Genomic DNA, 276,696 nt, shown 5'->3' with positions numbered 1-276,696 from the left:
TGGAAGCCCAAGGAAGGAGTCAAGACTGAGAACAATAATTATCTTAGTTTGTAAGTGGTGGAGCAGATGGTTTGTTGTGTAGCTTAAAGTTAAAAGGTACATTCCACTTAGTCAATCCAAGAAAGCCTACTGGATTTGCAAATTAAACAAATTAGATTTGACAAGCAGCCAACCAATGAAACAGACATCTACACTAGTACAAATGAAGGATGAAGACACTACTACTATTCTACTGTCTACTTATAAAAAAAAAAAAAAACTTGCTGCTGGGCACAAGTTTTAACAAGTTTTTAGCTATTCAGGAGGCTGGGATCTGAGGATTGTGGTTCAAAACCAGTCTAAGCAGGAAAGTCCCCAAGACTATTATCTCTAATTAACCACCAGAAAACTGGAAGTAAAGCAGTGGCCCAAGGTATAGAGTACAAGCCTTGAGCAAAAAGAGCTCAAGGACAGGGCCCAGGCCCTGAGTTCAAGCCTCAAAAAATTCCCTTAGAATCAAGTATCTTGTTATTTCATTAAACTTATTTAAAATAAAAAAATTAAAAACTAAAAAAAATTGCATTGTGTCATATGCAACAACCTATATGTAACAACATATAGGAAGCAGGGATCTTGAGTTTAAGGCCATCTTGAGCAACATAGCGAGACAGTGTCTCAAAAGAACAAAACAAAAACATAACAGATTGTGGCTGATAAATATAAATAAGGACAGAATATGATACCAATTATGAAGGTATTAGAGGCCTAAAAAAGTCTGGAAGAATATGCAAACACTAAACTCCCACTGCTAGATGAGAGTGAAATTAATGAGTAGAGTTTCTACATTGTTTTTATATTCTAAAGAATCTTGCATATTAATAACTGGTAAAAGAAAGGAATGAGAAAAAAAACTTTGTTGGACAGTGAAAGACATTTAACTCCATTCTACTGGTACTTTATAAGTAATTAGAAGGCATTCTGGAGACAAAACAAGTAGTAAAGACTACTCCAAAATGAAATTTTAACTTTCTACTGGGTTATAAAACAACATACAGGAAAAGGTTGTAATCTACAAAATAATACATAAAAATTAGAAAACTCTCATATGTTCTTAAAATTTATTTATTCTTTAACATCAGTTTGTAAAAATCCTCCAAAATAAAAGACACATAGGAAGAAACCATAAAAGGAAATAATCTTATCATTTAATCCAATACTCTAGAATTGGCCTTTTTTAAGGTAAAATTTTCCAAGAAATGTTAATGTCAACTTAAAAGTGAGCTCAGGAAGTATAGTAAAGGCAATAAAAATAGATATACATACATACATATGATATACAGATAGCAAGGGTGTGTGGCAAATTTTTATCTCAAGAATAAAATATATTAAAAACAATAAAAATCAGCCAGATGCTGGGAGCTCATACTTGTAATTCTAGCTACTCAGGAGGCTGAGATCTGAGGGTCACAGTTCAAAGCCAGCCAGGCAGAAGTGGAGTTGTAGCTCAAGTGTTACAGTGCTAGCTTTGAGCAAAAAAGCCCAGGGACAGTGTCCAGGTCCTAAGTTCAAGCCCCAGGGCTAGCATGCATGGGCACATGCACACATATATACACACACAAATAATTTATAAACAAGTTATTTTCCACTTTTATACACGGACAAGTTTTAGAATTAAGCTAGAGATGTGGGAGGAATGGAAAAACAACTATCTAGATGCCACTTCAAAACCAGGCCCTTTCTAGAAATCTTAGCTATCTTCTGGAAGCTATAATTCCCATTGTTGTCTCTATTGCAATAGATCTTAATAGTCCTTACAATCTACTACAAATGTTTACAAGAAACTTTGTGCAAGCTAGACACTGAGGTGCATACTTTGAAATCTCAGCTACAACCAAGGTGGAGGTAGGAAGATCACAAGTTCAAAGGCAACCCATGAAAAGTTGGGAAGTCTCTAGCTCAAAACCAAAAGGCATGAGAATGCTTGCTTAGCAAGTATAAAATTCTGGGTTCAATTCCCCATACCACAGAAAGAAACTAACTTGGCAGGGGGCGGAGCAGGGGTGGGGGGAGAGGGAGGGAGTGTAGTTGTGGAGATGGGAGGGCAGGGATAGTAGGGGAAAAACAAAGGAGGAGACAACAATGCTTGATAAGAAATGTACTTATTACCTTGCTCATGTAAGTGTAACCCCTCTGTACGGTCACAAAAAAAAAAACATTAAAAAAAAGAAAGAAACTAACTTTATAACGTTGAAGTATAAGACTAAATATAAAAAGCAAGGCTGATGGTATGGCTCAAATAGTAAAGCACCTAGGCCTAAAAGCATGAGACTCTGAGTTCAATCCCCACCACTGCCAAAAAACAAAGATGTGACAATCATCTATTGTGTAGGTACTAGTGAGAGAGGGTAAATATAGTCAAAATACTTTATGAACATGTGTGAAACCTGAGTAAGATAACTCGATAAAACTAGTTGGGGAAAGAGGAGGAAAAATGATGGAAGGGAAAATTATTATCATGATGTATTGTATACATAAATGGACATGTTAAAATGAAACTCCCTTGTATAACTAATTGATGTTACGGTTTTTAAAAGCAGCAGTTAATGGTATAGATAGTTATGAAACTGATATAATAATAAAGAGAATTTTTCTCACCTTGGCACTTTCCATTCATACCAGGATGAAGACTGAACACAGATCTAGAAGATATGTCTTGATCAAAGAGTAACCTTTCAAATGCCAAAAAATAAAAAAGGCACAGATTATTATGTATCTGAAACAAATATTAATATTTAGCTGTCATTTTTATTCTATCTGAACTTGCTAAAATTCTCAGTTTTACAACATTTTTAACATTTATATTTCAGGTATTATTTCAGAAATGTATATTTAAGTTGAAACTTTATTCAAGAAGAAAAAATAATCATGGTCATGTTCATTTTTACAAATATTATGCTATTATTTTTGGTATTTGACAGTAAGGAACAACGGGTAATAGTTTTAACACTGGTGAAATTAGATCATTGAGAGATCCTTTTTTAAATTTTTTCCTCCATATTTTTCTATACCATGAAGAAGCTGAAATTAAAATCTCAGGTTACTGGAGAATATATGCTTTCAATAATATACAGGCAGAGAATTCCTTGAATTTTTGTAATTTATTTCTTACTGTTATTACTATACTTGAGGTAGCACTGAAGAGACAAAGAAGACATATGATGTAGGCACTGGTGGCTCACGCCTGTAATCCTAGCTACTCAGGAGGCTGAGATCTGAGGATCATGGTTCAAGCCAGCCCAGGCAGTAAAGGCCATGAAACTCTTTTCTCCTCCAACTAACCACTAATAACCACAAGTGGAGCTGTGACTCAAAGTGATAAAGCATGAACATTGAGCAGGAAAGCTCAGGACCTGAGTTCAAATCCCATGACCATCAAAAATAATAAATAAAAAGAAGATACATGACCCATGGACCTCAATAATCTCCAAACCTAGTGAAGGATACAGACTAAGAAATAGCTGTGATTCAAAGCATTGAGTATACTACTTGGAAAACTTAAGTATTTATCTTTTTGTTTAAAAAATGGGCAAAAGGCTACGTGCAGTAGTTCAAGCCTGTAGTTTAGGTTCTTATGGGGAAGAGGTCAGAGGACTATGGTTTGAAGCCAAAGGCATGCACAAAGAGAAGAACTGCAGCAGAGGCATAAAGCAAGACTCCATCAAAAAAAATGCCAAAAGAGGTTGGCAAAGTAGCTCAAGTGGTAGAGCACGTGCTTACCAAGTGCAAGTCCTGAGTGCAAACCCCAGTACAGTATCACATAAAAAAAAAAAAAAAAAAAAAAGCAAAGGACCTGAATGGTCATTTCTGCAAAGAAGAGGAAATGTCCAATAAGTATATGAAAGAGGCTCAACATCACTAATCTTTAGGGAAATACAATCAAAACCACAGTGGAATACCATACCACACTTGTTAGTGTAGTTGTTAAAAAGTATACTTAGAAAAAAACAACAACAACAAAAAAGAAAAAGAAAAAAACAACAGAAATAACCAAAATGTTGAAAAGGATGTGAAAAAATTGGAATTCATATGCAATGCTGGCATGGTTTATAGTAATGTAAAATAGTATATACTGCCTTAAAAAAAAGCACAGTGGTTCCTTAACAAAGTAAACGGACTCATTTAAAACAGCACTCCCACTTCTGTGTACATACACAAAAGAATGGAAGGCACAGACTAGCACAGACCTTTGTTTATAGAAGTACTACCTGCAATAGCCAAAGAGACCAATTGTCCATTACTGGAAACAAGGATACATGACTTTTATACGTACAGTGGAATGTTATTTTTCTGGAAAAGAAATACAGATGCCATCTACAACTTAGATGAACCTTGAAGACAGTATGCTAATTGAAATAAACCAGACAATAAGGGACACATACTACGTGAGTTCATCCATATGAGATATCCTCCTATGAGATATGAGTAGTCAAGTTAAGCGACAGAAAGTAAAATGGTAGCTTCCATGGGTAAAGGGGAAATGAAATAAGGAGTTATTTAATAGACATACAGTATCACCTTGGGAAGATTAAAAGATTCTACAGACAGTGGTAATGGTTGTAGAACAATGTGGAAGTACTCAACTAAAATGGTTAAAATGATAAGTTCATCTAACATATAATTTATCATAATAAAAATTGAAATTAAACCAGTTTCCAGAATCTATTCATGTAACAGCAAATCATCTGTACTTAGGCATGAAAATGTAGTTTGATACTAAGCTTTTGGTTTATTTACTTGCTCAAATTCATTTTTACTTTATCAGCACAACTCTGCCCCCTGTTGGTCACTCAATGGATTAAAGTCAATTCTAGACATACTAATTCATTTCATATAGAAACCTTTCAGTATGTAACTTTAAAATACACTCTTAAACATAATTTTTCAAAAGAACAATAATTATTACATTAAATCAGTAATTCCTTAATATTAATTAGTTTTCAGTTTATGATAAGCAGCCTCTAAAACAGTGCCTGGTATGTATGCCCTATTGGATAGGTGGTTTTTATCTTTTAAGTTTCTTAAAAGTATGTAAATTTAACTGGGCACTTATAATTATAGCTACTCAGGAAACTGAGATCTGAGGATAGAGGCTTGAAGCCAGCCAAAACAGAAAAGTGTGCGTGACTCTTAGCTCCAATTAATCAACAAAAAGTTGGAATTGGAGGTGTGGCTTAAGCAACAGAACACCACCCTTGAGTGCTGAAAATTTACACAAGGTTTTAAAAACTCCAATTTTCACTTAAACATTTGAAGTATCATTAAAATTCTTCCTTAAGCCATTAAGTATTCATCATAAGGACATCTTGTAACTTATTTAAGCATTATAATAAGTCAGTTCATCTTATTTATGGATTTTTTTTTTATTTTTTGACAGTACTAGGGTTTGAATGCAGGGCTTTGTGATTGCTAGATAGGGGTCCTACTCTTTGAGCTACATTTCCAGCCTTTTTTGTCATTATTTTTTTAAATAAGTTTTTATTGTGAAAACACTGTACAAAGAGGTTACAGTTACATGAGCAAGGTAATGAGTACATTTCTTATCAAGCATTGTTGCCTCCGCCTTTGTTTTTCCCCTACCATCCCTTCCCTCCCACCTTTTTGTCATTATTTTTGAAAGAGAATCTTGCTTTTTCCCTGGGCCAGCATGAACTATGATCCTCCAATTTACACTTGCTACTGCAGCTGGAATGACAGGCAGGTCGTACCATGACCAGATGGTTCTGTTGAGGTGAAGTCTTGTGACCTATTTTGCCACAGCTGACCTGGAACCATGATCCTCCTGATTTCAACTACAAAATTGAGATGACAGGGCTGTACCACCATGCCTAGCTACTGGCTGAGATGGCTCATAAATGTTTTGCCTCAGCTGCTCTTAAACTGTGATCTTCCCAATCTGAACCTCCTGAGTAGCTATTATTATAAAGTGCACCACTACCATCCAGATCACATGTTAATTACATGTGATTTTAACCAAGCATGATGAAAAATGAAAATAAATGAGAAACAATTTTTTAAAAAATCTTCTTTGTGCATTACTCAGCTCACTTGCCAGAGTTTGTCAAAGCGTGTCTTAGTACTAACAAAACCCCAAGGAGGATCATCTGCACCTTAGTACAAATTTTTGAGGCAACAGTAGGACCAAATCTAGGCTTTCAAGTGCTTTTTCATACAATATTAATACATGGCATCCTGAGTCTTTCAAAGTCTTAGCCCCAAAGATCACCAAATTCAGTTCTTAGCAAAAAGATCTAAGTTTTTACAATATTTCTTAAGGAGTATTTAACCATAGTCAACTGTGTAATATTCTGTCTGCTAGAGATATCTGCCATACCAGGGCCTCAGTTTCCTATGGGAACTTGTACATGAAAGACAGTCAGGATGAACTACATACAACTAAGCAAGAGGATGAAGAAGAAAGAAAATAAAAACCACCACCATTCTGTCCCGTCTCTATTTAAACTTTGATTTTATTTCCATGCCAATGAAAGAATATTAATTTTTAACCTTGGACTATGAGGGCTGAAAGAACAATGTTTCCTTGACACTGCAGGTAAGTGTTTAAAAATAAATCAGACGGAAATAATGATTGGCCTGCCAAAACAGGCTAATCATTACAACTAAAAACTGTGGGAACATCTTTTTTAAAAAGCTACATCAAAAGTACATATGAAAAATACATTGAAAAGTAAATTAATAAGTAGACTGAAGACCAAAGTTGCAATGAAAATAACTACCTGTAATGGGAGAACCCAATTTTATTTTTGTTTTGATTTTTGGTATGTTTTGTTTCCTGGCTTGGTTCAAGGCCTAACCCTAGACCTATATAGTGAAGGAAAGAAGGGAGAGGGGAAAGAACATGAATTTATACAGATTCAAGAAGATGAGTGAACCCCGAACACAAATACAAAGAAAATCATACCCAGACACATCACAAGCTGTTGAGAATCAAAGCCAAGCAAGAAACAAAACCAAAACAAGTACTATTTTAAAAAATCAGAGTGGGGGAAAAAGTTACCTCCATATGAGAGAACAGTAATTCAAATGCAGTTGGCTATAAAGAAGTAAGACTTTTTTTTAGGGTTATTGAACTGCTTTGAATCTTAATTGGGGTGGTTTCTCTGAGATTTATGCATTTGTTAAAATATGCCCCATATGTCAGTAAGAGCAAATATTACTGCACACACACATAAAAGAACCAAAAACCTTTATACTTTCCCTTGTCCCCAATCTAACCATGTCCTACCAAATTTATTTTCTAAAGAATTCTTTTTTTTTTTTTTTTTTTTTTGGTCTGGTCGTGGGGCCTGAACTCTGGGCCTGGGTGCTGTCCCTCAGCTCTTCAGCTCAAGGCTAGCACTCTACCACTTGAGCCACAGCGCCACTTCTGGCTTTTTTCTTTTTGCTTATGTGGTGCTGAGGAATCGAACCCAGGGCCTCAGGCATGCAAGGCAAGCACTATACCACTGAGCCACCTTCCCAGCCCTTCTAAAGAATTCTCTAATTTTCCTTTTCCCTCCATACCTACCATGTCTTACTAGGAGAGCACTATTCACATCTTTCTATAACTACTGATGATCCCTAACCTAACCTCTACAGCACTGATGTATAAAAGGGAATTCCTGTTTAAATCATACCAACTTTATATTAAAAGTTCGTTAGAAATTTAGAATCATTTAATCCCTAGCCTGGAACTCCTGAATTAGAATCACAGTAACGGGATTCCAGAGTGAATCATGAGCATATTAAAATCTGAAAGCTTTACTAAGGCATATCAGACCATGGAAATCTGATTATGATGGTCTTCTACTTAAAGTCCTTGTCAAGGACTCCCAGTAGAGACCATCATAGGATGTATGAGGCTTTATGTGACCACACCTTACCTTTACCTTTCACCACTCTCTACCCCATGCTTGACAATTGTTAAGTTTTAACTGTACATCCCAAACACATGAACATGATGTTGTGCCTGTCTCTATACCTTGACTCATGCAATTCCCTGACCAGGAACCAACCTCTTCCTCATCTGGAAAACTACTACCCCATCTTCAAGCTTCTTCTCAGACATCAACTTAGCCAACTCTGAGAAACACCAAGATTGAAGGAAGAGCAGCTATTCTGGTCTTCTACAGCACTTTGAATATACTTCCATCCCTGGATTTCCCACATTATACTGAAACTATCTGCTTAAGTCTTTTTCCTGACCTGAAGTTTTTTCAAAGGCAAGTGGCTTCATCCTTTTGATTCTGTCCCCCTGTTTAGGAAAGACTTTGGTGAACTAAAACCCATACTCATTGTTTTTATTCTTACCAAATACCCATCTGGTTTCGTAGGCACCAGTTTTCTCAACACGTGCTTTTCCTGGGAGCAATTCAATTAACCATCTCCTAAACCTGAGCTGAAGCGGGGAGGTGCAAAATTCATGTGAGGGATTCACACCCAAGACATTGGCCTGTGCAAAAAAAGACTTACAGCTCTTGTCAAAAAGGCAAGGGTTTTTCTTTTCTCCTAATGTCATAAAGCCACCTACTATAAACCTTCTTTGGTCCCTAAGGAGGGTAGGGGACCCATGGCTGCTCATTTACAGTTTCTTTACACGATGACACCCCCATGTCCCCCTCGAAGCTCGGAGCGCCTGGGACACTCCTGGCCGAGGGGCGCGAGGGTCCCTCGCTCTGCCCTACGTGGTCACCTTTTCCATGGCAGTTCTTCGTCTTCAGGGTCGCTCTCTGTCACGGACCCCTCAATCACCGTCTCATCGCTGTCCCAGTCCTGGGCTTGGGCCTCTCCTTCCATCTCTGCCTCACACTCGAGCTCTTCTTTTTCTTTTAAACTCTCCATTTCTAACTTTCCCTTTCCTGCAAGCAGAAGGACGCTGTGCGGGGTACACGAAGGGAAGAGCTCAAAATGGCAAGATTCATGACAAAAGCCAGGCCTCCCGGGGTGACGGAGGACACTGAGGAGGCCCGGGAGCAAGCCAGCGAGCTGACGTGCAGCACGACCTTCGACCGCCGGCAAGCAGGCGGTCTGTCGGCTTGTCCTTCCCGCCGGCCGGCAGGGAGCAGCCGTGCAGCACGCATGCGTCAAGGCCGCGCGCGCGCCGCGTCGGCCCCGCCCCCGGCGGCCGGTTGTGGCCCGCAGCGCCCACTTCCTCTCCCTTCCCCTCCACCCCTTGGGCTTCCGGTTCCCCTCGGCGGGCGTGGCGGGCTGGGTGAAGGTGCTGGGGTTGGGCGTCGCGGTTCTGCAGGTCCGCAGTGCCAAAGGCCTGGCCGGCATCGCATCGCCTACCTACACTCCCCCTGTCGACCCCGGCCCGGCCAACGACACTTTCCTGCCTGCCTGTGTGGCCTGGCCATGGGTCCAGAGGTCCAAAGACCCGTAGAGCGCTTCTTTCCCCTCTGACACTCCTCAAAAACGTTGCCTTTTCAGAAGCTTTTAGATTAGCAATCTAATGGATGTGTTTCCCCCTCTAGCCCTGGAATACAGATTGTGTAAGTACAGATTGTGTAAGTTAAGGGTACTTTCCCCTCAGGTCTGTGTGTGGTGGTGGTGGGGGGGGGGGGAGGGTGGCCTTGAACTCAAGGCCTGGCGCTCCTGAGGGTTTTTTCCCATTTGGAGCTGGCATTCTACCACGTAAGCCACGCCCCCGGTTCCTTTTTTTATTTTTATTTTTCTGGTTAATTGTACATAAGGATCTCTTGGATTTGTCTGCACATGGATGGGCTTCTGTCCTCAGGCCTAAGCCTCCTGAGTAGCTAGAATGAGTCACCAGAGCCTAGCACCTCTGTTTGTCAATTTTTATAATACTGGTGCAATGGATACTTATCGGTTTGGCTATCAGTTTTCCAGAAATGAAAAAACAAAGATTGCTAATGCTTACTACTGGGAACGGAGAGGAAATAACTTATCATTCATTCTCAGAAAAGAGCGTTAGTTTAGTAATATCTATCCAAATGTTTCACATGTACATACGCTTAGAGATAACCTTTCTGCTTTTAAGAGCTCATTCCTATACTATCACTACATTTGCATCAACTATAATTTTAGAAGGCTGGAAACACCTTTAATCTCTCTTGGTTGGGGATTATGTAGTAGAAGATTCCTTGTCATTGAGAAGAATGAAATACAGTTATATACTTGGACAGGTTTAACTGGGTTACATGTTAACATAAAAAGTAAAGAAAGACCTAAGAACAACAATGACAGCTCCAGAATGCTGTGTAGGAAAGGCTTAAGTGAAATCTTCCAGGAAGCGGAGGCTATCAAACTTCACAAAGTTTGCATTTGAATAGGAAACAAAGTTTTCAGTTAGTAGATTACTCAGCAGATTTATGGCTTGATCTTAAAATGAATACTGATTTAGAGTTGTTTAGGAAGGAACATTAAGGACCTAAAAGGTCCTATCTGACCTAAAAGGTCAGATAAACCCTCCATATATACCAAGCTACACTGACCCTGCCAGAACAAATTAGCATAATCTTTTTCATTTCTGTTCTTTACTGAAATATAATTTATATACAATGAAATGTAAAAAAAAAAGTTTAATTCAGTGTGTATATATGTGTTATTTAGCCATTATATAGTTCTAACTGGATCATTACACTAGCAAACATAATCCTATGGGAGAATCCTAGGTGGAGAGAAGGTAATGAAAAAACAGTAGCTTGATCATTAGGAGTGTAATTTACCTAAATAAATAATACATAGCAAAACCCAAGATTTTCCTAATCTAGATTGACAAGACTGTCAAATGAGCACATGATAATGAGACTTATTTATGTATAACTGAAACAGCCATGTAAACATTTTTCAACTAATGTATGTATAATTTGGCCGGTGTAACATAACTAGAATATAAATCCCAATCAAAAGAAGTTAATTAATTACACTGTTAATGTAGTGAAACAATGCAGCTCACTTGCTAGGCAGAGACTCTTACTGATGATCTTTGCTTTGTGTCCTTTTTTGCACATGCCAGTTGTGAGATAGGTTTCCTTGCTTTGTATCTGGACCCATAATTGGACCAAAGTTTTCCTATTTGTTCCCTTCCCTTCGTAATTATGATAGCAAGTATGCATCACCATACCTACTTCTGTTGAGACAAAGCTCTCAGATTTTTCTGCCCATAGATAGCTTGGATGACAGGTGCATACCCAGATACTGGTTGAGAAGGGGTCTCACATGCATTCCTAACTGGCCCAAACTGAATTATCCTCCTGATATCAATGTCCTAAATAGCTAGGATTACAGGCATGAGACATCAGTGCCTGTGTGCAGCTTAATAGTTTTTGACGATGCAATCAAGTGATTCTCAAGGTCAGGATGCTCTGAGAAATGCAGTGTTAGGAGATTTGTTCCATCATTGTACAAACATAATAAAATGTTCTTACACAAACCTGCGTGGTACAGGCCATTCTCTCCACATGGCCTCTTGATGCAATTGAGAGACTGGGTAAATAGAGACATGTGAGGCTGCTGCCTGTGTGATGCCAGCACTTCTTGTAATCTTGGCTTGAAGGTTCATCGCTTAGATCTCAGCCTTCTTCACCACATGTCATTCTCCCTGAATGTCTCTTCTTCTTCTTGAAAGGTCAACCAGGTACAACAGATAAAAGGCACACCCCGCTCCATTAGTATTATCCTAATTACCACTGAAACAATCCTAGTTCCAAATAAAAAAACATCTGAAATTCTGGGTAGGACAGGAATTGGGGGGAAGGAGGAAAGGAAGGGGTGGGCACCATCCAAGCCAGAGTGCTTTTGTATCTTATGTTAGAGATCTTTCATAAATCAAGATCATAAAGAAATTCTTCCCTTAAAGGTTATGAGGATAGTCTCCCTTGCTTTCTTCTAGAAGCCCCATGATTCCAACTTCACATTTAGTTTAATGATTTATCTCACCTTATAATAAATAAATAGAAGACAAAGCTTACTTTTTCCCATCTGCATATCCAATTTTTTCATGGTCTTGTGTTAAAAAGTATCATTCTCCCATTTAGTGTCTCACTCATGGCCTCCACCTCAAAAACAATCATGTTGCCTGATACATGACAACTGCCAGAGCTAAATATTGATCACATATTACTAGCCTGTGATATTTGGTCCCATATGAATGTGTGATTAGTTTAAAACATTTCACTACAGAAAATGTTCATGAATGGGAAGTATGACCCAGTAAATGAGCTTCTCAATAGAACAGAACATCCAGCTCTGGAGTGACAAAATATGCAGGAGCAACACAATGAGGCTGGCGATCCTGACCATGTCTACATTTGGCTAGAGTTGGGTGGAAATGTGGCTCATTAGTAGACCAGTTGCCTAGTAAGAACAAGGCCTAGAGTTCAATCTCCAGTACTGGGAGGGAAGTATGGACATTAAGCTATTCCACTGTACATTTGTATTTTAGCTTTTAACATACACATGCACACACACACATTTAAGAAATCTAATTTTAAAAACTAAGGATATAGAGAAGGACATTTTGTGTGACTATACAATAGTTTTTATGTCTTAGTGTTAAGTTATTACAAAACATATTAAAAATTCGTTTATAAAGGAATTGTGGTGGGAGGAAAAACTTTGTTTATAAAGTAAAAACAAAGTTACAATTAAGCCAAGTTTGATTTATTGTTAAGGAAAGAACATTATAAATTTAGGATAGCCTAAACTCTCCTAACCTCTGCCTTCACATTCCCACACTACTCATTCACTGGCTTACTCACAGCAGCTTTCAGTCCTGTGGCTTCATGACAAGTGCTCTGTACAGCTGCACAATTTAGTCTTTTACATCATATATTTTATTATGCCTTTTTTGTTTAGAGACACATCCTTACCATTGTGTTGTAACTAATTGCCTAGAGGACAGACCCATGCTAAACAGGTTTGTGCCTAGGAGCAACAATCTATATACAACATAGCTTTGGTGGTTAATAGGTTATATTATCCAGGCTTATGGAAATATGCACTCTGGTGTTCACATGATGGTGAAATCACCTAATGATGCATTTCTCAGAGTGTATCCCCAACATTAAGCAAATAAAACTACATAAAGATCATGATAGAGGCACCATAGAGCTAAAAGTGGCTCTTCATTTAGTAGTGCCTCCTAGCAAAGGGGAAAATAATGTGATTTCTTCTAGAAGCTCAAGGTTGAGGTCTAATTCTTCATTTGTAAGCTAGTTACTGTAAGGTCCACCCTAGGAAGGGAGAGCATACTCTGCTCTCCTCTTGGCTAAATCTCCACCCAGTACCTATGTCACTTAAGTAACTGGCACACCTGGAGACAGTCACCTCCCCCTCCTCCAAGGTCCCATCCTGGGCTGCCCCAGGTCATGCCTCCCATGGGAAGGAGGGAGGGTCCCACACCCTGAGGTCACATCCCCATCTAGTTTGTCCACACATTCCCCCCCACACATACACCTGGCCACATCTGGCTGTACCTTCTCCTCACCCCCTCCCTACTTAAACCCAGGAAGGACATCAGCAGCAGTTAGGTAAACATAAACTTCTCTCTCCTGCCTAAATACCGAATGGTAATCTCATTTAACAGCTACCTACTTTAATTTACATAACAGTTACATGAGTAAGAAGCAGTAGTCAATCAGTGGCAGAAGCAATGTAATTACAATGCATATATGTGTGTGTGTATATATATACACACATATATATACATACAATACACACACATATATATATATTCCAAGTATAATACTTAGATTTGTTATTACTTTCAATATTAATTTCTGTCCCAACTGTGGCAACTAGGGACAAGACAATAACAAACACCAGATCATGGAATTGAGGTTTGGGGCACCAAGAGCCTGAAGTCTTCCACTAGCTTCAGGTGTTCTGGTCCATTTTACAAGGTTATTGAGTAGGGTACAGGTGCATACACAGAAAGTGAAGTCACAATTTCCTTGAAGCCACAAGCACCAATAATGTGATACAGTCTTAATCCATGAAGACAAAGCACCAATCATTTGATATAATTTTACTCAAGTGATAAATAACTTTATTTTTAAAAGCAGGTATAAGCTGTAAATGACTTATGATTTGTTAGCATTATGCCCACTTTATTAGCATATTGCCCACCTGGTTAGCATTATGGCCCACCCATACCTGAGCTCCTCCATGTCCTGGAATTCCCACCCTACAGCTGGCCACTCCCTCTGTCCACCCAGACCCACCTCAGAACCCACCTACCTCACTTCCTGCCCCCCAGACCTTCCTGCTACCAGGATAGGGACAGGTGCCATGTGCTCTCTCTCCTGGAAAATATGGCCCCTCTAATAGACCTTGTAATAATCCTCTGTGTGATCCCCTGGAATGGATGTGAACGATTCCTTTCACGGTTAGCATAGATTTTTGTCTATCCCCAAGTTCCCAGAAAGTTTGGTATGGAAATAGCCTGTACGAGGGTTAGAAATCTGAATTCCCTTCAAGCCAGGACTGACTGACCTTTTCAGGAAACTCTCAGTGTTCTGAAAGTTCATGTTCAGTACTCACAGCTCGGCTTTCGGGGGCTCTCACCTTAAACTTCTCTGCTCTCGTCCAGGCTTCTTCTATCTTTACACATTCTTCACCATGTGATGACGATATGGCTGACTGAAGGACTCACTATCCTCCAAGGAATACTGTCAGAGATCAAAGACCTCCAAAATTTATTCCACAAACGGAGATTTCTTCCACATTCTCCTTCATCACATAGTTAAGCACAAACTCTGACTTCTCCAGCATTGTCTGTGTAGAGGGCAGAAAGAGGGAGAGAAGGAGGCAGGAAAGTTCCTACCTGTTATCACGGTATCAAGGTCTACTGGAGCCAGATCCTGCTAGTTTTTCAGAACACCTGTCTGATTTGCAGCAATTTCAAAACCACTTACTACTCTTATCAAAGTACATAAACTCATAATTAAACAAATCATATTAAAAATAATGCAAAAGATACTAAGATTTTATCATTTCTACTAATTTTGCTATGTTTAATTTTTTAAAAAAATTTGGCAGCAGTAGGTTTTGAACTCAATTCTTTGTGTTAACAAGGCAAGACACTCTGCCATTTGAACCATATCCCTAGCCTTTGATACATTTTTTTTCTTTTTTTGCTGGTCCTGAGGCTTGGACTTAAGACCTAGGCACTATCCCTGAGCTGTTTTTGCTCAAAATTAGTGCTCTGCCACTTGAACCACAACACCACTTCTGGCTTTTTTGGTACTTTATGGGTGTTGAGTCTCACAGAGGGGCTTGGAAGGTGGTTCAGTGGTAGAGTGCTTGCCTTGCATGCATGAGGCCCTGGGTTCGATTCCTGAGCACCACATAACCACAAAAGCCGGAAGTGGTGCTTTGGCTCAATTGGTAGAGCACTAGCCTTGAGCTGAAGAGCTGAGGGACAGTGCCCAGGCCAAGTTCAAGCCACAACTGGCAAGAAAAACAAAAACAAAAAATAGAGTCTCAGACTTTCCTGCCAGAGCTGGCTTTGAACCATGATCCTTAGATTTCAACCTCATGAGTAGCTAAGGATTACAGGGGCAAGCCACCAGTGCCCAGCCCTTGATACATTTTATTACAAGGTCAGTCAGAAAGAGAAGTAAGAAAGAAGAAATAAAAAAGTACAGAATAAGTATTAACCTTAATTATTTTGTTTGGTTTGCTTTAAATATTTTTATATATTTTTTAATTGTAAAGATACTATACAGAGGGGTTACAGTTACATGATTAAGGTAATGAGTACATTTCCTGTCGAGCACTGTTACCTCCTTTATTTTTCTGCTACCATCCCTTCCCTCCCCATGTCCCCATTTGCTCCCTCCCCTCCACCCCTGAAGTTGTAAAGTTCGTTTTCAACATAGTGTCTTGTATATCTGTTACAGTGGGTCAACCTGTATCCTTATTTCACCTTTTGTTATTTCCCTTCAACTCCCCTAATTAGAAAAATGTATAAAGAAGATGCAGGGCACTGGAATCAAATATAGTGAAAACAGGAGTTATGCCATGGGGGAAGAACATACAAAAGAAACAAAAAAAATCATATAGTACATTACAAATACATTAAAAAGGTATCTATATACAATAGAATATTATGCAGTCATTAGAAAGGAGAAAATAATGGAATTCACAGGGAAATAGATGGAATAGAAGAAATCATGTTGAGTGAGGTAAGCCAAGAGCAAAGAGACAAAAGGCACATGGTCTCCCTGATAAGTGGATGTTAAATCCAAAATGTAAGATGATAAAACAAAGTAAACAAGATTCGAGGGGGAAAAAAGGACCTCCATTCATCTGGTTGAATCATTATTAAATGACCCCATGCTGCTGATCACATATATGGTATACATATGCACATCAGAGGAAAACTAGGAGGACGACATAGAACTATAGGGAAATGGGAAAACATACAACAGTGGGACCCATCAGCTGCACTGGACATTGATCAAAACAAACTAAGCAACTCAATGGCAGCAATGGAAGGGAGGGAATGAGTGGGAAAGAGGGAACAGCTGACACTATGCAAAAGGAAAGCAATGTACATATCACACAATGTGGAAGAAATAACCTCATTGTGAAAACTCATAGACCTCAAACTTTATAGACCACCATAGACAATTTGTCCCATGATGGTTAGAATGTGTTTGTGACTTTAACTAAGCACCACTATCCCACAGTACTGTGAAATTTGTGAAATTATGTAATCAATCACAATAAAAAAATTGCAAAATAAATAAATACATTTTCAAAAACAGCAACAAAGATAAAAGCCCTTGTGTCCCTAACTTGGGGTTCATTTTGCTTTGCATCACCTTATATGGTCATATGCTCATAGCTTTTGACCTTTTCTGCTTCTCATAGACATATAGTAAGGGAAGCCATGGGACCTATGTTTCTTTGAGCCTAGCTCACTTCACTTAATATAATTATTTTCCACGTCTTTCCATTTCCTAACAAATGAGGCAGTGTCATTCTGATGGACGCATAAAGTTCATATATATATATGTATATATATATATACATATATATATGTGTGTGTATATATATATATATATACATATATGTGTGTGTGTGTGTGTGTGAAGCATCTGGGTTGGTTCCATATCTTAGCTATGGTGAATAATGTTGCGATAAACATAGTTGTGCTGGTAGCTTTAGTATGGTCTTGTTTGTGATCATTTGGGTAAATACCCAGAAGTGGGATTGCTGGGTCATAGGGGAGCTCTATGCATAGTCTTTTGAGGAACCTCCATACTGCTTTCCAAAGTGGTTGAATGAGTTTACATTCCCACCAACAATGCAGTAGGGTTCCCTTTTAGCCACAACCTCTCCAGCATCTGTTATTAGATTTCTTGATAATAGCCATTCTAACTGGGGTGAGGTTGGAATCTCCATGTTATTTTGATTTGCATTTCTTTTATGGCTAGAAAAGTTGAGCATTTCTTCATGTGTCTATTAGCCATTCTTATTTCCTCTTCAGAGAAGTTTCTCTTTAAGTCTTTAGCCCACTTATTTATTGGGCAGTTGTTTCTTTGAGGATTTGTTGTTGAGGGATGTAATTTTTTGAGTTCCAGATATATTTTAGATATGAGACCCTTGTCCATTATATGGCTAGTGAAGATCTTCTCCCAATCCATGGCCGTTCTATTGATCTTGTTAGCTATGTCCTTTGCCATGCAGAAGCTCTGCAATTTCATGCAATCCCATTTGTCCAACCTTTCTTTGATTTGTTGTATTTCTGGGTCTTTATTAAGAAAATTTCAGCCTGTGCCAAGAAGCCCTAGAGTTTCTCCTATTCCTTTTTGTAATGTTTTCAGGGTGTCTGCTTTGACAAGGTCTTTGATCCATTGGGAGTTGATTCTGATGTAGGGTGATATGTAAGGATCTAGTTTTAGTTTTCTACAGTTGTTTAACCAATTTTGCCAACTTTACCGAAGAGGCTGTCTTTCTTCCATTCTAATATTTAGCTCCCTTATTGAAGTTTAGGTGGCTATAGGTCTGTGGGTTAATTTCTATTTCAGTTCTATTCCATTGGTCCTCGAGTCTGTTCTTGTGCCAGTACCAAGCTGTTTTGATTACTATGCCTTGGTAGTAAAGTTTGAAATTTGGTATTGATATTCCTCTAGCATTGTTCTTTCTGCTAAGGATTGTTTTTGCTATTCAGGGTCTTTTATTGTTCCACATGAATTTTGGGGTTGCTTCCTCAATTTCATTGAAAAATGAGGTTGGGATATTGATAGGTATCACATTGAATTTGTAGATAGCCTTTGGCAGTATTGCCATTTTCATGATGTTAATCCTCCCAATCCAGGAGCATGGGAGGTTTTTCCACTTCCTTAGTTCGGCTTTAATTTCTTTTTTCAGGTTTTTTAAATTTTCATCATAGAGGTCCTTCACTTCTTCTTTGTTTGTTTGTTTGTTTTGGGGTCCGGTCGTGGAGCCTGAACTCTGGGCCTGGGCACTGTCCCTCAGCTCTTCAGCTCAAGGCTAGCGCTCTACCACTTGAGCCACAGCACCACTTCCGGCTTTTTTTTTTTGCTTATGTGGTGCTGAGGAATCGAACCCAGGGCCTCACGCATACGAGGCAAGCGCTCTACCACTGAGCCACTTTCCCAGCCCGTCCTTCACTTCTTTAGTTAACTCTTAGGTATTTTATTTTTTGTGGGGCTTTTACAAAAGGAGTTGCTTTGCTGATTTCAGCTGTACTCTTCTCATTGTTGGCATACAAAAAGACCATTGATTTTTGAGGGTTAATTTTATACCCTGCTACATTGCCAAAGTTTCTACTCAGCTTGAGTAACTTGGGAGTAGAGTCCATGGGGTTCTTTAAATACAAGATCATGTCATCTGCAAAGAGGGAGAGTTTTACTCCATCTTTCCCTATTTGGATCCCCTTTGTGTTTTCACCTTGTCTTATTGCTCTAGCTAGGCACTCTAATAATAAATGGAAGAGAAATGAAGAGAGTAGACATCCTTGTCTCATTCCTGAAGTTAGAGGAAATGGCTTTAGCTTTTCACCATTAAGTATAATATTGGCTGTAGGTTTGTCATACACAGCCTTTATTATATTGAGGAATGCTCCACGGATTTCCTAGTTTTTCCAGAGCTTTCAGCATAAATAGGTGTTGGATCTTGTCAAATGCTTTTTCTGCATCTGTTGAGATAATCATGTGGTTCTTATCCTTGCTCTTGTTGATGTGATGAATTATATTAATGGATTTGCATATGTTGAACCAGCTTTGCATCCCTGAAATGAATCCTGTTGGATCATGGTGTATGATTTTTTGGATGAGTTGTGGAAGTTGATTGGCCAAAATTTTGTTGAGAAATTTGCATCGATGTTCATCAAAGCAATGGGTCTATAATTCTCTTTTTTGATGAGTTCCTGCCTAGTTTAGGATGAGGGTTATGATGGCTTCATAGAAAGAGTTTGGTAGTGAACTTTCACTTTCAATTTCATTGAAGAGTTGGAGGAGTATTGGTGTGAGTTGTGCTTTGAAGGCCTTGTAGAATTCAGCTGTAAATCCATTTGGTCCTGGGCTTTTCTTGGGTGGGAGTTTTCTTATTGCTGTTTCTATATCAATCCTTGATATGGAGCTGTTAAGTTGGTTTAAATCATCTTGGTTTAGTTTCAGCATGTGAACATTTGCTAGAAATTTACCCATTTCTTCCAGATTCTCAAACTTATTAGCATAAAGGGTGGAGAAATATTCCCTTATAATGTTCTGAATCTTGGTTGTTTCTGTGGCGATGTTTCCATTCTCATCTCTGAGTTTATTTGGGTGTGTTCTCTTCTTTTTATGATAAGATTTGTGAAGGGTCTGTCAATTTTGTTAACTTTTTCCAAGAACCACTCTTTTTTTTTCTTTCTTTTGGTGGGTCATGGGCCTGGGTGCTGTCACTCAGCTGTTCAGCTCAAGGCTAGTGCTCTATGACTTGAGCCACAGTGCCATTTCTGGCTTTTTCTGCTTATGTGGTGCTGAAGAATTGAACCAAGGTCCTCATACTGGTAAGGCAATCACTCAACCACTGAGCCAACTTCCCAGGCCAAATAACCAACTCTTTGTTTTGTTGATTCTTTCTATTTTTTTCCTCTAATTCATCTAATTCTGATTTAATTTTAATTGTTTCCATCTATTGGTTTGGGGTTTGGCTTGTTGCTCTTTTTTTTTTTTTAATTTTTTTATTGTAAAGATACTATACAGAGGGTTACAGTTACATGAGTGAGGTAATGAGTACACTTCCTCTTGAACATTGTTACCCCCTCCATTGTTTTCCCCCTACCATCCCCTCCCTCCCTCCCTTCCCCAAGGTTCTTTTTTTTTTTTTTTTTTTTTGATTGTGATTAAGTGATTACATAATTTCCGGAAATTCACAGTATTATGGAATAATGATGCTCATTTAAAGTCACAAGTTCATTCTAACTTTCCTGGAGCAAATTGTCTATCACAGTCTGTAATATATAACGGTGCTCATATGTTATATACCATATATGTGATCAGCAGCATGGGGATATTTAGTAGTGGTTCGACCAGATGAGTGGGAGTTCTTTGTTTCTTAAGTCCTGTTAGTTTTGTCATATCACCTAACATTTTGGATTTATCATCCACTTATCAGGGAGACCATGTACTGTTTGTCTCTTCGTTCTTGGCTTACCTCGCTCAACATGATTCCTTCTAGCTCCATCCATTTCCCTGCAAATGCCAGGCTTGTTGCTCTTTTAAGGAGCTCCAGGTGCCTCGTTAAATTGTTGGTTTCATATCTCTCCAATTTGTTAATTTAGGAACTCAGAGCTATAAACTTGCCTGTGAATGCAGCCTTTGCTGTGTCCCAGAGGAGCCGGTAATTTGTGTGTTCATTTAACATTTGAGTTTCTAATCGAGTCCATGACCCACTGGTGGTTAAACAGTGTGTTATTCAGCCTCCATGCATTACAAGATTTTCTTTGGTGGCTTTTAGTGTTGAATGCTAATTTTATTCCTTTGTGGTGTGAGACAATGCAGGGCATAATTTCAATGTTTCTGGATTTGGACAAATGTGCTTTGTGAACTAAAATGTGGTCTATTTTGAAGAATATTCCATGTGCTGCCAAGAAGAATGTGTATTCTGATGTTGCTGGGTGAACTATTTGGTAGATGTCTGTTAAGTCTAGTTGGTCTATGCGGTTGTTTAGATCTGAGGTTTCTCTGTTGAGTTTTACCAGGTTGATCTAGCCAGCAGAGATAGTGGTATGTTAAAGTCCTCAACAATTAATGTCTTTGGATCTATGTGTGATTTTAGGGACAGTACTGTTTCTTGGACAAATGTGGGTGCTCCATTATTTGGTCTATAGATATTTAGAATTGTAAGATCCGGGCTGGGAAGGTGGCTCAGTGGTAGAGCACTTGCCTTGCATGCTTGAGGCCCTGGGTTCGATTCCTCAGCACCACATAAGCAGGGGGAAAAAAAAACGGAAGTGGCGCTGTGGCTCAAGTGGTAGAGTGCTAGCCTTGAGCTGAAGAGCTGAGGGACAGCGCCCAGGCCCAGAGTTTAGACCCCGCAACCGGACCCCAAGAATTGTAATATCCTCCTGAAGGAGAGATCTCTTAATTAGTATGTAGTGGCCTTCTTTATCTCTTCTTGCTAATTTGAGGTCTATTTTATCTGATATTAGGATTGCAACTCCCACCTGTTTATGGGGGCTGTTTGCTTGGTAGATTTTATTCCAGCCTTTCATTTTCCGAATGTTCGTTTTTGTGGGCAAGGTGTGTCTCTTGAAGGCAATAGATAGAAGGACCTTGCTTTTTGATCCAACTAGACAGTCTATGTCGCTTAATTGAAGAGTTAAGTCCACTAATATTGAGAGTTAGGACTGTGAGATGGTTAGTAGTTCCTTCCATGTTGTCTACTTTCTTGGGAGCTGTGCCAACTGAGTTCTTTCTATGATTCTTCGATTCTCTGTTTGGGGGCAGTTTCTGGGCATTTGTTGTGCTCTTCTTGGTTTTCTATGTGTAAGACATCTTTAAGAATCTTTTGTAGGGCTGGTTTGGTGGAGATATATTGTTTCAATTTTTTTTTTGCTATGGAAGGTTTTTATTTTTCCCTCAGTTATGAAGGAGAGTTTAGCTGGGTACAGTATTCTTGGTTGATAGTTGTTTGTCTTTAGGACATGGCTCTTCTTGCTTTCATTGTCTCTGCTGAGAAATCTGAAGTTATTCTGATTAGTTTTCCTTTATAGGTGATTGATCTTTTCTCCCTGACACCTTTAAGGATCCTTTCCTTGGTCTCAATTAATCCTGTGTGGATTACAATGTGGTGGTGGGATGTCCTCTTCTGGTCTGGTCTATTTGAGGTTCTAAAGGCTTCTTGTGTCTAATGGGCCTATCTTTTTGCATGTTTGGGAAGTTCTTTGCTAGGATCCTGGTACATAAATTTCCTAGGCCTTTAACTTCTGTCTCTATGCCCTCCTCTATACCCATTAACCTTAAATTAAGCCTTCTGATGGTGTCTTCTAAATATTGAATAGATCTATCATGTTTCTTGGATTTGTCTTGAATACTTGTCTGTTCTTTCTCTACAATGTCTAGGCTGTCTTCAATCCCAGAGATTGAATCTTCTGCATGGTCTAACCTACTGTCAAGACTTTCTACTTTGTTTTTTATTTCCTTTCCTTCTAATTGGTCGGCTTTGGTGGCTTCAAATTCTTTGTTGCAGCTTTGTTTTAGATCTTATATGGACTTCTTTATCTCCTTAATTTGGTTTTCAGTGTTCATTCTCCAATCCCTTAGTTTATTGGCTATAGTTTCATTGGGCTCCCTTTCCTTCTATTGGACTTCCTTCAGCATTCCCTTTGTGGCCTCCATGGATTTCTCTAGCTTTCTGTTTGTGGATTCCGTGAATGCCTCTATTCATCTTGGTCTATTCTCATCCTGCTCATGCAATCCTCAATCTTTGATTGTCCTCATCACACTCACGAAATTCCTGTATTAATCTTTGGTTAGCCTCATCATGCTCATGCATTTCCCTACCATGCTCACACAAAGTTCTTTTTAGGCTTTCAACTTTTCATTCAACATGTTTACCAGTAGTGTTTTGGGAATTCTCCTCTGGATTATTCATTAACTGCTCTGTTGCATGATTATCATGGACTTGCCATTTTTCTTGTGTTTCTCCTACTAGTTCTGCTCATTTGGGTATGATAGCCAAATTCCACCCTAGAATACTATTTTAAGACAAGTATCAACCAGAGCTCTGTAGTTGCACAGATTGTTTGACTCAGTCAAAATGAGTACAGATACAATGTAGTTCAACAGATACAATCTAGTTCAACAACTAACAACTAGGGATCAATGGACTAAGAAAAAGAAGGTGTCAGCAGACCAGAAATTAATAGATGTAGGGAGAATTGTGAGGAGAAAATAAGATTGGAGGAATATAGGGAGGGAAAGTGAGAGAGGTAATATAGCCAAGACCTAAATTCAGAAAGAGAGAAGGAATAGAAGCAAAGGATAAAGAAAAAAAATAAAAAAAAATTTTAAAAATGAAACACTTAAAAAATTATATAAGTATAAAGAAATAGTGCTACTATTAAAGGAGTTAAGGCTGCGAGTTTGTGAACTGAGTAATGGATATCTGAATTAAGAATGAACACAATGAAGGTCTAATAATCAAAGACATATATATATATATATATATATATATATATATATATATATATATATATGTAATCTGTAGATGAACAGAACAGCAATTAAGTAAGGCAAAAAAAAAAAAAAAAAAAAAAAAACCAAGAGGACCAAAAGGGAAAAGAGCATAAAAAGAATCAAGAAAAGGAAAGCAAACCTAAAATAAAGATGATGAAAAAAATAGACAATGATATTTTTTGTTTGTTTTTTGTTGGTCATAGGGCATGAACTCTGGGCCTGGGCACTGTCCCTCAGCTCTTCAGCTCAAGGCTAGGGCTCTACCACTTGAGCCACAGTGCCACTTCTGGCCTTTTCTGCTGTGGTGCTGAGGAATTAAATCCAGGGCCTCATGCATGCACAGCAAGCATTCTACCACTGAGCCACCTTCCCAGCCCGACAACAGTTGTTTTTTTTCTTTTAAAAATTAGGTAGAAAAAGAGTTCAATTTTTTTGTGGTGGGGGGGATCTTGTTCCTCCCCTGTGTCCATAACCAGTCTCTTGGTGGAGTTTCTGATTTGCTTGTGGTGTTTGGTTTTCCTGTGGCTTGGTTAGTTTCTTAAATCAGTTTGAGCAGTCAGAAAGAAGCTCTGCCTTACCTGGGACTTTATGACCCTCTTCCCAGGCTAGTTCAGTGGGAGGCTGACCAACTTTGAGTATCACAAAAGAGGGAGATGGCGCTTTCCTCTTGCTTAGAGTTGCTGTGAGGGAGCTAGGTGGTAGGTAGGGCTGTGGCCTGCCATCAATCGGTAGCTTTATCCTGATGGGTTAGCTCTTGAGAGACCAGCCCAGCCTGAAGCCATTCTCAGGATTTATGTGTAAGGAGTTTACAATTGTTTTTCTTTTGCCCTCCAGCAGCTGGAGGTGGAGCTGGTGCTGCAGATGGGTAAGGTAGCCTCTGGCTCTGTTTACCCACTGAGGACAGTATGCCCTGTCTATGTGGAGCTTCTTCTGCTTGAGAAGGGCAGCTTTCCCCAGGAGTGGAGCTGAGCTCCACAGGTCAGGTTCCTTTGACCTGTTGAATGGCTCCTATTGTCTTCTTCCAAGGCCTGAGTTACCTGTTATCTGTTCTGGCTGGATCTTAGTTTCAAAGATGGAATTCTTCTCCGGTGGTGGGGAAGGGCTATCTTCCCACCACTGCTCTGTGAGGAGTGAGGATGTCTTAGGGGTACTCACACCTTTCCCTTGGTTTCTGGCCATCCACAGTCTGTAACTATCTGTGGTCAGCAGGATGAAGATTTTGGCTCCTTGTCAGTTTTTGCTGGTGAGTAGAATCTGTTCACACACTGCCTTTGTCCTGGGCTCTCTCTGTTGATTCGGTGGCCATGGCAGCAGCCATTGTAAGCATTATGCCCACCTTTCATCCTCAGCTTCACCCAGGCCTGAGCTCCTCCCTACCCTAGAGTTCCTGCCAAACAGCTGGCCCATCCCTCTCTCTGCTCAGACCCACCTGAACTCCCATCTACCTCACTTCCTACCTCCCAGACCTTGCTGCTACCTAGATAGTAGAGGCTTCTATGTGCTCTCTCTCCAGGAGAAATATGGCTCCTCTAATAAACCTTGTAATAATCTTTCTCTTGTGCCTGTCTGCCTCCCCGTGGTCCCCTGGGATAGATATAGTGGATCCTTTCATGGATCCTTTCATTGGTGGCTCTATGGAGATAGGTTCCTCAGGGATTTCCCCCACCCTCCACTTCAGATGGGGGTCTAACCAGCTCCCTCAAGACCTAGCCTGAGATCCTACACTCCTATTGCCAGAGGACCAACAAGGTAACTTTCTCCTGACGAGCGCTCTACATGCTGCCCAACACCAGCTAATTAAGTCCTTCCTCCAGGTAAGTGATCATTGTGCAGGCTCTGTGCCTCTCTAAGGGTCCTCAGAGCCCCCCTCCCCCCACACAAAATAAAAAAAGCTTGGCCAAGTACCTAGCTGATGGCCTCCATGGCCAAGGGATGCTGTGGAGAAACATGACAACATTTCCTACTTGTTGTTTCCCTGTTTTTGAGCCAAATTCACTGCCGGGGTGCTCGCAGTCAGATTTTGGCTCCACTATCACTTACCATGGAAAAGGACAGAACTAAATTTCCTTACAATCAAATTTGGCCCCAAATTTAAAACTACTTATGTGAATGCTCAGGCAGGTAGATCTCTCTCTCTCTCTCTCTCTCTCTCTCTCTCTCTCTCTCTCTCTCTCTCTCTCTCTCTCTCTCTCTCCCCCTCCCTCTGTCTCTCTCTCTCTCTCTCTCTCTCTCTCTCTCTGTCTCTCTCTCTCTCTACCTCTCCCTTCCAACTGAAGGTAAAAGTATGCATGGGTTGAAGTTTAAACTCCTCTGCAGATCCCCTTTCAGACCTCCTCTGAAAGGCACCCTCTTTTGTGGCCTCCCCTGCGAGGTACATCCCCTTTTGCAGGCTCCCCTGCAAGGTATATCCACCTTTTGTGGCCTCCCCTCAAGGTACACCCCCTTTTGTGGCCTCCCCTGCAAGGTGCCCTCTCCTTTGCAGAATCCCCTGCGGGGCCCCTCCTCTGACTTTGTAGTAGGGGGTGGAACCTGAAGCTCCAGTTGTGCCAGAAGCAGTGCACCCTCACGGTCAAAATCTTTAGCTCTCTCTAGCATTTGACCATGGGGTAGATGTGCCATCTTGGCATCATGGGAGCTCAGCTGCTATTTTGTGCCAACTTGATTTCATGCCGATTTCAACTTGATTTTGTGACCCTCCCCACTCTGACCTGACCAGCAGTACCATTATATCATGTCATGTGTCTGTTCTTCTCTCCTGTTTACTAAAAGTTTCTTGTTGTTGGCAGTTTTGTATTTTAAGTTGACCACGTGGTTCCATCATAATTAGGCAAAGTAAAATTCCAAAACTTTAAAAGGCTGATTTTAAAATCTAACTGCAAGAGTGACAAAAGGACCAGCGGCAGACCACCCGGCCCGCCTGATCGCGATCACAACGATCCAGCACTCTCCACCCGAGCAGAGAGGTTCCATCCCGCCAAAGCGGCTCGGCGCGACAAAGGGTCCTGTCTGCAGACCACCCGCCCGCCCGATCACGATCGCAACAACCCGGCAGGGTCACTTGGGCCCCAGAGGTACCGAGAAGAAGCTGCCTGAGCGTGGACACTCTTGACCCAACAGCTTCGACAGAGGCAGAGACAGAAAAGAATCACACAGAGCCACCACCGCCCAACCCAGCCCGGATTGCAACAACTGACGACCTACACCACACAGAAACAACCAGCTCCAGGGTGAGTACCCCACAGGGGAAGTGTATCCCTCAAGGGAGACCAGAGCTGGAGGGAATCCCCAGACCCTGACCTAGACTCCCTACCCCAGCACCCGGACCACAGGACCCACTAAAACTGGGAACTGTTTGAGAGCTCCACCAGCCCGTGGAGCACACTCAGCTGGCCAGGCTAGAGCAAGAGCACCCCTGGAAGGGAGCTTAAATGCCCAAGCCAGGAACAGCGCCCCTGGGTCAAGACTACCAACAGTAGAAGAAATTTGAACTGTGTCCCCCAGGCTGTATAACCTAGGGGGTATACACATCAGCACAGGCCTAACAAGCGCGCTCCAGGCTGGGGCCGGAACCAAGCCCGGGGATCCGGCGCCTGAACAACACAACCAACTCCTCCCAATTGAAGTAAAAAGCTGAGCATACGCCTCAACAGAGGGGAGAAAACCAGGAAACAACACTCCCCCGGGAAGCACGCCTGTGACAACAAAAGACCTGGAGGCCCAGGACAAGAGAAGCCCAAACCCCACCAAAACTCCACCCATATACCCTAGACTGGGAATTGGGCAACACAGGCTGCCAGCACCTGATAGTAAGCAGGAGCTCAGACTGTTAAGGCGGCTCAGCAATAGAGTGATAGTCTTGGATGTATGAGGCCCTGCATCTGATTCCTCAGCATCACAAAAGCAAAAAGGGTCAGAAGTGGTGCTGTGGCTCAAACGGTAGGGTGCCAGCCTTGAGCTGAAAAGCTGAGGGACAGCACCCAAACCTAGAGTTCAAGCCCACAACCAGCCCAAAACAAATAAACAAAAACACATCAGGAGCCCATAGCAGACTCCAGCATTTGGGAGAGTGCATCCAGAGCATCTGTTCTTCACAAGAGCACCCGTAGGAGCAAACACAAGCAGTCTAGGCTGCTCAACCCTTCCAAAGGCGGGAACTGTCAGCAATCTACAGCAGAGAGCTGAGAATCCTAAGTAAGTCAGAATAGCAGCTGGAAATAGGCTCCCAACAGAACCCAGATCAGGCACAGACTCTCTCTACCAATACAGAATCAGCAACCAAGCAAAGACAGACACACCAAAACAAAATTGAAGAGCAGTCTCCTGAACCTCCATGCGAAAATCACAGAGAAAAATCACAAGGTTTACTACCACCCAGGACAGCAAGCTCACCTCAAAAGCCAGCAGCCACACAGGGGAGAGCCCCAGTGGGAGCAAAGCAGGAATGGAAGACAAAGGCTACTTCCAAGGGTTGCTGGAGGCAATGACTCAAGAAATAAAGCGAGAAATTTATCAGAAATTGAAAGAGCACAAGGATGAACTATCCAAAGAGATACAGGGTATCAAACAAGAGATGCATGCAAAAATAGAAGCTGCACAAACCTCAATAAGAAGTGAGATAAACGCCAAATTAGAGGTAATGCATACCTCATTGAGAGGTGAGATCAGTACTCTGAGAACCAACATTGAATCCATAAAGGGATCCATTTCCTCCATGCAAACCACAATAGAAGCCACTGTCAACAGAGTGAATGAAATGGAAGGTCGAGTGTCAGATACAGAAGACAGAATACACCAACTAGACCAAAAAGTGACAGATATGGAAAAATTACTCAAATTAAACCAAAGGGATATTCAAGAGCAAGCAGATAATGCTAAAAAATTTAACCTTCGCATAATTGGAGTGGACGAAGGTGAGGAATTCCAGAGCAAGGGAATGCAACACCTATTTAACAAGATAATCAATGAAAATTTTCCCCACCTCAAAAACGACCATCTTAACTACATCACAAAAGCTTATCGAACACCCAACAAGCAAGACCCCAGGAGAAACACTTCTAGACACATTATAGTAAAAATGATAGATCTGAATAATAAGGAAACAATCCTGCATGCAGCAAAAATGAAGAAGGAGCTATACTACAATGGGAAAAAAATAAGAATTACTGCAGATCTCTCCACACAAACAATGAATGCAAGAAAAGCCTGGGAAAGCACCATACGAGCCCTGAGAGCCAATAACTGCCAACCCAGACTGATCTACCCGGCAAAGCTAGCATTCACATTTGATGGAGAACTGAAAACTTTTAATAGCAAAGAAAAACTAAATGAATACATAAACATTAAGCCAGCATTACAAAGAATTCTAAGAGGGGGGACACAACCTGAAGAAAGCAGCCAGGAACTGGGGCCTGCCCCAAACAGGCATTACTCAAAGTCTAACTGAGCAAGCACAGGAGGAAAGGAAAAAAGAAAAACTTAGGAAAACGGAATGGCAGGGACAACAATGCATCTCTCTATACTTTCTCTTAATATAAATGGGCTGAATTCGCCAATTAAAAGAAAACGAACTGAGGACTGGATAAGAAAACAAGACCCATCCATCTGTTGCCTTCAGGAGACCCACCTCTCAGCCAAACATACAAACAAACTCAGAGTGAAGGGGTGGAAAAGGATCTACCAATCAAACGCCCCCAGTAAGAAAGCAGGTGTAGCTATCCTGATATCTGACAAAATAAACTTTTCATTAAAATCAGTACAGAAAGACAAGGACGGACACTACATATTAATAAAGGGAACAATCCAAGAGGAGGATATAACCATCATCAACTTATATGCCCCAAATATTGGTGCACCCAGATATGTCAAACAAATGCTCTCAAACTTACAGAATAAAATAGATCCCAATACGATAATACTAGGAGACTTTAACACACCACTCTCACCAAAGGACAGGTCTACCAACCAGAGGATTGGCAAAGAAGCTACCGAATTAAGAGAGGCCATACTACAAGCGGAATTAACTGACATCTACCGAGTATTTCACCCTAAAACAACACAGTACACATTCTTCTCAGGAGCTCATGGAACTTTCTCCAAAATAGACCATATCATAGTTCATGCAAGGAACTTAAGCAAATACAAAGGGATCGACATAATCCCCTGTATCCTATCTGACCACAGTGGAATCAAGCTAGCTCTCAATAACAAAGCATACCGCAGAAATTTCTCCAATACATGGAAATTGAACAGCACACTCCTTAACAATGCCTGGATAACAGAAGAGATCAGAGAAGAAATAAAGCATTTCCTACAACTCAATGAAAATGAAAACACCTCACAAAGAAACTTGTGGGACACAGCAAAAGCAGTCCTGAGGGGCAAATTTATTGCCCTCAGTGCCCACATCAAGAGAATGGAGACAGACCAAGTAAATAATCTCATGTTGCAATTAAAACAGCTAGAAAAACAGGAAAAAATGGAACCTAAAGCTACTAGAAGAAGCCAGATAACCAAATTAAAAGCAGAGATTAACCAATTAGAAAATCAGAAAACCATAACCAAAATAAACCAAACAAAAAGCTGGTTCTTTGAAAAAATAAACAAAATTGATGGCCCATTGGCTAGATTAATTAAAAAAAGAAGAGAGGAAACCCATATTAATAGGATTAGGGATGCCACGGGAAACATCACCACACGTACCCAAGATATCCAAACAATTCTAACAGACTACTTTCAAAAGCTATACTCTCTAAAGGAAGAAAATCGGGCAGAAATGGATGCATTTTTAGAGAAATACAAGTTGCCCAAACTGAGCAAAGAAGAAGTTAACCAATTAAATAAGCCAATATCCTATAATGAGATACAGGAAGCTATCAAAAGTCTTCCAACAAAAAAAAGCCCAGGACCAGATGGATTCACAGCAGAATTCTATAAGACCTTTAAACAAGAACTAATACCCATACTCCTCAAGCTCTTCAGAGAAACAGAGAAGGAAGGAGCTATCCCAAACTCATTCTACGAAGCCAATATCACACTCATCCCCAAACCAGGCAAAGACCCAACCAAAAAGGAGAATTACAGGCCAATCTCCTTGATGAACACAGATGCAAAGATCCTTAACAAGATTCTAGCTAACAGAATCCAGAAACACATAAAAAAAATAATTCACTATGACCAGGTAGGCTTCATCCCAGAGACACAGGGATGGTTTAACATACGTAAGTCAATAAATGTAATCCAACATATCAACAGAGCCAAGGTCAAGAATCACATGATTATCGCTACAGATGCAGAAAAGGCCTTTGACAAAATTCAACATTCATTCATGCTAAAAGCTCTGGAGAAAATAGGAATAGAAGGAACATTTCTAAAAACAATAAAAGCCATTTATGACAGACCAATAGCCAATATTATACTTAATGGGGAAAAGCTACAACCAATTCTCCTAAAATCAGGAACAAGGCAAGGATGCCCACTGTCTCCACTCCTCTTCAATATAGTACTAGAACCCTTAGCCAGGGCAATAAGGCAAGAAAAAGACATTAAAGGGATCCGCATAGGAAAAGAAGAAGTTAAACTATCCCTTTTTGCAGACGACATGATACTATACCTCCACGATCCCAAAAACTCCATCCCCAAACTCTTAGAAATCATAAATCACTTTGGCAAAATAGCAGGATACAAAATAAACCCACAAAAATCAGTTGCCTTCCTATACACTGATAATGTACAGGAAGAGAGGGAAATAAAGGGAGCAACCCCATTCACAATAACCTCCCGAAAAATAAAATATTTAGGAATTAACCTAACCAAAGATGTAAAAGAACTATTTAATGAGAACTATAAAAAGTTAAAGAAAGAAATTGCAGAAGACACTAGGAAATGGAAAGACCTCCCATGCTCCTGGATAGGCCGACTTAATATAGTAAAGATGGTAATACTTCCAAAACTAATATACAAATTCAACGCAATTCCTATTAAAATCCCAATGACGTACATCACTGAAATACAGAAAACAGTCCAAAAATTCATATGGAACAACAAAAGACCTAGAATAGCCAAAACAATTCTAGGGGATAAAGACAATATGGGAGGGCTATCCATGCCGAACTTCAAACTCTACTACAGAGCTATAATAACAAAGACAGCATGGTACTGGCACAAAAACAGACCCGAAGACCAATGGAACAGAATAGAAGATCCAGAAATAAATCCACAGGCCTACAGCCAGCTGATATTCGACAAAGGAGCCAAAGACATACAATGGAAGAAACACAGCCTCTTCAACCGCTGGTGCTGGGAAAACTGGGCAGCCACATGCAGAAAACTAAAAGTGGACCCCAGCCTATCACCATGCACCAACATCAACTCAAAATGGATTAAAGACCTTAACATTAAACCTGAATCTCTGAAACTACTGCAGGACAGAGTAGGAGAGACACTTGAACTAATAGGCACAGGAAGGAACTTCCTGAACAGAGTCCCAGGGTCACAACAAATTGGAGAGAGACTCGACAAATGGGACTACCTTAAAATAAAAAGCTTCTGCACAGATAAAGCTATCGCAACCAAGCTAGAAAGACAACCAACTAATTGGGAAAAAATATTTACCAGCAATATATCAGACAAGGGGTTAACATCCTGTATATACAGGGAACTCAAGAAACTAATCCCTCCCAAACCCAACACACCAATTACTAAATGGGCAAGGGAACTAAAGAGGGACTTCTCAAATGAAGAAATAAAAATGGCAAAGAAACACATGAGGAAATGTTCATCATCCCTGGTGGTGAAGGAAATGCAAATAAAGACAACCCTGAGATACCACCTTACCCCAGTCAGAATGTCCCACATCCACAAATCAGCCAACGACAAATGCTGGAGGGGATGTGGAGAACGAGGAACGTTATTACACTGCTGGTGGGAATGTACACTCATACAACCACTTTGGAAAGCAGTCTGGAGGGTCCTTAGAAAGCTAAAGATTGACCTCCCTTACGACCCAGTCATACCACTTCTAGGCATCTACCCTGAACAACAGGAACCAATATACAAGGACACGTGCACCTCCATGTTTATTGCAGCACTGTTCGCAATAGCTAGGATATGGAAACAACCTAGATGCCCCACCACAGATGAATGGATCCAAAAATTGTGGTATCTATACACAATGGAATATTATGCAGCCATTAGAAATGACAAAATAATGGCATTTGCAGGGAAATGGATGGAGCTAGAAGGAATCATGTTGAGCGAGGTAAGCCAAGAACGAAGAGACAAACAGTACATGGTCTCCCTGATAAGTGGATGATGAATCCAAAATGTTAGGTGATATGACAAAACTAACAGGACTTAAGAAACAAAGAACTCCCACTCATCTGGTTGAACCACTACTAAATATCCCCATGCTGCTGATCACATATATGGTATATAACATATGAGCACTGTTATATATTACAGACTGTGATAGACAATTTGCTCCAGGAAAGTTAGAATGAACTTGTGACTTTAAATGAGCATCATTATTCCACAATACTGTGAATTTCCGGAAATTAAGTAATCACTTAATCACGATCACAAAAAAAAAAAAAAAAAAAAAGAACCTTGGGGAAGGGAGGGAGGGAGGGGATGGTAGGGGGAAAACAATGGAGGGGGTAACAATGTTCAAGAGGAAGTGGAAGTGTACTCATTACCTCACTCATGTAACTGTAACCCTCTGTATAGTATCTCTACAATAAAAAAAATTTAAAAAAATAAAAAATAAAAAAAATAAAATCTAACTGCACTCTATAATCTGTGCACAAACATGTCTGTCTGTCTGTCTACTTGTCTATACGTAAACGATTATAGTTTCAAGGTTACTAATTACTTTGCTTACTAAAAATCTTTGTAATATAAATTGCTTTAAAACTTTGTGACTATAAGCAAAAGAAAAAACAGGCAGTTTTATAAGGCCTTGGGAAAGGAGTTAGAAAAGATTGTTTCCTTTGCAAAGTAAATGAAATTGGTAATTAAGTTTGCTATGACATATGTCATTCCTATGCTCATCTATGCTGCATTAAATACTGTAACTAAGGCTTAGGTTTTATTGCTCCGTTTTCTCCCCTGTGCACCGATCAAAGGACCAGAGTGAAACCAGTGGCACCAGCCTGCAAAAGCCAGTGTAAACCAGATCTTTAACCAACATATAGAATTTTTTGCAGGTAACCAGCGGGAGGTGTGACAGATGCCACAGACTTGCTCAGACTCCAGCCTTGATCCATCACACATGACCAAAAGCTTGCTAATTTGGGGTAAAACACAAGCCATCTTAGGATATTTGTTCCTGAAATGTTAATCCCCACAAGTTAGACCATAAAGGTATACGACCAAAGGATATAAATTGCCTTCTATGAAAGGTCAGATTGCAGGAAAAATGTGCCCAGTTTAAATCTTCAGCCTTGAGGTAAAGGGTGTAGCACAGTGTTTCAATGAAGCATTTAAATACAAATTAAAGTAACTTTTCAAAAAGGGATTAAAAGGGAGTTCCGGGAAGATGACAGAGGAGAAGCTGGAGGCTAAACAAGCTCTCTCAGAGAAAGCAGTTTTAGTGTTCCAGTGAACAGTCCTAAGCCAGAGAATCATACCAAGTGTGCCATCACAGTACAGAGAGTTTGGCCAGAGAGCGAAAATCCAGACAAGGAGACAGACCTGAGCACTTGCCGGCAGCCGTGGCGGTGGCTGCAGTGGCAGCAGTGGTGGCGGCTATAGCTGCCATACCTGCAACACAGAGAGTCCAGGACAAAGGCGCCAGACGCAGCAGGTGAGCGGATTCTACTCAACACCAGCAAGAACTGACAAGGAGCAGACATCTTCATCCTGTAGATCACAGACCAGAGACGACCCAGGAACCAAGACTCCGGCCTGACATCCTCACTCCTTCTCAGGGAACAGAGGAGGGAAGGCTACCCCTCCCCCCCCATTACCGGAGATCTCCATCTTTGATACTGACAAAGGCCTGGCTGAGCAGCTAGCTCCAACTCAGGCCTTGGAAGAAAACAAAAGAGTCATTTAGCAGGTCAAGGGAACCTAATCTGACCTGCCAGGCTCAGCTCCACCCAGGGAAAAGTCACCCAGCCCAGGCAGAGCAAACTCTGTCCCCTCCAGGAGTGGCTTTCTTCACTGAGTAAACAGAGCCAGAAGCTGCCCCTCCCTACAGCAGCCTTGACAATCAATTGAAATTCAGTAAACATAAACCCTGAGAATGGCTCCAGGCTGGGCTCAGTGAGTGTTTCAGAAGATAGCCCCTCAGGGAAAAGCTACTGTTTGCTGAAAGGCCTCAACTCTACCTAGAACCTAGCCTCATCACAGCATCTCCAAACCTAGAGGAAACAGCCATTTCCCTCTTTTGTGATACTCAAAGCAGATCTCCCTCCCATTGAACTAGCCTGGGAGGAGGATCACAAAATCCTGGATAAAGCAGAGCATTTTTCTGCCTGCTCAAACAAACTGACTTAAGAAACCAATCAAGCCACAGGAAAATCAAATACCAAAAGCAGACCAGAGACTCCAACAACAGACTGGTTACAGACACAAGGAAGATACAGGATCTTCCCATCCCCCCCCCCCCCCAAATCAAAGAACTCTTTTTTTGTACCTTTTTAAATTTTTTTAAAATTTTGTAAATTTTTAATTTTTAACTTAAAAATTGTTTTCTATTAATCTTTTTTTCTTCCTCTTATAATTTTTATATGTGTGTGTGCTATTTTTTTTCTCTACTGACCTTTTGATCCTTTTTTTCTTTCTCATTCTTTTCACTTTCTCTTCTCTTTCATTCTTTTTTGTGTGACTTAATTGCTGTTCTGCTCATCCTCAGACATACCCATAGTCCATTATTAGACCTTATCCTCCATTGTATAAACACTTAATCCAGAAATTTATTACTCAATTCATAACCTCTTAGACTTAATTCCTTAATAGCAGTTCTACCTCTTTATACCTATATAATATTTTAAGCATTTTTATTTTTTAGTTTTTCACATCTCCTTTCTATACCTCCCCTTCTCTCATCCTATTCCCGTTCTTCTCTGAATATTATATTTTTAAATTTGCATAATTTTTAAGTGTTTCACTTTTTAATTTTTGTTTTCTAATTTTTTCTTGTCTCTTTTTTCTTTCTTTTTCTTCTTTTTTTCTCTCTCTCTCTCTACTATCATTCTATCCAATCTATTTCCCTCTTTGAGATTAGGACTTAGTTAATTTAACTCTCTCTTTACCTTTCCACATCCCTCTATTCCTATTTTTACCCACATCTCTCCCTAAACCTAATAATTTCTTGTTTGCCAAATTCTTCTTTGTTGCTCATAGCCCACTAATATATAGTTGTTTGATGTTGAATAGATATAGCTGTTGTACTAGATTGAATTTGCAGACTTTTGACTGTGCAACTACAGACTTTGGTTGATGCTTGCTTTAAGATAGTGTTCTAGCACAAAACAGGTGTTACTTTCATCCCAAATGGGCAGAACAAGCCGGAAAAACACAAGGAAAATGGTAAGCCCGGGTATCTCAACTCCCACTCATGATAATCAGGGGACAGAACAGATAAAGATAATGAATAATCCAGAGGAGAGCTCCCAAAAAGCTCTACAAACACTACTGGTAAACATGGTAAATGAAAAGATTGAGAACCTGCAAAGGACTCAGTGTGAGCATGATAGGGAGAGAGAGGAGACAAACAAAAGGTCAATACACTACTATCATGAGCATGAGGAAGTTACTCAAAGATTGATACAGGAATTGCGTGAGCAGATTGAGAATGCTCAAAGAGAAATAAAGGAATGGAGTGAGCAGGCTGAGATCAGTCAAAGAGATAGACAGGAATTGTGTGAGCTGGCTGAGAACAGACAAAGAGAACATCAGGAATGGCGTGAGCAGGCTGAGAACACTAAAAGAAAACTACAGGAATTGCTTGAACATGAGGAAGCTAATCAAAGAGTAATACAGGAATTGAGAGAGGGGATGAGAATAGACAAAGATCATTACAGGCATTCATGGAATCCATAAACAGAGAGCTGAAAGAAGTCAGGGAGACCACAAAGGGAATGCTGAATAGAACCCAACAGAAGGAATGGGAGTCCAAGGAAACCATAACCAATCAACTAAGTGATTTGAGAATAAACACTGAACATCAAATTAAGGAAGTAAGGAAGTTCATACAAGATCTAAAACAAAGCTCCAACAAAGAATTTGAAGCCACCAAAGCTGACCAACTAGAAGGAAAAGAAATAAAAAACAAAGTAGAAAGTCTTGCTAGTAGGTTGGACCATACAGAAGATCGAATCTCTATGGTTGAAGACAGCCTAGATATTATAGAGAAAGAACATACAACCATCCAAGACAAGTCCAAGAAATATGATAAATCTATTCAACATTTGGAAGGCCTAATGGGTGTAGAGGGGCACCTAGACACAGAAGTTAATGGTCTAGGAAATTTGTTTAACAGGATCCTAGCAGAGAACTTACCAAACATGAAAAAGATAGGCCTATTCGGATACAAGAAGCTTTTAGAACTCCAAATAGACCAGACCAGAACAGGACATCCCACCATCACATTATAATCCACACAGGATCAATTTAGACCAAGGAAAAGATCCTTAAAGCTGTCAAGGAGAAAAGATCAATCACCTATAAAGGAAAACCAATTAGAATCACCTCAGATTTCTCAGCAGAGACAATCAAAGCAAGAAGAGCCTGGAATGATGTATGCCATGCCCTAAAGACAAACAACTATAACCAAGAATACTGTACCCAGCTAAACTCTCCTTCATAACTGAAGGAAAAATAACCTTCCATAGCAAAAAAAAAAAAATTGAAACAATATATCTCCACCAAACCAGCCCTACAAAAGATTCTGTTTTTTTTGGGGGGGGGGTCCAGTCATGGGGCCTGAACTCTGGGCCTGGGCACTGTCCCTCAGCTCTTCAGCTCAAGGCTAGCACTCTATCACTTGAGCCATGGTGCCACTACTGGCTTTTTTCTTTTTTTGCTTATGTAGTGCTGAGGAATCAAACCCAGGGCCTCATGCGTGCAAGGCAAGCACTCTACCACTGAGCCACCTTCCCACCCCCAAAAGATTCTCTTTTTTAAAAAAAAATTATTTTTATTGTGAAAATACTGTACAGAGGGGTACAGTTGGAAAACCAACAAGACCACAATAAAGGCCAAGAAACCGCACCCAAACTGAGAATCCAAGAACCATTGCCACAGCCCCTAAGAAGGTGGATAAAATGGCAGGAACTCCCAAAAACCTCTCAGTCCTATATCTCAACATTAACAGACTTATCTCTCCAATTAAGCGACTTAGACTGTCTAGTTGGATTAAAAAGCAAGATCCTTCTAACTGCTGCCTTCAGGAGTCACATCTTGCCCATAAAAACAAACACATTTTCAATGTGAAAGGCTGGAACAAAATCTATCAAGCAACCGTCCCCCATAAACAGGCAGGAGTTGCAATCCTAAGATCAGATAAAATAGACTTCAAATTAAAATTAGTGAGAAGAGATAAAGAAGGTCGCTACATACTAGTTAAGGGATCTCTCCTTCAGGAGGATATTACAATTCTAAATATCTATTAGCCAACCAACGGAGCACCCAAATTATCCAAGAAACACTACTTTCCCTCAAATCCCACATAGATCCAAAGACATTAATTGTTGGAGCCTTTAACACACCACTCTCCCCACTAGATAGGTCAACTTGGCAAAAACTCAACAGAGAAACCACAGATCTAAACAACTGCATAGATCAACTAGATTTAACAGACATCTACCGAATATTTCACCCAGCAGCATCAGAATACACTTTTTTTTTCAGCAGCACATAGAATATTTTCCAAAATAGACCACATTTTAGGTAACAAAGCAAACTTGTCCAAATTCAGAAACATTGAAGTTATACCTTGCATTCTCTAAGACCACAAGGGAATAAAATTAGAACTCAACACCAAAAGCCACCAAAGAAAGTCCTGTAACACCTGGAAGCTGAACAACTCACTGCTGAATCACGAGTGGGTCATGGAAGAGATTAGAAAGGAAATTCAAATGTTCATGATATTCAACAAAAATGCACACACAAATTACCAGCTCCTCTGGGAAACAGCAAAGGCAAGTTTGTAGCTCTGAGTTCCTACATCAACAAATTAGAGAGATCTGAAACCAACAATTTAATGAGACACCTGAGCCTCCTTGAAAAAGAGCAGCAAGATAAACCCCAATCCAGTAGACAGAAAGAAAGAATTAAAATTAAATGAATTAGAATCTAAAAAACCATAGAAAGAAACAACAAAACAAAGAGTTGATTCTTTGAAAAAAAAAATTGACAGACCCTTAGCAAATCTTATCAGAAAAAGAAGAGAACATACCCAAATAAATAAACTCAGAGATGAGAATGGAAACATCACCACAGAAACAACCAAGATTCAGAACATTATAAGGGAATACTTCTCAAAACTTATGCTAATAAGTTTGAGAACTTGGCAGAAATGGACCTTTTCCTAGCAAATATTGACATGCTGAAACTATACGAAGATGAGTTAAACCATCTTAACAGGCCCATATCAAGCATTGAAGTAGAAACAGCAATAAGAGAACTCCCATCTAAGAAAAGCCCAGGACCAGATGGTTTTACAGCTGAATTCTACAAGGCCTTCAAAGCAGAGCTCAAGTCAATACTCCTCCAACTCTTCAATGAAATTGAAAGAGAAAGTTCACTACCAAACTCATTCTATGAAGCCATCATAACCCTCATCCCAAAACTAGGCAGGGACTCATCAAAGAAAGAGAACTATAGACCCATTTCTTTGATGAACATTGATGCAAAACTCCTCAACAAAATTTTGGCCAATTGACTTCAACAATTGATCCAAAAAATCATACACCACGATCAAACAGGATTCATTTCAGGGATGCAAAGCTGGTTCAATATACACAAATCAATTAATATAATTCATCACATCAACAAGAGCAAGGATAAGAACCACATGGTTAGCTCAATAGATACAGAAAAAGCATTTGTCAAGATCCAACACCCCTTTATGGTGAAGGTTCTGGAAAAATTAGGAATCCATGGAACATTCCTCAATACAATAAAAGCTGAATATGACAAACCTACAGCCAGCATTATACTTAATGGTGAAAATCTAAATCCATCTCCTCTTAACTCAAGGATGTCCACTCTCTCCACTTCTCTTCAATCTAGCATTAGAGTGTCTAGCTACAGTGATAAGACAAGATGTAAACATAAAGGGGATCCAAATAGGGAAAGAAGAAGTAAAACTCTCCCTCTTTGCAGATGACATGATCTTGTATTTAAAGAATCCCACAGACTCCACTCCCAGATTACTCAAGCTAATTCAAAACTTTGGCAAAGTAGCAGGGTATAAAATTAACCATCAAAAATCAATGGCTTTTCTGTACACTGACAATGAGAAAAGTGTGGCTGAAATTAGGAAAACAACTCCATTCATAATAGCCCCACAAAAAAAAATACCTAAGAATTAAATTAACCAAAGAAGTGAAGGACCTCTATGATGAAAACTTTAAAACCCTGAAAAAGGAAATCAAAACAGACCTTAGAAAGTGGCAAAAACTCCATGCTCCTGGATTGGAAAGGTCAACATTGTGAAAATGGCAATACTTCCCAAGGCTATCTACAAATTCAATGTGATACCTATCAATATTCCAACCTCATTCTTCAAGGAAATAGAAGAGGCAATCCAAAAATTCATATGGGACAATAAAAGACCCCGAATAGCAAAAATGATCCTCAACAGAAAGAACAGTGCTGGAGGAATATCAATACCAAATTTCAAAGTCTACTACAAAGCCATAGTAATCAAAACAACTTGGTACTGGCACAAGAACAGGCCTCAGGACCAATGGAATAGAATTGAAAACCCAGAAATGAACCTGCAGACCTATAGCCATCTAATCTTTGATAAGGGAGTTAAAAAAAATAGAATGGAAGAAAGACAGCCTCTTCAGTAAATGGTGCTGGCAAAATTGGTTAACTACTTGTAGAAAACTAAAGCTAGATCCTTATATATCACCCTGCACCAGAATCAACTCCAAATGGATCAAAGACCTCGGAGTCAAAGCAGACACTCTGAAAACACCCAGACCCACCTGAACTCCCATCTACCTCACTTCCTACCCCCCAGACCGTGGAGGCTGCCATGTGCTCTCTCTCCACGAGAAATATGGCTCCTCTAATGAACCTTGTGATAATCTTTGTCCTGTGCCTGCCTGCCTCCCCATGGTCCCCTGGGATGGATGTGGTAGATCCTTTCATGGATGCTTTCAGCCACCACCACCACCACCTCAGACCTGGGAGTGCTTAAATCTGTGTCCTTAACCAAGCTGCCTCAATTTTTCCTCTCTGGCCAAGTTCTCTCTACTATGATGGCACAGTTGGTGTGACTCCCTAGCCTTAGATTTTCCACTGGAACACTAAAACTGGTTTCTACTAGAGAGCTTGTCCCACCATCTTCCTTTGGACCCATTATTTATATGACTGAATCTTGTAATGCTATGAAACAGGTCTTTGCCCTTGATTGGCCAAATTTTAATCAATCTTCTAACCCTCATTCTATGCTCACTTATGTACTCCCTTAAAAACTCCAGGTTTAGCAAAGAACTGTGATAAGTCAATTGAGCAAAACCTCTCAACTCCGAATATCTACTCACCATCAATATCTAATTAGGTTCCTTTTCTTCCACCTTCCTTATGGTAATGCCTGAGGTTGTTGGCCTATTTTCAGCAATAATCCTGCTACATCCATTTAACCAGAATCTTCCTTACTCCTGATGTTTTACCTGTTTTTTGGTTGGTCATGGAGCTTGAACTCTGGGCCTGGGTGCTCTCCCTCAGCTCTTCAGCTCAAGGCTAGCACTACCACTTGAGCCACAGCATCACTTCTGGTTTTCTGATGGTTTATTGGAGGTAAATGTTTCACGGACTTTCCTGCCTGATCTGGCTTTGAACCATGATCCTCAGATCTCAGCCTCCTTGAGTAGCCAGGATTACAGGTGTGAGCCACCGGCGCCAGCTTACCTTTTAATAATTTTCTATCCACTGACCTCCACGTTGCTTTATGGCTATAAATTCCTATCTGCCAGTGCTGTGGAGCCTGTACCCTTCTCTGTTGCAGTGGTTCATATTCTCACAGACATGTTCTTGGAAAAAGTCTTCCTTCCTCAATGCCTGAACAAGTGTAATTAATTCAATTTATTCTTTAGCACCTTCTACCCCACTCTCTAGCTGACACATTGTTAAACATTTACCAGTGCCCTGCTGAGTGGTATTGTTCTAAGAAAGTTTTTTAGCTTCACCCCCAGGGTCCAGCATTTGTTTGCAGTTAACTCTCTCCCAAGTGGTTTTGTAATGTCTTTGAAGACCCCACTAGTGGTAATTCCTTGCCTTCAGTTTCTTGGTCTGGAGAATTTACCCTGTTTCTATGATCTCTTATTCCATCTTCAGAATACAGAGAACAGAAGTCCACATCTATCTTCTCAGCTGGGGACTGTTTACACTCTAGACTGCCCTTTGTACAGGAGTTCATCAGACTGGTTCTCTCCTGAACATATCCTGCACCTAGATCATAAGAAACACTTTTTAGCCAGGTATAGTGACTCATGCCTATAATCCTAGCTACAAAATCGGTTTATAATATGAGACCAATACAGGCAAAAATAGTTTGCAAGGGGCTGGGAAGGTGGTTCAGTAGTAGAGTACATGCCTTGCATGCATGAGGCCCTGGATTCAATTCCACAACATAATCAGAAAAAGCAAAAAGTGGCACTGTGACTCAAGTGGTAGAGCACTAGCCTTGAGCTGAAGAGCTGAGGGACAGTGCCCAGGCCCAGAGTTCAGGCCCCACAAAAGATAATTTGCAAAAAATCTCATCTTAGCCAGGAGCCAGTGGCTCACGCCTGTAATCCTAGCTACTCAGGGGGCTGAGATCTGAGGATCGCGGTTCAAAACCAGGTTAAGCAGGAAAGGCTGTGAGACTCTTATCTCCTATAAACCACCAGAAAACCAGAAGTGGCTCTGTGGCTCAAGTGGTAGAGTGCTAGCCTTGAGCTGAAGAGCTGAAGATGGGCCCAGAGTTCAAGCCCCACAACCGACCCCCCCCCCAAAAAAATCTCATCTCAACCAACATATCGTTTGGCAAGTTGTCATGCCTATCATCTCAGTCATGTGGGAAGTGGAAATAGGAATATCATGGTTTGAGCTGGCCCAGGCGAAAAAGGCAAAGCTTTGTTAAAAAAAAAAAAGTAACAAAAGCATAAAAGGCTGAGGTATGGCTCAAGTGATAGGTTGCCCACATAGCAAGTGCAAGGCCCTGAGTTCAAATCCAGTACCACCAAAATAAATGATATTTTATTTTGAATAAATGTTAATAATACACAGAGATTATTCCTCTGTTGGTAAATAACAGAGCCAAACATTTAATATTTTCAGGGTAGATGATGGCCCTTGGCCATCATGCATTGAATTCTTGTAGTGGGCTTAGTCTCACAACTGATTATCATCTATGACAGCAATCATTTGTTAGTGCCTTTCTCAAAACTTCTAATTTAAAATAAGAAGATATCTTTTTAAGATCAGGATAAGAAAAGACTTCTTAGAATAAGGAAAAAGTTAAGACACTGAATTCCCACACACAAAAAAAGGTAAGACCAAAGAGTTATTGTTAGATTATTTGGGCTTTGCCAGAAAACCACACAGACATGCAGGTATAGAGAACAAAGAAAGGTTTATTGCCAGGAAAGGAACCAGCAAGACCCCTTCTCACAAGGGAGAAGTGAGAAGAAGCGCCAGCTATTGTCTCAAGTCACCTATATAACCTAGGAGGTCTAGGAGGGCCTAGAAGGGGCTAGGATGTGGAGACCCTGTGAGTGTCAGAGGCTTCATCATGGTGGACTAGGATTTATGGCTGCTGTCCAAATAGTAGATAAGAGGCCCTGCAGCTGCCTAGACCTGAAGATCACGCTAAGGGTGTATGGTGGTAGCTGCCCCAGAGAAGTGCCATCCCAAGGTAAAAACGGTTGATTATTTACTGCCTCTATTACATGGGCCTAGCATTTGCCTAAGAAGAGAGCATGCTAAGCTGTGGAGAGGGGAAGGAGCATACTAAGCTATGGTAAGGGAGCTCATTGGGCTAACAGTTATATAACAGTAAAATCAACAACTTCTCTTTATCTGAAGACAGTATGTTCTTTCCAATGATAGCAGAAAAAAAAACCTGGTAGGACAATCATGACAAAGAACTCCCTATCCATAGAGGTTCTACATTCCTTACCATGGCTTTTAGTACTCTTATATACAGGCTCCGAGATAACACATCACCATGACCTTGAGCAATCCCACATGCATGCCCTTGGGCATCACATCTGGGCCTATTGCCTTGATCGTGAACAGCAGGCTGATTGAATCTCAGAGGTTGCATCCAGTCAGAGGAGCTAAAAAGCACCTGGAAAGCTCCTGCAGGATGCACGGAGCCTCTGATAGGGGCTAGTGAGTGATATGGCCCTCAGGCTGTCTAGATCTTGAGAGTCACATTGCTCTCTCCTAGAGACACCTTATTTATCCCTGTACAGTGAATCCTGTGTAGTACCCTGTCTTGGGACCCTTCGTGTTTAATGGAAGCTCTGCTTATCTTTTTCTTATACAAAATGGCCATACACAGTATTTGTATATAACTACACATCTTCTTCTATATTTGAGATCGTTGTAGATTATCATTAACACCTAACATAATGTAAATAGTGTAAGCTTATTCACCCTTATTTTGGGTTGCCAGCCTTCACCCTGGGTCATCCACAAGCCAGGCCCAGCCACAGTTGTCTATTCCCACCATTCCTATCTGTGTCAGCAATGGAGTCTGGATGCCCAGTCTCAGTCACACACTGGTCCTAGTGTATAGTCAAAAGATGCCAGCTGTAGAATGTATTGTCTCTGCTATAGAATGTTTCCCCTAGCTACATGCCAACTATAAGATGTATTGTCGCTGGTACATGCCAGATATAGGATGTTTTCCCTGGCTGAAAGCCAGCTATAGAATGTCATGCCTTAGTTGTCTGATATCTCCAGTATCCAGCTGTGACTACAAAGATTTCCTGCCCCAGCCCCTTCTTCTGCCCTCAGACTCCTGACACTATATCTACCGCTATAGTCCGAGAGCAGTTTGCTACTCTCTATCCCATGAGAGATAGCCTGTCAGCTTCCAGCTGACATTAAACACTTCTTTCTTTTGCGGGACTCTGTCTGAGTGGTTTACTAGATTGGCACTTACAACTAGTAGTTACACTTGTCATTATACCCAAAGACAAGAAAAAGAGGTCTTTATGTGTTCAATATAGTCACAATGTTTTTCTGAATCTTTTTAGTCAAATATATTTTGATCAAATGCACAGATATACTACTCAGATATAGAAAGCCAGCTGCATTTGTATAATCAGAAAATGGCAATTTTGAGCTGGGTGTCAAAGTGTATGCCAATTATCCAGCACTTGGAAGGATGAGGGTGGAGGAGCATGGTTTGAGGCCAGTTTAGTCTACAGATCAAGACCTTATCTAAAAGAAAATAGTGAATTTTCCATTAATAAAATGCTCCTTACTACTCAGGAGGCTGAATCTGAGGATTGCAGTTCAAAGCCATCCCAGGCAGGAAAGTCTGTGAGAGTCTTAACTCCAAATAACCACCAGAAAGCCAGAAGTGGTGCTGTAGCTCAAAGTGGTAGAGGGCTCACCTTGAGCAAAAGAGCTCAGGGACTGTGTCCAGGCCCTGAGATCAAGCCTACAAATGACAAAAAAAAAAAAGTACAGTGCTCAAGATGTTGCATTATTTTCCTAAGTTTTGCAACCTAGAGAAAATAATCCCTGTAAGGGTTGCTGAAAGGAAATCACCCTGTGGTTCAGACAGAAAAGAGTATTGGGAGAGCCAAATGGGCTGCACTCTAGAACAGGAGGCAGTGGACTGATTAATAGTGCAGAGAGACTATATGGGGAAGGGCAAAAATGAGGGGCAACCACAGCGGATGAGGAAATGACCTTAGACCCCCTGGGATACTTTTGCTGACTCACAGTCAGATGACTGACAAATAATGAAAAAAAAACCTTATGAAAGATTCTAAGTAAGAGTAACAGAGAAGTGTGGAAACCTCCAGAAGCTAGGCTGAGGATGCAGCTCAGTGGTACATTCGAAGCTCTGGGTTCAATCCCCAAGCATTGAAAGGAAGGGGAGGGAGAGAGAATTGAGAGGAGAATTAAGAGCAAAAGAAAAGAAAACCTCTAAAAGCAGTAAAAGAAGTTGTGCAGAATGACATCTGTCTTGAACAGCAGTTTATAAGAACATAAGCTGAGAGTAAGAGAGGAGAAAGAGCTGAAGGGAGAGTATATGGAAGGAGCATAAGAAGAAAAGAATGAAGCCCAACTACCAGGACTGACACATTTACAAAATCCAGACATTATAGCCTAATATAACTGAAGTCCAGCCCCTGTTCTTTTAACCAAACAGTAGGCTCCTCTTCAACCTGTGTCAGGTACCTGTTTCCCTAAAGATCTTTGCCATCTTCCTCCTTTGACTTGCTGCATTCCCTCTATCATCTCATTTATACTAGAAGTTCTGGTCCTAAGTAACTGTGAGAGAAAAATGGTTTCTAAGTTCTGTGTAGATGCAGTGAAAAACACTGTTCTACCTTTCCTGCCCTTGCCACAGTTTGAGCCCTAGCCAAGACAGCTCTCTCCCTAGAATTGTTGGGAGATTCTAGTTGGTAATACAGTTCTAAAAAATACTTTGCATTCTGATCTTTGCAATGTACTAGGAGATTCTGTCAATATTACCTAGTAATGAGGAGGGGATGGCATAAGAGCCAGGTAGCCTAGGCTCTTCAGCTTCATTATTGCTGGATTCTATGACCTTAGCAAGTTTTCTAATTTTTCTGTGACTTAATGTTTCTATCTGCAAATTTGATATGATTAATCCAGTCCCTACAATAGGTCATAAACAGTTCTCCATTATCAACTATTAATGAACATGTTTTTCCTAATAGAAAAAAAATCCATAAAGCCTAACTATTAGTATCAGCATTCTCACATGCTGATTTAAAACATTTAAAACAAATGTCTGTCTAGCTACTCAGGAAGCTGAGATCTGAGACTCTCAATTCAAAGCCAGCCTAGGCAGCAAAGTTTGTGAGACTTTTATCTCCAGTTAATCACAAGAATAAAAGCTGGAAGTGGTGATGTGGCTGAAGTGGTAGAGTGCTAGCCTTGAACAAAAAGGAGCTCATGGATAGCACCTGGGCCCAAGCCCCAGGACCAGAAAAAAAAGTCTGTCTATTCTTATCAACATGGGATGTCAGGTTGAGTTCCACAAAGTAACATAAAATCAATCTGTGGTCTGGGACTATTATTGTTCCAATTAGCTTGTGGATGGAGACTGAGATGGTTAGTTTTAGGTGTTTAACTGAGTTAAGGAATACCAACAGAACTGGCAAGGCATTGCTTCTGGCTATGCCTGATAGGGTGTTTCTGAAATAGATTGTATATGGGCAGGCACTACCCAATCATCTGGGGAACCCATATAGAACAAAAAGGTAGGTAAACAGGCCGTAGCCAAAGCCTGTAATCGTAATTCACAGAAAACAGAGACAGCAGGATTTCAGTTGAAGGCCAGCCTGGGATACATGAAATCCTAGAAAAATTGAAGGAAGGGAGGAAGGGAGGAAGAGAGGAAAAGAGGAAAGGAGGAAGGGAGGAAGATAGGAAGGGAAGAGGGAAGGAAGGGAGAAAGGGAGGAAGGAAGGAAGGAAAGAAAGAAGGAAGGAAGGAAGGAAGGAAGGAAGGAAGGAAGGAAGGAAGGAAGGAAGGAAGGAAGGAAGGAAGGAAAGAAAGATTTGCTCTTGCCTAGGTTCTTAAGTCTTCAGCTTTAGACTGAGAATGATGGCACCATTGGCTTCTCTGATTCTAAGGCCTTCAGACCTAGATTGAGCCACACAAATCCTAGGGTGTCTGACTTTTAGATGACCTCTCATGAGACTTCTTTCTGTTGTTGTTGGTGGTGATGGAGCTGGAACTCTGGGCCTGGGCACTGTCCCTGAGCTCTTCACCTCAAGGCGATCACTCTACCATTTCTGGTTTTCTGGTGTTTAATTGGAGCTCAAAGTCTCATGGACTTTCCTGCCTCAGCTGGCTTCAAACCTTGATCCTCAGATCTCAGCCTTCTAAGTAGCTAGGATTACAGACATGAGCCACCAGTGCCCAGCTTATGAGACTTTTAAATCTCCATAATCATGTGAACCATTCCCTTAATAAATCTGTCATCTATGTATCTACTTACATCTTGTTGGTTCTGTCTGAAAGATTAAATGAAAGAACCCGGCGCCGGTGGCTCTCACCTATAATCCTAGTTACTCAGGAGGCCGAGATCTGAAGATCTGGTTCAAAGCCAGCCTGGGCAGGAAAGTCCATGCGACTCTTATCTCCAATAAACCACTAGAAAAACCGGAAGTGGTGCTGTGGCTCAAGCGGTAGAGCGCTGGCCTTGAGCTGAAGAGCTGAAGGACAGTGCCTAAGCCCAGAGTTCAAGTCCCATGACGGACCAAAAAGAAAAACAAACAAACAAACAAAAGATTAATTAGACTTTGCCAGAGAACCACACAGACATCCAGATACAAAGCACAAAGAAAGGTTATTGCCAGGGAAAGGGGGCCGGCAAAACTCCTTTTCACATGGGAGAAGTGAAAAGAAGCACCGGCTATTGTCTGAGGTGACCTTTATAACCTAGGGGGGTTAGGAGGGGCTAGAAGGGGCTAGGAGGCAGAGCCCCTGGCATGTGGGCCAAGGGCTTCATCATGGCGAACTAGGATTTATGGCTGTTGTCCAAATAGTTGATAAGGGGTCCTGCAGCTGCCCAGAGCTGAAGGTCACTCTAAGGGGCTCTTGTTGCCTTATGGTGGTAGCTGCCTCAGAGAAGTGCCATCCCAAGGTAAAGAGGGTCAGAAGTTGATTATTTACTGCCTTTACTACATGGGCCTAGTGTTGCCTAGGAAGGGAGCATGCTAAGCTGTGGAAAGGGAAGGAGTGGACTAAGCTATGGAAGAGAGCGCATTTCACTAACATTGTGTCTCTGGAGAAGCCTGATACAGGAATGCAGAGGAATTATTGAGGATTCCTAAGGAAGTATGCTGGGGAAGTAGGAAAAAACCAAGTAGCAGCACTATCAGATGTATACATTTGCTGGTCAAACATCTTTTTGGGAGACAGGGTCTTGCTAAACTTTTTTGTATCTTGTTATGATAAATGCCCCAGAGATAAGTTATAAAGAAAGCAGACATTTTTTATGCTAGTACTGGGACTTGAACTCAAGGCCCTGTACTTTTGTTAGGCTCACAGCTCATACTCTGCTACTTTGGACATACATACAGTCCAAGAGAATTATTTTGGTATACAGTTCTGGATACAGGGAAGTTCATATCAAATGGCTGCAACCTGTTAAGGTCTGTGGCAAGCTGTTGCAAGCAGATGGGACAAAGAGAGAAAGAGAAGTATCAACCTACTCTCAAGTAACTAATGCATTCTTGAAAGACTAATCTACATTTGTAAGATGGGCATTAATCTCAGCCAAGAGTGATATTCTAATACCTAGTCACCTCTGTAGACCAACACTGTCACATGGAGGAATTATGCCTCCATACTTGTCAGTGGGGATGAACAACGTTTGAACCATAGCAGGAGTGCTTCAAACAATACACAGTCAAATTTAGATGGGCCAATGAAAATACTAAATTTTGAAATATTTAGAAAAAGCATAATATCCTGTGAGTGAGTAGTATGGTCTCAAGATATATTCTAAAGGAAGCAGGAGAAAACAATGAGATATCTAACAGACAGGAAGACAAGCCCAAGTCACCTGGAAAAGAAAAGGACCAATTTCTGAACAGCTGCTGAAAGTGAGAAGGCTGATGTCCAATTCCTTAGAGGGTATGTGCAAGAGGCCTTCCTAAAGTCTAAAAAAGGCTCAAGCATTCTGCCCACACAGACTGGCAAAACCGACCAAGCAACTTCGACTTTTCAAGTTCCATGGAAAGAAGCAACTGCTGAAAATAGAACACACAAGAAGAGAGAAGCAGAATGCGTCTCCTATTGTAAAAATGCTGCTTGGAAAAAATGTGTTTCAGGTTATATATGTGTTACCAAATAATGTCAATCATAATCACAAAAGACAAAAAAAGACATCATCACAAATACTATGATCAAAAATGTTTACATCTCAAAAAGTATCCTAAAGCTACCAGGCACTGGTGGCTTGTGCCTATAGACCTAGCTACTCAGGAGCCTGAGATCTGGGAAGGAAAGGCCATGAGACTCATCTCCAAAAACCAGAAGTGTGGCTGAACGTGGTAGAGCACTAGCCTTGAGCAAAAAGCTCAGGGACAGAGTCTGAGTTCAAGCCCGATGACAGAACCCCCCCCTCCAAAAAAAAGCCCTAAAGTTTAAATTCACAATTTCAAAAGATTAAATTCTTAAATACTGAAATTCTGAAAGTTAATCCCCCAAAACAAATTTTGTTTAAAACAACGACAATAACAAAGTCTATACAAGAAAGATAGAAAACTGAATTCTGGAATTCTGGAAAGTAAGTATTCTGGAAAATGTGTCGAGGTGAAAATTCAGACTAAACATAAGACATTTGTCTGCATTAGCATTCCTTCTAGTAGATGAAATTACAAAAATAAGAAGACAGAAATTGTATATTGCAGACTCATACTGTAATCCTAGCTATTCAAGTGGTTGAGATCTGAGGATTGTGGTATAGAGCCAGACATGAGAAGGAAAGTCTGTAAGACTCTCATTTCCAATAAACCACCAAAAAATTAGAAGTGGAACTGTGGCTCAGGTAGTGGAGTATCAGCCTTGAGCAAAAATGCTAAGGGACAGTGAGGAAGAGAGGAGGAAGGGGAGGAAGGGGAGGAAGAAGAAGAAGAAGAAGGAGAAGAAGGAGAAGGAGGAGGAAGAGGAGGAGGAGGAGGAGGAGGAGGAGGAGGAGGAGGAGGAGGAGGAGGAGAAGAAGAAAGAAGAAGGAGAAGAAGAAGAAGAAGAAGAAGAAGAAGAAGAAGAAGAAGAAGAAGAAGAAGGAGAAGGAGAAGGAGAAGGAGAAGGAGAAGGAGAAGGAGAAGGAGAAGGAGAAGGAGAAGGAGAAGAGGAGGAAGAGGAAGAGGAGGAGGAGGAGGAGGGGGAGGAGGAGGAGGAGGAGGAGATAGGCAACAGCATTGCTTGTTTTTTGTTGTTGTTGTTTTTGTTGTTGTTTTTGTTTTTGCCAGTCATGGGGCCTGAACTCTGGGCCTGGGCACTGCCCTGCAGCTCTTCAGCTCAAGGCTAATACTCTACCACTTGAGCCACAGTGCCACTTCTGGCTTTTTCTGCTTATGTGGTGCTAAGGAATTGAACCCAGGGCCTCATGCATGCAAGGCAAGCACTCTACCACTGAGCCACCTTCCCAGACCCAGCATTGCTGTTTGATCACCAATATGTGGTCCGTGTGCCAGAATCGATTTCTAAAGTCTGTACCCCAAACAATACAGAAACATGGCAAATACTATGGGAAAGTTTACTACACAATGCTCATGTTGTTTTGTATGGAATCACAGAAGAATTTCAAAAAGAGCAACACCACACAGAAAATGTGAATGTATTTTTCAAGGACCAGCATCTTCTGAAAGAGAAAAATATAGCTCAGCATACTGATGCAAGGTTTCAAAATGCAGTAATGCGCATGAAAGCTGGACAGGTCTTTTTTTTTTTTTTTTTTTTTTTTGCCATTGTGAGGCCTGACCTCTAGGCCTGGGCGCTGTCCCTCAGCTCTTCAGCTCAAGGCTAGCACTCTACCATGTGAGCCACAGCTCCACTTCTGGCTTTTTCTGCCTATGTGATACTGAGGAATTGAACCCAGGGCCTCATGCATGCAAGGCAAGCACTCTACCATTGAGTCACCTTCCCAGTCCCCTGGACAGGTCTTATAGACCACTTTTAGAATTGCCTGTAACTTATTTCTATCATTGTTAGCCAGTATTATTTCTTAGAACAGAATACAGGAGATAAACAACTTAGAGGAGGAAAGATTTACTCACAGTCTCAGAAGTTTCAGTCAGTGGTCAGTTGACTCAACTAGTTTTAGGACTGTGGCAAGGCAGTAGGAAGGACATGGCAGAGCAAAGCTGCTTAATTCCCGACAGCCTGGGAACAAAAGAGAAGGACGAAGAGATGGTAAAGGTAACTCCCAAAGATCAATTTCCTCTGACTAGACCCTACCTCTACCGCTTCTTAACAGTCCATAAATTATGAATCACAAATGGATTAATACAATCATAAGCCCTCAGGATCTAATCAACTCCCAAAGGCCTCAGTTCCCAACACAACTATACTGGAGACCATGTCTTCCACCCTTGAGCTTCTGGGGGACATTTCAGATCCAAAGTAAGCAAAATACTATTTAGTATAATTTAATGTTCACAAATTACCACACACCTTCTTATCATGGTCATCTTATGCAAAGTTTAAACATATAAAAATGATAGAAAAGTAGTCACACTGTTGATGAACAATGTACACAAACTATAAAAAGTAATATACCTTTTCATATGTTAAAATCTCCTTTTTAATTTTTTGCTTCCTATCTCATTTCCCCCCACTATTTTAACTTGTCAATGTTATTTTTTTTTTACAATTTGTTAACTAATTTATCTATCTACCCATCATTTCTAATACTGAAAGTGTAAATTATGTTAAAGCTTTTGGAGAATACTAATCCATTTGATATAATCTTTTTTTTTTTTTTTTTACAAATTTGACTCCATGAGACTGCATTATCACTATGATTACTTTGTATGTAATTATTGCAAATACACATAAAAAGGTTGAAACTTCCTCAGTAAATGCAGCTATACCTTCTTTTCACTTCAACATTTGTGAAAGATAAAATTTCTCAAGAATTTAGCTCATTGAGCAACTGCATGTGCTGACCATACTAGCTTTTTTGCTTGTTTTGTCCTAGTTGCAACTGAACCAAGGACTTGAATTTGCTGAGTAAGGTGTTCTACCATTACTATATAGTGATGTTTTTCATCACTATGGTTAGTAATTGTGTGTATCAACTTTGTAAATATAGACACCTGAAATGCCACGATGGAAAACCTATTCTTTTGATAAATTCAATCAAAAGCCATGGTGAGAAGGATGGAGATAAAGATCAGTGATAGAGCATTTACCTATCCTGTGCAAAGCCCAGAACTGAGATCCAGCACTGCAAAAGCAAACACATAATCTCACTATGGTGACACTTCTCTGTAATTCCAGCCCCTTGCTAGGAATAGGCATGAGAAAAATGATGGAGACCTTATCTGAAAAATAAAAAATTAAGCCAAAAGGACTAGAGGTATAGCTGAAGTGGTAGAGCATCTGCCTACCAAGTGGGAGGCCCTAAGTCTGGTACCTCCCCAAAATATAAGCAAGTAAACTGACATGATAGTGCATGGCCATCATCCCAGCACTTGGGAGGTTAAGTTAGAAGGGTCATTAATTTTTTATCAGCTTAGACAAGATTCAATAAAATAAAATAAGTGTATCTCTCTCAAACAAATGAGGAGGAGAGAGAGAGAAAGAAGGAGGGAGGGAGGTAAGTAGGGAGATGGTGGAGGAAGGAAGCAAGCAAGCAAGCAAGGAGGAAATAAAGAAATACTTTAGTCTTTCCAGAATTATATTTTGGGGCTTTGGATCTTTCTAGATTTTAGATTTTAGGAATTTTGATCTTTCTGTATTTCAGTATTTTAGGATTATGGTACTTTAGATTACGTCTCTTGAGATTTTGATTGATTACTAAGATATAAATTTTTTGGCAGTTGGTATAAACTAAAAGTTTGAAAATAGAGCCATCATGACCTTCCAAAGTTCCAGTCTCTCATCTGTTGCATTCAGAATTATATTCCTAGAACTCTCATTGGCCCTTCTGCTTTTATACTTACAGACATTCAATAATCCTGTAGTCTTGGGCACCAAAACAACTGAGTATATTTTGTTACAAATACAAATTACCCAGGCCTCTTCCCAGATCTACCAAATATACATCTGGGGGTGAGGCTCAGGAATCTGTATATTAAATGAATACACTAAAGCCCGAGAAGCTCTATGCTCTGCTAATTTGAATTAGTTGTTTGTTGTTGGTTTGAGGGAAAGTGTTGTGGTTCTGGGATTAAACCCAGGATCTCACACATGCCAGGCAAGCATTCTACCACTGAACTATACTCCTACCCTCTCAGCCCTGCTAATTTAAGTATGACTAAAATAGGACCCACTTCCATTGACTATATGTTTCTGTCAGAGGTGGTTGGGGAAAGTTTGGAAAACTGAGATTAGAAGTGGGGGGCAATTAATAATCATCTAAACAAAATTTTAGGTCCAACAGTTTTTTTGTTTGTTTGTTTTTGTCGATCAGGGGGCCTGGGTGCTGTCCCTGCACTCTTCAACTCAAGGCAAGTGCTCTACCACTTGAGCCACAGTGCCACTTCTGGTTTTCTAGTGGTTTATTGGAGATAAGAGTCTCATGGACTTTTCTGCCTGGGCTGGCTTTGAACCATGATCCTCAGGTCTCAGCCTCGTGAGTAGTTAGGATTACAGGTGTAAGCCACCAGTGCCCAGCTAGGTCCTACAGTTATAATGGGTCTTGGTCAAGTTGAATATTTCAGGGCCTTCCTTGGATAATAATAAACATTCAGTTCCCATTTGTTCTAGCTTAGACTTATTTGTAGACATATACCCCTTGGTTGATCTTTTCCAGGAAAGGCTCTATGATGATCATGTTCCTGAATGTAGAAAAACTAAAGGCTCAAAGAATTAATGTAGAAATACCAAAATGATTATTCATATTTGGCTCAAGAAAAGATATAAAAAATAGAGAACAATTCTACCTTAGGATAAGAAGAAATGAGGGTCAGGATGTAGCTTAGTGGCAAAGCACTTGCCTAGCAAGTGCAACATCCTGGGTTCAATCCCCAGTATCAAAAAAGAAGAGACAAAAGAAGAAGGAGGAGGAGGAAGAGGAGGAGAAGAAGAAGAAATGAGATGACTGCACATAATTGAGTCTTTGAGAGTGAATATACATTGTGTGTGCACATGTGTGTGTGTATGTGTGTGTGTATGTGTGTTTCTAGAGTTATTTTCACTGGGCTCATTGTATTAGTGCAGCTTGAATGATCCACTCAGTTATTTTAGCAAAACACCTAAAAATGAACTTTCATATGCCAACAAATAAAGTTTAAGTATAGGGGCTCAATAACTCCTGTTGGAGGCTGGGAAGGTGGCTCAGTGGTAGAGTGCTTGCCTTGCATACATGAGGCCCTGGGTTCAATTCCTCAGTACCACATGAGCAGAAAAAGTCAGAAGTGGTGCTGTGGTTCAAGCGGTAGAGCGCTAGCCTTGAGCTGAAGAGCTGAGGGAGAGTGCCCAGGCCCAGAGTTCAGGCCCCACAACCAGGAAAATAAAACAAAAAAACAAAAGCAAAAACAAAAACAGAAAAGGCTGGAAGTGGCACTGTGGCTCAAGTGGTAGAGTGCTAGCCTTGAGCTGAAGAGCTGAGGGACAGCGCCCAAGCCTAGAGTTCAAGCCTCAGTACCGACAATGACAATAAGAACAACAAAAAAACCTCCTGTTTTTGCAAGCATTTCATATAGTTTTTGTCAGGCAAATAAAACTCGAGTCTAAAGGTGGAAAAGTTGAGGGGAAAATGTATATATATATATATATATATATATATATATATATATATATATATGTGATATATATATGATATATATGTATATGTAAAGGTGAAGGCAATTGTCCAACTGCCATTTCAACACAAATTTGTCCATTTGTATGATGTTTGCAAGTCAGATTATAGCATGATAAAGGAAGTAAGTAGCAGTGATGTGACAGGATTTTTTTTTAATTTTTATTTATTTTTATTGTGAAAATACTGTATAGAGGGGTTACAATTAGATTGGCAAGATAATGAGTACATTTCTTATCAAGCATTGTAGCCTCCTCCTTTGTTTCCCCTTTCCATCCCTTCCCAGCCTCCCCCCAACCCCCCCACCCAATCCTTCCCGGCCCCCCCCCCCCCGCAACAAAATTGTAAAGTTGGTTTTCCACATGAAAACTTGTACTTTTCATTGTTGCAACGGGTTATTTTTGACTGTGTTTTTATCTGGTGCCAATGGATAGTAAAACCCACCTTCTTCAAATCATGCCAAGTAGAGCCAAGGCAATATGATTTCAAATAGGTATGCTCTACTTAGCTCTCTCCGGTAAACTGTGTGTATGATTTTTCTTCCATCCATTCAAATCCATCTCAAGCCATCTGGGGACTCTTTGTCTGCCTTTGCTGTGAGCTGAAGGATCCTAGTCCACTCTCTACATTGCCCACTCAATGTGGCTCTACTCCTGACATTAATTACACATATGTCCCAACCACAAGCCTTCTCTCCTTGACACTCCACCAACTGTTTCTTCACCCTCCTTAGATTTTAGAGACTTGAGAGAGGCCTTGAGGTGATTTTGTTTTCCTTCATCATTCTCCCACAACTCCTTGGACAAAGATCAACACAGTTCCTGAGAACTTCAAAATCACCCCTTCCCAATAGGCCACACTAACCTTTGCACTAGCTCCTTAGGTTGAGGAGGAGTTTTTGTTCATTTTGTTTGTTTTGTTTTGTCTTTTCAAAATTTCTTTGTTTTCTCAAGGCCCTGTACACTATGACACTAGCATTTGATTAAAATTTCAAATCAACTCTCATTCGAGATCTGTCTTTGAATGGAGTTTCTGAAAGAGGCTGAAGAGTGAAGGCATTGGTGGCAAGCTGTCAGATGGGAGAAAATCCTGAAGGTATGTTCTGGGAACACTCTTAAGATGTAGATAGGGATGACGCCATTTATTGAGTACTTTTGTGCCAGTTGCTTTACACATACCCTACAACATCAGCGTAAGGAAAATCACCTGACTTTATAGCTGAGGAAAGGAGCTCAAAGAAGCTAAGCAACATGCTAGGAGGCATAAAAATAGTGAGAGGAAAGAGAGAAGGGGGGGGGAGAAGGGAGGGGAGAAGGGAAAGGGGAGGAGAGGGGAAGGAAGATGAGAGGGGAGGGGGTTCTTAGGGTGATGCCTGGTCATCTCTAGTGCCTTTCTCTTACAAGCTCATCACTGCCAGATCAGGACAAAGGGCTCTGACAAAGCAAAGTAATTGAGATCCTGGTGGATCAAAAGTGTACTTCACTGTCCATTTTCAGGGAGCAGCAGGAGCAGAAGACCTGAGGGTAAGGGAAGGTGACAGAAACCTTGGTTCTTTTGTGTGGAAGTATGAAACATTTCAAATGTCTGCTACATGGAATTGTTTCTTGAGCCCAATACTCCCTACCATTTTGAAGACTCTCCCTAGCAAAATTGTTTTAGAAATAAAGCTCAGATGCCACTTATCCAAGTTTGCCCCTTGTGGCTTTGGATTTTCCCTAGATAGCCTTGTTTTGAGACTTGAGAAGTAGAAAGTGGTAGATGTATAGTATTTGAAAGCCTACATTGTATATTGATAAGTGGGGACAAAAATCACTTTGGGAATCTATCCAATTCCAATTTTTTCTTTTGATTTCATTATAATGTTTTAGTGATGTAAGTGATGCACACAAGGACTAGAGAAAAGTTGGACAAAATTAATCATGTCACTGAACAGGTATTTCCTGTCCCAACTTTCCAGAGTAAGATTCTTTGGAATATATGTATGTATCTCAAAGAACCAGATATATACATGAACTTACACCCTGATTCCCTGATTGCTTAATTTCTCTCTGATTCTAAAGGGAAACAGTCTCTTGGATCAAGAGTGAATGACTCCTTTTCTGCAGAGTCATTTTAAAATTAGCCTGCCGGCTGGGTGCTGGTGGCTTATCATTGTCATCTTAGCTACTCAGGAGGTTGGGATCTGAGATTTACAGTTCAAAGCCAGCCTGGGCAGGAAAGTCTGTGAGATTCTTGTTTCTAATTAACTGCCCAAAAGCCAGAAGTGGAGCCACATAGAGCACCAGCCTTGAGCAAAACAGCTTAGGGACAGTGCTCACGCCCTGAGTTCAAGCCCCATAGCAGGCATACACACAGAAGTTAGCCTGCTGTATTTGATCAAATGCTTAATTAGCTCATCCCTCATGTAATGGCTGGAACCAGTTTCTTTGCTGAGGCAGGTAATGCTTGCTAGCACTGACAATGTTGTTACAACCACATTTTTAGGTCTCTGTCAATATGGACTGCTGTTGCCTCTGTGATAGTGAATTTTTAAAAGAACTGCTCATAGCAATCACTTGTTCCAAACACAAAAGCTTATTTCAACACATGTCTTCTCCAAGTGGGAGATTCATTATCAGTTATATGAAGTTAATATAATTCAACCTTGATTTCAGCTCATCTTCACTTTACAACTGAATGCTTTCATGTTGTAGGTTATCAGCACATCAGCTGGTCTGTCACTGGCTCTAGGTGAGGGTTTGAGAAGTTTCCTTCTAGAAGTAGGGACCCTCCGCTTTAGAGTTTTAGTCCCAGGTTATTGACTTTAATCACACAATAAGAATTTCGGGGTCAGAAAACATTACAGGAAGGAACAGGAGAAACTCTAGGGCTCCTTGGCACAGGCAGAAATTTTCTTAATAAAGACCCAGACACACAACAAATCAAAGAAAGGTTGGACAAATGGGATTGCATGAAATTGCAGAGCTTCTGCATGGCAAAGGACATAGCTAGCAAGATCAATAGAAAGCCCACAAATTGGGAGAAGATCTTCACAAGCCATACAACAGATAAGGGTCTCATATCTAAAATATACTTAGAACTCAAAAAATTAAATCCCCCAAAAACAAATAATCAAAGAAACAACTGCCCCATTAATAAGTGGGCTAAAGACTTAAAGAGAAACTTTTCTGAAGAGAAAATAAGAATGGCCAATAGACACATGAAGAAATGCTCAACTTCTCTAGCCATAAAAGAAATGCAAGTTAAGACAACATTGAGATTCTACTTCACCCCAGTTAGAATGGCTATTATCAAGAAATCTAATAACAATAGATGCTGGAGGGGATGTGGCCAAAAGGGAACTCTACTTCAATGTTAGTGGGATGTAAGCTTGTTCAACCACTTTGCAAATCAGTATAGAGGGTCCTCAAAAGACTCCACATAGAGCTCCCCTATGACCCAGCAATCCCACTTTTGGGCATTTACCCAAAGGATCATAAACAAGGCCATACTAACACTACCAGCACAACTATGTTTATTGCAGCATTATTTACCATAGCTAAGATATGGAATCAACCCAGATGCCCCTCAGTAGATGAATGGATCAAGAAAAGGTGATATGTGTGTGTGTGTGTGTGTGTGTGTGTGTGTGTATAAATATATATATATACAATAGAAAGAATGATACCACCCCATTTGTTAGGAAATGGAAATACTTGAAAAAAATTATATTAAGTGAAGTAAGCCAGGCCCAAAGAAACATAGGTTCCATGGTTTCCCTTACTTACAATAGGTAGTATATATGTATGACAAGCAGAAAAGGTCAAAAGCTAGGTACATATGACCATATAAGCTGATGCTAAATGAAATGAACCCCAAGTTAGGGACACAAGAGGTTTTATCTTTGTTGCTGTTGTTTTTAATGTACTTAAAATGTACTGTTTGATTTTTTGTTTCTTTTGTATGTTCTTCCCCCATGGTATAACCTCTGTTTTCACTGTATTTGATTCTGGTACCTTGCATCTTGTATTTTTAATTTGGGGCGGGGAAGGGAAATAACAAAATGCTGAAATAAGGATACAGGTTGGCCCATTGTTACAATGATATGTACAAGACAAAATGAACTTTACATCTTGGGTGGTGGAGGTGGGGAAGGAAGGGATGGTAGGTGAAAAACGAAGGAGGGGTAACAATGCTCAATAGGAAATGTACTCATTACCTTACTCATGTAATTGTAACCCCTCTGTACAGTATCTTTACAGTAAAATATATATATTTAAAAAATTCAGAGCCAGATGCTGGAGGCTCACACCTGTAATCCTAGCTACTCAGGAGGCTGAGATCTGAGGATCACAATTCAAAGCCAGCCCAGATAGGAAAATCTGTGAGAAGCTAATTAACCAGAAAACTGGAAGTAGTGCTGTAGCTCAAAGTGGCAGAGTGCTAGCCTTGAGTAAAAGAGCTCAGGGAAATTTCCCAGGCTGAGTCTAAGCCCACTACTGACAAAATAAATAAAATAAAATAAAATAAAAAGAATTTCAGTACAACTCACAATGGTGATGGCAAGAAAACTTGATGGGACTTTATTGAGTGAGAAAGCAAGTATGCAGGCAAGCAGAAAGGCAGAGTCACACTCTTAGCAGATGGTGTGTGGATGCTCAGATGGAGATAGGAAGCTTTTGACATCGGGAGTATATATGATAAAAGGCAGGGTCTGACTTAAGGTTAGTCTAGGATAAGTGTTTTTCTTTGTTCTCACACCTCACACATTAAACACTCTTGGTGTTATATTTTTAACACTTGGACTCAGGGTGTCCTAATACATCTTTTCATTAAACTTTGATCATTTTATATATATATATATATATATATATATATATATATATATCTGGATATCCCTTCAAAGAAAGGATGCATTTTGTCATTGAAAGACAGATTTCCATCCCTGAGATAAGTACTTTTTGCCAGGAGGAATTGTTTTCCCAAGTATTTCTTTAAGATGTCCTTGCTCAATTTTCTCAGCACACAAATTACGTTGGGCCATGAGGCAAGGTCAGATGGAGAAAGCTATTTTTATTCTTTCTCTTTCCTTGTAATAATATCACAGCTATGAAGGAATAGAAGGGTTAAAGCAAAGAAGTTACTGTTGGTGTGTTTTTAATAGAACACTCATTAAATCCAGTGTTTGTTTCTCAATTCCTGGCTGCTGTTTACCATGCTTCATTTTCCCTAGTCTATCCTGCCTCAGTTCCACATTGAACAGTAGAGCAAAGATATTCAATTCCATCTGCTTATTTTCACATCCTTAAATCTCTCATTAAATGCTCCAATTAGTTTTATACATTCACTAGCATATTCAATATCATAGAAGGCATTTGTCCTTCCAGAGGGGGGAAATGCACTATATTATTTCTTTCAAGTTGTACTTTCCTCAGCCTTAATTTACCTTCAGATGATTTCACATTTGGAAGAAGGGAGGTGAGAAGCTTGTTGGAGCCCTAGAGTTTAACATTCTTTTCTAAGAAGAACTTGGTAATGCCCAGATCACAGTCACTTGCTATCACTGAGTTCCCTGACAGGTTTTTCTCTTCATCTCCATGAACTGTTTGACTTCATCCCAGAGTTTGTAAACCCTCATGAGTGTGATCTCACAACTCAGCTACTGCACTTCACAGTGATAAACAACAGCACATGCTTAAGAGTCAAGATCAGTCACTAACTCCTTAAACCTGAAGTTGTTAGTCCCTCTGCTCTTAACATTGTAGCTCTTTTTATCTTTCCTTCCTTCCTTCCTTCCTTCCTTGCTTGCTTGCTTGCTTCCTTTCTTGCTTGCTTCCTTCCTTCCTTCCTTCCTTCCTTCCTTGCTTTCTTCCTTCCTTCCTTCCTGCCTTCCCTCCCTCCCTCCCTCCTTCCCTCCCTTCCCTTCCCTTCCTTCCTTGCTTGCTTGTTTCCTTCCTTCCTTCCTTCCTTCTTTCCTTCTTTCCTTCCTTCCTTCCTTGCTTGCTTGCTTGCTTCCTTCTTTCTTTCCTTCCTTCCTTCCTTCCTTCCTTCCTTCCTTCCTTCCTTCCTTCCTTCCTTCCTTGCTTGCTTGCTTCCTTCTTTCTTTCTTTCTTTCCTTCCTTCCTTCCTTCCTTCCTTCCTTCCTTCCTTCCTTCCTTCCTTCCTTCCTCTTGTGTCAGTACTATACTGGGGCTTGAACTCAGGGTTTCTTATTTTCTCTTGGCTTTTTTTGCTCACAGCTGGTGCCCTATCACTTGTGCCATTCCTCTACTTCTAGCTTTTTTGCTGGTTTATTGTACATAAAAGTGTCAAAGATTCAGCCTCCCAAGTAGCTAGGATTACAGGTGTGAGACACCAATTCTTTTTAGACAACTGAAATTAAGCCTTTTTATAAACAACCACAAGTGGAGCTCCATTTGTGGTAAGATCACTTAACTTTTCAAATGTTAGTTTATGTAGTTTTTTTTCATTAATAAAACAAGTCTTCACTTCTGGTGATGCTATACCTGGCTTCCAGTGACAACCATTGCTCTTGAGTGTCAAACAGCCAGTTGGACAGTATTTATTATGTCTATTGATTTGTCAGAAGTCAGAGAGGAGAAATTGAAACCTGCAGAATCCTCCAGGTGTCTTTCAATGTCCTTTGTTAAGTCAGCAATCTGATGAGACACTTTTCTAAGATTAAAAAAAACCCACTATAAACAACCTTACTTTGGTGCTCACAATTCCCTAGTGGCCACTATGCACTCTTTCATAAACTCTCCCCTCTACATGAGACCTCACCTTCTTTGCAATTAGCTCACTCGCTACATAATCATCTAAATAATGTCTCCATCCCAAGGTCAAGTGAAAGCAGCTTGTTGTGATTTTAAACTCAGCTGGAGAGCATTGATTTTATCCAGATACATTGAGGCCTCACAATTCATTGAATTCAGCATACTTCTGAGCTGTAATAATCTCCAGAGTGGCTTGTTTTCTTACTGCTAATCATATCAAGTAGGCACACATGTTTGTCCTTGAACTTCAACAACAACAAAACCCAACATTTGACTATTTTCTTTGGGAAGATCAACACTCTGCATGGAGTCTTCTTTGTAGTCACCATTTTTAAGATGTCACATCTTACATCATGGATCTGGAACATAACCACATGCTTTTTTTTTTTTTTTGGAGGGTCCGGTTGTGGGGCCTGAACTCTGGGCCTGGGCGCTGTCCCTCAGTTCTTCAGCTCAAGGCTAGCGCTCTACCACTTGAGGCACGCACCACTTCGGCTTTTTTCTTTTTGCTTATGTGGTGCTGAGGAATCGAACCCAGGGCCTCATGCATGCAAGGCAAGCCTTCTACCACTGAGCCACCTTCCCAGCCCCTATAACCACATTCTTATCAACTCTTGAGATCTTTTTCTGTGTAATTTCATAACTTGCAACTGAGATTTGTTTTTGTGAAGATTGGTGATTATGCTTGTGGAAAAGAGTTGGAGTGGAGTTATTGTTTGTGAACCAAGAAGTCAATAGCATCCCAGACAATTATTGGAGATAACACTATTGTCATAAGGAATCTCTTATTGCATCTAATTATTACCAGATCACTGTAGTTTCACCACAGTGTGGTAACAGTTTTGCAACATGTATACTGATAGCCTGCCTTCACACTGGCTGTGCTTTGGTCACCAGAACATCTGGCTATAGAACCTGAGTAGCCAAAGAGAACAAAATACGTCTGGCTTGTCATGTACAGTGTGTCCTGTTTATCCCAGGATGGATATTTCTTGCTTGTCCCTCAAAAGTTACATTATGATTATTCACTTAAGTTGATGTTGGTATAAAAAAAACAAACTCCTACATTTATTGGGTTTTATGTCCCATCTGAGGTTGCTCTGGCAGGGACAGACCTAATGATTTCAAGGTCCTTAAACAGCTAGAGGGCCAGACATTTCCCATCCTTGTATTGGACCCTGAGTTTTCCTTCTTTGTATCTCACTTTCTTAATCTATAAATTAGAATTTAATATACATCCCTGACTACCTCACAAAGTGGTTGTGAGGCTTAAAAAGAGATAATAAAGTTAGCATTGGGGCTTGAGGGAACCCAGTAAAAGACACTTCTTGCCGGGTACGGGTGATTCATGCCTGTAATCCTAGCTACTCAGGATGATGAGATTTGAGGATCTTGGTTCAAAGCCAGCCATGGGCAGGAAAAATCTGTGAGACTTTTATCTCCAATAAACTACTCAGAAAAAGCAGGTAGTGCACCATAGCTTAAGCGGACGCTAGCCTTGGGCACAAAGAGGCTCAGGGACAGGGCTCAGGCCCTGAGTTCAAGGCCCAGGACTGGCAAAAAAAAAAGACATTTGTGCTTCTTTATTCATGTTATGAATAATTGAAGAATAAGACTAAGAAATACATCAGAAAACAGCAATCCCTCCTCATCTTTATTGTGATGCAGGGATCAAACACTGTTCTGCATGTAATAGGCATTTACCACTGAGCTATATCCGCACCCCCACACTCTAATACCAGCTGTGTAATGATAAAGGTAATATTGGGAAAATGGCTTGTATCTGCTAGCAAATAACACCACCATACACTGGGATGCTATAATCTCTCTCTTCCCTCATAACCTCCCCAACAATAAATACATAGATTGGAGGAAAAGAATAGAATGTAGCTGATTAATTATAACCAGGTTATGCTTCTCTATCCTACTATGCTATCAGGTCATTTCATCTTTGTGAACAAAGCAAAGTACAAAAAGTCAGAAGTATTACACTAGAAAAACTACTTACAGAGAAGAATATATCAGTAAAGGAATAAATCATTTTCCTCAGTTCCTCAACCATCTACACACACACACACACACACTCCATGGACAAATAATAATTTATTTTAATTATGTAAACCCTGAGAATATTATACAGGTTGATTTATGTGTTTATTTGGATAGGTTGTTGAACATTACACAAAGCTCTAGAGAGGGAAATTTTGAATATGAACAGAGAAATAGCTTTATTTTGCATACCAAATTAGTAAAGCATAGCCTGTCTATTATAATTATAGAAAGCCTCATTACTAACATTCATAATACATCAAGGATATGGTTGCAATAAAATAACACTTACTGAGAGTAGTTGTACCATCTGAATGATAATAATATCCATTTGTAGGATGTAATCATAAATGGGAGCAATTCACTTAAGTTTTAATAATCAGCATTATTTTTGTAAGATCAAACCTGTTGTTCAGATTCCCTCTTCTTACTGCCAGTTCATTTTTACATTATTATCTGTAATCAGTAACTGTAGCTTTTCATTACCAGTGACATATGACAAAGAACATCAATAACTGCAAGTCCCTTGCATACTCATTTGCCTCATTTCGGTGTTCTTCCTCCATGAGAACTTTGAGATGACCCTTAATCAACCCCTGTTGTGGTATTTCAGTCCTTATAAATGCCCTGCCTCTGAGTATGAGCTGATCTTCCTCGAGTGGTACCTATTTCTGATGGGTAAGCTACGACCAAGTGAAGATATGTTACTTTAATAATTAGACGGGTTTTCTCCAGTGGGTCTCTTGCACTCTTGCTCACTCTGATACCAATACCTATATTTTGAAATGCCTTTAGAGAAACTCACATGGTAAGGAACTGAAAAAAGCTATCTGCCACCAGCTTATGAGAAACTAAGGCTTCAGACTAATAGTCAGAAATGAACTGAATCTTACCAACAACCACATGACCAAGTACCTCCTCCTAGCCAAGCCATCAAAAAACTGTAAGTCAGCTGCCACCTTGACTGTGGCGTTGTGTAAGAAACCAGAAGCAGAAGTTACAATATCATTTCAGGGGCTGCAGCAGAGTCGGTAGCAGCTGCCTGCCTTCATCCCTTACCATATTGTTTACAAAAGTAATTCTGTTTGTTTCCAAGGCACTGTTAGTCACATGAGAAGTGACACTTGCGGTACAATTGTGTAATGATCTGCCCAGAGAATTACAGAGACACAGAGAGCCTAGGTGAGAAAGATCCCAACTTAAAGAGCTGACATCTGTGAACAGGACAAGGTTGGGTAACTCCAAGAACTCCAGAGGCCCACATCAACCAGTGTGAACTTAGAGTCACATTTAAGGTAGCAAAACATAATTCAAAAGAGATTCCATTATTTACTCCAGATATTTGAAGGACATTCATAGGCCCCACAAAGACTCCTCTCGACTTCCTCGACTCTACAGTTTCTCCTATCATGAGAAAGTGCTAGAACTTCTCACACTAAATTTCTAAACACCTTTGTCGCTACCGCCTCGACCAGCAAGGAAGACACGACACCGAACTCTTCTCTCTGCAGTTTATTCAGGACCTTTGAGTAATCTTCTGACCCCAATCCCGGGGAGAATTCCCCACAGCCTTAAGTACCCGCTGGGTAGCCAACCCTGATACGCCACGTGGGAACCACCAATAGGTTCAGGTGCGCAAAAGCAAGCCAGATTCTTTGCCTTAGCCATATAAGGAGTTGTTTACCACAGAGAGCACTCGCCATCGGGAAGGCGGAGGGCGGAAGCCGGCGCCATCTTCCAGGTGCGGCCTCTCGCAGCTCTCTACAGTTCCCCCTTTTTTGTTTAAAGAACACAGATGAGAACAGAGGTCTGATCCCTGTTGTGCAATGCAAGGACTGCATACAAGCCTTCTCCCAGAGGGTACCTTCTCTAGGGATGACTCAGCCTGTCCATTGATTCGTTTTCACAAGGACGGGAAAAGGCGAATCGAACCCGTGTGCAATCAAACATGCTCTCCTCGAGGGCAAAACTCATGCCTCTCGACTGCAGTACTTTGGCTTTGCAATCTGTGTTCATTGTTTTAGGGTGGCAAGCCACGCTTGGGGGGACTGACCTGCTCCAATGGCTGTAAAGGCTTGGATAATCATGGCTGCACTGCGACGCTGAGAACCTCTAATTTGGCAAATGCACCACAGACATACCAAGGAGGCTAACACCAGGAGGCCTGTCAGGGCTCCCAAACCCACCCATTCCTTAAGATGATTCATAGCAGCGGAGATCCATGAAGATAACCCCTCCGCCAATCCGGCATCCACTCGGGTCGAGTTCACCATGACGATGGCAACCCTGAACTGTTCCATCAGGCTGTCGAACTCCCCAGTTCAATTACCTAAAAGAACTAGACAACTGTTTAGACAAATTTGCAGCATTTTTTGAATAGGTTTTTTCCTGGGCCTGAACTCTGGGCCTGGGCACTGTCCCTCAGCTCTTCAGCTCAAGGCCAGCACTCTACCACTTGAGTCACAGCGTCACTTCCGGCTTTTTTCATTTTGCTTATATGGTGCTGAGGAATCGAACCCAGGGCCTCATGCATGCAAGGCAAGCGCTCTACCACTGAGCCACCTTCCCAGCCCCATTCTTCTGGGTTAATTGCACCACAGCAGCAGCTAATCCAGCATTAGTTAGTGGTCCGCCCAGCTCTCTGCAAACTTTCATCCATGCTTCTAGTCCCCTGTTCTTATATGGGGTTATGGCGGCTCTGCATTCCTTAGTGCACTGCTCGTAAACAAGCTGTTTAATTAATGGCATGGCTGCGTCTGGGTCACCAAAAATTCTGCCAGCAGCCTCCACCATGTGGGCAACAAAGTCCAAAAACGGCTCCATAGAGCCCTGCAGGATTTTGGTGAGATTGCCACTCACCTCGCCTTTATTTGGTAAGGCCTTCCATGCTTTTATGCCAATTTTATTGATTTGTTCATAAACCATGCTTTTATGCCAATTTTATTGATTTGTTCATAAACTTGAACCGGGTAGCCTATCTGCTGATTGGCGAATCTCCCCTGTCCAAGCAGCATATCTCTGTCCCAAGCTGGGTTCCCCGCAGCCTGATTGGCTGCAGCCTCTTCACTAGCAAATTCAATCAAAAAGGCCTTCCAATCTAAATACTGACCTGGGCTCAAACAAGCTCGTGTGAGCCCACTCCAATCACCGGGTGTCATGCAGTGTCTGTTTAGGGCCTCCACCTGGGCTACAGCAAAGGAGGCCGTGATTCCGTATGTCCGCACAGACTCAGCTAAAGATTTTATAACCTTAAAATCTAAGGGTTCATGATACCGCTGTCCCTGTGGATCCTGAAATATTGGACAGGCTAGATGTAACTCGGTTCTGACCACTTTCCACATGCCTGGGCTGAAAGAACAGCCGGGGCTGCCACTTCCAGGGTCCTCCGCATAAAGCAGAGGGGCCGAGGGTGTGGCGCGGCACATGGAAGGCATGCATTCGTCTTTATCTGGGTCCTCACTCTCCTTCCCTTTCCTCCTCTTTCTTATCTTTGTTTTTTCTATTTGTTCTATGAGTGATTGTAGTTCCTCTGAGTCTGTAGACTCAGAGGTCTCTAGTTCGTTCGGCAAGATCAGGGTATAACCCCCCCCCCCCCCCCGCTCTCCTCCTTTTTGCTGTCTGCCCTTTCCGATCTTTCTTCCTGCAGCATTTCTAGGGCGGCCTGACCATTCTCTACTGCCTCACTGCAACGCTGGTCCTCGAGACAGCCTCTTATCAGTTTCCATATTGGTCTCACTCCGCTCTTAAGCGTTCCTTGTTCAGAGGCAAAATCTAGGTCCCTCCCTAGTTTCTCCCAAGAGGCCACCATGAGGCTTCCGGAGACAGCGAACCACGGGGCAACGATGTCACATTCATCCAAAAATCTCTCTAAAGTACTCTTTTTTATTTTTAACTTTTTTGAGTGCAGTAGCTCATTGAGAGCCAAAAAAATTGGGTGCGAAGAAGAAGCGCCCATGTTTTAAACATTTAAAGCTGGTAAACAAACTTTTACTTTTACTTTTGGCTACTCTATTGACTAGACCCAGGTTCTCGCTCTCTCTTTATCTACCGAGAAGAGCAAAAATCCCCCCGCTCTTGTCGCGGATTCCCCTTTTACCTGGGAACTTACTCCCCGCTCTTGTCGTGGATTCCCCTTTTACCTGGGGACTTATCCCCTGCTCTTGTCGCGGATTCCCCTTTTACTTGGGGACTTACCGGTGCACCACCCTGACCGCAGAGAGTTCTGAGTCCTCGTTGGGGTTATGGCTGAGTCCCCGTACGGGCCACCACGTGTCGCTACCGCCTCGACCAGCAAGGAAGACGCGACACTGAACTCTTCTCTCTGCAGTTTATTCAGGACCTTTGAGTAATCTTCTGACCCCAACCCCGGGGAGAATTCCCCACAGCCTTAAGTACCCGCTGGGTAGCCAACCCTGATACGCCACGTGGGAACCGCCAATAGGTTCAGGTGCGTGAAAGCAAGCCAGATTCTTTGCCTTAGCCATATAAGGAGTTGTTTACCACAGAGAGCACTCGCCATCGGGAAGGCGGAGGGCGGAAGCCGGCGCCATCTTCCAGGTGCGGCCTCTCGCCGCTCTCTACACACCTTCTTCAAGCCTAGTCCTGAATAATTTTTATTTGCCCTCACCCCACAGCTCCACTGTTTTCTTTCCTTTATTGCAAGATGGTCTCATTTATTATTTTCAGTACACTTGCATTTTGATTGTGGATTGTCACATAATAAAATTCAGCTATGGAATTTTCTACTTGCATCATGTTGGTACTTAAAAAGTTTTGGATTGTGGAACAGTTCAGATTTCCAAATTTGGGGTGCTCAACTTGTATGAAGAAATGATGCAGATAAATAGCTAGGTAACATGTTTCTTGATCTATGGAACAAGGACAAAAATCCAAATCTGGTGCCCAGAGACCAGTTTGAGCTATCTTAATGGGAACCTAATATCTCAATGTATTTTCCACACCTAAGTTAGTTTATAGACTTAGAACCCTTGATTGAAGTGTTGGCCAGGTTTCCTGAAGGAAAAGCACTGCCTCCAGATTTAGAGGTATGCACTCTAAATCCTTCCATGAAGCTTGTCCTAAAAGAACTTTGTGACTACAGTGACTGCACTGGTAAGAAACACAGAGACTTTTCAGAGACTCAGACACAGCTCTGAAACATTAATTCTCAGAGCCACTGGTCAAAGTGAGATTATTAAAAGCATACACACAGGAGTCTTGGCTCAAGTTCAATCAAACTGTGCTCAGCAGTTCCACAATTCTACATTACGGTGTTTCCCTAGTTCGTGAATATGTAATTGTGGTAAACATATTTCTTACATTGCCTTTTTAACCTGAGAAGAGAAGATCATTAAAAGAAAAAGCATATATTATATGCATATATGGAAATGTCACAATGAAATCCCTTTGTACATGAATATATACTACGAGAAAAAGAGAGAGAGAAAGAATATAAGATTGAGTTTCTACAACATCCTGATTCTATGGTTGAATAAAACAAAGGCAATACTTCATTTTCAGAGCCTATTGTCATTAGTATCATCACAAAAGTGTTGACCATTACATAGGTTAGTCATATCATTCACTGTTGGCCAATGACACGGGCTTATGGATTTCAGCAAATGTCTGAGGATTATCACAGACCTACACAGGTAGTTAATCTACATCCTGTTGCAGCTATGTTCCTAAGAGTAGAACCTTCATCAGGGCAATCCAGGAGAGGCATTTCAACTGGGACATAGCTCCTGACCTGACAAATGCTGGCTTTCTTATCTACATGGAACACCAGAAGCAATTTACTTTTATCTAGAGGACCAGCACTGTGCCTTCTCCTTCTTGTCTCGTGGCTAGGCTAGCTTTCCTGTTCTTGGCCAAAATTAGCAGAGATCTTGCTTTAAAAAAAATTTTTATAACACATTGTACTAGTCTACCACATTAATTATACATCTATTGATTTGATGTATAGGAAGCAGCAAATCCTTTAGAAGCTTTAAAAATTATTTGAAGTGTGAGGCATGTGTCAAGTGGTAGAGCACTTGCCAAGTAAGCATGAGGCCCTGATTTCATATCCTAGTACCCCCTCAAAAAAATGAGCTGTGGTATGACTCAGTCATCGAGTGCTTGCCTAACATGTGAAAGGCCCTGAATGTATTGGGGGGAAATCTCTGGATGCTAACCCCCATGACAGTTCAGAGGCCTGCCCTCTCAGTAACTTAGGCCTCATGAACTTATTACCAAGACATTCAAAGTGCAGACTGCAGCTATGTATGAAGCATTTTGCAATGCTTTTCCGGGGGTTGGAATAAATCCATGCCCTCTTTTATGTATGGAGTCATTGACTCTTCGTTTGAGAAATAACCCCCCAGGCTTGCTGCTTAGTTTTGGAGGACACTAAATACCTAACCAAAGGCCTTGGTTAATCACTTGTGATTTTGAAATCTGAATTTGAGTTTATTGTGAGGAAGTAAATATTATCTTACTTACAAAAACATAGATGTGCAACAGTAACCTATTATTAAGTGGAGTAACATATAACAAAGAGAGGTCAATGTAGAAGAATTATACCCTAGTAATGAATTTCAGACTTGGTTAAAAACGATTGCACCAGAATCCTCATTTGTACCAGAGTTCTAACAAGGAGATTTCATAATTTATCTGATAAAATTGAAGACACTGAGTTTTCCTTGGGCGCCACAATTGGAAGCCTGAAATGAAGCTGGGTACAGTAGGGGAAAAATGAGGTATGGTAAGCTGACAGCAAGTAACAGAGATATTCCTTCATCTACTTCCCTTAAGATTAAGGGACCAAAATAATAATAATAGCAATAAAAGGATAAATAATAAACTGAAAAAAAGATTAAGGGACCAAAGTCATTTGGGAAAAATGAAACAGAATAACTTAAGGAAACTGAGACCTGGTGAAGGGAACTAAGAAATGTGGTATTTAGAAGTGCCATCTTGGCTTCAAAGAGCGACAATAGGATGCATTCCTTCCTGAGGGATGCATTCCTCACTGTAAGACTTAACACTTGTCTGACAGGACGCATGCCTTCCTGGGAGAAATGCTCCCCCTAAACTTAAGGTACCTTCCTTATCTCAAGGATAAGGATCTGTTTGATGGCAGGATGCATTCTTACCTGCAAGAAATGCCCCCAAACATCCAGAAACTCAGAAAGTAGTGATTAGAGCAAAGATGAAACACCTATCTTTATATAACTTTGAAGTCAGACTCCCTGCCTTTACTGTTTAAATACCCCTAGCAGCCAAAGAGCTGTGTGTGTCTCTCTTTATCTCCTTGTGAGAGCACCTACACTCTTAGTGTGCCCCTGCTCTTCTGCTTGTCTGTTCGTCTGCTTTTTGTCTGTCTCCTTGTCTGCTTGTTTACTTACTCAATAAAGCTCTGCCAAGTTTTCTTACCGTTGTGACTTGTCCAGAAGTTCTTATTCTGCGATTAAAGTCAAGGACCCTAAGTGAAGAGTTCCTATCTTTAAAGAAAAACTTCAGTAACCTTCATCTGAATATGGTGGCAACCACGAAGGGATTATAGGAAGTAGAAATTCTCTAATTGGCTTTGAGAACATCTACAAGTAAGAAAATAGGCTTGAGTTTTAAGGCTTTCGTTTCCCTTTTCTTTTTTCCCCTATATGTTCTCTTCTCCATGCAAACTCTTAAAATTGCCTTCATTTATTGTTTCAGGATTGGTTTAGCAACGTAACTGGAATACTTGTTCAGATTTTCGTATTTTCCATATAGATAACAGTTCAGATAGATAAGGGGCTAATTTTCTGTGAATATATATTGTTTTCCATTGTGGTTTCATTTAAGAGGTAAGAAAGCAGCAACTATGTTGGGATTTGCTTTACCTTTGATAGCGATTATTAACTGTGTTGATTTAAGAGGTAAGACTGTTTGATACTGCTCAATTCCTCCTGGGCTAAAAGGTTGCTGTCTGACTGCTTTTACATAAAAATTATTTTACATAAAAATTGTTTTCCCTCAAACTTTGCTTGGTGAAAGATAGAAGGTAAAGACTGATAATGTGTAAAGTACTGTGTTTTAAAATGGGTGAAAAGTAGAGTAAGGCCTACATGAAAAAAAAAAGAGGGGAAAGGAATTTGGAATTTGGTAGAGAATATAAGATTATGTTTTACAAATTTGGAGTTCTGTATGAATTAAGTAACCTTCTTGGTGTAACATGGGGTTACTAGATGCTTTATTAAAATAAAGATACTAGGTCTAACTGGCGCCATTTTGGCCATATGGTGGATAATAGAGAATTGGATTTAACCAGCACCATCTTGGCAAAGTGGTAGATGATAGGACATTTCCAAAAACTCTTAGAAGTGCAGACCCACCCCTAGGGGATGGGTATGCCTAAAATTCCCAGAACCAGGGGCAGGGACTTGGACAACAGGTTACTTGACCTGCCAGAGCTGTACAATGACTTTGAGAGACTCTTTGAACTAGAGTTCCTTGTAACCTTGCCCCCTGACCATGACCCTGTTTAGACCCCAAGCCACCCAGCCACCATTTTTGCACCATAGTTCATGTTTCCTGACTCTCCTCAGGTCACCATAGATCCCTCTTCAGCTCCCCATTAGAGTTGATCTGGCCTGTTGAGATTGTTTTTCTGTTTTTTCTTTACTAACCTCATGGCTCAGTTTCCTAACAGTATTGAGAGTATTTGAGGAAAAAGTATTCAAGTCAAGTGTTCAAAAGTCGACTGTATGCTAATATACCTTGCTAACAAAATGTCTAATCATATTCTGTTCTTAGCTATGTAGGTCTTAAATTTGTTGGCCAATGTATTTGTTATTAAGTTTTTGCTTTTCTAACACTGACCATGTGGTTTTGTCATTGGGCAAAATAGTGTTATTTGCTCCTGGAAGTCCAGAGAACTTACACAGCTGAATTCACTTTAAAAAATCTAAGTGCAAGCCGGGCACTGGTGGCTCACGCCTGTAATCCTAGCTACTCAGGAGGCTGAGATCTGAGGATCTCGGTTCAAAGCCAGCCCGGGCAGGAAAGACTGTGAGACTCCTATCTCCAATAAACCACCAGAAAACCAGAAGTGGCGCTGTAGCTCAAGTGGTAGAGCACTCGCCTTGAGCTGAAGAGCTGAGGGACAGCGCCCAGGCCCAGAGTTCAAGCCCCACGACCGACAAAAAAAAAAAAAAAAAAAATCTAAGTGCACCTTAACTTTTGTGCATAAGTGTGTGTGTGCACGTGTGTGTGTGTGTGTGTGTGTGTGTGTGTGTGTGTGTGTATGCATGCACCTGTATAAATTTGTCCAGAGTAATCTGGTATTTTAATGCATAACACTCTTAGCACTATAACCAAGAGTTATATGGCTTAACAAAAAATTTTTTAAGAATTTAGTTTTTTTTTATTTCAATCTTCTCTGTTATTAGAAATTGGGGTGAAGTATCATAAAGTTAAATGTAAAGGTTTTCTTCTCTCACCATCAAAGACATTGTCCATTCTATCTGTCTAAAACTGCTTTACTTTCTATCTCAGGAAGAAATCAAAAGAAAAAGGCACAGTTCATCTAGCCCTAGAAAGGGTGAAGATAAACTGGCAAAAGCTTGGTTCATTTCAGCTCCTCTTAGACACCCAAAGGAAAGAGATTCTGCCCCCACCCCGGGTGCTAGGTATGCCTCTCACCAGGACATAGCAATGCAGCTGTGTGTGACAACAAGGAGATGCCAGCTAGCCAGGGCAGGCAGGGCTGTGTGTGAGAGCAAGAGGCTTCCCATGTGCGGGAGAAGGGGACATCCTTTCAGCAGGACATGGCAATGCCCTCTTACCAGGAGAGGCAGGCTGTGTATGGGAGCAAGGCGATTGCCATGCGTGGGAGCAATGGGAAGTCCTCTCACCAGGACACGGCAAAATAGGATGGGCAAACGGATGAGCTGTCAGAAAAGGTGGAGTTCATCCTGGACCCAGGGACCAGGAAAATCTAAGGCATGGTCTATAAAGGTACTTCTATGTCTTTCTTTCTCTTTCTTACAGACAGAAATTGAAAACCTGACTGTACTATGAGTAATGAGATTACTATCCCTAAAAACTCCCACTGGGAATATATTTTTAAAACATTGAAAATGCTTTTTTCAAAAAAAAATAGGATTTAAAAGAAAAAGGCTACTCTTTGTGAGTAATGTAATTTGGTCTCAATATGTTAGGATGTACAGTACCATGTACTAAAATTAAAACTAAATTTCAATACTTTTTGCAATTAGATGCATTTTGTAAAAAGCAAAGAATGGTGTGAGATTCCTTACATTTGTTAAGTTCAGACTCTTAGTGCAGTGCCAGTCCACATGTAATTCTCCTATTCTTCCTGTTTTAAAACCAAATGGGAAATATTGGCTTCCAACATGTAGGCCTTTTATAAACCCCTCCTTTCTGAATGTGCTCAGATATCATTCCAAGAAAAGTTTATCATTATAAGGTAGAAGAGATTAAGGTCAGATACTTGGATTTAATCAAAATTGAGATTATCCTGTTAAGTCACTCCAGTGAAGGATTTAGTGTCTTCACTTTTACCCAAGGATTTAAAAAATGTATACCTTTTTAACATGATTTTTATTAATTGAAGTAAAATTTAAATACTGTGAAATGATCACATGGTAATATACAATTGAAGAGGGTTCGTAAATGCATAAACACAGGGCTACCATATATTTTGTGTGTTTGACTTGGTCTGGATACTGTGACATTGCCTGAGTGTTGTCCCTGAGGTTTTTAACTCAAGGCTGGCACTCTACCACTTGAGCCACATCTACTTCTGGCTTTTTGTTGGTTAATTGGAGGTAGGAATCTCATGAACTTTCCAGCCCAGACTGGCTTTGAACCATGATCCTCATATCTCAGACTCCTGAGTAGCTAGGGTGACCAGTCACATTATAGTTAGGAGGCCCAGTTATAATTTTTATAATTTTCCTGAGCACTACATACTTCATGCCAATGCATACTTTATATATAGAAGTCTTTTTATATCCCTTCCTCCATAAAAATATTTAAAAACTAAGGGCTGGCATAGCATGGTGGCACAGTGCTTACCCAGCATGCACAAGACTCTGGGTTTGATTACTAGCACCTCAAAAAGTTAAAAATTATGTATCTACCTGAAAGGGATCCTACATCATCATCCTGACCACCTCCACCACAGTAAAAATAGACTGGACTCCTGCCTGGTTCCATCATATGTGTCAGATTTCTGGTAGAAAGCCACTTTGGATCTGCTGAAACTAAGACTTTCATTGTGTGACATTCTTTCTGTGGTACATAGATTTGTAAACCTTACCCAGCCTGGCATGGAAAGGATTGCTGGCTATATTTAAGTTCAATGCCTCTTGAGTACATTGGTATCAGTCATATGGAGCCAATTTTAACTGCTAGAGACTCCTTAAATTGTAGATGGGAACAATCCAGGCAAACACTCTGTGCATCCTTAAGCAAGACATATTGTTTAAGGCTAATGAAACAGGTCTAGCCCAGGAGAGCCTCTTTTGCAAACTTTGTTTTAAGTAGCTTGGTTAGGTTCATGGTCCTAAGGGCCAATGCATCTCTCTCATTGAGAAATCAATGATTGATTTTATGTACATGAAACCAGTGGGGAATGAAATAAGGATACTGGGTCTAACTGGTGCCATCTTGGTCATGTGGTAAACAATAGGGAATTGGGTTTAACTGGCACCAGCTTATCTTTCATGGTACAGGCATATTTTCTTGATAATGGCCTTTGATTTGATTTGCATTTCTTTTATGACCAGAGATGTTAAACATTTCTTCATGTGTCTTTTGGCCATTCCTATTTCCTCATCAGAGAAGTGTCTTTCTAATTCTTCAGCCCACTATTTAATAGGGTGGTTGTTTCTTTGAGGATTTGTTTTGGGGGGGTTAATTTTTTGAGTTCCAAGGATATTTTAGATATGAAGCCCTTGTCTAATGTATAGCTAGTGAAGATTTTCTCCCAATCTTGCGCTTTCTATTTATCTTGCTAGCTATGTCCCTTTCCATGCAGAAGCTCTGCAGTTTAATTTAATTCCATTTATCTACCCTTTCTTTGATTTGTTGTGTTTCTGGATCTTTATTTAGGAATTTTTGACCTGTGCCTAAGAATCCTATCCTCTCCTGTAATATATTCAGGGTATCTGATCTTACATTGAGGTCTTTGATCCATTTGCAATTGATTCTGATGCAGAGTGATATATAAGGCTCTAACTTCAGTTTTCTAGACATGTATAACCTATTCTTCCAACACCATTTGTTGAAGAAGCTGTCTTTCTTCCATCTAGTGTTTTTGGCTCCCTTATTAAAGATTAGGTGGCCATAGGCCTGTGGGATCATTTCTGGGTCTTCAGTTCTATTCCATTGGTCCTCAGGCCTGTTCATGTGCCAGTACCAAGCTGTTTTTTATAACTATGGCTTTATAATACAGCTTGAAGTTTGGTATTGATATTCCTCCGGCCCTGTTCTTCCTGCTAATGATTGTTTTTCCTATATGGGCTCTTCTATTATTCCATATGAATTTTGGGATTGCTTCTTCTATTTCACTAAAGAATGTTGTTGGGATATTAATGGGTATTGATTGAATTTGTAAATAATTTTGGCAGTATTGCCATTTTTGCAATGTTAATTCTTCCAATCCAGGAGCATGGATGTTTTGTCTACTTCCTTGAGACTGCTTTAATTTCCTTTTTCAGGTTTTTAAAGTTTTCATTATAGAGGTTCCTTACATCTTTGGATAAGGTAATTCTTAGGTAGTATATTTTTTTTGAGGCTATTACAAAAGGAGTGATTTCCTGATTTCAATATCACTTTTCTCATTGTTAGCATACAGAAAAGCTATTCATGTTTGTGGGTGCATTTTTTAAAAGGACAGTTATGAAGGAAGTTCACAGGGCCCTGTCCAATGTTTTACTTTCAAAAATAAACTGCTTTAGGATCTATTGTTTTTATATTTTTATTTTTTTTAATTTAATTTTATCTTATTTGTGAACATACTGTACAGAGGGGTTACAATTACATGGGCAGGATAATATATTTTTATTTTTAAGATGGTATGTCAATCTCCTTTTTATTCTGTCTTGTTATCACCAGAGCTATGCCTGGATCCTGATCTTGGGAAATGTAAGATTATTGGCTATTTTGGTGACAAGTGATATCATAGAAGAGGTTGGGGTAAAATCTGGATTATTGTATTGTTTAGACATTCCATATGGCCTCTATCTTCACATTTTTCTACAGAAGAGTTCACTCACTACAGTCTTAACTAAGGATATAAATTTTACTGTTTCATAGGAGAGAAAGATGAAATAATTAATGTTATACAACACATAGTATTTCCTGGGGAAAAATTCTTGTGCTTTCTCAAATCCCTTTCTGTCTTCAGTTTGAGAAAAGCCAATAATGTACTGAAAAAAAAAAACTAGAGAAAAGACCATTTACATTCCTAAAACAGTGAAGATTTATGCATGTAAAAGAACAAAATGTTGTGTTCTATTAATTTTTGGTTTCTGGTTTACCTTTGAGGACCTGATTATCCTTCTTTTGTGTAACAGTGACTTCATCAAGGAACAGTCTATCCACCTCAGCTTGCATGAAATGATCTTTCAAAAATGAATGAACACTGGAATGAAACAAAATTAAACATCCTACCACTACCACTATATATAATCATCCCTCAGTATCCAAGAACATTGGTTCCTGCCCCCCTGACTCCATAACAAAATCCCTACTCAGTATTCAAATCCCATACAAAATGGTTCAGTATTTGCATAGAACTTACATACGTACTCCTGTGGGCTTTCAATTACTTATAATCACTAATACAATGTAAATTATAAGCAAGTAGTTGTTATATTGTTTAGGGGATAATGACAAGGAAAAAATATGCATGATCAGTACAAATGCAATTTTTGTTTTGGTTTTTTGAGACAAGATCTTGCTGTCTAGCCTAGGTTTCCCTTAAAATAACAATCCTTCAGGATCTCAGCCTCCTGTGTGTCGGAATTACAGGAATACATCAGCACATTGGACTGCAGATGCAGTTTTCAAAATTATTTTAAGTAGTTATATAGAAAGGAGTTGCCATTGAATAAAGCAAGTTTACAAATAGAATGCCCTTGATCAACTCACTCTTTCCCCTCACTTTTCTTAATTTTGTAGCACATACCTTGAATTCTTGACTGCATTCCTCCCACAAATTTTTTTCTTGGTCTTTTTTGACTAACTGAAGATTTGGAACAAATTAGAAGGGAGAGCTCTACACAGACCTCACTGCTGCTGCTGTGAACGGTTTAGAGCATCACCTCCTTCAAGTCTATCCCGCATGAAGAAGGTTTGCTGTGGTCCTGTCATAGGTATGCATGGGTCTTTGAAATTAGCTGCAGTCCTCTCCTCCAACACAGCCAGAAAAGTAAAAACCTTTATGGATATTTATAAAATGTTAAATTTATAAAATGTTACACCCTCAGTCTATCATGGAAAAAATGCACACTATCAAAATCCTGCATTTTCCTTTTAAAATTGACAGATGAGGAAATACCTGGCTGAGGCGGGACAGGAGGGAAGGGGGACAATTACATAAGGAGATATGGTATTCGACAACATGGAACCAAGGATAGATTGGAAGAGTTTTATATTGTTACTAATAAAAACAAGGGGCTGGGAATGTGGCTTAGTGGTAGAGTGCTTACCTAGCATGCATGAAGCCCTGGGTTTGATTCCTCAGTACCGCATAAACAGCAAAGGCCAGAAATGGTGCTGTGGTTCAAGTGGTAGAGCGCTAGCCTTGAGCAAAAGAAGCTCAGAGACAGTGCCCAGGCCCTAAATTCTAGCCCCAGGACTAGCAAAAAGAAAAAAAGAAAAAAAATATGAAAACAAGAATATCACTTTTTCCTTTTTCTTTTTTTGAATCCAAGAAAAGATGTGTTTCCTTAATGACTTGCTTTGAGATTGCCACTGTTTCAACTTGTACAGCTGAAGGGAAGTCTTGAGAAACCTGACCATCAAGTGTCCGTTGAGTAATAAAAGAAGCTATTGGATGCAATTTGCTCATGATCTTGGGAACTTCTCTCTTTTTTTCTTTTTCTTTTTTTTGACATTATTACACAACCAATGGGAACCGATGATTCAGATGGTAGTTTGTACTGGGGCTTGAACTCAAGACCTGAACACTCTCCCTTAGCTATTTGCTCAAGGCTGGCACTCTACCACTTGAGCCACAGTTCCAATTCCAGCCTTTTTGATTAATTGGAGATAAGGGCCTCATAGACTTTCCTGACCAGACTGGCTTCAAATCATGATTTTCAGATCTCAATCTCAGCCTCCTAAGCAGCTAGGATTACAGGTGTGAGTTGTTGGTGACCTGCTAGCTGGTAATTCTTGATTCAGTTTGAATTCCCAAAGTAATGAGGGTAAACCAGCAAGTAAAAGCAAGTAAAACCAGCTAAAAAGCAACTAAACCAGTTCGAGTAAAACCAGCTAAAATGCAACTAAACTGGTTTTTACAGGTCACTATATTAAGTGAGAGACACCTCAGCCTGGGGCCTTGGGTCTAAAGTAAGAAGTATTCATGAATGCTTTTCAGTTTTATGATCGTAGATGTATTAGTCAGACAGACAAATGGATGGCATGAGACTTCACTGATTGATATTTTTTCAAGACCTAATCCCTTGATCTCTAAAATAGATTAAATCTCGTGTCTTGCACATTCTAGACAAAACATTCTACCATTGGGCTACATCTACAGTTCTCTAATCATTTATTAAATCATGGTTTTGTGTATTAAATAATCTCCTTCTTCCCAGTTGGGTTACAGTATATTTTAAATTGCTATTACATATTTAAATGATTAGTAATTCAAAGATATACTTGAGGAATGGTTTTTTTGACTCATTTTTTCTGTATTCTCATGCCGTTTATAAACTTCAATTTTTATAATTCTATAATGTGGTATTTGGACTTTTACCTTCCCTAAATATTCTTTGTAAAATTATCTTTTTCAGGCAGTCGGGTGCCAATGGTTCACATCTTTAACCTTAGCTATTCAGGAGGCTGAGATGTGAGGATTGTGGTTTGAAGCCAGGCTCAGCAAAAGAGCCTGTAAGACTCTTAACCATTGAATTTTTGGTTTCTTTTGTGGAAAAACACTTGTGTTTACTGTCAGTTCCTGTTGGGGATGTAACCATGGTTATATATTACTGCATTTAACATGTTAATACCTTTCAGTCTTTTCATTCATACATATCAATAGGTTATGTTTATAGGAACTAAGACTTATTAATATTATCTTAGAAAAGTATATTATTGCATGAAGTAATAGCTATTTATTTTTATTTTGTATGTATCTCTGAAATTTGCTGTTTTCAAGAGACATCTTTTTAAAAGGTTATGATATTTTAGGTATGTTGATAGGGCTAGTTATCTTTATATTTTCTTATAGAGAAAAGCTATATTAAAAATGTTTTACCTTAAGGGACGGGACCAGAGGGCAGAATCATCAAGAAGGACATTGACTCTTTTGTGCCTTCTAAAGCTGTTCCTGCTGCAGCAGCTGCTATGGCTCCCCCAAGTCCAGGTGTGGCACCAGTTCCTACAGGGGTCTACACAGATATCCCAATCAGCAACATTCATCGAGTTATTGCACAGAGATTAATGCAATCCAAGCAAACTATACCTCATTATTACCTTTCTATTGATGTAAATATGGGAGAAGTTTTGTTGGTACGGAAAGAACTTAATAAGATTTTAGAAGGAAAAAGCAAAATTTCTGTCAATGACTTCATCATAAAAGCTTCAGCTCTGGCATGTTTGAAAGTTCCTGAAGCAAATTCTTCATGGATGGACACAGTTATAAGACAAAATCATGTTGTTGATGTCAGTGTTGCAGTCAGTACTCCTGTAGGCCTCATCACACCCATTGTGTTTAATGCACACATAAAAGGACTAGAAACCATTGCTAATGATGTTGTTTCTTTAGCCACCAAAGCAAGAGAGGGTAAACTGCAGCCACATGAGTTCCAGGGAGGAACTTTTACAATCTCCAATTTAGGAATGTTTGGAATTAAAAATTTTTCTGCCATTATTAACCCACCTCAAGCGTGTATTTTGGCAATTGGTGCTTCAGAGGATAAACTAGTTCCAGCAGACAATGAAAAAGGATTTGATGTGGCTAGTATGATGTCTGTTACACTCAGCTGTGACCATCGAGTTGTGGATGGAGCAGTTGGTGCCCAGTGGCTTGCTGAGTTTAGAAAATACCTGGAGAAACCTGTAACCATGTTGTTATAATTTACTGAAGAACTCCTAGATTCCCAAGTCACTTTGGTTCATTCTTATCAAGATATTTATATGTTATTAAACAGGTGGTTCTTTGAAAGTTAAAAAAAAAAATGTTTTACCTTTAGCCAGGCGTCGGTGGCTCACGCCTGTAATCCTAACTACTCAGGAGGCTGAGATCTGAGGATCGTGGTTCAAAGCCAGCCTAAGCAGGAAAGTCCATGAGACTCTTTTTTTTTTTTTTTTTTTTTTTGCCCATCATGGGGCCTGAACTCTGGGCCTCTTCAGCTCAAGGCTAGTTCTCTACCACTTGAGCCACAGCACCACTTCCAGCATTTTGTGCTTATGTCGTCCTGAGCTGAAGAGCACAGGGATAGCACCCAAGCCCAGGGTTCAAGCTCCAGTACTGACCAAAAAAAAAGTTTTACTTTTGAAATTTTACCAAGTCCTAGAAATTTTTGGATTGATTTTTTTATAGTTACTTAACAGTATACTGCAGATCATATCCTACTAGTAATAATAACAAAAGAAAGTTTTTTAATAAGTACTTATTTAATGCCAGATATAGCTGGCATTTAATTATGACAACAACTCCATAGATTGGTACTATTATTAATCTAGTTTACAGATAGAGAAACTGATGCTTTAAGAAGTTGTGTAACCAGGAGGCAGCCAGACTAATAATGCTGCAATGATTAACATTGCTCATCTATAGATTCATAAAACTTTGCACAAATTGCTAGAAGTAGAACTCCTGGATAAAGGGGTATAAATATTTTAACTTTCCATAATCAAATGGCAAATTTTAGCAAACTCGCAATGGACGAGAAATACATTAAACTGATGAAATCTCTTTGGAAAATTTACATACAATTACCATCATATTTCTGAGTGCATGCCAATAACCCAGAGAGGGAGGAGGGAGGTAAAAGAAAGAAAATTAAATACACACAACTGCACAAGAATAATAACAGAACAATAGAATGTGATCTTATGCAGAAAGACCAAGGGAGGGAGGGAATGAGAATAGAGAGAGGAAAAAATTAAGATAATGGGATCTCATATACACAGAGAGAGGCAAAGGAGAGAGGGAAAGAATAGGGCAGGGAAAAGAAAAAGAAAAACACAGAACTGTACAAGTATAATATAGAATAATACAATGTGATCTCTGATGGACTTGCCTTTCCCTCTTGGCCCATTCTTTCTTATGTATCCAAAGATGGAATATGAAGGGTTGACTCCCACCCTCTTTTCCCCAGTGTGTACAGAAGTCAGGCAAGCCACTAAAGAAAAATATGCACAGACTGTCTGACACGGACAGGGCAATCTACCTAAGCCTGGCTGGAAACATTCCATTGTGATCCCAACCAAAAAGCGCCCCCACCATCTTAGACCTAATGGCCTTTGTATTAACCTCTGCCTCCTTGCTCAGACTTCATAAAAACCTAGTTTGTAAACCCCCTCCTTGCACAGTCTCCAAACCCGCGGGAAGGCGGTGCCACCTTCACTGCTCTATCTCAACAAACAGTCCTCACCTATGGAAGATCAAGTCTGGCCTGTTTCCTTCCTTTCTCCTCCACTTTCCTAACAATCTCTACACAAAACCTAGCCTCATTACCTAACATCTCAGCATGGAGTGTCTGAAAGTTTCTCTTGTTTCATTTGGAAAGAGTTCTTCCCCTTGAGGATAGCAAATTATCCTTGTTTCATCATCTTTTTATATCCTGCATATTTCTTATCTATTGTCCAATTGCGTTTAACTGAGTTTTCTTTTCATTTTCTGCAATATAGTAAGCTTTTCTCTATCAGCAATTCTATAGTCCTGTCTAGTCAACTCCAGTAATTATAAACTCAATTAATTTTATTTGCAGTGTAATCTCCAATTTAAAATCTTGTTTTGTTAAATGTATATTTTGGAAAAAATTATCTTATAATGAGTATCTTTGAGGAAATTTTGTTCCATTTTCTTGAGTTATATTTTCTTTTCTTCCTTTTTTTTTTTTTGTCAGTCGTGGGGCCTGAATTCTGGGCCAGGGCACAGCTCTTCAGCTCAAGGCTAGCACCCTACCACTTGAGCCCACACCGCCACTTCCAGCTTTTTTCTGCTTATGTGGTGCTGAGGAATGGAACCCAGGGCCTCATGCATGTGAGGCAAGCACTCTACCACTGAGCCAACTTTCTAGCCCCGAGTTATATTTTCTCCAAGAAAATAGTCTTTGTTCTTCTTCTGTCTGCTAGCTATTGTTTTAATATTTTCTAAAGATGCTGTATAGAGGGGTTACAGTTACATGGGTAAGGTAATGGGTACATTTCTTGTCAAGCTTTGTTACCCTCTCCTATTTTTTTCTCTTACTATCCCTTCCCTCCCCCACCTCCTTTTTTAATATTTTTATCTGATTACCATGCTGATTCTTTTCTTGCTGTTCATGCTTCAGAGTGGGCTGTTATGTCTAACTACTAGGGCAGTAATGGTTGATTTTGCTTTCAAACAATACTTTCTAATGTTGGTTTCAGTAGGTATTCTGATAGGCCAGTTCTAATATATGGTTCTCTAGCTATTATCCAGGTATTGATCTTGGATGATTACAAAACTAGATCAACTAGGATGTACTAGATTTGGGAGTTTATCATGGATAACTGTAAGGAAGACTATAAACAAGGGATCCTCATCAATTGGAGAGGTTCCCAGGAGAGACTTGTGAATATTTCCTAAACAAGGAAGACATAGGAGAAATCAACTTTTTGATAGACAAATTGAATGGAATTTTTTTTTTATCAAGGAAGTCAGGTAAATCAGAACAAAGAAATAGAAACAAGGTCTTCAGGGCTTGATCTTCAAATCAACTACCCTAGAGCCTGAACTGACTTTTTCTTTCCTTTGAGTCACATAGTATCTCAGTATCTAATCCAGTCTACTTCTAAGAGCATCCCAGTCTAATTCCATCTAGCTTTCTTAGCTATTTATAGAGAGCAGGGACACTGGATGGGAGGAGGGAGAGAAGTCAGAATCTATGTGATCTTGTACAGATTTTTCTACTTTGCTCCTAATTGGGTTTTCTCTTTTGAGCAGGGATCCTTCCTTTATTCAGCGTGCTTTTTTTTTTCTTTCCCTCCCAAGGAACAGATCAATATCATACTTCTCAAATATAGTTTTCAAAACATTTGGAGCAATCCACAAATCTCTGTGCCTCGGCACCCTGCTTTCTGCCCTCAAACCTGCATGGCATACAGCCTGGTTTGATCACTGGTGAGAGCTCTGTGCCTTCTGTGCAAGTTCATTATCATGTACTGAGAATAGCAGGGGCATAGGGCACTTTTTGTCAACAAGCACAGTCTTCCCAAACTCACACACCTCAAGAAAGAAGACTGAGAGAATGACTTTAGACACTGGACAACCCCATCCCACAGCCAAAATACCCTAGGGCAAGAAGAAGGCACAAAGACACTACTTTTGTGGTAAGGTCTGCATTTGGAATGTGGTTTGCTAGACTGAGTAAACAAGAGCTAGCAAGCAGACATGAGTACTCATTTTTCACATCCAGGATTGGGACAACTTCATAAGCACCTGTGTATATCCACCTTTTGTGGGGCTCTGCTTCTACAGCTGCAGTTCATGAGAGACATAAAGTTGATCTAAAGTAGATGGAAACACTTGTGGAGGTGTGGTCCAGGGATCAGAGAGGAATAGACAGGAAATGGATCAGTACTTTTCTCCCTAGCTGCCTCTCCTAAGCACTCATGTTTTCAGAAGGCTTTGAAAATTTTAAGAAATTCTTTGAATTTCTCAGTCTGTTTAATTCCATAGCTATATAAACTAGCATAACTTGGTTACAGTTAGCTATTTCTTGAGTTCATGAAGTGACTAATATGAAGTAGGCTGAAATGGGACCAAATCAGATGGGCGGACTCCACCATTCTGAAGCTCTGGTTTCTGAGAGTCAAGAACTCAACACTGCCACAGATTTGTGTATGATGTTTGGATAATCATAGACTAATCAGTCAATTGACAGGATTTTGATGAAATGGTCTCCAGGGAACATGACCTAGATAGAGTCTACTTCCATCTGTGGCAATGGACTCTGGCCACCCATTCTAACCCTTAAGATGTCATTTGACCTGTGTTCCAGCACTCCTTACCTGTTCTAGTTCCTAGCCTACTCCTCAGGCCTCTAACCTCAGCCACATAGCTGGCCCCTCAATTGACCTCAGAGACATCCATCAACTGCCCCCGTGTCTAAGCCCTTTGAAACTCTTTTGTATCCGTAGCTACCCTCTCACTGCAGATTGTCCTTCTTTTTCTTTTTCTGCCAGTTGTGGCGCTTGAGCTTAGGACCTGGATGCTGTTACCACAGTCACCACACCCCCACTTTGACTTTTCAGTGGTTAATTGAAGATAAACATGGTAGAGGCTTTATTACCTGGGCTGGCTTCAAACTGTGATCTCAGATCTCAGCTAGGATTAAAGGCATGACTCACTGCACTGGCCTGTCTTTCTTTTTCAACAGTCTTTTTTGCTCTTATGTTGGCTACCACCTGTTTCTTGGATCCATTGTTCAAAGCTGCTATTCCCTAAGTAAGCCTGCCCTCCTTCCCTATAGTGAGAGGCTGCCAGTGTCATTCTGACCTAGTCCATGTCAGTTTGCCCTGTTATCTCTGAGCCATTTTTACTTACATCGGATCCCAAATGAATAGGTTTTCTCCGACACCATGTGACCAATCCTCTGATGCCAGCTGGGTATCCAGCAATTCATATCTGCCACTACTTCTCATTAGTTTCAGATCCCACAAATTAAGGACTAATCTCATAAATGACTCCCATTTTTTCAGGTGTAAGTCACAGATTTCCATGCTGTCATTGGTACTGCAGACTGACTGGCTATAAATTTGGAAGTTCTTGTAACCTCTCTCTTAGGTTTGATACATCTCTAGAAGTACTCACAAAACTCAGCAAAGTGCTTTATTGACTATTATTGGATTGCCATAAAGGATAGAACTCAGGGATGGCCACATAGAAGAGATGCATGGGAAAAGGCATGTGGGAAGAGAAACAGAGCTGCCATGTTCTCCTGCCACTCTCACACAGCCTATCAATGTGCTTCTCCATCCACAAGCTCTCCAAAGTCAGTGACATTGTTGGTTTTATGGAATTTTCAATATGCAGGCATGATGGATTAGTCTTCAGCCTCTCCCCTTCTTCTTAGCAGTTGGGATTCGAGGCTCTAACCTAATCCTCTACTTGAGGATTGTCTTTCTGGAGAATAACTTCTGTCCTGAAGATCTCTAAATCTGTGCTGTTAGATCTCTACTCACACTGATACTTACTGATATAACTTTTTCTTTTTTCTTTTAAATAATAGTTTTTTGAGATTAGGTGATTACATAAATTTCACAGTATTGTGGAATAGTGATACTTAAAGTCACAAACACACTTTAACCTTTACAAGGCAAATTGTCATTATCATGGTCTATAAAGTTTGTGAATTTATGAGCTTTGACAATACAACTATTTCTTCCATATCAGGTGATCTTTACATTTCTTTCCTTTTGCTTAGTGCTAGCTGTTCCCTCTTTCCCTCTCATTCCCTCCCTCCCATTGCTGCCCTTGAGTTGCTTAGTTTGTTTTGATCAATGTCCACTGCAGCTGATGGGCCCCTCTGTTGTATGTTTTCCCCTTTCCCTCTGATTCTGTGCCCTACTCCTAGCTTCCCTCAGATGTATGCATACACACACACACACACACACACACACACACACACACACACACACACACACCATATATGCGGTCAAGAACATGGAGTCATTTAGCAATGATACCGCAAAATGAGTGGAAGGCCTTTGTTTCTTGAGTAACTTTTTCTTAGATTGCACAAAAGAGGTGTTTTCAGACTTGTACCAGAGCAGGCAAAGTGTTCAGCCAGCAGAGATCAGACACTCCCACATGGCAGACTCCACTGGTTGGCTGGATGAATAGCCATTCATAGCATGCTTTCTCTTACTGCCCCTATATGGCTTAGAAAATTTAAACATTCAATTTCTTGGCTTTTCTCACATTTTTGGGGATAGATTTATGGCAGAGAAAGGTTTATGAAGAAATTTTTCTGATAAATAAGATGGTCACAGCTTATATGCCTCTTCATTTATTCCTCTTTAGAACTTAGGTGTTGCTTAGTACTTCAGTAGCCATCTTGGAACTGCGTGGGAAAGGCAGAGAATTATAGAGGTGCTAACCCCAGGCACTGGTAAGCTGCTGAGCCAATGACAGTGGCCAACTCCCTCTAGCTTTCCTGGTATGACAATGAAAAAAAAATGTTGAAGCTACGGTGAATTAAGTTCCTTCCCTATTACTTGAAGCTGAAATGAGTAATTCAAAAATTGTAAAGACTAATTGCAGTAGTACAGAGAAATACTTCTGGTATTTAGGCAATGATTCAAAATATAAATTATACTATTTCTATGCAGTCTGTATTTATTTTAAATTACTTCCACAAGCTGAACTGCTTTATTATGGAAACTAAATCATCCACCTTTAAAATGTCATGCTTTCTAAGTAGAATGGACAATCTGCCTTTTAAGTGCAATATTCTTTATGGGGCACTTGTGCTTTAAATAAGGTACATCCCCAGAATCTGTAAATAGTACCTTTGGAGCCAAACAACAAAACCACTAATGTGATTCACTATAGGTAGAACTAATTATCCATGAGGAAGAGAGGTTATAAATGTCTCACTGTGGGGAATACAATAGTGTGTGTGTGTGCGTGTGTGTGCGCGTGCGCGCGCGTGTGTGTGTGTGTGTGTGTGTCCATATCTCACATCACACATAAGGACTGAATCCAAAGGGAACAGAGATATTAAGGTAAATAATGTAAACACAGGTGGAGTTGGTGGCTACTTTGGAGTTAGAGATATGTTAGTCTGTGGCTAAAGTCTACCCCAGAGTGTATATGGGTGGCAAAGTTAGCTAGATCATCAATGTGATAATCATCTCAACAAATAAGTTTGGCTAGTTGTTTATACCTATAATCCAGTTATTTGGGAGATAAGAGAGAGGATGATAGTTTGAGGGCAAAAAGCTTCATACCCTATCTGAAATGAAACCTAAAAAAGAAAAAAAGTATGGTTAAAGTTGTAGAGCACTTGCTTAGCTAGTAAAAACAAAAACAAAAAACTAAACCAAAACCAAACCAATAACTCAGGATCAAACAAGTATTAAAATAAAATACAGATAAATTTGCTTGTAAGCGAAGTATAAGGAAAAGCTAAGTATAATTCAAAATCTAGACTCAACAAGAAAAAACTATATTAAAACAATTTTTATAGCAAAACCTCAAATGATGGGTTGGAGATATATAGCTCAGTGCTAGAGCCCTGGCTTAATATGCATAAGGCCCTATGTTCAATTTTCTTACTGCAAACCCATCTTTCCCTCTATTCCAAGAGACAAGCAAAAAACCTGAAAAAAGATCTTCAAAATGCATCTCAAATAATTAGCTAATCCTCATGACAAAAAGGAAATACCGAATCGAACACACGGATCACAGCCACCTGTGCAGAGTAGGAATGTGAGCATCACCGATCTAGTTTGTGTTCATTTTAGGATTTAAAACCTAACCTTAAAGGCAGGAAGTGTGGAATATTAACTATCTATAGACAGACTCCTTCAATATTCAGATTCTTTTCAATATTCAGAGGATTTCACATAAGAATTTTCACTATATCTGTACAAAATGTGCATGATTTAAGAAACAAAGAGGGAGAGACTTCAAGGGTATTTTTAACTGATATTTCTCTTTTCTGAATTGTTTTACTTATCTACCATCTATCTATCTATCTATCTATCTATCTATCTATCTATCTATCTATCTATCTATCTATCTATCTATCTATCTATTCTGTTGGTCATGGGGCTTGAACTCTGGGACTGGGTACTATCCCTCAGCTCTTCAGCTCAAGGCTAGTGCTCTACCACTTGAGCCACAGCAACACTTCCTTTTTGTTTATATGGTGCTGAGGAATTGAACCCAGGGCCTCTACTACTGAGCCACCTTCCCAGCCCTGTTTTACTTTTTTAAAGATTGTGGAGCTTCCTTTTTTTTTTTCTTTGCACTGATTTTAATATGCTTCTTCTGTCTGGCAAAGACGAGATGTTAGATATTGGAAGCATACAAACCACCTCTATGTAGACGCTTCATTTATTTCTACTCACCTACCCATCGATCCCTCTGTCTTTTCTTTGAAATACTCACTGAAATTAATGTTGTTGGTTTTACTCGGCAAGACAAGTTCCTGCTAAACAGTATTTATACACAAGTGAGTCTTTCACTATTTTCAGACTCATCAACAAATATACATATTGTTTTGCCTCATTAAGCCAGGTACTTAAAAATATTGAAAGCTAGCAGTTATGTAACTAGGCTTACTCAAAGGCCAAGCACGACTAGAGCAAGAAAAGAAGCTTCAGAATGAGGTTTGTGAATGAAATATGATTGCCCACCATTAATATAGAGTTATAAAAAAATCTCATAGAAAAAAGGCCAATTACTAAAACTTGTGGGGCTGGAAGTTAAAAGGCCAATATGGTCATCCACAATGCTGTCCTCATAGCAGAAATGGTACTCCTTGCCACATCTCCTAATCATGCTTGGCTTTGGCTGCAGGTGTAGTAGACAGCTCCTGTCAGGCAGAAGTCTTCTTTCCTCCAGTCTCCCTTCATGTCTTTCAGTGTTTTCCAAAACATCAGCATCTCAGTCCTTGCACACATAGAGCTGGAAACTTCCCACCTTATTCCCATCCTTCCTTCAGAAGTGCATTCAACATTTTTTCCACAAAAGATCAAGGATGGAGGTCCAGCTGTCCATAATGGTAATATCTCCTATAGTGGCCTTTCCTTCTTTTCTAATACATTGTCTTTGTAGTTTTCTTCTGAATTCCTGGAATCATCCACAAAATAAACTATTGTACTTTAGTTTTTAACTCAGTGTTTGATTTTGGAGGAACCCAACCTAAGGCAGACCCAAAACAATGAAGAAGAGAAGTAGGATCAGCTGTAGAAATAGGTTGAAGTTTTAGATTCACTAGGACTTGCTCACAAGGAAGAATAAAACCAAGACAAGCACATCTATTCACCTATGGCAAGAGAGCAGAAATATATTTAAGGCCTGTTAAAATTACAATGTCTCCCACCTTAATCTGTTGTGTTGCTATAACAGGATACCTGGTACTGAGTAATCTATAAAGAAGTTTAATTGACTCGTGATTTTGATGACTGGCAAGTCCAAACAGCATGGGGCCAACTTTGGTTGAATCACAACAGGGTAGAGAAATGGAAAAAGGACCAGCCACGCGAGAAGAGGCTCAATACATGGGGTAGCCTCACTTTATAACAATCCTATCTTGCAAGAATGAACTCAATCCTGTGAAATCTGCATTCTCCTTGGACGACTGTTCTTGTGTCTTCTTTCACAACTTCTTTGGCAAGACCTTATCCAGATCTTTCCCACTTTTTCCTTGGTTCCATTATTACTGCCTTCCGATTCATCTATCAGGAACTTTTATAAAGCTTGGAATTTGGAGTCAGAGGGAGAGGCTGAGACTGGGACAATAAAGGTTAATAGAAGAAAGGGAGTTGGACTTGGAGACTCACCGGATACAGCCTTTGCAGTACATATTTACTCCACTCTTGCTGGGTCCAGGACAAAGTTTGCTATTGAGAGAGAAGTGATGTTGGCTATTGAGGGAGAAGTAATGTTTATATTTGAGTAAAGAAGAGCCCTTCTTTATCCTTTCTTTCTCTTCCATTAATTCCTTTATGAATCAATTTCTTTGGCTAAAAAATTTTAAGAATCTCAGGACACAGATGCCTTTTCTATGTTGTGGAAGAAATTTCCTGAGGAAAATAATTCCTTTTTAAATAAAGTTTAGCACTATGATAAAATGATAAATTTTCCTTTAAAACAAAAACAAAACGTCTTTTCCAGTTTGTGCCTGCTCCCCAACTGATTCTACAAAGCTTGGAAAGGTATAAAGAGGGCAATAAAGAACTCTAGAGGGGGAAAAAATAGTGAAAGTGAGGTTAGAAGGTAGCCCAAACATTTGTTTGGACTCTCCTGTTACTAGTTTCAGAAGAGGTTCTGAGTATTGATTCCAGTTGATAAATTTTAAGAACTAAGAAGCAGAAAGTTTAGTTTTGCTACTCAAGAGCAATAGCTGAGACTTTTAGCTGATTTTCATGCAGATGTTATAGATCTGTTAACTTGCCCAAGACTTGTTCTCCCTTCTTCTTTTCCTCCCCTCTCTTCCCTTTCTCCCCACCCTTTTTAATCTCCCTTCCTCCTTTTCCTCCTCCTCCTTTTTCTCTCTTTGTGATACTTTGGATCAAATTCTGGTCCTTCCACTTGCCAAACAAGAGTTTTATTAGTGAACTACACTGCCTAGCTCCTAGTCAACAGTACTTTAGGATTTCAGACCAATTAAATTTTCTTCTCATGTATCTATACCATTCATTCTCATGCTCACAATTTTGGCCTTTGTACCATATCTTGTCTTCAAATCTTTCTTTCCCTTGTTCAAAACACACCCTTTCTATTCTCACTAGACTTGTGCATCCTTTGCTCAGAATGCTTCCTATGTTATCTGGAAAGGAACTATGCTTTTGTATGTTTTCTTAATTTAATTTTGAATCTTTTTTTAAATATAATTTTATTGTTACTAATGTGTTATATAGGAAGGTTACCATTTCATAAGTCAGGTAATGAGTACATTCCTTTTTTTTTTTTTTTTTTTAATGTCACCTCTTCCCTTGCTTTTCCCAAGATTTTTCCTCCCTGCTAATTTTGTATTTTGAGAACCTAATCTGGATAGCATAGCATAGGTTCCAGTAAATATGTCTCAATCTTTGTTCATGGAAATAATCTATTATTGTATCAGCCAAAAACTAAGTTTGACCAATTATTACTTGCAAAAAAATCTTGAAATATTTAAAATAAACATCATATATCATATAGGGCAAAGAGAAAGATTTGCCTGATGCTGAAATATACAAATTTGAGCACAACAGAGAACTAGAGGAAATCGATAAGCAGAACTATGAAGACTATGAAGTCTTTTGCAAAGAAGACTTAGAACCCTAAACAATCATACAAGCTGTTCTAATACAGAGTAGTGCGTATTATGTAACACAAAAGTAGACAGTTACATGGTTAAAAGTGTGCTTGGAAGCTGGATTTCAGAGTTCACATTTCAGATCTGTGTCTGCTGTGTGAACTTAGGCAAGTTGCTTTTCTATTTCTATAACTTTTCCATTTGTAAAATACAGATTCTAATGTTTCCCTCATAGGACAATTAGAAAAGTAACACATAAAGCCATATAATGTTGTTATTGTTATAATTCCCTATTTTATAGTATGACCCAAGCCAAATTTTGCAATTTATCATTAAGTATAATTATTAACAATTCTTTTGAAACACCTTTTGGGAATTATATAACAGTTGTTTTAAGGAATAAAACTAGAGTTTTATTATTTGCTTTTCTTATTTTTTTTTTTCCTGGTGGTGCTGGAGATGGAACTCAGGGCTTTAAACATCTAGGCAAGTGCTCTACCACTCAGATGCTCTACCCAACTTCTCACTGCCTGCTGCTTTTGAACTCAGAGACCTATTTAGCAGATTTTGGGAATAAAATTTTCCAAACCTTGTCTTGCCTTTTGTAGTAATGGCTTTATAATCCTTTTGTAAATGTATATTATTAAGCCTTTGTACTCTGTGAAAGACTTCTAAATCTGATATTTGGCCCTTTAGATTTCTAGGAGCACTACAGTTTTGAGGTCCTTGGTATACCTCCTTTTCCTCTCTTGCTACTCCACTCTTCTCTGTCCCCTCCCTCCTTCAGTCTTTGGCTAGCTCAGGTTTTTGCTATGTAAAGTTTATAAAATTAGGTTCCATGTCTGTCATGTTTGTGGCTTTATCTCCAGTGCCAACTGTGGTGTACTGCCCATAATATTTCAAATAATCTGGTAAAAAAAAAATACAAATAAAGGTCCTTTAGTATAGCAGTGAAACACAGAACCAGCAGAAGCTTTATGGCTAAATTCAAATTCCAGTTTTTTTAATTGCTTTGAGTCATTTATCAAAGACATTTTCTTTTTACAAAATGATAATGCTCATTTTATAATTATTAGATTCTAACAAGATAACCGTATATTAAAATTCCTATTGTGTATTACTTTCAAACTATAAGGTGGCCCTTTAAAATTGTGTACAGTGCAGTTCTTCCCGTTAAGCAATTCCCAAAGAAGACAAGTCACAATTTACAAAAATCTTATGGGTGTTTAGAGTAGGGAGAGATGGCCTATTCCTGGAATCAGGAAAGGTGGTGGTATATGAATGGTCCTTCAGTGTAGCTCAATGATTAGTATTTAAAAAATGGGCAGGCGTGTCTGAGTCAAACTAATAGATGACAAGTAAGGAAGGACATAAGAAGCTATTGAAAGCAACTCCTGAAGAAGGGTCAATTCGGGCTGAAATGTAAGGCCACACAGGGAAGGAGTGAGTGATACTCAAGAAATGTGGGGTGGGGCCATATGGGTAGTGTCTTATACTTTAATCCAATCGATATGAGAAATTATGGCATAAGAGGAAGATTACCGTGGTTGGCAGAAGTGCAAGATGCACTGGAAGGTGGAAAAGATCAGAGGTGGAAAGACCAGTTAGGAGAGACTATTGCATTGTTTTAGATGATGAAGGCCCATAAGTACCAGATGGAGCAATTCATCTGAAGGAATTCAGAGATGACACAGGCAGGCGAGGCATATTTCAGAAAGAGCCAACAGTGTGTGTGAGAGAGACAGGTGCCCCACACAGAAGAGAGAAGACCGAAGGAGCCATTTACACTAATGGGTAAGTTACGGGAGGGTATCCGGCTAGGATTTGGCTTGCGGTTTGTCTTGCACCACAATGCCACCGACCATCCCACTCTCCTTCCCTCCCTTCCCTCTCCCCCCTCTTCATTCCTTCCTCCTTCCCTTCCTCTCTTTCTTCCATCCTCCCTTCCTTTCCTTTCTTGCTGATCCTGGCGCTTGAACCCCACGTATGCACTACCCCTGAGCCTCGGCTCTAGGCTAGGCGAGGTAAGAATCTCATGGATTTTTCTCCTTGGGTTGGTGGTGAACAGGATCCTCAGATCTCGGCCTCCTGAGTAGCTAGAATTACAGGCGCGAGCCTTCCTTTCTTAATATCCCTCTTTTATTGGGAGCCTTCTCTCTGTCCCTCCATCTCACTCGACTTCTCCCGGAGCTACCCGCATCTTGAACCTGCGCTCCTTCCCCATCGATTCACACCTCTGTTTCCCATAATTTCCTTAGCCAGGAGGACCAGAGGTCAGGGCCTTGGGCAGCCCGACTCCGCACCGCCAGATTTCTTATCGCCCTCGTTTGGGCTGCTTCCATACTTGCGCCCCCACGGCTCGTGGACCAATGGGCGGCTTTTGGTTTTGAGACTCGGCCAGCTATTGGTTGGCTGAGCCGTGGTGAGAGATGGTGCGGTGGTTGTTCTCCGTCTGGGTGAGAGCTGTGGGTGGTTGTTAAGGCGACTGCTCGTGACGTAGTCCGTCAGGCCTCGGAGTCACCAGATGATTGGCTAGACGATCGGAAGATCGTTTGTGATTGGTCGCGAGCTCGTTAGTCCCGAGCGTGCGTAAGGGCAGATTTCCTTCCGCTCCGCGTCTCCGTTGGCTGGAGACGGCGGAGCACCGGCACTAAGGGGGGTTCGGTGGCCTCTGATGAGATCCGGAGGTGAGGCGGGCGTTGGCTGTTGAAGGGGAACCCGGGGGGGGATTGGGGCCGTGTTGGTAGCGGTACCCGGGGAGTGGTTGCGGGTCGCCCCTGGCCGGTCCTGGCGGGAGCTGCGGTGCCGGTCACTTTGCGGGTGTGGCGGCCCTGTGCGTTCGCGCGCGCGCTAACTGCGGGGAGACGTCCTTGAGGCCCAGAGAGCCGGGTGGCGGCGGGCCCCGTGGCGAGGGTCCTCGCGGCCAGGGTCGCCGCGGGCCGGGCCGGTCCTGAAGGGCGGGCCGGCCGACCGGCCTTCGGGTGACTGCCGCCGCCGCCGGTGCCCTGGCGGGGCGTCGCCTCGTTGGTCCGCCCGGTCGGAAGTAAGCAGTACCGGCCGAGGCCGTTGGGACCCTGAGACCAACGGGCGCCCAGTAGGGCGACCCTGGACGCCCCCCTTTCCTGGAGGATTGCTGAGGGTTGGGGGCAGTGAGGCCGGCGGCGCTCAAAGAGGATGGGAGGAAGGACCGCGGAGGCCGGGCGCTGCTCTAACTCCGGGCCTGTTAGGACCCGGACGAGGAAGAGCTCCGTGAACCCAAACCCTTGCACCCGCGGAGACAGATCCGGTCCTTTTTGTTGAGAACGGGCCGGCGCAGTACCGAGCCCAGAATAGGACCATACCCAGGACGCACCGGAGACTGCTTTCTCCTTCGTGCTCTTCAGCCTAGGGGCGTTGTCTCGTTGGTGTTGATGACTTTAGTTCAAACCTTGTAAGCCTTCCTTCTTGGGTTAGAGAAAACACACCTTGGAGGTGATTTTTGTGGTAGGAGCAGATGTGTACCCCCTTTCCCGCGGTCAGTATTTGAGGATATGCCTTCTTGGACTTTGTCCTGAGGAAGGAAAGTATTTTAGAGCCATACTGAATAATCGTGCTTAACTTCAGCGCCTTAAAAAGCAGCGATTTTTTTTTTTTTAAACTGGGATTTTCTACTGCTGTGAAAGACTTTTGAGAAGCTGTTAGCGACAGGCCTTGCAGGAGTAGGGAGCCCAGCCCCAAATCCTTTTTGAGAATCATTTAGCACTGGACAGCCATGTAAGTTTCTTCTGTGCTTTTCATCGGCTGCCTCTATTGATAATTTTGTGTTGTCCATTCATGTTACTGAACATCCAGATGGCCCTTGGCAGAAATGAGATTTCCCATCCCTGGTGGTAGAGAATAATTTTGAGATAAAACTAGATTTTTTTTTTTTTGTTAAACTTGCATTAAGGACAAATGTGAATTAGTAACATGAAGGGTTAAGGTAATATGTATACATTTTAGCATTAACATGAAGATTTGTGTCTGACACAAATGGCCATTTCTAGATGAAGTGTGCATGTGGGATTGTGTGGCATGTGTGTACATCCTAATCTCATGGTTTAATTTGTATTCATAGACAAATGGATCATATTATATAAACATCTTTAGGTTAACTCATAAAACTGCCAGTATTTGAAATTTGATTCCCACTCCCCCAGCCTACAGATAGCAGTTTGGTTCCACTTAATACTTTGACAACTTGGAGCTCCAAGTGAATGGAAAGATGTAATTTACAAATGCTGTCTTGTAACAGAATTGCATGTAGAATCCAGCCTTCCTTTTCCCAGTGCAAGATCCTGATGACTTTTTAGGATAGTAGTTTGAGATGGGGAATGAATGCTAGATCATCTTGGGATTAAAAGTGACTTCAATATAAGACAGGTTTTGCCTTCAAAGAGACATGTGCACATTAATTTGAGAACAGTGTAAAACACTATAGAATCAAATGGTGAAGCACATAATACAGGAGAAGTGATACTGAAAAGAAAGCATCCGAGTGCCATAGCATATTTTTCTGTGATTGGCCATGGGAGATGGGTTCAGTAGCAGACTGCATAAGTTTAAGGATTCCAGTGAACTTAATTAGCATACTATCAAAGACTGAAATGTTTTCAGTATATTTTCATTCTGAATAAGCAAAGCATAGGTTGCTTATTTCCCTTATTTTCTTCAAGTAAAAGTTGTTTTCTATTAATACTGTGTTGAATTTATATGGGATGTTCTGTAGTAATACTTGGAATTGCTGATGAAGGTGAAGATTAGATCGTATGGCATATGCTTGCTTTGCATGATCACCGAGAAATGGGAAGGGTACTGTGAGAAATGAGATTGTTTATAGTTATGGTTACTTGGGACCTACCTTTGTAGGTTGCTCAGGTTGCATTTCCACATAGGGCAGCTGTTTGGGGCTGATGAATACATTTTTCCTGAATGTTGAAAAGGTAACATCTGGGGGCGGGGGGTGTGAGAGGAAGGAGAAAATCCAGAATTAACAATGCAGCAGAAAACCTATTTGAAGCTAAACATCATGTGCCTAATATTTAAATGTGGATTTATGCTGAATAAATTTGTAATCTAAATTTGAACTGCTTCCTGGTTGCAGTTCAGATTTTAATTGAATTTTTAATAGTGTTGAAAAATAATGCTTCATGGGTTGAAAGAAGATTTTCTAGCCTGTTTGTGATTTATGTTTAGGTATGGAAAATTAGAAATAATTTCAATATAGATTTTAGACTAATTTACTTTCTGGGATATTGAATAGAAAGTATTTTATTAAATAGAAAGTATTTTGCTCATTTTCCAGGTATTTGTTCAATTCTGCTATATCTGAGTTTAAGATACTGGAGAGCAAAATGACAACAGTCAAGATGCAAGGTTGAAAGATCAGGATACATGCCACATTTGGAGACCTTTAGCCATTGCTAACCTTTTAAAATTGTGATCCACAATTCTTAACCACAGTAAGAAATGTGTGTTATGTTGGAAGCCAGAATATGCATATGAATAGTTTTACTACAGATGGAGTTTCAAGAAATTATACTTATCCATACTATGTGTCTTCCCTAACCTCTACTTTAAATATTATTTTTTAAAATTTCATTTAAAATATTTAAAATATCCTTACCAACAAAATTAACTTTGTGGTTTGGATTAATCCAGTAAAGGGTTGTGACCTACAGCTTGAAAACTAGTTAATCTGGCTGGTGGCTAAGTGTAGAGATTGTAGAGTGATGCAGTTGATTACCAAGAGATGATACTTGGGTAACTGCATCATTCCTAAAAGCTACTTTTTTTTTCCTTTCCCATATATCTTTAGATAGGTGAGTGCTCTCTTTTCTTCATTTCCTTCCTGTCTTTAAATGATGAATCACTTTCTTAATAAATATGAGACTAATTTGAATTCTTGCTAGAGTGGTAAATCTGTGAGCTTAGTTTTTAAATTATAATTTTATTTTTGAATAATTGCAAGCATGGAGATATTTAGTCCTAAGCTCAAATCTCTTCAGGGTTCTGTTGGGAATTAGTTTAAATCCTGTTCTTAATGCTTAACCTGTTTTAGTCTAGTTTGATTAGTAGTAAAAGTTTAGGAGCATTTTATATTTAATGTTTAGTCTTCTATCTCTTATTTTTGATCCATAAAGCAGCCACATCAAAGTCTTGTCTTTTTTTTTTTTAATGTAGAAACATCTATCAGAAAGGACTTTTTCTAGTGATATTATTATAGGTGTTTGATGGACTGTAATGGGTTTCTTCTGCCCTTGAGCAGCTTATAGATTAATATGTTTCAGCGAGTAGATTGAAACTTAACCTTTGTGTAATCAGAATGTAAATGATGAAGAGCTGCTCATGTGTTTTATAACCAAACAATTAGAAAATGCAAAGTGTTCTCAGTGTTTTTTTGTTTTGTTTTCTAAAACTTGAATTTTTTTTTTTTTTAAAGAAATGACTGGGTTATTGAGTCCTGCAGAACACTGGGCTTGGCTCTAGAAGTACAAAGGCTGAGAGATGTACCCAGCTCTTATGAAGGCAGACTTGGGATAGGGGGTTCTGACCTTTATACTCTCCTCTGGCACTCATCTCTGTATCCTTCTGTCCTTCTGTGCTCACCTTTGGCCATCTCTGCCCTGTGGTAACCCCTGTGTCTGCCTCCTTGTTTCTCCACAGCTCCCAGAGCCCACTGGGCATCTCTGTGACTATATTATTATAAGAACGAAATGACTGAATGAATGACCAGCAAGCATTTTTCAGAAGGAGGAGGAAGAGGAAAGGAGGGAAAAGGAGGGAGGAGGGAGGGAAGGATTGCTTATCAGTTGGTTGCCAATGGATCATGAGTCCTTTTAATTTTAGCATTATTTTCCAGAATCGTAAGGAACACTCATTGTTTCTGTACAAGACACTTTACATACAAGGCAGGGTTAGCTGTATACCAAGCATTCTCATTTGTTCTTCCCAGGATCCAAGGATTCTGCAGCTACGATGTTGTCGAGACTTTTCCGAATGCATGGCCTCTTTGTGGCCTCCCATCCCTGGGAAGTCATAGTGGGGACCGTGACACTGACCATCTGTATGATGTCCATGAACATGTTCACTGGTAACAACAAGATCTGTGGTTGGAATTATGAGTGTCCAAAATTTGAAGAGGTCAGTGAAATTATCTTGATACTGACTAAATTATACTTCCGTTCCTAAAGAGTATCTCCTTTTAGAAAACTTGTAGCCAAAAAATTATGTCTTTCTTTTAAATCTCATGAATTTACCTCAGATTTGTTTACTTACATGGGAATGGTAATGCAATAGATATGCTCTTGACTTTTTGTATACAAGTGAGTAGAATTGACTTAATTGAAAAATAAATCTTTTGTAAGTGGCTGCCAGTGAAAGATGTAATAAATTGGCATTACAGTGAGTTATTTAAAAATTCATTTAATATTTTATTTGTATTTTGATACTTTTTGTTTTTTTATTGATACTTTCAATAAGCAATATGCTTACATTTATATTGTGGTACTTTGTAAACTAATGATATTTAAAATAAAAATTCTTATTTTTATTGCTTTTTTAAAAAGTTCATGCTATTAGAACTTCATTTTTTATTCCTTCCAATAGGATGTTTTGAGCAGTGACATTATAATCCTAACGATAACAAGATGCATAGCGATCCTGTATATTTACTTCCAGTTCCAGAATTTACGCCAACTTGGATCAAAATATATTTTAGGTAATACATTTATGTTTCTTATGGCCAGCAGATTTTTAATTTCCTATTCAGATGAACAGTTTGTTCACATCATGTGTTTGGAAATGTGTGTATTGCTACTGGGTAGTAGTAGTAGTTTCCATTCTTACTACTAGGAACTAGACATTCTAAAACTTTGGGACCTTATTTAATAATATGGAGAAAATTTGTACTCTATCTCAGTGTCTTTGGGTAAACTAAGTAATACTATTTTTGTAATGAAGAGTAAAGGTTTTTCAGTGTTGAATTTTGTCTATTTTAGGTATTGCTGGCCTCTTCACAATTTTTTCCAGTTTTGTATTCAGTACAGTTGTCATTCACTTTTTAGATAAAGAACTTACAGGCTTGAAGTAAGTATTTAAAGCCAAAAATGTATGTTTTTCTCAAAAATATAATTTTAAGAACTTAATGTGCTGTAAAAATAATACATGAATTTACAGGAGAGTAGAAACTGAGGAAATTTTTCATGTAACCTTACTATTAGCTAATTTTAACTGCTGTTAGAATGTTAACATGTTCTTTCACACTTATGCTTAAACTTTCTAACATTATACTAATTTTTTTTATAATTGTACGCTTTTAATAATAGCATCTTTCTAAGTCCTTAATATTTAACTGTATTTTTAGGGATGTGCTATGTATTCTCCTATATCAATATTTTATAGTTAATCTTCTAATGTTGGATTATTAGGTTAATTTTCCTTGTTAATAACACCAGTGAGTATATTTGTAGACAAATTTTTATTCATTCATAATTATTTCCTTAGGATATATCTCTGGGATTGGGATAGCCTTTCTTTTTGGTAGCTTTTTTTGGTGCTACTTACCATCTAGAAAGTTTAATTTATCCTTCTACAAGTAGTGATTAATGAACAGTTTTTAAAAAATATATTCCATGTTTTTCTCAATACTAATTTAAGGTATTTTTTGTTTTTTGTTTCTGTACTGGGGTTTGATCTCAGGGACTAGGTACTGTCTCTTAGCTTTTTCACTCAAAGTTGAGTCACAGCTCCACTTCCAGATTTTTGGTGGTTATTTTGCAATAAGTATCTTTTGGACTTCCCTGCTTGGGTTGGTTTCAAACTGTCATTCTTGGATCTCAGCCTCCTGACTAGCTAGGGTTACAGGTGCTAGCCACCACTGCTGGCCCTAAGGATTTTTTAAATTAATGACATTTTTCTATTAAGTTAATAGCATTAGTGAGTTTTTCCATATAAATATATTTACATTTTATCATTAAAAACATTGGTGGTATTGAAGTTTGAACTCCGGATCTTGTACTTGTTAGGCAAGAGCTCTACCACTCGAATGTACACACACCTTCTCAGCCTTTTTTGCTTTTTAGTTTATTTTTTAGGTAAGGTTTTGTGCTTTTGCCCAGGCTAGCCTTGAACTTTGGTCTTTCTACTTGTGACTTATAGTAGGTATGATTACAGGTATGCAGGAGCATACCAGTACACCCAGTTTGCATTTTAGGCATAGGATCATCCTAACTTTTTTATGTATGTACTGGCCTTGAACCATGCTCTTATGTACTTCCCATTGTAGTAGCTGGAATAAGCATATAAGCTCATCTGTCATTTTTAATAGCTATTGTGATTAGTATGAGGATATACCAAAGAAGTATTGCGAAAACTTTTTGATCTGCAGAAAGGTACATATACTGTAGGATCATACAAAGTATGGAGGGGAGTTTTGGTTTAAGGTAGATTTTTTTAAAACCTATTTTTCCTCTTACTAAATGTATCTACTCTTTTTATTTTTCCCCAGTGAAGCTTTGCCTTTTTTCCTACTTTTGATTGATCTTTCCAGAGCAAGTGCATTAGCAAAGTTTGCTCTAAGTTCTAACTCACAGGTAAGTTTTACTTATATAAGATAGGAATGTGATTAAAATTCCCGTTTTAAAGTTTGTTTACACCAATAGGAAAAATTACAGTTTTTTCATAGCTTAAGATTCAGAGACTTCCTTACATTTTCAGTTTAATTCTGAAGCACTAAGAATGATCTGTATAAGTGCCCAAAGAATAGTCCTTTTTATCCAGTGACTCAAATAAGATTTCATAGTTACTGGAATTTAGCGTTTTCTCTGGTTTGAAAGTTTTCAGAAATTACAGTTAAATGACTTGGATAAGTGGAAAAGAATCTTATCTAGTAAGATAATAGAGAACAGATCGGATCTGATGGGAAATAACAGCAGGGAAGATTCAATTTTAAGCCCTTTGAATTGTTACTGGGATTATTTCCCATCCTAAATTTCATCTTAATGTTCTTTAAGTCACTTAAAAAAGAAAATCTTAACTTTAGCCTAGTGCCTGTAATCCTGGTTAGTCAGGAGATTGAGCTCTGAGGATCATGATTTGAAGCAAGCCCAGGCAGGAAATTCCATGAGACTGTTATCTCCAATTAACTATCAAACAATCAAAGTGTAGCTGTGGCTCCAGTGGTAGAGTGCTAACCTTGAGCACAAAAAGCCAAGGATATCACCCGGGCCCTGAGTTCAAGCCCAAGGACCTGCACACACAAAAAGAAAAAACCTTTACCATTTTTATAAGCGATCTTGTATCAGAGTATCTTGAATATAAAACAGCTTATCAATCTTAAACCAAGTTCCCCTCTATATTTTGTATGATCCTGCTGTGTATGATTATGTGTTCAATGAATGTTTGTGATCGTTTGAATATGCTGACAAGGAAATGATTTAAGTTTTATAATACTAACATGGCCTCAAAAAATTTAAAGCTTCTGTTGGTGGTAGCCAAATATAATATTGAGTAGGATTTAATTATGTGGAATTTAAATGACAGGATTCTTGTAATACCTTGAAGGAATATTCCCTAGAACAATTGGTAAGAGAAGCAGGGTATAATATATAAGTTCATTTTCATTTATTTCTCTGTATTACTACTGTTCTTTGTATTTAGAACACCTTAGTTATGAATTTCATCATATGAAAAGTACATTAGGTTTTAGTGTAAGTCCTAGGACTCTTATATTTTAAAAATTACTTTGTTCTTTACCCTCATTATGTGTTTGGTCTGTTTATTAGGATGAAGTAAGGGAAAATATTGCTCGTGGAATGGCAATTTTGGGTCCCACATTCACCCTTGATGCTCTTGTTGAATGTCTTGTGATTGGTGTTGGTACCATGTCAGGTTTGTAAGCAGTTTAATAATAACTGACATTTAATAATATTTTTAGCAAGTCACTGAAGAGGAAAAAAATATCCTAGCTTTGCAGCTTGTTCTTAAATTCTGACTTCAGTTACTCTGAAAGTTGAAATTGTATCAATGTGTGGATATATTTGACTTGTGCTTGTTCACTTTGCTGCAAATGTAGTAGTTGATATTTTCACTCTTGCCATTTTCTTTTTTTTGAAGGGGCAGTGGGTATTTGTTTTTTTTTGGTCTAAGTTCAGGGGCTTGAAATCAGGGCCTGGGTTTGGCTCTGAGCTTTTTAGCTCAAAGCTAGTACCTACTACTTGAGCCACAGCTCCACTTCTAGTTTATTGGAAATAAGAGGCTCATGGACTTACCTGCTTGGGCTGGCTTTGGACCATGATCCTCAGATCTCAGCCCCCTAAGTTGCTAGGATTACAAGCATGAGGGACTGTCACCCACCTTGCCATTTCCTCTATGTTCTGTTTTGTAGTATATTTTTTGTGTGTGGTTTTTAACAATTATATGCCAAGCTTGATCTGCTCTTGCTTTTCTCAGACTAAATTAGTGAGTTGATTCTTTGAGTTTTAATTGCCATTTTAGGAGACAGTGCAGGAAGAGTCAAGTACCTAATAAGGTGGTTGGGAAGAGTTAAACAGATAGTAAGTCCATCTTAGCGAGTACCCAGTATGTTTCAGCATGTTTCCTCATCCTTCATTGGTACTAATTAAGTACTAATATATAGGGTGCAAATTATTGCCTTGCTGGAAAATTAGTATCATGGTATTGGGGAGGTCTCCTAATTATTAGGACTGGATTTTATGGCTTTCTCTTGAAGATCATACTTGTATTTTTTGAGCTAGGGTTTGCTATGTAATCCAGGCTAGTCTAGAAGCTAAGATCTTCCTGCCTCTGGCTCTCAAGTACTGGCATTATATGCATGTGCTACCATGTCCTGCTGAAGATTATGCTTATTTGGTTAACTATTATTCTGGTATTTTTCCTTATCCTCCTTAATAAGAGAGGCTTATTCCTTCAGAAATAACTTGCTTTAAAAGCAAGTAGTTGATTTCTGTTAGGTAATATACTAAATCAATAATGTGACTTTTGTGGCTAAAAATGAAATAAAGTCAGTAGTTAATATTGGAGGAATAGAAGTTTTCTTCAGAGTGGCTTATCCTTTATATTCTTATCCAAAAACAAGATGTTGCCATTTGCTAAGAGAAAGACAAAAACATTTTTGGCTTATTATATATATATATATTAAAACAAAATTACCATGCCTGGTCTTGGGTTGTTGGGAACTTGAGAAGACAAGGTCTCTCTGCTTTTGAGGGATCAAGAGATCCCCAGTAATTCTTGTTGTTCTCTAAGCTTTAGCTTCACTGTTGAGTTAATTCTATATCCCGTAGATGGCAGAGTTTACTGTAATAATATTAAAAAAAATTAGCAAAAATATACAAATGAGCTTTATTACATTTTAATGTACGTTGATCAGATACTTTGATCAAATTCTATAGCATATCAATACAATGTTTTTAAACCCCTTTTCTCCTTATGCCACCTTTTGAACGGTTTTTGGTGGGTTTATGTTATTTTCTATAATAATAATCACTCTCCCTTTCCTTTTCCTCTTTTCTGTACCCATATTTTCACATAAGTGTTCTTCTGTGGGGAAAGTCATTTATACATATGGTACCAAATACATGTAGTTTAATGCTTTGAATTTTTCTCTGAACAGGGGTGCGTCAACTAGAAATAATGTGTTGCTTTGGCTGCATGTCAGTTCTTGCCAACTACTTCGTGTTCATGACTTTTTTCCCAGCATGTGTGTCATTGGTATTAGAGGTACGGACACATCTTACTTATGGCATTAGCAGAACAGTAATATTGCACATTGCATCAGTTAAATAAAATTAGAACCTTTTAATCTATTGCTTTTACTTTTTAGCTTTCTCGGGAAAGTCGTGAGGGTCGTCCAATTTGGCAGCTCAGCCATTTTGCCCGGGTTTTGGAAGAAGAAGAAAATAAACCAAATCCTGTAACCCAGAGGGTCAAAATGATTATGGTAATAGCAGTTTTCTTTATCTGTCAGTTTACAATTGGAGCAATTTTTTTTTAATTTCCTTTTTCTTTATAGTCTTCAGCTTCTAGTGAGATTTCACTATATTCCCTTTTCATTTGCTCATTTCTTTGAAGCTGCTAGTCTTTGTCTCCCCACTAAATGCCTCCACCTCTCTTTGAAACCTGTTCGGGATGTTTGAATAGTAATGGGGTTCTACTGTTAGTCATGTAGTGACTTTCTTATGCTGAGGAGAAGCCAAGGAAGATCGTGGTATGGTTGTCAGTTGTTAGGGACGAGAAATTTAAATTCTAGTAAGAATCAAAAGATACATAATTTTTAAATTTTATTTCAGTCTTTAGGCCTGGTTCTTGTTCATGCTCATAGTCGCTGGATAGCTGATCCTTCTCCTCAAAATAGCACGGCAGAACACTCAAAGGTTTCTTTAGGACTGGATGAAAATGTGTCCAAGAGAATTGAACCAAGTGTTTCCCTTTGGCAGTTTTACCTTTCCAAGTAAGTGTACAGAAGCTTACTGTATTGTTCATTAGTCATAGTACTCTGTGCCCTTTAAGTATAGTTTGTACATTTTATATTTGCTTTCTTTATTTAGAATGATCAGCATGGATATTGAACAAGTTATTACCCTAAGTTTAGCTCTCCTTCTGGCTGTCAAATACATCTTCTTTGAACAAGCAGAAACAGAATCTACACTCTCGTTAAAAAATCCTATCACATCTCCTGTTGTGACCCCAAAGAAAGCCCAAGAGAACTGTTGTAGACGAGAGCCTCTGCTGGTCAGAAATAACCAAAAATTCCAGACTGTGGAGGAAGAGACTGGGATAAGCCAAGAAAGAAAAGGTAATTTATTCCCCATTTCTTCCATTGATTTGTCACAGCATCCTTTTAAACAGTGATTTTCAATGTTTTGAGATTTCTTTTGGTCTTTTGAACAGTTGAAGTGATAAAACCTTTACTGGCTGAAACTGACACCTCAAACAGAGCTACATTTGTGCTTGGTGGCTCCTCCTTACCCAGTACTCCATCAATAATGGGGACACAGGAACCTGAGATTGAACTTCCCAAGGAACCTCGATCTAATGAAGAATGTCTGGAGATACTTGGTAATGCAGAGGTGAGGCTAAGCATCAACACCTACTTGGAAATTTTCATTAAAAAGGAGCTTTTTTTTATTAAAGGAAAAACTAGAATCTTCTGGGTACTAAATTCTACGCATTGTGTTGCATGGTTTACACTTATGATGAGTGAGATATGTGGAATTATCTCTACTTCTCAGATGAGAAACCCAACAGGAAATGGAGCAGGATCTGAAATATTCTGGTTCTAGACTCAAAAACTAACACTGATTTTTTATTGTTTTCTTTGAGATGAGCAACTATTGCATTTTTTTCATGGGTGTAGACTGAAAGTGTATATCACAGAGGTGAACTTCAAAGTTAGAAGAAATTTTGTCATTTTTGTTTAAGGTTGAACTAATGTGGAAGCTAGGTTTCTTCTACCTCACAATCATACAACAACAGTCATTTTAACACAAATACTATATTCCATCCATATCTCCTTAATCTGATTGACTTAAAATTTTTTTCATGTAGAACATATTCCTTTCCCTCCTCAGCTTTATTCAGGCAGGATGGCAAATAAAATTATAGAAAGAAGACTAATTAACCATGTAAATATATTATTTGTCCAAGAACTAAAATGTAAACATACACAGTAGTTTGGACAACACTTGTAATATCTAACATACACTGTAGGTTTGTACAGTCATATTTAATTTTCTATTTACTACATATTAATGAAAATCTGTCTTTGTAATGTAAAAATAACAGTGCTATGGTATTCATAGTCACTTGGCATTGCTTAATTACATGATTTTAAAACAATGTTGTAATATCTTTCTATTAAAAATGGCAGTGGTAGTTGTAGTTGGGCACTGGTGGTCATAGTTACTTAGGAGGTTGAGATCTGAGGATCACAGTTCAAAGCCAGCCTGGACAGGAAAGCCCACAAGACTGTTATCTCCTATCTCTATCTTGAGCTTGTAGCTCAGGTGGTAGAGTACTAGCCTTGAGCAAAAAAGCTCAGGAACAGCACTCAGGACCTGTGTTCAAGCTCCAGGAATGGCACAAAAATAAAATAAAATGAAATAAATAAAAATGGCAGTGATATAAAAGATTTATATAATTTAGAATTGTGAATAATGAAAGTATCATCTTTCAGGTCTTCTATCACCTCCCTCTCTGATCTCTGTAACCTTTTCTTGTTTTCCTAATTCTTTAGAAAGGTGCGAAATTCCTTAGTGATGCTGAGATCATACAATTGGTCAATGCTAAGCATATCCCAGCTTACAAATTGGAAACGCTGATGGAAACCCATGAACGAGGTGTATCTATTCGCCGACAGTTACTTTCCAAAAAGCTTCCGGAGCCTTCTTCTCTCCAATATCTACCTTACAGAGATTATAATTACTCCTTGGTATGTTCTTTACTTCTTAGAGGTTTGCCTTGTAGCTTCTTCAGTCTTTTTTCCTTTGACTTTTTTTTTTAATAGGTATCATATTCTTTCAAAAATTATTCTAATTTCATATTCTGTTTATATAGGTCATAGGTTATTTTTCCTGTTATCATTATTGGAAAGTTTTTGGCATTTTCAAGTGCTTTTAAAAAGCAAATATAATTTTTGTTGAAAAAATGTACTCAAGAATTAAGTTTTAAGAAAGTTACTAATATTGAGAATGGAGTGGCTATGTATTTGTAATGTAGATATGAAATTCACTCATTGTCTGACTTTGCAGGTGATGGGAGCCTGTTGTGAGAATGTTATTGGGTATATGCCCATCCCTGTTGGAGTAGCAGGACCTCTGTGCTTAGATGGAAAGGAGTTTCAGGTTCCAATGGCAACAACAGAAGGTTGTCTTGTGGCCAGCACCAATAGGGGCTGCAGAGCAATAGGAGTAAGTTGGAATTTAATTTGCTTATTTAAAAATATACCCTTAAGCAAATAAACCCTTAAGTAACCAGATTTGGGGATAATCAAGGACACCTTGTGGGACAAGCAAAAGTGTCTTTCGGATTCATGTGCTTCTGTATTTTGTAGCTTGGTGGAGGTGCCAGCAGCCGAGTCCTTGGGGACGGGATGACTCGAGGCCCGGTGGTGCGTCTTCCCCGGGCTTGTGACTCTGCAGAAGTGAAGGCCTGGCTTGAAACACCTGAAGGGTTTGCAATGATCAAGGAGGCCTTTGATAGCACCAGCAGGTGTGCGAAAGCATTTATATACTTGTCCATGTTCATTTCAGAACCATTTTCTATGATTGCTAAATATTACAATTACTGATATTTTGTCTGCTAAATATAACACAAGAGTCACAGTTTGAATTTACTCTCACGTGAACTGTTTATGCCTGTTTGAGAGTGGGGAGGAAGTTGATTCCAATACTTGTTAGTATAAAAGGGTGTAAAATAATAAATTTGGCTAGACTTTTGTTTTGCCTTGAGAATTATCTCTGGGGAAAAGGATTAAGCAGGATTAGTAGATGTTTACCTTGGATGCTTAAAGTTGTTTAATGAGTATGCAAAAAGCATAATCCTTATAACTGATAACCCCGTTATAGTTTGTACTAGTTTTTTTTTTTAAATTTAGAGTATTTAGTTTTATTATGAAAATGTTGTCTATAGCCCATCTTCAGTGGTCTCTTTGTTTAATTAAAGGAGAAAATGAGTAATCTTTTTGAGATTCCTCCAACAATATTCATCTTAAGCATGAAATAACAACTATTTAAGGTCACGTCCATCATCTTAAAAGAATAAATGTCTTTGCTTCTTTCATTTACAGATTTGCACGCCTACAGAAACTTCATGTGAGTATGGCTGGACGCAACCTTTATATACGTTTTCAGTCCAGGACAGGAGATGCCATGGGCATGAACATGATTTCCAAGGTGAGCATGCATACACTGTGTGTGAAAGTGGCTAGAATGAGAAGTTGTAGGAATAATTGTCCCAGGAGACAGGAGTTGGCTGAGGGAGATGAGAGTGAGGATAGACTTATCTATGGCCCTTTCAGGTACCATGTACATGAAAAGATCAATATTGGTTTATCATAGGTTTTGATACATAAATCAGGCATGGCATTGTACATATTCTGAGCCAACTAGGAAGAATGTTGAGTTTAATATTTTAGAATTTTGTCTAAAAACAAAACTTTGTTTGCTGAGGTATGGGATTGGGGAGGGTGGGGTGCACAGATTCTGTTTCAGTGGTAGAGTGAAAGTACATGCTTAGCACACATGAAGTTTTAGGTTCAGGTCCCGGCATTACTACCTCACTCAGGAAAAAAGAACAGGCTTGTAAAAAATCCCTTGAAACCTCTTCTAGAGACTTTGAGACTTTGTCTTTAAGGTGTTAGGTATATATGATATATGTGTATGGTCTGCTTGTTTCCCCAGTTTGTGTATGGCTTATATTTTGCTGATATTTGTTATTTTCCGGATAAAAAATTAAAATCAGATCTGTTTATAAGGGCTATTCAGAAAGGAAAATGACAAAAAAATTGAAGGTAGGATCTTGAGAAGATAATTCACATTCATGGTCAGAGTAGCATTACTCATAGTAGCCAAGAGGTAGATACAACTGGAGTGTCTATTGGTGGATACAGGGACAAATAAGGTGGATGGATGTGTAAGATGGGAGGATATTCTGACACCTGGACAAATGAGTCTTGAGAGGACATTAGGTTGGGTGGAAGAAGTTAGTCACAAGATACAAAGTCTGATTCTACTTTTTTCTCAGGTAGTTAGAACAGTCAAATTCATAGACTACAAGTAGAATAGTGTTTACCCAGGGATGTTAGGGAGAGTAGAAAATAGGTGATGCTTGTTTAGTGAGTTGTAGAGCTTTAGTTTTTGTAAGATAAAAGGATGCTGGATAATAAAATTTGAATAAACCTAACACTATATGTACATTACCACAATTTTAAAAAATTTGCAATACATAGGTTTTGAATTGTTGTTACTCATTAATTGAATTAACAACTAATTAGATCTACTTTTCTTTACAGATTATTAGCCTTTAGACAACAGTTTACCAAGTATTACATGTTGATCAAAGATTGAGTTACTTTGCAGTGACATGAATGTATTTCTTGTATCCTGTTTGGTATTTTGACTTTCTGCATTCATTAATGTCTACAACAAACTCATTTTTCAAACTTAGAAACACATTAGGGATCTGTACGTAATCAAGTTACTCAGTGATGATTATGAAATAGCTTTTTTTTTGGTCAGTCTTGGGGCTTGAGCTCAGGGCCTGGGTGCTGTCCCTGAGCTTTTTTAAAAGCTCAAGGCTAGCATTTTGAGCCAAAGCACCACTTTCAGCTTTCTGGTAGTTAATTGAAGAAAATAGTCTCATGGACTTTACTGCTTGGGCAGGCTTTGAATCGTGATCCTCAGATCTCAGCCTCCCTAGCAGTTAGGATTATAGCCATGAGCCATTGACAACAGCTTGAAATAGCTGTTTCTTTTGCGTTTTACTTCTCTGAAGTATGTTCTTCTCTGTACTTAAAGAATAAGTGTAAACAAGCCTTGTGATCTATAAGAATGAATATGCATTTTAATTTTGTTGTGGTTAACAGGGTACAGAGAAAGCACTTTCAAAACTTCAAGAGTATTTCCCTGAAATGCAAATTCTAGCTGTTAGTGGGAACTACTGTACCGACAAGAAGCCTGCTGCTATAAATTGGATTGAAGGAAGAGGAAAGACTGTAGTTTGTGAAGCTGTCATTCCAGCCAAGGTTGTCCGAGAAGTGAGTGATGGGTTGCATATCTTACCTTTTTAGTTTTGTAATCTTCAGTTGGATACAAACATTGGGGAAAAGAGTATTGATATTGTTAATAAAATTAGATTTATGAGGTAGCCTTTCCACTAACGTAGCTGTTTTACTGTATAGCACCCATTTGTGTGGGGCATTCACAGAAACAAAACTTCCAGATAATCTATTTATCCCCGACATGGCTTAAACTGGACTACATCTAAATAATTTTTTTTTCTGGAGATACATAGATCTGGGTCACATGCCTGTTGACTCTCCTGGAGGAAGACATAAAATGTTCACTACTGTCTTCTAGGTATTAAAGACAACCACAGAAGCTCTGATTGATGTAAATATTAACAAGAATCTGGTGGGCTCTGCCATGGCTGGAAGCATAGGAGGCTACAATGCGCATGCGGCAAACATTGTCACTGCTATCTACATTGCCTGTGGACAGGTGAGCGCTCCTGCCTCCACTTCTCTTTTCTGTTGTTCTAAAAAGATAAAGAGTATACTGTACATGTTTTTGGTTTTTTCCTAGGACGCAGCACAGAATGTTGGTAGTTCAAATTGTATTACCTTAATGGAAGCAACTGGTCCCACAAATGAAGACTTATATATCAGTTGTACCATGCCCTCAATAGAAATTGGAACTGTGGGCGGTGGGACCAACCTGCTACCTCAGCAAGCCTGTCTACAGGTATGACAGACACATCATGCACAGAGTCCATTGACTTCGAGCCTAGCTATGACTTCATAGGATTCTGTGTCTGACTCTGCACATTACTTCCTTCCAAACTGTGGCTTAACTAGTGTGACCAGATGAGCACAGCTTATTCAGGCATACAGTTTATCAGTTTCAAGAGTAGATTAAGTATAAAGATGAATATGCATTGCTGTTCAGCTATCAAATCTTGGGAATGTAGTATTTTCAGAGTCTAGTTCTAGTCTGATGCCCTCATAGTTCTAGTTTTAATAATTGTTTTTCATGACATCAAGGCTGAATTTTCATCTCTCTTGCTCTGGCTACAGATGCTAGGTGTTCAAGGAGCATGCCAAGACAATCCCGGGGAAAATGCCCGGCAGCTTGCCCGAATTGTGTGTGGTACAGTGATGGCTGGAGAGTTGTCTCTGATGGCAGCCTTAGCAGCAGGACACCTTGTCAGAAGTCACATGATTCACAACAGGTCAGACTTCAAGACATCTTGAATATGTTTTCTCTATACTTTAAAAGAAACACAATGCTAGGCGCTGTTGGCTCTGCCTGTAATCCTAGCTACTTAGGAGATTGAGATCTGAGGATCGTGGTTCAAAGCTAGTCTATGCCACAAAGTCCTTGAGACTCTTTATTTCGAGAAAACTGTAAGTGGCAAAGTACTAGTGTATTAGTTTTGAACACAAAAGCTCAGGGACAGTGCCAAAGCCCTGAGTTTAAGCCCTGCAACTGACCAAAAAAAAAAAAAAAATGCAGTATAGATCTTAATACTTATGTCTCAGAAGTTTCCATTTCTGACATTCCAGTTACTTGTCTTTTTTTCCCCCTACTGTAGGTCAAAGATAAATTTACAAGCCCTTCAAGGAACTTGCACCAACAAGGCAGCGTGAATTGCCTGACAGTTCTGAACTGCAACACGGGCATTGGGTTCTAAAAGACTAACATAAAATCTGTGAATTAAAACTATCAATGCAGTGTCTTGTGGAAGATGGGTAGATGTGATCAGGGAGACAACTGCTTGCTATGTAGCTCTTTCTTCAAGAGGTTCAAGGTCCTTCTGTGCAAACTCCTCAGATGTGAAAACAGCGTAGCACTTTACATGCTGTGCTCTTTGGGAAAATCTCAACATGGATATGCTTGAATGCATTACAGATGATTCCACCACTCATTCTGGAAGGCAATACAAGCTGGAGAAAGGTGTTTTTGTTTGATGAAGTGATGATGTTCATGGTGATCTGTATGAGATTGCTCTTCCCCCCAACCTCATGGGTTAAAAATGGATTTTTAAATTATATGGTAGCTGATAGACTTCTAATTTTATAGTTAATTTATTTAGTCTAGGTTGTAGAACTTAGTTAAGTTTATTTTTTGTAAACTAATGATTCATTTGGTGCTGGTATTTTGATTTTGGGGAAATAACCAACATTATTCAGAAAGGGACCTGCTTCAGGGGAAAAACTTTTTCTCAAATGACAGAAAAATGTGCTAAACTGTGCTAAATAGTTCTTAATCAGGGAAACAACTGCATTTCTCTCTGTAGGCTATTTGTTCCAAGAGGCCTCTTGTCAAAGTATGTGTTTGCTGAGACTAGCTACAGTATGTTTTTAGCATTATGCTTGCAGAAAGTCTTATGCTTGTCGATGAATACATCACAGCTGTTAATGTTAATTAGCCGAGGGTGACTTGTCAAGTACAAGCAAGCCTCTGACCTTTTTCAGAATGTAGAGTGTGGTAACACACTTTTGAAAAGAACCCTATCATTTCTCTAAGCCAACTTTTATTTCTTTAAAGACATTTATATTGGTTTAGCTGAAAAATCTAGGTTTTTTTTTTCATAAGCAACTATCAAATATGTATATGTTGTAATAAAGCTTCTTAAGCTAGTTTCTTGAAAGTGTTTAAGAAATAAAAATCAACTTGTATACTGAAACACTCTAGCTTGGGCTGAGAAGATGAAGGTGTTTAATGTCTAGGAATCCTTGGCTTGCTTGTCAAGCCTAATGAAGGGAAAGCTAGTTTGCAGAGCTAATGACGGAACCATGTGAATGGCCCTGGAGCTATGTGCCTTGCTCCTGTGGCCAGGAGGTTGGTGACTGAATCATTTACACAGGCTCTGATCGACCCATAAAAGCTCCCAGCTTCCTCAGGGGGTCAGCAGAGTTGTTGAGTCTTAATTTTTTTTTAATGTACAAGTTTTGTATAAATAATAAAGAACTCCTTATTTTGTATTACATATAATGCTTCAAGTTTGGTCTTGAAAAGCTGATGTCTGTAGAAGATGAACTATGAAACATTCCAGTAATGCTGAGGCAGCATGGAGAGCCTTAGTGAAGTATCTACAGTATTATCGTGGAAGACTGATCTTTCCTGTCGTTTGTAAAGTTGAAATTGCTCCTCTTGTGACTTTTCTGCCAGTGACTTATTTATCTGAGCTTTACCTGGAAGTGGCAGTGGAAAGTGTGTGTTCATTTTGGTGACTGTAACCAGTATCATCTTGGTAAACTAATGTTTTGTACAATTACTAAATCGTATACCTTTTATTATAGAGTACATTTTTCTAGTTCTAGTAAATTATGAAAAGGAAGTTCATACTGATTAAGTATAAGCAGCAGCCTTTTTTGTTTGGTTTTATTAAGCTTGAGGCCTGGAAATTTGCAGATTCTGGCCGAATGGCAATCTAGTTCCTCCTAGGTCATGTGATCATTATCTGCCATTCTCCATTCTGTTCTCCAACTCTGCAACCTTAATGGCAGGTTGGTTCTGATATCCACCAGAGTACCACTTTTGGATATGAAGTTTGGGCGGGGTAGTTAAGGGGGAGAGGAAATAAAGCTTGGATAGACAATATGAAATGGTTTTTTCAAGTGGTGTATCTAAGCTAAAGATTTCTACAGCTTCATGTCACTGAGGTTGACTTCTTTAGAAGAGCCAACATTTGCAATTGACTCCTTTTGCCTTTGTTAGACGAAAAGGCATTAGCTGGACACTTTCTTTTGAAATGACCTGTGAGCAGCAGTGTGGTCAGTCCCCTCCTGCAGGGAGCTGGCTAGACAAAAGCAGTGGACTTCCAAACCGCTTCCTGCTTGGGTGAACTGATGAGCAAAGAGGTGGCAGGGCAGGTGCGTTAGCTTTGCTTGCATTACAGTAACAAATAGTTAAGTCAACTTAAAAAAGGAAAGGTTTATCTTGGGTTGAAGATACTGAGGTTTCAGTCCAAGACTGATTGGCCTTGCTGCTCTGGGCCTGTGGAGCCACAGTATGTCTCAGAGGGAGTACAATGTGTTAAGAATTGCAAATGGTTGATCCCAGAGAGAGAACCATAATCCCCTTAGAAGGCACAACCCCAATGATGCTCCCTCTTACTAGGCCCATGTTTTAAAGTTTCTGTCATCTCCGAATAGTAACTCAAGCTGTGTACCATGCTTTTTTCATATGGGCCCTTGGAGGGCATTGCAGATTCAAACTACAGCAATAGATATTTCCTTTTAGGGGAAGTTGTATATTTAAATCCTAAGAGAGCATCTCATAACAAAAGAGTCCCAGCTCAAAGAAGGGCATTATAGCAAACACTGGTAACAATGTGCTGTGTACCAGAAGTTGAGGTAAATTGGGGTTCACTTTCTCAAATTCTCTTCCACAAGGCTGGACCAAATCAGACTGTGAGCAAAGCAAACCCACACATGGGTACACCTAATGCACCAGGCATCTTTGCCCACTTGTTCCTAAGCCTCAAAGCTCTGAACTCCATTGGAATTCACTTGAGCAAGAAATCCAGTAAACAGCATCAAGGTAATTAAAAGGAAAATCTCACGATGCTAGCAAAATCACAAGGATCATATTCATTTTGTTGGCAAAACTTGGGGAAGAAAGCATGAATCCTGTATTGATACTATGTACACCCTGTGTTGATATGTGGAGCTTCTTTCTGTGACTTGGAAACCATTCAAAGTACAGCACAGTAGGAAGAAACTTGGCTTAGGTGGGAGGTAGCTATAGGTGAACAGTAGGAGCAATTCTGGCTCAGTCAGGACTCTAAAATCAGAAGCACTGGACTAAAGAATAAGTCCTACCTGATGAATGATGAACCACCTCTCAATCCAGCACTTAACAGCCCTGAGGAGGTGACCCAAGAGCCTGTCAGTTCCACTGGGGACCTCAAGGTTTCTCCAGTACAGCCATCAGGTTTCAGTATGCTCCTGCTCCCTTACAATAGGAAAAGGAAGACCACATTGAGGGAGCTGGAAAGGGAGACTGCCATTCTATTCTTGCTCTGATACTAACTAGCTGTGCGACCTCAGGTTTTCTTTGCTTCATTATCCTGTGTCACCAAATTCCCTTATTTGTAAAATAAACTAGTGGGATTAAACTGACTTGTAAGGCTTTCTCTAGCTTTACAGTCTATGAGATGCTGTATTTATATATTCAGAATCACTCATCCAAAAGGAGGAAAAACGTATTTTAGTGGTTGTGACACAGACCTCATGTACATACCTATTCTAGGTAACAGCCTAGGCCTCCTGCACAGCACATAGGCTTCTCAGTTCAGCCACTTGTCTCCCTTGGCAGCAGCCAACTACTTAAACCTCTGCAACCTGGATACTGAGTGTACACAGCACCTGTTTCCTCTCTGGATATTGGATTCAGCATTTGTGTGTATGAGACAGGGCTCCATCTCTTGCTTTTGTCCAGGGCTGGCTTGGGACCCTGATCTTTAATTCACCTGGACAGCTGTGGTATGTGACACTGTTCCTGGCTTAGTGTTTCTTTAAAAGTTTTAATTCCAGCCGGGCGCTGGTGGCTCACGCCTATAATCCTAGCTACTCAGGAGGCTGAGATCTGAGGATCGCGGTTCAAAGCCAGCCGGGGCAGGAGAGACCATGAGACTCCTATCTCCAATAAACCACCAGAAAAACAGAAGTGGCGCTGTAGCTCAAGTGGTAGAGCGCTCGCCTTGAGCTGAAGAGCTGAGGGACAGCGCCCAGGCCCAGAGTTCAAGCCCCACAACCGACAAAAAAAAAAAAAAAAAGTTTTAATTCCATTCTGTGATACTTAACATACATTTTTTTTTTTTTGGCCAATATTGGAGCTTGAACTTACACTTCTGCTCTTTCTCCTTTATCCCTTCTTTTTCAATTATGTCTTCTCACTGAAATTAAAACTCCCTTGTTCTTCCAGCTCCACTTACTCCTTACAATGTCCATGCTTTAAAAAAAAAGCATGAGCACAGCATTATTGTAGAATAAGAGGGGAGGGCTGTGTGTGCTTTGAGAATGCTGAGTGATGAAAGGAAATAAATTCACCTGGCTGGGGAAATTTACCAAACAGGACCAAGGAGATATGGACCACAGGAGGAGGGAAAGGCCAAAGTGGTTAAAGATGCCTTGAAACATAGTCTGAAGTCGAGGAGACACTTTTGGAGTTAAGGTCATTACAGAACCACTTAGCAAGAGGCCTGCTGTATTAAAGGTTAATTACTAATGGCAGGGTAATCATTTGGGGAAGGGAATATCACCTAAGAGAGACAAAGATCTCCACTGTTCTTCCAGATTTGAACTCTCACGTAGATAGTACTTTGCAAATATGTGAGCAACTATTGGGTAGTTCTTTTGGAGATATATTTCCACTCTTAGCAAAACAAAAATCTCTCCATTTCTAACACTGGCATGGGAATTATTTACAAGGAAAAACATTAATAGTTGGTTTATTTCATGTGCAAACAAAACCAGGCAGTGACATTCCTGATGTCAGGTGTGTGCATAACCCCTAGTGGACATATGGTAACCTGGACCCCAGACAAGTGACTTTGTTCTGTCCAAAGCCCTCAAATGTTTGTTTTCCTACTTCTAGCACTCTAAAAAATAGTACCTATGGGCTGGGAAGGCGGCTCAGTGGTAGGGTGCTTGCCTTGCATGCATGAGGCTCTGGGTTTGATTCCTTAGCAGAAAAAGCCGGAAGTGGCCCTGTGGCTCAAGTGGTAGAGCGCTCGCCTTGAGCTGAAGAGCTGAGGGACAGCGCCCAGGCCCAGAGTTCAGGCCCCACAACCGGACCCCCCCCCAAAAAAAAGAGTACCTAGCACGTACTTGCAGTTGCCTTCATAACTTATCTGCATGGTGCATTAAAAATTTCAAAGCATTTAAAAATACATTATTGTGTTGGGCACTGGTGGCTCATACCAGTAATACTAGCTACTCAGGAGGCTGAGATCTTTGGACTGTAGTTTGAAGCCAGCCTGGGCAGCAAAGTCTGTGAGACAATCTCCAATTAACTACCCCCAAAAAGTGGAGCTGTGGCTTAAATGGTAGAATGTTATATCCTTGTGCAAAAATGCACAGGGATAGTGCCCAGGCTCTGAGTTCAGGCTCCAGGACTGGTGCACGCATGTGCGTGCGCACACACACACACACATGCAATTACTGTGCTCTTCTCCAAAACTCATGATGTACCCCAGTAAGTGGTTTTGTATTATTTTAGAGATTACAATAGATTTAAGACACAGGTTGTCCAAGATCAAACTTGTTTAGGTGAGAAAAGCCAGAAAACTTAATCTTCCTTCTTATTGTTTGTTGAATATGCAAGTAATCAGGAATAAGGAAAATGACTTCAAAATCACAAAAAAAATGTATTAGCTGTTAGGAATGGAAGAAAAGCTACTATCACTGCCCATAAATTATAACAGGCATATTCACTAGGGGATGGGAGCATACCTTTGTGTTTTAGAGAGCTTAGCAAGTGTGAAGCCCTGGAGTCAACCCTAGCACTAGCAAAATAATTGTTGGATGCTATTAAGTTGCACAGAAGTTGGTGAACTTGTTAAAACACAGTAATAACCCATTTTCGATTCACCTTTAAACCAATTTATAATCCAGAATCCAAGAAAACAAATGTGTTACACTTGTTTCATGTACCTTATTCAAATGCTCCTGATCTCAAAGCCCATTTCCTTTTAATGTGGATATGTTCCTAAAAAGCTTACAAAAGTAGTGAAGGTCAGATATTCTGTTTACTTCTCTATCACTAGTCCTTGAACACTGCAAGGCATACCATAAGGTGTTCAGTAAGTATTTGCAGTGAGAGTGCTTGCTTAGCCTGAATAAGGCCTTGGATTTAAACCCCAGCATCACAAAAAAAAATACAAAAATATTCACTCTTGGAACTGTTTTGGATACTGAAGAATTACTGATACCTAAATACCAAATGGTTTGGACATTTGCTAACCCTTGGGTCAGCTGCTGGCCATAAATTTCTTGCTCTAAGAAACTAGAAACCACATTAAAGCAGCTTGGGATAAATCCAAAGCCTCCAGTGTAGGTCATTCTGTGGCAGGTGACTCACAAAACACAAGTAACTATATTGGAACTTGCCCATGGGTTCAAAGATTTAAGTTAAAATATCTTCCATGGACTTACTTGTGTATCAGTTGGGATTTTGTAAGATACATACTTGGGGTTTTGTGAAGACAATATTGAAATATAGGGTTAAATCCATACCCTTACTAGATCATTGAATGCATTCTAGGTACTAAGAGCATGGTCATTAAATAGGTACTAATCAGATAAAGCAGTCAGCCTATTTTCTCATCTATAAATCAGATGGTGGGTGAACCTGCCAACTATGACCATCACTCACAGGATGGAGTGGGAGAAGTTAGAGTGCACAGTGCACATACGTTCCCAGGGGGCCATCCCATCCAGCAGCTCACAAAGCCTGGGTAATAAACTATATTTCAGAGTTCTATTGAAGGGAAGAAAAGGGTCAAATGAACTTAACTATTACACTTGTGGATGGTTCACAAAAATTTTTCGACAGGATATATGAATGATGAGTCCTGTTGAAATGAAACCCAAACAATGGAAAAAACACATGACATCAGAAACAACAAAGTTTGGACAAATGGGATGACTTTAAACTGTAGAGCCTCTGCATGGTCAAAGACATAGCAAGATCAATGCAAAGCCCACAGACTGGTAGAAGATCTTCACTAGTCATAAGGGCCTCGTATCTAAAATAGAAAGCTCAAAAATTAAATCCCCCCAAAACAAATCCTCAAAAAAAACGAGCCCATTAATGAGTGGGCTAAAGACTCAAAGAGAGACTTCTCTGAAGAGGCCAATAGAAACACATCTGGCCATAAAAGAAGTACAAATCAAAACACTGAGATTATTCCACATCATCCCAGTTAGAATGGCCATTATCAATATATCTAGTAACACATGCTGGTGGGGATGTGGCCAAAAGGGAACCCTACTACACTGTTGGTGGGAATGTAAACTTGTTTCAGCCACTATGGAGAACAGTATGGAGGTTCCTCAAAATATAAACATAGAGCTCCCTACAACCCAGCTATCCCACTCAAGGCATCTACCCAAATGACCACAAACAAGGCCACACTAAAGCTACCAGCACAACTATGTTCATTGCAGCCTTATTTACCATAGCTAAGAAATGGAACCAACCCAGATGCCCCTCAGTAGATGAATGGATCAACAAGATGTACACACACACACACACACACACACACACACACACACACACACACACACACAACTTCTATGCTTACATCAGAAAGAATGACATTGCCCCCATACACAAGGAAAAGGAATTATCTGGAAAAAATTACATCAAGTGTAGTAAGCCAGGCCCAAAGTAGGTTGCATGGTTTCCCTCATTTGTAAAAACTAGAATGTCTATGATATTCTTAACAGGGATCTCAATAGCCCAATTGCTAAATGCATAGGCCCATATATACTAAAGCGTATCAGCATGAACTCCAAGAACTGGAAATAAGAGGTTTTTATATCCTGTACGCAGTTCTTTCTTTAGTTCTTCTGTACCCTGTCTTGTATTTAAATTTATCCCATCCATAGAAGGGTACAAGAATCACAGAAACACTAGGACAAAGGATGAATGCAACAATGATACTCACTTGACATTATATTGGAAATGAACTATACAGCTTGCGGGTGGTGGTGGGGAGAAGAGTAGGGAGGAGTAAGTGGGAGAAAATGAGGGGGTGTTTAAAAAGAAAGGTACTCATTTCCTTACTTATGTAACTGTAACCCCTGTCATCACCTTAAAAAAAAAGAAGTGACCCAATTTGAATCTGTTGGTAGAACTAGACCCATTTTAAGTCTATATTCCAATGTCAAGTCTAAGGAAAAAAACTTCATAGTTAAAACTGCTTTTGAAAAGTCTACACATGGATCATATACTATTTTCTCTCTCCAGATCCCAGATTGAGGAGCTGGCTTTTGCTACATGTGCCTTTGGACCCTAGGGAAGATATTCTGTGTCCTTCAGTACAACTATGGTGGAATCTCACCAAGTGAACTGCAAATTCTTACTTCCCATCTGATGGCTTCTCTAGTTCATAAATTCCCTTGGGGCAACAGACTGTATTACTTAAATAAGGAATTACCTCTGGCTAACCAAACAGAGCTGACTCACTGGCACCGTGACTCCTTTTTATAAATGCCCAGATGTACATGGCTTCAATCTCTAGCAATCTTAAATCATTTTTGAACATCCATATTGCTTTTTAAACTTTAACCAGGCATACACACATGTTCAAAATACATATATGACAAAAAACATGCTACATGCCATCCTATTTTTAAAAACTGAGGTTGCAACTCACAAGTATTTCTTTTGATGCTTTGGGCGGGGGTCATATTGTAGAAGTACAAGGAAGCTTTTGAAGCTCCTAAGAGGATTATCAAGGCAGCATCTGGGGTGAAGGAAAATAAATCAAGCAAGCATATTTGTCCATAATATTTTAATACTTTTCCACTTTTAAATACTGTTTTTTGAATTTTGATTGTAACATGGAAGATCCAATTTTATTTTTAAAAAACATCATCAGAATCATAAAGCTATTATAGTTACACTCTATATACTCCAAAGGTACTTAAAATGATTATATTCTGAGTCTGTAGATGAACAATGACAATAATCCAAGTATATCATCTGTACAACCTGACTAAATACTGGTGAATTGGACTGTGTAATTGGACAAACAATCGATAAGCTTAAAAATAACCAGCACAATTTCACAAGAGAATCAGCTCAGCCCAACCAAAGTTCTCAGTAGCAACTGACACTGCTGTGGTATTGGTGTACAACAAGCAGTGGAAACTGAACATGGGGGCCCCATTCTTCTCTTCCCTCCTTTACTCTCACATTTTAGGGACACAGGCCGTGGTCTGCCTGCCTCTGCAGCAATCTCAAACCAAGTGCTGCAAAGAACCTCTGCACCCCCAAACCAGGGTCTGTGGTGTCTCTTGTCCTATTCAGTGGGCATGATCCCCACACCACCAATATTGTTCAGGTGTCTAACTCATTCAGCGTAGGAGTAACTGGACAGTAAAGAGTAAGGGGGTTTTTGTTTTGTTTTTGTTTTTGGCTTGAGGAAGGATAATTATCTGTGGGTAACAAAACACTGGGAATTAGCCACATGGAAAAAAATTCTAGAGGGTCTAAAAGGCCAGTATTTCTCCAAATTTGATTTCTTTTTCCATATTCCTGGACTTATTTCTAAGATTGATTGGGCAGAATTAACTCCAATGAAGTACCTGTATAGTTATCTAAAGGTAAGATGCATCTTTTCTTGTCTTTCTTTTTTTTATACAAATATTTTAGTGTAATTTTATTTACAGAATTGCAAAAGTATATCATCATAGTACAAATCCAACAACTGATAATTTAGATACTGTTTTGCCAACTTTCTATACCTTTGTAAAATAAAGCCATCCAATTATGCATGAGTTGCATTCTGTGTTCATGATAGTTGCCAGAAATGGCAAACATTTTAATAGTGGGCATTGAGAATTTCTCTGAAGATTCTCATCAGTGCCTATGAGAATCAATCTTCTCCTCACTCCTGACCCTCCCATTCTTCCAACCCAGCTGACTGTAAAATAAAATACATATTTGAGGTATAAACTTTTCTTTTGAAGTCATACTTTTATAAAATGCTAACTGGTTGGTGATGTAGTGACTATTGATACTCTGTCTGATTTGCCTTTCTAACATTACCACCATATAGGCACTTCTCCACGGAGTCAAATTATGAACAGCATTTTTTTTGTAATAAGGCATATTCCATGCACATCATTTAGAGAAAGGTAAATTAAAAAATAGAAAAGATTTATGAAGCATGAAACTGCGTGCATGTAATGTAAGCATGTTGTATATGTATTTTTCTCTCTGTACAGAATAATAAATACACTCTATTTGATGCAAGTAATTCACTTCCAGGATTGTGCATATAAAGTGATCAGACTAATCCCATCATGAAATTATCACCTTGCATTTATCATTAAGACTCCATTACCACATATAGAATATATACAGGATGTGTTTCATATGACATGACTTTCTGATTTACAAAATGGGTCTCATTTCACTGCTTCTAAAGAGAAGAATATGTCAACAAAGCCTCTACAAAATGCCTGATTTATACAAATACATTTGTGTGTAAACACACTGAAGGTTTTGAAGTGGGCAGTCATTTGACTTCATTAAGTACCATCCCTTGCCTCAACTCCATGCTTCACAACTAAAAAGGGTATTTTACATGTTATATTCTAACACTGACTAAAGAAAGGCTTATCAGTTTGAATCACATGGCATCTTTTGCTGCTCTGCTCAAGTTTCTGATCAAGAGGCCAAAGGGAGCACTACTCAGATTTGGATGTCTACTTGGAACCCATCTTTTAAACTGGCCCCAACTAAGAAAAACTAGCAAACATATGTATTACAAAATACTAGAAATATCAAATCAAATGTCAAACAATCTGATTTGCTTTAACAAGTAATACCATATATTCTCTTACAAATTTCAAAGTATGAACTCATTTTATCTTGATCACTTTACCAGAAAGTAGTCCTTGTCTACAAGATTTGGACAAGTTTCTCTCTGGGGGCAAGCAGAGCCAATTTAGGAAATTACCAAACTGAGTTTGTAACAAACTGAAAAAAAAAATCTGTAGCATATAGTATATAACTAAAAAGTACAAGAGAAATATAAAGGTATGTGGGAGATAAAGCTTTTCACTCTTTCTCCATCAGAACTGATGTTCTTCATGGGAGTAAGACTACAGAGAAGGCAAGCACACATAGGTTATTGACAACCCTCAGTTACTAAGGTACACTTAACAGGACAAAGTGAACCATTACAGAAATCAGCAGCAATAAATTCTATGATTATACAAAGCAAAAAGGTCAAAAGATTCTGGACACAGACTTGACTATAGGCCTGAAGAATGAATCCCATGTGGATATCGGTGCACAGAAAGCACATGCCCCATGTGCACTCAATTTTTGTGCTCTTCTTTTGTGCACAAAACCTGATGTAACTGAGGATCTTAGGCTGGACCATGGTAAATTAAAAATTCTGAAAAAGTTCCCCCAAATTAAAGCATCAATTTCTAGTTGTGATTCAAAGTTGATTTTTTTTTCTCTTCTAGGAACAAGCAAATAAAAATATAGCCATATACATGTAATTTTACATGTATTTATAGTTACACGCTGAACGAGAAGCTCTAGCAGGAGACAGCTAGTATTAGATGTTCAGCTTTACTATTGCAGTATTTCTTCTTTTTTGTACACAAAACCAAGGTCTTGAGCCGCAGACAAGGCTGTAGATCCTATGTTCCAGCTTAGAGCACTCAATTTTCTCTCTTTCCTTCTCCAACATGGAATGTCACGCAGCCTTGCTCCAGTCACTGCAGCAAAGGAAATGATAGGTAAAAACCTAAGTAGTGTATTCCTAACAGACTACCAGAATAGATTCTGTGCAGTCAACAAATCATGGAATGCACAGAATCTCTTTTTAAAATTTATCTCTAAAGCATTTTATCTTTGTGATATAAAATCATTAACTTTACATATCTGAAACTTTTATTCCCTTAAAAAGGAATGCAAGACAGGAATCTTTTCAAAGTTAGGATGATAAAGCACTACGCGCCAAGAGGACATCAAACAGAGGTCTCTAGATTTTTACTGCCCGAACTGGCATTTCCTCCTCCTTAGCCTTCAATAATAATTATGCCATACAATATCTTTTCTCAAGAATTTAAAAGTTTTATTTTATTTAAGAACTTAACTCAAAACTCTGAAATGTCTTTGGGCCTTACTAACTCTACAAAAGTTCCCTAGAAATGATACATACATACAGCTCACACCCCCAGTAATCCTAACTCCTTAGGAGACCACCAAGACCTGGAGGATCCTGGTTTGATACATTAAAAAAGTCTGTAAGACTCTTAGCTCCAATTAACCACAAAAATGCCAGGCTGAATACATGGCTAAAGAGGAAGCACTAACTGTGAGCAGGACAGCCAAGGAGCAGGAGAGTGAGAGGCTCTAAACTTAAGCCTCAGTACTAGCACAAACAATTAAGGGGAAAAAGAGTTACTCTCTCCATCATCAAAACTTAGCTTTCCTACAGATCCAATGTCAGGACTTACTTCAAATATGGATCTTCCTTAGCTATTGTAGGGAGAAATAGCCTCTTTAGACAAACAAAGATTTTTCCACATAAAGGTTTGAATTTGGATCTTTGTCGGAAAGCAGTTTAATCTGGACTCAGAAAAGTCAGAGCTAACCAACAAGCCTATTCAGTTCTATTTTTTTTTTTTTTTTTTGGTCCAGTCGTGGGGCCTGAACTCTGGGCCTGGGCGCTGTCCCTTAGCTCTTCAGCTCAAGGCTAGTGCTCTACCACTTGAGCTATAGCACCACTTCCGGCTTTTTTTCTTATGTGGTGCTGGGGAATCGAACCCAGGGCCTCATGCATGCAAGGCAAGCGCTGTACCACTGAGCCATCTTCCCAGCTCCAGTTCTATTTTTTTATACCAACACATGCATCTAAAAATAATGTTATCTTCCTTTCCCTGGAATGATATTTCCCCCAGTACTGAGGTTTGAACTCAGGGCCTGGTGCCTCTAAGAGGTTTTTGCACTGATTACTTTTGAGATAGAGTCTAAGTAGGATAAGGTATGAATGAGGTACCGGTGGCTAGCTCCTACCGATGTCTTATAAAGGAGTTTCATCTTCTTCCCTTCTATGCCTACAGAAGAAAAATGCATTTGCACATGGGAGCATATACACACGGCCAAAAAAATCCAACATTCTAGAAGCAAAAACTTAATCCTACTATGTTTGTTTCAAATGGTACACTTATTCTAAAGACAGTCAATGCACTTATACAGCACACTTAATGCATAAAAAGACAGAATTCTAGCCAGGCATTAGTGCAATCTAGGCACTAGTGTAATCCAGGCACTAGTGTAATTCTAGCTACTCAAGAGGCTGAGATCTGAGGATACCAGTTCTAAGCCAGTTGGAACAGGAAAGCCCATGAAACTCATTATCACCAATTAACTACCAAAACAAGCCAGAAGTGGAGCTGTGCCTTAAATGGTGGAGCATTAGCCTCAAGCATAAAAGCTCAAAAACAGTATCCAGGCCTTGAGTTCAGGTCCCAGGACTCCCGTCGCTGTGCCCCCCTCTCCTCCCTGGCCACAAAAGATAGAACCACTAAAAAGTCAGGCTATATTAGAAATCACTAACCATTCAGTTAATTAACCTAGAACCTACTAAACATTTTCAGGTAACATTTTTCCTGAGGCTAATATTTAAATCATGAATACAATGACTCATACTTCTACTGACAACAAATTTAGTCTCTGTGAGTGTTTTGAATGAAAAGATATACTATAAGCATCATTAGAAATCAGATTTAATGGAATTGAGTATGGTGGCTCACATCTGTAATCCCAGCTATGGAGGTAGTGCCTGGGAAGATGGTGGTTTGAGGTTAGCCCAGGGAAACAGTTAGCCCCCTTTCAATAACAAAAAAACAAAACAACCACCACAAAAAATCCAGGTGCAATAGTACACATCTGTAATCCCAGCTAGGTGGGTAGCATAAAAAAATTGTAGTCCGAGGAAGTCCTAGGCAAAAATGCAAGGTTCTATGCTAAAAAAAAAAAATAACCTAAAGCAAAACAAATAGTAGAGTGATTGTCCGGCAAGCGAGGCCCCAAGTTCAAATCTTAGTACTGTACAAAAAAAATCAGAAAACACATGGACTAAAATCTCAAATTTGTTTTCTGATTTTTTTGTTTATATATATATACACACACACACACACACATATATGAATGTGCATGTCTGTGTATAAACATGTATATTTATGCATTTATACACAAGTATCTTGTTCTTATTTTTTGGTGATATTGGGAATTGAACTCAGGGCTTTGTGTGGGCATGTTACTGCTGAGCCATACCTCCAACCCAAATGCTGCTCATTTTTGAAACTTGCTCCTTTGCTGGGTACCTATGTTTCATTTCCTGTTGTAGCTAGGATGACATGTAAATACCACCATAAACAGCTTCTTCCATTTTAATAGTTTTCTTAACTTTTAAATAAATCGTAATGATTCAGCACCAGATGTGGGGCTCATGCCTGTAATCTGAGCTACTTGTGAAGCAGAGAATAGAGAATTATCATTTGAGGCTAGCCCAAGTAAACAAGTTAGTAAAATCTTATTTCTTAAAAAAAACCAAACCTCCCCCTCCCCCCCACAAAAAAACCAACAAGAAAACCCACAGTATTTATTTTGGCAAGGGCACATTGGTTGTTCTATGATATGTTCCGTGATATTGACAATCCCTTAAGTGTTAGCAGAAAAAATACAATGAAACAAGTTTTAAAGGCTATGAACTACAATCCTCTATCTGGAAAAATCACTTATCACTTTGCATACTCTCCTTTCCAGGACTAAATAAATGTTAACACCAGCATTGTCATACTAGTACAATCATGCTAGGCCATGTTCAGTACCTGTTAATACTAAAATAAAATAGGTTTTCCTGTAGTTTTTTCTTGGACAAAAGAAGTAAACCGCTTTAAAAATTTAGGATACTCTCGCTTTGCCACTGCCCTTAACACTGAGGCTGGTGCCCATCCTCCAGGGTTCACTGTAAGAAAAAGAAAAATTAATTCATATTAAGGTATGTGCCTATATTCATGAAAAGCACTTACTTTGCCTTTAAAAAATTCTATATATTGCAATACAGCTATATCCCTTTAAGTCCAAACTTTTTTTTTTTTTTGGGGTGGGGCAGTAGTAGGAACTGAACTCAGAGGGCCTCATCCACACTCAACAATTGTTCTTCCACTAGAGCCAAGCCACAAGTTCTTCAAGGTACAACTATTAGTACCTTCATACTAACCCATCAGATATAAAAATCAGATAGCAGCAACAATGAGATGTACAAGTCGTTATGTCGAAAAACGAACTTTACAACTTTGGTGGGGGGTGGGGGAAGGATTGAGTGGGGGGAGGAGGGAGTATGGGAAGGGGAAACAAAGAGGCAACAAGGCTTGATAAGAAATGTGTTATCTTGCCCATGTAATTGTAACTCCGCTGTGCTGTATTCTCACAATTAAAAAAAAAATCAGATAGCAAATAAGAACGCATTTAATGTCTTCCTGAAAGACTCTTGGTTTTCCATAAATTACATAAAAATACTAATATAGCAACATTTTAGGTTAGGTTGTATTTTTTACCAACTTCTACTATACTACCTTATTTAAGTACAATTTTTTTTAAAGGTATCAACCGTTATCCCCAAATGAAGAAAAAAGACTGTGATGAGTACTGTAGGTGCAAAATGGGTATAGTGAGGAGCTTTAAGGACATAATAAAAAGTGTCAGAGTAAGGAAAATATTAGATTAGACCACCAGGTCATGAAAACTAATGAGTAATGATCCTGAAAACTGAAAGCCCTCAAATAAGAAAGACCTGTTAATTTCTCTATTTTTGTTACCATTGCTTACTATCCTTCATTATAAATATATTCTATCAGGCAACTATCTAATACAATTTTTTTTAAGTAAGGATATATATATATATAACTTAAATTTTAAAATTAAAATTCAGGCAATTATATTTTCAAAGTCTCTCAGATAATTCTGACAAGTATCTCTCCAAACAAAAAATTAGTACTCTGGCTGGGAAGGTGGCTCAGTGGTAGAGTGCTCTCTAGCATGCATGAAGCCCTGGGTTCGACTCCTCAGTACCACATACACAGAAAAAGCTGGAAGTTGCACTGTGGCTCAAGTGGTAGAGCACCAGCCTTGAACAAAAGAAGCTCAAGGATAGTGACCAGGTTCTGAGTTCAAGCTCCAGGACTGGCAATAAACAAACAAACAAATAGTACTCTAAGCCAAGCGCTGGTGGCTTACACATAATCCTAGCTACTCAGGAGCCTGAGATCTGAGAATTGCAGTACAAAGCCAACTTAGGCAGGAAGGGCTATGAAACTCTTATCTCCAATTACCCACCTAATAACTGCAGGTGGAGCTGTGCTTCCAAGTGGTAGAGCACTAGGCTTGAGCAGAAAAGCTCAGGGACAGCACCCAGGCCCTAAATTCAAGCCTCACAACTGACAAAAACTTAAAAAAAAAAAAATTAGTAGTCTAAAGACCAGAACTAAAAATGGCATTTATCTAAATGTAATCATGATCAAGAACCTTCACATATCAATTAAAACACAAAGATACATACCATTAGCTACATATGTAATCTTGCATAGAATGTTGTCCCTGCTTATCTCCTGGTTTCCCTCTGGTGGGCTTACCAAGGTTTGACAAATCATAGCAATATTTATTTTGGCACGGACACATCGGTTGTTCAGCTGTCAAGCAAAACATATAAAAAACACCAGTATAATAAATATTTAGTATGTTGTAATCTGCTGGTCTACTGCCATGTTAGTTTAATCAAAACTCTTAGCATAAGAATACATGCCAAACTTATATGACACAGGATTTACCCTCTTACGTAGTAAATGGAGCTAAAGAAAGAAACCATAGAAGGTTTGCAATAGTTGACAGCCACTTAGAGATAAATGTGGGAAACAGCCTATCCCAACTTAGCTCTTATTTTACCAAACTCAAGAGGAAAGAATGTGTGATGTTCATGGCTGACAGTTGTGGTTCCAGTCACTCTAACATAAAACAAAATCTAAAATGCATTATCAAATCAAGTGTGCATATGTGTGTGTGGTTATCCATTAATTTCTTCTGTCCTGCACTGTGTACTTAGCGCTATAGTGTATAATTATACATATTTATACAGTGTACTTACAGGAGCACTATCATGATCCACAGAAAAATTACAAACTATCCAAGTTTCAGGATCATTTTCAGTCTTGGCTGGTATTTTTCTAATAGCAGAAAGATATAATACATCTCTCTGAGAAGCAGGCCATACTCTCTATGGAAGAAACAAAAATCATTTGAAAGATAGTTTATTCAGGTATCACGAAAAGAAATTTATACCAATTCCAAATGGGAAGCACCAAAGACCACTCAGCAAAAGATATATTATGAACACTGTGTTAATGGTTTTGCTGAGCAATATAATCAGAGGAATAATAGTCTACTTTTTTGTGTGTGTGCTGATCCTGTGGCTTGAACTCAAGGCCTGGGCACTGTCCTTCAGTATTTTTGCTCAAAGCTAGTACTCTACCATTTGACATTTGGTTCTACTTACAGGTTTTTTTTTTGTAAATTACTGAAAATAAAGAGTCTCATGGACTTTTCCACCCAGCCTGGCTTCTAACAACAATCCTCCTATCTCAGCATCCCGAGTAGCTAGGATTATTGGCATGAGCCATTAACACCTGGCTATGCATTTCCCTGTCCCTTAGTTTTTGCTCAAAGCTAGTAGTGCTCTACCACTTGGGGATCAGAGTCTCATGGACTTTCCTTCACTGACTAATTTTTGCACCAAAAGACCTCAGGATCTTGGTTCTCAGGATCTCCAAGTAGCACCTGGCTACGTTTTCTCTTTTAATTGTATTAAAGTTGCCATTTTACTTTACAATTCAATGGCATCTAACCTCTATTTCTGAAACGTGTCTTCACTCTAATAAGAAACTCTATCCATGAAGCAACCAACAGCCGCCCATCTTCCTCCCACAGTTGCAATGTTATGCTTCAACAGCAAAGATAATAGAGGAGAAAACTACTGCTATAATAGAACATATGTGAAAAAACACTGTCATTTACATCACAGACTTGCAGGTAATCAAGCAAGGAAAAACATATGGTATGGGAATAACATAAAAGCTTAGGTTCTTGAGCTACCTTCATTGAATAGAAAAATATGCTTTTATTCTAAGTGAATTTTTTATCCTTATCGTGAAGTATCTTTCCTGATTGCTGAATACACAAAATGACAAATAACTCAATGTCACTCATTTTTTAAAAAGGCAAAATTTCATAAAGTAGACATGAAGCAACATAATTTTTTTAAATTTCACCTACACTTGCCCATTACTACTGTAGAACTTAGTCAATGAGCTAGCAATGGTGGAATGCCAGCTACTTGTGAGACCCTATCTCAAAATATAAAGAACAAAGTCAGGTGCAGTGGCCTGTAATTCCTGCTACTTGTGAGGCTGAGAAAGAAGGACCACAGATTGAGCTAGCCTGGGCTAAAAGTTAAAAAGTTCCTTTCTCAAAGACCAAGCTGGGAATAGTGGCATGCATCTCTATAATCCCAGCTACTCAGCAGGTGTATAATTAGAATGGTCAAGGTCCAGGGTTAGTCCCTGGCCAAAAGTAATTCTGAAATATAACACAAAAAAGTGCTGGATATGTGGCTCAAGAGGTAGAGAGCTTGCCTAGCAATTTTAAGTCCCTAACTTCCAATCCCAGTCCCACCAAAAACAAAAAGCAAACAATCCCTTTTCTCTTCCTCTCCCCACAAAAAACTCTAATAAATATAAATGTACAGAATGATTAATAAAGATGCCTTAGATATGAAGAAATAGCCTCCTTTCAGAATGTATTATTCAAGTAAAATTTAAAGAGAAAAATGATGTACAGCTTTGATTTTGTTGAAAGACATTTTAGGACAATATATTTATTCTGAGAATTATAAATAATTGTAACTTAGTAACTTTAAAAGACACATTATCTGAATTACTTATTATTTAGTTTTTACTTGTCAATCCTAACATAAACCATGGGATTGTTTCTTCTACCTATGGTTTACCTAGTAGAATGCTTTTAGTAGTTGTTGCCCAGGATTATTTTTTGGTAATAAGGTTCTGACTTTAGAGAAATTAAATGTTCACTCAACTGGAAAATAAAATAGCTAGTGAATCATTGCATTTTTTACATAACAAGCAGTTTTGTTTTTGGTGATTTCTCTAGAATCTTAACTCCCTCTATTATTCTATATGAAATATTTTATTTCGCAATTTTTCACATGGGAATAGAGTCGAATAAAGCAAGAAAAATCTTAAGTCAAAAACTGTAAATATACTGAAAAAAGCAAGAGAAATGGTATGAAAGGCACCCAGCTTAAGTGATACTGGCCTGCGTGCTCCTCATTTCTGCTTGCTTCCTGACAGCTACCAATTACTGAAATAAGCTTCATGTTTATTTCCCTCTGCTTCAACTCAGGCTACTGTCATACATTCCCTTACCTATATTTTTATTCTCATAGGAATTTGTGATTTATCTTATTTGGTAGCTACTATTTATTTTCTGTAGGGATTGGATGCTAGACAAAATTTAGGTGGATTTTAGAAGCTTCCTTACTAGACTCACAATGCATATTAGAGACACTACTACAGACCTTCATAAAACACTGTTTTTAGATATTTCTCAGATTCTTGTCTGAATACATTTCTGCTCTAAAGAAACTGATACATTTTTCAAATATATATTTATCAATCATTGGTAAAGTCTTTGGATCTTCTATGGCATTTATGTTTCTGCCAAATTTTACTTCAAAAACAATTTGTACAAGTTTGAATTAACTGACATCGTTTGGGATAGATGAAAAGATCATTACCTTGTGGGTTTGATAAATGATGATCGCATTATCAGCTAATGTTTCTACCACATGGAAGTTTTCTATAGTTGCTGAAATAAAGAAGATAATATTAGCACCTAAAAAGATAAGTGCATTTTCCAGATATGATAAATGTAGTATGTTGAAAGCCAAATATGAAGGAACATTATGGTTAAATGAACATGAAGATAATGAATACTTAGCACTGGCACTACAGATCTGCTTTCATTCTGTAGATGGTGGCTGTGAAGTCTCATTACCAGGAAGTTTCAATTTCTTTGGTCCAGAATCTATCTGCTACAGCAAGAAAGCAATTCCTACGACTACTGAATCACTCAAGTTCAAGTGAATTCCCTAACACTATGAACTGTACCTTTTTGTGGTTTACTGATGTTAAAGTGCTCTATCTAGGCTTAGATGACTTACAATTGTGGAAAAAATTTCAAACTACCAATGATAAACGTTATAATGTTCAGAAGTCTTTGTATATATTAAATGAGATGTCTAACAGAATCATATATAAAAGTAACCATACAGCAGGATTCATCTATGACATTATCATGGAAACAGTTTAGAAAAATAATTAGATAGGGAAAAAAATGAAAAACTATGTTAGGCCAGGTGCAAGTGGCTGATGCCTGAAATCTGGGAGGCAAAGATTTCACAATTTCAGTTCCAGGTATACATGCAAAAATATTCAAGACTCCATCTTAACTACTAGTTGGATGTGGTAGTATAGCCTGACATTCTAGCCATGCAAGGGGTTGGAATTAGGAGCATGATGGTTCTAGGCAAGTTTGGGCAAAAAATATTTTGAAACCCCATTTCAACAGAAAAGGCTGAGCATGTTTGGGCATGCCTGCTATCTTAGCTACAACAGGAAGCATAAACTGGGAGGATCATGGTCTCTGAGCTAACCCCGGCAAAAATACCTTAAAAATAGCTTTATCTTAAAAATAACCTTATCTTAATAATAACTAGAACAAAAAGACCTGTGGCCCAAACAGTAGAGGGCTTGCCTAGCATGAACAAAATCCTAAGTACAAACCCAGTACTGTCAAAGGAAAAACAGAAAAAAAAGTCATATTGGATTTGATATTAAATTAAAAACATTAGACATCAAAACATATTAATGATGACAGCTTACTTTCCCAGTCATTGCGAACATCAACATTCCAAAAGTAATTGCAGACTTCATGGCCCGTAACACCTTTAACTGAATGGGTAGCTTTCAAAGGATCCAGAACAATCCCATTTTCTTCTACTTCTCTTCTGTATACCTAAAGAAGACATATTTAAAAAGCTGTTTGAAAAATAAAAATGAAGCCCCTAAAGCACAAATTTGAAGGCATACTTTGAAATTTTGCCTTTGCAAATCTATTCATAGAACATACTATGCTAAAAATTTCCAAATTAACATAAGAAAAATATTTAGAATGACAATGTGAGAGGTAAACTTCAATTGTGAAAAACACATAAATAAATAACCCTAGGTGCTAAGAATTAAAGGACCCAGTGTAGTCAAGAGGGCAAATAAGGCTAACTAGAAAAAAATTTCCTTAAGGACATTGATTTAAAGCGGTTTTGTTGAATGTTGCATACCCAACATCAAGAACAGTAACAGAAACACAGGAGATACTCTGGGTTTTTAATATTTTTAGTCAAATGTTGAAAACTAAAATGGCAAAAAATTTTTTCTCTTGATTTAAAAAGTGAGAATGTATACCTTACATACAAAATAAAGTTTGTTGCTTTAGAGAACTCTGATTACTTCTTTCAAGAAAGGAAGCAGCATGTTCCAGGGACAAACACTTCTCATTTTATGGTGTACTTACTCAGCCAGATACACTATTAGCCATTTCAGCTTCATGTCTGCAGTTTCTCTCTCCCACTACCATTTTCTTCAACATTCACACTATAAACTCTAGATTTCTGATTTCTCCTCTCAGAATTCACTATTAAGCTTATTCCTAATTTTTGTTAAGGCATCCAACAGCTTGATTTTTCTGCTGCTTACCTTCATCACCTTGTACCTCTCCTTCTAAGTCTTCTAGGTCTCTAGTTTCTTCCCTATCTGCTTAATTTTCCTAAAATGATATATTGCATAGAGTAATGTCTAACTGCTAAAAGACAAGGTTACTCTCCTTAGTTGACTTTACTCTTACTTAGTTGACTTACTATCCTTAGCTCACTAACACCATAGCACTTATTCTCCATTCCTCATTCCAGGTGGAGGGAGGACTTTACCCAGACTACTACTTTACTTTTCTTATGCTTTTATTTCTTCCTCACTATGGAGGAACAGTGAGTGATTTATCTGAATAGTGAATATGGAAGAAACAACTTAACCCTTTCTACAGAGAGTGTCAGTGGTTGGTTGGCGGCTTGCTTTTAGAAGGAAGGCACATAGAAATCTAGCTGTTAGAAGCACTGTGTTTAATTCTGGGGTGACACATTACACCAAGAATTTATGGCATTGAGCTAAAGTCATTATCTATAGTTTATTCAAGTTAATTGGTATCTCACTGTCTGCCTCCTTTTATTTCTTTTTTTTTTCCCGCCCCCTCCCACTTATTTCTTAATTTGTTCCCTATTCAAAATACATACTTGCTTACTTGCTTTTGGGTTTTAAGATAAGGTCTCAGCCGAGGCTAGTCTAGAACATGTGGCCCCACTGTCTCAACCTCTGGAATGCTGGGATCAATGAGGTGTGGGCCACCATGCCTGGTATTTCTATGTAAAAATCTTGTATAAAAAAAAAATGTGTCTTCAGCTATGTGCTGGTAGCTCATGCCTGTAATCTTAGCTATTCAAGAGGCTGAGATCTGAGGATTGCAGTTCAAAGCCAACTCAGGCAGCAAAGTCCATAAAACTCTTACGTTTAATTAACCACCAAAAAGCCGGAAATAGAGCTGTGGCTTAAGTAGCACAGAGCTAGTCGTGGGCACAAAAGCTCAGGGACAGTGCGCAGGCTCTGAGGTCAAGCTCTAAGACTGGTACACACAAAACTGCCTTCAAGTTTTTGTCTCTATTATTTCTTGTCTAAAATGCCCTAAACTTAACCACTGTCACAACCTTGACATCATTTCCAAGTATATTAGTAAATAAACTAATTGTTTAAACTCAATTTTTTAATTGTTTAAGCTCAATTTTCACCTGCCTTATCACACTCTTATAATCTTCACTCAATATATTAACAAATGAAGAAACAGTATCTTTTATATGTCAGTATTCTCTTTCTTTCCAATAAACTGATAGCTAGAGGGAAAGAATCTTGAGCATAATGTTTTGGAGCATGAGGTCATTTTAAATTCAACACTACTATTGTTGCTATTCAATCTATGTATCTCCATTTCATATGCCTTTTCTGTCTAGTGGTCTCTTTTATGTAGAGTTGTGTTGTTAACACCAAAATTGTCAAACACTTTAAGATATAAGCCAACACAACTCTACATTGAAGAAAAGACAAAAGTATAAATAATAAAGATAAATGAATATTCCAGTATAAAGTATAAAGACAAAGAAATATCTAAGTAGAGAGCCATTTGTAATTTGACTTACCTGCTGCTGTATGGCCTAAGCAAAATAATATCGTATGTTCATAGATTTTTATTTTGACATCAGGAAAGCAAAACGACACTTTATTTCTTAGTTATCTGGTACTTCTTTGATTGTAATTACTTATTTAAGCTAATCTGAAAATGCTACTCTTGTAATAAGGCAGAATTAGCAATCTGTAACTTTTTAGTGAATATTACCTTCATTTCCCCTTCTTCTACAACCAATTGCCAGTTGGCATCTCCGCCTACATCTTGCAAGGAGTATGTCATGTGATTCTGCACCATCTCTTCAACCTTGAAAAAAAAAAAAAAAAGCCATGAGAATACAGAGCCAATGCAGTCATAGTGTCAGTTTACTTTTTCAGAAATGGTGCACTTAGAAGCTGAGGTAGGGGCTGGGAAGGTGGCTCAGTGGTAGAGCGCTTGCCTTGCATGCCGGAGGCCCTGGGTTCGATTCCTCAGCACCACATAAGCAAAAAAATAAAAATAAAAAAATAAAAAAAAAAGAAGCTGAGGTAGTTAGAAGATCTGATACAGTGTTGAAGAGCTTAGGTCACATTTCACATATCCAGGTTAGTAGATAGTAAGTAATAAATGAAGAGAAGAAAGATGGTTTATTCAAGTAATATAGATTAGCCTAGTGTAAGCCAAGGGATCAAATCAAGCACTATAAAACAGAGATGGTATCATCTCTGAATTTTTTTTACTCAAGTTTGAACTCTGGGTTTCATACTTGTTTCTGCTGAGCCAAACCTCTAGCCTCAAAGAAGGTGCCACGAAGCATAAAATATTAAGGGTAAAATTGGCAGAAAAATAATAGTGTTCCTGTAATTAATGTATATAGAGATACCAGAAAGTTTGTTATGTCAAAGATTTCCCTGCAAAAGGTGACAAAACTTACTTTATCAGTAAACCTCTTTTATGACAATAAACTCTGTTAAAAATTTAAAATGTCCTTTTATTTGACCAATTTCACTGTTCTAAGTACTTTTAGAGTAACTGATATATATCAATATTTACATATAACCACATTTTAGTTCATTCTTTTAAAATATGAACACAATTTCTTTTTTTTCTTTTCTTTTCTTTTCTTTTTTGATTTGTTTTATGCTGGAGATAAACCTAGGGCCTTACATATGCTAGACAAGTACTTCACCACTGAGCTTACAAAAAAGACTGGGTTAAAATTGTTAAAGCAGGTGAAGAATGTTTCCAAATTAGACTAAGTCTAATTTCAGAAAATATGCTCTTGGTTTTTCTGGACTTAAGAGTTGAAAATGAGCCTAACGTGTAATGTCACATCAGTGAAGTAAATGGATATACAATATATTTAAGATTAGAGGGGATATTACTACAATTTCAACCTTTTTGCCCACCTCACATCTACATCATTCAATATGATGCCATTTGAGGAAGCTAATAAACTGGATTTTTCTAAGTTACCAAAAAAATTGCCCTTTGATGGTCAAACAAAAGTCTAGAAGGGCTCAAAGACAGCTCAGATCTCTTGTATCTTTTCCATGTGAAAGGATACAATTCTGATTATTTTCATACAGTCACAAAGCTATAGAAGACTATTATATAGCTTTATTAATAACAAATTAATAGTTCAGTTAACCCAAAAGAAAAATGGCCAGTATGAATAGTGAATTTACCAAAGAAATGGTTGAGTACTAAGAATACTATTACAGTCTATCAGATTGGCAAAAATAACTAAATTATAATATTTGAGTCAGTGCAGCAAAAAATACTAGCCTCTGAGTGAAAGCTGGTCCAGTTTTCCTAATTAAAAACTTGTCAACAAGAATAAAAACTTGTCTGTGCTCTAGGGAAATAATATCAATTATCAATTACTTAGATATAAAGATTTAGATATTCAGATACTATATAAGTAAGGATAAATACCATGTATGTAAAGAGTTAAAGATTATATATACATACATAAATATATATATATATATATATATATATATATATAAAGATGGTCACTGTATTAACTGTAAAAGAAAAACTGGAAATAAATGAAAAAATATTCAGCATTAGGTGAGCAGGTAAATCCAATATAGAGATGCAGATCTATATTGACTAGTGAGATGAATCTAAAAATAATTTTAAAAAAGTTACAATACTACAGAATTATCTACTTTGAGAGAAAAAAAGACATTTACCAATGTGCATTTATCAATACATTCCATATTTTATTTGTAGGGAACTGAATCAAGAGCATACTCTAATATTCTACCATGGAAATATGTCCCAACTCAATCCCAACTGAAAGATTTTTTGCTTCCTGATATATGTATTGCTCAGGCTGGTCTCAAACAATCCTCTTGACATACCCACATATATACATGCACACACACACATCATATATATATATATATATATTTCACTAGCATATATACGATAAACTTAAAAATATCCAGAGATTTATGATTTTAATTCTCTTTGTTCTATTTTTTTAGTTTTACTAAAATTGAAATGCATTACTTGTAAAATAGTAAGTAATAAAACAAGCCCACCAGCTGGGCTACATTATTTTACAATTATATTACAATAATAATTACCATTAATGATAATACTAGTAATTATGCAAATTCACCATTTCTGGGCTACATTATTTTATTTAAGCTATTTACAAGGCATCTCTATGTTGATCTGATCCAGTTGAAAATATTATTTCAATAAAAGCAAGACAGTTGAGGTCTACTGGTGGCTCATGCCTGTAACCCTAGCTACTCAGGATGTTGATATCTAAGGATCATAAGTTTGAATCTAGCTTGGGCAAAAAAGTCTATTTAACTACCAAAAAAGTCTAATTAACTACCAAAGAGCCTGAGGTGCAAGTTTGGCTCAAGTGGTAGAACACCAGCCTTAAATAGGAAAGCTAAGGGATAATACCTAGGCCCTGACTTCTAGCTCTGGCAAAGCGCGCGCGCACACACACCACACACACACACACACACACACACACACACACACACACACCCTCGCGCACACACACACACCCTCGCGCGCACACACACACACACACACACACCCTCGCGCACACACACACACCCTCGCGCGCACACACACACACACACACACACACACCCTCGCGCACACACACACACCCTCGCGCGCGCACACACACACACACACACACACACACACACACACACACACACACACACACACACACACACACACACACACACACACACACACACCCCCCAAAGAACAAGATAGTTACAAGCTAATAGCTAATCTTTATTTAGGTAGCAAAACTAAATTACAAGGTTTGGAAAACCTCCATATAAAAATTGATACAAATGATCAAAACAACTATACATGTGTATGAGTTTGGACTTAAAAAGAATGTTAGAATAAATATGATTTGGTTGTGATATTATGCTTAAATATTTTTACAACTTTTTTGGGGTCATGCTGCACATGCTAGTAAATGTCTACCCTGGAGCTACAATTCCAGTCTTTAGCAAATTATTAAAACAAATGAAAGTTAGATTTTGAGTTAATTACAAAGTAGAAGGTTTTATTTCTTAAAACATTTTAAGGAGTCACTAGTACAATTTCATATTCTGTTGAACTGGAAGTTTCCCAGATCACAGTATTTCTCAGCTAATATTAACTCTAGGTCCGGGTCCAATTATATATACATGTAATTATATAGAATTAATCTGCCAGATGCTTTAATAATGGGAGATAAGGAAGTACAATGTCCTCTGAAATAAACAAATCCAACAGTTTGGAATTTTTCACTCTAAAAGGCCCTGCTCAAACAAGAGGTAATTTAGTCAACAATTAACTGCTTGATCCTAAGTCTGCTAATAACAGCAAATGCTTTAGCAAGGACAATATAAACTTAAGAATGTCAACATTATTTTCTCCTCTTTTATCTCTTTCAGTATACAAAGTAATATAATTAAAAACCAAAGTATCAAATATTAGAAAAAAATCAACCAGCAAAATTAATTTATCTCATTTATATATATAACTTATATAAACTGTTATGTTAAAAAACAAACTACAATTTGCCAGTTTTCATAAATGGGCACCCGTTCTTCAGTAATATTTTCAAGATCTTCAAGTCTGTTCAATGGATTTTCTGCTACAGCCCAGATCTAGGTTCTAAACCCCAAATTCTTAGTCATCTTTTATTGCTCACTTATAAATTTTGTCCCTTGCTCTCACTTATACTTCCTTACTTTTATAGCCAATATTTTACTACTTTTTTTTTTTTTTTTTTTTTTTTTTTTGTCGGTCGTGGGGCTTGAACTCTGGGCCTAGGCGCTGTCCCTCAGCTCAAGGCAAGCGCTCTACCACTTGAGCTACAGCGCCACTTCCTATTTTACTACTTTAAAGGGAAATGGTGAACTTCACTGTTGAGTTTGTTAGTATGTCATTTTACTACTTTAATGTGAGTGGAGCTTAGCAGAATAAATCAAAGTCCCCTGGTAAATATGATGAACTATTTTTTCAAAGACATTGTATAAATATATTAGGAAATAAAAATCAGAAAAATGCATGGTAAGTCTTATTTTTCCCTTTATTGAATAGTAAAAAAGGAATGACGTCTTTTATTTGTATATGTTAATTAACAGAGATCTTTTTGAAACTTGACTCTTTCTTTGGAATACCCTACTAGAAAAAAAAATGACACAAAACTGTGATTTTCTCAAGAAGTTGTATTATAATGGCAACAAAAGTTCACACTTGTTCCAGACTCTAGATAAATCACAAAAAATGACAGAGAAATTAGAAAACTCCCCCAAATCTAACCAGATTTAAACTGGGTTATTTTAAGTACATAGTTCAGGTTCTGGACATAATAGAGTTCAAAAGACGCAATCATCATGAAAGTAAAAAATTGATAGTAAAGAATTGAAGCTCAAAACTTTTTTTTTTTAAAAGTGCTAAGGATGTAACTCAGTGGCAGATGCTTGCTCATTATGCATAAGGCCCTGGAGTTGATCTTGAGCAACACAAAAAAGACAAAATAACAAAAAGTTAAAACTAACATTGACATTAAAAAAAAACTGTTTCCTTTAAATTCATTTTATTTTGAGGGTAGAAAGATTATACACATCCAGCTTCTTGTCTGAAATGTCTAAACTCTAAGTGATGCTAAATTAATTTAAACCAATTGCAATATGATTTAAGGATATAAACTGGAATATAATAATAATACACATAGGTATTTTTAGGAGGAAAATATTAGCTGCAGTTTAGTATTATAATAGTAATGAGGCAGGGTTGGAAGTATGGCTACTTTTGGAAATCCAAAACCCCAGTATCTCAAAAGAAAAAAAAGCATTAAGACAAATGACATTTAAAAAGTCATTTCCTTAACATAATTAGGAGATAATTAAAAGTGTGATTGGTGAAGTTTGCTTTTATGCTGTATGTCCATGAAAGTTGCTGAATCCTGTCTGAACAGATAGACAATACATACTATAAAAGAACCAAGTAATTTCTAATTATTTCATTTCAATTTGAAATTGTTTCTTGAGTATGCTATTCTATACTGCTAAAATCCCAAGCTATTCACACTAGAGGATACAAAATGAAGGACACATGCAAGCTTGATAAACGAACTATTTAGTAGATCAGGAAGGCTTAATGCTTACTACTACGATTTAAAATTCAAAACCCAAACAAGTAACCTTGTTGAAAAAATTTCTAGGAACTGTGTAAGCAGCTGAACTATAGCACAAAAGATTCAAGTCCACTCCATACATTCATACAGTACCTGGGAGCTGAATCTGTGTACATCGTCAGAGGCACTGACTAGATCAATGGAAGACATGGAGGAAGAGCGACTATAGGGCTACCAGAGACAGACAAAGAAAAAACCAAGTAATCAGAACAAAGGCACAACAGAGCATTCAGTACCAACTTCCAAACACAAGATAAAGAGAAAACAAAGCACTATATGAAACAAGCACAGCAGCAAATGCTGAATTCATGCACCTATTATGTATTATGCTCCAAAATCATCCCAAAGAGAATGTAGTACTTCCAACAATACAAAATAACATTACTTAACCCCAAAGAGGAAAGGCTTCATATAACTTGGCTAAACTCTGATTAGCTATCTTGGACTAGCTACTCTGTATCCCTTTCACCTTCCCCCTTAAATATTAAAGAAAGAACACTACATTCAGAATTAGTATTTCTAAATTGGGAGAAAGTGTATGAGAAAATATATGAAATACAACATATACTATAAAACCTTCACTACCTAAATTCATAAAAAAGGGAGAAAATTTGTACTATAAAATAGCTCTATCAACACTGAAGAAAACTTACACTTTCAGTAAACTGTGACTGTTGGCTTACCTTCTGGACAAATCTATGTGTCCCCACAGAAGAAAAGGCATCTCCAGATGGCAAAGATGTAGGCCAGTGTAACCTGACCTTTTCACTCTGTGACTGAAAAAAAGCATATAAAGTTGAGGTGGTTTTAAAGCATATTTTGCAACATAAGAATACCATAACCTGGAACTACCACTATTTCTGAACACTTCAGTGCTTATATTTGATTTATGACATTAGTTCAGACACAAGCCTTGACCAATCCTAAACTTTGTTCAGATATCTCAATCTAGTCTCTTCTTTTTGACCCTACAGGGAATACTAGACCAGGAATGAGTTCTTTGATTTTGCGCATAGTCAGGCCCTTTCACCCACTACCTGCATAGCATCCTTTATCTTAACACTGCTGCCAATTTTCTTTTTAAACTCTCCTCAAAACATTCCAATTATTTCACTCCACTGTGAACCTGAAGATCTGTCTCACAGATTTATATGTCACTAGACCAAATCATTATTTGGATTTAGTTATGTTGCTAAGATCGTATCATGTATGTGTGTCTTGTCTCCTTTCTATGAAGATATTCTGCTGTCCTCTCATCTTTAATTCTTGCTAATCTGATACTTGATTGCTTTCTTCATCTTGCCTTGTTTCTTCTACTACTTAACAAATATTTAGTAAAAATAATATACCAGAAACTTCTTTGTTATATGTGTGCTTATTTTCTAACTAGATAGGACAAGGGCAGTAATTTCTATTCAATGATGCCTGGACACACAATTATTAATGGCTCATTTCTCATACATCAAATTTATTAAATATATCTTTATTTAAGTTATATAAATTTGAAAATGTATGACATGGTTTTCATTTGGAAAATACCTATACAGAGGCTATGTTGGTGAAAACTGCACAATATATTCTGAGTACAAAAAAGTGATCTGAACCTATAGAACTGATTTTATGGATTATTGGAGTTTACTATTTTATAACATACCATACTGTTAGTATATTTATCATACTGATGTGAATGGCTAGTAGACAATGAAAATCAGTGTCAGTTCAATGACTTTTTGTAGAGCACCTGCCAGAATATCAATAGAATTAAATCAAATTTTTTCATAGGTCCATTGATACTTCTTTTTCTAAATAGTATACAAGTTCTTATTGATCCTCTTCATTCAACTTAATCACTGTCTGATATTCCATAGAGTAGTATTTCAGAAATAAGAAGGGATGTTTTGCTTTGTGGACTTAGTGTGTGCTGGGTGAAACCTCTAGCACTGAGCTATATCCCCAGCTCTAGAAAGGTGGTTTTGAGACATCATGTTGAGCTTTTTATCTCAGATTTGTAAACTAACACCTAGAGAACTTAAGTTTTAAATTCACAGCTATAAAACTAGTGTGAAAACAGTATGACTGAGAAGTCTTGACTGTATAATTAGTTCCCCCAAAATAGTACATTTAAGTCATATTTTAAGCTTCCAAAACACAGTGATGCTACTTAGGAACTATTTTTACTGTCAAAAGTAGAGTCTAGTCAGGAACTGAAAGTTCTCTCTCTCAGAGTACAGTGGAACATCTTTTGAGTATAAAGAAATGAACAATAAGCTTTACAAATTAATATGACATGAACTTTTCATTATAAATTTGAGAAATATAAAGAAAAATAAGTATAAACAGAAATATGACCTCCTGTAGGTGGTGATTTACTCTTGTCTACTTAGAGCAGTAAATGGGCATAATAGCCATGACTGGCTTAGAAATGACAGAAATGAAACAAGTAACTTTGCTATACAAATTCATGTATGGTATAAAACTGATACACTGATTATTTGCAAGACACTTTATTACTACAGCTTATTCATATACGCTCAAGAATATAGTTTCTACTAATAGTATAACCAATACTAATCGTTTAACCAAATTGGGGGGGGAGGGGGAATGCAAAATTCACCCACTAGTACCATCTAGTGGTAAATATGGAAACTACACAGACAAAATTAAAGGCAAGGAATTCAAATTAACCTTGACACTAGCAATGCAAAACTCAACAAATGCTTTCTTCCAACTTCCAAAGAAACTGTGTGTAAATGCTGTAGATTTCATGGTGATTACAAACACTTCAAGTGAGGAAAAAACTTAAAATTTGTGGTAATTTTCCTTTTGAATTCATAAGTAGTTGGTGAATGGAAATTGAGAAACTAAATATCAAGACTAAATATACACTTGATATTGCCATAGTTTCTAAAGAATGGTTAAAGGTGGATCATTCAAGGGGAATAGTCAGAAGATTTCCACTCCAGGTCATGTTAATTATGTATAGTTTATCAGAACAATTACTGTTCTAATTTTTGGGGCTTGGCAATTAATCTATAAAGAAACCAGATTTTAAAGATTCTTCTGCATTTGTAACTCAGTGTAGGTATAGTTTGTTATTAAATTCAGTTTTCAAATTTATTAATATGAAATAACTTACATCAAGGCTAAAATGAGTTTCAACTTAAAATTTTTAGTAGATATACCTGTTCTTCTATTTTATCTTGCCTGTCAAGGGCAGCTTCAACAGCATCAAAGAACTCTTCTTCATTAATCAGACTGTTTGGGCCTTCCTAATGAAACACAAGGGAAAAGAAGAAACAAAAACAAAACCCAAAAGATTAATTGACTTAAGGAAATAGAAAACATTGATAATTCTGGTATTAACTCTATGGAAAAGAAAAATAACTCTATATATTTATTGAGAACATAATTATGAACCAATCACTCTACCAGGCACTATTTTCCCAAAGGTGATTAATATATGCTGTGTAACATCATATTACTTACTCAATTTACTTTCTCTATACTCCTATTGTTGGTCAATATTTTTTAAAGATTACAATCTAAGCAGGGCCTGATGAACTACGTAGATGCATAATATAGTCTGGTGCCTATTTTCACATGGTCTAGGAGTTAAGAATTTCAACTTGACCAAGTTGGAAAAACAATACTTGGAAAATTTTGTGACATGTAGGAATTACTTGACATTATGCTGCTCATAAATAAAGTTTTATTAGCATATAACCATGCTTATTTATTTATATAGTATTATGACTGCTCTTGAACTAAGTACTTGCAACAGAGGTGTCAGGTGACAGACATATTAAAACTGCAGAAAAGCCTTGCCAAAATTGGAAAAGATCTATAGCCAGTTAGTAGAGAGAGAATTCAAAAACAATTTTCCTAAGGAAAATGCAGAAAGAAAAGTTGAGATGCTTGAAAGTATGGTTAGATGGTAGAGAAGGGATCACCAATCATCCAAGGAACTTGTTTAAAATGAAATTCCCAGGTCCCATGCCCTAAAGTTATTTTTCAATATGCCTTGGATGGAACTCAGAAATATGTACATTTAAAAGGGCTCCCCCAGTAATTATGATGCAAATGCTATAACAGAACAAAAAAGCAAAATGGAATCACACAAGGTATGTTTCTGCTGTGACGAACCAAATAAACTGTAAATGGAATAGGAACTTCATATTATGGAAAAAGGAGAGAATGGGCAGGTAGGCTTGGGTTTCGAATCCCTCACATTTTAAAATAATCCTTCTCAAAAGGAGCCAAATCATTAACCGGGAAATTTTCTCAGTTCAATTGATAACCCAAGTCACCCAGTTTAAAAAGAATAGTCAAAAGAAATGCGTAAGTTAGTAAAGATGGACGATGAATAGATTTACTTTTAAAAATTCATTTACATCAATAAACAACATTATTTTTGGCTTGAAACAAGTAAACACATCAAGATCCTTCTTCCTCCATCCTTATCCTCTTCCTCTTAAAACAAAACACTCAATTATATGCTGTTGTTAGGCTATAAAAGTACTTGATATTACATACTACTAAAAACATGTTCTTGGCTACATATTTTCTATAATGAAAATGTATTTTATTTTTAATGCAAAAAAATAAGGTAATTACCAAACTTAAAACTTCAGAACTAAAACTGTCATTGAAACAGCTTATCTCCAGTAATCTAGGTTAAAAAAAAAAACAACCTTGTGAGGATAGCTAATTGTGTTTTATACATTATAGAAAAGTATGAATTAAAAACAATACTTTAAAAATATTTTCAAAACTCAAGTCTCATTATTTTATGGATTCCCACACAGAAATCTTTCCTGTCTGACATAAAAAAATATTTGGTTAATAGCAGCTCTTTTTGTGTCCTGAATACAAATGGCAAGAAATTTTTCTTCTATTTTTTTAAACTTAGCATTTTGATTCTACTTCAAAGATATTCCTTACCATCCTATTCTTAAAAATAATTCTTTTCAGAAATATACGTGTTCTTTACTGGTACTTTAATTGTCTTTAATGGCTCATGCCTGTAATCCTAGCTACTCAAGAAGCTGACATCTGAAGATCATGTTTCAAGGCCATCCTGGCAGGAAAGTCTGTGAGACTCTTTTTTTTTTTTTGCTGGTCACGGGGCCTGAACTCTGGGTCTGGGCGCTGTCCCTCAGCTCTTCAGCTCAAGGCTAGCACTCTACCACTGGAGCCACAGCGCCACTTCCGGCTTTTTCTGTTTATGTGGTGCTGAGGAATCGAACCCAGGGCCTCATGCTTGCAAGGCATGCACTCTACCGCTGAGCTACTTTCCCAGCCCTCTGTGAGACTCTTACCTCCATTTAACCATCAGAAAACTGGAAGTGGAGCTGTGGTTCCAAGTATTAGAGTGTTACATTTAAGAGAAAAAGCTCAGGGACAGTGCATAGGCCTTGACTTCAAGCTCCAGTATGGCGTGCAAGTGCACATACACACATACCAATAGAAGGAAAGGAAGGAAAGGGAAAGGAAAAAGAAAAGAGCAAGGGAAAAGGAAAAGAAAGTTAAGGGAAAAGAAAGGAAAGGGAAGATCACTGAGTATGGCTATAGGCTCACTCCTATAATCCTAGCAACTCAGGAGGCTGAGATCTGAGAACTGTGCTTTGAATCCAGTCCAAGCAGACAAATCCAAAAGACCTTTATCTCCAATCAAAATTGGAGGCATGCCTTAAGTTAATAGAGTTCCTGACTTGCAAATGATCCAAGTGAGAACATGAAGCCCTATATTCAAGTACCAGAACTGATCCTCAAAATAATATTACGGAAAAAAAGCTAAAAAAAAATGTCTTCCTCCCCGCTTTCTCTTTTTGTATGTCTGTCTGTCTGTATGTTTGTATTTAGAGGAAGATTTTAGCAAGTAAAAGGACTGAAAGAAGTTGCTTTCTGATAGTTTTCAAACACGAAAGCAATTTGATAAATCACACTGTATGTATTAGATGTCACTGTATAGTACAGAATAATGCTAAAAATGATCACCTTGACAGGGGAGATGAAATTTATCCTACAAACTGAACTGAGACTTTAAAATCCTATATTAAACTTTATAGCAGTTAAGTAAATGTAGTATTTCAGAAAAAGCTTGGCATATTAAAAAAAGGTTACAAAAGTATTATTTAGAATTTACAGAAGTATTATTTTGTGATAAATATGGACAATGTGCTTTTCTTACGAAGACCAAACTTTAAGTTCATACTTCATAATCTGGTCCTCCAAAGTGGGATTTTTTCTTAAGTTCTTCCATTGCATTCTTGCATGCTTCCTCTGCTCTTCTCTTCTTTTCACCTTCCTGTGAGACAAAAGTTATCATCAGAAGAGGGCATTTAAATCACACTATGACTTTTAAGCTAGTACAGTACAATTTTATAATTTGACTACAAAAATTAGTCCTACAATAAGAGTATCATTCTGTCCAAGAAAACACCTTTTTGTGAGTTATATATCATACACAAGCTACTACTTAAATCACAACTAATATCAACATTTAAGTAAGTGTATTTGTAAACTGCAAACTGTCCAAGGGTCTAAAGTATGTTTTAAACTCCTAATAAATCACCACCAGAGAAAAGCTTATTAAATCCTGCCATGATCTCTATCCCTATCTTTTGGGGAACAAAGGGGGAAAAAAGTAAGTATTGGATATCTAGAATGAAAGAACTTAATTATTAATAGAAGGTACAAAGATCAAGATTCACTGTACTCATAAATTGACATTCTGAATTGAAACCTCTTTGTACAACTATGTAACATATTTTTTAATTAAAAAATTAAGTGGAATCTGAATGTGAAAAAGAAATTCTTAGAAAGATAAATTTCTCATACATAAATTTCTCCTACAGTTAGGGCCTGCAAGGTTAAAAGACACAAAATAAACCTTAAAATAACAAAGACTGACCCAACAGCAAACTTAATGCAAAAAAAACCCCACCAAAAACCTGGTATAATGGGGTCAAATCTGATAAAGAATCAATAATATATTTAAGTATGGCAAACTTTACTGTAGTAACCTTAATTTAAAAATGGAATAAAACAAAAATGTATTTTAACACAACAATAATACAACGGAGTTAGGGAAAAGTGAAAAACTAAGTAAAATTACAGAGTTCTGAATCTTATTAATGCTGCTAAAATTGTCTATCCTTACAATTTTTGTTTTACCTAGATATAACTGTCTGAAAATTAAGTATACATCTATAGAAAGAAGGATTTTTATTATAGGTAACCACAAAAATTGTTGCCTCGGTTGTCAATAAGAATATTTAAACTGATACCATATATTTACATAGAATAAGTAAATTAAGCAATTCTACTAAATAGCTTGTAATGTTATTTAACTATTTTCTTAGATCCTGGAAGACTATTTTCTGGTCAGTGAAATTTCCTCATTCTTAGCTTATAGGAGGCATAAAAACCATTTAGAATGAAACAGTATCAACAAAATAATGTTATTATCAATGTCCTTTATTTCTCAGTTCTATTAATTACACAAAAGACATTTATTTATTTAGTCAGTTGCATGGCTTGAACTCTGGGCTTGGGCACAGTCCTTGTGCTTCAGCTCAAGGTGAGCACTCTAGCGCTTGAGCCACAGCACCACTTCTAGTTTTCTAGTGGTTTATTGGAGATAAAGAATCTCATGGACTTTCCTGCCCTGTCAGTCCTTGCGCTTCAGCTCAAGGTGAGCACTCTAGCGCTTAAAAGCGACAGCACCACTTCTAGTTTTCTAGTGGTTTATTGGAGATAAAGAGTCTCATGGACTTTCCTGCCTGGGCTGGCTTTGAACCATGATCCTCAGATCTCAGCCTCTGGAGTAGCTACGATTACAGGTGTGAGCCACCAATGCCCAGCTTAAAAGGCATATTAATAAACAGCTTCTATACTAAGGAACATTCTAGTCTTCCTAGAGTGTGTATATACACAATAAAGAAGATTTGAAAGGGATGAAAGGATGTGGTTTTGTGGTAGAGTTTGTCATGGCTGGCCCTAACTATAATCTGTCTGATTTTCACCACTCAAGCAGCTGAGATTATAGAACTGAATTACCATGCCTAGCCCTACAGTTCCATTTTCTATACTTTCAGTTTCCCACAGTCAACAGGAAGGGTAAGTACAATAAGATTTTGAGAGAAATAGATATTTATAAAACCTCATACAAAAGTTATAATAGGGCTGGGAAGGTGGCTCAGTGGTAGAGCACTTGCTTTGCATACATGAGGCCTTGGGTTCGATTCCTCAGCACCACATAAGCAAAAAGAAAGAAGCTGGAAGTGGCACTGTGGCTCAAGTGGTAGAGTGCTAGCCTTGAGCTGAAGAGCTGAGGGACAGCACCCAGGCCCAGAGTTCAGGTCCCATGATTGGACCCCCTCCCCCCAAAAAGTTATAATAATCTCTTACAACAACCTAATTTATAAATTAAAATTTGTCATAGGTATGAATGTATAGAAAAAATACATAGCACAACAGGATATGGTACTGTAATTTGGGGCATTCACTAGGGATCTTAGAACATACACCTGGAATAAAGTAGAACATTTTGCTAGTTAATACGCTTATTCTCATCTGTACTTGAGAATTCTAGAATAGCAATCTTCTTAAGCATCCTTTAAATGAACAATATATTCAAATCCTGTGGCTACTATGCCATTATATCCTATGATCATACTGCTTTTTTTTATTGTATTTAGACATTTAAACATTGTGAGCAATAAAACTTTCTGATGAATAATAAATCCTAACTGATGTCTAGACAGTCTAGTATCTAGATGACATATTTTTTAGAGAAATATTTATGTTACTTAACACCTTTGGACAAGTAAGCCAATGGCTCAGTTCACTCTTCTATGTTAAACTAGAACTAAATTTTCTCAATACAGCTCAATTCTAATACTTTACTAATATTTTATTAAGTTGAATTAGTTTTACTAAGTCGAATTAGTTCCTACTAAGCAAATCCAGTGAGCCATACTTTATACTAAAAGCTGGAGATTCATACCACAATGTTATTATCAGTGTTAATTAAACCGAAGTGGAAAATGGGAACAAAGGGCAAATATTCAAACATAATCTACACTACATTATATCACAATGACCATGGAAACATATGGTTATGAAGTATAAGTTAATGTTTAACTTTATATTCTGCTGTTAAAAGCTAGTTCCATATAATTTAAAGACAATTTCATAGATCATAAAGTAAGTTATGTTAAATGGCAATCCATCATTATCACAAAGTATTTTTAATAATATGAACAAATCCCTGATGAATTTTAGTAGGAAAATGAGTTTAAGATCAAAAAGTATCAGAAAAGTACTACCACCTGTTATTCTATTAACCCAACAGACTCATCCTTAAGAACTTAGTTCAGATTTAATGTTCAACCAAACACATAAAACCTAAAATCTGTTTTTTAAAAAGAAAAACTAGTCTTACCTTATCCAGTCTCTTTTGCCAGCTTTCCTCACGTTTTACCATTAATTCAATACAATGAGAAAGTGTAGCAAGAATTCCAGCAGTAGTTGCTTTAAAAGTTATAGCTTCCCCTTTAAAGTCTATACCATTAATTCCTTTTGGTGTTACAGGTGGAAATACTGAAAAAGAAAGTTCTTCACTGAAAAATTTACAATGAATATATTTATAAAACTAGCACATCAGAATAGATGTTTGGATTATAATTTTCTTCCTGTGGACTAATATTAAAAAATGTCCTATCTATATGAGAAAAGCTTTTATAGCAGCAGACTTATGTACAAGTCCTTTCTCCTAGATTCTATTTCCTGCAATTTATTTGTTGTGCTACACCCATGTGAATCAAGTGGTAGAGAAGGGATACTTTAACAATAATACTTGGACAGCTTAGAACAAGACCTACTTATGGCAAAAGTTACATTTTAAGAAGTCTGGGATTTTAAAAATGAGGATAAATATAGAATTCAAGACAGTGATATAAAATTTAAAAATACTTAAATTTAAGTCCATGGCCACTGTACACATTAAATAGCTTTTATATTTACATTTTATAATTTAGAGTCATGGTTAATCTTTTTTTAATTTTATTTTATTTTATTTGTGAACATACTGTACAGAGGGGTTACAATTACATGGGCAGGATAATGCGTACATTTCTTACCAAGCATTGCAGCCTCCTCCTTTGGTTTACTCTTCACATCCCTTCCCAGCCTCCCCCTTCCCCCCCAATCCCAATCCTTCTCCTTCCCCCCCCCCCCCCCCCCCCGCACCAACATTGTAAAGCTCGTTTTGGACATGACAACTTGTACTTCTCGTTGTTGCAACACATGGTTAATCTTTTAATGAAAGATTTTAAAACTCACAAACAAAAGAGAATAACTCTATTCTATATCAAGCAAAAAGAAATGAAAGAGAATAATCTTATTCTACAGCTAGTAAAAAAACATCCTAACTAGTCTCTATCAATGAATAAAAACTATCATAGTAACTTTTTTGCCTTAAAACATTAAGTTATGACAGCAAAAGGTTCAATATGTAAAAGAATAAAGGTAAACCTGCATTTCAAAAAACTTTAAATTTCTGCTCTGGTAGATGGTTAAGGGAATGAAGCCAAATTGGGGGAGAAAATCAAAACTCTTTCAAAAGTACTAATACTTAAAAACCCAATCAATGGACTTATGAGGAAGATTAAAAACTGCTGATAACAAGCCAGAGAGAGAACTGGAATCCTCTTACTTCATTAAAACCCTTGCTCACTGTTTTGAATAGTCAGCAATCTAAAGGGGAGTCTCTGCAGTTTTTATGTGAGGGCTTTTAAATTTCCTCAAGTCCAGTACTCCAAATGACTGTATGCTACAGAATGATATTTTACTACAGAATGGCTAATCAATCATATGAGGGTCACTTGGCTTGAGACTAATAATCTACTTTAGATATGACTTTCTAACAAAATAAGCCACAAGTGGTTAAAAATTGAATTTAAGCCCAGTACTGGGAGCTCATTCTTATAATCCTAGTACTCAGGAGACAGATCTGAGATTGTGGGTTCAGAACCTACTCAGACAGACAAAACTAAGACTCTCTTATCTCCAAGTAACCAGCAAAAAGCCAGAACTAGAAGTATGGCTCAAGTGGCAGAGCACCAGTCATGACTAAAAAGGTAGCCCCACTACCAGAAAAAAAACAACAAAAACAAAACAAAACAAAACAAAACCCAAGTACACAAGTGGCTCATACTTGTAATCCTAGCTAATTAGGAAGCTGAGGTCTGAGGATCAAGGTTCAAAGCCAGCCTGGGCAGTAAAGTCCTTGGGACTCTTATCTCGAATTAACCACCATAAAGCTGGAAATAAAGGTTTGGCTCAAAAGTGGCAATGTCAGCCTTGAGCTAAAAAAGCTCAAAAACAGTGTCCAGGCCTTGAGCTCAAGGAGCAGGACTAGCAACCCCCCCCTCAATTAAGAAAACAAAAACAAAAACACCTCATCGGATTAATCTATGGAATAAAAGGGAACTGTGATTTGTAGTTCCAATTCTTTGTTTAGACAATGTACAATTAATGCTCATAACTCATTGAGCACTGCATATTAAATTTCTTCCATTAATATTAAATTTCTTCTCGATGAGTTTCATCAAGAGCAAACTGATTTGACAAATCAATTAATATTTACCTTCTTTATTTTATATGGCAGATAACAAAATGTCCTCATTCATTATTTATAAAGCAAGAATTTTCTTTCTACAGGATCTTGTACCTGTAGATAGAGGCTTCAAAATTGGATGCCTTTTCTTTTCTTATTAAAAATACTGAATGGAGTTTTCTTATTTCCCTGTATTGATTTTCTTTTCTAGTTGTTGGAGTCTTTCTTTAAATGTCTAGACATCTGGGTTTTGGTTTACATTTAAGAGTAGAGACTAGAAGCTCTACACACTAGTAGGACTGTCGATTTCAAAAGGTGATCTTCACGGCAGTATCTCCCAAGCCTCTATTTATGTCCTTTATTCTTTGGTCAGTTTCCCCAGAGTTGGTGGGTACTCAAGAAACAGAGTAAGATAAAAGGGTCTAGAGACTGTATCATTCAGTATACAGCCTTTCTTATAGTCCTTCACTATCAGAGTGGAATAAGGAGGCAGTCAAATCTCAATAAGCAGTGTGTTTACTTCTATTTATTACTTTATTGACAATACAACACACCTATCTTTATCTATGCTGAGTAATCCTGAATTTAGGGTGCTCCAATTCAATTACTAGAGGTATGCTTATATTTCATTCTCTTTTAGAAACACAGGTGAAAAATTACAAAACTTTAATTTTTCCAATATTCAAATAAAATACTTTTTACTATTAAAGATTATTCCCTGTGAAATTAAAATGAAACTGAAAGAAACTTCCTCAAACAGTTTTAAACTCCATAAAGATATTAGAGGATAACTAGGTGAGTTTCAGTTGAAATGCCAAATTATAAAGACAACTTATATATCGAGCTATAATATTAAGCTAATATTTTGCAAGTTTAAAAGGGGATAATATAAGAAAAGAACACAATGAACAAAAAATAGCAAGAAGAGGAACAAAGGTGAGAGAGAAGCATTAAGTTGTAGCATCAATAATGTAATATTCTAATATGAACTCTAAAACAAATTATTTTCATGGATTAAGTAGTTTCAAACAATTTATGTTGTTACAGATATTAGTTCATATACTTGTATGATCTCAGTAAAATTAAGCATAAATTAGATTAGTATTTTTCACAAAGGAATTTTTTATCTTAAATTAAAAAAAATTCATTCTACGTTTTTCTAAGAAATACGTCAAAAATGCTGAATTTGCTTTGCAGTAATGAATAATACTGAATTCCTCCTCAACACCACAGTGTAGCAACATGTCACTATATAAAATAAATCATGCCACTATGTGGTCTGTGAACAATTATGCTGTGAAATCAGAGACATTTCAACAACTTTCCTTGAATAACACTCATTAAATACTTTTCAAAACCAGTTTACCAGTGAAAAAAAATATTTTGAAGAAATAATTAGAAATACTCTAAGAAAGTAAGAAAGACTGATGTAAAGTTCCAACCAAAGAAAAAGCTTCTTCAATACTAGGCACTAATGTTATCAATAAATGTCTAAAATTTAGAAATTTGTTACTGTTTGTGGCCTATCATACAATAAAGAAAGTGTATTTTACTGACATAACTTTTCTTAGAAAATATTTTAACTTGGATTCCAGGAATGCTACTGTTTAAAAAAGTTATTAAATTAGGAACTATTCTTTGTTATATAGTTATAACTTCAGAAAGTATTTACTTACACTTTTCTTTATTACCATTGGTACTGGGCAAGAAGTCTCCATCAGAGCGTGTTGTTGGAAAGTCATCTTCATCATCTTCCACCACTAAATAATATTAGAATGAACAAAGGAGAAGCAAATCACTCTTTTGTTCAACTGAGTAATAAACTCTAACTTGTATAAATTTACTGGAAATATAAATGGAAATTCACTGGAATATATTACAAATGTTTGTGGAACTGTAACAATGAAATCTTGCAACACTAATTTTTTAAATAAAGAAGTAACAACTGAAAAGCTAGACTGGAGGTTAGAAGCCTGGCTTAAGTGGTAGAGAGCTAGGTGAATAATAAGCAAGCTGAGCAACTGTGAAGCCTTCAATATCTGGGTACTGGCCAAAAAACAAAAACAAAAGCCAAAGAACTTCAAGTTTTCTTAACTTTATCTAAATTAAGTAACTTTCTATCCTGAATGGATATAAGAAAACAGACAAAGTAACTTTCTATCCTGAATGGATAGGTATCTGATTCAAGTGGTAGTACATCTGACTAGTAAGTAATAACACCCAAGTTCAAACCCTGGTACAGCCCTCCCCCCCCTCTCCTTCTCTCTCTGGACAAAATATATGAAATAATGGATATCCTTTAGAGTTGGGAAACAAATGATAGGAGTTTCCTTATTGTTTCAGCTACTTGTCTTGGGGAGTTTCTAGGAGTAGTACAGTAAAGACAAGGAATTTAGAAAGAGCCTAGTAGACCTCTGAAATGAGGAAAGGCAGAGAGACTAGAGAAGGCAATTGGATTTCAGAAGAACACTAGAGAGGTGAGAGTTATACAGAAAGAGAACACTGGAGATCAGCAGGTCTCTTCTAATTATTTAGCAAGTACTGAGAGTACCTGCAAATAAGAGAATTACAAATACTAGGAAAAGAACCTTCAGAAAAGATTGCAGAGAACAGTAAACAAAGCTTATCTGGGAGCAGGAGAAAATACTGTTCCTACAGTACAGACTGAAAACTTAGTAATTCATAAAGAACTACATATTCAATAGGCTTCAGTAGTAGGGTTGACTTAGTAGGGAAAACAGAATTACATTCCTGGAAGTTCATAATACTTTTGGTTTTTTTGAAAGTCCTGGGGAATGAACTCAGGGCCTACATCGTTCAAGACAAGCATAATACCACTTAGTCAAACCCGGAAGGCCAGTTTCTCATACTATAAATGAAATGTTATATTACTTTGATGGTAGATTGTGGTAAGTTAAATATGCAAACTATAAACCCTGAATAGCTATGGGAATATCACAAACAGGTATTATAAACACCTGAATTCAAAATAAGGCAGAAAAGGGGAACAAAAATAGACAAGTTACAAAAGATGAGAGAGCCAAGTGCTAGTGGCTCATGCCTACTCAGGAAGCTGAGATGTGAGGTCTATAGTTTGAAATCAGCCTGGGTAGGAAAAGTCTGTGAGATTCTGATCTCCAATCCAGAAGTGGAGCTGTGGCACAAAGCGGTACAGTGCTAATCTTGAACACAAAAGCTCAGGGATAGGACCCGGGCCCTGACTTCAAGACCCATAATTGACCCACTCCCCCCCAAAAAAGGGGGGATATAAATTGATATTAAAGGTATTTTGTAATACCAAGAAATAAAACTATTATCAAGCAACCTACTTATATTAAGAATGAATTCAATGCTAGTAGGTAATACTACTAGGATTTTTTTCTGCCTTCCCAGTCAAGAGAATAATTGAAAAACATTATGTTGATATCAGTACTATTTTGAGCAGTAACAACAGGAAAGTAAAAGGGAAATTAATCTAGTTAAAAGACAAGTAAAAACCTTATCCTTTTTCTTAAAAATAAAAACTCAGTAAGCAATTGGGTATGGTGGCTAAAGTCTATAATCCCAGCTATCTGGGGAGTAAAGATCAGGTATTAAGGTTCAAGGCATGCAAAGGCACAAAAGCTCATTAAATTGTATCTCAACCAATAGCTGGGACTGGTAATGTGAGTTTGTGATCCCAAGCTACAAGGCACAATAGCCCATGCAATGGCATACACCTGCTATCTCAGAAAGCACAAATAGGAAGGTAACAGTCTAGGCTTGCTGTTGAACTCACTGGCTTTCTATTGTGGAGGTAAATACACAAAACACACTTGATGATGGGAAGTCTTCCTTTATATTGTGCTGAATTCTATTTACTCAAAAATTATAAATGGTTTTCAATCATTGTTTATAAGGGATATTTCCTAGTGAGAGGAATAGAAAATAGAAAGTGATTTGTAGAATTAGTAATGGGCTGGGAAGGTTGCTCAGTGGTAGAGCGCCTGCCTTGCATGCTCAAGGCCCTGGGTTCGATTCCTCAGCACCACATAAGCAAAAAAGAAAAAGCCGGAAGTGGCGCTGTGGCTCAAGTAGTATAGCGCTAGCCTTGAGCTGAAGAGCTGAGGGACAGTGCCCAGGCCCAGAGTTCAGGCCCTACAACCGGACCCCCAAAAAAATAAATAAATAAAATAGAATTATTAGTAATTTTCTTTAAAAAAAAAAAAAAGGATGAGAGAGATGAGACAACAAGGAGAAAGAGAACAAATGATTCCAGATCTGAAAGGTTTAATAAATATACTTATTTCCTTTACTACTCATCAAAGGATAAATCTGTAAGACATAATAATGTGAAATGCTCTGTATTATCAAGATAACAAAACAAAGAATATAATTTCAAAGTGACCAATGGCCTTGGTATGAATGATGAAAAATGAATTAATGTGTATTATTGAAGTACTAAAGTCACAGGACACCGGGGAGGCTGAGATCTGAGGATCACAATTTAGTTGTTTGAAGCAAGCACCATCAAGAAAGTTCATGAGAATCTTATATCCCATTAAATACACACACATGTGCATGCATGGTCACACACACACACACACACACATACACATGTGTATCTACACACACATATACACAGAAGTGAAGCTAGGGCTTAAGTGGTACAGAGCCAGCTTTGAGCAGAAAAAGTTAAAGGACAGTGCTCAGGCCTTGAGTTCAAGCCCCAGTACTGTAGGCATTTAAGAAGAAAAAAAAAAAGTACTCAAGTTATATGAATACTTAAATCTGGCAGTTCACAGTACAGAGATTATTATTTCCTTTATTACATAAAGAAATTACCCATAAAATCAAGAGGCTTTAAATCATTCATTCTCTAAGTAAAAATACTGGCAATAGCCTGATTAACCTTTATCTCTTTGAAGTTCATCCTTGGAGACAGCATCAGCACAGGCATCAAAGTACTTCTGGAGAGTATCAACTTGTCTACATAGGATGTCTCTAAAAGTTTCCATTTCAGCCAGTTTTTCACGTAAACTGTGGCCTTTCTGCAAAACATAAAAAGGCAGAGGATATATAATCCAAGTGAAACAAAACTGGACTTTTTATTTGGTTCTATATTATTTCATCACCTTTTAAGGTTGCTACCTTATCACTGAAGGAATGAGAATTAGAGCTGTCAAGTTCACAGCAATACTCCTAGGAAGAGGCTTGAAACTGACTTAATCTAGTGCCTTGAAATGGATAAACCTATAGGAAATAAGAAATAATGTCTGATAATCAGCTAACATAATGTTAACATTTTCAAAGCAGAAGGATTTGTGAGGAAAAACTATGCCAGACTTTGAAATGAGCAAATCTATTATTGGGTACACTTTCAAAGTATTGGTGAACATGAGAGCCCAGAAGGGAAGATCATATCTTACATAAAAGTTTTTTACTTCATTTATTATATTTGAACTATTTTACAACTCGTTTAGTAGAAAACTAAATAATACATGTTATTCTTGTCTTCTTTATTGAGAATAAGATTGAAATGTAGCGTGGATTGGTCTCCAAATTGTGATGCTCCTGCTTCAGGCTCCTGAATACTGGGATTATAGGTGTGTACCATTATTAAACTTGGCCTGTATGGTGGTGTTTGTTTTGTTTTGTTTTTGCTTTTTTTGTTTGTTTCCTTGTGGAAGTAAGTGTGAACTCAGGGCCTTGTGCTTGTTAGGTAGGTACTCTACCAAATTAAACCATACCTCCAAGCCTTTTTGCTTTAGTTGTTTTTTCAATAGGGTCAAGTCTAGATTATAATTCTATTTATGCTTTCTGCCTGGCTTGAATAACATTCATGTGCCACTGCTTAGTGTATTTTTAGGATGCTTACGATGGTGGTCTCTTGTTAACATTTTTCCTCAGCTAGCCTTAAACCATCTCCCTTCCGATCTCTATACCCTGTGTAGGTAGGACTACAAGTATAAGCCATCATGCCCAGCTGATAAGTAATTTTTGTCCACAGAGATGCAAATGACTTTGTCCTGCACATAGGCATTTACCTGTAGATATCAGTCAGTTTGTATTGGCAGATTCATTTCAGTATAATTCATATTCTGCTTGAACTAATGAATGAAATAAAATCTCTGATATGTGTGTGGAGGTAGGTGCAGGTATGTGTGCGCACAAGTGCCTGGGCGCTGTCCTTGAGCTTTTGTGCTAAAGGCTAGCACTCTTTGAGCCACAAGTTCCTTTCCGGATTTTAGGTGGTTAACTTGAGATAAGGGTCTTACAGACTTTCCTGCCTGAGTTGGCTTGAAACTGTGATCCTCAGATCTTAGCTCCCTAAGTAGTTAGGATTACAGGCATGAGCCATCAACACGCAGCATTTTGTATTTGTATAGTTATAATTTCATTCTTAAAAACTACTCTATAATAATATCAAATAAACTGAATTATAGAAAAGTTATTTCAGAAACCTATCAAGTTATGCTCATAATAGCCAATACTAAGTTCAAATAATGTTGCCTTAACATAAGCATTCATAACCACAAACCTTGAATGAAGATGTGGATGTAGCAGAATAGCCACTTGCTCCAGATACCAGTGACACCATTGAACCATGTCGACGCAAGCTGGATTCTGATCCATATCCTGATTCAGTCTAAAAATAGAATAAAATCTACATGAAAAAATGTAAATAAAAATCCTTAAGAGAAAACAAATCAACAAGGTTGGTATAAAAAACTCTTAGAAATTTGAATTCACATAAAAAGTCAATCCACTAATATCAGTAATGTCTTTCAATAACTGTCACTTAAATTAAAAATGTATTCAGTACTTCCTACATGTTGGGCTAGTAGGCTAAACGAGTGTTTAATAGTAGGAAAATGACCTAATATAGTCACATGCAGAGACAGAGAGTAGAATGGTGGTTACCAGAGGCTAGGGAGGAAGAATAGACTATTTAGTGGATATAGAGGTTTTTTTTTTTTTTGGGTCCGGTCGTGAGGCCTGTACTCTGGGCCTGGGCGCTGTCCCTCAGCTCTTCAGCTCAAGGCTAGCGCTCTACCACTTGAGCCACAGCACCACTTCCGGCTTTTTTCTTTTTGCTTATGTGGTGCTGAGGAATCGAACCCAGGGCCTCAGGCATGCAAGGCAAGCGCTCTACCACTGAGCCACCTTCCCAGCCCCTGGATATAGAGTTTAAGCTGGGGGAAGATGAAAAAGTTCTGAAGACAGCGTAATTGATGATGGCTGAACAGCAGCATTAATATTCTTAATGGTACAAAATATTTGAAAATGGTTAAAAAGTATTTGAAATATTTAAAAATGGTTAAAAAGGTAAATCTTACAATTTTTAAAATAGATAAAGAAAAACCAGCCAAATGCTAATATTATCTCCATTATAAACAAGTATAAACCATTTAAATAGCTTGCTCAAAATTATAGAAAAGACTGATGGCAGTATACATTTTCTGTCACAAAATGCTTCTATGGGCCATAACTAACATCTTTTCACTGTATTATATATGGCAAGACACACTTGATTTTTTTATTAACAAAATTTAGCCAAGTGCTGGTGGCTCATGCTGGTAATCTTAACTACTCAGGAGGCTGAGACCACAGGATTATGGCCTGAAGCCAGTCCAGGCAGGAAAATAATGAGACTCTTATCTCCAATAAACTACGCAGAAAAAGCTGGAAGCGGCTCTGTGGCTCAAGTGGCAGAGTACTAGCCTTGAGTAAAAAGCTAAGGGATAGTGCCTAGGCCCAAAGTTCAAGCCCCAGGGCCTGCAGAAAAATATATATACATATATTATTAATTAAAAAAAAATTAGTTACTATGCCAGATGCTGGTGCTCATGCTTGTAATCCTAGCTACTCAGGAAGCTGAGATCTAAGGATCATGATTCAAAGCCAGCCAGAGCAGGAAAGTGTGACTCTTATCTTCAATTAACTACCAAAAAAAACACCCAAAAACCCAAACAAACAAAAACAAAAAACAAACCCCAAAGGCCAGAAGTGGAGCTCAAGTGGTAGAGTATAGAGCACTAGCCTTGCACAAAGTTCAGGGACAGCATGCAGGCCCCGAGTTTGAGCCTCAGGACCTGCAAAAAGCAAAACAAAACTCCCATAAAATTCTGTATCAGAAAGAAAATTAAAGAATTTCAAGAAATTACTCAAATAGCTCAGACACTTACATGATTCTTTTCTAAACAGAAATTAATCTGAATTGTCCATTTAAATATAATTTCACTATAATTTAGTTTGAATTTTATAATATTAAAGATTCTAAATATTTCCTTAAATTTTTTTTTGGCAATCTGAACTGGTAGCTCATGTCTGTAATCCTAGTTATTCCAGAGACTGAGATTTGAGGATCATGGTTTGAATCCCGCCTAGAGCTTCCAAGTCTGTGAGACTCTTATCTCTAAAAAAAAAAAAAATCACCAAAAAGCCAGAAGTGGAGCTGTAGTTCCTGGAAGTTAGAGCACTAGCCTTGAGGGGAAAAAAAAAGCTCAGATAGCACCTAGGACCTGAGTTCAAGCTCCAAGATCAGCAACTAAATAAATAAAGCCAATGATCTTTAAAAATTAATATATTTTACAAAATGGGTTTTTCATATATATATGTGTATATATATTTACATATATATGAATAAAACATACACACACAGTATGCGTCAATCATGTTTACCTCCCATCACTCTCTCTCATTCTCCTTTCCTGCTGATCCTCTGTATGTTCATGTCTTTTTGTTTGTTTCTAGTAGATTGTGCATATGACAGATCTAGTTTTCCTTGCAACCATAATCTCATTCTTCTTTATAGCTAAATAATACTCCACTCTATATATATACCACAATTTTCTTTATCTATTATTCAGTTGTTGCACATTTAAGCTGATTCTATAAACTTGGTGATCACAAATTTTTGTTATAACAAACACAGATATGCACATATCTCTATTCCTAGGAATAGTGTAATATGATCATGCAGAATTTCCATACTGATTTCTACAGTAGCTGTAAAGCTTACACTTATATGAGCAATATTTAAGGGTTCCTTCCTATCTTAGTATTTTCCCCAACATTTGTTGTTTAAATGTCTACAGGTTTGTTTGTTTGTTTCAGTTAGGACTTGAAATTGGGGCCTGGGTACAGTCCCTGAGCTCTTTTGCTCAAGGCTTTGCTCTACCACTTTTAGCCACCATACCACCTCTGGGTTTTTGGTGGTAAATTAGAAATAAGAGTCTCAGGGACTTTCCTTACTGGCTGGCTTGGAATCTCAATAGTCAGATCTCAACCTCCCGAGTAGCTAGAATTACAGATGTGAGCCACCAATTCCAGGCTTAAAATGTCAACAGTTTTAAATCTGAATTCGAATAAATCTCTTTTCTCCATATATCAACAACTCTAAACAAAGCAAGTCAAAACTACTGATCTTTTTAAAGATCTTAGAGTAAAATGCAAACATTAAAAGATTTCTTTATTACAACTTCTTTTATCCTCTTCTATTTCTTCAAGTTCCACTATTTCAAAACAGGTAATATGTTCTTAAAACATGAAAAAACAGAAGTGTCCATCTAGAATAACACTGATGCAATATATGTTAAGATAATATACAATAAATATATGCTCATTATGAATAGTGTTTCTAACTCTAATAAAGTTTCATTTAAACAAATTCCATCTTAAAGAAATCAATGTAAGGAAAAAGGAAACAGCATATTTCTTAATATCAATTTTTTAGTATTCAATGAAGATTCACCATTATTACAGTAACATAATAAAAATTAAACAGCAGTCACATAACAAAAATGAAACAGCAGTCTCATATATGAAAGGAATAGCTCAAATTGCCCTGATATATAATACCACTCTAAATTGGATTTCAATCAAAAAGTCAAATCTATCATCAAAAATATTAAAAAATACTTTCTCTTAAGGGTCAAAATATTTCTAAAAAAGACATTGCCAAATTATTTAGAAAAGTGACAATGTTAAGATAGCCCAAAATGTCAAGTAACAATACTTAAACTTATCAGTTGGTATGTGTGGCTATAAATTAAAACCAGAGACTAGTGCATCTGCCATTTAGCTACACAGCGAATCCCCCAAGATATGTTTTCTGATTCAGTCCAAAGGGAGGATTGTCACAGGAGTGTCATAGGGAAGCATCTGGAATGTAAGGCCTATGGAATCATTTAGTGCATGATGGAATAGACAAATGGTTCTTATTCACTGCCTAAATCGACACTATTGTATGGCTTTAGAGTAATGTTACAAATATCCACAGGGCTCTTGGCAGAAAAAATTTCTAACTCATAGAAAGGAAAGATGGAAATAAGAAGACACTAGTTTATGGTTACAACTGACATACTATTAGAAGTTCCAGCAAGTAAAACTCAAAACATGCTTTCAAAAATTTCTAGTTATGATTTTGGAGTGAACACTTCAAAGGCATGTTGAACTTTTTCTTATTCCCTCTTTGCCACACGAAAGACGGTAAACTCATTCACAAGATCTAATCACCAATGAGTGTTTTTAAAACACTAAATTCTACCCAAAATAAATGAATTCAAATACAATTACCACAGGGGCATTTTCCTCTTTCAAAATATCTTCAATGAACTGTTCTGCAAAAGAGCTCTTTCCACAACTTATCAATGGAAGCAAGCAGTGTTGCTGAACATGTTTGCACAGACAAAAACACACATTGAAGCATCCTACTTAGAACAAAGTTTACTTGTAAATACCACAGTAATGAGACAAAAATCTTTTTTATATTAACATACTCCTATTTTTAAAAATCTTTTGGCCACTAGAGGGAGGCAGCAGCATTTTTCAAATGGTATGCTTAAAAGCCGATGAAAAGGTTACTATTGGTCAAAGTACAACCAGAAACCTCTGTACTAATTGCTTTCCATATATTTTTATCTTGTACCTTGACTTTTGAAAATATTTAAGCATACTAAACAATCTAGCTCAAAGGTAAGAGTTAAATAAAGTAGTCAAATGACTAAAATTTGAAAACTCCCTTAAAGTCATATCTGAATTTAATAGCTTAATTGTATGGGAGATAAATATTACTGTTCTACACAGGCAATTCATCAGTCCATCTATACCCTAAGAGAAGTTATATGAAATACAGAAAAAAGTCTTACAAATTTTAATACCACTTGTTTATAGAGAATTTTTTTCTTTAAAAACAAAAAATTTTAATATCACTTCTTTGTTGAGAAATTCTTTTTTTCTTAAAACCAATCTATTACAAGTAGCAAAGCAAAGAAATTAAGTAACTTCCTCATAGTGTCAAATGTTACCCAATTATTATTATTGGTGGCATGGTTCCCCTTTCTTCCCTTGCGTGCCCAAAGGCAGGAATGGAGACTGTGTCTCCAATTCAAGGACAGGAAGAAAGAAAATGCAAGACAGAGACATTAAGATAATAACAATGGAGGAGGATTTTGCTGAAATTAGAATTCTAAAACCCATTAGGAAATTAGTATACTGCATTGGTGAACATCAAAATACATCTACCTTCAATATTACTATTTAAAAGCAATATGGGAAGATTATCTATCTAAGCAAGCAATGTAATCAAGGGGTTGCAATTTAAAATGTAATATGCTGCATTTTCATGTTCAATGTCGAAAATTTTCAGTATTGAAACTGTTGTAGGTTTTTAAATAATTACAGAATGCTCTTAAAGGAGACAGCTATAGCAGAAAAAATACAGCATAACAAAGTCCATTAGACCAATCTCAACTAACAAAAAAGCAGGAAGTGGAGCTGTGGCTCCAGTGGTAGAGCACTAGCCTTAGCACAAAAGCTCAGGGACAGAACCCAGGCCCTGAGTTCAAGGCCCCCCCCCAAAAAAAGAATCTATGATACAAAAGGTGACTATGTATCTACTCTGACACTCTGAAATTGCCTCTCATATACTTTTGATCCTCTCTTTTGAGGCAATCTAGAATGATTGTCTTTAGTCTTAGTGACAAAATGGGTTTAAGAAACAACTAAATGAATCAAATAAAGTTATAAGGGAAATCTGATATTTTTCCATCTTAATTTTAGGAGCAAATATTAAGAGATGAGGAATCTCTTTTGTGTTTTGCTTTGAGAGGACAGATGGACAAATAGCTAAGTATTTAACTGTGTCTGATTGTACACACTTATGATCTTAGAATTTGGGAGGCTGAGACAAAAGGATATATAGAGTTTGAGGTCAGCTTTGGCTACATAGGGAGAAACTATAGGTCTTATAGAAAAGTGAATTGTGATGGAATAGGGATATACCTTAATTGAAGAACTCTTGTCTAGCATGCAAGGTCCTAGTTGTGATCCCTAGTACTACAACAAATACAGTAGAATATAAAAATCTATGAACCAAGTCGGGGGCCCGTGGCATATGCCCATAATCCTAGCTACTCAGGAGGCTGAGATCTGAGGATCACAGTTCAAAGCCAGCCTGGGCAGGAAAGTCCATGAGACTCTTATCTCCAATAAACCACTAGAAAATGAAGTGGTGCTGTGGCTCAAGTGGTAGAGCGCTCACCTTGAGCTGAAGAGCTCAGGGACAGTGCCCAAACCCAGAGTTCAAGCCCCATGACAAAAAAAAAAAAAAAATCCATGAACCATACAGAAGAATGTGAACGAAGAAAAATATGACACAGATGTTTCTCCAATCAAAATTTCAGTATATGCTTTTTTTTAAAAAGAGGGAGAATAGTTGAGTAATTTTTAATGGGTACTTTATATATCAATTCAGCCAGTTAGAAATCACAGCAAAGACAAGTGTATTATATATGACAATAAATATGTTCATATATAACAGATATATTTATGACAATAAATATATATATATATGTACTGTTTAGCCTACTGTAGATTTTCTTTCCTTTAAAGGCTAAATAGTACTCCATTACACACACACAGGTTTTGTCTTATTGAATACATCCACTGATATATACTTGGGTTGCTATATTTTAGTGACTGTGAAAATTCTGCTATAGGCTGGGAATGTGGCTTAGTGGGTAGAGTGCTTGAAGCCCTGGGTTTAATTCCTCAAAACCACATAAACAGAAAAAGCCAGAAGTGGCACTGTGGCTCAAATGGTAGAGTGTGAGCCCTGAGCAAATGAAGTTCAAGGATAGTGCCAGGCTCTGAGTTCAAGTCCCAGGACTGGCAAAAAAAAGATAAAGCTGCTACAAATATTTCCAAAAATACTCATGATTCTTTAGGATTTATATCCAGAAAAGGATTGCAGGATGATATAATAATTCTATTAATTTTTTTTTTTTTGGTCAGTCGTGGGGCTTGAACTCTGGGCCTGGGCGCTGTCCCTCAGCTCTTCATCTTCAGCTCAAGGCTAGCACTCTACCACTTGAGCCACAGCGCCACTTCCGGTTTCTAAGTGGTTTATTGGAGATTAAGAGTCTCATGAACTTTCCTTGCCTGGGCTGGCTTTGAACCACAATCCTCAGATCTCAGCCTTCTGAGTAACTGGGATTACAGGCATGAGCCACCGGCGCCCAACTTCTATTAAAAATTTTTTGGAATTTCCATATTGCTTTCTACCCTTGGCTATACTATTTCACAATCCCACCAACAGCACTTAAGAAAAATGATTAGAAAAATGACGTGAAGTTTCTTCACCTAAGTTTGCAAATATTTTCTCAATTCTGTGTAAGATATTCCTTTTCTGCTATGGTGATAGAGTAATGCAGAGGCTTTAAATTTTAAGTTAAATCAATTTGTCTATTCTTCTATTGTCTAAGATTTCAGTGTCATATTTAATAAGTGATTACCAAAATTCAATGCTATAAAGCTTTCCCATATTTTCTTCCAAAGGGTGTGTTAATTTGGACCTACCTTTAGGTCCTTTATCCCTCCCTCCCTTTTTTCCCCCAGTACTGGAGATTTAATTCTAGGCCTGGGCACTGTCCCTGAGTTCCTTTTTGCTCAAAGTCAGCATACTACCAACTCGAAACACAGCACTACTTCTCACTTTTCCTGTAATTAGAGATAAGTTTCACAGGCTTTCCTGACCAAGCTGGCTTCAAACCATGATCCTCCGATCTCAGCCTCCAGTGTAGCTAGGATTACAGACAAGAGCCACTAGCACCTGACTCCTATCCCTTTTGAATTAATAGTTTTATGTAGTATGAGGAAAGAGTCCAACACTACTTATGTGGATATCATTTGCCTAACACTAGTTGTTTTTTTTTTAGTATGTCTTTTCTCATTGAATGGTTTTTTAACATCCTTCCCCAAAATATTTTGATCCTACATGCAAGCGCTTATTTCTGGGCTGTCTATATCACTGACCTAGATTGTTAGGACCCACCATGACCATCCCATGGGAGCAGGCAGGCACAGGAGAAAGATTATTAAGGTTTATTAGAGGGGCCATATCTTCCCCCCGGTGAGGGAACATATGGTGTTTGCCCCTATCCAGGTGGGTAGCTTTGGGGGTAGTAGCAAGTTAAGTGCACAGGTAGGTCTGGGGAAAGAGAGGGAGTGAAGTTATATGGCAAGAACTCTAGGGCAGGGAGGAGCTCAGGTCTGGGTGGAGCTGAAGACTGGACTTGGGAATGCTAACATAGATGTTTTTTGATAAGTACTCATACTGTTTTGATTTCTGTAGTTTTGTAAGTTTCAAAAATTAGGAAGTATCAGCCCTCTATTTTGTTTTGTTTGGCTATCTGAGGTACTTTGGGATTCCTATGTAAAGTTTAGATGGCTTTTTAAAATTTTGGATAGGTTTTCCTCTTGACTGTTGAGTCAGAGTCTCCCTTTGTAACTCAGGGTAGCCTGCCTAAGCCTCCTAAATGTTGAGTCTAGCATGCAAGAAATTTTCTGATTCTGAAAAAAAAAGGCACTAGAAATTTGATAGGCACTGAATTAGATAGGTAATAGGTGAATCACTTTAGATACCACCACAGATAGTTGAACAATATTAAATTTTCTATATGCATTTCCTTTTATTTATATTTCCTTCATATCTTTTTTTTTTTTTTTTGGTCAGTTGTGGGGCTTGAACTCAGAGCTTGGGCGCTGTCCCTGAGATTTTTTTTGTTCAAGGCTAGTGATATACCACTTGAACTTGCGCCACAGCGCCACTTCCTTTTTTTCTTGGCAGTTAATTGGAAGAGTCTTATGGACTTTACTGCCCAGGCTGGTTTTGAACCATGATCCTCAGATCTCACCCTCCTAAACAGCTAGGACTACAGGCATGAGCCACCAGCATCCAATCTTCCTTTATATCTTTTAGCAAATTTTGAACTTTTCACTGATCAAGTCTTGGTAACTATTCTTTTTGATGCAATTATAAATTATTCTTGTAATTTCCTTTTCAGATTATTCAGTGCTTATACACAGGAATACAAATGATTTTTGCATGTTAAGATCGTTTCTACTGTTTTGTTGAATTCACTTACAATCTTATGTTTATGTAAAGAGTTCCCTATTTATACATTATCATCTGTGAACAAGCAATTTTACTTATTTCCAAGTTAGATGCCTTTTACTGACTTTCTTATCTAGTTGCTCTGGCTAAAATGTCTAGTATTATGTTGAATAAAAATAGTGAAAATGGCATCCTGATATCAGATTAAAGCCTTTAGTCTGTCACCATTAAGTGTGATGTTCATCATAGGCTTTTCATATATGGATTTTAGTCAGGTTCCTTCTATTCCTAGTTTGTTAATGATCAGCCAAACTCTGTCAAAGGACTCTTTTGCACTGACATGACCATAAGTTTTTTTTTTCTTTTTTGCACTGTTTTTATTAATTGGTATTTTTCATTGATATTTATGTTAAGCCATCTTTGCATTCCAGGAATGTATCTCACTTGATTGTGGTATATAATCCTTAAAATATACAGACAAATTTGGTTTGCAATTCTCTTTTTTTGGGGGGCTGTCATGGGGCTTGAACTCTGGTCCTAGGTGCTGCCCCTCAGCTCTTCAGCTAGCTCAAGACGAGTGCACTACCACTTGAGCCACAGCACCACTTCTGGTTTTCTAGTAGCTTACAGGAGATGAGAGTCCCATGGACTTTCCTGGCTGGGCTGGCTCTGAATCGCGATCCTCAGATCTGTCTCTTGAGCATCTAGGATTACAGGCGTGAGCCACCAGCACCTGGCTGGTTTGCAAGTATTTTGTTGGGAATTTCTGCATCATTTTGTTCATAAAGATATTAATTATAGTTTCCTGTGTTATCGTTGCTTGCCGTTAGTAATACTGTAATGTCCTTGTAGAGTAAGTAGGTGGTGTTCCATCCTAATCAATGTTTTGGGAAAATGTGGGGTTATTAGTTCTTCTTCAAATGTTTGGTAGAATTCACCAGTGACTCCATCAGGTCAAGGACTTCTTGGCTGGGATATGTTGTGTGTGTTGTAATAGGGATTTAAACGCAGGGCCTCAGCTTGCTTGGATAGGTTACTTAATCGACACTGTACCACTGAAGCTATACCTCAAATCCTGCCTTCTACTTTTACTTTGGAAATGGAGCCTTGGAATACTTTCCTGACTATGGTTGGCTTCAAACCATAATCTTCAGAATTTTAGCCCATGAGTAGCTAGGATGACAGGTGTGAGCCATTGGCACCAAGGTGGAATTGAAAAGTAACTTACACTGGTGATAATGAGGGACTTCTACCATTTTGGCTGTTTCCACTATGCTTTACTACATTGTTTTTGTCACTTATTTCCTGAATTGCCATCCTTCTTGAAGCTTACTTGAGGTTTTTGTTGTTTTGTTTAGAAATTTTGGTAGAGTAGTGTTTGAATTTCTTTACTTTCTTTCATATGATTACCTTGTGCCTCTATCTGTATATTTTTTCTTTTCTTTTCTTTTTTTTTTTTTGGGGTCCGGTCTTGGGGCCTGAACTATGGGCCTGGGCGCTGTCCCTCAGCTCTTCAGCTCAAGGCTAGCGCTCTACCACTTGAGCCACAGCGCCACTTCCGGCTTTTTTCTTTTTGCTTATGTGGTGCTGAGAAATCAAACCCAGGACCTCAGGCATGCAAGGCAAGCGCTCCACCACTGAGCCACCTTTCCAGCCCCTATCTGTATATTTTCTATGGCTATTTTCCTTGTGGTTACCACAGATGTTTGGGTTAACATCATAAAGTTATAACAATATAATTAGAATTCTAGTTTAATTTCTCATATGCAGGAAATAAATTGTGAATAAAAAGTTATACTAATAGCTTTTAGACTAATAATTGTTTTTGAAAAATGTAGTACTCTCTTACAAAGTACAATTACTTACAACTTGGGGGGGAAGGAGAAATTGGGGAGGTGGGGCGGGAAGGGATGATAGGGGAAAAACAAAGGAGGGGTTAACAATGATGGACAGGAAATGCACTCATTACCTTACTCATGTAACTGTAACTCCTCTGTATAGCATCTTTACAATAAATATATATTATATAAATAAAGAAAAGTAAAATTACAATGTCATTAACTTCTGTAACTGTTATATATATCTTTTCTGGAACTAAGACCTTTACTTTTTCAAATAACTGAGTTAGTGACTAGTTTGCTTACATTTTACCTTGTAAGGAAGCATTTCTTATAGTACAGGCTGAGTAACATTGTATTTCTTGAGTTTTCTTTATTTCCTCACACTTTTGAAGGATAGTTTCACCAATTTTTTTTTTTGGGGGGGTGGGGGGATCTGGTACTTGCTAAGCAAGTGCTCTCTACCATTTGAACTATTTTCCTAAAGCCACACATAGAATTCTTAGTTTAAAGCTTTATTTCTTCAGATATTCATTTTAGCCGTTATCCTCTTTTCTGGAACTCTCAAAATGTACAAGTTGGCCTATTTGATGATGACCTATGAATGCGCTTTCTTTCCTTCAAACTTTTTTCTGATGAGACAAATTTCAACTGCCATATATTCAACTTCCTCAAACTTACTGTTGAAGCTATCTAGTGAATTTTTCATTTCAATTGTTCTTTTCAGCTCTAGAACTTCTCTTAAGGTTTTTTAGGTTTTCTCTTTATTGTTATTTCTATTTTCTTTATATACTGCTTTAATTCTTTAAAAACATCAGTAGATATTACTTACTTTAATGTCTTTGCTTAGCACATTAATTATTAAAATCTTTTCCAGGGGCAAGTTTCTGTAAATTTTTTCCTTTGGAAAAGGCACACTTTTCTCTTTCTTTGAATAAATTTTGATGTCTTGTTGCAATATGAGGACATGTAAATGTAATAGTGTGCAGCACAGAAAAATGTTTTTCCCCCGTGTGAGCATCTGTGTGTTTGTGTGTTAATATTATATAGGTAGTAGTCTCAGTGATAAACAGCTGGCTGAAATGTAAGTTCTTATTTCTTCCTGAGCCTTCAACCCATCCCTGAACATGCAGTCACATTCTAATTTCTCCTTTATAGGCTGTATGTGTGCAAGCATACATATGTTAAGGCCAGTACTGGGCTTAAACTCAGGATATCATGCAAATTGCATTTTCCCTCAAGGTTGTGTCTCTACCACTTGACCCACAGCTCCACTTCCAAGTATTTTCTTTCGTCTGTTTTTTGTTTTTGTTTTTGCTGGCTAATTGGAAATAAGTCTCACGAACTTTTCTGCCTGGGCTTACTCTGAACCACAATCCTCATATCTCAGCCTCCTGAGTAGCTAGGATTAGAGGCATGAGTCACTGGTTTCCAGCTAAAAATGTCTCAATCTTTAATGTTTGGCTTCCAAAGGAGACAATGAAGAGAGGGAAGGGCCCTGGGTTTTAAAATACTGTAGAAGTACCTTTAGTTGGAAGAAAAGTAGCTTGCCATAATGGGAAGGAAGGTAAAACAAAGGCTGCTCACCTCTTTGCTTGCATCTGTGTAATAAAAATGAGACAGTGATCAAAGCATAGGGGGAGCAGGCTCCTTTGTGTTCAGTTCTCTTACAAGTTCTGTACTGGTTGTTCAGGGAACACATATACAGATCCCTGCCATGACACTGGAGGTAGGCTGGAGATGGGTGGCTACTATTGTGGTAGAAGCTGAAAATGGCCAAAATAAATAGCAATTTACTACCTGAGAGCTGTAAGTCTTCAGTAGCCTTAGGAGTTTTAAACCAGATAGATTTGCTAATCCAATTGCTTTCTAGATAGGGAGATAGATTTCTGCCATCTTCCCTACATCCTCTTTCCTTTCATAATGGTTTAGAGGGAAAAGTACACAGAACAAGAAATTATTCCAAAATAAAGAGTAATTATCTGGATTATAAGTCTGGAGATACTTTGTATTTCCTTTTCCTTTAATGAGAAATTATTACATTAGCAGGCTGGAGTGGGGAAAATCAGTAAAAATGTATGTAGAAAAAACTGCAGCAATCACTCTAAAAGGCTTGATAGGAATTGTTAAGTCTACCTTAGTGAGGAAGGAGTTTTTAGAAATAAGAGATTATTTTTTCATTTTGGTTTTCAACTATGAAGTCAATTTAAAAAAAACTGAAATTAAAAAAAAAACTGAAATTAAGTAGAAAAAGAAACCACAAACATTTTAGCAGATTGTTTACTCATTGGTCCATATCTTAGCTATGGTAAATAATGCTGCAACGAACATTGCTGGTAGCTTTTGTGTGGCCTTGTCTGTGATCATATGGGTAAATGCCCAGGAGTAGGATTGCTGGGTCATAGTGAGCTCTATGTTTAGTCTTCTGAGGAATCTCCATACTGAACAAGTTTACATTCCCAGAAACAGTGTAGTAGCATTCCCTGTTATTATGCCAGCATCTGTTATTATGCTATCTTGATAATGGCCACTCTAACTGGAGTGAGGTGGAATCTCAATGTTGTTTTGAATTGCATTTCTTTTCTGGTCAGAGATGTTGAACCATTTCTTCATGTGTGTATTGGCCATTCTTTTTTTTTGTTGTTGTTGGTCGTGGGTCTTGAACTCTGGGCCTTGGGGCGCTGTCTCAGCTCTTCGACTCAAGGCCAGCATTCTACCACTTGAGCCACAGTGCAACTTCCAGCTTTTTCTGCTTATGTGGTCTGAGAAATTGAACCCAGGGCCTCATGCATGCAAGGTTCTACCACTGAGCCACCTTCCCGGCCCCTATTGGCCATTCTTATTTCCTCTCCAGAGAAGTCTCTTTTTAATTCTTCAGCCCACTAATTAATAAGGTGGTGTTTCTTTGAGGATTTCTTTTAGGGTTAGTTAATTTTTTGGGCTCTATTTCAGATATGAGGTCCTTGTCTGTTGTATAGCTAGTGAAGATCTTCTCTCAATCTGTGGGCTTTCTATTTATCTTGATAGCTATGGCCTTTGCCATGCGGAAGCTCTGTAGTTTAATGCAATTCCATTTATCCAGTCTTTCTTAAAATATAGAACAAAAAAATGTGGTATTTATGAAATAAGCCATACCAAAGAAGCATAGGCTCCATAGTTTCCCTCATCTGTAATAATTAGTACATGCCTAGGATAGTCCTAGCAAAGGTTCACAATAGCCCAGTAGCTATGTACATATGACCATATAAAATGAGGCTAAATGAAATGAACTCCTTGATGTGGAAACAACAGGGTTTTTTTTGTTGTTTTTCTTTCTTTTTAGTGTACTGTATGCAGATAATTCTTTTGTCTTTTGTTTTTCTCCTCTGGTTAATTCCCGCAGTCACTATTTCCGATTTGGGTTCACCCAAAGGGTGATCTAGTACCTTATTTATATAACTGTAACCCCTCTGTATATCAACTTTACAATAAAGTAAAATTTTAAAAAAGAATACTCATTGTTCAATATTCTTAAATCTTTACATTTCATTTGTGTGGGGATAACACCCACATGGCATGGCTTTTGAAAGAACTAAAATGGAAAGGTATCTGTTTTTCTTTTATCTTTTCATAGATTAGAGGGGTAGGAAAGAATAATGTACTAGGAGCTCAATAGTAATATAAGCATTACTATCTTTAACTTCATCTTGTCAACACATCAACAATGTTTACCAAAACCCAGGCACCTACTCACGTCTGTAATTCTAGCTACTCGGTAGGCTGAGATCTGAGGATCGCAATTCAAAGTCAGCCAAGGCAGGAAAGTCCATGAGATTCTCATCTCCACCAGAAAACCAGAAGTGACACTGTGGCTCAAGTGTTAGAGCACTCGCCTTGAGCTGAAGAGTTGAGGGACAGTGCCCAGGCAACAAAAAAGTTTATTTAGCAACTAAAATTAGAAAACTGTCACTATGTGTAAGTGATGCCACCCACCCACAGATTATTTTCCATTTCAAATCTAGAAAAAAACAGAATCCCAACGGTCCCACTGATTGCCAGAAATATCACCTGGCTAAATTCAAACATAGTATTAAACTACTGACCAAAGATGACTTTTCCACAGCATATAATGACATTTTCTTTAGTATCTATATAGTAATAATATAGAATTTATTTAACTGGGTTTTTCCTTATCTTTTTCATACCTAAAAAAGAAACATTTTATAAAAAAAATTATGAACTAACAACAGATAGAGAAATAAGCAGAAAATCTTGTTAGTTCCAAATATATGATTAAGTATTAGAAAGCCTTACAAATCTAGTCAAATAAATTAAAAATTGTACTTATAAGACATATTATATATAGATATGCTATTGACTCCTTCCTTCAAATACAAATAAATGTACAACTAGCTAGAGCTGATTAAAAAAAAAAAAAAAACGACCCGTTTACATTAACCTGGTACAAAACAGCAATCAGATTCTTTTTTACTTTGGGAAATGCCAAGAGATTAGAGCATCAGGAGCTGAAGCTTAAATGAAGCAAAAAGACCAACAGAAAGTCATGACAAACTAGCAAAAACAGAAACTAAGCATGGATAAGTAAAAATTATGAATAAATAAGAATTATCAAATAGAAGAAATAGTAAGATGGAATTAACCTAGATTAACTGTAGCTGGGGACAGGAGCAGGCAAAGTAGCTGAGGTTTTATTTTGTTTTGCTTTAAATAAGAACACTCAAAAGTATAACATGTTATGCTAAGGTTTAGGTTCTTTAGGAAGAATGGAAGGATAATGTAGAGATGAAGAAAGGAGAATATGAATGAAGTATTTAATATGCATGTATGAAAAAGGAACAAGGAAACCCGCTGAAACTGTTCTGAGAAGGGAGGAGATGAGATGAAGAAGCCTGGCAGAATGGGTAAATCTTATATACATATAAGAAAATATCACAATGAAATCCCTTGTAAATCTAGCTTAAAAAACAGCAGACAACAAAGACTAACAAATTTACTTCCTTTTTAAAGTCCACTGTATTGTTGATTGTTATGTTTATTCCAGGGCAGATACATACATACACATACATACAGACACAAACATACATCCTGTCCTAAGGAAAAACTATCATATTTCCTGCTTGATTTAATAAATGAAATTAACTGTGAAAGAGTATATTTAGAAGTTTAAAAAACTAAAAAAAAATGATTCCCTAACCATGAAGGATTATTACATAAAACTAAGTAATTATCTCCTACTATTATGAATAACTAACTAAACTCCTGATCTTATTAGCAAAACACTCAGAGAAAAAGGAGGTTTATGTGATTTGTTGATGAAGGTCAGTTGTGACTCTGTACAAATTACCCAAGAAATGGCAGAGCTGTGGCTACTCTGGTAGTTACTAGATTCATCTTTCTTTCAAAATTTGAAACTCAAATGTAAAGAGGAAATTAAAGACTTGTATGTCTTTTCCTCTATCATTGTAAGATACAAATAAATCATTTCAATACTCATGTAATTACTTCTTTAAAGCATACACTAAAGTAGTAAAGAAAATTATATTTGTATTCTCAAGCCTTTTCCAATTAAACCATATTGAAATGCAAAGTTGTTTGTATGGTAATAAATTATAAAGCACATAAGTATAGAAAAGACTCCTTGTTTTGGTTAATAAAAATGTTCTATTATTATTGTTAAAGTAAAATGCCACGTACAGATTATATCACTTTATAAGACCTTGATATTAAAAGCTGTTAAGGGATAAAAGGTAAATTCACCAGGGGCTGGTGGCTGGTTTTTATAATCCTTGCTACTGGAAGGCTGGGATCTGAAGATCTGGGTTCAAAGCCAGCCCAGGCAGGAAAGTCTGTGAGATTCTTATCTCTGACTAGTAAAAAGCCAGAAGTAGAACTTAGGCTCAAATAATAGAGGGCCAGCCTTGAGTGAAAAAGCTAAGAGGTAGCACCCAGTCTCAGTACTGGCACCATTAAAAAAAAAAACAACAACATTCTATTAGCTAGTATTATCTAGGTATTTTTAATTAGTTGCTTAGTCAAAAGGAAACCTAGTATGAAGCAAAAATTTGGAAAATTAAAATCAAGCAAATCCAGGGATAGTAGGGGGGAGATATTTCATTATGGCAAATAACAACTTTTGGGGAGGAGGAGGGGGCAGTGGGAGACTGAACTCAAGGTCAAGACAAATAATAACCTCCAAGGACCATCAAATAGCCTGAGCAGTTCAATTTTCAAAAGACATTTAAAGAGGATATAATTTGGGTGACACCACCATGGGGTTATTTTTGGAGGGGGGACCTTCTTTATACTTAATGTCATTTGATGTAAAATATGTAATTCTTAGGCTGAACATAAATTTTTCTTCCAAAAGTATTCAATAATGCTTCACACATAAATTACATCTTCAGAAAAGAACAAGACCACAAATACTAAATTACAAAACAAGTGTTTATATAGATTCCCATTAAAGAAAATCAATATCTGTAAATATTTCTGTCATAAGCCCTCCTCCCCAATTGTGTATTTTTCTATAATTTCCAATGCTCTGGATAATATTCACAATATGGAGAAAAATCAGTGTGGTCCATAACCACCAAAATATTAGGATCTGCTAAAGTTGCTCCTTTATGGAAATAAGAAATGTCATGTTCACCACAAGTTCTATCAGAGCCAAGAAGCTGTTCAACTTTTTCAAGATGATTCTTAAATCTGCTAGTGCTAAGAAAGCCTTCTTGAGTGTTTTTTTTTTGGGGGGGGGGCAGGGAGGGAATTGGAATGGAATGGAATAGCATATTTCTTTCACAGTAAGCAGAAACTGTTTAGTCAGTATCACATGATTTTTAATTATAGGAGATTCTAGGAATAATATTAGAAATATTAGGAAATACTAGCATCAATAACTAGTTTTTCCACACTTCTCTGATAAACTTGTTATGTAGAAATGCTCTATGAAGCCCTTTAATAATACATGGCCATTTCTTTTCTTTACCAAAATAATGCTCATTTAATCCAAATTTAAAAAACCATCTTAACTGTGTATGTTTATGTATGCGTATGTGTGTGCCTTTTAGTTTACAAAGAATTTTCACAAACACCAAAGACAAAATGGGAGATGAAGATTTTTAAAAAACCTCAAAAATAACTTGTGTTGTCTCAAGTCTCAAGATTAAAATAATTTGTAGGATGGCAGAAGTATTTCCCAGCCACAGCCCAGGTTCTCCAGTTAGATAGATCTAAGTCTAAATGCTAGCCCCCTTTACTAATAGTTTAACCATGGATATTTAACTTAATCACACTGTGCCTCAACTATCTAGTCTGTAAAAATAAGATAATCATGCTAATTTTATATGAATGTATGAATGAAACAATACATTATGTAAAAAAGTACATGTGGCATATATTAATCCTCAAAATGTTCATTATCAGTAATTATAAAGCTCTGTAACATAGAACTATTTGTTTTGCATGGAAGAGGAAGAGGGGAGAAAAAGAGAGAGTAAATATATACGTAAAATCTATCAATATCAATATTAGAGGATACTTACCATAATGAATATAAGAGCCTTCAACAAATACTTTCAGATATTAAAAATTACTAAAACCTACCAGGTAAACTCTATACAAGCCCCATTCTTCCACCTCCACAGAAAGTGCAATGACCAAGGATCTATCTACTGTCCCAAGAACACCATCTAATCATTCTAAGAGCAGTTAGTGCACTGAAGAAATAACTGAGAAATGAACTAAATGAGCTGGAATTATAGGAGCCCAGATCAGATGTGAAGTACAATTCTTGGTTTATCAGGCCTGTGGATTATTTTTTGTACCTGTTTGTTTTTGTTTGGGGATGATGGGATGGCAATATATATTGCATATTCTATCTCTCTTCCTGTAGAACATTTACCAAGGTCACCAATTTAGTACTCAAGCAGTGCTAGAAGTCAGGATTGAATTTTATTATTTGCAAGACAGACTACAGAATCTAGTGCTAAAACACTAATCAATATAATGTATATTGCCCACTATAGCAATCCAAGAGTAGGAAGTGAGTTCATATTGCATACATATGGTAGAAAAACTCAGATAATACGCTAATTTTTAAGAAATTTGTTGTCAAACAATTGAAGTTTACTAAGGCTTAACTGTTAGGGAGAGGATAAATCAAACCCTAAGACATCATGGACTAAAAGATAATATACTCTCAGGCAAAGTCCTTAATAATTACTATTATTTATTCTATTTTTTGGTGCCAGTCCTGGGGGCTTGAAGTCAGGACCTAGGTGACATTTTTGAGCTTTTGTGCTCAACACTAGTTGTTCCACCACTCTGAACCCCACCCCAGCACCATTTCTGACTTTTTAGTAGTTAATTGGAGATAAGACTCAAACTTTCCTGCTCAGAGTGGTTTTGAACCATAATCCTCAGATCTCAGCCTCCTGAGTAGCTAGCATTATAGACATGAGCCAATAGTACCTAGCTAAAATCCTTAATTTTAATATAAATCTGTTTAATCTGTTTCCTCTTCTACAAAATAATATATTCCTTACTTCTCAGCATGCTTGAAAGGAAATGAAACATATAAAGCACTTACAACAAGCAACTATTACTTGGTGAGTTTCCAAACATATGTCCATGGGATTGAGGATGTAGCTCAGTGGTAGAAAGTGAAAACAAAATGGGGGAGGGGAGTAAGAAACAGAAGCAAAGAAAAAAGAAGATCCTACCATAATCAGCACTGTCTTCACAATTTCATGTTAGGTTTGAAGGTCAAGACACCTATGTGTGTTTATATAGTAAAATTACTAAATTTAACAGTCAATATTTCTTAATGAATAAGAAAACACTTCATTAACTCCAATTCTTGGTCTATGAGAAAATAAAGTCATCAAAAACATTTTGATGATTATGTCTGTTAACAACATTTGCAGTTTCTCCTTTCTATGTTAAATAACTAAAAACTATGTATTTTTAGAATTCATATTTAACTGAAATATTCATTGATATGCTGTTTATTTGGCATTAACACAGATTTTACTCTTGTACATTAGATAACTACTGGCAATAGTAATTAAAAATTGTCTTCAAATAAACTATCCTTAGAAATAAGAAAATGTATTAACATTATACAAGCCTGCAACTGAGTCATTTTTCTTTGAAAATGCTAAGCACTTGGCATTTTTCTAAGAACTTAAAATTACCAAAAATCTGTTATCTCAGCTTAAGAACCATTGATTTGAGACAAAGATTTTATCTATTCATTATTCAGTGATAAAAAGAAATCAACATTATGAAATATATGCAGAATATATCCATTTCAACTCAAAAAAGAAAATAAAAATGAGAACACTACAGAAATTCTGGCTATCCTTTATTGGTGACAGTAAACTAAAATGAAATTTGTTTAATTGAAACAAAAAAAAATAATCCTAAATCTATGTTACCTGATTAAACATTTAAAGTTCATCAAAGCTGAAAATATAGAAATCAAGTCTACTTAATAACCTCTTTAATTATTAGTGACAGGGCTATCTCTGATTAAATACAGTAAACTTAAACTAGTATACCTTCCTACATGTATGCCATGCTACTTCCACTGAAATGACATGGAGCACTTTGTTGACTGTAGCTGTAACTTCAAAGTTGTTGCCTGTCCCACCTATCTGTTACTTTGGTAAGTAACATCGAAAATATTATCCCATTTATTCCTTAGTACAATTTGAGTACCACCACTGTGGCAACTGAGAATACATACTTAAGAAGTTAGCTACCATTCTCAAGTTCAGAGAAGTTAATGTGAATCCATGTTGTTGATGCTCCAAAGCATTGAATACTGACTCACCTATCTTTTAAATAATATAAAAATAGGCTGGGCTTGGTAGCTCACACCTGTAATCTTAGCCACACAAGGGCAGCTGAGATCTGAGGATCATGGTTCAAAGCCAGCCACAGCAGGAAAGTCGACGAGACTTTTATCTCCAATGAACTACTCAGAAAAGGCTAGAAGTGGTGCTGTGGTTCAAGTGGGAGACTGCTAGCTTGAGCAAAATAAGCTCAAAGACAGTGCCCAGGCCCAGAATTCAAGCCCCAGGACCAGCAAAAAAGTGAATAAAATTATTTATATAAATGACTTTTAATTTTCCATCTTTATATTCCCCTGAAGTAATAATACCAAGATAACTGAGACTTTAAAAAAATATCTTAAATCAACGTAATTCTAAAGCAAATATACAGAGAAAAAGAAATTCATCCTTCAATTTTCTTTAGGCTAAGGAAAACTCATTATCATAAACCAGGAAGAAAAGCTAACAAATGATCAATACCAAGAAGAATGTTCTATGGCATGTCAGACCAAACTAGTTTTTCTTGTTCTGTGGTACACTTGTACTTTGTGGCTGTTAAAAACAACTAAAACAGGTACTTCAACTACAAGTCTCTGAAACCCACATGAACAAGTACAGACAAGTACGTGAACAGGCACAAAGTTCTCACAGGTAACACACAAGAACAGGGGTGATTTCTGAACTTTATCTTTTATCATATCATTTAATAGCTAATAAGGTAATTTATTAGTATCATGGTTCTTTAGCTTACTTACTACTAACAGCAGAAGTCAAAAGATTAGCTTTAAATTTTAAGTTTATATATTAATATCACACTTTTAGTATGTGTAATCATTAGATAGCTTCATATTTACAAAGTGATTAAACGATTTCCTAATACACCAAGAATTTTCCAAAATCATAATAGATGACTACAAAAATATTGAAGCTTTTAAATATCAGTTTTACAATCCAGTGTTATTTCAAAAGTCCTTTCACCAAGATCATTTAAAAAAGCTATTATAAATCAATCCAAAATAAAACAAATCAAGATATATTTTATGAAAAAGGGTATATAACTTCAAAGGTATGTATATGTGTACAATTATGTCTATATATATTTATTTGTGTGCATGTCTATACATGTAGGTACCATGGCTTCAACTTAGAGCCTTGAGATTTTTGCTCTTCTTGCTTGCTCACAGATGGTACTCTATTATTTGAACCATGTCTCTAGCTGGACTTTTAGGTGGTTGCTTGGAAATAGTTTCTCAATCTTCTAAGCTTATAGCCTCCTGGTTAGCTAGAATTTAAAGGCATGAGCTCCTGGTGTCCAGCAAATTTGTGTTTTAATTAAAAATTAAAAAAAAAAAATTGGGGCCTGGAATGTGGCTTAGCATGCATGAAGCCCTGAGTTCAATTCCTCAGTACCACATATACAGAAAAGAGCCAGAAGTGGCACTGTGTCTCAAGTGCTTGCCTCTCTGTGCTCAGGGACAATGCCCAGGCCTGGCACAAAAAAAGAAAGTGAAGAAAGCAAAGCAAGCAAGCAAGCAAGAAAGAAAGCAAGAAAGAGAGGGAGAGGAAAAGGGAGGGGGGAGGAGGGAAAGGGGAGGGGGAGAGAGGGGGGGGAGAGAGAGAGAGAGAGAGAGAGAGAGAGAGAGAGAGAGAGAGAAAAAGGTAGAGAGAGGGAGGGAGGGAAAAATATTAATTACCCTAATAACCTTAAAAAACTCAAGTATTAGAAAAATATTTTAAAAATTGTTTTAATCTTTATCATTCAAATAACATTCAATTTTTAAGTAACATACTTTATGTAAGTGTCAAGACTGCTTTAGAGGAGATAGTACTAGGACTATGAAGAGTTAAATATTAGAAATCTTACCTTGTGCTGTTCAATGGCATCTATCCACTGCTGTCTGTGATCTGGATCCTGAGCACGAAGATACCAAACACTATCATTCACACTAATATCAAATCGACATTCATCAAAATCATGAGGCTGTGGGGTAGAAAATTAAAGGAAAGGTAATTATACTTTTATAAATCTTGTACCCTCCAACAAAAATATAAGCATACTTATGCTTCTGGAAGGCTCTTGTTATTTTTAAGTTTATCTACTTAAATAACTTTTCTAAAAATGTCTCTGATGACAGAACACATGTCAAGTTACCAAATCCAACTTTCGTTCACTACTCCTACAAATGAGCTGGCATATAAACAATGAGCATCTATTTCAAAAGCACAGAGATGCTTTTTTTCATCAAATTATTTAAGTTAGCTCAAGTAGCAGAAACACCACCAAAAGGGAAGTTGAGGCCAAAATAAAGTTCTGCAAAGATGTCTTTTTCCTTACTTCCTTACTCCATTATCTAATCATAAATTTCCATTGTGAAGTTGTATTCCATTAAATTTAATGAAGTTTTTAATAAAAGTATTAACACTTTCCCAATTTCTACAATTAATTTTTATGTTATTACATATATTTACAGTAACAGTCAGTGTTAGTATTATGCTCACCTTTGGTCCTCAGCTCCACCCACACCTGGGCCCCCTCCCGTTCCTGGAGTTCCCACCATACAGCTGGCCCCTCCCTGCTCTCTGCCCAGACCCACAAGAACTCCCATCTACCTCCCTTCCTATCCCTCAGACCCTCCTGCTACCTGGATGGGGACAGAGGCCATGTGCTCCCTCTTGGGGGAAATATGGCTCCTCTAATAAACCTTATAATAATCTTTCTCCTGTGCCTGCCTGCCTCTGTGTGGTCCCGTGATGGATGTGTGGGATCCTCCTCTTTCAGTTAGGAAAGCTTTCAATGAAAAACACAAAATTATCATTACAAGAACTATGTAGGAAGCCAGGGAAGCCTTCTGCATAAGCACTGAATATATAAGCACTGAATGCAAGACTTAACTTTGAATCAGTACTTTTGAATCAAAGCTCTTTGTAAAATTATATAAACTCAATGTTTTTCAAGTCCATTTTTCTCTCAACATGAATTAATTTCTGACAGGATACATCACATTTACCACTTCTACCGTAGAGGGTACAGTCAATTTTCTTTCCTGTGATCTGTCTTTGGAGAGAAGAGACTCCTTTCTGGCCAGAATAATAAATTTGTTAGCTGAACAGAATCCATGTACTACACCTGAAGGGGTTTATTCTTTCCCGTCTTTAACAACATTCATCTTCTTACCAACTTTTTTTAAGCGAAAACAATATTAGTTCCACAATGTTCTTTGGTCTATGAAACAATTTCTCTTTTAAGATAAAAATAAATCACAGTTCTGACTTGCAAAAAGATACAAATAAGTTAAATATGTTTTGAATTACTATGCTGGGCATCAGTTAAGAATAGAAATATACCAAAAAGCAAAAGGGAAAAACAAGACAATACACACCCCACATCAGAAAGTATGAATACAGAACATATAAGAAGATGTTATTATAGAGTACAGATCTTGTACTCTGTAAACCCAGCACTCTGCATGTTGAGACACAAGGATTAAGAAGACTTCAAGGCCAGCCTGGCTACATAACAAACAGCTGTATCAGTAAAGAGGCTAAAAATTATGGGCAGGGTAAACAAATTTGAGAAAAATACAAAATGAAAAAGCATACATTTATATACCATGTATACATGTTTTTGGTCAACAACAGATGGCTACACTACAGTGGTTTCATTAGATGTTAGTGAGAGCTGACAAGTCTCTATTGTTCAGTAATGCTGAAGCCTGCCTCATGAGATGCATTACTCATAAGTTTGTGGCTATGTGGATATTAAACAGATGGTACTGCTAGTTGTATGAAACTATACTAAATGTAATTGTGTAAAGTGCATAATACTTGGTAATGATACTCACTATGGTTTATGTATCTATGTTCATTAAAAAACGTTTACTGTGAAACAGCCTGCCATATTAAAGCAGCCACTGCCTTATATACCTTGTTCAGTGAGTCTCTTGACTACATCCAAGGTTAAAATGAGTGGCTAACCAATACCAGCTAGGTTTTGTGTTCTCTGAAATGTTCACACAAGGAGAAAGATCAGGTAGTGACACATTTCTTAGAACATGTCCTGTTAAGCAATGCAGTTGTAATGAGTAGGCAAAGGATGAAAAGCAAACACTTTAGTGTTTTCAAAAGTAAGAATATAGGCCTGCACCGATAATACTAGCTACTCAGGAGGTTGAGAGATGGGGATCACAGTCTGAAGCCAGCCAAGTCCATGAGACTCTTATCTCCAATTAGCCCCCAAAAAAGCCAGAAACGGAGCTGTGGCTCAAGTGGTGAAGTGCTACCCTTGTGCAAAAAAGTTCAGGAATGGCACACAGACTCTGAATTCAAGCACTAGGATGGGCACCAAAACAAAACAGGAAAAAATGAGGAAGATAGTATGCCCAATAATAATAATAATAATAATACCTAGAAAAAGCAATACAACTACATTCTGTAAAGGTAACAAATTACAAGAAAAAGGAAATGCTAGCGTATTTTTCAAGTTACTCTAGCTAAATAAGATGTTATGTGATAGATTCCTTGAACACCACTCCCTTTCCTACACATTCTGGGGATTGAATCCAAGGTCTCAGAACCCTAGTAAAGCAGCTACCACTTAAGCCATGCCCCAGGCTTTTTGTTCTTGAGATAGTTTATCATTAACTTTGCCAGTGCTGGTCTTCTATCTCCACCTTCAGACCTCAACCCCCTGAACAATGTGGATTACAGGTGTATGTCACTATTCCCAGCTTGTCTGGTAAAATTTTCTTTTTTAAGTCACAGCCATTGTAATATCTAAGCTTTCATTCCCCTAAGAACCACCACTGAGAATGAAAGCTATAGAAGGTCATCTACAAAAAAGTGAATCTCACACTTTATCATGCCAGCATTTATTGTTAAGAGAAAAAACATTCTAAAGGATAAAATTTAAAACTACTTTCAAAATAACCTATAGGAACAAGAGGAATAAATACATAAATAAAAATATAGAGAAAAGTCATGGAATATAGGGATTGCCTTAGTGGCACAGAGACCCGAAACTGAACAACTAATAAATTATAAGATCAAGCCAATCTGCAAGGAGTGAAACTATCAAGTAGTTTTAAAGGCAAAGACAACAAAAACACAAGTGATCTGAGTGAACCACCGAAAGATTCAACTAGGCTCCTATCCTAAAATCCTATCCTATCCTAAAATGAATGAGCCACCTCTAATAACATTAGAAGCTCCATTTTCTACCCCACTAAAGATTAAATCAGATATTACTACATAGCAGTGCTCAAATGGGACAGAAGAGTGGATAAAATCTTCATGTTAAAGACTTCCGTTTCTTTCTTACCTTCCTAATTAAGACCAATACTTGTTCCTCCTATATATACCCTTCTGTCTTTAAGATTTTTCTGTGTAAAACTAAACTCTGGGCTGGGAAGTTGGCTCAGTGGTAGAGCGCTTGCCTTGCATGCATGAGGCCCTGGGTTCGATTCCTCAGCACCACATAAGCAAAAAGAAAAAAGCCAGAAGTGGCGCTCTGGCTCAAGTGGTAGAGCGCTAGCCTTGAGCTGAAGAGCTGAGGGACAGCGCTCAGGCCCAGAGTTCAGACCCCACGACTGGACCCAAAACAAGAAAAAAAAAAAAAAAACCTAAACAGTCTAAGAAAAAAAAAGGGGGGGCATGCAATAATGATACTTGAGGGTTTCACATCATACTGATGAACTTGACCTTCACATCTTAAGATATGCTTCATCAAAATGGTAGAGTAACTAAGAGGAATAAGAAGTAAGATCTAGGCAAAGAAGAATGCAATATAGGAGAGAAACAAGGGGATGCTGTGGAAGACAGTAAGGAGAATTACCAGCAGCAAAGTCACAAAGAAAGCTCAAAAATCTAGATTAGAACCGTATGACAAGAGGCATTTCAATGAATGTTTCTACTAGGAGAAAAATCAAATGGAGATAGCCATTGAACTATTTGCCAAAATTGTCCATTTTTCATTCATTACAAGCATACATATGTGTATAGTACTATTAGCTTTAAAATTCTTGGTAATTCTTATATGTGGTTCACCCTGAATTTGACACTGGTTCAGGTTTTTTCCTGAGAAAAGAGCAATTTCCTGGCTTATTCTTATTTAGTTATTTGGGACTGAGTTATGCTGAGTTATTTGGGCTTATTCTTACATTGAGATACTTGGGACTGATCTTGGATATTGGTAGGCTGTGAACTCTGAATTCTGTTCTGGAAAGTATTTGTTTTAGCTGGCACTTAATTTGCTTGGATTCACATTGTCAAACTTGTCACATGTTTTAAGAACGGCTGGAACTCAATTCAGAGTGTTTTCAATAGGGTCTGTGCACATAGCTGCCCTCAAGTCTAGAAAAAACTTGGACAAACTTTAACTCAGAATTTGAGGTTTATTTTCAATGTTTTAGGGCTTCTGGCCTCATTTTCCAGCAGCTTTGGTAAATTACCTAAGCCAGTAACCTTGGCAACTTTTTCATGTTCTGGTAATCAGAAAGATGTCTGGCTGCCTTTTCTTAGAGATTTGACTGTAATTCTAACAAATTTTCAAATAGCTTGGCAAACACTCAGGAAGCTCAATCATTTATAACTGTGTATGTTTAGCACCTCTTTTCTAGAAATACTAAAATTTCTATTCCCAATAAAAAGTTAAAGAAACTCAACTAGATTCAAGTAACATGAAATCTGTGTGCTAAATTACAAACTTACAACTTACCAAGCTTACGTTGGTAAGAAATATGCACAGAGAAACAAAACTTGTGCTGAGATTGCACCACAGGTACCATATGTATGAATAAGGCGTGCCCTAGCTTCTGGATCTTTTAAGTAATGATTGTCACTGCTGCAACTAGAAACTAGATGCTGCTGTGCCAGCATGGGTCAAAGAATAACTTCCTGTTGGGGCTCGGAAGGTGGCTCAGTAGTAGAGCGCTTGCCTTGCATGCATGAGGCCCTGGGTTCGATTCCTCAGCACCACATAAGCAAAAAGTAAAAAGCCGGAAGTGGCGCTGTGGCTCAAGTGGTAGAGTACTAGCCTTGAGCTGAAGAGCTGAGGGACAGTGTCCAGGCCCAGCGTTCAGGCCCCACGACCAGACCCCCCCCCCCAAAAAAAAAGAATAACTTCCTTTTTCTTCTCCTTTTTTGATAGTCCTTTTCCAGAGTCAAAGTAATGCTGGAGAGAAAAACAAGGGAGTGAGGGAAGTGAAAACAAGGGAGTGGGAGTGAGGGAAATTAGTAAGAGAGTTCTGTCTCTTAACATGTCCCAGGCTTAATAATGTGATTCCAAGCAACAATTGAAATGTCTAATTCATACCCCCATTTAGTAACTAATACAGGGGTGGTGGGATAGGAAAGAAATTTCTGGCCTTTATAAGTTACATATAGTACATATGTACCTATATATATATGTGTGTGTGTGTGTGTTTTCTCCCCAAAGTTGAGAATACCACAAAAACAGATTTTGAAGATGTGCACCCCATTTCTAACCTATTATCTTTCTCAAATCCATTCTTCTTATTGTTTTGAGAAGTGGATAAGAAGGAAGAGTGACATAGAAAGTGAGATTGGTTGGAATATATTGTAATCATGTGTGTAAATGACACAATCTTTTTTTAAAACCCTATTCTTCTTAATGTTTTACACTATTAGGACCAAGATGCTGCAAGCATCTTGTTCTTTTAAGTGTCCTTTAAATTCTATTAATCTAGGGCACTAGAGTGAGACCAGAGGTCATGAAGAAGAGAAAAAAATACAAATAAAATCTTGTGCTTCTCTGTACACTGGGTACAGTATGTACCCAGCTAAGATTCCTTGGCTCTGGCAGTGACAGTTATATTCCCCAGCTTCTTTTAGGAACCTCAGAAGTACCAGCTATGTGAGATACAGTTTTTACAATATTCTCCCTTCCATAAGTGTGATATATTAATAACAGTTACACCAGGTATACTCCCCCTGATAGATGCCAATAATCCAGGAACACAAGACATTTCCTCTAAGCTTCTGAGATAGCAGATGAACATCTGAGCCTCAGTTCCTTAAGGAGTCTTTGAGTTTAAGAAGTACTCAATTTCAACTCAGAGCTTAAGCATGAGGGGATTCCAGGAATCTCATGAAAAGCTGGTAGAGGACTAGTAGGAAGCATCCAATCTAATTTTCTTTCTCCTTTCTTCCTTCCCTTCCTTTCTTCTCTTTCCTCTCTTTTGTTATTACTGGGGATTGAACTCAGGATATTGCACTTGGGCTACACCTCCAGTTCATTTTTGCATTGGGTCTTGTATGTATGCACATGTACTCTGTGTGTGTGTGTGTGTGTGTGTGTGTGTATGTATGCACATGTAGTGTGTGTGTGTGTGTGTGTGTGTGTGTGTGTGTGTCTCCTAGGGTATGAACTCTGGGTCTGGGCACTGTCCCTGAGCATTTGTGTTCAAGGCTAGTACTCTACCACTTGAGCCACAGCTCAACTTCTGGCTTTTTGGGGCACTTAATTGGAGATAGGAGTCTAACAGATTTTCCTGCCTGGGCTGGCTTTGAACTGCAATCCTCAGATCTTAGCCTCTTGAATAGCTAGGATTACAAGCAGGAGGCCCTGGTGCCAGGTCTGCAATGGTTATTTTTGAGGCAGGATCTTGCTTCTATGCCTAAGCCAGCTTGGGCTGCAATCCTTGTTTCCCCATGTCACTAGTAATAACAGGTATATGCCACTGTGTCCAGTATTGAGATGGAGTCTTGTGAGCTACTTTTTGCTGTGTACCTGTTCCATCTCTATCGTCTAAGTAGCTAGTACTACAGGTTTGAGCCACAGTGACTAGCAGATAACACGTTTTCTTAGTGTACTGGGCCCAATACTGCAGGGCTCTCTAGACTTATAGGATGACAAGTCTAATTTTGCCCCTTTGTTCTTCTAGCCTAAAGTAGATTCTTCTAAGCACTGCTTCTCTATTTCCTCTACAGTGTCACTTTAGATGCTACTACTAGTATCTAAAGTAGGTTCTGATATCAAATTGATCTCTCACTGATATAGAAAGTCTCAAAATGTACACTTTTATTTTACAGCACAGTATTATATAAGCACTAACGTGTTTCCAAGATTTAGACATTTTAGCTGACAACTGAGGAAGTAAGACCAATTTGAACAATGTGACTCCCATCATGGTGCAACAGCACTCCAGTTTGTACCTGTAGATACATGAAATACTTCAATCGAAGTATTTCATGAGGTTATAAACTACAAAGAATAGAGACTATTTCCAGTAATAAATATCAGTTTATTCTAATACTGAATACACTGACTGACAATAAAAGTTTATACGTTGTATACTGAGATGAAATTCAGAAAAATAATGCCTATGCAAAACATGCACACAAATGTTCATAACAGCTTTAAATTGGAAGCAACCCAAACGTCCTTCAACTTGTGAATGGCTGAACTGTAGAACACACAGGAGAGATTATTCAACAATAAAAAGGAACAAATTGTTGATACATTAACAATTTGATGAACAAATACCATACTAGACATTTCAATTTTGTAGAAAATGTATTCCAAGAAAATCAAATGATGTTATAAAAGCTTTGGCATGGAACCAAAATATGAATAATTAAAAGAGAGTTTTATGTATGAATTTTAGTTTTTGTTTAGTACCAAACATAGTATATTCTTCCAACTTTCCTTCTAAAACATTAAAATATTAGTATGGGGAAGGAAAGAAAAACCCTACTAATGTTCTTTTGCCTTCAAAGTCACTGCCACTCCTGCCAAATGGCTCCTGAGTCTCGTTCACAAAACAGTGACTTAACAAATCCTCTAAAAAAAATTATCTTTTCCAGAACTTGCTGAGATCTCTCCTTCCATGTGTGTATTTTTTCTGTTTGGGTGCTTACAATCCCCTGGCTTTCTTCTACCAATTACCAATTTTCAGTCAAGTCATTCCTTTGGTCACATATGTTTTTGCTGGCTTTCTTTTTCAATTAAGTCATTCCTAGAACAGTTGGTGTATACCCTTACAGGACCTCTCCTACTATATGGCACTTTCTAGCCTATCACGATCTACCTATGGTACATGGTCCCTGTGATCTTAAGCAAACAGAAGTTATTCTTTAACACCAAAAGAGAAAGATAAACACAAGAATAATTCAGGAGAGTCAGTCCTTCCAGACAAGTAAGCAAATGAGGGTGAGGAAAGAAGTAAATATCAGAAAAACAAGAAAATGATAGGAAATCTACAAGCCTTTCAGTATTCATTATGTTAATGGTTTAATTCTTCAATCAAAATACATAAAATGATGGGTTGGATTAAAACACAAGGCCCAACCATTTCCACTAATCAAGATAACAATGGTTTAGGGTGTAAGGATGGAAAAAGGTTTTCCAAGCAGATAGTAGTTATGCTTACAGCTGATAAAACAAATAATTAGAAGATAAAACAGTTTACTAATAAAAGAAGCAACTGGAGGGGAAGGAAGGAGAGGGGAAGAGAGGAGATGGGAGGAGAGGAGAGGCACAATTAGGGACAAGGGAAGAAGGACAGAGGACAAGAAAGAGCAGACCTGATTAATCCAGGATATATGAGTGCATGAAAATGTCATAATAAAACCTTTGAATTTGTACAATTCATGTGTTTAATTATAATAATAAAAGGAACACATTAAAGCTTGTAATTTTTTAAATGTCAGTGTTAGATAATAAAGCTAAGGAATGTTCCAATATAAAAGAAACAAAGATATAATAACAATGCAATAGATGTTTTAGATTAATTTTTGTACTGAAGGGTAAAGAACACTGTAAATGAACATTATTTAAACTGATAAAATTAGAATATAGACTGTAGAACAGAAAAAAAGTGTTTATATAAAGATTTTTAATATGATAGTTATAGTAACATTACCTAATAAAATATGCAACTTATTTTCAAATGACCCCCTAAAAATAAGGTATATATGGTATTTGTGTATACAGGACAGATGAAAGAACAGCTGTGATGTAAAACTAGTGGTGAGGGGCTGGGAAGGTGGCTCATCAGTGGTGAGTGCTTGCTTTGCATGCATGAGGCCCTGGGTTCAATTCCTCAGCACCACATAAGCAGAAAAAAGCCGGAAGTGGCACTGTGGCTCAAGGTAGAGTGCTCGCCTTGAGCTAAGAGCTGAGGGACAGCACCCAGGCCCAGAGTTCAGCCCCACGACTGACCCCCCCCCCCAAAAAATAGTGGTGAAATGGTTCATGATAGGAGTTATTTACATCATTCTTACAACTTCTCTGACGTTATTTCAAAACATTAACAAAACAAAAATTATTTAAAATTCATGTGGTGGTAGCTAGCAGTACATGTTTGTATTTCCCAGCACTGGAGAGAGGCTGATGCAGCAGGATCATGACTTTGAGGCCTGTCTAGGCTACAGTATGAGTTCTATTTTAGCCTGGACCATTTAGAGACAGTCTCAAAAGACAATATACATAAAAAGACAGTCAATTCTATTCTTCTCTCACAACAGTCATCTTTAAAAGCCAGCTACTCAATATCTGCTTAACTCTTATTAAGGAGAGCCAAATCTCATCAGACATTTACGGAAAACCTCTAACATTAAAATCAAAGCCTAAATACTAAAAACGGAGTTCTGAAGAAGAGTCAATGAAGCAAGATCACAAGATATATTACATACACACACAATGTGATACCTACATATTCATATGCATAACTAGTTATCCTTTTCCTCTTAACACATTTGTCATTCAATGCTCTGCCTCTGTATCTTGTAGAATGCTGAAGAGGGATTTCAACACAATCCAAAATTTATTATTTGATTTGTATTCCCACACTTCTACAGGCTTCCACATTGCTCTATCGTAACTACCAGTTGTTTAGATCTGCATCTTCTTATTTCTCTCACACCGTATAAAAAAAACGAACAAATCGCCAGGTGCCAGTGGCTCACGCCTGTAATCCTAGCTATTCAGGAGGCTGAGAACTGAGGATTGTAGTTCAAAGCCAGCCCAGGCAGGAAAGTCCGTGAAATTCTTATTTCTAATAAACCACTAGAAAACAGGAAGTGACACTGTGCCTCAAGTGATAGAGCGCAATCCTTGAGTTGAGGGACAGCTCCCAGGCCCAGAGTTCAAGTCCTACAACCAACAAAAATAAAAAACAAAAAAACTAATAAATCTATACCTCTTGACAGCAATACTTTAATAATAAATCCAGGACTAGGAAAGTGGCTCAGTGGTAGAGTGCTTGCCTTGCATGCATGAGGCCCTGGGTTTGATTCCTCAGCACCACATAACCAGAAAAAGCCAGTAGTGTTGTGGCTCAAGCGGTAGAGCACTAGCCTTGAGCTGAAGAGCTGAGAAATAGCGCCTAGGTCCAGAGTTCAGGTCCCATGACCAACAAAAATTAAAAAAAAAATAAATAAATAAATCCAGAAGCCAGGTACCAGTGGTTCACAAGTGTAATCCTTCCTACTCATGTGGCTGGCTGTCATGTAAGACTGTATTTGAAGCCAGCCCTAGTGCAAAGTTTGAGATTCTTTTCTCCAATCAACCACCAAAAAGCTGGAAATGGACCTGAGGCTCAAGCAATAAAGTGCTAGCCTTAAGCAAAAAAGCTCAGGCCCTGAGTTCAAGCCCCAGGTATGACACAAAAAAATAAATACATAATATATAAATAATGCATCCAGAATATAAGTGTTTCCCATAATTTGTACCATTATAACTGGTCCAATCACTTGGATTATTATTCTAGCATTCTAATGCTGCCTGATTCTACTTTCCTGCTTGTGGAAAAACAGCTGTAAATTCTTCGTTACAAAGGATCAAAGGGCCCCTATGCTCAAGCTTTTAATAATCTTTATTTCAATGAGCATAAAAGTCAAAGTCCTTATGATTCACAAGGCTATACACAATCTAACCCCACTGACTCTCTGCTTTCTTTTCCTAATATTCTGCCCATTCCACTTAATTCCAACCACATAGGTCTTTTTCATAAAGTCTTAGACAACTTTTTACCTGGTCAACTTTTCCTAAATGGCATGGTTCATTTCTTTTTCTCCATTTCACCCACTAAAAGAACTTTTCTCTTTCCATTTTTGTATCTGAAATATGGACATGACATAATTTATATTAACTTGAAATTTCAATATAGCAGACAGGACAACTGTACAAACTCATTAAGTATGGCAACTAACCCTCTGTAAGAGAAGCTTGCCAGATAACACTACAAATTATAGGTTAAGGTAACAAAAGTTACAAACAAAAATGTGTTAACAGTCTGGAAAAGTAGAACATCAGAATAAACAATGACACACATTTTGTCCTACTAATTAGGCAGTCTCCAATGGCAAAATATCTCCCTCAACCATTGTCTTTGTATTTGTAACTCATACTTACAAATTTCCCACTTAAAAAATTTATAAAAAGGAAGTACTCATTATTCAAGTTCCTTTATTTAACATATAAACTTAATATACCCTCTTAGTAGTTTGATTAATTTATCTTAATTCTTGAGAATCTCTGACTTAAGAAAGAGAAAAACAAACAAACAAAAAACCCTTACTTTCAATTCTATTCTCTAAGAGTGTACAATGCTATAGCCAAACTCAGACTTTGATCTCTGGGTGTTTGTTTTTTTTTTGTTGTTTTTTTGGTCAGTCGTGGGGCTTGAACTGTGGGCCTGGGCACTGTCAGTTTGTCAGCTCAAGGCTAGAGACTCTGCCACTTGAGCCACAGCGCCACTTCCGGTTTTCTGGTGGTTTATTAGAGATAAGAATTTCACGGCTTTTCTTGCCTGGGCTGGCTTTGAACCGCAATCCTCAGATCTCAGCCTCCTGAGTAGCTAGGATGACAGGCGTAAGCCACCGGCACCTGGCTTCTGGGGTTTTATACGGTGTGTATCCTGGGCTTCATTGAACTCAGGGCCTGGGCACTATCCCTGAGCTTTTGTGCTCAAGGCTAGTGCTCTACCACTTGAGACACAGACTCTATTTCTGGCTTTTTTTGGTGGTTTTTTTGGTCTCAGGTTTTTTTTACCCAGGCTTGCTTCAAACCACAATCCTCAGATCTCAGCCTCCTGAATAGTTAGGATTACAGGCATGAGTCACTGGTGCCCAATTAATTTTCAATACTTTTTAACATCTAAATCTGAGCTGTATTATTATTAGCTGCATGTCTACTGTACTATAGAATTGAAATTGGGCTCATCCAAACTGTAATACTGTAATGTGATGAAGTACAAAATAAAAATGGAATTTTTAAAACTTGGGATAAAACGAAGAATATGAAATTCTTAACTATTAGAGTAATATTTTGGATATGCTGAGTTAAGTAATATAGTAAAATTAATCTCACTAGGGTTCTCTCTCTTTTTTTTTTTTTTTTGCCCAGTCCTGGGGCTGGAAGTCAGGGCCTGGGCACTGTCCCTGAGCTTCTTTTGCTCAAGGCTAGCACTCTACCATTTGAGCCACAGTGCTGACTTCTGGCTTACTCTGTTTATGTGGTACTGAAGAATCAAACCCAGGATTTCATGCTTGCCAGGAAAGCACTCTACCACTAAGCCACATTCCCAGCCCAGGGTTTTCTTTTTTAGTAATGTGGCTATTGAAAAAAAAATTTAATTACAGATGTAGCTTACATTTGTAATTTATGCTGTATTTCTATCTAAACCATTTATTCATTTATCTAGCCATGAAACCAAGTACTGACTGGCTGACCAAATATTTATAAGCACCTATAACTTACTAAGAGACTCCAAGACACTGAGGATACAATGGTTAGGATGAATAAGCATGATCTCTAACTTTGCAGAATTTACATTAATCAAATAATCACAAAGTAAATGTAAAAAACTTTAACTGTAATAAACTACATGGAAGAAATGTAAATCATCCTGATAAATTTATAATTAAAGGATATAACCATGTTCTCACTCATGTGTGGAGACTAAGAGTCAATCTCCAAAAATGAAATGCAATACTGGTAAGTAAAGAAAAAGGACAGGAAGAGGAAGGGATAGAAATAAGTTGATTAAGGGGCACAGAAACACTGAGAGAGGAATTAGTTCTGGTTTGTTGAAGGCACAGTAGGATAGCTATTAGTTAAAATAATCTATGATACATTTTTAAATTATTCAACAATAAGAAGTTCCTAATATATAAAAAAATTAACTTTAGAAAAATATTTATTACCATGACTGGGTTATTATACATTGTATACATGTATCAAGTTACCATACAAATCTCAAAAAAATGTATTACACTGTCTCAATTAAACAAAACAAGGAGGATATAAACAAATCAGGGAAACCAGTGAAGTTTTTTAATACCTGAGTCAAGAGAGGAAAGATGAAATAGAAGGAGTAAATAAAGAGGCAAAGGAAGAACATTAGACAGAAAGAAAGGTACTAAGATCTTACAACAAGCCTAAATAAGATACCTGAAAGAAGGACAGTATGACTTGAGATGAGATAGCAAGAAAGTATGGGAAAAGATGTAAAGATTCAAATGATGGAAGTGGACAAACCACATAAGACCAGGTAGCATAGAAGAGCCAAAAGTGAGGGAGAGAAAGAATAGTATCACGTATATACTTGAAGTTTTCCATGAAAATTTAAATCAAACAAAATTCTAATGCTACAAAAATGTTCTTTATAGTGCTTTGAAATATAAGGGTTACTGGGATATAGTACCCCAGTATAAATATGGTGAAATCTTCTGACTACTACTCAGAACAATGTTTTCAAAATAATAAAACAAAATATATGACTGCAGAAGAAATAAATTATACAGAAATCATAACCAAAAAGTTTAAAATAAATTTAATATATTTCTGCTGGGTTAAACTAAAACATATCTGATATCTTGACTGTGATTCTAAGATATCTAAATATATAAAATGTCATGTGATAATACCTATAACCGGTGAAAATACTGTTATGATTTCTGCCTACATTGATAAAAATGATAAATTTCATTTCAGTTAGTGAAAATGAAATTGTACTGTTCTTCCATTATATTTGCAAAACCCATGTGGAATTGTCATCAAATTTTGCTGACAGTGTACATGATTAAGAGTCAGTACATCTATTTCAAAATTTAAAAAAAGAAACCTCCTACAAAACATATTTCCTTTTTAATGAAAAAAATTGTGATAATTTACAGTAAATTAAAAGAATTTGAGTAAGCAAATTAATATAAATATACATCCTTGATATGCCTCCCTCAACCTAAGACACACTTTGTCAAAAACAATTTTTAGCATCAACCATCTGGTTATTCCTGAAAATTCAAATCCACACCAGAATATAATGACTTGGTATTAGTCAACTTGTACTAATAAGTTTTTAAGCATCATAATTAGTATTGGAAATCTCAATGTGAGATATGGCTTCTTTCCTAAGTAAGAAAATCCAGTAAAACTTGCATTCAAAATAATGTGATGGAAGAGTCCATGAAACATATTTTTATAATCGATGATACTGAAAGTTATAAAATCTTATCAAAAGGCTGATTATAATTACCTAATCACAGTGTATTTCAATGACTTTACCCTAGCCTCTAAAACCAATTCTGCCCAAACTAGTCTTCTAAGTAGTAAAGAAAGGCAATCTCCTAACCTATAATTATTCATATCTCAAGTGAAGGAGGAGTGACATTATTCAAAAAGAACTGTACTCATTACTTGATTTATGAAATGGTAACCCCTCTATATAATCATATAATATTTTAAAAAATGATTCTTATTTGTTCAAAGGACTTCTACATAGACTTTTACATAGAACTTGTAAACAATCTTATCATAAAGACAAAAAATCAAAAATACAATTAAATTCTTAGCAAATATATTTTACACAGTACTCTTAAGCTATAAATTTTAAATTTAAATTATACCAAAGTGCATCTTTGTGTGTGTGCCAATCCTAGGGCTTGAGCTGAAGGCCTCTCATAGTTCTTACTCGGCTTCACATAAGCCCGATACTCTATCACTTGAGCCACACCTCTCTACCAGTCTTTTGCTAGTTAACTGAAGACAGGAATCCATTGGATTTATCTGCCCAGGCTGGCTCCAAACCTCAGTCATCAGAGCTGTCTCCTGAGTAGCTAGAATTAGAAGAGTGAGTCACTGGTCCCCCACTTAAGCCTCAGCTACATAGGAAGCTGAGATCTCTGAATCTAGGTTCAAAGCCAGAAATTTTTTAGTCATTTTCTTTCCTGGAGAAATCACTTTCATTTTCCCAAGACTTTTATTCTAGTCCATTTGTTTGTCCTGAATATCTGACTAAGTGATTTTTATTTTAATATCCTCCATGTGAGCATATTTAATTCTATTTTGAATAAAATGAGGGTTTTTTGCTTCAAGGTTTGGAAAGTAAAGTTGGTTTGTATGAAATCTTTCTTCAATTTAATCTTTTTAATCAATTTTAATTTCCTTTAGTTTAGTTATTGTGGTGTTTGGGCATTTAACAATATTCATTTCAATAATGCTCTTTATTGCCATATATCAAAGTTTAGATACTTCATCATAATTTTGTTTTGGTAGTAAGGACAAAGTATATGAGACTTATGGTTGAATGTTTTGTTTTCTTTTCCCTCCCCTTGCAGGTCCTTAAATTCTTTCCATTACTATCTAATGTCCAGGAAATTTCAAAGGAAATTTCACTCTCCCTTTTTCCTTTCCCAGAACTATATATTTAAAAGTCTCTTAAAATTACATTTGCTTCCTTCAGAGTCCATCCCTTTAAAGGGCTGCCTGGCCCTTACAAGAGCTCAAACTTCAAAATCTCTTTCCTGTAATTTTACTCTAACTCATCACTCATTTTGGTACTTTTTGGTTTGGTACTTTTTAGTCTTTTTACCTAGTAACTTGCAGACTATTACAATGTTTAGCACATAATACTTTTTCTCTATGTGTCTTGTTGTTGTTGCTTTGTTTTGAAATCTTACAGTAAAGTCAAAAGGAAGGAAACTCAGGACTGGGAATGTGGCTTAGTGGCAGAGTGCTTGCTTAGCATGCAGGAAGCTCTGGGTTTGATTTCTCAGCACCACATAAACAGAAAAGGCCAGAAGTGGCACTGTGGCTCAAGTGGTAGAGGGCTAGCTTTGAGGAAAAAAGAAACTCAGGGACAGTGCCTAGACTCTGTGTTCAAGCCCTATGACTGGCAAAAAACAAAACAAAAAACATTGTCACTGGACACCTTAAGAAAGGTTTTTTTTTTTTGGTCGGTTTTTTTTTTGGGGGGCTGAACTCTGGGACTGGGTACTATCTCTCAGCGATTCAGCTCAAGGCTAGCGCCCTACCACTTGAGCCACAGTGCCACTTCCGGCTTTTTTCTGCTTATGTGGTGCTGAGGAATCAAACCCAGGGTCTCATGCATTCGAGGCAAGCACTCTACCACTGAGCCACCTTCCCAGCCCCAAGAAAGAATTTATTTTATTGTATGTAAATTATATCTCAAGAAATCTTTTAAAGGTACATCATACTTCTTTTTTTGTTGGTCATGAGGCTTGAACTCTGGGCCTAGGCACTGCCCCTGAGCTCTTTAGCTCAAGGTTAGTGCTCTACCACAGTACCACTTCCAGTTTTCTGGTGGTTAATTAGAGATAAGAATCTCAGCTGGGTGCCCATGGCTCACGCCTGTAATCATAGCTACTATGGAAGCTGAGATCTGAGGATTGCAGTTCAAAGCCATTTGGGGCAAGAAAGCCCATGAGACTCTTATCTCCAATAAACCACCAGAAAACCAGAAGTAGCAATGTGGCTCAAGTGATAGAGAGCTCGCCTTGAGCTGAAGAGCTAAGGGACTGTGCCCAGGCCCAGAGTTCAAGTCCTAGGACCAACCAAAAAAATAATAATAAGAAGAAGAAGATCTATGGATTTTCCTGTCTGGGCTGGTTTCAAACTGTGATGCTCAGAAATCGGCCTGTGCCTAAGATTATAGGCAAGAGCCACTGGTGCCTGGCTTGGTACATTATATTTTTTATTTTAAAAAGAATTAGAATAAAAACAAGTAAAACAACAAAAGAAGATGGAACAACAACAAAAAGAATCTGTCAAGAATATGTGGAAAGCCAGGTGCTGGTGGCTCATACTGGTAAATCCTAGCTATTCAGGAAGCTGAGAACTGAGAATTGTGGTTTAAAGCTGGAAAGTACATGAGACTCATCTCCTCCAATTAACCACCAAAAAGTTGGAAGTAGAGCTGTGCCTCAAGTGAATGATTGCTAGTCTTGAGCATAAAAAAGCTCAGAATTAGCACACAGACCCTGAGTTTATGTCCCAGGTAGAAATTGTCGGGGGGGGGGGGGAGGGGGAAATATAGAAAACATATAAAGAGTTAAATGTTTACACATTTTTTTAAGTTGTGAAATTGAATTTGAATCACTTGGTTTAAAAAAAAAACTTACAGGAAATGAATGAGAATCTGTTCAAACACATATATCCTGGCTATGAGTCAAACGCATCTCTGCCTGCTGTTGATAAAGCCAATTTCTTTCTTTCTCCCCCCACCCTCCCCTTTCCTTTCTTTTTTAAACTGCAGGCTTTGTTTCCAATACAAACATTTCATATAAATGATCTAAAAGATTATTAGGCATACAAAGTGATATGCCTACAGTGAGACCTGGGACTTTAGATAAGCAAACCAATTCTATAGACACAACTATTTTCATAATACCCCAAGTCTCACTTATTTCACAGAACATTTTCTAATTTCAATAAATGCAAACAAATCACTCATTTTATCTTGAAATATATATCATTAGGAGTCCAAGGAACTGGGTGGTAATTAATGAGACATGATATAAGAAGACAGCACATACAAGTGAGCAAGAGAGTAAAGATCCTCAAATATAGATTTGATATGTATAATTAAAAAAAAACATTTCAAATGATGAAAAGTTTAATTTCATGCTTATGATACTAGATACTTAGGAGACTGAGATCTGGAGGACCTCAGTTCAAAATTAGCCAGGCAGAGAGACAGTCCGTGAGACTCTTATCTCCAAACATAACCAATAAGAAGCTAGGCTGGTTCAAATGGAGTGCACCAAACAAGGAAACAAAACCAGCAAGCTCAAAGAGTTGATTTAAAACCCCATTACTAACTCCCTCCCCTCCAAAATGCATGGTGAGTCATCTGGAAGGAGTGATGGGGAAAGCTACATCTATCATTATTTAACTAAAATCATCGCAACAGCAATGAAGACTTAAGTGTAAATTTTTCAGAAAAACGCAGCTACATTTATATAGAAATATAATCTTTGAGGGGAAATACCTATATGAATATTACCAAATATAGCAGCTGCAAAGAACAAGGCCAATGAAGATAAGGGAAAAAAACTAAAAGTAATACCATAAAAATTAGTTCCAAAGAAATAGACAAATGTCACAATAGAAGAAAATATTTACAACCAGTATGATAGATTCGTGATTTTCCTCTTTTGAAAGAGCACTAAAATTAGATTTTAAAGTACCTATGTTTGTTCCAACCATATTTGTGGTAAAGCAAAACTACACATGCTCTAAATGTCTAAGAACAGGGAAGAAACATATAAATAAGATACAGGATAAACTCATAATTCATAGAATATAACAACTAATGTCTATGATGTATTAAAAGAAAAATGGGGCAGATGAACAGGATTTGTATGACAATGTTTGTGTAAACAAAAATGCAGGCTATACACAAAGACATGATTGTATAGGCATATAAACTTTCAGGAAAGATTGTCAGAAATTTAGCTTTGTTTCTTGAGTTAAAAAGAAGCCTTTACAAATGGCATAAATCATATTTTTATCACAAGTATTTTTATTTTAAAACAATTTAAAAATAAAGGACTATCTGAATAGTCCGTAACATTTTTTTTCTTAACTTCTTTGAGACAAGATCTTACTCTGCTTTTTGGCCTTGAACTCTGGAGATCTTTCTTATCTCAACCGCCTGCATGGTAGGAATATAAGCATATGCCATCACACCCAGCAAACATTTGCTTTTGGTTACAACATATTGTAAATATCTATTATTTGACAAGTTTTATAGCAATGGCTGGGTCTTAAACTATATAAACATTTATACTACACAATACTCCTTATTATAGCTCCTTTTTATTGTTAACTTTATGAAGTTGTACAAAAAGTTTCAATTCAACATGTCAATTTACAAATGCAATGCATTTGTAATCAATAGCAAGCTCCTCTTTATATAAACAAAGTGAAGTAGTAATTTTTCTTATGAAATACTATTCCTGTCACCTTAAAAGTGACTAAGTTTTCCCCCAAATACTTTGTTCTTGAAAATATTTTATCTGATTTATCATCACATAGCTTAAAAATGGACCTTTACAAATTAACAACTCATTAAAATTAGATAGGAGTGGATTAGGTTAAGAGAGCCAAAAACTAAGATTGGAAGAAAGCCTCTTCAACTGGAAAAAATGTGTTGGAAAAAATGGATATCCAGATACAGAAAACAAACTGGCTCACCTTGAACCAGCATCAATTCAAAATGAATAAAGATCTCAAGCCATGAAACTACTATAGGAAGGAGGGGAAACATCAGGACTCTTGACACAGGCAGGAACTTTCAGAATAAAGATCCAAAACCACAACAAATCAAAGAAAGAATTGATAAATGAAGCTGGAAGCCAGTGGCTAATGCCTATAAATCCTAGCTACTCAGAAACCTAAGGTCTGAGGATCGCAGTTCAAAGCCAGCCCAGGTTCATGCATCTCTCACCTCCAATAAACAACTCAGAAAAGATCATAAATGGAACTGTGAGTGGCTGAAGTGGTAGAGTACTAGCCTTGAGCACAAAGAGGCTTAGGGACAGTGCCCAGCCCTAAAGTTCAAGCCCCAGGAGCAGCAAACAAATAAAATAAAATAAACTGATAAATGGGACTGTATCGAACTAAAAAGTTTCTGCACAGCAAAGTACACATGTATAACAAGCGAAAAAGATAGTGTAAAGAATGGGAGCTCTAACTGGGAGATAGTGAGGCAAAGGAGTGGGTAACACTGTCCAAAAAGAAATGTATTCCTTACCTGACTTATTTAACTGTACCCTCTGTGTACATCACCTTTATAATAATAAAAATAAAAATAAAAAGGAATGGGAGATCAAAGGCCTAATATCCAGAATATACAGGGCTAAAGAAACTAAACCCTCAAATAATCAACAATTCAGTGAATAAATTGGTTAAATTTATTAACAGAAATATGGTACAAATGTTGTAATTCCTTAGGAAGACTAACTCACAGTCCAACAAAATAAACACCAGGAAACTGGTATTCAAAGCAGGGAGGTGAGATCAAAGGGAAGGAGGCCGATAAATAAAGAGAGTCGGCAAGGGAGAATGCCCTCATAAAATTAAATGCCTATCCTATAAAATTAAGAAAACTGAGGGAAGGAGTAGGAGAGGCATGGAAAGAATCATGAAAGGGGTGACACTGATCAAGACATATTATATTCATAAACTTTTGTTGAATAGCAACTACTTTGTACAACTAATTAAAGACAAAAAAAAAAGTTAAAAAATATGGGGGAAAAAGGTGAGCTAAACACCAACAAATAATATTTAGTAACAGACAGTAAAATTAAAACTTTTGTAGCCTAGAATTTTTCAAATTTACTTTCAATTTCATATAGGGTGCTGTGTAAACTTATTCAGAGTTAAAATTTTATCTTTGTCTTTAGAGATAAAATATAAGTAGTAGTTCATATTATACTGACAGAGATAACTTTTTTTTTTGCCAGTGCTGGGGCTTGAACTCTAGGCCTGGGCTTTGTCCCTGAGCTTCTTTTGCTCAAGGCTGGTGCTCTACCACTTGAGCAACAGAGCCATTTCCAGTGTTTTTGAGAGTTTACTGTAGATAAAGAGTCTAATGGACTTTCCTACCTGAGCAGGCTTCGAACCACAATCCTGAGAGTTCAGGCTCCTGAGTAAGTAGGATTACAGACATAAGCCACTAGCACCCAGCAAGAGATACCTCTTTAGCAAAGAATATCAGTATTACAAGTTTTTAAAGTATATATTTTATTTGTAAATTATTCTAAAATCTGATTATACTTTGCAGTTTCCTATATGTAATATAGAAATTGAAATCACAGACTGGAAATTGAAGAAATTCAAGAATACACATGCTACTGCTTCTTTCTATCATGCTTTATTATACCTAAAGCCACCACTTAGATTATCTATGCTGCCTTATTCATATTTTTATCTTTTGTTTTTATAATTACTTGATCTATTGAATATTTTTAATATTCCTATTTCTTTGACTTTATTGAAAATATGAAAGTTCTATATAGAAATTTAGCTGTAACAAAAGCATCTACAATAAACTACCATTTCTTTGCAGATGTAATAATGTTTGTAAGAATTTTTATTCAAATAAGCCATACAGTATTACTATAGAATATAATTCAAGAAAGGGCAACTGGACTTAAAACATAAACTATGTAATTCCTCTGTACACCTTTATCCATAATAATCACATATATATTTATTTTTACTTTTATTTTTTGTTAGTCATGGGGCTTGAACTCTGGGCCTAGGCACGGTCCCTCAGCTCTTCAGCTCAAGGCTAGTGCTCTAACACTTTGAGCCACAGCGCCACTTCCAGTTTTCTGGTGGTTAATTGGAAACAAGAGTCTCATGAATTTTTCTTGCCTGGGCTGGCTTTGAACCAAGATCCTCAGATCTCAGCCTCCTGAGTAGCTAGGATTATAGGCATGAGCCACGAGAGCCTGACCAATAGTATATATTTTTAAAGACTACTAAAATCAGCATGATATTTTAGCAATCCTACTACTTAGGAAATTGTAAAGATAAAATTTATTTTTTCTTCTTGATTTTCACATCAATCATCAATATGTTATTCTCAAGGTCAAATACACCAATTACTATCTCCATCAATGTTTTTCTCAGGGTCAAATAGAGCAATTACTATCTAACAATATACAAGGAAGGAATGGAAGAGTCACTAAGACTTCAAAATACTGGAGTGTTCAAAGAACATTTGCAAGTCTCAGACATGAATAATGGGTCTCAAAAGGAAAAAAATTATTAAACTCCATACATTTCAAAATATATTATAATGTACTATATACCAATCAAAATAAATAGTTTTTATGTTCAAATCATGCCTTTCAAATTCTCTCTGAAGTGGGAGGTAATAGCTTAATTTTGAACACTTCTAAGTAATTCTTATTTTATTAACTTAATATTTGACTTGTTTTTTAGTTAGTCATGTGGCTTGAACTCCAGGCCTGGGCACTGTCTCTGAGCTCTTTTTTTTTTTTTTTTGTATTTAATTGTAATTGTAAAGATGATATACAGAGCGGTTCCAGTTACATAAGTTAGATGAGTACATTTTTTTGAACAGTATCACCCCTTCTCTGCTTTCTCCAAGTTTTCCCTCTTGACCCGCCCCCCACAAGCTGTATAGTTCATTTTCAACATAGTGTGTAGAGAATACAGTATTTTTACAATAAAGAACGTATATATAAAAAAAGAAATAGCTTCTGGGTTAACAAGGTTAAACAAATGCCACAGTGATACTCTCTTGAGCACTTTTTCTACTACTCTGAGCTGCAACGCCACTTCCATTTTCTGGTGGTTAACTGGAGGTAAGAGTCTCATGGACTTTCCTGACTGGGCTGGCTTGGAGCCAGGATACTCAGATCTCAGCCTTCTGAAGTAAGCTAAGGATTACAGGTATGAGTTACCATCACCTGGCTAGACTTAATTTTTGTTTTCAATCTTTGAATACATAAGTAGGAGAAGAAGGTACATAAAATGGTAGAAAAATACTGCAAGATCTTCCTTAAATACATTAATTATAAATAACATAGAAGACAAATTCAAAGAGTAACAAAAATCCCAAGAATTCCTTCTGATGGTATAAGCAATAAGCAATATAAATTTGACTTCTCAGTAAAAAATAAAAATCTGTAAGTACTTTTAACATACCCGTGCTTAAATTTTAGTTGAAATAACTTCCTTAACTGATCTCCACTTAAATGTCCTGTCTTAACAAATATTGTTGTGCTTTCCTTTTTTGCCCTTTATTGAAGAAATCCCTTGCATGCTGAGTACTCTCAACTAATGAGCTGTTTTTGTTATAATCACATACTTCTGATCCCGGGAGCTATAAAGTCAATTGCTTTATCTCACCTCAGTTTATGTTAATTTATTTGATATGTATATAACTTTATTGATATTTAGATTAATTACCATAATTTAAGTGTGTGAATTATAGTACAAAGACTTACGTTTATATAAACTAAGTTAAATATAAACTAAGTAGAATGACTCAACAAAAGTGAGTTATCTTTTTAAAGGTAACATAATTGAAAAACATTAGAGGACTGAGAAGGTGGCTCAGTGGTAGAGTGCTTGCCTTGCATGCATGAGGCCCTGGGTTTGATTCCTCAGCACCACATAAGCAAAAAGTAAAAAGCCGGAAGTGGCGCTGTGGCTCAAGGGGTAGAGCGCTAGCCTTGAGCTGAAGAGCTGAGGGACAGTGCCCAGGCCCAGAGTTTAGGCCCACAACTGGATCCCCCCCCAAAAAAAAAAAATTAGAGAAAAACCATAAAAATTAAAGAGTCTATAGGGTCTTTCAAAAGTATTTCTAAGATTTTATTCTACTAGAATAGAGTAACACTGGGAACTGGAGACTATGCAATATGGATATAGTGTATAGTTTACAGATAACATCTCTTAAAGAAATGGTATTAAAACACTGGTATGCACCAGTGGAAGGTAGAATGACTATCAAAGAGGTGAATGATGTTAAATTTGTTAAATGTAGTTTATTTTCATGTGTAAAAATAGAATAATGAAACTTGCTGAAATTTTCTTCAGAAGGGAAAGTGTGATGGGGGTAATAGGTTGAGGTTGATTGGACATATTGTACAAATGTACGAACTGTCACAAACCAATCCTTATCTAACTAATTAATACATACCAATGGAAAAAAGAGAAATGATATTAGAACTACATGAAAAAGGAAATGAATATATCCTTATATATTTAAAATGTTAAAATTTTAAAATAAAGTATATTAAAATTATTTTTCTGACTTAACTTTTTCAATAATCTATCCAGTAATTGCCCAAATCTGCTAACAACTTTAAGGCCTAAGATGGTTTTACATACTAATTAAGTAAATCTTACATGTCTATACAAAATTAGTAATCCAAAATAAAATAGTAGGTAGTAATAAACATTCCAAAATAAGTTTATGGGAAAAATATTAGAATATATGCTCCTCAAAGGCAAGGATCTTTTTTTTGTTCATAGATGTACACCAAAATCCTAGTTGCTGGTAAATAGTGATACTCAATGACTACTTGTTGAATAAAGAACATGAACTTACCGTGATCACAGCCTTGCTTAGACAGATGGATCCCCTGCAGCCATATTCTGTCTCATCTTCAGATTTGTAGTAACTCAAAGTATTGTTTTTCAAAACTACCCAACGATCCTGCCACCCATGAATGTAGTTTGTCCACTGGGGGTAGGAACAAAAAGGAAAGGGAGAAGAAAGCAAAAAATAGTCATTATTTTAGAAATCTATACTTTTTCCAAAACAGCAATCTAATTTCAAAACCAAAATGTCAAAATTATTAGCATGAATAAAAGGAATATTAAAAAGTAAAAAGTTGATTAGTTTCTCAGTGACTTAATACCTAATCAAGTAAGACATAAAATACAGTGTTTTTGTCTATCTTTTGAAAAATTAAGCCAAGATAAAAATTATTTAAAATATTTGGTCTCCTCTCTTCACCACATAAATGGCAATTCAACAATTCTAGTTTCTGTGATAATTAACAGAAAAGTAAGTTACATTAGTCTCTCCACTAACTACTACATAAAATTTTCTAACTCTACAATGCCAAATCATTGCTAAAATTCTACTTTTTGTTATAAGTATATATGCATATGTAAATATTTGGTCACAGCGACATCAAAGTAAAATATTTTATCAATAATCCTTAATATGTCCACATCCATTTCTCTCCTACAGAACTCAACACTATATATTTAAAATGGTTAATTCATTTTCCAAGTTTCTCTGATGTTTTATTTTTCTAACCCAGTAATAATAGTATGAAATTGGTTTGCAGAAACATACTTGCATTTCTCTCTAGTACTAGGCTTAAGAATACTTACTTATGGGCAAGTCCTTGAGTTCAAACCTCAATACTGAAAATCAAAATCCTTTGTTTCTAAGAAGATCCTTACAAGTTCACATCAATAAACTGAAAAAGGTAGAAATGTAACTTCTATGGAAATACTTGATTTTGCATACTTTAATTATGCTCTCCATTTTTAAGTACAAAGAATTCTCAAACTATTTGCTAATTACAAAAACTTACAATTCAAAATGGATTTTTAAAACACTGCAGTAGTTCAGAAATCTCTTATTTTCATATTCTCTAACGAACCTTTGAGATTAGTCCATTTCTTAAATCTTCTAAGCCCCATAGTTACAACCTCTGAGACAACTTTCCCATGCTGACAATTAGCTCATTCTTTTCTCTAATCACTATTACCTTATTTCTTATTGCTTGTGACCTACCTCCACTGAGATACCAACTTAAAACTGAACTCACCTCCTATAAAGTGTACTTCCTTCCTATGTAACAATTTATGTGGTGCTACTTGAGCAGTCATACAGATTCAGCCATGGTCCAACTAACTGGTGTCTCCTGCCTGTAATCCTAGCTACTCAGGAAGCTGAGATCTGAGGATCACTATTTGAAGTTAGCTTGGGCAGGAAAATCCATGAGACGCTTATCTCAAGTAACCACCAAAAAATCCGGAAGTGGAGCTGTAGCTCAAGTGGTAGAGCACTTAGCCCTAAGAAAAAAAGGTCAGGTGCCCCGGGGCTCACAACTGTAATCCTAGCTACTTAAGAGGCTGAGATCTGAGGATCATGGTTCAAAGCCAGCCCAGGCAGGAAAGTCCACCAGAAAAACAGAAGTGGTGCTGTCGCTAATGTGGTAGAGTGCTTGAGCTGAAGAGCTCAAGGGCAGTGCCCAGGCCTAGAGTTCAAGCCCCACCACAGACAAAAAAAAAAAAAAAAAAAGGTCAGGAACATTGCCCAGGCCCAAGCCCCAAGACTGGCACAACTATTTTACAACTATTTACACTTATGTTAGAAGAGTTTTGTTCTTTAGTTTTTGTGCTGGTCCTGGGACTTGAACACAGTTTGCCCAAGGCAAGTGTTCTACCTTAGGCCATAGCTCCACTTTGGCTTTTTGGTGGTTAATTGGAAATAAGAGTTCTGCAGACTTTCCTATCCTGGCTGGCTTTAAACAAAAATCCTCAGATCTTGGCCTCCTGAGTAGCTAGGATTACAGGTGTAAACCACAGACAGACTCTAGAAGAGTTTACACATGCTACTTTTGTGACCTTCTGTTTCTTTGCATATTGTTTAAATGGCTGAATAATGAAAATACATAGATAGTCATACAGGATGCTTAATATCTTACTATTCCTTACTACTTATAGCTCATCATCAAATCTTACTAATTTTTCGTTCATGTTTCATTTTTAAATTTGTATCCTCTTATTTTCAATTACTCTACTCAAATTCTCATTATCTAGCCAGGTGCTGGAGGCTCATACCTGTAACAATTGCTACTCTGGAGGCTGAGATCGAAGGGTTGTGGTTCTAAGATAGCACTGGCAGGAAAACCCACAAACCTCTTATCTCCAATTAACCATCAAAAAGCTGGGAGTGAAACTGTGGTTCAAAAACACAAGCCTTGGGGCTGGGAAGGTGGCTCAGTGGTAGAGCGCTTGCCTTGCATGCATAAGGCCCTGGGTTCGATTCCTCAGCACTACATAAGCAAAAAGAAAAAAGCCGGAAGTGGTGCTGTGGCTCAAGTGGTACAGCGCTAGCCTTGAGCTGAAAAGCTGAGGGACAGCGCCCAAGCCCAGAGTTCAGGCCCCACGACTGGACCCAAAAAATAAAAAATAAAAAAAAGAATGCAAACCTTGAACACAGTAGCTCAGGGACCATGCTCAGGCCCTGAGTTCAAGCCCCAGAACTGGGGGAAGCACACAAACACACACCAAAAAAAAAATCCATTTCTAGTTTTCTGAGAAGGCTTAGAAACTTTACCTCTAATATCTCTGCTTTTCATAATTTACATCATCTGATTTACTTATTAGCCATATTTGCTGACTATGTTACAGATTTATCTTACTCCAGCTCCAAAACTTTTAGGGATGACTTCCCATTGCCCATTACACTAGTGGGTCAGAATGGTATTTAATACCCTCAAATAGATTAAATAGTACCTTGCTTCCCACTGCTATCCTTCATGAGGCTAGTAACTGTGTAACAATGGAAAGAACAAACTTGGAACAGAACTTGGCACACAGTATTTTCTGTTTCAGTTATGCATAAGTGATGAAGCTTAATCTTTAATGTCTCTCACTTGCAGCTGACCCTCTATGAAAGTGATAGGAGCCCCAACAATTGTATATTTATAATTTTATATTATTTTCTTAAAGAGAAACCAGGATTCTTTACTCAATAAATGTTAGCTGCTATTAATACGTCTGGAAGGCAGGGTTTCCTTGCCTTTTTTTTTCTGCTCTCGAAGTATTTGTTCCTTTACTTTCCCATTTAACAAATACAGACAAGGCTACATGTTAGAGATTGCAGAAGAATTAAAGATTCCTACAGTTCAGCAATCACAAACTCAAGAGAAAAAATTTATTTGAAATATGATTCAGAGGTCTGGGATGATAGCTCAGTGGTAAAGCACTTGCTTTGCATGCCAGAGGCCCTGGGTTCGATTTCTCAGCACCACATAAGAAAAAAGAAAAAAGCCGCAAGTGGCACTGTGGCTCAAGTGGTAGAGTGCTAGCCTTGAGCTGAAGAGCTGAGGGACAGTGCCCAGGCCCAGAGTTCAGGCCCCACAACCGGACCCAAAAAAAACAAAAAAAAAAACAAAAACAAAAAAGAAATATGATTCAGAACCAAGTTTTAAACAAAATGCTATGGCAATTCCAGGGAAAGAAATCCTAAGGGCTTGCCTCGTAGGCAAGAGCAAGAGACACATGTCTGTGGGAAGTCACACATTAGAGCCCAACCTGTGCTACAAAGCAAAGACCATATCAAGAATGAAAGAGGAGCCGGGCGCTGGTGGCTCACGCCTGTAATCCTAGCTACTCAGGAGGCTGAGATCTGAGGATCGCGGTTCAAAGCCAGCCCGGGCAGGAAAGACCGTGAGACTCCTATCTCCAATAAACCACCAGAAAACCGCAAGTGGCGCTGTAGCTCAAGTGGTAGAGCGCTCGCCTTGAGCTGAAGAGCTGAAGGACAGCGCCCAGGCCCAGAGTTCAAGCCCCATGGCCGACAAAAAAAAAAAAAAAAGAATGAAAGAGGGAGGAAAATGGGAGAAAAGGAGGGAAGAAGTAAGAAGGAATCAAAGATAGAATTTCAACCAACAGAAATGTGGGAAAGGTAAAGTACACTAGGGAAAGAGGAAATTCAGAATCTGGATAGACTTATTTTATACAGGTTTACATCCTTTCAACTCTAATCAAGGCATTAAGGCATAAACTTTTCCCAATCAGGATCCATCCTATTTGTTATGACCACCTACAATTACTATTTATCCAATATTCTTGGAAACTACTTACTCTCTTAAGAAGTGATTACTTAAAAAAATATAAGTATTGGCTTGTATTTCAGACTGAAATACAAAAAAAATCATGTGTGTGTGTGTGTGTGTATACCCCTAGTACTGGGGCTTGATTTAGGGTCTCAAACTCATGCTTCCTAGGCAGACCCTTTAACCACTCAGGACACTTACTAGCCCTAGATTGCACACTTTTAGCACAAATTTATACATACACATTTCAATTCTATCCTATTTATAGAAGAAGTAAAATTTATACTGCAATTTATATCACTAAACTGAAGGAAAAGAGTAGGTGCTGAGCTCTAAATCTTATCTAAAGTATCAGGTAAATACAAAGGACACTTAAGTGTGTAATATGTACTTTAAACTTAAAAATATGTATCATCCCCAGTACTAGTGTATGTACTCAATATTAAAGATCCTTGATGTCTTGAGGGGGCTAAAGTTATATATAGCTCAGAGTAGTAAAGCATTTATGCCCAGTATATACAATGTTCTATGTTTGATCCCCAGCACTCCAAAAATAAAATACCCTTAATTATAAATTCTTAGAAAAATATATAAAACTATAAAACTGCTGTCATGGCTGTTAACAAGATGATCACAAGCTTTATTCCTGTTGCTTCTTATAAACAGCAGCAGTCAAAATGGAAATTATACCCCTTTCATAAAACTGTTCAATTAATTACTACATTTCCACACATTTAAATATTTCCCTCTTCTCCCCTTGAGCCCATAGCCTGGCTCAAACTAAGCTAGTTACCTGGAAACTGTGACTCTGTCTCAGCCCCCCTGGATCTGGGATTACAGGTGCATGCCACTACATGTAGCTTCCTATTTTCTGATCTACTGTATACCTAACTACACTACTTTGCATATGATATTCACAATACATGACTTTTCTCAAATACTTTGCCACTCCTGACCTCCTCAAAAGTGTTATCGGTAAGTCAAAAGTGTTCTAGTTTTATAAAACACTTAACATTACCACAATATTAACCTAACAGTCGTCTTTTCACCTAAAGAGAAATTATCAAAAACTATCAAAATCACTGAGAAGGGCTAGAGGTGTGGCACACGTCCTAGAACACCAGCTGAGCAAGCAAGCCCAGCAATCCAAACAAACTCAAGGAAGGCTCTGAGTTCAACCAGGAGTACAGGCAAACTCTCTGAAAAGCAAAGAATCCATCTCAAAGCTATTTCCATTTAAATCCATTTAAATATGACACAATATGTTCAATAGATTCCTGAAGGTATAAGATGCATTTAAGAAAAACAAACCCAGGGGAGTTTCACTTAACTGAAAATATGGTACTGAAATTTCAAGAATGATCACCGTATCAACACACAATTTTTCTGTTACACAAGTAAAAGTTAACGTTGGTAAACCTTGCCGTCTGACAAACTTTCCTCTAAGCTCTTTCTCATTAACCTTCAAAAGACGTTATGAAAAGTCTTAGAAGAAACAATTCTACAAATGGTGTCCAAATGATTCTAATAGAAACACTGGAATTAAAGCGATTTCTTAATAGCCAGTGGTTGCACATGACTTGGTATCTCATGACTAGCTTGTTGAGCTAACAAGCCCTCTCCAAGTTAACGGCTAGCTCCAGCGAGTTCTTCAAAAGTTTAATAAGGAGGGAGAGGAAGTCAAAAAGGTTACATGCCTTTCCACAGCACAAACTTTAAAACATATACCACCAGCAGGTACCTTTTGATCCTATTTTGCTAAAACTTTGAGAGAACGCTTTTAAAACACAGAAAAAAAGTGAAGTACTTTTTTCTTGACCCTGGACCCTTACACTGCATATATAGTAAATCTTTGTGCACTGAAGGTCAGTTTCCATGCTGACGTTCCAGGTTAGCAGCCTTAGTATTTCTTACACCTTATACCCACGGGTGCCAATTCAACAGTTCTTTTCTGAAGTGGGGCAAGGGGTGAGAAAAGTATGAAAGTGCTCCACGCTCAGCACCCACCACATCCAAGCTGAACTACTACCTCAGATACTGGCACTAAGCCGAATCGACTGGCTTTGCCTAAACAGCAGAGCCCCCAACGTATTCTACTCGACACTCCCAGACTTAATTCGTTGGGAAGATCCGATCTGGACCGCCCCGACTACCAGTACACTTCGGATAACACTGTTACCCAACCCAGATTCCTATACCCGGGGGGCGGCCGCCGCCTGGGGGTCTCAAGGCACCGAAAGCAGCTCGCCTCCCAAGGTGAACACTAACCCTGATCCTTGCTTTCCCCGATCCTTGGCCGCTCCTGTCCGGCCCCTGGGCCGGCGAGGAGGACGAGCCTCCCCCGGCCCAGGCACTCCCGCAGCACCGCTCAGCCGGGCACAGTCCGCAGCCCCCGCCCCAGGACAGCCAGTGCCTCCCTCCCAGCCCCACCCCACGCCCTGGGCGGCTGCGCCCGCTCGCCCGCCCGCCTCGCGGCAGGTGAGTGCGGGCGGCGGGCCCGGGGCCCCCCGCGGACGGCTCACCTTGCTGAGGACCCCGCAGCGCTCCACCGGCGGCCCAGACTCCGTCTCCGGGTCCTCCTCCGAGCCCGACGAGTTCCAGCTCTGGTTATCCGACATGGAGGCGCGACAGGCGAGCGGGAGACCGACCCCCGCTCGGTGAGCCGCGCCGGAGGCGGCGCCCGGTCCCTGGGGTGGAGGATCGGGGGGTGGCGAGGAGAAGCGTGCCCGCTCCGAGGCGCGGGGGAGCAGGAGCCGGGACGAAGCGCAGCAGCCGCCGCCCCGCCGCCGCCGCCGCCGCGCCTGACCCCGAGCGGACCGGGGAAGGAGGACGAGCGGCGAGGGAAGCCTGCCCTTCCAGCCGTCGGCCGCCGTCGCTGTGACCCCCGCGCTGCGCCGGGCGCCGCCGCCCGAACCCGGCCCCCGCGGGGCCAACCTCAGTCAGGGCGAGGAAGAAGGGAGGAGGAAGGGAAGGGAAAAAAAAAAACCCGCGGCAGAGACCCCGGTCACCTCACACCTCCGCGACCGCCGCCATCTTCCAGCCTGGCCCACTATTTACCCTCCCCTCCCCTCTCCTCTCCTCTCCCCGCCGTCCTGCCATTCTCTCCGCCCTCCCCGCCTCGTCCCCCTCCCGGCGTCTGACGTCACACGCCGAGCGTTCGGGATCTCCCCCTCTCCCTCCGCCCCCGCCCCACCGCCGCACGCTGTCTACCTCCAGCCCTCCCGGGTGACGACGGGTAGGAAAGGAGGCAGGGCTGAGAGAGGAGAGGGTGGGAGACGAACGCCGCCAAGGCACAGTGGCATTCTGGGAGGGACGCTGCCCCGCCGCCGCGTTGCCTACTGGGAATTGTAGTCGTGGTTTTAGGCCACTCGTGAGTGTCGCGCGTGGGTGGGGGGGACTCGTTGCCTTGGAGACCGCTAGCGATGAGTGGGTTTTCTTTCACCGTGGCTTGACCTCTCCTCCCGGCTTCGCTTCTGTCCCCGCCGAGCGTGTTTATGACGGATCCTCCGGGCTTGAGGCCTGTCAGGTGAGTTTGGCCGGGCTGTCTTCCGTAGCTGCCTTCCGGAAGCCCGGGGAACGTTCGTGCGACTTGCCCGGGCAGGGCGGTGCCGGGTGGGTCCGGGGTTCGGGCCGCTCGAGGGGGCCGGAGGCTCCCCTTCCAGGCCGAACTCCGAAAGGTCTACGAGTTTGCCCGTCAGAAGTTACACTTCCTATTTTCCCGCCTTGGGAGGAAGCCTTTCGGAGCCTCTTCTCGCCAGCAGTCCGTTCTCATCGCCTGCGTTCCAGAGTTCTTCTTTCGTGTCATGTAGTTTTGAGGTTGTGAGTGAGGAAGGGATGGTAAGAGTTTGTGAATTTAGAGAATGTCAGATGGAAGCCTGGCGTTCTCATAGCTGTGGCTGTCTTCTTGAGACCCCTCGGGAGCCATCTCTTTCCATGTACACTTCCCTGAAAGATAGGAAAGGTTGGAATCCAAAGTTTTTGAAGAAAACATTTTAAAATGCAGTAGTTGTATTAAGTAATAAAGGATTAGGCAGGCGTTTTTTGTTTTTGTTTACTTTTTATAATTTATTATAGAAGTGATGTACAGGGCTGGGAAGGTTGCTCAGTGGTAGAGCGCTTGCCTTGCGTGCATGAGGCCCTGGGTTCGATTCCTCAGCAGCACCACATAAGCAAAAAGTAAAAAGCCAGAAGTGGCGCCGTGGCTCAAGTGGTAAGAGCGCTAGCCTTGAGCTGAAGAGCTGAGGGACAGTGCCCAGGCCCAGAGTTCAGGCCCCACGACTGGACCCTCCTCCCCCCACAAAAAAAGAAGTGATGTACCGAGGGGTTTCATTTATGTGAGTCAGGTAATGAGGCAGCCCTTTTAAAAGATGGGATTAGTGGAAAGAGCCATGGAAGATCTAACAGATCTTGTCATCTTTTTTTGTGTCTATATTTTAAGAATAATTTATTGTGAGACCTTTGACCTTGTAGTTTTAATTTTTTCCTGTTGCTACTTTTATATCTTGTTGACTTCCTGATAAAAAAAGCCTATAATAAATTTGCTCAGTAAAATGTAGAAAGTATACCTGCTTATTACCAAGATAGAAACTTTGAGTTTGAGGAAAAAGGCACAATGGCAGGAAATAATTCCGATAGCGATAGAAGATGCCAACCGAATTGGGATCTTGTGGGTTTTCAAAAAATAGGATCTGAGAAGTACCTGTGATATCTTACACTGACTTAGAATGACAATAGATACTAAATCTGCTTTTCCCACCATGAAATCATGATAATGCATAATTGAAAGACATTCAGAGGAATAAAACTTTAAGAAATAAAGCTTTAGAAAAATACTTTGTCAGATGTTAAAAAACCTAATCCCTAGCTTGTCATTCAGAAAGCAAAAGGGAAAACCCACTTAGCATATTTTTTCTTTTTTATTGAATTACACAAAAGTATGCTGTTAGAATGTTGTCATTTTTCTTTGCCTTGTTATTGCCTAGTGGCTACACTTCCTATTTCTGATCTTTTTTATACTAGGTTTTAAAATCTCACTCTAGCCGGGCTCCGGTGGCTCACACCTGTAATCTTAGCTACTCAGGAGGCTGAGATGTAGGATCACGGTTCAAAGCCAGACTGCGTAGGAAAGTCCATGAGACTTATCTCTAATAATCCACCAGAAGACCAGAAGTAGCACTGTGGTTCAAGTGGTAGAGCGCTAGTCTTGAGCTGAAGAGCTGATGGACAGTGCCAGGCCAGAGTTCGAGCCCCATGACCAACAACAACAACAAAATCTCACTCTAAGTAAATGACTGAATTATTGAGAAATTTATTTCATAGTGAATTTAGAGTCATAGAAATATGTCTATTTTAAAATTGGACTATTATGTTTTATGTTTTTCTAGATTGTGTAATTGTTAAGAAGTACTTATGTCACTCAATTAATTAATTCCATTAATAAGTTCCTTTATTATATTTAGAGTTAATGAGAAATTTCCTTTTTTAAAGTTTCTTGATGGGCTGGGAAGGTGGCTCAGTGGTGGCGTGCTTGCCTTGCATGCCTGAGGCCCTGGGTTCCACTCCTCAGCACCACATAAACAAAAAGAAAAAAGCCGGAAGTGGCGCTGTAGCTCAAGTGGTAGAGCGCTAGCCTTGAGCTGAAGGGCTGAGGGACAGCGCCCAGGCCCAGAGTACAGACCCCAGGACCAGACCCAAAAACAACAAAAAAAGTTTCTTGCTACATTGTTGTACCCTGTATACCTATAATACTAAACTGTTTTAAGTGCAGAAAGATTTTTGTATAATGATTAGCATATCACATTACAGGTTAAGATTTACTTCATTTATTCCATTACTGTTAAAAAAAATAAAGGAAATGTCAATGAAAGAATAAAACATCAGCTTTTTTATTCAGTGGTGAGAATGACAGTTCATTATTCTTTTATTAGCATTCATTAATTGTACACTACTCAACAGGTTTCATTCTTGTATTTTCATGCACACAAACTACATAAAGCATATTTGTCCTTGAGAATTTTAACGTTTGAGTTGTCTGTCTTAGTGCCTTCCCCAGCTCTCTTATAATGTTCTACGTTTTTCTCTTATTTATTTTTACTTTTAGAACTTGAGTCCACCTAGGATTTATGAATATATGAAATAAAGTAGACATTTCACTCCATTCAATACTTTATTGAACAGTGTATACCTTTATGATATGCAAAATTCCGATATGTAGGCCTATTTCTGAACTTTCTTTTTTATTATATCTATCCTAATGCCATACTAATTTAAAGAATTCCACAATGCCCTATTATTGTTTCTAGAATATCCCCTCTTCCCCCCAAATTACTGATGCCCATTTTTCATATTCACTTAGTGTAACTGGGACTTTAACTAAGGGCCTTGTGTTTACCTAGGCAGTCACTATAACATTTGAACTATGCTCAGATCCTTTTTGCTTTAGCTGTTTTTCAGATAAGTCTCATGTTTTTACCTAGGACCTGTTGTGGACTGTGATCTTCCTACCTACCTATGCCTCACAGTAACTAGGATTACAAGTATGCACCACTACATCTTACTTGTTGGTTGAGATGGTGTCTTGCTAACTTTTTGACAGGGCTAGCCTTTAATCACAACCCTTTAAATAGCTGGGATTATAGACACAAACCATCAGCCTTCGCCTGATATTTGTTTTTCTTTTTTAAAGCATGTTCTCATAGTTTTCCTGAAATGAGCATTTTTTTTACAATTTTTAGATTTATATATATATATATATGCAGTCATTATATATTGTACAAATTGCATTTTTAACTTAATATTAAACTGTAAGCATCTTATTTCATAGCTCGCTCTTTTTCTCTTTCTTTCCGCTCTTTCTCTCTTTCTCTTTCTTTCCTTCCTTCCTTCCTTTCTCTTCCTTTCCTTCTTTCCTTCTCCCTCTCTTTCTTCCTTTCTTTCCTTCTTTCTTTTGAGTAATTCTTGGGTTTGAACTCAGGTCTTCACACTTGCTAGGCATATTACCTTCAACAATACTTTCTTTTTTCTTTGTTTTTTGTGGTACTAGCATTTGAACTCAAGGCTTTGAGCTTGCTAATCAGGCACTCTACCCCTTTAATTGTTTGTTTCTTAATCTTCCTCATACTCCTTTATGGCATTATTTTAAATTATTGCACAGAATCCTCTTTTTTTTTTTTTTTTTTTTATTTTGTCCTTATAGGGCCTGAACTCCGGGCCTGGGCGCTATCCTTCAGCTTTTCAGCTCAAGGCTAGTGTTCTACCACTTGAGCCATAGCGCCACTTCTGGCTTTTTTTCTGCTTATTCGGTGTTGAGGAATTGAGCCCAGCCAGGGCCTAATGCTTGCAAGGCAAGCACTCTTCCACTGAGCCACAGGATCTTCTTTTAATGCAATCACAAATTTTCATCTCTTGCTATTACAAAAATATTGTAGGAGATATCAGTTTAACTTTATTTTTGTATAATTATGTGAATCCTTTTTAGGTAAATTTTCAATCATGGCCAATGAAACAGATTCTCAATTTCAGTGTATATTCTCTATACATTTTAGCAGTGTGATTTTGTCAAATTATTCTCCAGAAAGGTTGCATTTGTTTACTTTCTGCAATAGTTGACATCCCCTCCTCACTTAATACAAAAGATGGCAGAACAGGACATCGAAACCTGCAGTCATAGGGAGATTATGGAAAGGGTTAAAATTTCAGAATGAACTATGTTGGGGTTAATAATCAAACTGTTTTATGCTTGACCAATTAAGTACTGTTATTACCTTTCTCATAAAGGTTCTTTTGACTGAAGAAGTAGAAACTTATTTAAGGGAGTTGAGGTAAGAGAGTTTATTGTAGAATTCTCAGAATCCTTAGCTGGCCTAATATATTCCATAAACTTTTTCTGATATCTACATTCTTGTGTTCTAAGACCTTATTCCATTCTCATCTTGCATGTTTGCCTGGCCTAGTTTAACTACCTCTCAACTTCTGGGCCCTCTCTGTATCTCTAGTTCAGATTCTTAAGAAGAAACAGGTTGCTGGCCAGCCAGTGTATAAATCATGTTTTCCCACAAGCGTAAAATACAAAGCTGCCTTTGGAATGGTTTGTTGGAGTAGGGTGGGATAGAAGCTCCTGGACCTTGTGAGATTGTAGAAAAACTGGATGAGAAAAGTACACGTGGAACAGTAATAGTTACAGTAGTGTTGTGGAAGTTCAAAGAATCTAACTTTTGCTCCCACCATCTGATAGTTCTCTAATCCTGTTATCCAGTCCTTCTACTGGCCTTCTCTAGGTCATCTCAGTGAAAACAATGGTCATTTGGAGTTTTAAAGAGGAGAAGATTGATTTTATTTCCTAATGTCATTTCACCAAGTCTCTTTATGAGTGAAATAAGTTCATTGGTGATTTAAAAGCAAACTACCTTGCCAGGCGCTGGTGGCTCATACCTGTAATCCTAGCTACTCAAGAGGCTGAGATTTTCGGATTATAGTTAAACGCCAGCCCCAGCAGGAAAGTCTATGAGACTCTTATCTCCAAATAACCACCAGAAAACCAGAAGTGGTACTATGGCTCAAAGTGGTAGAGTGCTAACCTTGAGTGAAAAAGCTCAAAAACAATACCCAGACCCTGAGTTCAAGCCCCACGACAGACAAAAATAAAAATAAAAAATAAAATAAAAACAAGCAACTTGTAGGAATTGTAGTTTACAAGTCCCAGGAGAAAAGATCACTAGCTCAGTATCAGTTAAGGAAAACCAAAGCCAAATTCCATCATAGAGTTCTATAAGGAGGATCATTAAGTCTATTATTCATTCTTCACAAAAGTCTTTCAAGATGCACATTATCCTTATGTTACAAAGAAGGAAAATTAAGTTCAAGAAAGTTAAGGAAGTTGCCAAAGCTTATAGCTAGTGAAGAGTCTAGCCCAAACTTTTGATCATGGAAACTTGGAGTATATACTTTATTATATGTTGTATTAATTATCCTAATGGTTTTAAATGTTTAAACATTTTAGAGTTTGTCAAAATCAAGTGCTTTTATAGGTAAATTGCATAATATTTTTTTAGTTTAACAGCTTTTTGGGATTAGGAACCTGTGGGTAGTGGGAGAAGGAAAAAAAACAGATTTGGGGGGAGACTATGATTGAGGTATTTTGTATGCACATATGAAAAAGTTATAATGAAACTCATTTTTAAAATATTTGTAAGAAAGTTTTAAAAGGGAAGGGCATACGAAAGAGTAATAACAAAAAAGGTAAATATAATTAAAGTACAATATATGTATGAGCCAAAAGAGCACAGTTAAACCTTGCTTTATACAATTAATATATCCAAATAAAATAATTTAAAGACCTTTCAAGAAAAAAGAAAAAAAGAGGGGCTGGGAAGGTGGCTCAGTGGTAGATGGTAGAGTGCTTGCCTCACATGCAGGAGGCCCTGAATTCGATTCCTCAGCACCACATAAGCAGAAAAGCCAGAAGTGGCGCTGTGGCTCAAATGGTAGGGGGCTCCTTGAGCTGAAGAGCTGAGGGACAGTCTCCAGGCACAGAGTTCAGCCCCACGACCAACCAAAAAAAAAAAGAAGAAATGACTATAAATAAATAATTTAAAGAAGTTTTCTTAAAATTTTTTTAGTTGCAGTAGCATATTATGTAGCTATTTTCTTGCTGAAATCTATTAGCAAGTCTGTGTTTTAATTATCCACTAATAATTTAAATAATCCCTTCAGCCTATTGGAACTACCCTTTTGTCTAAGGTTGATAAAGTTATAACATATTGATTTATCCTTAATTTGTTGGGAAAATAATCATTACCATTTGTCATAATGTTACTTTTTTAATATTTTCTGAATGATCTTGAGAAGTAAAACTAATACTGCAGTGAAAAACATTTTTATAACTTGTGCTAAAAGTTAAAATGTAATAAACCCAAACTTTCATTAAGACATAAACTGGTGATGTTCTTTAAAGACACGTAGTGTTCACTGACTTTTATCCTTAGATCTGAAACTTTGCATACTATAAATAAAAATTCCACATTGCATATGCATCTGTAATTAGATTTTAGCCTATCATTTCTTCTGTTCCTTCGTCTTGTGCTGTTATAAAAATTCAACCATATTGTAAATCTTGACAGCTGATTTCTTGTTAAAGACAAGACATTTGTGTTCTTCTTCCCTAAGAGTCAAACATTTCATTTGTATGTCTGTAAATGCCAGCTACAAGTATAAGAGCAGTAAATCTCATTTCTCCATCATCAGTTTATTTCTTGTATCCCTTGTATGTACATCCTCCTTATGTATTTTTTCATATATAAACTATCAAATAACCCTCAGTGCACAAACATTAAAAAAATGCCGTAAGAATACTGTCCTACAACATTCATTCAGCAATGTTATATTCTAAATTCCTTTGCAAGGTACACCATGATGAATCCTTCCTTCCTTTGGAATGACTAACTGGATAAGAGTGCCAGATTTTCTCTTTGTTCATAAAAATCCATTGTTCAAATGAAAGGGGAAACTGATTTATTTGGTATGTTATGTCAAAAATTTCAATGTTTGGTCACTTGATTATTGTTTCTGAGTCTGTGATAAGGCAAAACATCATGGCAGAAGAGCATGGTAAAGACTTGTATCTTCCTATATCCCCTGTCTTCTTCCTATTTTGTAAACTAGACATTGCCCAATCAAAAAGCAAGTCTACTTGATTTGGGTCTCTTGTAACTCTGGTATCTTGGCCTAAAATTATTCTCAAAATAAATATATTACAGAATGCAATAGGTTATTAATACAAATAGTAAATTCTACTTATCCCTATCTCCTTTAACAGTAGTATTGACTTTGCATAAAAATAAGTATTCAAAAATGTTTATTAGTTTTAAATTTAAATCTATTTTTCACTGATTTCTTATTCGTGTGTGTGTGTGTGTGTGTGTGTGTGTGTGTGTGTGTGTGTGTGTGTGTGTGTGTGTAGTATTGGGGTTTAACTCTGGACCTCAAGTTTTTTAGGTAAGCAGTCTATTACTGAGCCCTGCATTGCCATTTCTTTGTGTTCATTATTTCTTTGTGTGTGGGTTACAGTTCTGGGACTAGAAATCGGGGCCTCAGTGTTGTCCCATAGCTTTCTGCCCAGGTCTGGCATTTTACCACTTAAGCCATACCTCCACTTCTGGATTTTTACTGGTTAATTAAAAATGAGATTTGATAAGATAAGGATAAAATCTTGGATTTTTGTATCGTAGCAACTTGGGAGGTGGTGGTCAAGGGATCACAGTTAAGACCGGCTCTCACAAAAAAAGTTCACATGACTCCATCTCAACAATGGCCAGACATAGGACTGGGAAGGTGGCTCAGTGGTAGAGCGCTTGCCTTTCATGCCTGAGGCCCTGGGTTCGATTCCTCAGCACCACATAAGCAAAAAGAAAAAAGCCGGAAGTGTGCTGTGGCTCAAGTGGTAGAGTGCTCGCCTTGAGCTGAAGAGCTGAGGGACAGCGCCCAGGCCCAGAGTTCAGGCCCCATGACCGGACCCCCAAAAAAAAAAACAATGGCCAGGGCTGGGAAGGTAGCTCAGCGGTAGAGTGCATGCCTTGCAAGCATGAGGCCCTGGGTTCGATTCCTCAGCACCACATAAACAGAAAAAGCCGGAAGTGGCGCTGTGGCTCCAGTGGTAGAGCGCTAGCCTTGAGCTAAAGAGCTGAGGGACAGTGCCCAGGCCCAGAGTTAATGCCCATGACCAGCAAAAAAAAAAAAAAAAAAAAAAAAAACAATGGTCAGACATAGAGGTATATACCTGCTATCCTAGCTTGCGGAGGAAGCACAGTAGCTGGATGGAATGAAATGTGCTTCTCATTTCTATTAGCATGGGAAGCACAATAGTATAATTATAGTCCAAGTTGTCCTAGGCCTTGGGAATAATCAATGAAAAGAAGATTGGAGGCATGACTCAAGTGATAGAGCACCTGTTTAATAAGCACAAGGCATTTATTTCTATCTTCATTACCACCAAAACTCAATAAAAATGTTACTTAAAATGTGTTTTCTATCATGTAAATGATTTTTCAATTATTTCATGCAAGTGTTAGCAACCAGACTTGGCACATTTTAGAGAAGTAAGAAAAATGGTAAGAGAGAATCCACATTTATTGCATTCTTACTATGTGTTTTTACTGTTCTGGAGGTCTTACACATGTGATTAGTCATTCACCTTTTAGAAACTTGGAAAGATAGGTTTTACAGACCAGTGTACTAAAATTCATAGACCAAGAAGACATGGATAGTTAAATTTCAGTGTTTAAATCTAAATCCAGGTGTATGTAGCATCATGGGCAGCTCTTTGTATATCACAATAGCTTCATGTTATTCAGCTTTCCATCTAATGCCAAAATACCTGAAATGAGGTAAGATTTATTTGGGTACATATTTTCAGAGGTTTAGTCTACTGGATACTTGGCTGGCTCCATTGCTTGGTAAAGGCAGTGCATCATGGCAGCCAGTGTACAGTAGAGCAAAACTGCTTACCTCTGGTTGGCCATAAAGCAAAGGAAAGAGAATACAGTAGTGAGATGCTAATATCCATTTCAGAGACCAGCTCCCAGTGGCTTCCACTGGCTTCCTTCCACTAACCTCACCTCTAGAAGTTCTGCAAGCTCCCAGTAGCACCATAAGCTAGTGATTCAGCCTGTAGTATTGGGGCCTTTAGGAGGCATTTAAAGCCCAAACTATAGCAATTCTTAAAACCAAACTATTAAAATTAAGTGTACTCTACACCCAAAAAAGGATTTTACATATTTAGATGTCATTGTATATACACATGTATGAAGATATATGTGTATATAAACATTAATATATATGTCTCTATATACACACTAATACACATATATGTGCTGATATACACAAGTATATATAAATAAGTCAAGAATGCTTTTCCTTCTATGAGATAATAGCTCTTGTTAAGGTACTCTAATAAACTACTTATTGCATAACAGATAATAGTTTAACAAATTAATAGCTCAATGTTTTGTGAAGTTTTTTTTTTTTTTTTTTTTTTTTTTTTTTTTTAATGTTTGCTCCCTTTGTTGGTCATGGGGCTTGAACTCAGGGCCTGGGCACTGTCCCTGAGCTCTTTTGCTCAAGGCTGGCGCTCTACCACTTTGAGCTATAGCTTCACTTCTGGATTTCTGGTGGTTGTTTGGAGATAAGGAGTTTCCTGCCTGGGCTGTCTTGGAATCTCCACCCTCAGATATCAACCTCCTGAGTAGTTAGGATTACAAGCATGAGACACCAGTGTCCAGCTTGGAAATAATCTTTTATAAAAAGTTAGGCCAGGGGCTGGGAAGGTGGCTCAGTGGTAGAACGCTTGCCTTGCATGCCTGAGGCCCTGGGTTCGATTCCTCAGCACCATATAAGCAAAAAGAAAAAAGCCGGAAGTGGAGCTGTGGCTCAAGTGGTAGAGCACTAGCCTTGAGCTGAAGAGTTGAGGGACAGCGCCCAGGCCCAGAGTTCAGGCCCCACGACCGGACCCAAAAAAAAAAAAACCAAAAAAAAAAAAAAAAAAAATGTTAGGCCAGGGGCTGGGAAGGTGGCTCAGTGGTAGAGTGCTTGCCTTACATGCCTGAGGCCCTGGGTTCGATTCCCCAGCACCACATAAGCAAAAAGAAAAAAGCCGGAAGTGGCACTGTGGCTCAAGTGGTAGAGCGCTAGCCTTGAGCTGAAGAGCTGAGGGACAGCGCCCAGGCCCAGAGTTCAGGCCCCAGGACCGGCCCCCCCACCCAAAAAAAAAGGCCAACCAGGCACTGGTGGCTCATCCCTGTAATCCTAGCTACTCAGTAGGGTGAGATCTGAGGATTGCGGTTCAAAGCCAGCCTGGGCAGGAAAGTCCATGAGACTCTCATCTCCAATTAACCACCAGAAAACTGGAAGTGGCACTATGGTTCAAGTGGTAGAGTACTAGCCTTGAGCTGAAGAGTTCAGGGACAGCGTTCAGCCCGGCGAACAACAACAACAACAACAAAAATAAATAAATAAATAAATAAATAAATAAATAAATAAATAAATAAATAAATAAATGTTAGGCCAGGCCTAACTTTTTGAGCTGTGGCTTGAGTAGTAGAGCATCAGCCTTTGGCATAAAAGCTCAGGGACAGCAACTAAACACTGAGTTCAAGTCCCAGGACCACCCTCCCCGTCAACACATACACTCTAAGAACAAAATTAAAAAGAAAGAAAACCTCAAGCTGGGCCTTGGTGGCTCATGCTTGAAATCTTGGCTTCTCAGAAGTCTGAGATCTGAAGATAATGGTTCAAAGCCAGAGCAGGAAAGTCCATGAGACTCTTATCCCCTTATCCCTGGTTAGTCACCAGAAAACTGTAAGTAGAGCTGTGTGGCTCAAAGTGGTACAGGGCTAGCCTTGAGCAAAAGAGCTCAGGGATAGCACCTAGGCTCTGAGTTCAAGCTCCATGACTGACAAAGCAAAAACAACAATTAAAAAAAAACAAACAACAGATTATTAAGTTGATTTTGTTTTCAGTTTTGGAGAGTATGTGGGTATGTTTTAAAATCATTTTGGCTTAATTTCTACAAAATCACCACTCCTTGTTTTTTTCTTGATGTTTGGCAACTCTTGAATTAGTGTTTTCTGAATACTTAATTTTTTTTTAGTTTCTGGATTTTAGGCTTGTGTGATTAGTTGAAAATATAGTAATGATTTTGAGCCAGGTGCTGATGCTTATGCCTGTGATCCTAGCTACTAAGGAGGCTGAGATCTGAGGATCGCAGTTCAAAGCCAGCCTGGGCAGGAAAGTCTGTGAGACTTTATCTCCAGTTAACCACCTGAAAACCGGAAGTAGTGATCAAGTGGTAGAGTGCTCACCTTGAGCTGAGGAGCTCAAGGACAGTGCCCAGGCCCAGAGTTCAAGCCCCACTACATATATATGAATGATTTTGTGGAAAACATTTTTAAAAATTCAGTAGTGAACACTTGTCCTTCTTTAGTACCAATTGTTATTATAGACTTTTAACAATTTCAACATAAATCAGTGTTCACACATATTTTGTGGGATTTTGAGAATGAGTTGGGTTATTATGAGCTTTCCCTTTTCCATGGTTAACCCATTTTATGTTTCTAATAAAATATATACATGAAAGGAGAACTGCATATTAGCACAAACATTTGAGAGAAAGTTTGAGGGTTTATCAGTTCTTTCATTTGCTAAGGATTACCTTGCTAAAGTTTTAATCCCTGCCATAGCCTGTAACTACTATAAGAGAATTAGAAATCAACAGCAGTGGATCAAGAAATAATATCAAGGTTAGTGTTCAAAAGAAACTTTACAATAGTTGGGCAAAAAGGAACATGTTTTTCCAACTCAGGAGAATAATAATGGCTTATATAACTTTCATTTTATGAGCTAGTTTTCATTTTTATAATGCAGAATAGTGTATAATAAATACTATAGTACGGTAGTTCAGTTTCTTAGTATTGTAATCCTATGTGATTATTTTGCCTTCTGTTTTGTGGGGTTTTTTGCTAGTCCTGGGGCTTGAACTCAGGGCCTGGGCACTGTCCCTGAGCTTCTTTGCTCCAGGCTAGCACTCTATCACTTGAGCCACAGCACTACTTCTGGCTTTTTCTGTGTATGTGGTACTGAGGAATCAAACCCAGAGCTTCCTGCATGCTAGGCATGCACTCTACCACTAAGCCACATTCCCAGCCCAACCTTCTATAATTTTATATGAAATGGTAAAGTTCTATGTTGTAATACTTACAAGGAGAGCCATTTTTTTTCCTTTTCTAAGGACATGTGTAGCAATTGTTCCTTAAGGTTTCTACCCGGTTCTACATGCTTCAACAAAAGCAAAATTAGTCTATTTAGGATCTTTTATATGGACAGATATTTGTGCTGCCATGATCTAGTAAACATCATAGCTTACTTCTTCATGGGTTACTTCTAATGAGTCAGTGTTCCTAGAAACAATTAGCTTCTCTAAAATATAAACTTAAAATATCAACTTAATTTCTAAGTTATAAACATAATTTTTCATATTTTTAAAATTTGTTGTGATTTCTGAGTCAAAATATTTCATTATTAAAGAATCTTGCAGACTTTACAGAATATTCAACTCATCAGAGTAAATGTATGAGCTAGGCTTTGGCAAAATTATCTTAAAATTTGCACTTTAGTTCATCAGTTTCAGAAGCATTCTGTACTAAGGATGGTTTTACCAGGCCTGATAGTGCATGTGAATCACAGCTGCTCAGGAGGCTGAAATGAGTAGCACAAGCTCTTGTATTAAAAAAATAAAAGACATTGATCAAGATGCCTTATATTCATAAACTGCTTTGTTGGATGACAACTTCTTTGTACCACTACTTAAAGATAATTAAGAAAAAAAGATAAAAAGAGCTAGGGATGTAGCTCAGTGGTACTTTCAGTGGTACTATGAAAAATCCTTGCCACTATTGCAAATGGCAGGAAAGGAGAAATCATTTCAATGTACTATTTGAGAGGAATGAATTTTATTTCTGTAGGATTAGATAGTGGTTGTGCACTTGGTTTAGGATCTATGGCATTTCATTGTTATTTCTTTCAATGATCCATGTAAATAAAAATATCTTTCAAATAATGCTATCTAAAATATTTTGAGATTTTTGTTTTAGTTTGTTTTCTGCAGTGCTTGGAATCAAACTAAGGGCCTCATTCATATTAAGTAAGCACTCTACCACTGAGCTCCATCTTTAGCCCTTATTTTTACATTTCATTTTATAAAAATTTTTTAAATGAAACTTAAAAATACAAAGTGACATCTGTGCTTTCATTCTCATCATGTAAAACTTGTGTGGGCATGTGATTTCAATGTGTGTGTTCACTTATGTGTACATAAAATAATTGAAGGAGAGCATGGGAAAATAATTGTTGAAGTGCTAAGAGGGATTTGCAATTTTCCTGAAGTTTAAAAATGTTTTTAAAATGAAAATTAAGTGGGAACTTTTTAGGTCAGTCAAGTAGTTTGAAAACTATTGTAAATTTAGAGTCAGTGTTCTTAATTCAATGTATTTGAAGTTAAACAGTAAAAAGTCCAGTTACAATCTATAATTTTTTTTGGGTGGGGGGAGAGTTTCTTGTTTTTTGTTTTTTTGTTTTGTTTTGTTTTTTTTTGAGTGTTTTGAGAAGTACCAAAGGCCTCTCATGTGCTAGGCAAGTGCTCTACCACTTGCCCCAAGCCTCTTTTTTTACTTTGACTGTTGTGTGGCCTGAACTCTGGGCTTAGGAGCTGTCCCTCAGCTCTTCAGCTCAAGGCTAGTGCCTTACCACTTGAGCCACAGCACCACTTCTGGCTTTTTTTTGCTTATGTGGTGCTGAGGAATTAAACCCAGGGCCTCATGCATGTGAGGCAAGCACTCTACCCCTGAGACAACTTCCCAGCCCATTTATTTTGTTTTTTGAGACAAGGTCTCCTGATGTTCACCCAGGCTTGCCTTGAATTGGTGATTCCTCTCTCTGCCTCCCCAGTAGATTGGACTACAAGCATATACTATCACATCTGGCTCACAGTCTGAAGTTTTGTGCTGGGTGTTTAATGTTAAAACTATTAAATATTTTAAAATTTGAGAGATTTAAAATAATATTCTTAACATACATTAATATTTCTAAGTAAATTATTGGTTCGGTTATTTACCTGGTACTAGAAATAGGAGACAAGCTTTACAATGGAACTTACTATAGTTCAATTTTCTTTCTTTTTTTTAAATTTTTTTGTTTTTACTGCTAGTCTTTGGGCCTGAACTCAGGGCCTGGGCACTGTCCCTGAGCCTTTCTGTGCTCAAGGCTAGCACTCTACCACTTGAGCCACAGCACCACTTCTGGGTTTTTCTGTTTATGAGGTACTGAGGAATTGAACCCAGGGCTTCCTGCATGCTAGGCAAGCACTCTACCAGTAAGCCACATTCCCAGCCCCAAAGGTCAACTTTCTTTACTCATACTTCTTTCTCTCACTCTCCTCCTGTAATCTCCACTTTCACCCTCCTACCCATTACCTTTAGTAGATTTTGCATATTTTCTAGTAGATCATTTCCTGGTTGATGTGCTAAATGCTTGTGATATTGTTTGTATCATCTTGTGTGCCTTTTCTAGGAGGAACTGTACCATACTAACATGTCTTTAGAATTCTGAAAAGAAAAATTCCTTACTGCCATTAAAAATAAAGGTTGCCTTATATTTTTAAGGGTAACTTGAATAGTTATTGGTAGAATCAGATTGTGAAGAATTTGAATATTTTCAGAGCAAAATCACTTTTGAAGCACTATACTAAACCACAGGAACCCAGAGTCCTTTACTTTTAGATATGCATTGCTTTTCTACTTCTCTGTTGAAGTGAACCAGGCTATGTTCTATAAGATCAGGCTATCAGACCATTTTCCTTTTCAAAATAAAAACGTTTGTTCATAAAGTCACATTTGCATCCACTTATAGATTTGAAGCTCGATATGTGATACTGCCTGGTAATGATGGTACAAATACTGTGAAATACTGAGAGCAAAAGAAATAAAATTCACCCATAGTATCTGTGAACTTTGGCTTTTTATTAGATGTTTACCCTGTTGCTTTTTATCATCTCCTTATCATGAATGGGGAAGGTAATACTAGTAAGCTACAAATTTGGCTTAACTTTAATAATAATGATACTAATAATAATATTGTTGACTGAGAGCTGGTCATGTGCCAGACACCAGCATTACATTATTTACTACCCTTTTAAAGCTATTTGAAGTCAACCTTACTTTTCACAAAAAATAGGGAAAAGAGACTGAGAATGTGGCTTAGTGGTAGAATGCTTGCCTAGCAGGCATGAAGCCCTGGGTTCAAGTCCTCAGTACCACATACACAGAAAAAGCCGGAAGTGATGTTGTGGCTCAAGTGGTAGAGCACTATCCTTGAGCAGAGAAGTTCAGGGACAATGCCTAGGCCCTGAGTTCAAGCCCCAGGACTGGCATTAAACAAAAAAGGAAAATCATTCACATAGTGAGAAGTAAAATAAGGTCAAAGCTCCCTTTTCCTTTATGATTTCTAGATTTTAAGAAGTCATTAAATGGTCTGGGAAGGTGGCTCAGTGGTAGAGTGCTTGCCTTGCATGCATGAGGCCCTGGATTCGATTCCTCAGCACCACATAAGCAGAAAAAGCCAGAAATGGTGCTATGGCTCAAGTGGTAGAGCGCTAGCTTTGAGCTGAAGGGCTGAGGGCCGAAGGGCCCAGAGTTCAGGCCCCACAACCAACAACAACAACCAAAAAAAAAGTCATTAAATGACTGATGGGAAGAGAAAGGGTAACCAGGACTAATAAGAGATTTTACAAAATTTGAAACAATTATAGAAATTCCCATAAAACACAAAAGGAGTCACCACAATGACATGAATGATAGTGTCCAAAGGATTTCATAGTGATTCAAACGCACCAAAACCTAGTATGTTGCTTATTACTGTACTAGACAACTTATTATTCTAACAAGTACCTGAGATAATTAAGGTATAAAAAGAAAGAGTTGCTTTTGGAGGCCCCAGTCTATGATTAATTGGCTCTGTTGGTTTGTAAAAATATGTGGTTGAAGCAAACCTCTTACCTCATTGGAAGAAATGCATCAGAGAGAGAGAGAGAAAAGGAAAGAGGCTTGGATCCCCATAATCCCTAGTAGGCAATGTCCCCAATGGGCCTCATTTAAAGATTTTACCACCTCCCAATACTACTGACCCTAGGACTAAACCTTGGCCTTGGTCCGATACATTTTTCTTTGATACAGAAATAATCAGAAAGTGGCTAAGCTCCAATTTAAAACATACTCATTGAGTATGAAAAATGTAAGTAAAGACTTGACTAAGATATGGGGATTTAGGGAAGAAGATTAGCTGGTGTAAGAACCTTCCAGAGGAAGATGAGCAGTGCAAAAAGGCTTCAAGTCTAGATGTGCCTAGCAAAGGAAAGGAGCAGCAACAAGGCAGTGTGCCTAGAGAGTAGTAAGGGAGGGGGAGAGTTTTAGAAAAATACTAGGGTAGACAAGGGACAGGCATCCAATTCTTATGTCCTTGGAAAGTCATTTTTTAAGGGCTTTGGATTTTATTCTGGGTTGAGATAGGGTAGCATTGTACAGTTTTCAGCAGAAAAGCATCATTGTTTAAGTTACAAGGAAAGGGCAGAAGCAGAGACTGAGAGCTTGTTGCATTTGTCCAGCTAAAGATAACAGTGGTGCAAGCTATCATGAAAGCAGAGAAGGTGGTGGGAAGTGGTTAAACGCAGGATGTGTTTTGAAATAGTTCATAGGATTTCCTGCCAGTTTTGGATGTGGGCATGTGAGAATGAGAGAGGGTCACGAATGATCCCCAAGGCTATTTATGTTCACAATCAAAAGACATTAGAGTTGTCCCCAACTAGGAGAACAGCAGCAAGTGGAGTACCTGTTGGGATGGAGGCAGAGAGAAGATCATTTCGCAATGTTGAATTTGAGATACCATGTAGACATTTGAACTGGCACTGCAATCCTGGAAGTCATTGACACATACATGATATTAAATGATGAAACTACTTGAGTTGCAACATAAGCAGGTATCAACAGGCAGGAAAGTAACAGAAAACCATCTGTCTCACAATTTTCCCAGTAGCTCAGTTTTTCCAGTCCAAAATTGACACAAACCAATTCTTCTCAAGGTTTGGCTAGCTAATGAATATAAAGCATCCATATGTCAAATAAGGTGTACAAACAATTCATTCAATATTTTTTTCCTTTGATACATTTCACCATTTCAAGTCTGAACATGGTGGTATATACCTGTAATCTCAGCATTTGGGAAGCTTATACAGGAATACCTTAAGTTTGGGGTCAAATCTCTCTCTCTCTCTCTCTCTCTCTCTCTCTCTCTCTCTCTCTCTCTCTCTCTCTCTCTCTCTCTTTTCTCTTTCTCTCTTTCTCTCTCTTCTCCCTCTCTCTCCCTCTCTCTCCCTCTCTGTTTCTCCCCCCCCTCCCTCTCTCTCTCCCCCCCTTTCTCCCCTCTCCCCCTCCCTCAGCTCTCCTCTCGCCCTCCCTCCTCTCCTTTCTCTTTCCCTTCCCACATCTCCTCTATCCTCTCTCCTCCCTGGCTTGAGATGAGGTAAGAGGTTTGGTTCTATCATATACTCCTGCCATGATGTACTACCTCATCACTACCACAAAACAACAAAGCCAACTAATCCTAGACTGGATCCTCCAAACCCATGAGCCACGTTGAACCCCTTGTCTTTATAACTCAGTTGTTACATGTCTATTTTGAGCAAAAATCACTGTTTCTTTCTGGGTGCTGGTGGCTCACAGCCATAATCCTAGCTACTCAGGAGGCTGAGATCAGAGGATCACATTCAAAGCCAGTCCAGACAGGAAAGTCTGTAAGACTTTTGTTTTTGTTTTGGGTCCAGTCATGGGCCTGAACTCTGGGCTTGGGCGCTGTCCCTCAGCTCTTTAGCTCAAGGCTAGTGCTCTACCACTTGAGCTACAGCACCACTTCCGCTTTATTTTATTTTGTAGGGTTTTGCTATGTAGCCCAGGCTGATTTTGAACTCATAATTCTTCTCTGCCTCTTGAGTGCTGAGATAACAGGCATATACTTTGCTCTTTCTCCCCCCACCTCCACCCCCAGTGAAACTGCCACCATAATCGCAATACTTAAAGCTCAAAATTACCTTTATTCTTTTTTGGTACCTCAAATAGAAGTAGCATTGTTAAGAAAATTTCCTCAAGATGGAGTCTCCTCTAGTTGATGTAAATAAGTTACTGTCATAACTGGGAGGGACAGCCTACACCTGTAATCCTAACTACAGCCAAAGCAAAAAGTTAGTGTGAGACAATCTTAACAAACAAGCTGAGCATGGTGTTGAATGTCTGTAATCCCAGCTAAATCAGAGATATACGTGGGAAGTTCACAGTCTGTGGCCAGCTGGGGAAAAAAAAAAAAAAAAAAAAGCAGAAAACCCTATCTAGAAAAAATAATAATAACTTAAAAGCAGAAAAACTAGAGATGTGGCTCAAGTGGCAGAGAAAACAGAGTTCAAAACCTCAGTACTATGATAGATAGATAGATAGATAGATAGATAGATAGATAGATAGATAGATAGATAGATAGAATCTTCTCTTAGAACCTTGGTTGTGGGCTGGGAATGTGGCTCAGTGGTAGAGCACTTGCCTTGCATGCTCGACGCCCTGGGTTCGATTCCTCAGCACCACATAAGCAAAAAGCCGGAAGTGGCGCTGTGGCTCAAGTGGTAGAGTGCTAGCCTTGAGCTGAAGAGCTGAGGGGCAGCGCCCAGGCCCAGAGTTCAGGCCCCATGACCGGAATAAAAAAAAAAAAAAATTAAAAAAAAAAAAAAAAAGAACCTTGGTTGTTGTTCACCCAGCCACTTATTTCTATCATTACTGAAACTCAAATGAGACAACAGTGATGTCAGGAAAGCTACATTAAAGTTGGAAAAAGGAGACTTGAATTCCCAATTCTTTATACTAGCAAAGTTATGATGAGCTGTTCATTTAACCTTGCTGAAATTTCTTTTCTTTTTATTTACTTTTTGCCATATTGGGGATTAAACTTTGTGCCTTGTGTATACTAGTCAAATAATCTATAACTGAGCTATATCCTGAATCCTCTTGTAAAAAAGTTTTTAAAGTAAGCTAATGTATATGAAAGTAAACTACAAAGAACTACATAGAGATCTTAAAGAATTATTACATGAAAATATTTTATTTCTTTTCTGTTTTCTTTTATTTCTTTTTTTTTCCTCTTTGCTCAGATTGCTCTTGGACTCAAACTGTTGGGCTTAAATGCTCCTACTTCCTTGGCCTGGTAGCTAGGCTATAAGTATGTGCCTCTGTGACCTTTCTTAGCCTTAGGAGTGACATAACATTGTAAGTTCCTGGAAGTAGGTAGGTTTGTGCCTGTGTTTTTTTACTGTCTTAAGAATGGAGCTCTGTACACAATAGATGGTAATTGAAAGAGTTACTTTGTATTTACTATGTAAGGTTAATCTGGATCAAAACATGAGATTTGGGCTCATGGTTGTGTTGAACACCTGTTGCCGTTCTTAAGTAGACATGTCCCTTTTTATACAGAGTGATAATATCTACCTGTAAGGCTGTACAGGGCCTATGTGCAGAACCCTAAGCATAATGACTGCTACAAAGCATGCAGAAAGTATTTATTCCCTTCCTCTCTCCAAGAATACAGTCATCCTGTGATATTAATTATAGAAATTTGATTAGCAATTTTTCTGGAGCAAAGAGCTCTTAATCATTTAAAAAATTGTTTGACTGGATTTCCAGTTGTCTAAACCTTTGAGTTTTCCCCTCTATGGTTGCTTTCTAAAAAAGACCTCATTATATATTCAGATTATAAAGAAGAAACTACTTTTAAGTTTGCACCATGGACAGCACAAAGGAGAAAAGTGACAGTTACAAAGATGACCTGCTTCTTAGGATGGGACTTAATGACAACAAAGCAGGAATGGAAGGATTGGATAAAGAGAAAATTAACAAAATTATAATGGAAGCAACAAAGGTTTGTTCCTTGTTTCTTTTTATGTCTATACTTTTGTTACTACTAAGATTTCTGTTTAAAAGAACCAGATTAAGTTTTGATTGAATATCTCTTTCATTAAAATATTTGTATGTATGATGTACTGGGGCTTGAATTCAGAGTAGGGCACACTCCCTTAGCTTTTTCTAGGCTGGCACTCTACCACTTGAGCCACAGCTGCACTTCCAGCTGTTTGGGGATTAATTATAGATGAGAATCTTGGAGGATTTGTCTACCTAGTCTGGTGCATGTATAATTTTTATGAATTGTCAAATCACTCTCCTTACTGGTTGTTTCAGTTTATTCTTTTACTAGTTTGTAAATGTATTATCATGCCCAAACTGTATCAGTAGAAGGTATCACTAAAGTTTTGGACTTACCAAGCTGAGGTAACATAAACATTAGCAAACAATTCTATCAAAAAGATATGAATGGACATTTCAGTAAAGAAGATATGCTATGACTTATAGGTACATGGAAGTCTATTCAGCATCATTAGTCATTAAGAAAATATAAATTTTGGGGTTGGAGGTCTGGCTCAGTTGGTAACAAAAGTATCAGTAGTGAGTTCAAGTCCTGCTCTCAGACCAAAAACATGTAAATATTAAAACACTGAAATGCTGTTCACAGTATTATTGTCACAAATGTCTATAATAACACAATCACAGTGTTGACAAGGATATGGAGAAGTTGAAACCTTCATACATTGCTAGTAGGATTGAATAATAGCTCAGTTACTTGGAAAACACAGTGGCTTCTCTCTCAAAGTTATCTATGGTTACTATATGACACAGGAATTCCATTCCAAGGTTAAGATACCCAGGAGAATGACAGAATGAAAATCCTCACAAACAAATTCATAGCAGCATAGCCAAAAGTAAATATATCTTGATGTCTATCAATCTGATAAATTACTAAGCATTGTTCAGTGCTAGAATGGTAAGTATTAAGTATCTGCTGCATTTTATTAATGACTTAACATTAAATTTCTGAATGGTGAAGGAGATAACTGATGACCCAGCTGACTTAGGCCTATGACACTTTTTTTCTGAATGCAGCTTTCAACTCACAGAGCCTGTGATTAGTTCTGTCTCACAACAATTGTATGACTTCAATAACTATTAATATTTACTGTTACAGATAAAGAAATAGATAATAATAAAGAAATAGTAAGTAATTGTTTTGAGTTCAATCAATCTGATTCCAGAATGAGTACTCTCAGCCAGCAGGTCACATTACAGTGATATTTTCTTTCTGACATTTATCCTCTACTTTGTTTCCTCCACAGGGCTCCAGATTTTATGGGAACGAGCTCAAGAAGGAAAAGCAAGTCAACCAGCGAATTGATAACATGATGCAACAAAAAGCTCAAATTACCAGTCAGCAGCTAAGGAAAGCCCAATTACAGGTATTAATTCAGTCCTTAGAGTGGAAGTTGGTGGAATGGTAATTGACAGTTATCATGCACCATCATCAGGTCATAACTGCAGACAAGATGAAATGTGTTTATTACAGTGAAGGCAGACCCATTCAGCAGATGTACACACTTTGCTAAGCAGTCAGTACTCTCCTCATTTACTTCAAGTCCACGCCAGGCCTTGCCACCATCATTATACAAAGAGTAAATATAGTCTTAAGTAACTTGCCCTGATTCATAGGTATTTAGCAAAGCTAAAACTCAACTCAAAACCTACGTGCTTTTTTTTTTGGTGGTCATTGGGCCTGAACACAGGGCTTTGGCACCATCCCTGAGCTCTTTTCCTTAAGACTAAAGTTCTGACACTTTGTGCTACAGCACCACTCTGATTTTCTGGTGGTTAATTGGAGATAAGACTTTCATGGACTTTCCTGCTTGGATATACTTCAAACTGTGATCTTCAGATATCAGCCTCCTAAGTATCTAGGATTATAGGCATGAACCACCAGCACCCAACCCTGTGTTTCATACTGTAGTGAGAAAAGGTCACATGGCCACAGGATAAAAATGATAAAAATGGCAGATTTTCTGTAATGCTGATTTTGGAAGGAAGGAAGGGAGGAAACATATCTATAAAGTAAGAAGTAACTTAAAATACAACTATAGTAAAATAAAGTTATAAAATCAGAAATGAGATTATATCAATTTAAGTTTCATTTTTGTTTACATAATGTCCAAAATATTATCTTATGGTTATTTTAATTTCCCTTTTATTATGACAGAAAGAATATCTTTGTACATATTAGCCATTATTTTTTTAATTGTAAGGATGACCTTTTTTATTCTTCTTGTTAGTTTATAGGTGAAGTAACTGGCACAAGCAATATATTTTAAATAAGAACTTATTTGGGGGGTTAGGCTTAGTGACACATGACTGTAATCCCAACTACTTGCAAAGTAGAAATAGAAGGATCATAATTTGACACAGACCAGATAAACACATCAGTGAAGCCTTTTCTCAAAAATAGGCTGGATGAAGTGGTACATAGCAGTTGTCCCAGCTTCCTAGAAAGCAAAAATAAGAGGATTATTTTTTGAGCTCAGCCTGGGCAAAAAACAAACAAACAAAAAACCAAAAACCATGAGCCTCTATTTTAAAAAACACTAGAAGTAAAAGGGCCTGGAGTCATGGTTAAAGCAGTACAGTAAGTCCCAATAACATACATTAAAAAAATCTTTTTTCTTTCTCATATAATAAATAGGTAAATAGTTCAAGCTGATGAGTTGGCCCTGTTTATCATAGTAATTTCAAGATGCAAATTCTTTAAATCTTATTCTTGTAGCCTCCCCTGGTGTTATTCTTACCTGGACCTGACAAACGTAAATTATCCTCATTTCATATTCTAGTAAAAGCAGAGTGGGGGAAAAGTTAAAAGCAAGTAATTTGCTTTTAAACAAGTGAAAAGAAAATATACAGTACTAAAACTTGCATTTTTTGGCAGTACTTTAAGCTACAGAGCCACACAGAGTTAGATGAGAAGCTATAAAATATCTTCTCTGGCCAGGTGGCCATGTGCCCAGCTAAAAGCTGTTACTGTGAAAGAAAGGAGAATGCATTTGGAAGTTCAACTGTCAGTCCAAAGCCATTTCCTATGCCCACATTTCTAGGAGAGTTTATATCCATTTCTCTTGATTTGAAAGATCTTATTATGCATTAAGGATTTCTTTTCTTGCCATTTGTTATAAGTCTACTTCCAATATGTTATCGTTTAACTTTGCAGCGTTATCCCTATATATATTTTAAGTTTGAAATCCAATGGTATTTTTAAAGACCTTTATTTTTAGAGCTGTTTTAAAATGAGATTTTTTCCTATACCTTTGCCCCTTTACAGGCTAACTTCCCTCACTAGCATTACTTCCCACAAGAATTAATGAAACTACTTTGGCATATCATTATCACTCAAAATTGATAGTTTCATGTTGTTGTATATTTTATAAATTTGGGCAAAGTTATATATTCACCATCATACTATTCAGAGTATTTTTACTGCCCTGAAAGTCCTTTGTGCTCAGCTAACTGCCCTCCCTCCATGTTAACCCTTTTACTATGCCCAGAGTGTTCCCTTTGCCAAATGCCATCTAGCTGGAATCTGACAGTATGTAGCCTCTTTCAGATCTACTTCTTTAATATAGCAATATTCATTTAGAGTGGCTCCATGTCTGTTTATGTCTCAATAGCTCTCCAACATCTGGATGTACCACAATTTTATGTATCCATTCCCATAAGGAGGGGCATCTTGATTACTTCTGAGTCTGGTTAATTATGAATAAACTATTTATAAACATCCATGTGCAGTTCTGTTTGTGGAAATAAATTTTCAGCTCATTTGAATAAATGCAAAGGAGCTGTAATTGCTGAATATTATGGTAAGAAAATGCTAAGTTTTACATGAAACTTCCAAACTGTCTTCCAGCCTGACTGAACCATGTGTAGTAATTCCCACCATCAGCAAGTGGGAATTGCTACACATTCTGTGCAACCAGCATTTACTGTTGTCAGTATTCTAGGTTTTGGATATTCTAATAGATATACAGTATAATATGATCCCATTTTAATTGGCATTTCCCCAGTGATGTAGGATTTTAAGCATCTTTTCATGTTCTTGCCATCTTTCATCTGAATATCTTCTTTGGTGAAGTGACAGTATTAAGGAGATTTGGGACCCCTTTTTAAATGTTTGGTTGTTTTGTTTTATGACTGATTTTTAGAATTCTATGTTTTGGTTATTAGTCCTATATCAGTTGTTTTTTCAGCTATTTTCTCCCTGTCTATAACTTATGTTTTACTTTCTTAACAGTATCTTTCTTTTAAAGAGCAATATTTTAGAATTTGTTTTCATGTAAGATGTAAAGGATATTTTTCTCTAATTGGTATTATATTTTTCCTAATGATAATTAACTTGCCCAACTCCAATTACTGTATTATGAGTTTTTTTTCCACTGAATTGAAGTAATGTCCTTTCAAGTACTAAATTCTTGTGTACTTTGGTTTGTTTCTGACTACCCTCATGTAGTCAGGTGAGTTAGTTTTTACGTATATCAGCACCATATTATTTTACTGAAATGTAAATATATAGGTACTAAAGATGTGGCTCAAGTAATTTTCCTCGTAAGCATACCACAAAAAATAAAATAAATAAATATGTAGTTTAATATTCTCTTAAAATTCTTCCTTAAAACTGTTATTTCTTGAGCTGGGAATGTGGCTTAGTGGTAGAGAGCTTGCCTAGCATGCATGAAGCCTTGGGTTCGATTCCTAAATACCATATAAATAGAAAAACCTGGAAGTGGCACTGTGGCTCAAGTGGTACAGGGCTAGCCTTGAAGCTCAGAGATAGTGCCCAGGATTCATGCCCCAGGACTGGCAAAAACAACAACAAAAAAAAAAACCTGGTTTTTTTCTTGGATTTTTTTTTTTTTGGTCGGTCATGGGGCTTGAACTCTGGGCGTGAGCGGTGTCCATCAGCTCTTCAGCTCAAGGCTAGCGCTCTACCACTAGAGCTACAGTGCCACTTCCGGTTTTCTGGTGGTTTATTGGAGTTATATGAGTCTCACAGCCTTTCCTGCCCGGGCTGGCTTTGAACCATGATCCTCAGATCTCAGCCTCCTGAGTAGCTAGGATTACAGGCATGAGCCACCGGCGCCTGGCTAGAATGAAATTTTTAAGATTGATAAAAATAATGTCTTAAGTTCATTCAAAAGAAATAGTCCACCGCGTGCTGGTGGCTCTTGCCTGTAATCCTAGCTACTCAGGAGGCTGAGATCTGAGTATTACAGTTCAAAGCTGGCTACGGCAGGAAAGTCCATGAAACTCTTATCTCCAATAAACCACTAGAAAACCGCTGTGGCTCAAGCGGTAAAGCACTCACCTTGAGCTGAAGAGCTGAAGGACAGCTCCCAGGTCTAGAGTTCAAGTCCCAAGACCGACCAAAAAAAAAATTCATTCTGTCCAAAACAACATTACTTTAAAAATGACTGTATTCAATAAGCATTTGGTTTTCTGGGTTTTTTTGACAAGTTTTACTGATCTATAATATTTAATAAAATTCTTCAAGGTCCATTTTAATGGTACAATACACTTAGATATTCTGAAGAGATAGAAAGTGCCTTCCATTGTGTAACACAACTTCAGATTTTGTTCCAGTTTTAGTTGACTATTTCATGGGAGGTTCTCTGGCATCTTTTGCAAGAGGAATGGCAGGAAATGTGTTTTATGTTGATTATTCAATTGTCTCATTTGTTGCCTTTCCTCTAAAAGAAGTTGTATAAACCGGAGGAGATTTGAGGAAGTCCTTAGGAGTCAAAAACATCTGAGAGACCCAGAGAAGTTTTAGTAGAAAAAGTGTTTCTCTTTAAAGTCATAAAATTTCCATGTGCTAGATTTTTATTATACATGACAATAGTGTGAACTGTTGCTAGTCAAGCTGTGATAAATAACCTCTGTAGACATGAACTCCCGGGGTATCTACTCTGAACCTGTCAGTATTTTATATTTTCATCTGACTTCCTAAAGGCATGATCATTGTTGTAACCACTAAAATATCTTACAATAACATGAGTTCTTATATGAAATACATAAATATCTTATGTTATGCTAAATAGTAACTACACAGAAAATCAGTCATTAACTACTCAGATTAACTCAGTAGTCAAAGGAAACATTAAGTTAATATGAAAATAGTTCAGAAATAACCTCCTAAATGTAGTAGAAATGGAGAGTTTTAGCAAGTAAACGACAGTATGGATTTAAGATATATCATTAGAATTTTGTTTGAATTTGTTTCATTGCTAAAGACTTAAAAATTTATTTTGGGTTAGGCACTAGTGACTCACACCTGTAATATTAACTACTCAGGAGGCTGAGATAAGAGAATTGAGATTCAGGGCTGGGAAGGTGGCTCCGTGGTAGAGCAATTGCCTTGCATGCTCGAGGCCCTGGGTTCAATTCCTTAGCACCACGTAAGAAAAAAGCCAGAAGTGGCGCTGTGGCTCAAGTGGTAGAGTGCTAGCCTTGGGCTGAAGAGCTGAGGGACAGCGCCCAGGCCCAGAGTTCAGGCCCCACGACCGGACCCAAAAAAAAAAAAAAAGAGAGAGAGAATTGAGATTCAAAGCCAGCCCAGGCAGCCCATGAGAGTCTCATCTCCAATTAACCATCAAAAAGCTGAAAAAAGGGATGTGGCTCAAGTGTTAGAGCACTAGCCTTGAGCAAATAAACCTCAGGGACATTGCCCAGGCCCTGAGTTCAAGCCACAGTACCAGCACCAAATATATATCTATATATCTATATCTATATGGATTATAGATATATAGATATATAGATGTATATTTTTTGGAGAGGCATCATAAAATAAGAGAAAGAACATAGGCTTTTTAGTCTAGCTGTATCATTTACTAGGTGTCTGACTCAGAGTTTTATTAAGTAGAAAAAATAATCTTGGAATTATTCTGACCAGCAAATGAGTTAATATAGAAAGCACTTACCATTTTAGATGATATATAAACTCAATAATTTTTGCACCTGACCTTATCCCTCGTTAAGTGTATTACATTAGTATCTCTTTTAATTCCTTCGACAACGTTTTTGAGGTTAGTTAGTCCTTTTGTACAAATAAGAAAAGTAATGCTAAGTTACCCACTGCCATGGAAATAATGAGCAGCCCTAATACCCAAACCAAAGCCATTATTTTTAACTCCCATGGTACACACCAGATCTCCACAGTAGCAAAAGGAACAAGGTCCATGTTACCTTCTTAGCTTGGAACTGGAAATTCTTTTGAGAGAGCCTGGAAGAAAAGAAAAGTGAATGAAGACTTTAGGGGAAGAAAGTTGAAAAGGCACTGATGGTGTGCATCTCGTATATGTAGAAAGAGAAGGGTTCAGACAAGGGTAACTAATGACAGATAGTAAAGGAAAGTGGAATGTATGAGTCACGCAGTGGGGAGTTTTCCTTTTGGCAACTGTACACTGGCAACAAGCAGGAGGAAGAATAGATTGCTGGAGACTGTCAGAACATTGATATATGAGTCGAAGGACAATTGTTTTCCCATTTGGGTTGCTTTCTATTATCTTTTTTTCTCCAGATGACTCCAGCTCAAAATATTCCAGATGCCACTCCCTTGTTATTATTAGGCATGTATTAGGCATATTTTTTTGATTACTATAGATGAGCTTTTAGTCTCTTCTTGCTTTTATTAGTCTCTTTAATGTGTTCATAATTCCCTGAATAGAAGCACTAAAAGAAACTTTCTTGGGAGGCCCATCCTGGAGAGTGCTGGTGAGTGGTGAGGCCCACCCCTGCCCAGACGCAGACCCCCACATAGGGTGGTCTTCAGACCCCCCCAGAAGAAACTTTTAAATCAGAATAATTTGAGTAAAATTGAAAAGTTCCACTTACTAAGGACAGTGTTTCATGGTAAGAAACTAGTCTTATCCAAAAATTTTCTAATACTGCTCTTCTTTTTTACCAGTTAATGCATTAGTATAATTTCCATCTCCCCTTCTACCTCTCTTGTAGAGAAAGATTGTTGTTGTTGGTGGTGGTGGTGGTGGTGGTGGTTGTGGTGGTTGTGGGGCTTGAACTCTGGACCTAGGCACTGTCTCTGAGCTCATCAGCTCAAGGCTAGTGCTCTACCACTTTGAGCCATAGCTTCACTTCTGGTTTTCTGCCTGGGCTGGCTTTGAACCAAGATCCTCAGATCTCAGCTTCCTGAGTAGCTAGGATTACAAGTGTGAGCTCCTGGCACCTGGCTAAGATTTTAAGGTAGATATAATGTTTCTCCCAAAGGAACTCACAATTTACTGTCTAATACAGAAAGGGCCTTGGGAAGAGCAAGAGAACAAGTAAGAGAACATTACATTCTACAGCACAGAGGACAGAGACCAGTTAAGTTACAAAAGTTACCTCAAGGTCTGTGACAGAGCTAGAAAAGGTGTTCCAGGCTCAGGAAGGCACCTGGGGTCCTTCAGTTAGTTGCAGACTAAACAGGTCAGGTCCTCTTGAACATCTCAGTGTGTCTGTTGCAGACAAATACAATATAATTCTAAGAGAGAATTGCAGTTTTTGCCTACAGCTGATGTCACAGTAATGCTGAGAAGGAAAGCCATGAAGAAAACACTGTAGAAGTAGAGGCAGGGTTAAAGTCCAGCATGAGGGAAAAGCCACATCATACCCTTGTGCCTGTGTATCTTTGAAGGAATTGTTCTAAGGATCTCCACATGATAGTAATTGTTTCATTCTAGCATCACCCCCTTTGCTTATTTGAGGCTGTTTACTCTTTTTTTTTATTGTTTTGTTAATGCAGCTATCCACTGATCCTTTTAGTAGTGATTGCATTGATTAAACTTGCACTGTGTCAAGCTCCTCATGTTCTTCAGTTCAGTTAACACTTGTGATTTTACTTTCCTAGCTCCCCATTTCTAATATGTTACAGAGATTAAAACTGTCATATGGGGACTGGGAAGGTGGCTCAGTGGTAGAGTGCTTGCCTCACATGCATGAGGCCCTGGGTTCGTTTCCTCAGCACCACATACACAGAAAAAGCCGGAAGTCGGGCTGTGGCTCAAGTGGTACTACGCTCGCCTTGAGCTGAAGAGCTCAGGGACAGTGCCCAGGCCCAGAGTTCAAGCCCTACGATCAACAAAAAAAAAAAAAAAAAAAAAAAGAAAAACTGTCACATGACACCCTCATCTGTGGGTAAGCTGGGAAAGTGAATTCATAGTATTACAGGAAAAGCCTACAGAAAGCAACAGTTGGGAATGTATCTACTACATAAACCCCTTTCTTACCACCTTTGATTATTTCTACTCACTTTCATTTCTTCTCAATCCCATTGTTTCTCTCTTTAGAGACAAAAATTGTTTGAAGATTAAATTCTTCATTGTTATATTTGACACATATTAAAGTTTACAAGAAGTAAATCATAGTGTATGTTTTCAGTTTGTATTTGTATAGGCTAAGATGTTTCTACATGTTTAGTTGTATATATTACTATTCCCATAGCATCCATCATTTGCCAAACAGGTGTAACCTTTTGTTGTACATTTCCTTTGTTACTATTTCAAATGGGAGTTATTTTACCTAAATTGAAACTTGCAGTTATAGTAAGTTCTCCATAATTATAAAGTAGTAGAATCAGTTCATATTAGCAGTTGTGATAGCTCATTCATTCATTCAATTACCTTGTTAACAAAAACAAAAAGCTTGTGATCTTCCTGGGCATATGGAGAGTTATCAGGAAAAGATATTTGAAAGTGACCATTTGTGAGAATAAAAGCAATCAGCCTTAATAAACATCAATACATTATATGTCCAGATGCACCCAAAAACAACAATGAATATGCACCCATAGGTCAAGTGGATGGATGGATGTACAGAGATGGACAGAGACAGACAAATAGATACCTTATAATTTAAAATTATTATGCTTTTTCAATATTACATGGTCTAAAACTGTTACTTCTTTTTTGTTTAAGGTTGACAGATTTGCACTGGAGTTGGAACAGAGCCGGAATCTAAACAATACCATTGTGCATATTGACATGGATGCTTTCTATGCAGCTGTAGAAATGAGGGATAATCCAGAATTGAAGGATAAACCCATTGCTGTAGGATCACTGAGTATGTTGGTAAGTAGGTCAAGATAAAAGACAAAAAGGGAATTTCCTAACATATTCAAGTAAGTTTATTGGTTCATGAAGAAAGAAGTCTTTATTAAGGTCTAAGTTTGGTGACTATTTTTTAAATGCCTTATCTATACTCAGTATTTAAATCTCTCAACATACCTTAAGGCACCTGTATTTATTTTCTTTTGACTAAAATAATAGCAGACTCAGAGAGACAATAACCTTCCCAGTCACAAATCCAGTAGGATGGTAGAGTGACATTATATCCTTCCCTTGCATATCAGATTTTTCTAAAGTATTCTAGATAAAGATAATTGAAGAAAGCTGGGCTCCAATGGCTTACACCTGTAATCCTAGCTACTCAGGAGGCTAAGATCTGAGGATCAAGGTTCAAAGCCAAGCCGGGCGCTGGTGGCTCACGCCTGTAATTCTAGCTACTCAGGAGGCTGAGATCTGAGGATCGCGGTTCAAAGCCAGCCCGGGCAGGAAAGACTGTGAGACTCCTATCTCCAATAAACCACCAGAAAACCGGAAGTGGCGCTGTAGCTCAAGTGGTAGAGCGCTCGCCTTGAGCTGAAGAGCTGAGGGACAGCGCCCAGGCCCAGAGTTCAAGCCTCACGACCGACAAAAAAAAAAAAAAAAAAAAAAAAAAAAAAAAAAAAAAAAAAAAGGTTCAAAGCCAGCCCAGGCAGGAAAATCATGAGACTTTTTTTTTTTTTTTGTCAGTCATGGGGCTTGAACTCTGGACCTGGATGCTGTCCCTCAGCATTTCAGCTCAAGGCTAGCACTCTATCACTTGAGCCACAGCACCCCTTACCATTTTCTGGTGGTTTATTGGAGATAAGGGTCTCATGGACTTCCTGCCCAGGCTGGCTTTGAATCGTGATCCTCAGATCTCAGCCTCCTTAGTAGCTAGGATTACAGGTGTGAGCCACCAACACCCAGAGTCATTTGCCTTGAGCTGAAGAGCTTAGGGACAGCACCCAGGCCCAGAGTTCAAGCTAATTGAAAAAGAAAGAAAAATAATGTAGCCAAGTGTGGTAGCTGTAATCCTAGCTGTTCAAGAGGCTGAGATTAAGAAGATTATAATACAAGGCCAACCCAAGCAAAAAGTTCACAAGACCTGTTCTCATCCAGTAGCTGGACACACATGTACCTGTAATTTTGGCTATGGTGCGAAGTGTTAAATAAGAGGATTGTAGTCCAGGCAGCGGCCTATGCAAAAAGTGAACTATCTCAAAATAACGAGTGGAATAAAGGGGCAAAACATGAGGTACTGAGTTAAACACCAATACCTCCAAGAAAAGAATTCTAAACCAGATAATTTCGAACAGTAGCTTTTAGGACAAGTCTGTCCTGTCACCTTTTTTTATTGGGGGGTGGGACAGTGCTGGGACTAGGGGTTAAACGCCGAGCATGGGCGCTATCTTTTAAATGTTTCACTGAAGGCTGGTGCTATACTTCTTGAACCACACCACTGCACCCAACTTTTGACTGGTTCTTGGCTGGCTTCCAACCTTGATCCTCAGATCTCAGCCCTCTGAGTAACTGGAATTACAGGCATAAGTCAGAATTACATCTGATCTGACACCTTTATTTTTGTAAATAAATTTTACTGGGACAGAGTTAGTATTATTACTATCATAATAAAAGAACAGAGTTGAGTAGAACTAATCACAACTAAAACCATATAATCTGCAAAGCCTAAAGTGATCATTTACTTTCTGGACTTTGACAGCAAAGGTTTTAAAATCTTGATTATAGTATAACATATTTTACTAGTATATTTAGAATATCATTAATTTTCCCCAAAACTAAGAATCTCTGCTTTTGTTCAAACCTTCCAATCTTCACTCAAGACTATCATGCCCATCTTAAAGAATATTTTATTGACACAGACTTACTTAATGCCTGGTATCGTGCTTATCTTAGAGAAGAGTTTATTAGCATAGACTTACTTAATACCTGGTATCACATTGTAAATATAGAGACAGTAGTGAGACAGGGTTATGGCATCATAAAACCATGACAAGGTAAAGTCAAAATGTGGTTAAGACAATGTCCTATAAAAGAATGCCCTTGAATTGAAAAATGTACATTAGTAATGTGTCTCTGGTTGAATGCAGTGATCAATATGTCCATTTAGGTTTGTTTGTTTTTCCCAATGTGGTCCATTTTCTTTCAGTCTACTTCAAATTACCATGCAAGGAGGTTTGGTGTTCGTGCAGCTATGCCAGGATTTATTGCTAAGAGACTCTGCCCACAACTTATTATAGTACCCCCAAACTTTGACAAATACAGAGCTGTGAGTAAAGAGGTAAGTTGATGTATCACCTCTACTATAGCTGTTTACTAGTTTCCTGTTACGTAGAAGTAATACCAAAGGCTTTAGAGCAGCAGGATCTAACTAGTCTCAGCACATCCCTTCACACTCACTCTCATCCACTTCTTTGCACTTATATTGATTAACAAGCTCTTCATAATACCCAGAATGCACTATTCTGTTTCCCAGTTCTCTGCCTTTCTAAGTATTTTCCATGTATCTAGAAAACCCATTTTTCCAAACTAAATAGTAGGAAGCTCACTTTAGCTATTTGTTCTTAATGTGTAAAACAAATTTTCTTCTAGAACTACCTATTTTTATAATTTATAGAATCTACCACTCATTGTATTCTGAGTAAATTTTTATGAGTGTTTTGGTTTTTTTTTCTGACAACATAGCCTAGGCTGGCATTGAACTTGCAATCCTCCTTCCATCTCTTAGTAGAATTACAGATGTGCATAACCATGCCTATCATTTTTTAAACAATGACACAATTCACTCAGCTTAATTGGTTCCTTTCAGTGCTATATAATCTTACGAAGATGCTTGAGAATTTAATATCTAAGAAACTGATAATCAAAAAGAAAAGGGAATAACCCATTACTCTGGAAAGGATCTCTGATACGGTTATCTACTAGTACTAGAACTCCAATGGTCTCAAGTAAAACTATCACTTTCTCTTTTTAATAACAACCACCCTATAATGCAAAAATAGGACTTTCTTCTTGAATTAAGATTTTAGTTTTACATATGTCTATATCACTTTCAAACTGCTACAGTAAACACAATATGTTAAACACTATGATCTAAGTATAAACACTTAAGAAGCTATGGCCTACCCCATGATATCATTAGCCATGCAAGTGATCTTTACATTTGCTTAGTTTATTTGTATCTCACCTAATTTCCCCCTAGAAATGACACCCCAACATTTAAAAACAGTTTTATTATTTGAAAAATAGTCTTTTATCACATCAAGTACTTTGTTGCATCTTCTTTCTTTCTTTCTTTCTTTCTTTCTTTCTTTCTTTCTTTCTTTCTTTCTTTCTTTCTTTGTTTTTGGTGTGTGTAGTAAGGTAGCATGTTCACATTTGGTGGTCCTAACTTAAAAAAATAAAATGCTATTCATAAATATACGTGTTTAGTAGTAAAAAAAAAATCCTATGAAGACTTTGTAAGACCTACTGAAACTCAGTCAAATTTGTGACAGTATTTGAATTCTCTTTAGTCTGGTTAAGTTGGAAAACTTTACAGATTTGAGCAAGATCTAGCCCACTAATTTGCAGATAGCAAATAACTTGTTATATGTAAATGAAATATCGATAATTCTGTAACTATAAATTAATACTTCTGGCATTTAGGAAGCTTAAGTAAGGAAGATCTATTTTTGTCTTGTCAAAATACTAGAGTAACCTTAGCTGTTCTTAGAGTTTTACATACTTGACTTTTACTGAAGCATGTCTATTTTAGTTCTTATACTCATGTCCCATGTAGAGGAAGTAAGTACTCAACAGTGTCTCTAGAGACCATTTCTCATTCACAATCTTAGTTGGCTGCCAGCTATAGACTTTCCAGAGTTCCATTTTCACTAGAAAGATTCTATTTGGGTATATTGTAGAAATGGTTTCTTCTATAAGAACAAAGCTATTTTAGGTACCCTCTGAGTAAAAAAACTATGCCAAGTTTTATATCACCATTTTCTAAAATTTCCCATGACTCAACTATCTGTAATTTTGTTAAGCTAAAATACTTTCTTTTTATAAATCCAAAGGTTCTCTCATACAGTAGATAGCTTTAAATTCTAGATGAAAATTCAGAAATTATATTTTCTAGAGGTTTTCTTATGATATAGCAAGATTTTAAATGCTATTTGAAGTATAACATAATTCAGGAAATACATTTTCTAATATATGTATTAGTTTGCCAACCATTTCTTCTTATTGCATCTAATACTTTAGTGATTTGAACAAAAAGATGTAAAAACATTCTTAGTTTTATATACTGAAACTACCTTATATAAAAGGCATTTCTGGCTGGGTACCAGTGGTTCATACCTATAATCCTAGCTGCTCAGGGGCTAAGATGTGAGGATCAAGGTTTGAAGCTAGCCAGGTCAAAAAAAAATATCCTGGAGACTCTCTCTTCAGTTAACTAGTAAAAAGCTTAGCTGGAGGCCTGACTCAAGTGGTAAAGCACTAACTATGAGCAAGAAAATCAAACTAGAGTACACAGATCCTGAGTTCATGAACCAGTACTGTCACACACACAAAAAGCCACTTTCGTACTTTCTCAACTACACTTCTAATCCCCACATGTATCTTTTAGTTCACAGTGCAACTCCAGAGAATTCTCCATCATGTAATTATACTCAGATTTGTGTCTGTTTTTTTTTTCCAATCCAGATTGCAATAAATAGAGCATCATTTTCCTGTGTGTATCTATATGTATTAAGTGGAGTTTTATGTGTATATTATAATTAATTGGAAATAATTATTTTCTAAAGCAACCTAGTGCAATTATTGCCTTTTCAGTCATTTGTGTGTGTGTGTGTGTATCAGTCCTGGAGCTTGAACTCAGGGCCTGGGCACTGTCCCTGAGCTTTTTTGAAGCTCAGGGCTAGCACTCTACCACTCTAGCCACAGTACCACTTCTGGCTTTTTCTGTGTATGTGATACTGAGGACTTGAACCCAGGGCTTCGTGTCTGCTGGGCAAGCACTCTACCACTAAGCCACATTCCCAGCCCCTAATTATTTCTTTTTAAAATGAACAAGAGGGCTGGGAAAGTGGCTCAGTGGTAGAGCGCATGTCTTGCATACCAGAGGCCCTGGGTTCAATTCCTCAGCACCACATAAGCAAAAAGAAAAAAGCCGGAAGTGGTGCTGTGGCTCAAGTGGTAGAGCCTTGAGCTGAAGAGCTGAGGGACAGCGCCCAGGCCCAGAGTTCAGGCCCCACGACCGGACCCAAAAAAATAAAATAAAATAAAATGAACAAGAATCATCATAAAAAATGAGAAGGAATAGAATCCTATCATGTCCATTTTTCCTTCTGACTAGTTGCATTAATCCTTCACTATTTTTTTCATTGCCTCAGAATTATTTTATCTGAGATTTATTTGAATCACTTACTGTTTTCTTGATATAGGTAACTAAATAGAGATTGCAGCAGATGAATCTATTTCATAGTCTTTTGCTTTAGATCTATTTTAATACAAAAGAAAATTTGATGAATATGCACTGGTAGTAAATTATTTATTCCTTAAGTCCAAGAGTTATTGATTGCAGAATCATTCTTATAGTTGCAAAGTAAGAATATTAAAGCTTCCCATCAGCTATAAATGACAGGAAGTTTTGCTGTGGCAGCAAACTTTAAGGCTTTTTTTGTTCTTTTTGAAGGTTAAGGAAATACTTGCTGAATATGATCCTAATTTTATGGCCATGAGTCTTGATGAAGCGTACTTGAATATAACAAAGCACTTACAGGAAAGACAAAACTGGCCTGAGGACAAAAGAAGATATTTTCTCAAAATGGGAAACTTGGTAGAAAATGGTAAGAAAATTATTAGAATTAGCAAACCAAGGAAGTGGCGCTGTAGCTCAAGAGGTAAAGCGCTCACCTTGAGCTGAAGAGCTGAGGGATAGCGCCCACGCCCAGAGTTCAAGCCCCAGTTAGAATTAGCAAACCAAAACAAACAAGACCTTTTAAGATGATGATCTAGTTAACTTATTACTGTGCACAGATGGAGGGACTAGATGTATCTTTATAAAAATGAATAATAATAAATTTTAAATATACCAGTTTTTTAGTTAAATGTATATGAGACCATTTTTACATTGAATCAGCTTGTTAATAAATCTCAGGACTTTGAGTCTTCAGAGTTTCTAAACAAAGTATCACAGAAGTTGTTTTCTTAAGATCTAACTATCAAAGGGTTCAGATTACATTGAAGCTAAGGAAGTTATCTGTTTAAGGTGACTTTTTTGTTACTGATAGAAATTAAATATTTTTTAAAAGATTAGCTTCAAACAGATCAAAGCATTCAGTGACTTTTTTTTTCTTCATTTCTAAAGTTTTCCATTATCTGGTTCCAAAACAGCAATTACATCTGTTTCACCCTTGCCAAACTTAGTGACTTCTCTCTTTCTTTCCTTTCCTTTAGATCTTTTTGCAGCTTTATATATAATGAAACAAAAGTTTCATGATTCCATAGGTTTTTCACATAGTCCCATTGTTATCCAATGCAATGCCAAGAAACATGAAGATGCCACACATACTATTCCCAACTCTTTGCCAAAAACACGACTACTTCAAATGTCTGAACTGCCCTGAATCCCAAATGAAAAGGTGTGATAAGGGTTTTACTCACAAACCACAACCACATGTTATATGCATGAGTCACTGACTGCATCAGAGGAGCCCTACAGTAACGGGAAACCCTTGAAGCAAAAACATTATACATGGCATAAAATTCTAGGTTTCTTACATTCTGTGGGACTCACATCATTTAGAAAGTTTAATATAGACAATACATAACAACTCCATTTCCTTATGTTAAGCCCTAAGGGAAAGGTCATTAAACAACCATTTCTGGACACAAAGGACTCCTTTCTTGGTATAATTTTATCATTTGGGGACTTGGCATGTCGCTTTGCTTAAAAATGTCACTTTAGCGGTTCATTAGTTTTTACAGGAGAGAAGGAAAATCATTAAATGATTATGTCAAAGTAACTTCTAAAGGCCTTCTGCTATGATTCCTTTTATTCTAGATTTAAAATTTTTTCATTGGGATTAAGATAAATGTTTTTATTCTGTGTTGATATGATACTTTATAAACAAGAAAGCCAAAGTGAATCTCGAATAAAGAAAATTAAGAATATTTTAGCATTTGAAAGTATTCTTAAAATGAAGAAAAACTAAAAACAAAACTCATATTTCAGGTATACTATATAATGCCTTTTTGCTTCATTTCTAAATTCTAACTTAAGAGGCGTTTTCTTCCTGGAGGAGAATAAAAGAAAAAACTATTTCTATTTGCTTTTTTGGGTGGGAAGGGGGTTCGGTCGTGGGGCCTAAACTCTGGGCCTGGGCCCTGTCCCTCAACTCTTCAGCTCAAGGCTAGTGCTCTACCACTTGAACCACTGTGCCACTTCTGGCTTTTTTCTTTTTGCTTATGTGGTGCTGAGGAATTGAACCGAGGGCCTCAGGCATGCAAGGCAAGCGCTCTACCACTGAGCTACCTTCCCAGCCCACTATTTGTTTTTTTTTTTTTGCTGGTTGTGGGGCCTGAACTCTGGGCCTGAGCTCTGTCCCTCTGCTCTTTGGCGCAAGCTAGCACCCTGCCACTTGAGCCACAGAGCCACTTCCAGCTTTTCTCTGCTTATGTGGTGCTGAGGAGTCGAACCCAGGGCCTCATGCATGCAAGGCAAGCACTCTACCACTGAGCCACCTTCCTGACCCTATTTGCTTTTTTTTTTTAAAGAAAAATGTAACAAGTTTCAAAAGTTAATGAGTTTCACATGTGATATTTTCTTTAAAATATATCCTATAAAAATGGATATTCTTTTTTAAAAGCCTGGACAGTGATTCATTTATTAAATAGTTACAAAATATATATGATGGCATTTCTGATCTTAGTCTCCAGGAACAAAACTAAACTAATTGTGCTTTGTTATTATATGAAACAATGGAGAAAAGAAAAAAAAAAGAATCAAGAGAAACCTCATTTATGAAGTAAGAACTCCTTAATTTGAAGATGAGTTAAGATTCCTATTTGTAATTCAGATAAACCTGGAAAGGAAGTTAATAATGTTTGTGAGCATGAATGGCCCAGTTCTCCACTACTTTTTGAAGATAGCCCTCCTGATCTGCAGCCCCCAGGAAATCCTTTCCAAGTGAACTTTGAAGAACAAAACAATCTTCAAACTCTCCAAGATTCCATTGTTTTTGGAACATCAGCTGAGGAAGTGGTAAAGGAAATTCGGTTCAGAATTGAGCAAAAAACAACACTGACCGCCAGTGCAGGTATTTAAAAGGATACTAATGGCCATTGTGGTTATAATACATCTATTATAAATTGCCTTATTTACTAAAACTCATAGTCATTGAAAACACCTTTCTGAAAAGGAGTAATTTGTTTGTAACAAAAAAGATTTAAAGATTTTGGTTATTATTTTAAATATACTTCAACTGAGAACCATTTCTGTCTTTTTTTTTCTTTTGGTTGTCATGGGGGTTGAACGCTGGGCTTGGGCGCTGTCCCTGTGCTCTTCAGCTCAAGGCAAGCACTCTACGGCTTGAGCCATGGCCACTTCTGGTTTTCTGATGGTTTATTGGAGATAAGAGTCTCATGGACTTTCCTGCCTGGGCTGGCTTGAACCTCAATCCTCAGATCTCAGTCTCTTGAATAGCTAGGATTACAGGCGTGAGCCACTGGCACCTGGCTTAGAACCTTTTCTTTCTTTTCCTTATGTGGAGAATTTATCAAAAAACAAAACAAAACAACTTTCAAAGAGTAAAACATTAATTCTAAATTATATTCTAAGCCTTTCTGAGAAGTAAATATGGAGCCATTATGAAACAACCCAGTATTCCTACTGAAGGTCTTTTTTTGGGGGGGGTCTGGTCGTGGGCCTGAACTCTGGGCCTGGACCCTGTCCCTCAGCTCTTCAGCTCAAGGCTAGCGCTCTACCACTTGAGCCACAGTGCCACTTCCGGCTTTTTTTCTGCTTATGTGGTGCTGAGGAATCGAACCCAGGGCCTCATGTATGCAAGACAAGCACTCTACCACTGAGCCTCCTTCCCAGTCCCTACTGAAGGTCTTAAGTAATCTAGTAACAGTACTACTTACTTAGAAATTACTCTTAGTTTAAAAAAAATCATGAAGAATTAGATAATCATCAAATAGTGCCACAGGTACTAATACATTTCCTTTCCCCAGGACCATAGCAAGCCTTGGGGAAATAGACAGTAATCAGATCTGATTTTTGAGGTAGCATTCTGTACCATTTTAAGTTACTTGGATTTATCATTATTGGTATATTTTGGTCATTTCTGAATTATAAACTGTACATAATCACAACTTGAAGTCATTTGAGTGTTCTTCTTTTAAGGCATTGCCCCTAATACAATGTTAGCAAAAGTGTGCAGTGATAAGAATAAGCCAAATGGACAATACCAGATTCTCCCCACCAGGCAAGCAGTGATGGACTTCATCAAGGACTTACCTATTAGGAAGGTGAGATTGAATATAAAATTTATTATCCATACATATACTCTGATTTCTGATGACACACTATATAGGCTGAGTTTGGTCTTTGTTGAATGTAGACTTGGAGAAAAGTTTCTGCTAAACCCTAAAAGTAAAGTTTAGGAGCTTAATTTCAAAAAAATAATAAATGATAGATTTTTAAGTTCCTGCCAAGAAGAAAAATGAAATGAATGTTTGAAGGATATGTGTGTGTGTGTGTGTGTGTGTGTGTGTGTGTGTGTGTGTGTGCGTGCGCGTGTGCGTGCACACGTGCGCGCGCTGTTCTTGGAGCTTGAACTCAAAGCTTGGGTGCTGTCCCTAAGCTTTTTTGCTCAAGGCCAGTGCTCTATCACTTGAGTCACAGCTCCATTTTCATCTTTTTGGTAGTTAATTGAACATAGATAGGACTTTCTTGCCCGAGATGGCTTTTAACCGAGATCCTCCTAAGTATTGTGAGCCACCAGTGCTTTGCACTGAAGGAATTTTCTTAACGATAAATACTATCATCTCTTTTTTTTGTTGGTCATGGGGCCTGAACTCTGGGCCTGGGCTCTGTCCCTTGGCTCTTCAGCTCAAGGCTAGCGCTCTACCACTTGAGCCACAGTGCCACTTCCAGCTTTTTCTGCTTATGTGCTGCTGAGGAATCGAACCCAGGGCCTCATCATGCAAGGCAAGCACTCTACAACGGAGCCACCTTCCCAGCCCACTATCATCATTTTTAACTCCACATTTTTTTTTACTACCAAATTAATAGAAATGATTATTAGACATCTAGAATTTTTGTTAACAACACTACTTTACCATCTTTAAAATGACAATATTACTTTTTCAAATATATTTTATTATTCTTTAGACCATATATATCTTCACATATAGCATATATAGATCTCCTTTTTGGGGGTGGGGATGGGGGATCCGGTCGTGGGCCTGATCTCTGGGCCTGGGCGCTGTCCCTCAGCTTGTTACCTCAAGGCTAGTGCTCTACCACTTGAGCCACAGCGCCACTTCCAGCTTTTTTTTTTCTGCTTATGTAGTGCTGAGGAATCGAACCCAGGGCCTCATGCATGCAAGGCAAGCTCTTTACCACTGAGCCACCTTCCCAGCCCTATAGATCTCCTTTTTAACCATACTATATGCAATATGATGTTCTAGAGCTTGCTTTCTTTACTTATTGTATAAGAATGAATTTGAATAAAGTATTTTTCAGTGTTCTAAAAAGTCTGTTTTTTTGGGGGGAGGGGAGTCTGGTCGTGGGGCCTGAACTCTGGGCCTGGGCGCTGTCCCTCAGCTCTCCAGCTCAAGGGTAGGGCTCTTCCACTTGAGCCACAGCGCCACTTCCGGCTTTTTTTCTTTTTGCTTATGTGGTGCTAAGGAATCAAACCCAGGGCCTCGGGCATGCAAGGCAAGTGCTCTACCACTGAGCCACCTTCCCAGCCCCAAGTCTGTTTTTTAAGTCTACATGCATATTAAAATCATAAATCTTATAGTAAAAATTGCATTTAGTGTATTTCTTCTACCATTCCAAAGTTTAAGCCACTGAACTCATTTTTAATGCTTTTAAAAATTCCATGAAATGCTAGTTTAAAAAATACTACCAAAACAGCTTCTTACTTACAAGATAGTCATGTTATTGACTATCAAAAGTACTGTAAGATTATAACCTCTGGCCAGGGATGCAGTTGCCTAGCATGTGCAAAGTTGTAAGTTCAAACCTAAAACCAAACACACACATACACACAACCACACACAAATCTGAGTTCTATCTTTAATTTCTATTAATTATAAATATTGATTTTTTTTCTAGGTTTCTGGAATAGGAAAAGTTACAGAAAAAATGTTAAAAGCCCTTGGAATTATTACTTGCACAGAGCTTTACCAACAGAGGGCATTACTTTCTGTCCTTTTCTCTGAAACATCATGGCATTATTTCCTTCATATTTCACTGGGTCTAGGTTCAACAGACCTGGCAAGGTATCTGTATATACAGACATGTTGCTTTTCTTTTTTTTTTAGCATTTAATTTAATTTAATTTAATCGTTGAGATGGATATTGTAAAGACAACATATTTTAAACTTCTTTTAGATTAGTGTAATTCAGAATATATATTTGGATTAAAGCTAGCAGTTGGGATATGGGAGAAAAGGAGAATATCTATCCCCTTCTAGTTAATGGTTTCAACAGTTCAGTAGATGGACAGTTAGCTTTCTGTCCCTGCTTTGTTCTATGGTCAGAGTATAAGAAGAATGCTGGTAGTTGGGTTGTTCAGGGAAGAAAAGTGACTTATATTCCATAATTTTTCCTTTAAATAAGATTAAATGCTTCCATGAAAGACTTGAAGAACTAAGTACCGTTCATTTCTTCTCCAGATTATTCAGTCAGTACCAAGTTCTTAATGTTCTGTGCTATTCTAGACATTAGAGGCAACAATGAATAAGACCAAGTTCTGTCCTTGTAGAGTTTACACACAAATGTGAGAGGTAGACAATAACCAATAGCCAAATGAATAAAGTGGAGTAAGGGTGGAGAAAATGGCATGGTGATTGTAAGTGTTGGTAGCCACCGTCCAGAGGCAGAGACCTGAGGAAGCCAGTCAAAGGACTGGCTAGGAGAAGATGGAACAGCTAAAGACGTAAGAGGAGATGGGGCTCTGAGCTTTCTTCATCTAAACTTTCAAAAATGAAGTTCACTGTAACTAGAAGGTGAAATGATTGGGAATAAATGAAGAGAATTTTAAAAAATGGAAATTATAAAAATCAATCCTAAATGTACACTTATACAACCACTTTGGAAAGCAGTCTGGAGGGTCCTTAGAAAGCTAAAGATTGACCTCCCTTACGACCCAGTCATACCACTTCTAGGCATCTACCCTGAAAAACAGGAACCAATATACAAGGACACGTGCACCTCCATGTTTATTGCAGCACTGTTCACAATAGCTAGGATATGGAAACAACCCAGATGCCCCACCACAGATGAATGGATCCAAAAATTGTGGTATCTATACACAATGGAATATTATGCAGCCATTAGAAATGACAAAATAATGGCATTTGCAGGGAAATGGATGGAGCTAGAAGGAATCATGTTGAGCTAGGTAAGCCAAGAGCAAAGAGACAAACGGTACATGGTCTCCCTGATAAGTGGATGCTAAATCCAAAATGTTAGGTGATATGACAAAACTAACAGAACTTAAGAAACAAAGAACTCCCACTCATCTGGTCGAACAACTACTAAATATCCCCATGCTGCTGATCACATGTATGGTGTATAACGTGAACACCGTTATATGTTATAGACTGATAGACAGTATGCTCCAGGAAAGTTAGAATGAACTTGTGACTTTAAATGAGCATCATTATTCCACAATACTGTGAAATTCGAGAAATTATGTAATCACTTAATCACAATCAAAAAAAAAAAAAAGAACCTCGGGGAAAGTAGGGATGGAAGGGAAGGGATGGTAGGGGAAAAACAATGGAGGGGGTAACAATGTCCAATAGGAAGTGTACTCATTACCTCACTCATGTAACTGTAACCCTCTGTATAGTATCTTTACAATTAAAAAAAAATCAATCCTAGGTATTTTTTTACTATCAATCTGTTTTTGTGCCCTTAAAATTCCCCCCCCCTCTCTCTCGCTCGCTCTCTCGCTCTCGCTCTCTCTCACTCTCTCCCCCCATCTCCCTCTCTCTCTCACACACACATATAGAGACAGTCTCACTACATAGCTCAGTCTGAGTTCTAAAGTGATTTTCCTGCTTCCTGAAGCAGGATGCCTCCTGAGTACTGGGATTACAGATGTATACTACCACACTCAACTTCCTTTATATTCTTCTACTTCAGCTAAAGTCCAGTAAAATCACTCACTATGCCTATAAATAGCTGTTTTGTCCATTAAGCCTGATAAATCTTACACAAATCGGAAGGTTTGTTGGATACACTAGTGCATGACTATAATTCTATTTCTCAAGAGACTGAGACAAAGCCAGCCTGGACTATGTAGTGACAATCTGTCTCACAAAAGTAAAGAAATTGTGCCTGTTGTTTTGGGTCCACAGTTAACTGACTTATTTATTTGTTTATATATTTTATGTATTTAGGTTCTGGGGTTTTAATTCAAGGGGCAAGAGTTCTACCACTTGAACCACAGCTCCAGCCCTTTTTTACTTTAGTTATTTTTTTCAGGCCGGTTTCATGCTTTACCCATGGCCAGCTTCAGAGTACAGTACCTCTCATGTAAACTGAGGCCATGGGCATGCATGCCACCATACATGGCTGTATATGGTGATTGATTGAGATGAGTCTCACTAATTTTTTTGCCCAGACTGACCTCAAACCATAGTCCTCCATGTAGTATCTGCCTCCTGAGCAGCTGGGATTATAGGCATGAGCAGTTGTGCTGATTTTGATCTTAAACAGATAGAATGAAAGATAAAGATATTATAGTAGTATAAATAATCAAGTATTTGAATAAAATGGAAAGCAGCTCCAGTCTAGTCAGTTTGGGTTCCCAACATCCTGTTGATGTGTACCAAACTCTGATAGAGCTTTCATAGAGTAGTATAAATGAATAACGAATAGGCTTATAGCTAGATAGTTTAGCCCAAACTAGATAAATTTAATTAAAATTCATTATAGCCACGACTTTATACCACTATCTCCTATTGGTTTTTATAAGTATTTTATAAGTTATAGTTTAGATTTTATATATATTAAGGATTTAAGCTTTTAATAGCAGCAGTTTATAATATCTGCCTGTTTTCAAACTTCCTTTCTTCAAATAGATATCAATTTGACCCATAACATGTATAATCATAATATCATGTTTTATTATAATTTTAGTATTAGATTAAAAGGAAAAACTCATAGTTTTTCATAGCATTTGTATAAGTTTTAATTTAAAAATTGAGGTAATCTAAACTAGGTATAGTGGTGCACACCTATAATCTCAGTACTTTTGAGGTCCTGAGACAGGAGGATAGGAAGTTCAAGGACAGCCTGGACTATGTAGGGAAACTGACTCTGAAGAAAACGAAACAAATGAACGAGTGAAGACATCCACTTATATATTAAGTTCTCTTGGATAATAAAAAATTATTCTTTGAGAAAGAAATAATGACTTTTTCTCATTTTTAGGGATGGAGAAAGGAAAAGTATGAGCGTTGAAAGGTAATTTTTATTGTTTATTAGTTAGAATTCATGCTTCAAAAATTAATTTTTAGTAAAGTATTACTGAAATTTTAAAAATAATAAATCACAACAAATAATTGATATCAATTCACACTCCCTGGAGTACAGGGTTTATTATCCTTGATTGCTGTATCTCTGTGGGGGGAAAAAATTAACTAAAGTTTTTGGGTTTGCTCCTATTCAGTGTATACTAAGTCACTTAGGATCCCAAATTTTTATTTCTAGTTGTATTTGTAAGTGCAATTAATCTTTACTTAGGAAATTTAAGAAGTAACAATGAGAATTCTTCTTAGAACTCTTCAAAGATAAGTCAAATGATCAGCAGCCTGGAATACAAGTTGAACGTCTCTAGTTTGAAAATCTGAAGTCTGAAATGCTCCAAATGTAAATCATTGAGGCCAGCATGCTACCACAGTAGAAAATTCCTCACTTGACCTACTGTGATAGGTTGTAGTCAAAACACACACTCAAAATTCTGTGTGAAAGTACCTTTAGACTATGGATATGAGGCCTTTATGAAATACAAATGAGTTTCATGGCCAGACTTGGGTTCCCTCTCCAAAATCTTCTTATGTACCTTCAAATATCCCAAAATTCAAAAAATCCAAAATATAAATCCATCTTTTCCTTGTATGCACTTCAGATAAAGTATCTTCAACCTGAATAAAATATCAGTGATAGAGAACATAAAGATAATCTAATTAAGTGGACTTTTATAGACTTATGTGGAAGTCAGATGTGATCTCAATAGAAATCTGGAAGGAATATGTCAGTTTTCAAAAGTCCTTCAGTTGTCCTCAGAGCAGCAAAGTTCCTCTGAGACATTTAAGAACCATTGAGTTTAAGCCCAAGGACCAGAAAAAAAAAAGTAGAGAGAGCAAGAGCCATAAAATTATGCCTTTGCTGATCTACTTACCATCTAAATAGTTTTCCATTAATGTTTTAATTTATTATGTATCTTCATCTGAAATTTTTTGTGCGACAAAAAAATGAAACAATGTTATGCCACCAAAACTGACCACAGGTATATCATTCTCAAACTATTGAGAGTTGTAGTTTACTATGTGCACTAACATTGTTCTTGTCTCTCTAGGACATTCAGTGAGGTAAGCAAAGCAGAAGAACAGTACAGCTTGTGCCAAGAACTTTGCACTGAACTTGCTCAAGACCTCCAGAAAGAGGGACTTAAGGTACTTTATTTTGATGTGGTGTTTTAGCTTAAATTTTAATAATAAAATACCAGTATAAAACAAAAGTTATCTGAGACTTTTCTTAAAGATGAATACAAATTAGTAAACGTTGGAACAGAACATTCCTGTCCCCAACAATCAGAAACAGATTCAATCTGACCCACATCTGAATCTCCAATGAGATCGTGCTATGGGAGAGCAACCTGTGGAACTGGAATGGCTCCAGGGTAGTGACAGGCAGTTTGTGCTACCTCAGGAGAACATTTGAATGAAGGACTAAAGCAAACTTATATTGGCATTAGAGAAAAGGGCAAAGGGAAGGCTTTGCCTAGAATTGTATTCACATATTATTAATTCATCCTTGAATATTTTTCTCACGTAGACAGTGACCTTTTAGAGCAGGCATTTTGTTTCAAGGCTCTAATCCAGCTTGTTTAACACAGTGAGAATAAAATCCTGGAACACTTTTGACTTTCATCTTCCCTCCCTACGCTCTCAAAACAGAGTTGGAATTATTACAAAGGGTAATATAAAAATATTTGAAAGTTATTCTTATAGCTGGATGTGGTGGTTCATACCTGTATTCACAGCCCTAGAAAGGCTGAGGTAGGTTGATTGAGTTTGAGGCCAGCCTGGGCGCGCACATACACACACACACACACACACACACGCACGCACGTACACACGCACGCACACACACACACACACATACACATATCTGATTAGCATTGTTCTTATAATCTTTCTCTATTACACCTTGAGTAAAAAATTCTTTTAAATTTAAAAATATTTAAATTTTAGAATCATTATAGATTTATAGAAAAGAGTACCGATGTATGTTTCACTGAGTATTCTCAATGATTAAAAGTTTGTCATAGTAGTGAGAAAGAAACATGAGCATATTGCTATTAACTAAACCTTATACTCATTTGGATTTACCTTATTTTTCTATAGTTACCTTTCCAGGGGTCAGTCTAGGAAACTACATTGCATTTATTCGCCATGTCTCCCTGGTCATCTCTGTGACAGTCCTAAGGACTTGTGGCCATATTTCCTGCAAATAGGCCTCAATCTGTTTGTGTCCAATAGCTTTCTCATGGTTTGACCAGGATTATAGATTTCAAGCAACATTACCACAAAGTAAAGTGCTCTTTTTACCATATTCTGTCAAGTGTGTCAGCCATGGCTGATGTTAACTTTCTATCACATGACTAGGTAGTATTTCTTAGCCCTCTCTACTATCAAAGTACTGCTTTTCCTTTGGGCAGTGAGTTAAGTTGATTAGTCTACCCTCAAGTGAAGAAATGCTGAAATTAAGTTCCACCTGGCAGAGATCCTAGGAGAGGTATACAATATAACCATTATGTTTGCTATAGAAGCATTAAGCACAATTAATTGAGCCACTGTCACCACCCCAGAATGCTTTCTGGTACCTTTTAAGACAAAGGAAGTTCTTACAAAGAAATTGTTAAGTTTGAATTAAGGGACTTGTACTTGCTAGACAAGCACTTTATCATTGAGATATGCCTCCAGCCCTTTTTGTTTTTATTTTCTGATAAGGTCTCCAGCTTACTGCCTGGGCTTGCCTCAGACTTTCAGTCTTTTTTATCTATGCCTCCTGCATAGCTTAGATTACAGTCATATGACACCTCATCTGGCATGTTTGTTGAGATTAGGTCTCACTAAGTTTTTTTTTTTTGGTCAGTTCTGGGGCTTGAACTCTGGGCTTGGGTGCTGTCCCTGCACTCTTCAGCTCAAGGTGAGCGCTCTACCACTTGAGCTACAATACCACTTCTGGTCTTCTAGTGGTTTATTGGAGATAAGAGTCTCACAGACTTTACTGCCCCAACTGGCTTTGAACTGCGATCCTCAGATCTCAGCCTCCTGAATAGCTAGGATTACAGGCGTCTCACTTTTTGCCTGGGCTGGCCTTTTAAATGTGATCATTTCAAACTCCATGTCCCAAATAATTGAGATTGTAAATCATGAGCCACTGCACCCTACTCATGAGATCTTTTCAGTAAACTACCTGTAGAAAGATTTTTTTTCTTCACTGTTTAGAATTAATCTCTAAGAGAGATTCAGCAAAAAGTAAAATTACCAGTTAACTTTACACTTTATGTAAAGATATTTTATAAAATCTGTCTGTAAAATATTGGCTAAAGTGAGATTTGTAGATTATAGATTTTATTTTACCAGTAATTAACTATACAGTCTTACTTATATGTGTATATAAAGACTTTTCTGAGTTCTTCTAACCTGAAAACAACTTTTCTAGAAGCTAGAAAGCCTTTATAGAATAATGTACTCTATCTGTCACAGGGAAGAACTGTTACCATCAAGCTGAAAAATGTGAATTTTGAAGTAAAAACCCGTGCAATTACGGTTTCATCTATTGTGTCTACTGCAGAGGAAATATTTGCCATTGCTAAAGAATTGCTGAGAACAGAGATTAATGCTGAATGTCCATATCCCTTGAGATTAAGACTTATGGGTATGACGGATATTTTCTTCTTGTTCTTTTTCCTTAACTCTTTTAGATTCCCCCACCCCCGCCTTTCCCCTTGCCAAAAAAAATCTTTGGAAATAATCTTATCCCACATTATTCATTCATTCATTCATTCATTCATTTGTTTTATTTTATGGTACTAGAGATTGAATTCAGGGTCTTGTACTTGCTAGACAAGTGCTTTATCACTGAAGCCAGGCCCCCGTTCCACCCCCATTTTCTTTCTTAAAGTTGTTTAGGAAGTTGTTATTGTGCTGCTACCATTTACCTTAATTCCTGAACTATTTTAGATTCAGTACATACTAATTAAAACCATTCTTATTGTAGCTGAATCTTGGGGCAAGATATGCTTCAAAATTCAAGACTTTGCAGATATTAGCTGACAAAAATCAGTGCACATTAACTATGTTATATAATATTCCCTTCGGAATCTAGAAGCATGTTAATATTTCTGTAGCAAACAAATTATTCACAGACTGACTGTGAAGACACTAACACCACATTAATTTAGTTATCATTTATTACATGTTGCTACAGTTTTCAGAAATTTAGGGGTGACAGAATTACAGATAAAAGGATTGGGAAACTATAGAAACACATTAACAGCCCAAAGCAGAATGTAGGAGAGAATGTATAGAGATAAGCACTCCAAATGCCCACCTTACTGCTAAGACTGGGCAGTTTCCAAAGATAGCACATCTTGAAAGCAATTGGATCAAGTTTGTTAAAGGAGCCACAGAGCAACTGTTTATAACAGCTTTATTTATAATTGGGGAAACTTGGTTACAACCAAGAAGCTGTCCTTCAATGAATAAATAAATAAACTATGGTATATCTAGATATGGGATAATTTTTCCCACATAAATAAGCCATGAAAAGACTTGGAGGAAACTTAAATGCATAGTGTCAAGTAAAAGAACCCAGTATGAAAGGATGCATACAGTATGACTTGCATAATATGGCATCTGGGAAAGACAAAACCATGGAGACCATAAAAAGGAAGTAGTTGTCCAGGGCCAGGGAGGGATAAATCTGCATAAATTTGACTAGTCAGAGCACACGATTTTTAAGGCAGTAAAACTCTTCCTTATGATTCAATAATGGTAAAATAAATATCATTATGAATTTGGCTAAGCCCAAAGGAAGTACACTACCACCAGGAATATATGTAAAACACAGTGTCAATGTAGACTCCTCAGCTTAACAAATGTACCTTCTGGTGCAAGATGTTGCTAGAACAAGAGGTGAGAGAAAATGGAGTCAGAGCAAAATCTTCGAAGAGAAGAAGAGCTAAAGAATCTGTATAGCTCAATTCAGTTATGAACTCTGATTTACTGATACTATATCTCAGACACTCATTGCAAGTCCTATGGAATCGTGCCAACTCTGACAAATTGTTCCTACTTAATGATATCTAGTTTGTTTTTTGTTTTTTTGTTTTGCTAATTCTGGGGCTTGAACTCAGGACCTGGGAATTGTCCCTGAGCCTCTCTGCTCAAGGCTAGCACTCTACCACTTGAGCCCAGCACCACTTGGGGCTTTTTCTGTTGTGTGGTACTGAGGAATCGAACCCAGGGCTTCATGCATGGTAGGCAAGCAATCTACCACTGAGCCACATTCCCAGTCTTGATACCTAGTTTTTATAAAGGGAAGTTAACCCCTATTTTAATTATACCAGTGCACCCAGTATTGGCAACTACTCTGGTAGTAATGAGAGGATGTGAATATGTACATACATGCAGATTTGAAAAGACCTAGAATTTCTATTTCAGGCATTTATCCCAGGGAAAAGTAGATGAAAGCTGCACATATTGAGCATTATTTATAATAATAAGATAATTTAAGTTTTTATATTCACTCATACTATTACATAATGTTATATCACAGGTCTGGTAGAAAACTAAGTAGCTGAAAAAAGTTACATTATATTTCAATCCAACATGGGAATTTTTTCATATACATATTTTTTAGCAAGCAAGGGCTGGGAATGTGGCTTAGTGGTAGAGTGCTTGCCTAACATGCATGAAGCCCTGGGTTTGATTCCTCAGTACCACATAAACAGAAAAAGCCAGAAGTGGTGATGTGGCTCTAGTGGTAAAGTGCTAGCCTTGAGCAAAAGAAGATCAGGGACAGTGCCCAGGCCCTGAGTTCATGCCCCAGGACTGGCACCAAATAAAAAAAAACACCAAAAAACAAAAACAAAGTTTCAGAAAAGTATGAATATTGTAAATATATTTTGTAAATATATGGGAATCATTAATAATCATTACCTCTAAAGAATAGGAGTTAGGTCCTAAGTTTGTATAAGGATTGTTTATGTGGTTCACAATGGACATTTTAACTATATGTACTATACCTAATTTATTAAAATTAATTATATGAGAAATAGTGTATTTTTAAAAAGAAAATATTAGACTGGAAAGGTAGCTTCAGTGGTAAAGTATATGTATATGCTAGTATATGGAAGGCAGTGGATTCAGTCTTCAGCGCTGAAAAGTGTAAGAGTGAATGTGTGTGTGTGTGTGTGTGTGTGTGTGTGTGTGTGTGTGTGTGTGTGTGTGTGTGTTCTGAACTTATTCTTTCCAGCTTGCCTTTGTATATATGTCACAAAAGCATTATATAAAGTTTTTATACATTAAGAGTCAATTGGCTTTATAGAATTTGGAATTGATTAATTGTCATTGATTTAATTTAGGTGTTCGTATATCTAGTTTTTCCAGTGAAGAAGACAAGAAGCACCAACAAAGGAGCATCATTGGCTTCTTACAGCCTGGAAACCAAGCTCTGTTAGCCACTGCATGCGAACTAGATAAAACTGACAAAGATCAGTTTGCAAAACCTCTAGAAATGTGTCATAAAAAGAGTTTCTTTGATAAAAAAAGATCAGAACGGATGTGGAACCATCAAGAAAAATCTAAATGTGAAACTGTGGATAGACAAAGTTCTCAGCTATCACAGCCATTCCAAGTTTTAAAGAAGATGATTGAAAATGTAGAAACATCAGAGAATTGTCAAGTATTTACTTGCCCCATTTGCTTTAAGGAACAAGGGCACATCAGTCTGGAAGCCTTTAATAAACACATGGATGCATGTCTTGATGGCCATTCAAGCAGTGAGAACTCTAAAATGTTCTCATATCCACATGCTTCCTCCACTGCCATGAATCAGAAAGAAAGTATACCTCATTCTTTTTCACTTTGGGAGAAACAAAATTATGAAACCCATGAGAAAAATCTAGAAATGACTTCAGTGCATTGTGTAGATTCAGTAGAGACTAAAAGTAATTCATCAATAGGAGAAAATTCAGACATTTCAAGGGTTAAGTTTAGCAAGAAAGAATGTTTCAGTCTTCCAAACAAGTCATCTATTACAATTTCATTGGAAAATGGAAGTGGGCAAGAGTCTCTTCAGTCTTCTATCAGTGAAATGACAAGCCAGGCTCTAGTTTGTCCAGTGTGTAACCTTGAACAAAAGACTTTAGATCTTACCCAGTTCAATGAGCATGTGGATATTTGCTTAAATAAAGATATTATCCAAGAACTGAGAAATAATGAATTTAAGCCAGTTAACCAACCCAAAGAAAGCTCCAGAAGTTCAGGTGAGTTTGTTGTCATTAAGAAAAGCATGGTTTTCTAGGAATACATCTTAGCAAAATTAAGGAGATTGTTAATCTGAAAGAATTACTAGAAAAAAGTGGTTTGTTTATTCTGACATTTAAGAAAATATGCATCACTTTACCATAGTTTACAATTAAATCAACAACTTTTGAAGTTATGGACAATCCAGGTCGGGCTTGATTGAATGCAGAATAAACTAAAAAAAATTTAAGGTTTGGGACTGGGAAGTTGGCTCAGTGGTAGAGTGCTTGCCTCACATGCATGAATCCCTGGGTTCAATTCCTCAGCACCATATAAGCATAAAAAGCTGGAAGTGGTGCTGTGGCTCAAGTGGTTAGGTGCTAGCCTTGAGCTGAAGAGCTGAGAGACAGTGCTCAGGCCCATAGTTCAGGCCCCATGACCAACAAAAATAAATAAATAAAAATAAAAATTTAAGGTTTGGTGTGATCTAATTTAAAGAGGAGTTTCTTCAGAGAAGACTAGTCAGGATTCACAAATTAAATATACTTACAGACAAGAAGTGATGGATGAATGTATTTATTACTTATTTGCTGTATTAGAGACTGAACTCAGGGTGCTTGACTTCTTGAGCCACAATAGACCTTTTGGCTTTTTAGGTGGTTTTTCAGATAACATCTTATACAGTTTGCCCAGGCAGGCCTCAAACTATAATATACCTATATATGCCTCTTGTATGGCATACCCCACCATATCTGGTTTATTTCTTGAAATCAGGTCTTGCCAATATTGGGTCCAGGCTAGCCTTAAACCATGATCCTCTCAATTTCTGCTTCCCAAATAGTCATGATTGTCATCATGACTATTGCACTTATACAGGAAGCTTTTGTTCTAAGCTTTTTGTAGTACCAACTACCAAATCAAATTCCAAAACCAAAATGAAATGAAATGCTAGTAAAACTAGTAAACTATAAAGTAGTTGTGCTATAAAGTTAGTTTCTGCATTGTGTAATGTAGCTTTATAGTATCAAGGAAGTTTTGGGTATGTTAGTGAGTTTTATCTTTTGAATATTTATAAGTGTTTAAAAGGCATTGTGGCTCATATCTTTAATTCTATCAATTCAGGAGACTGAGAACTAAAGAACACAATTCTAAATCAGCCTGGGAAAGACAAATCAGAGAGATTTTTATTTCCAGTTAACCAGTAAAAAGCTGAAATTGGAGGCATTACACAAGGCATTACCCAACCTTGAGCCAAAAAGGATAAGCAAGTGCTGGAGACTCTGACTTCAATCCCTACTACTGGTATCAAAAAAAAAAAAATCTCAATTGTTTCATGTAGTTCATTTTAGAATTTCTTTTCTTCCCTGTAAAGGTACCTCCAGCAAAGTACAGAAGACTGAAGCAAAAACAAAAAGGTATGATTACTATGAGCTTTAATAGAGCTGTCCAGGAAACTGGCATTATTTTTGTAGTCTAACTTTTAGGAGATGTTTAGTTGACATTTTAAAAGCCAGCTGTTTCCAATTTTTTTAATGTTCTTCAATTGATGATATCTTCTTTTTCATTCCAGGCCAGGACTGATGACAAAGTACTCAGCATCAAAGAAAACAAAACCCAACAATCCCAGACACACCCTTGATGTGTTTTTTAAATGAGCCTTGAATATTTTATCAATAATTTTAATCAATTTTTAATCAGTTTTATAATCAATGAACTAATTCTCATTTTAAATGTACACATTCATTTGGTGAGGGCAAGTACAGTAATTCCTCCCTAAGTAGTAGTTCCTTTTCTAAGAATTTGAGATGTATACTGATTTACTTCTTTATGCCTTTTTTGTAATGAGGATTCCATTTCATTGTGAGTTGGAAATCAAACATGTTAGAGATCATTTTTAAATGAAAAGTGACGGCTGGAGTGGTGCCCAATGGTACAAGATCCTGGGTTCAATCACTAACAATGAAAAAAGAGAAGAAAGAGAAATGGGATCAGAAAATGCTTTTAAAATTATTTTGTAATTGAATTTATAATGAATATAAAAGCATAATTATAAGAACTCTCAGTTTTACACATTTTAGCATCTATTTTACTATTATTTTTAGCACTTAACTACTTGGTTTAAATTGGACTGCTGCTATAGTTAGTTTTGTATCTTTAGATATTCTGTGAGCTTCATAATTAAAATCTATCCTAAATTCTGGGAGGAACATTAGTTTAACAGAAATAGCATGAGAGCTTTAATTACCTCAGGAAAATGATGTCATTATTATCTGTGTTAAAAGGATTTTTACTCAAAATCTTGTTTTTGTGTTTTTTTTTTTCATTGAAAATTCCTCTATCCTATAAATAAGCACTTGGTTCACTTTAAAAAGCAGTCTAAGCTGGGGGCTAAGGGCTCATGCTTGTAATCCTAGCTACTCAGAAGGCTGAGATCTGAAGATAGCTGTTCTAAGCCAGCCCAGGAAGAAAAGTCTGTTAGACTTATCTTCAATTAACCAGCAAAAAGCTAGAAGTAGAGCTATGGTTCAAATGGTAGAGCAGATATCTTGAGCAAAAAAGCCAATCAAGAGCATGACTTCCTGAGTTCAAGCCTCAGTACAGGTACGAAAAGAAGAAAAAAATAGTTCAAGATTCAAAGTACATTTTTAATGGACTTTTTAAAGTAACTTTTTAAAGTACACTTTCTATACATATGTAAAAAATATAAATAAATAAATTGCATAGTCACTTTATTTTTGTTCTAATATCCAAGAGAAAATGTGCAACTCAAAAGATTAAAAGAGGGCTGGCATGTAGCTCAGTGGCAAAGGACTTGCTTAGCAAGTATATCCTGGGTTCGATCCCCATACCAAAAAAGAAAAAGACAAAAAAAAATTTAAGATTAATGAATATTTGAATATCTTATTCTCATTCTCTTAGTTATGTCTCTGTGGCAATCATACTAATGTCTGGTAAAGAAGAAAGCTGAATTAAGTTATGTAACTACTTTGAGCATACTATCAACATAAATTCTTATCAAAATCTATGTAATTGGAACATAAAGATGGAAACTTTAAGGAACTGAATTTTTTAATATTTTTATTTTCTATTCCTACTTTTCATATTTTAGCTCATGTAAATATACAAGGAAATAATATTTGAGGGATAGCTTCATTAAGACCTTGCAAAGCCCTAGCCAAAAGGGGTGACTTAACTTTTAATTACTAGCTTGGGGCTGGGAATATGGTTTAGTGGTAGAGTGCTTGCCTAACATGCATGAAGCCCTAGGTTTGATTCCTAAGTACCACATAAACAGAAAAAGCTGGAAGTGGTGCTGTGGCTCAAGTGGTAGAGTGCTAGCCTTGAGCAAAAGAAGCTCAGGGACAGTGCCCAGGCCCTGAATTCAAGCCCCAGGACTGGCAAACAAACAAACAAACTTTTAATTACTAGCTTGTTTAAAATTAGGCTTACCACTTTTTTAACATACTTAGTCTCATGGCTAATTTATTATAGCTAATAGCAAACAAAGTTCTGTCATTATAGTTCTTGATTATATGGTTTTCTATGTAAATTATGTATAAAATTAAATTCTGTGAAAGTGATTTAAGGTATATGTTGGCTGTCTTTCCTGGTTTATTTTTATTGCTATCAACATTAAATACTGAGTTATAATACTGAATTGTTAGTGGTCAGGTATAGTGGCACATATCTTAATTCCAGGTACTCAGAAGACATACGTAGGAGGATCACAGATTGAGGTCAGTCTAAGCAAAATGTGCCAGACAGACCCTGTCTGGAAAATACTGTCATCCCTCTATATTGCACTTTACTCCCTGTGACTTCACTGTATTGCAGGTTTAAAAAACAAAACAAAAAAATAAATAATGATCCCTCACATATCACAGAAGCTGTGTTCCAGAGACCCCTGCCATAGGTGAAAATCCGCGAAGTAGCAATAAATGAACCACAGTATAGCAAGGGACGACTGTCTAACGCTGCTACTTCGCGGATTTTCACCTATGGTGGAGGTCTCTGGAAGGTAACTCCCACAGTGGGTGAAAGATCACTGAAACCTGAAGAGCACGAATGGGCTGGAGTCATGGCCCACATAGTAGAGTGCTTGGCTAACCAATGTAAGGCCTTGAGTTCAAATCTCAGTACCATCATAAAGTGTTTTTGAATTTTGGTTTGGCTGAATTAATTGAATGCTATCATACAATAATATTTAATAATGTTTAAAAATTGCAAATTTTAGTTGATATATTAACAGATAGGACAGCTTTCTTTCTTTTTCTTTTATTTTTTGGAGATAGATGCTTGCTACATAGTCTAGATGGCCTGTGTACTTAAAATCCTCCTGCCTCCAAATGAAGTACTGGAATTATAGGTGTGCATCATTCACTCCTAGTTTTCTTCAATTTTCTACTTTTTCTCTCTATTTCCTTTTTTCCAGAATTCTCTCCACATTATTTGCTGTTTGGTCTGATATATCCAACTCATTATAAATTTTTACCTGTAGCATACTTAGAAATGTAGCAAAACTATATAGTAATAAGCACCCATAATTCTACTTACTCAGAAGCTCAAAATATAAAGATCTACGTGGGAGAAAAAAGCTTGTCTCACATACGTGGTTCTAAAAAAAAACAGTATCATTAGAAATATATATATATTTTTTCAATTGTATTATTTTATGTATTAGGAAGAGACATAATCAATAGAAATGTGGACAAAAGACTGGATAACACTTAACATGAAAGAACCCAAATAACTATGAATGTGAAGAGTCTCAGGCATTATTAGTATACTGGAAATGAAACAGAACTACAAAAAAAGTGTTACTATATCTCCATCATGTCCACAGAAATGAGTGCTTCAATAATAATAAGCTTTAGTTGTGATGCAAACCCTTACTTAGGAACAATCATTTTGGAAATTGTCCTATAGTAAACTCAATAAATACAGTGAATAAAATTTGTGTGAATAATTTGTGAATAATTTGTCTACATGTTAGTTAAGAGAAGGGTTTATTTTTGTCTTATATGCCTACATTTTTAAAAATCTACATTGTATAGGAACTTAATAAAGCTATGTATATAAGGCAAATGTACAAATATGAACAAAGTATAAGTATATGCAAAAGTAGTATACTAAGGGGCTGGGAAGGTGGCTCAGTGGTAGAGCACTTGCCTTGCATGCCTGAGGCCCTGGGTTCGATTCCTCAGCACCACATAAGCAAAAAGAAAAAAGCTGGAAGTGACGCTGTAGCTCAAGTGGTAGAGCGCTAGCCTTGAGCTGAAGAGCTGAGGGACAGCGCCCAGGTCCAGAGTTCAGGCCCCATGACCAGACCCCCACCCAAAAAAAAAAAAGTAGTGTACTGAAACCCACTAAAACTAAAAGAAGGGATAAAGAATAATAGAAGGAATGAATTTGATCAAAATACGTGTACTCATGAAACTTTGTAATTAATATGTGGTAATATGAAACTGTACAAACTCAATAGCATTCCTATAAAACAGTAATCACCAATTAGCATGAAGATACCTGAGTGGAAAAAATAGCAAAAATATGCCAGAATTTGAAGTTACAAAATATTACTGAAAGGAAAATAGTCTCTACCTGATAGATGAAGCATAGTTCTGTTCATGAACAGGAAGAAACTATCCCCAAAAGTGTTCTGAAAGTTCAAACTGGGACTGGGAATGTGGCTTAGTGGTAGAATGCTTGCCTAACATGCATGAAACCCTGAATTCAATTCCTCAGTACAACCACATAAACAGAAAAAGCTAGAAGTGGTGCTGTGACTCAAGTGGTAGAGCACTAGTCTTGAGCAAAGAAGCTCAGGGACAGTGCCCAGGCCCTGAGGTTAAGCCCCAGGACTGGCAAAAAAAAAAAAAAAGACAAAAAAGTTCTAAGTGTTCTCAAAAAAAAACAAAAAAACAAGGTTTTTCTTAGAAATTGGTAAGTGGACCCTGAATATATAAGAACAAATGCTCAAGAATAAAATTAAACATGATTTAATATAAAGCTATAGTAATTATTTTAAGAGTGGTGTTGACAAAAGGATGAGATTTATTAGGTATTATTAATAAATAGACTGAATAATTGGTTACTTATAGAGAAAAAAATGAATTTTATATCTTATTGTATCAGGCATTCTCTGGACTACCTTCAGCTCTGAGTATTTGTGAAAAAGACTGACAAAATTCAGAAAAGTTACAATATTTATGATTACATTTTATAATCATAAATACAGAAAATAACTGAGCAAAGAAGAAAGAGAAAAAGAGAAATCAGCAAAGAGAAAGAGCACAGACAAATGGTTAATAACATGTGTAAAATAATTCTAACAAAGGAAATTTGCCCAACCCTAGGCTTTGAAGGTTTCTGCTTGACATCTGGCCTTAACTACTCAATCTTCAGCCCTCCAGAGACCTAATGGTCCAGGCATCAGGCCCCAGGCTTCAAAACATGTATTCACTATAAGACACTTGTTGATACAAACCATCCAGCAAAACCTGTACAGTGTGGTCCCAAGCTTTGGGCACATTAAAGCATTCTTATCAGGGTGGATAGTCCAAGGACTCAGAGGTCACTTTTCAGGAGCTGGTCAAGGGCCAGTGGTCCTAAACAGAGGCCTTTGTTTGGAAAACACAGGTTTTAAAAAACCTGAGCCTACTAAACTAACCCCTTATTGAGCATTTAACAAGATAAATGCCAGATTCGTAGAATAAAGGATAAAGATCATTTGGGGTGACATTTGTCTGCCTCTTTTTTTTAAATACAGAGAAATATCAAACGGAGTCTCAGATTAGCAGACTAGTCTACATTTGGAGTGTACCATTTGTATATAATACAACCAATAACAAATAGCTCAATAATTGTTTGCATGTGATAGTCTTCAATAGAATTCAACTATCTCTCTTTTTTACTATCTGTCTCTATATTGTTACTATAATTCATAATTGTATATGTTGTGTGCTAATAGAACAACATAAGAAATAGTTGTAAGCCAGGTACCCATGGCTCATGCCTGAAACCTTAGCTACTTGGGAGGCTGATATTTGAGGATTACTGTTTGAAACTAACCTTGGGCAAGATAGTCTGTGAGATTCTTATCTCCAGTGGTTTGTTAGGAAGGCTCAAACCATTCAAATAAATTTGAAAGTGGCAGAGGAGGGGGAGGGGGTCAAAGCAGAGAAAAATGATAGAGGAATAACTGCAGCAAATAACACTGGGGGAGCAGCAAGACAGGGGAAGAGTTGGAAAGCCCAAGATCAGAGTAATGAAGTCCAGATCCTATCAAGCAGTGTCTTAGGGATTGGTGTACTTAGAATCAATCTGGTTGAGAAACTACTATTTGAAACTGGAGGAAAGACAATGTCTGTAATACACTTCCTAGCTTATCATTTAGCCCAAGCTCTCAAGAAAATTAAGGACATGAAGTTCAAAGAAGGCTAGAGTTATATAATGTGCTTGTTTTCGGATTCTGCCTCACTGGCTAGAATAGTGTCAACATCACCAGAATGAACGAGGTTTCATTTTCTCTAGTCAAAAGAGTTTTAAATAAATTTAAAGTGCTTGGTTTAAAATTATCAATTAGGATGACATAAATTACTAAGAGTATAATTCAGAACGTTCTGTGGTTGGCAGTATGATTTCCACTGGCAGAACTCTGGCACTGTTTCTTCTGTTATTTTTCTTTCTATATATTTTCTTCTGATTTTGAGAATTTTATTTGTATGCATACTACATATGCACATAATTTTCCCTACTTTTCCACTTAGATGTTGGAAATACTTCCCATGTACATACTACACAGTCTTTATTCTGCATAGTATCCAATAACATTCAATCTGCATAGTTGCTTTAGGCCCATTTTTATGTTGTTTTTTCTTTTCTGGTGGTATTGTGGGTTGAACTCAGGGCCACTGACTTGCAAGGCAGGCACTCTACATCTACCACTTGAGCCATGTCCTCAAACCTTTTTTGCTTTGGTTAGAGATTTTACCCAGGCCAGTCTGGACCTTGATCCTTCTATCTACCCATGCTTCCTGTATAGCTGAAATGACAAGCACATGCCTCCACACCCCAGAAGTGGTTGAGGTTGGAGGAAGGCCCCCATTGGCCTCCAACTGGTATGCTATTTATTCCTCCCAAGTATCTGAGATTATAGATGTGAGCTACCATTCCCAATCCATTCTTTCTTTCCTTTTTTTTTTATTTGTTGATTTTGGGGATTGAATTTAGGGCCTGAGCACTGTCCCAGAGCTCTTTGCTCCTCAAGGCTAGTGCTCTACCACTTTTAACCACAGCTCCACTTCTGGCTTTTAAATGGTTAATTGGAGATAAGAGTCTCATGGGGACTTTTCTGCCCAGGCTGGCTTGGAACTAGGATCCTCAGATTTCAGCTTCCTGAGTAGCTAGGATTACAGGTGTGAGCCACCAGTGCCCAGCTCTTTTTTTTTTTTTTTTTTTTTTTTGGTTGGTTGGTTGGTCATGGGTCTTAAACTCTGGGCCTGGGTGCTATCCCTCAGCTCTTCAGCTCAAGGTAAACGATCTACCACTTGAGCCATAGCCACTTCCAGCTTTCTGATGGTTTATTGAACATAAGAGTCTCTCAGACCTTCCTGTCTGGGCTAGCTTTGAACTGTGATCCTCAGATATCAGCCTCCTTAGTAGCTAATATTACAGGCATGAGCTGCCAGTGCCTGGCGGCTGCTGCTGCTGCTGCTGCTGCTGCTGCTGCTGCTGCTTCTTCTTCTTCTTCTTCTTCTTCTTCTTCTTCTTCTTCTTCTTCTTCTTCTTCTTCTTCTTCTTCTTCTTCTTCTTCTTCTTCTTCTTCTTCTTCTTCTTCTTCTTCTTTCTTCTTCTTCTTCTTCTTCTTCTCTGCTGCTGCTGCTGCTGCGGCTTCTTCTTCTTCTTCTTTCTTCTTCTTCTTCTTCTTCTTCTTCTTCTTCTTCTTCTTCTTCTTCTTCTTCTTCTTCTTCTTCTTCTTCTTCTTCTTCATCCTCCTCCTCCTTCTTCCTTTTCCTCCTCCTCCTCTTCCTCCTCCCTTCCTTCTCCCCCACCTCCCCCACCTCCTCTCTTCTTCTTCCTTCTTCCTCCTCCTCCTTCCTTCCTCCTCCTCCTTCGTCTTCAAAGGAAAGTTCCAGTGTTCAGTGCACAATAATTTGAAAGAAAATCAAGTTTGAAATCAACATTAAACATAATTTATATTAAGATGAAAGTCTCAAATTCCTAAGAATGCAAAATATTCCTAAGAATACAAAGCAAAATAACCAAATTATTCCTCTTATTTGAAATTTATTTTTACCTACTTCTATATTATTTCACTTTCTAGGGAAAAAATCAGTCAAGA

General features: G+C 38.0%; 5 protein-coding genes across 13 annotated transcripts in view; 3 read left to right on the top strand and 2 right to left on the bottom strand.

Annotated features, from left to right (window-relative positions):
* Window positions 1–8,883, bottom strand: part of LOC138834389 (ankyrin repeat domain-containing protein 31-like) — a 110,208-nt gene extending 101,325 nt beyond the window's left edge. For all 3 annotated transcript variants that reach the window (XM_070033022.1, XM_070033023.1, XM_070033024.1), the window contains exons 1-2: window positions 8,729–8,883; window positions 2,635–2,708 (exon numbers count right to left, since the gene is read on the bottom strand). In XM_070033022.1, coding sequence (XP_069889123.1) covers window positions 2,635–2,708; window positions 8,729–8,877 — 223 coding nt within the window. In that variant the 5' untranslated portion in view covers window positions 8,878–8,883. The remainder of the gene's footprint in view (window positions 1–2,634; window positions 2,709–8,728) is intronic.
* A 65,272-nt stretch (window positions 8,884–74,155) lies between these two features.
* Window positions 74,156–81,744, top strand: LOC138834401 (dihydrolipoyllysine-residue acetyltransferase component of pyruvate dehydrogenase complex-like). Its single transcript, XM_070033037.1, has 4 exons — window positions 74,156–74,251; window positions 77,472–77,552; window positions 78,610–78,733; window positions 80,851–81,744. Exons 1-4 carry the CDS (start codon window positions 74,156–74,158, stop codon window positions 81,663–81,665), a joined length of 1,116 nt encoding a protein of 371 aa, XP_069889138.1. The 3' UTR covers window positions 81,666–81,744.
* Window positions 81,745–95,350: 13,606 nt separating this feature from the next.
* LOC138834384 (3-hydroxy-3-methylglutaryl-coenzyme A reductase) lies at window positions 95,351–113,466 on the top strand. 3 transcript variants are annotated; one of them, XM_070033012.1, is made up of 20 exons: window positions 95,351–95,439; window positions 99,726–99,913; window positions 100,379–100,490; window positions 100,771–100,858; window positions 102,279–102,363; window positions 103,555–103,660; window positions 105,405–105,511; window positions 105,615–105,731; window positions 106,081–106,241; window positions 106,339–106,586; window positions 106,682–106,860; window positions 108,027–108,221; window positions 108,541–108,699; window positions 108,843–109,000; window positions 109,578–109,683; window positions 111,375–111,545; window positions 111,868–112,008; window positions 112,093–112,251; window positions 112,584–112,738; window positions 113,102–113,466. In XM_070033012.1, the coding sequence occupies exons 1-20, from the start codon at window positions 95,427–95,429 to the stop codon at window positions 113,154–113,156; spliced, it is 2,703 nt and encodes a 900-aa protein (XP_069889113.1). In that variant the 5' UTR covers window positions 95,351–95,426; the 3' UTR covers window positions 113,157–113,466. The 3 variants fall into 3 exon arrangements, with proteins under 3 accessions (XP_069889113.1, XP_069889114.1, XP_069889115.1); XM_070033013.1 differs by lacking the exon at window positions 95,351–95,439 and adding an exon at window positions 95,694–95,795; XM_070033014.1 differs by lacking the exons at window positions 95,351–95,439; window positions 100,771–100,858 and having other exon boundaries at window positions 99,823–99,913.
* Window positions 113,467–124,903: 11,437 nt separating this feature from the next.
* LOC138834387 (ceramide transfer protein) lies at window positions 124,904–214,275 on the bottom strand. 2 transcript variants are annotated; one of them, XM_070033021.1, is made up of 18 exons: window positions 214,180–214,275; window positions 207,397–207,531; window positions 182,907–183,023; window positions 160,510–160,617; window positions 158,881–159,019; window positions 155,666–155,749; window positions 151,815–151,972; window positions 148,581–148,673; window positions 145,549–145,635; window positions 143,050–143,142; window positions 142,460–142,537; window positions 136,906–137,001; window positions 134,295–134,427; window positions 133,148–133,218; window positions 130,424–130,552; window positions 129,842–129,971; window positions 128,112–128,248; window positions 124,904–124,988 (listed from the first exon to the last, which is right to left on the bottom strand). In XM_070033021.1, exons 1-17 carry the CDS (start codon window positions 214,273–214,275, stop codon window positions 128,121–128,123), a joined length of 1,875 nt encoding a protein of 624 aa, XP_069889122.1. In that variant the 3' UTR covers window positions 124,904–124,988; window positions 128,112–128,120. The 2 variants fall into 2 exon arrangements, with proteins under 2 accessions (XP_069889122.1, XP_069889121.1); XM_070033020.1 differs by lacking the exon at window positions 142,460–142,537.
* On the top strand, window positions 214,226–272,362 carry LOC138834385 (DNA polymerase kappa-like). Of its 4 annotated transcripts, XM_070033017.1 has the most exons (16): window positions 214,259–214,314; window positions 234,441–234,555; window positions 235,036–235,204; window positions 236,511–236,630; window positions 245,172–245,324; window positions 247,507–247,638; window positions 251,038–251,191; window positions 253,424–253,663; window positions 254,752–254,876; window positions 256,693–256,859; window positions 260,026–260,058; window positions 261,173–261,269; window positions 263,592–263,763; window positions 266,474–267,376; window positions 268,729–268,771; window positions 268,927–272,362. In XM_070033017.1, the coding sequence occupies exons 3-16, from the start codon at window positions 235,070–235,072 to the stop codon at window positions 269,009–269,011; spliced, it is 2,559 nt and encodes an 852-aa protein (XP_069889118.1). In that variant the 5' UTR covers window positions 214,259–214,314; window positions 234,441–234,555; window positions 235,036–235,069; the 3' UTR covers window positions 269,012–272,362. The 4 variants fall into 4 exon arrangements, with proteins under 4 accessions (XP_069889117.1, XP_069889118.1, XP_069889119.1 ...); XM_070033016.1 differs by lacking the exon at window positions 234,441–234,555 and having other exon boundaries at window positions 214,226–214,314; XM_070033015.1 differs by lacking the exons at window positions 214,259–214,314; window positions 234,441–234,555 and adding an exon at window positions 214,983–215,183.
* The last annotated feature ends 4,334 nt before the right edge of the window (window positions 272,363–276,696 follow it).

The sequence above is a fragment of the Dipodomys merriami genome, unplaced genomic scaffold, assembly GCF_024711535.1.
Source record: "Dipodomys merriami isolate MVZ:Mamm:240054 unplaced genomic scaffold, mDipMer1.0.p SCAF_213, whole genome shotgun sequence".
NCBI classification, from domain to species: domain Eukaryota; kingdom Metazoa; phylum Chordata; class Mammalia; order Rodentia; family Heteromyidae; genus Dipodomys; species Dipodomys merriami.
This window is presented reverse-complemented; position numbering and strand designations above follow the sequence as displayed.

Coding starts and splice junctions, on each gene's coding strand:
- LOC138834385 (XM_070033016.1), top strand. CDS start 235,070: ATGGACAGCACAAAGGAGAAAAGTGACAGTTACAAAGATGACCTGCTT. Junction 245,325..247,506: donor TAGGATCACTGAGTATGTTG/GTAAGTAGGTCA, acceptor ATTTTCTTTCAG/TCTACTTCAAATTACCATGC. Junction 261,270..263,591: donor TCCAGAAAGAGGGACTTAAG/GTACTTTATTTT, acceptor TATCTGTCACAG/GGAAGAACTGTTACCATCAA.
- LOC138834387 (XM_070033021.1), bottom strand. CDS start 214,275: ATGTCGGATAACCAGAGCTGGAACTCGTCGGGCTCGGAGGAGGACCCG. Junction 142,538..143,049: donor CACATAGATTTGTCCAGAAG/GTAAGCCAACAG, acceptor TGTCTCTGGTAG/CCCTATAGTCGCTCTTCCTC. Junction 130,553..133,147: donor TCATTTATCAAACCCACAAG/GTAATGATCTTT, acceptor TTTCTTCCATAG/AGAGTATGGCCTGCTTCTCA.
- LOC138834384 (XM_070033012.1), top strand. Junction 103,661..105,404: donor TGGTGTTGGTACCATGTCAG/GTTTGTAAGCAG, acceptor TTCTCTGAACAG/GGGTGCGTCAACTAGAAATA. Junction 111,546..111,867: donor CAGCCAAGGTTGTCCGAGAA/GTGAGTGATGGG, acceptor ACTGTCTTCTAG/GTATTAAAGACAACCACAGA.
- LOC138834401 (XM_070033037.1), top strand. CDS start 74,156: ATGGCAATGCCCTCTTACCAGGAGAGGCAGGCTGTGTATGGGAGCAAG. Junction 74,252..77,471: donor AGTCCTCTCACCAGGACACG/GCAAAATAGGAT, acceptor TGTTATCACCAG/AGCTATGCCTGGATCCTGAT. Junction 77,553..78,609: donor ATATCATAGAAGAGGTTGGG/GTAAAATCTGGA, acceptor GACTAACTGAAG/ATTTGGAACAAATTAGAAGG.